General features: G+C 43.0%; 2 protein-coding genes and 2 non-coding genes across 7 annotated transcripts; 2 read left to right on the plus strand and 2 right to left on the minus strand.

Moving 5' to 3' along the window:
* The first annotated feature begins 33467 nt into the window (after positions 1-33467).
* Positions 33468-174333, plus strand: GNG12 (G protein subunit gamma 12). 4 transcript variants are annotated; one of them, XM_070367867.1, is made up of 4 exons: positions 33468-33604; positions 90063-90115; positions 168216-168328; positions 170461-174333. In XM_070367867.1, the coding sequence occupies exons 3-4, from the start codon at positions 168236-168238 to the stop codon at positions 170584-170586; spliced, it is 219 nt and encodes a 72-aa protein (XP_070223968.1). In that variant the 5' UTR covers positions 33468-33604; positions 90063-90115; positions 168216-168235; the 3' UTR covers positions 170587-174333. The 4 variants fall into 4 exon arrangements, with proteins under 4 accessions (XP_070223968.1, XP_070223969.1, XP_070223970.1 ...); XM_070367868.1 differs by having other exon boundaries at positions 33484-33632; XM_070367869.1 differs by having other exon boundaries at positions 33506-33608.
* LOC138987389 (U6 spliceosomal RNA) lies at positions 154908-155014 on the plus strand. Its single transcript, XR_011463864.1, has one exon. It is a non-coding gene; the product is annotated as a U6 spliceosomal RNA (small nuclear RNA).
* A 13880-nt stretch (positions 174334-188213) lies between the features above and the next one.
* TRNAS-GGA (transfer RNA serine (anticodon GGA)) lies at positions 188214-188285 on the minus strand. The gene has a single exon. It is a non-coding gene; the product is annotated as a tRNA-Ser (tRNA).
* A 3975-nt stretch (positions 188286-192260) lies between these two features.
* On the minus strand, positions 192261-195393 carry GADD45A (growth arrest and DNA damage inducible alpha). The gene is made up of 4 exons (XM_005895778.3): positions 195110-195393; positions 194486-194587; positions 194002-194239; positions 192261-192934 (listed from the first exon to the last, which is right to left on the minus strand). Exons 1-4 carry the CDS (start codon positions 195151-195153, stop codon positions 192821-192823), a joined length of 498 nt encoding a protein of 165 aa, XP_005895840.1. The 5' UTR covers positions 195154-195393; the 3' UTR covers positions 192261-192820.
* Between the last annotated feature and the right edge of the window lie 92965 nt (positions 195394-288358).

A 288358-nucleotide genomic window follows, 5' to 3' on the forward strand; every position in this document is an offset into this window, starting at 1 on the left:
ACTCTGAGACAAAATTCAAATGCAGCCAATTTATCTGAAAATGCAAGGACTATAGGTAGGTGAGAGGGAAGTGCTGCAGGAAGGAAAGGAAAGGCAGCTTGCCCACAAAGGCATCTATTTAGCCTAGATGCTCCACAAAATAGCACAAAATAGACCAAGGGATAAGGGAGCTGGAGTTTTTATAGTCAGTCATTGATTAAGGGCTATCCCCTAAGGGAATGTTAATTCTTAAGCACTTGTAGCCTGCTATACACACAAAGTGGGTTTCAACAGATTTGGTTAGTCCTCCAACAAAGGCAAAGGCAAGAGCTTGCCTTTGGAAATTGGGTTGGTGAACTAAATGGTAAGTGATTTCTTGAAGATGCAGATGGAGCACTGATAGCATCAGCTATAGCGAGGCAACTCAGAAGTTAACAAAATCAATAACTACCACTATCCCTGACCTTGACATCCAGAGTCTGGGGCTGGGGTTACTGGGTCCCAGAAGCCAGGAATACACATAGAAGCTGGGATGCTTATTGTACATTTGTTCTTGTTTGGCAGACACTAAAGTACAGAGAAGGCACTGGCACCCCACTCCAGTACTCTTGTCTGGAAAATCCCATGGACGGAGGAGCCTGGTAGGCTGAAGTCCATGGGGTCGCTAAGAGTCAGACGAGACTGAGCTACTTCACTTTCCCTTTTCACTTTCATGCATTGGAGAAGGAAATGGCAACCCACTCCAGTGTTCTTGCCTGGAGAATCCCAGGGACGGGGGAGCCTGGTGGGCTGCAGTCTATGGGGTAGCACAGAGTTGGACAAAACTGAAGCGACTTAGCAGCAGCAGCAGCAGAATCATAGAGGGCATTTAGTCACTCCCAATGGCTGCAGATATTGACTGCAGCCATGAAATTAAAAGATGCTCACTCCTTGGAAGAAAGCTGTGACAAATCTAGACAACATATTAAAAAGCAGAGACATTACTTTGCCAAGAAAGGTCCGTCTAGTCAAAGCTATGTTTTTTCCAGTAGTCATGTATGGATATGAGAATTGGACCATAAAGAAAGCTGAGAACCAAAGAATTGATGCTTTTGAACTGTGGTGTTGGAGAGAAGACTCTTGAGAGTCCCTTGGACTGCAAGGAGATCCAACCAGTCCATCCTAAAGGAAATCAGCCCTGAATATTCATTGGAAGGACTGATGCTGAAGCTGAAACTCCAATATTTTGGCCACCTGATGCGAAGAACTGATTCATTGGAAAAGACCCTCATGCTGGGAAAGATTGAATGTGGGAGGAGAAAGGGGTGACAGAGGATGAGATGGTTGGATGGCATCACCAACTCGATGGGCATGAGTTTGAGCAAGCTCTGGGAGTTGGTGATAGACAAGTAAGCCTGGGGTGCTGCAGTCCATGAGGTTTCAAAGAGTTGGACATGACTGAGCAACTGAACTGACTAACTGAATGACATTTAGACACTCCCTGGTGGCTTAGATGGTAATGAATCTGCCTGCAATGCAGGAGACCAGGGTATGATCCCTAGGTCGGGAAGATCCCCTGGAGAAGGGAATGGCTATCCACCCTAGTATTCTTGCCTGGAGATTTCCATAGACAGAGGAGCCTGGTGGGCCACAGTCCATGGGGTCCTAAAGAGTCAGACAGGACTGAGCAACTAACACTTTAATGCAAGGACTCCACAGGAGGCAAACAGAGGCTTCTTCCTTCCTCCTGTGCTACAGTCTCCCACCAGTGGCCAGTCTTCCTCCCATTGGTCAAAACCAGCTGGAAGCCACTTGATATGAATTTGGAAACCAGCCTGCTCTCCAGGATACAGAGCAGAGAAGAGCAAATCACAGTAACAGAAAATAGGCCCAGGACTGGCAGACTACTATGACGTTATGACTTAGAGGGGCTATATCTCCCGCAAATTACCTGCATCAGAATTACCTGGGTAGTTTGTTTAAAGTGCAGATTCCTGGGCCCTGTCTTGGCCTAATGAATCTGAACCTCACTAAAAAAGTTGGGGTCCCAGGGGTCTATTTGTAACAAGTCTTTTAGGAGATTCCTATACATAACTAAATTTGGGAACTACTGTAGAAGTGAGTCAACACAATATTTTGGAGATTTTAAAACATTAATTGAATAGAACAGGTAACAATGAAAATTCTACTTCTTGCCAATTCAAAAAATTAGTTAACAAAACTGATCCTTTCCTGTTAATCTAAGTTTAATGGCTTAACAATAAGTCTTTGATTTTCATTTTACAAAAAAGTACTCAAAGTCAAAGGATGTTAGAAAATATATCCATAAAATCCAAGGCAGCACCAGGGAGCAGGATTCAAACTGTATATATTTTTGTTGGCACACCTATCATACTATATTACTACTATTATCATTATTGTGTTATTGTTGTTTATCATGGCTTATCTAATAGAGGGTACTCTATTAGACTCTGAGTTCAAGGGTTGTGTCTTACTACTTTCTGTACAAGCAGCACAAAACATGGCTGGTTACATATCAGGGGTCTGAAAAATCCCTGTAAAGTTCGGAATCTAAAGCTTCCCCTTAGCCAGTAACATCTTTGAAACTGGCTCTTTCAGGTACATGTCAACTCAAGAATGTAGCTAAAGGATCTATTTTTTTCTTTTAATTTCCAAAATCCTTTTAGGATTTCCATAAAATTGGCCTTTATAATTTTTTCTCTTGGCTTTGAGCATTCATGTGGTAAATTTGTTCAATGATGCATTGCACATGATATATTGTGTTTATTTTGGAATAATTAAGCAATTGTTATCATAGAAATTGCATTACTCTGTTTTATTAAGAAAAAGCTCCCCTTTCCTAAGACAGTAATATAATCAGATTAAAAAATATTCCAAGGCAAGAATCAGACAAAATATGCATTCAAAAGCACAAATCCAAAATAAGAAAAAGATTAACTGTGTTCCAAAATGAGATGAACCAAAACAGTTTATCAGTTGTACTATTTCAAGGGAGTGGACAAGAGGATGAAAACTGCATTAAAAGAATTTTCATTACCATAAAAACTCATACAGGGACATTTATTTACATGGAAATAAAATAGAAACACAATGCTGCATGTAAAATAGGAAGCCTGTAAGCCCAAAACTAGATCCATTTAGGAGACAGTTCCCAGAAATTAGTATGAGGATGCACTGAAATCAGTCAGACACAGTTTGAAATCTACGACCCAGCATAAAATACCTACATGATCTTGATCTGTACCTTTATCTTTTCAAAAATAGAAACCATAGCACCTACTTTATAGGGCCAGTTAACCAGTGAGCGGTCTATTAATTGCTGTTTCAGTATCTATAAAGTCTGAAACTAAGTACAAATACAAATTTCCCCTTTAGAATTGGTTTCTGGCCATCTCAGGTACCTAATGAAATGATCTGACAAGGAAAAGGGAACGTCAGAGACACATGAGTGAAGGGATATGGGTCTGGTTCCCATCACAGAGAGACATCGACTAAAGCGTAGAAAGGAAGCAGGAAGGAAAGTTATTCCCAAATCAAGTTATTCCCTGGTCAAGGAAGCTAGGGGGCTCAAACTTGTGTATCAATCTATAGTGGGCAGTACAGATAGTGATGAGAAGCAGGGATTTTTCAGTCACCCTGAATCCTAATCCTTGTTCCATCCCCAACTAACTAGCTGTGTGAACTAAAAAAAGTTGTATATTTTCTCTGAGCTTCAGCTTAATCATTTGGAAAAAAAAAAAAAAAAAAAAAACAGCATGATTCATTGGATAGCTGTCAGAATTGCGTGATCATCTATGTAATGTGTTTATCACAGTGCTTGGCACATAATAAATGTTCAAAAAATGCTAGCTAGTAGAAAGAGATGTAGTAGAGTCTGTTTCCAGCCTTTGATTCAGGAATAGAATGCCTGCTCCAACATGAATGAGAACTGAAATGGAAAAATTACAGTCACAGTTCTACGTAGACCGGGGTATCAAGGCAGGCACCCAGCAAAGCAAGGCAAAAGCCTAGATACAGAACAAGATACAGATGGGAGATCAGGTCATAATAACAGGGTGGAAATGCAGCAACTAAAACTGGGACAGATAATCAGCTTTGAACTAGCAGCAAGTGAGACAAAGTGGAGTTGGACCAAACCTACTCACAAAGATCAAGCTGTCAGCTGGTGATAGAGAAGATGTCTAGGAAAGGCAGACAGGCAACTCATAAACATATGGAACCTGAAGTCAGTAACTCCTTATCTATCTAGAGATCATTTATTCAGTAGTCTCTTTGGCTCCATAAGTAAGCAAACAAGGTTTTTGAGCATATCACAATAAATCATTGTGATATTATTTATCACACTTTTAATCTCCTCATTCAGACCGTGTTTACTCTCTTTTAAACTTTTTTTTTTTTTATTCTTCCAATTTTATTTTATTTTTAAACTTTACATAATTGTATTATTTTTTATGAATCCACCACAGGCAACCCTTTTCATCCCTCCCCATACCATCCTCTTCAGACCAGTGTTCCACTCTCTTTTAAACTTTTTTAATTGAAGTAGAGTTGATTTACAATGTTGTGTTAGTTTCTTTACAGCAAAGTGATTTATAACAGACCCTGTTTGCTCTTATCTTATGTGCGATTTTAATGAACATTTGTATTTCATTTCTTAGCCCATGGCAGATTTTGGGAGAAAGGGAAAACTTCTTTGGTGGGAATCTTGTCCCCCAAAAAAGTACTATAAAATCACATAAATAGTCTTGATTTTTAAATGTGTTTTATAGTTTATTTATAGTTTAAAAACTTTGTAAATTTGTCCCACAGCATATTTGGCTAAATATTATTTTGTTCCTTTGTTTAATTTTCTATTCTGTATTAGGATTAGTCCTATAAAGAAAAGCCATCTTGATTATTTCATACCAGGGCAAATTTCCCCAGATGTCTTGTAAACCAAGAAAGCATGGTGGCTAATTTTGAGTCCCTTCATCAAAACAAATAGTATCAGCCACTGGATCAAGCCAAAAAATCAGAAATCACTTTCTTTGCCTCATTCTAGAAATCTAATCCGTCAGCAAGTCTTATCAGTTATAAGTTCAAGATGTGTTCTGGATTTGTTCACACATCTCTCTTTACCTCCTCCTTCATCACCCTTGTCCAAGCCACCATAGTCTTGCCTGGACATAGTGATGGCTCCTGACTGTCTTCCACAATAACCCAGTCATCTAAGTGAGCTTTTAAAGACAAATGTTAATATACGCCAATTCTCTGACTTAAACCTCTAGTGGCTTTGTATCACAATAAGAGAAAAATCAAAGCTCAGTGTTCTGTGCCTGAAACCTAAGATATGATTAGTCTTTCCTCGCCGGCTCACCTGCCACCCTCCAGTTACACTCTCCTTCTCTCTGTTCCTTGAACACTCCAAGATTACATCCATCTGAGACCTCTCACACTTGCCCTTCTCTCTTCCTGGAATACTCACATCCCAGACATCTTTGCAGACATCAGCTCAAATGTCATCTCCTTCCAGAAGTCCTCTCTGATTACTCAGTCCAAAGTAGCCACCAATCATTCTATTACTTCCCCCTGTGTGAATATTTTGCCTTGCATTCAACACAGTGAGATATTTCTTGTTTATTTCATAGAGTACGCTCTGTCTCTCCACTCTGGGAGGTGCACTTTTCTCTCTTAGTCACCCTACATCCCCAGTACCTAGAACAGTGCCAGGTACCTAACAAATGCACTGTAAATATTCATGACATGAATATAAATGAATATATCTGTCCCCAAATATTTTTATAGAAAGGAAATCAACTATATATCTTAGAACATCATTACTGGATACATACAAGTGACTTGCAACCCCCTTACCACTAATCAGGTCCTGCTAATAGCTGAGAACCTTGACTATGGCTGATAACAAGAGCATGAAAATGTCCTTGTAGGGCAGTGTGATGAAGAATGTTTTTGGGAGTGATGAATCTAGAGAGCACATGCAGGACAGATCAGAGGGTAAAAAACAAAGGGGCCAGTTATATGCCTATTTGTCTAGGTGTGGAGTGCTGGAGCCTGAATCAGTGGCTGTGAAAGAAACAGATGCAAGGACTATGGTGATGGAAGAACTAACAGGGCTGGAGGCTGATTAGTTTGTGGAGAGAGTTATAAGGGTGGACCTCTGGGAGTTCAAAATCTTGGCAACAATCTTCTCCCACTTATATGAAGTCTGCTCTATGTAAATGACAAGCCGCTTGATTTAATAGAGAAATATAGACTCATAAATTGATGTAGCAGAATGTTCCCTTCTAATTTGATTTTCCTTACATGATAGTCATGAATATCATGCATTCCTTTAAAAGACTGGAAAGACTTATTTGATATCAATAACACATCAATCAAAAATGTTACAGTAATCATAGCTATGTTCTTACTATATGAATACAATCATTTTGAATGAACTCAATCAAAAACAACAGTTGAGTCTTTTTAGTCTTTTTAACATTTGGATGACTTGGCTAATTTTTCACTTTACCTGTACTTGGTATGGTCTATTAGTTTTCTATTGCAGCTGTAACAAATTATCACAAACCTAGAAGCTTAAACACAGTTCTGTAAGTCACAAGTCCCACACAGGTCTCTCTGGGCCAAAACCACTGTCTAGGCAGGCTTACTTTCCTTTCTGTGAGCTCTGTAAGACAGAGCTCCCCTTTCTATAGGGGAGAATACATTTCCTTGCTTTCCAGTTCCAAGAGGCTGCCCACATTCCACGACTTGTGGCCCCTTCCTCCATCTTCTAAGCCCGCAGTTCTGTGCCTCTCTAATCCTATTTCCACAATTGATTCTCTCTCTCTGATCACAATTGGAAAAGGTTCTCCACTTCTAAGGACACTTGTCGTTAGACTGGACCCACCCAGAGCATCCAGCATAATTCCCCATTTCGAAGTCCTTAACTTAATCACATATGCAAAGGCTCTTTTGCCATGTACAGTAATATTCACAGGTTCTGATGGTTAGAGTATGGAGATCTTTGGAGGCCCATTGTTCTGACTTCCATGCGAGTTATTATCTGTTAGAAGTAGTGTTTTAAAGTGGTGCCTATTTAAAGTGGTGCCTCTGTTTTGAAGCTGGATTCTCCTAGTGGCTACTCAGTCACAGGAGGAAGAGAAAAATCATAAACTTGACTGAAACAATTTTATTTTCAACTTTTTAGAAATGTATTTTATTTCATTTATGCATATCCCCAACTTGTTCTAAGAGAACTGTAAGGACTCTTATGGGTCCTTAAGAATATGATGAGGATGATGTGTCAGGTACTTTTGGAATGACGGCCTCCTCTATTTTTCTCTTCACAAAAGCCGTCCTACAAAGGTAGAACCTAGCAGTTCAGAGTACAGGCTCTGGAGCCAGACTGGAACAGGGGCTGGACCCATGCCCAGCACTGTCAAATTCCCTACTTCTGTGACTTAGCCTCATCCATAAAATTAGAGTTATTCTTTTAACCAGTATTTATTGAGCTCTTACTATATGCTATAGTAATTCTAGGCACTGGGGATTCAGCCAGAATACACATGTACATTGTCACTGGTTATTAAGAACTTCAGACACTCTCAGCCCCAACTCCATGTCTGCTTCAGTCTCTACCCCAGGACCCTCTGGACTTCCCACAATCTAGCAACTAAAAGGATGAAGCATGGCAGAGCGGGGTCCTTGCAGAAGCCTGCCCCAGTGCTCCTGCCTGCATCTGTCCCTGTGTGGGTGAAATCATTAATGGTGCTTTAATATGACCTCTGGATTCAACAGTGAAAAAGAAACAGACAAAAATGCCTTTATGATCCTGACAGAGGAGACAGACAATAAGTAAGGCACATAAGTGTGTGGAAGGATGGATGGATGGGTAGGTGGATGGATGGATGGACAGATGAATGGATAGATAGATTGAGAGAGGCAGATCTTGCAGGGTAATAAGTGCTATGGAGAGAAATGTAGCAGACAAGGAGGAGAGAGAATGTCAACTTGAAAATGTGACAAGAGAAGTCTCACTGAGAAGGAGATATTGGAGAAAGGACCCAAGGAAGGTCAGGGAACAGGGCGTGCGGGCACATGGGAAGGAAGAGAGAGCAGAATAACGACTTTCAGGGAAGAGCATATCTGGCCTGGCCTGGGTACCATGAGGAGCATAAGTGAGCCTGGAGTGAAGGGAGATGAGGAGCATAAGTGAGCCTGGAGTGAAGGGAGATGAGGAAACATAATGCTAGGGCCTGCCTCAGAGGAGAGTTGTGAGGATTCTATGAACTACATTTAATTACTTAATTGAATGACCCTAATCCTAACCCTTAAAGCAAAGGCTGGCATATGGTTTTAAATTTTATATATATATATATAAACCTATTATTTTTACCATTGTTTTAGAAGTATGTCTCACTGAATAAAGATAAAATGTTTTCCCCCCAGGGCTATAATTCCATTCCCCCAAACACCCTCTTAGGATGTTTCAGTACCTCGGGGGTTCCACTGGGACCTGCATGTCCTCACTCCTGCGTGAGCCCTTGCAGATGGAGCTGCATCTCCAGCATATCTCTGGAGATGTCCAGATTTGGGGTGACAGGGATCCTTTCACACCCAGGACCTACAACATTAGATCTTGAACGCTCTTCCTCCAAGGAATGATTTCATTATAATTTAGAAATTCAGAGATTGAGTAAGAATCCTTACTACCCTCCATATATTGCCTTGGAGATTCAACGTAAAGCTACATCTTCTGCCACTCTCCTTTGCAGTTCTTGTCTTTCCTTCTTTCCTAAATATCCTGCCCACCACTCTGTGCTTACCCAGGGGTTTTAGAGCTTTCCCTAGAGCTTTTACTAGGCTGTGCTCAGCACAGTCCCCTAGAATCCTCCCAGTCATCAGTACCTTTTCCATGATAAGAGTGGTGGCCCTTATTTCAGTCACTAAACAGCTCCATTTCAAGGGGAAAGTATTCAATCTGTGATGATATGGGGTGTCCAAAGCATTGTAACATCTCCACTGAATCCCACAACACTCACACAAACACACACACACACACTGCTAGTATGTCCTGTCCCACAAGTTCAGAGCATAAATACGGTTATATCACCTCTCTTTTGTACTTGAATACTCAAACACCCTCATACCCTATTAGCAAGAAGTGATATCTTGGGACATCCTCAACTCTCACTAGTCCAGTGATCTCCTAAGAGCTTACACAATGCAACAGCGTTCAGACCTGCCCCTCCACACCAAGTTGAAACAAGTGGATGGATGAGCCTAGAGCTGCCATGTCTTCTACCCAGTGTCACCATGGAGACTGCTTCTGCCCATTCCTTCCCATGCTTGTCCCCTTATTTTTACTCTGAAATTACAGGTCTTTCCAATGACACCCTTGTTCTCAGGAATTCTTCCCTATAGTCTTTCCACTGTGCTAGGATAGCTGACCCAGAAGAGCTATTTTTAGGAGCGATTCACTGTGTAAGACCTAGCCCTGTGTCACAAACTTTAAGATCTTGGTCCCAGATCCTTAGCCTAGATGTCTCTTATCCATAATGTTGACTTTATTTTAGGAATCTCATAACCCTTCACTGTCCTGGGCTTAATAGGAGCCCTCCACCCACCCTTCTTCAGCATCTCTACCCAACCAGACCTCAGGGAACAGAATTTGGAAGCTGGGCCTCATGTCTTCCAAAATGTCTTGGCCTCTTATACAAGTCAATTGTCATCTCCTCCTTTGCCTCCAAATCAATTTCCCCAAGTAGCAGCCTTGCTGGATTGACAAAATTCAGATATACCCCAACCCCCACCCCCAGAACAATGACTGCTTCTTAGCTCTATATTAAACCCTTATAGGGGCCACTCAAGAAACAGCATGACAGATGAGCCACTCTTGATAATATGTATATCCAGACATTTCAGATGAAAAAGCAAAGGCTGAGGATAAAATCCGATAATGCAGTGTGAGCTATTTGTATCTGATACGTTATTTGGTCTGTCTAAACATTCCCTGATAGCTTAGTTTATAAAGAATCCGCCTGCAATGCAGGATACCCCGGTTCAATTCCTGGGTTGGAAAGATCTGTTGGAGAAGGGATAGGCTACCCATTCCAGTATCCTTGGACTTCCCTTGTGGCTCAGCTGGGTAAAGAATCCACCTGCAATGCAGGAGACCTGAGTTTGATCCCTGGGTTGGGAAGATCCCCTGGAGAAAGTGAAAGACTACCACCCTAGTATTCTGGCCTGGAGAATTCCATGGACTATATAGTCCTTGGGGTCACAGAGAGTCAGACGCTACTGAGCAACTTTCACTTTTCACTTTTAAACAACATAACACATTTCATTAATCTCCTCTTTTGTCTAATTTGGGTGAGCCCTGGAAGACCCGAGTAATTAAGATGTGCAGACAGTAATATAGATAGTGTAACTCCTCTTTAAATATGTTGGCTACTGACAGCTTTCAGAAAGATATTTTGATATAGAAACTCTAATCTCTCCTTGGTTAAAAATATTTGTGAAAAGCAAATTGCTAGCAGATGGAAGCCCTCAAGACCTCCTGCAGCAAGAGGAAAAGTGTTGCTACTGTGGGTAAATGATGAACAAGGTCCAAAGACATCAACCTGTTTCCTCTCTGCGCTGAAAGGAAGCGATAGCAGCATGCGTCATTACTCTTGATTGTGCATCACAGCACAGAAACGTAAGGCTTTAAGATGCGCAATTTGAATACATTCCACTCACCAGAATTGTTAAACAGTTTAGAGAACAACACTTTGGGAGATTCTGATCCCTGGCCAACAATATCCGTGACCATCTTAATCTCCAGATTCGTCTCCACACGTCTTTTAGTCTGAAGCTTATTGAAAAACCTCAATTTCCTCTCAGAGGGAAAACTGATTAGGAATCAGCTGTGTCGGACTCTGAATCATGTCCGCCTGAGCCAGGGAGAGCAAACAGATTTTCATCTAAAGGGCCAACTCTGATCAATAACGGATTCCGCATCTACATCCAGCCGACAGCCAAGAGTAATGTCTGCGTAGGCACTGGAGGGACGTGCGTAGGCTGTGGTCTGACTCATTCACCTCCCTGCTCCCAGGGCTTCGAGCAGTACACAGCTCACAAAAGGCGCTCAATCACAGTGTGTGAATGAATAAATGGATGAACTAATTAATCTATCACCTCTGGCTCCTATCTTTGAAAAAGTGCAGTGTTGTAGAAATCACACTCAATGAGGAGATGTTAGTTTCAAGGCTACCAACTACCTGGTTAAGTCTCTTTACCACCACCTCTCAATATCCTTCTCTATAAGATGAACACAGCAGAATCTACCCTGATTAATAAGCAGTTGAAATGATGCACTTTACTGAAAACAGCCCAGCACCAAACATTTTTCTGTAGCTGAATTCATCGATTCACCATGTTGCTGTCTGCGTCTCAGAATGAACTGGCCTCTTTTAGCTTGTCTGACCTCAGGACCTCCTGGAGACAGAATTATTTCTCAGGTGCAACCCTCTCTGGGAAACTAGCTTCAGAAAGATGGAGAAGGACTAAGGAACAGAATAGGGAATGCTCCTGAATAGACACATCTATTCATTGCCGTGAATAGACACATCGGTGATGAAATTGTTAACTTCTGCACAAAATTACATGGTGAACTTTACAATAACATAATAAAAGGAGAACATGAAAAATCTAAGTGCTACACAGTGACATTTAGATACAAGAGAAGAGGTTTCCAGAGGTGTCTCCTTGACAACCAAAGGCAGAGTGGAGGGAGTGTAACCTTCTGTAGCCTGTTTCTGTCAAAACAAACTATCACATCACTGCATCTGTTCTAGGTAGGGGGGCCTCTCTGGGTTCCACACAAAAAAATCATATTTATCCATTAGAGTAGATTTCATACTCTTCAAATGATTCAAAAATGAACATCACAGGGACATTAGAGAATCACAGTTAAAGTTTTTAGGGTGGCATTCCAACTCCTCTGTGATCAATTATACACCATCTATCTCCCATTCTCTTTCCTCTGCTCAGATCTTTCTAAAGGCTTTACATCCACGTGAAATAAAACCCCAAACCCTTATGACACTGGCAAAGCCTATAGAATCTGGGTGGTGTCACCTCCCCACAGGCATCTGCTGTCACATTGCCCCTCACCTACTCTTCTGTAGACCTGCTGTGTGTTAGACAGTGATCCCCACCCCCACACCAACATGTTTGTCTCTGCTGTGCCCTCATCCTGGCGCACCTTCCACCTTCCTCCTCTCAGGTCCCTGTTGATGCTTCACCTTATCAAAGAGGGCTTCCCTGGCCATTCTCTTTGAATTACCAACTCCCACTGCAGCATCCTCAGTTCTCTAACCCTTCTAAGGGTTCTCTAGCCCTTCATTGCTCTTCTACCATCTGACATTTTGTCATATACGCGTGTGTATATACATGTGTGTGTGTGTGTGTGTGTGTATATATATATATATATCTTTGCCCTCATGCACTGTTGCCCCTCCACCTAGGATCTTCTCCCCTGTTCATCTGTTCCTGGTGCCCAGGGGGATACCGTCAACCAGACATGAGTGGAACTAACTGGGAGGAAAGGACAGAAAGCGGGAAGGAGAAGCTTGCCAGAAAAAGGTTGCAGCAGAAAAAAAATGTGATAGGAAACAGAGAGAGGTGGAGAAATCACTAACTCTAGAAAAGAAGAAGAGAGTGAGAGGGAAACACTGAGCAATGATCTTCACCAACCTCAGCCTCTTATTTCAGATATGCATTTAAAGTGTCTGCTTCGATGCCAACATCCAGAGTATAGCCTCTCATCTCTCTTCTCCTCTCACCTTTCCATCAACCAAGATCTTTCTTTTTTAATTTATTTTTGACCGAAGTATCGTTGGTCTACAATATTGTGTTAGTTTCTGGTGTATAACAAGGTGATTTAGTCATATGTATATTCCATTGTAGTTTATCACAGGATATTGAATATAGTCCCCTGTGCTATATGGTAGGACCTTGCTGTTTATCCACTCTATATGTAATATCATCCCAAACTCCCAAATTCTGCTAATCCCAAACTCCCCAAATCTTCCTTACCCTTTAGGATCAATTTAAATGCTCACCCAGAGGCTCCTCTGTCCAACCCCTCAGAGTTTATATAGCCCTGAAGCCTTGGTTAGGTCTTCTCTACAGATTTAGAGAGACTTTTCTTTTTCCCCTTTTTTTTTTCTCCAACTAGATAGTAAACTTCTTGGGAAGCAGAGGTGTATATTCTTTTGAGATATGTTTGAATCCTGATTCCAATGCTTAGTAATGTATTTCATTGAATGAAAATTGATGTAAAACACAGCATTATTTTATATACCAGTAAAAACAGAAAAATACTACCCATTAATTATAAGATACCATGAAGTATAAAATGCATCCTGATTGCAGAAATCTGAGAATGTGAAAAGGATACATCAAAGAAATGATGAAATAATGGAAGCTATGAGGATTTAGACTAGAGGCTAAACTTCTTTGAAATTCAGACTTTCCTTTTATGAAAACCAGGCTTTTTTCATTTATTCAACAAATATTTATCCATGCTTAAACGTTACAATTTTTTATTAAAAGGAACAGGAACTGGCTCTGGTTAAACAAGTCGAGATTTACTTAAGGAAAGGTATTGGGAGCTCAGAAAACTAAAGAGCGGCTGGAGAAGCAAGACCCAGAGGAACATGAGGCCTAGGAAACAGGAACCATGGCAACAGTCTCCCACCAGGAGGGGTCTGGTTAGGATAGAAATTCTGGTACTTAACACTTTCTCTTGCATTGGATAAATTCAGGAGCCTCTGATGGATGGAGCCTGCCCCCTTGTGTAGGGGTCCTGGCCAGCATCTGCCCCTTTTGGCTTCCAAAGACAAGCACCTGAATTTTCCATCCTATCAAAGCTACATACAACAGGAGACAGAGAATTCCCCAAAGTGATTTGGGACACTGTTGGGAAGGCAAGGAAGGAGGAATGGATGTTTTGTAGCAAAACAAAAAGCAAAAGGAAGACAAATCTCACAGTGAGTTCTTAACATATTTTTCCCAGATGGCTCAGTTGGCGAAGAATCCACCTGCAGTGCAGGAGACACAAGGGGATATGGGTTCTATCTCTAGGTCAGGAAGATTCCCCCAGAGGAGGGAATGGCAGCCCACTCCAGTATTCCTCCCTGGAGAATCCCATGGACAGAGGAGCCTAGCAGGCAACAGTCTATAGTGTCACAAAGAGTCAGACATGACTGAAGTGACTGAACACACACGCACTACCCAGTGAAAGACAGGCATTACCATATTTTTTTTTCAGTGAAGAAAAGAGATTGCTATGAGAGGATAACTGGGGAGACCTAAATCCAATGACCCTTTCCTCCATCCTCATTTCACGTGGACTGTCAACAGCTTTTGATGCAACTGACTACTCCCTCTCTGAAATGTTTTCTCCATTTGGCTTTGAGAGATCCTGTCCTCACGGTTTTCCTGCTTCCTCACTAGCCATTCCTTCTCCTATGCTAGATCCTTCATCTCCCCAACCCTCGAATGCTGGCGGGTCCCAGGATTCAGACCTCAGACCTCTACTCTGTCCACACTCACTCCCATGGGAATCTATCTAATCTCAAGTTTTTCAATAATATCTGTACACCAAAGACTGATACATTTATTTCTCCAATCAGAACCTCTACGTGGACCCCAGACTTACATATCCAACTGATGTTTCAATATCTCCATTAAGATGTCTAATCACAGGTTCAAACTGATCATGTCTAAATATAATTCCTTATCTTCTCTCTGCCAAGCCTGCCCCATGGTCGTCTTCATTTCAGGCAGTAGAAACTCTATCCTCCCACAAACCTTGTGTTGCCTTGGGCTCCTGTCTATCTCTTACACCCCACAGCTAATCCATTGGCAAAGCCAATAAATCTGACCACTTCTGGCAACCCCATCACCAGCACCCTGGTCCAAGCTAAAGTCATCTCTCCTGAACTATTGGAATAAGCCTCCTAATTGGCCAGCCAGTTTGTTTCTCCTCCTACCTTCCTACATTCTGACTGTAGCACAATGCGTTGTAATCCTTTAAAAACCTAGATCAGATTATGGACCCTTCCTCAAAGTCTTGGGATGGCCCATAAGCCCTTACACAATCTTCCTTCGACCCTCTCCAAACCTTATCCCCTGGCTCTCTCTCATTTATCCACTCTGCTCTAGCAGGATTTCTTCCTCCACGTTTTGCAATTGCTCTTGCTTCCTCCCAGAATGCTCTTTCCTGTAGGCTTTCATATGGCTTCCTCCCTCTCCCTTTTAGGTCTTTAACAAAACACCATGTCACTACCAAAGTTAAAACTGTAACACACCACCCCCAAACACACCCACGCACAACCTCCTGCCAAATTCCCCATCTGATTTCCTTCATGCCACTCACTACTATCTGGCATATTATATATTTTATCTACATGTGTGTTAACACGTTAGAATGTGTTAACATTAGAGTGTAAACTGTGTGAGGTTGGGAGCTTCCGGTCACTGCTTACAACATTGCCTGGCACACAGCATGCTTTCAGTAAATATTCTTTGAATGAATCAAGTTGCCTAATCTTTTGAATATCAATTAAATAAATGTGAGAAATAACCCACACCTACAATATAAGATTAACCTAAGAGGCCAATGAAATACTGTGCCTTGTAAACCAAGCTAGGCTGTATAAATGTAAGGAAGTTTGAGAACCTGTGTTCCACGTGGCCATATTTGACTAATTAGCGCTAAAAGTGCTAATTTAGCACTTTTATGTGGACTGAAAACATAAAAATTTGTTTTGCTACTTGCAGTACAAGTTGTTTAGTCACTAAGTCATATCCAGCCCTTCTGCGACCCCAGAGACTATAGCCCACCAGCTTCCTCTGTTCATGGGATTTCCCAGACAAGATAATGGAGTGGGTTGCCATTTCCTTCTCCAGGGGATCTTCCTGACCCAGGAATCGAAACTGCATCTCTTGCTTGGCAGACAGATTCTTTAGAGACCAAGAAATATCTTTTCCTTTCCTCCACAAAGTTATATGTCCTATCCTCTTTTCACTACACTCTCATTACCTGCTCCTCAAAACCCTATATGAAATAAAAAGAAGCTAACAAACACCTACAAAGCAATGTTACGGGACAATAACAATAATAATTGGTAGCTTTTCTGAAAACATTTTTAAAGCATACAAATATTTTAGGCTTTTATAAGAGAAAATGAAGCATCTGGTAGGCTGAACTAGTAGATTAAGAGGAAGATAAATACAGTGGGAGGGCAGCGCTGGCTGACCCCTGCCAAAAAAATATCCCCTATAGCTGGACCACAGGCACTAGCATTGAGCTGCTTCCTCCCAAGACAAAGCGGAGCTGCATTCATATTGCATCAGCCTCCAAACAAAACGAGTTCTTGGACCTATCCCACCTGGCAGGCTGGGAATATATAATTATAAGTCCGCTGATAGCAATTGTACATGTTTCAGTAGATTAGGAAAAGCAACTAAACAGGGAGTAGCTGAATTCAACGCGGTGTGCTAGGAGGGGCTGATTTTCTGGCATTTGTGTTCCATTCAGGCGCTTCCTCCCTCTCCATCTTCATGGCTTGCCTGTCCTATCAGACAAGTCAATTACAGAAGGACTCTATCTTCCTGTAAATGCAGTGGGGAGCAAGGATTATCACAGAGGAGCACCTGCCATGCTGTTGTTTAGTCACTAAGTCATGTCCAACTCTTGGCGACCCTATGGACTGCAGTCCGCCAGGCTCCTTTGTCCATATGATTTCCCAGGCAAGAATACTGGAGTGGGTGGCCACTTCCTTATCCAGGGGGTCTTCCCCACCCAGGGATCAAACCCACATCTCCTGCATTGGCAGGCAGACTCTTTAACCCTGAGCTACCCGAGAGGACTTGGAACGGAGTCCACCATCTTGCTGGGACTCACCTGCTTCCCTTGTGAGGTTCATGCCTGGAAGGCCGTCCAAGGCTGGCCAAGGGTCGAGCCTGGGGGTGGGGAATTAAGGGTCACTGTGGGGATAATATGGTAATTAGACCTACCAATTATGAAGTGCGTACTTTGTATTTTGTACCAGGACTATGCTAGGGACCTTGTAGGCATGCATCATCTAATCTCATACTCACCGTAACCTAGTGAGGTTGGTACTAATGTGTTCACCACTCTTCGGTGAGAAAGAGGCTGGGAGAGGTGATGTGAGGTTTCCAACGTCACTCATGTGCTAGCACTCAGGATTAAGGGACTTTTCATGATGTGAAGCACCTGGTCCCACTTAGCGCAGGTGTACTCATAAAACTGCCACTGCCTATGCACATTACTAGAGGAAGTAGCAGCAGATGGGGCTCTACTTTCAACAATTTGGACTAGACTCTGACTCTGTGCCCCTCAAGAATCTACCTTGATGTAGTGGCGGTGAAGGTATGGTTTCTAAATCTAGACTTTTATAAAGAAATATTGCCATCTGGTGGACACCTGCCCACACTTTTTTAAAAATCTCCATGAAAAAATTTCAAAAGCAAGGGGAAAGGTGATGATGTATTTTGAACTTGAGTTGTTCTCTTTAGCCTCAATTCTTTCAGATTCAGTTGTAGGTTTCCTGCTTGTGTTATGCTATTAGATAGACTTTTTTTTTGTAAATACACGCAAGTTTTCAGAATTCACATGTGTCTAAAAGGAACATGACCACTGTCCACTGACTCCCAACCCCCATGCAAATCAAGACCTCCTCTTGTTTTCACCATCTTTCTCCATCAGCCTGGGAGTTATTTTTGATACCTTCTTCCTCCTCACCTGATCTCTCCGCCCCACATCACACAGTCCCTCACCATGTCTCATCTCCCTCACCTATCTCCAAGCTACATGTCAAACTATCTAATTCTCTCTCCACTTCCTTGGCTACAATACCGATTCATACCACTATCTCTCACTTGAACTGTATATAGTAACTTCTAACTGCTTTTCCTTCTTCTTATCTGGGTCCTGCCTATATTGCTAAATTCCTCTCACGTCACTCTTTGGTTGTTGCTCTGCATCCCAGCTACACTTGCCTACTTTGGGATTTATACAACATTCTCAGCAATTTCCTTCCTCAGGACCTTACCACATGTTGTCCTCATGGACTTAGATACTCTTATCCCTAAAGCGCTTAAATAGCACCCATTTATTTTACAGCTATGAATTGGAACTATTTGACTTTCATTGTAAATTAAGTCTCCTGTATTCTTTTTTAGGACATCTTGGGTTTTTTTAGGGGACATCATTTTTGTAATTATACATTTGTGTATTTGTTTTTTTTAAAACACTTTTCTAATTCCTCACCTACCTCATGAGTATAAGTTCCATGAGGGAAAGAGCCACATATGTTTGGTTAAACTTTGTATCTCTGGTACCTAGCACAGAGTTTTATGCATAGGAGATTTTTAAAAAGAAAGCTTATTTTTACCAATATTACTACTGTTGTTAATAAAAAAAACCCAACTTGCCTTTAGCACGTGACTTATTAAAAATTTTGTTGTCACTTTGCCAAAGAAGATATACAGACAGTTCTAAGGACAGAATATTTTTGTCCTCCCAAAATTTATATGTTAAATCTTAGCATCCATCCAATGGGACAGAATTAGGAGCTAGGCCTTTCTAAGATAATTAGGTCATGAGGATGTTGCCCCATGATAGGATTAGTGCCCTTCTTTCTCTGTCTTGTATGGATACAAAGCGAAGATGACCCTCTATAAACCAGGAAGAGGGACTTTACCCAGAACCCAACCACGCTGGCACCCTAATCTCAGACTTTCAGCTTCCAGAATTGTGAGAAATAAATGTCTGTTCATTTAGCTACCCAGTCCATGTTATTCTGGTTTAGGTGCCTGGACTAAGACAAATGGCAGATAGGAACATGAGAAAATGTTCAGCATTGTGAGGTGTTAATAATCTCTCTACCCATATCTATTCATATCTTTTTAATTGAATTATCCTTCACAGGTGTACCAAACTACATGTCTTTGTCAACCACTCCTGTCCATTCTGGTCTCTAATTCCTGTTTCAGGCACAACAAAAGGGTCCACTGAAGTGCTCTGCAAATAAGAGTCATTGTTTCCTCTAAAACTGTCAACAACGCCTTGATATTAATCTCACAAACTCTTTTTGGACTTCTGACCTCCAGAACTATGAGAGAATAAACTTGTATTGTTTTAAGCTACTAAAAATAAATAAATAAATAAAACTGTCAACAAACCTCCTACAACATTTTTTTTTCAATTTGAGGGTCCCAACCCATTAGTGGGTCAAGAAACCCATTGAGTGGATTGCAACTAGCACTGATATAAAGGATAAGATAGAATAACTACAAATGATATTTAAAATAGTGGCATTTTTATCTCCACTAAACAGAAATATTGAGAAGAGAGCCTATTGTTTTCTTCTCCCCACATTTCCACCTCAACCCACAGCAAGGAGATTGCTTTTCCTAGCTTCTGGGAGAAAGAACATTTTCACCTCCACTTCCAGACCATTTCACAGTTGCCTCAAGGAGGAAACTTGTTCAGTCACTTAAGTCATGTCTGACTCTTTGTGACCCCATGAACTGCAGCACTTCCCTGAACTGCCAGACTCCCCTGAACTTCACTGTCTCCTGGAGTTTGCTCAAAGTCATGTCCACTGAGTCAGTAAGGAGGAAACTAGCAGGTGCTAATCCAAAAGGTTGGGGTCTAATTCATATTGAGTCACTTCTTAATGACTACCTGATCTATTCCCAGCATTCTCCTTTATTTCACGTGCTCTCACACAGTGGCAATCACACCCTGGGCCCAGGTGTCCCTATTGGAGGTAGGCTGAGCAATACTTGTGCTCTCTACCCAGCTTTTTGGTCTGCAATGTGAGGAGGGTGAGGCAGCCAGCCTTTCTCTCCTGCATAGCAGGTTAGGTGAATGGATTAGAACCTGCTGCACAGGCCTCACCCTTCTGGACCCAGCCAGTCTCCACTTGAGGGAGCAGGAAAGCCCTTGTTGGTTTCTAGACCCAACCCTCCACCACAGCTAACCAGACATCCCTGCTCTTCGATCAGATAAATCTGGTTTTCTACTTTCTAATTGGCTATTGATATGTGGTTCCCTCTGCTGGGAGCCTTGGAGATTTGGGGCACCAAACCCCACTGCAAACTCCTAACAAGGCATCTCTGTGACTCTGATAATAAAGAAACCAGATTCATTTCATGGATATTTTAAAACTTCATTCATTTGCTGTTAAGACTTTAGGCAAGTTTTTAATCTTAGTCTTGCATTTGTAAAATAAGGTGTTAGAATCTGATACCTCATCCAAAGCAGAGGTGACAGTGATACCTATCTCATGGGGAAGAGCAGGATTTCATAAGGTAATGCATGTAAAACTCATAGGACAGTGTCTTGCACACAGCAAGAGCTTGATAAATATTAGCTACTTGTCTTCCTATTATTTCCTTCCAACTTTTTTAAAGAAAAAGCACTATTTTACTGTATAACAATACATATGTGTGATAACTAGGAATTCGGTCTGCAGTACTTTCTCATCAAGGGTATCAAAGCAAGGAAAAGGTGATGATCAGTGATAGAAATACAAGAAAATGAAAATATGATTTGAAGGACAAGAAGGTTAAATGAGACATGTTCTAAGGCCCAAGAGAAATAGAGAAAGAAAATGAGCCATGATAATAGAGGCCCCAAAACAGCATGTGATCTTATTGTCAATTCAAACAATACACCTTCCCAGATATGTGACTTTCAGAAAATCGGGACCTGATCCTACCACCATCCAGGGTGGCACCATTTTTACCTGTCAAACAAGCAACTTTGTGTCCATAGAGAGAGGTGCTGGTATGTGACTAAACAAAGTTGATTGAACACAGAATTCTCTCTTTTCCTTCCCCAAATCTACACTAAAATAATATTCAATGAAAAACAAAAAGGTATAAGTAACAAGAAAAAGGAAAATGGGAGAGAAAACTAAAGCAGACAAGAAATAGGAAGTTTTAATAGATGAACAAGTGACAAGGCAATTGGCTTAGCAAAATGAAGAAAGCTGAAATCTGAATGCCTATGAAGGGTTGGGGGATGAGAACAGAAAGCTGGTGCATTCCACCAAAACCCAGAAAGGCTCAGAATCAGAGGCAGTGAGCACTTTTGAAGGTGAGGGTGTAAAATGGGGCTGAAAAATAAGAGGATTGGTTGAAAGTTTTCATAAGGAGCACTTGGACCTCCAGATTCCACCACCCCCAACTTCCTTTGGCAGCCACCCTCCCACCCCACCCCCAAAAGACAGGAGATGTTTTTAGAGAATACCAGAGATTCCAAGGGCTTCCCTGGTAGCTCAGCTGGTAAAGAATCCACCTGCAGTGCAGGAGACCCTGGTTCAATTCCTGGGTTGGGAAGATCTGCTAGAGAAGGGAAAGGCTACCCACTCCAGTATTCTAGCCCGGAGAATTCCATGTACTGTATAATCCATGGGGTCACAAACAGTCAGACATGACTGAGCGACTTGCACTTCACTTCACTTCTAATAGAGATTCTATTAGAATGTAAGTTTCTTGAAAGGATTTTCATCTGATGTGATTACTAGTGGATCAACAATACCTAGGATTATGCCTGGCACAAAGTGCTAAGGGGGTACTGGATAAATATTTGTTGAATGACTGAAAGATCGGGCAAACCAAAAGTATGACATGAGTCATAGTTGAGGACAGGGTACTCAGAAAACAAGGTCAGCTGAAAATCTAGATTTAAAAACTGCAGCAAGACAAGAAAACATGAGGAGACTTCAGGCTCTTTTAATGATGGTAGCCAGACTTAAACCTTCCCTACCTGCAAGTGCTGTGTCAGATTCTTACTGATGTATCTGACTAGCCCAAGGAAAGAGACCTACAGAAACCAACAGAGATCTGTAGGCAGACAGAAGGACCAGATGTACACTACATCACCCATTCACCCCACACATCAAGCTCCGCACACACACAGAAAATCAGAGTCAGCCAGGGATCAGTAAACACCTGAGGAAGGCTGCCAACATGAAAGACACAGACGATGAAAAGGGAACAAAATTTTTTTAAAAGATAAAAACAATTGAGACAATGAAAATAACAGAAAAAAAACTAAAAAAAAAAAATCATTAATACTCTCAAAGAGAGGAGAAAATATTGCATCCTTGTAACCAAACATTTTTTATTAAAAAATAAACTGTGTATGGAATGGAGCAGGGTTGAGAAACAAGGCATTCAGAGAATAAAAGAGGTTTCTCTTAAAATACCAAGATGACAAAAACAATTGTCAGTAACAATAGACATAGTCAGAATATATATTTCCTGGAAAATTTATAATAGGAGATGCATTTTTAGAGAAAAGTATGACCCATCACAACATTAACTCATTAACTATTGGAAAAACTCATTAACTATTATTCATATAAAAGAGTACACATACCATTAATATACCACAGTAAAATATATGTACAAAAATAATATGTATTTTGTAAGGACACATACAAATAAAAAGATACACAACAGAATTAAAATGTTTGTCTGTGAATAGAAGGGAATGGGCATAGGAATAGGGTAAAAAGGGTATGAATAGAAATTCAATAAATCAAATAAGAGAAGGTCCTTGAACAGACTGATAATGAGAGTTAAGTCAAGAGCTGAGAATTATGATTAGCTGAAGCTTCTGCATCTGAGTTAAAAGAGTGTAACTGTATTATTCACAATTCTTCTGGTTGGAAGTGACAGAAACCCAACATGCACTAGCATAAACTATCTAAAAGGAATGTACTGGCTCACTCAAAATCCAGGGGTAGTTCTGCTTCAGGCAGCATTTGATCCAGGTATTCACGGGATGTCTACAACTCTCAGCTCTCCTGTGCCAAAACTTGACGACTAATCGGTTTTACTTTGTTCATGAGCTTGTACGTTAGGAATTCAGGAAAGGCTCAACTGGACACTCAATTTCTAATCCAGTTGGTGTCAGGTGGTATTTATCCAGGGCCAGAAGTTCTTCTTCCATAATAGCTTCTTCATTCACATATCTGGTGTATTGGTAATCCCTGTCCCCCTTCCTAAGCACTCACACACACTTGCATATTCACACACACACACACACACACAATGTACTGGGCTTGGTTTTTACTCAACTACTATTTCTGTATAATTATAGTAAATAACTTCATATGTCTAAATTTCCTTATTTCCATCATCTCTTCAGTAATTGTGTCTCTTAACATGCATTGATAGAGCCTTGGGAAATAGTCGTGGTCTTGCAGTTATTGTTCTGGGTCCATAATTTAGTCTCTAACTGGGCCTAACAGGCTTCATCAGTTCAGTTCAGCTCAGTCGCTCAGTTGTGCCTGACTCTTTATGACCCCGTGAACCGCAACACACCAGGCCTCCCTGTCCATCACCAACTCCCAGAGGTTACCCAAACTCATGTCTAGAGTGGAACTAAATATATATATCTTGGCTTGGAGCAGACCCATATTCTTCTGAAATCAAAGGGCCTGTAGGCAAAGTTCAGCACATTTAAAATTACAATGTGTTGTACAGATGTGAGGGCTTATTAACAGTTGTGGACTGAATGTGTCTCTGCATAGAAAAGCTCCCTTCTTTTTAACTGTCACTTTTCTCATCTTGAAGCCATAGAAGGTGTGAGTGAGGGTTTGGGTTACTCATTGTTGTTTACTCATTTGTACTGGCAGAAGAAAGGAAAACAGTTAAAGCTGCCTTCTAGGAAGAGTAATCCGGCCTCATTTAGGGTGGGTTGGGAGAGACTAGATCTATGATCCCTAAATATTTTTTGTTATGCACGTCATCAGTACAGACTTTGGATATGCAACCCAATATACATATTTTTATTTATATATTATATCCCTGATATGACATAACAAACAAAAGGGATATAACTAACAATATAACTAACAAAAGGGAAAAACACAAAATAAGTGTAGCTATAATTTCAAATACTTTTATCCTGCCTGCATTGTCTTAAAGGCAAGTCAGAAAGACCAGTGGAGATGCTTTTGCAATTATCATATGAAGTTTAAGAAAATTATTCACCTGTAAAGCTTGTCATTAGGACACTAACTGACTAAGAATGTTGGTAAAAATACTACCCTAACCTTTCTCTTTTAGAAAGGAGGAATAAGTTTGCTATTACGGGACAGAAATGCTGAACACTGGTCCCAGTGATACCAGCCTAAGGAAAGAGGTCAGGGTGGCAACTCCATTGTGAGACATAATTAATATTTGTAAAGGGCTTAGAGCCATTAAGATTAGGAGGCAGGGTCAAAGGCAAGATTCATTATGACTGCCAGGTTCCTCAGTTACAAACAGATTCCAAAAATGTGACCTAATCTACCAAGAGCTTGGGCAGATTTACAAAGACAGGAATTTGAGTGAAGTCACTAGCAAAGCACCCCACAAGGTCCTCAAATTGCAAATGAATAGGATTTTATATATGTCTTTCTAGGCTTGGAATAAGAGCCTCTGCTCTCTGCAAAAGTTCTTCCATCTCCTTGCTGGGCATTCAAAGTCTCCCATGATCTGGCTCTCATCTGACTTTCATTCATTCATTCACATTCATTCATTCATTATTTAATGAACACTATTATATTATTCTTATATATTATATAGTAGAATAATAAATGTTATAATAGCTGAGGATGCAACAGTAAACCTAATAGACATAATAAGTTCCATCATATATCTTAGGGTCTGATAAGGGAGACAGACAATAAAAAAATGGGTTGGGGGGGTTAGTCACTAAGTCGTGTCCAACTCTTGCAACCCCATGGACTGTAGCCTGCGAGGCTCCTCTGTCCATGGGATTCTCCAGGCAAGATTACTGGAGTGGGTTGCCATTTCCTTCTCCAGGGGATCTTCCCAACCCAGGAATCGAATCTGGATCTCCTGCACTGCAGGCAAAGTCTTTACCAACTGAGCTATAAGGGAAGCCCCTTAAAAATAAATGTACCAAATAATATTTTATAATGATAAGTAGAAAAGAATAATAATGTATGGTTTAGAGTGATGGGGAGACTGCTACTTATAGTATAGAACTGGTTTTACCCCCCTATCTGAAATAACCTAAAAACAGACAAAATTTAGAAACAACAGTTTACAAAACACTGTACATCAGGTGACAAAAGGATGGTGATCCCTGAAAGATGGAATACAAATGAAAGGTGCTGACTACTTGGAAGGTATTTCCAGGCAAAGCAGAGAGGTGGGAATTCAAGAGGAGCTGATGGGCTCCTTGAGTCAAGGAGATAGGTACGGGAACTCAGGGAGATCAAAGCAACTAGGATTCATGGGAAGGAGCATGAGATCAAAGAGAGCTGAACAAAGAGAACCCAGAGACTCACTGAAAGTCCCCTCTGAATATAATGATGAACTGACTCATTGGAAAAGACCCTGATGCTGGGAAGGATTTAAGGCAAGAGGAGAAGGGGACAAGAGAGGGTGAGATGGTTGGATGGCATCACTGACTTGATGGACAAGAGTTTGAGCAAGGGCTCTGAGAGTTGGTGATGGACAGGGAAACCTGGTGTGCTTCGGTCCATGGGATCACAAAGAGTCAGATACGACTGATCAACTGAACTGAACTGATGATGAGTGATGATAAACTCATTCAGGTAAAGCAACTAATCAAGGCCAGGGAAGAACCAGCTGTAAGGATCAATGGTAACAGAGCCTGATGTTGATGCAGGACCAGAAATGTTGCCTCTTTCCACCAGCCAGACTGGAAAACCTCAAGATTTATGGATCATTGGGTAGACAAACAATCTGTCTTCAATAGGGGGAGAAATTAGCCCTAGAGCAATAACCACTTTAATGCTGCCAAATTAATCTCAAAGGCAAGACCTAAAAGGATAAATTTGGTTCCAGTAACTTAACTATATTCCAGAACAAAGATCAAGGTTATTTATAGAAATACAAATATATCCAGCAGAATTCATCAGAAACCTCTGAAAACTGATCTGTGCCCAAACTGGTAGTAGGACCAGACATGACTAATAAATACAAGAAAAAATGTGCAACCTACCTAGTAATCTAGGAAATAGGAGAGGAAACAATGATAAGACATCTAGAGAGTGTTTAAACAGAAATGATCAGAACACTCTTGAAATTAATGCACCTTTATTCATTCAAAATTTGAATGTGGTCTATAATTCAGTGTAGTCTCAGGACAGGAATAGTCCATATTTTTTTTTTTAGAAACACTGAGATAATGGAATAATACCAATAATGATGCCAGGATTTTGTACTTAAATCATGGCATTGTTGTTAGTATTATTCTATTATCTCAGTATTTCTAGAGTAATATTGGAATACTAAGAAAAATAGCATTTTAATCACATTTTTTGAGATTACTCAATACTCTGGAAAAAAAAAAAAAAAAAACATTTTAGATACTTTGAGAACAATGCAGTGTAAATTGTAATAGCAGAGGTTGCAGGCAAAGTATGTTCCATTCTCCTCCGGATTATAAAGCTAAATGAAATTAGCAGGTCTGTTATCAGAGTGTCAGAGAAAATACTTTCCATTCTCATCACAATTTAGCTCACAGATCCACATGGTTGACTGTGTCTGAGTCAAAGCCTTGTGGCATGGGCTATAGATGGATTGATAATCTAATCATCTATCAGGCTGCTTCTCTTTCTGACACTGCAGGGGCCTTATATTTTCTTCAGGGAATGTCTGGGGTGAGTGCTTGATGAAGAGAAGGTTTCTGTTGAACCATTTAATTAGTTAGCATCTGCGTACATTCCACATCAGGGCCAACATCCAGCTCCTCTGGCCAAATTTTGGCAGTGAGCAAGGGCCTGGCTTGGCCAGACTGGCACTAGCTATCCTTGCTGTGTGGTCTCTCTAACTGAAGGTGTTCATGCTGAGTACCACTGATGGGGAAGGAGAAACATCCCAAACCTCCTCTGCATACCTTGAGGCCAGATGGATTATGCAGGAAGGGAAGCTTTCAGGAAAATTGGAGGATTGTGGATAGAGGAATGAGAAGATTGAGAGATGGGACTTGTTCCATCCAGTTCCCAGGCTTCCCCTCTGGAGTGTGCTACTCTCTGATCCTCTGCAACTCCCCTGGCTTGCTTTCACCCAAATCTGGGTGGATCCTTTGGGAGCTCACCCTTCCTTTCACAGGATAATTTATTTTGTCCAGAACTTCCCCAATCATTTTATCTTGGCTAGACCCAGCCAGAAGGAGAGAGGAACCTCCGTTCTCCATCTAGTCCTCACTCAAGTGGAAAATCATTTGAGGGCAAAATGGATAGCGTGAGACTTACCATATCTCCTTGGAAGAATGAGTAGGAATAGGAGGAGGATAAGAAAGAGCAGCAGGAAAAGAAGAAGGAGGGAAAGGAAGACCAAAGATACATATTGCCTCTTTGCTGTGTTATTGTAATCACTACTCAGAACTGGGAGGTACTTTAAAATATACAGACCATGTTTAGGTTTTGTATTTTTTAAGAAAATTCAGATATGTTAAAATCTGAAGAATTAGTGAAATCTAGGCTTCAATTTCGGAGAAGGCAATGGCACCCCACTCCAGTACTCTTGCCTGGGAAATCCCATGGACGGAGGAGCCTGGTAGGCTACAGTCCATAGGGGCGCTAAGAGTCAGACACGACTGACGTGACTTAGCAGCAGCAGCAGCAAGCTTCAATTTGCCATATTGAAAAGTTTTCTAATTGTCTACACCAGGGATTGCCACAAGTTTTCTGCCTCTGGAGAGGCAGATACATATTTTAGGCCTTGAGACCCATAAGATTTCTGTCATAACCATTCTGCTCTGTAAGTAGAAGCAGTCAAAGACAATAGATAAAAGAATGGATGTAGTGGCATTCCTGCAAAACTTTATTTACAGAAACAGTTGATGGTCTAGCCCTCTTGGCCATAGTTTTCCAACCACTGATTGACAAAGTGCTTTTTTTATTCTATTTATAACATGAAAAGATAAGTGTTTATGTGTGTGTGTGTGTGAGAGAGAGAGAGAGAAACCCCATGTTATTCAAAGAAAAGATATACCGTCATAGTGAAAAGAAAAAAACACGCAATGTAAAAAAAAGTGTATGTTACTCAAAACCGTACCACCTTGAGAAAATCACTGCTAACATTTTGCCAAACATCACAGATTTACTCATACAGACATTTGTGCTGGTGTATATATGCTTTTTTATACATGAGTGGGAAATTCTATGCATGGTCTTCTATAACTTGCTTTCTATGCTCAAAAATAAATTTGGGGCATCTTTCCATGTGAATATATTTAGATCTATCTCTTTTCACAGAGTGCTTTAGATGGAGGTATCATATCTCCTCTAGTGGACATTTGGGTTGCTTACCTTGATAACCTCTATATCTCTGCTTCCTAGCTGACTAGTGGTTGAATCCTTCCAATGATGGGAAATTTTGCTAATTCTTGAGCCCACGTACTTGACCTCTATAAAATAGTGTCTGGGACTTCCGTTCTCCAGAGCTAGAGAGCCTAGCTCTGTAATAAGTCAGAAAGCTCATTTTGAGTTAGTAATCAACTAACTTGAAGTGTCTGCCTGCAATGCGGGAGACCTGGATTCGATCCCTGGGTCGGGAAAATCCCCTGGAGAAGGAAATGGCAACCCACTCCAGTATTCTTGCCTGGAGAATCCCGTGGACAGAGGAGCCTGGTGGGCTACAGTCCACCGGGTCGCAAAGAGTCGGACACGATTGAGCGACTTCACTTTCACTTTCACTTGAGTTAATAACTCAGTTTTGGGCCACTCCCACCCACGCCTCTGGAGGCTTCCATCTATTTGAGTATGGCACAGCATTGAATTGACTACCGATCTATAGTTATAGTTTATGTCATAGCTCCTGCCTGTGCCCATACATGTTTCAACAGGTTACTTGGGGATTTCCAAGATTGTGGGTGCTTCTTCCTGATCTAACTTCTACATGAGAAGATGGCAGCCTCTGACTGAGCAGAAAAACCAGTTTGTGAAACACTAACCCAGGTAAGCTATTCAAAAGGAGGCAGTGCTCCGTAACTTTTAGGGCAGGTTCAGACAAAGACTGTGGCCATGTGCATTAAGATAAATAAAATCCTTAGGAAGCAACTCTGATATCCCAGATAAATTGTTCTGAAATCTGTGAAGATCCAATCACAGACCGACTGATCTGCCTCATTCTTTCATCTCTCTTCCCCCATCTTCTGACTGAGCCTGTGGTTAAAGTATTGTCGTTGAATACTGAGTGGAAGTTTACATCACAAATTGCAATTAAGTTAAAAAATCAGCTGTCCTGAGTTATAAAACTATTTGTCTTGCATGCTTCATGAAGGATAATACAGCAGAGAAAATCATCTTTTAAAACTTTTTTTTTTTTTAATTTCAAAGAACTGGAATCTCAGAGACCATTGTAAATCTCTTTTTAAAGACAAGCAACAACTCCATAAGGTGATGTGCTTGCCCCAAATTCACAGACTGTTAGTGGCAAAGCCAGGACTTAATCTCAAGGGCCTCGTTTCATTATGCGTAAGATTTTACTTCACTACACTGCCACTCTTTCATAGGCAACTGACTGATTGATTTGTCTCAAGTGCTATTGGAAGGTAGAAAATAGTTGGACCAGAAAATAGAAAGGGAAAGAAAAAAGAGTTTTAAAATGTCTGGAGAAAGGAAAAATGGGAAATTAAATAGGTTCCTAGTATAAAGCAAATAAGAAGGCAAAATGCAACCAAGCATTGCTTGAGTGCTCCAAGGAAGACCAAGGGGTCAGGCATTCCTGGGCTGGGCTGAGTATGCCAGTTATGATTGAGTATAACCTCAAGTGCGATCTTAGAGATATCCCACCTGTCCTGTATGCTGTGCAACTTCTCCTAGACCCTCTGTTCAGGGCACACCTGTTCCTGAGTTGTTGGTAACATTGGTTTCTGACCAGTCACAGCTGTATCCATCAGTGAGCATTGCCCTCAGGGAACTGCTTTGCCCAATGCTAACCTCTTCCCAGGAATGCAGGATATGGAGATATAAAGGTCTGATACCTTGTACTCGATTTGGTCCATTTCTGAAGAGCCACCCACATCCTATTGCCTTTGGACTACAGGTCTAGCCATAACCATGTTGAGAGTCAGCATCTTCCACTCCCCTATCCTGCCAGCCTCACTTCCTTACAGGTATATCTTTTTAGCCACTCATCAATAAGCCTTTTTCATGCAAGGTATGTTTCCAGGTAACTCAGTCTAAGATACTGCTCAATTTCACACTTTGTGTGTATCACTCAGTGTCAGAATTAAGAAGAAAATACACATCTCTTGCCACATCACTTGTTAACCTAAACCATTCTCATCTGCTATACCATTTCCTGTGGTTAAAGCTCTTTACATACAACTTGGCATGACCAAGACCATCTCCTACAAGATGGTCTCGCAAGCTATGGGATGCTGACCACCAGTGTATTAGACAAGATGATTCAGATAGTCCTTGAATGTGCTGGCTTTTACTGTAATAGTTGTTATCTTAGCTTAAGATTCCCCAGAAACAGACCCTGAGATGAGAACTCATGTCAAAATTACTTATTAGTGTTCAGGCCAGCGTCGCTGTCATGCAACCTGTAAAGTGGCACACCAGTGCAGTCACATGGGGCCCTGTACTTGGTTTGATAGTCTCTTGCCACCTTCAGATTCTTAATAATTCATGAACATTTAAAAATCTTTTGCCAGGCCCTGCAAATTATGTAATTTGTCCTGATTAGAATATGTTCCTAGGAGGGAGTGAGAAGCAGGTCCCCAAAGGGTAAGAAGGACAAGGAAGAATGTGGCATCAGTCCCATAGAAGTGGGGAGAGAATTTGGCTGAGTCTTGTAGGGAGCCCGGTAGACCCTGGAGATCTACCCTGAAGTTATCCCAATTGAGGGCAAAGGAACTGGAGTATTTATACAGCCATAGTCCTTAGTCACTGTTTAAAGGCTGAGGCAGGGGTAGGGGAACATTAATTCCCAGGTACTTTCAGCTGTTCTGTGAGCTGTAAATCTTGCAGCTGAGTATGGTGTTTTGACAATGAGATGCAGGTGCCAGGCATGGGTGATGGGAATGAACCCACACCGGAGCCAGCGTGCACGAAACTGGACAAGGATCAGAGGGGATATGGTGGGGCATTGACAGCAACTGCTGGAGTTAAGCATATACCTTGTGATCCAAAGTGAGAGACTGATGCTAGTTTACCAAAGTCATGATTTCACTTGTAAAATTACTAACCACAAGCATCATATATGGAAGAAATCACAAAAGTAAGTCAATCAAAAATATAAATTTAAGAAATCATACAGGAGGTACAGCAATATGTAGATGAAATGTGAATGACTGAAGTTTAGACACAGCAGAGCAAAAAGAACCCTGGCTAAAGGGTCGTAGGTAAAAGCACGAAGTCTGGGGCCAGACTCTTCGAGTGGAATTCTGATCTTGCCACTTTGGGATCACATTGCTTCACCTCCCTGAGCCTACCTGCTAGGGTGGTTAGAAGGATGAATAGAGTTAATATATGTAAAGCACTTAAAGCAACATCTGCTGTGAAAACGTTAGCTCTTATTATTCTTGCCTTGCTCCTGCCTAGATCAGTGCCTCTCAAACTATCTGTGGGATTTTATTTTCAATCTGTTGTGGCCGATGCTTTTATTCAACATGATAAATACAAAATGGATAATGAGAAAAAGAAAAGAGACATACAGAATACAAGGCCATATTTTTAGTTATTAAGTTCAACAGGCAGGAAAATTACTCAAATCGCTATATAAGTTTTTATATGTTCACCTTCAGTTTCTATGCTTACCCCATCACAGATGGGTAATAGTTCCCAGACGGTCACTGTTCTATGGACCACACTTTGAATAACACTAAATTAAAAAAGCTTCAATAATTCAAAAGCTTCTTGGCACCTCAGTTTCCAGATGAGATTACATACACAAAAGCATTGACTAAACTCTAAAGTGCTCCAGAAATGGAAATTATTGGTAGGGCTTTAGGAGTTGATTCTGTAGTCTGTGGCCAGAAGATACAGTGTATGATGGTCTTAGTCCCAGTTGGCATTAGGCTGTTCTGTTCAGCATATATCCTTGGAACTGTCAGTATCTGTGAATCAGTCAAACAATTCCTACCACTGTACAAAGCAAGGAATACTGAGCTCCCCTGGCAGGCTGTGGCTTGCAGCCCAACAACCACCGCCATCCACAGGTTGCAAGAACCACAGTCTGGGGACAAGGCATCCAACCACTGACTTCCTATACCCATAGCCCCCTTTCTGCAGCCCGGTGGAAGATTTCACCAAGAATGGTACTTGAGTAGGGGTCAGGAGGGAAAAATGAAAGGCAGTGTCCTTCCTCCTGGACTTGGCTCCTTACTTCCCTAGGCCTTATTCCTCTCCAGCGGGTGAAGCTCAACACACAGGCGTCTTTCAGCAATGATTTAAGGCTCCACTTCAAGTATGGACTCGACCCACACTGTTTCTAAATGTCCTCCTTTGGCCTCCTCTCCTCCTTTTTCTACACCCTGTCAAACAAGAAAGCTGATTCCTAGGAGCGTGCAAGAAGTCTGCTGGAAGGTAAGATTTCTGCACATCCATCTTTTTCACTCTTTTTTTTCACTCTTTCTGGACTTTTTGAGGGTGAGTCCCACGTCTGAATCATCTTCATCTCTCTCCAGTCACTTTTGTCTCTCTCCAATCACCTTTGTCCAATCACCAATGTGTCGCTGGGCACATACAGGTGCTCAGTGAACGTTCCTTGAATGGCTGTGTATAGGAATAGCCTGAAGTTCATGGAAATAGAAGTGGCTTTTCAAACTACCTCACTCTGAGTCCCTCCAGAAAAGACTTACCAAATCTAATTAATTCAATTAATAAGCAGAATTCTGCCAGGTACGAGGCATTCGGAAATACAAATCTCATGGTGAGAGATGGAGGGGAAGCTCATGATGGGTGGATGTACTTCAAATTCAACAACCCGCAGTTATAGCTCCATTTTCTGGGAAGCAAAACCACTCGGTGGCCCCAGGGCCCTTTAAATTTTACCGTGACTGTTTTCTTAAGAAATTCCTGGAGTAGAGCCTAAATTTTATGTAGGGGGTTGGCATATTCGTGGCCTAAGGGACGGTTGGCAGAAGGGGTGCCTAGAGTTCGCAAGGGAAGGAAACTGCTGAGGAGTCAGAGCAGCCCTGTGGAGGGTCGCTAAGTGGGGGACCCGAGAGTCCTTGAACTTCCAAAGCTTCGGGGAATTCGAGGAAGGGACCCTGAGGGGTGGCCAAGGCTGCCAGATGTCTGCTGGGTTTCAATGCTGCCGACTTTTCTCCTCTGTCGGCCCAAGCTCGACCCGGGTTCAGCAGCCAGACCAGGGAACAGCCAGGGCATCTGGGCAGGAGGGAGGCGGGCCGGCCGGGAGGAAGGAGTCCTGGGCCGCCGCCGCCGCCCCGCCCGTCGGGCTGTCCGCCCCGCCTACCCCGAGCGAGGCGGAGCCGGCCCCCGCCCGGAGGAGCAGCAGGAGGAGGAGAGGTCGGAGTCGTCTCCAGGAGCCCTTAGAGACAGAGTCCCCGGCAGCGGCGGTGGCGGCAGGGGCAGCGCACCGGCAGGCGAGTGAGCACCGAGCGGCGGGCGCAGGTGGCAAGTCCGGTCCCCGAGGGGACAGGGGCGCAGCGCTGGGCGTCGGCCGACCAGTTCGGGAGCCGCCTCCCAGTTCCTGGTGCTGGGAAGCGAGATGGAGGGAGGGAATGGAGAAAGGAAGGAAGGAGGGAAGAGTGTCCCGGAGGGCGGGGACTGGTCGGGGCACTGGGCGCCGGAGACCGCGATGGGGGTGGAGGGCAAGGGACGCCGAGACCGGGAGACGGACGGCGCGCTCGCCCTCGACGGGCGGCGGCCAGATGGCCCGGGAAGCCGGGGGTCCTGCGGGGCTAGGTCTGGGGACGCGGTCCCTGGGACGAGGGCTGAAGCAGGAGGAGAGGTCTCCCCTCACGCTGGCTCCGCGGCCGGCCCGCAGCCGTGCGCCCCGCGCCAGGTTGGGGCTGGAAGGCTCTGGGGTTCCCCGCTGGCTCCAGCTGCGGTGGTGCCAGGTTTGGGAAGAGGGCAGGCAGCTGGGGGAGACCGGGGCGCCACGCCCCTCTTTCCTACTTTCTTCCGCTCTTTCTGGGGACTAGGCGGCGAGTGCACAGTCCTGGAACCCGCTAGGCGCTGGGGGTCTGGCGGGGAAATAGCGGGTCACCGAGAGGACTCCGATCACACATCCCGCGAAGGACCCCCCGAGCAGTGAGTGGCCAGGAGACTGTATTTGCAGGTGGTATGAGGAAGTCAAGACTCGGACGTGAGTCTTGAGTGATTTTTCTTTTTAAAGTATTGCCCCCGACACTTACTGCGTAGATCAGAGTGACTCCCCACCCCCCTTTTTAATTTTAACTAGGGCATATCAATTAAAGCTAATTTTAAAACGCTGCGGCTGAAGTCGCCCCACACTCGCTCGTCCCTCGCCTTCTGTTTGTGTCTTGTAAACTTAAACCATTCATAACTTTCGTGATTCTCGTTAAATCCCCGCCGTGGAGTGAAACTTTGGACAACTAGAAATCCGAGTGAAGGAACTGCCGAGGCCTGTCATCTTGTGGTCACCCCCTGTCCGGACGAGGTTGTATACAAACAAGCGCACAGTGAAGGAAATGGCCAAAAACCGGCGAGAAGGGAGGTCCCCTGCGCCCACGTGTCAGGGCACGTTTAATGGCTGCTCCGAGTGGAAACAAACCGGAATGTATTAGACCTTGTGGAGTCGGGCAAACTTCACATGATCAGTTTCCTTCCCATCAGTTGTTTCCTGTCCCCCCCGGCGGCCCCCCTCCCCCCTGGTCTTTGCGGACTCTGTTTATATTTCCTGGGGCTGCTGTAGCTTCGTCTGAGTAGGTTGTCTATAAGGAATCTTTTGGACGTTGTCAGAGACGGGAACTGTGTACGTGTGTTCTCTGCTTTAAAAGCGGAGTTTGGCTTTGTTTCTAAAGTGCTCGTCACCACACTGCACCATTGCTGGTGCGTCTTAGCCCTGCGTGTAAATTATCGCAGGATGGCGGCCCTCACCTAGGAGAACCAGGAAGGCAGGCAGCGCTAGAATGACGGGGTTGAGTTTAACTGTTGCCAAAACAGCCACATTCAAGTAAGGAACTGTTTTGATTCTTTAAAAAAAAAAAAAAAAAACCAAAGTGTATGTGTCAGCAAGCCCTTTTTTCAATAAACAAACTTATGATTCACACATACATAATTTTTTAAAGTAATCAAACGTTTTACAGAGACTTCAGTGATAAGAGGACTTTGGGATCGACTGTTCAGTTTCTTTGCCTTCTCTAACAGTTAATTAGCACCATAAAACCCTGGTTTAAATCCAAAAAATGCCAAACAGTCTAAGGACTGCTCCTTTAGGCCTTATGAGAAAAAAAAATGCAGTCATGTTTTTACTGTTTTTAACCCAGGTAATTCAGGAAGATGATGAATCCAGACAGAATTTAGATTTGTCTAGAAATACATTAAGATGTTGGTCTGTGTTTCACAAGAAACCAAAAAGATTAATACTATAAAAATTTTCAGTGTAGCAGGCTCCAGTCTCATTTGAAAGCTTAGCTCTCTAACAGTGAGCTTTGCAGCGTTGGGCTACGTTGTCACTTGTTGAAGGACATGGGTGATTTGTCCAGTTGTGACAGCAGAAAGCTGCATAGTCAAAGCACTTGAAGAAATGGCTAGCAAATATCAGATTAATTTTGTTTTTTTATGTTAAAAACCTCTCACGGGAAAAAAAATCAGATTTGGAATTATGTCATTTAATTTGTTGGATTCGTGTTGGGTGTTTTTTTAAGTTTATATGTCAGCTTAAGCTTAATTTAGGGAGGCAAGTAGTGGAAGTCAAATTTTTCTGGAGTCTGATTTGGCAGAGAGGCAGCTTAACAGTGGTTTTAGGTATGGTTTCAGTGCTGGACAGATGTGGATGGGAGTATCAGTTAACCATTTTCAGTCTGATTTGTAAAATGAGAATGAGTGTGGTCTCAGTCTCGAGGGTTTTTATGAAAGTATGTGAAACAGTCTTTGGAGAACACTGCACCTAATACATAGATAATAGTCAAGATTATTAGATATTTTATCAACTGACTCTAGCAGCCAGTCATCAGATAAAGTGAAAGATGGCAGTTTGAACCTTCTGGAAACACACAGACATCAAGAAGGCATCTGAATTTATAGGTAGATATCAATAGATAGATAGAGCTTCTGGAAATACTAGAGCAATTAAATTCCAAAGAAATTACCTGGTTTTGTAGATATCTATCTAGCCAACTATCTGTCTAAATATCTGAAATATTTGTATACATGAGTGTGTCATATATTTTCAACAGCAGTATGAATAATTACAATTACTAGAGTTAATAGTTTTAATGTGCTTTTAGTGTGAAGTTATAGTCGTATAATATTTTTAGAGCCAGGCAATCAGAAACATTCCATTAATCATATTTTAAATTTAAAGAGAACTTTATATTTAAAAAGCTATGCTTATTATCCCTGGATAGGCTATAAACAGAAATGTGTATCTTTTACCTAGTATAATTTTTCATTAAAGTATGAAAAAATGTGACCTAGGGTATCTAGTTATTTTTTATGTAGTGATGTCCACTTATAACAGATAAGCCATAAGAAATGTTTAGGAATAATTAGCAGCACTATTTAACAGTAAAAGAGAAACCTTTTTGGAAATTTATAGATTTATCTTCTTAAGAGATGTTTGAAATTTGGGTTTGCATGCAGACCCAGTTCGTAAATGTTTTATAAAAGCATTGTGACTGATGGTAAATTTTTGTGAGACTGGGTGTCCAGTTAATTCAGGGAATCCACTCGTCACATCATTGACTCATTTGCAGAATTTTAGAAAAATGTTTCCATCTTTAAAACAAACCCTTTTAACAAGAAAATCTGTTGTTTTCTTAACGCACATCAGGTGCTTAGAATTGGGCTGATTGGAATTGCAGCTTGTGCCACAGATGACTTTTCATTTACTAATTGTTCCATAGGGACTCAGAGATCATGCTTATAATATTTTTAAATAACTATAAGGGGTACAGCATTATGATGAATCATTTCTTGCCTATGACATTATACTGTGAAGCAGCGGAGGACTTGATTGAATAAATTATTGATTCCTTTCACTCTTAGAACATTATGGCACAGCGATGGATTCCAGGCTCATGCTTCTAGGCGTGCAACATGTGGGCAAGTTCCTTAATACCTCTGTGCTTCAATGAGATGTTGGGAGGGATAAATGAGTTTATCTCACTAAAGCACAGTGCCTGACACAGTCTATGCTCAATAAATATTAGCATTAAATTATTGCTTACTAAGATTTTCTACATGTTATGAGCATGCATTGTTTTTGTAACAGGAAAACAACCATATGAAATTTTAATGTTTCCCCTGAATCTAAAAAGGCTCAGTAATTGATAAAGTCCTATCAAGCAGTGTTCAAGAAGTAAGAGAATACTATCAGGCAATTGTTGTTGTGTCTTTTAAACATGAAATGGATTGCAGTGTTGATTTGCTTAACAAATTAATTCTTTTGGATCGCAATCCCATTTTCCTTTCTTATTAGATACTTGAAAAAAAATCCATGATCCATAAAGTCCACCTTGCTGCTGCTGCTGCTAAATCGCTTCAGTCATGTCTGATTCTGTGCGACCCCATAGACGGCAGCCCACTAGGCTCCTCTGTCCCTGGGATTCTCTGGGCAAGAACACTGGAGTGGGTTGCCATTTACCTTAGGATAAGTTAATAGCAGAAGGGCAGTATGCCCAGTTATAGTGCGTTACTACAATTCCAACTGATTTTTTAAAAGTTTAACTATGCATAGAAAACAAAAGAACAGACAAATGGATGGTGAAATTGGGGTGCTTCTCCCCATATTTTCTCCAGTGAGCATGTATTTAGTTCAGTTCAGTAGCTCAGTCGTATTTGACTCTCTGCAACCCCATGAATCGCGGCACGCCAGGCCTCCCTGTCCATCACCAACTCCCGGAGTTTACTCAAACTCATGTCCATCGAGTCGGTGATGCCATCCAGCCATCTCATCCTCTGTCGTCCCCTTCTCCTCCTGCCCCAAATAAATAATAGTCTATTTGTGTAACAATCAGTAAAACCTGGTTAGCTGTAAATAGCAGGATTTTGGTTTTGTTTAGGGGAAAAAACAGCTTGCATAAGCAATTGAAGGTTCTGGACTTACATGTGAGAATTATTTAACAGTAAGAGAGACCCTTTTAGAAGTCTGTAGTAGGTTTATCTTCTTAAAAGATGTTTGAACTTCAGGTTTGCGTGCAGACTCAGTGAACAGCCAACCCTGACTTTATGGAAACTGTCACTTCCCAGATCTGTTACCTCCTAGCCCTGACTGGAGGAGTTGTGGGCATATGGCACCTGCCACATGTCAGAGGCCTCCAAGATGGTCACAAGGAAGACATATTGCACTTAGTTTAATGGGAAAGGTCAATAGGTAAAAAAAATATTTAGCACAATCGTGCGACTCCTTTGACGGAGCTGTTCTACATCCTAAGCCCAAGTCTAATTCCTTTATGTTTATGTTCTTGCGTAGTCCTCACAGCAGCACAGGTGAGGAAGCTGAGGCTCCCCAGGCGGCAAGATGAGACTGGGACCTGGGGTTGTTCTGATTGCACATCCCATCCGCTAAGCATTCTGCAACCACTTCAGTGAAGGTGCATCCTGCTAAAAGTGGGGTGGGGGAAAGGGGGCTTTATGGAAGAAGTATTGTTTAGAAGCTATAAATCAAGAGAAACAGGAGGAGAGGGCTCCTGTTAGAGGGGAGATGACCCGCGTATTACCAGCACCTTGCCAATAGGCTCACTGCCTCTGCAGCCATAGAAGTTGAAGCTTCCACAATTGCCAGAGATGCAGCAGACCTGAAGGGATCTGTATAGTTGTCCTTTCCCATCCCTGGACTCCCAGAGAGGACCTAGAGAGCAAGTGGGGGCACTGGCCATAAGTCCTACTCTAGAACAAGCTCACACTAGGTAGTCCAGTCTCCCCACTTCTCTCTAGAGAATATAGGAAAGAGCAGTGAGCCAGGTGGCTGGGACACAGGGCAGAGGGTGGAGGTGATTTGATCGAAGGTTGCTTCTAGATGGATTATTCTATTTAATCCCAAGTCTCTTGAAAATCATTTCTGGTGTCACTTACATGTCTGGTTTATTGTGTCGGGCTTTACTGGGTGTCATAAAACTGCTTAGCTGGGACTGTCTGGTTGCCATCCTCTGACAAGGAGGGTTTTTGTCTTCTTTTAATGGGTCTGCATTTCAGAGGATTACTGTATAATAAAAACCAGGGTGTTGTAGACTGTTAAGACTCTTCATATTTTCAACTCTGCTGGAGAATTAGTAGCTCAAAGAAGAATTCCTTTTAGGTCTGCTTTAGTGAATCAGTTGCTAAGTATCTCTTGTCATTTTTCATGTGCATTTATTGTATGCAGGTGACTTTGGGGCCAGCAGGTCTTATATTCCCTTTGCTTTCTTACAGAATAGGCTACCATTCCCTTTGCAGTCAGTGTCATGTAACTGACATAGCATCCCCTTGGTTGATGGAGGAGAGGAGCGTAAGCTCTGATTTAACTGGGGTTGGTGTCATCACAAGTGCTCCCTGGAGAGGGCTCTGAGTCAGTGATCGTTGCCGCATTCACATACCGTGTACAGAGAATTGCCTTCATTCCCAACGGCTGTGTGCAAACCCACATGAGCCCATGGGGGTGGAATCTTAACTTTACCCACGTAGAATAAGCAGGCTCTCGTTTAGCTGCAGATGCTACCATCTTTCCTTGTGGCTCAGCGGTCAAGACTGCCTGCAATGCAGGAGATACAGGTTCAATCCATGGGTTGGGAAGATCCCATGGAGGAGGAAATTGCTACCTACTCCAGTATTCTCACCTGGAGAATCCCATGGAAAAAAGAGCCTGGCGAGCTACAGTCTATAGTGTCTCAAAGAGTCAGATGCGACTGAATGAGCACACACCAGCCGAAAAGGCTCTGAACACCAGACATTAACCCTTTAGCCCCCTCCCTGGAGCCCTTTGACTTAAGGTCCCAAGCTTTCAGTGACTGCAAATTTTGTCTGCTTTTCCAGGAGACGTTACTGCAGTTTAGCTTTCAACATGAACAAAAGAAATTTAAGGATGGAAAGAGGGATCAAAATCCAAAAACTTCTTGGACCTTATTGAGACATCGTGAGAATTTTATTGATATGAAACCATCGTGCCAGGTTTATTCAACCAGAACCTCAGACAAATTGGTAAAGTGTTGAGAGCCACAGACTTGGTGCCTGTCCTGTACCTAAACCACCCAGACTTTTGCACTATTAGACCGTTGGCTGTACATTAGACCGTGAGGCTTCTTGTGGGTATGTAATGTCACAGTCAGCTGCTCAGATGAGTTGTCAGGGGAAGGTTGAATGTCTCACCAAGGAGCAGAAGAGTTGAATTGTGACTCCTTGACAGGGTGGCTTTGAACAATAGATTGTTCACTGCACAGGAATAGCTGGTCAAGGAGGTAAAGTTGGGGCTCAAATCTACTCCAAAAGCCATGTGTCCTGGGCTGGAATTGCCTCTGCCAGGAGGAGGGGATGCTTCTTTATGACTCCGTTGAGCCTGCAAGACTGGGTCCACTTGGAGGGCTGGCTTTTTCCTAATTCACACAAAGACACAATATGATGAGCAGCAGGCTCCTTCAGCCACAGTAACCCTCTAAATACCATGAGCAGGCAGAAGTCTGGCACATAGTAGGTACTTATTAAATGCCACTGGAATGAATGAATAAAACCACATTCTCTGCACACAATGAACTAGATGAGCGAATGTTCTTTTTAATCAAAGGTAAAATTGATGCTATCTACTGGGAATTGCACATTCAGTGGTGCATGTTCCCTCTGACAGGCTGCTTCTTCAGTTCATCATTTCCTAAGGGGCAGGTAAAACCCAGCACTTGAGACCAGCACTTGAAACAACACTGACATTGTTGACTGTGAGTTGAACAACAACAAACAGGCTTGCTCAGCATTGCCCAATACCTGCAGTGGTGTCCCCTGAGAATAGACAGAGGGATCTGTGGTATTATTGACCAGCCATGGGCCCTCCTCTTGGGGACAGGATGCAAAGGACAGTGACTGCAGGAGTCTTGGGAATTTACCTCTGAGCGGCTGCTGCTTAGGTAGAAAGACTTTTCTAGTTTCGAGTGAGAAGTGGGGAGGTTTGTTGCTAAAGCCACCAGTAACTGAGAAAGGGGTTTGTCTGTGTCCCTCACAGTGCCAGCTGGTGCTGCATGCATGCTCTCTCTTTTAAGTTGACCCTTGAGAAGCAGACTGTCAGAGTTACGTTCCTCTTGGCTCCTCTCCTGAGAGGTAATCTGCACAGCAGGTAAGGTCAGCCACGTGTAGTGGGTCAGACTGCTAAGGCAGTGGTTCGAAGGACGTTAGGACCTTGGCCTTCTGCTGTTTTTATGGAGTGGGCGCACCTTGTGAAAAATGCCCACAGGTGCAGAAACATGAATGCCTTTCACATTTCATCTGGTTAAATTCAGCTTTCTTCAGGCAAGCTCCGATTCTCAAAACAAGGAATCGCAGAAAGTAACAATTCCTAAGAAGGATTCCCCACAGAATCTGAGAGAGCAGACTTAACCTGTTGCATTTACAGTATGACTTGATTTTATAAAACTCCAGGAATCTCAACTTTTCAGGAATATCTCTCTGTTGAATTAGGCAGAAGATTCCGGCACATGTTTTGCCCTCTTTTTCAACATAAATATTTAACGAGCAGCATGCTTCAGCCATTACTGTCCAAATCCAGAAAGCATTTAAGTGTGCCTGGCATGCTGCCTGGGAGGGAATCCTCGCATTTCTGCCTTTACCTCTCTTTCGCCTCCAGGTCTCTGACTTCCTCCTGCTGTCATAAATGTCATGGGGCTCAGGGACGGTCGCACCCCACAGTGACATCACACAGGGCAGAGACCAAGCTCTCCCTGCACACCTCCTGAACCCTGGACTCAGATTCCTCTGATTTACTAATGCCGACGTGAGAATTCACCTGCCTCAACCCGCATTGCCGGGACCTCAGATGGCTCCTCAGCTTTGAGTCTTCCATGCTGGGCTTGTTCTAGTCTTCATGCTCCTGGGAAAAATGCCTTAGACAACTTCTCCATTTTTAAAATATTGGTCATGTATATACAGTGTGCACACATGTGTGCTCAGTTCTATCCGACTTTGCCATCCCATGGACTTGAGCAATGTTTTTATAGGGTACCCCCCAAAGCTCACAATCATATAAAAAGGTAAACACTGAGAAATCTTGCTCTTAACCAGGCCTTTACCACATTTTCTACCAGTTGCAACTTGTAAAAATATAAGTAAATATATACACAAATATATATACACACACACGCACACACACACATATATATATCCTCATTTGCTCTTATATATAAATGAGCATATATATCCTCATATATATATATATATATGTTTTTCCCTTTTTTCACGAAAGGTGGTATATTTATATATATTGTTCTGTGTCTTGCTTTTTAAAATTAGTCTGTCCTGGAGATCTCTGTCAGCACCATTGTTTTCCATTGTGAAGATGGACCACAGTTTATTCGACCCTACGACTAGACCTTTGAATTGTTCCCAGTCTGTCGCTAATACACACAGTGCTGCAGCAGATAAAGGTGTCATTTTGCCTTTGTGCAGGTGAACATAGAGGATTGATTCCTGGTAACAGGACTGCTGAATCACAGGGCCTATCATCCCCTCGGGAAAGCTTTGCGTCATTTCTCCCTGTCCCGGCCACGCGTTAGACGGCCTGCTTCCCCACAGCCCCACCAGCACAGAGGGTGTCAGCTCTTTTTATCTTTGCTAGTCTTAGTAGTGAGAAATGGTAATTAGGGTCAGTTACATTTTTCGAATTGTGTACGGGTGAGAGTATTGGAGTCATTGTACGCGTTCTCCCATGGGCAGTCCAGGCCTGCCAGTCCCCCTGTGGGCATATGTTGACCTTTCCTCCTGAAGCAAGCCTCTTGCGTACATCACTGTCAGAATCTCTTAAATACAGACTCAGGAATGTGATAGCTCTTTTGGGCCTAGGGGGAAAGTGGGCTGCCAAATTGTCAGTGCAAAATCGAGAGAAGTGGAAAGTAGGGTTTTATGCCAGTTGCTAATGTCTGATTTATAAATAGTTTTCAGCTAATGGTATTATTAAACTGGGACTTCTCCAAAACCATTATGAAGATGACCTTCTAGTCTAGAATTTCTCACTCTCAAACAAAAACAAGAGAGATTGAGAATATATAAATTTCAGTGGCATTTTCTGCAAAATCTTTGTGGAAATCTAGATTTTTTCCTTTCACATGCATCTCCTGAAAGCTTATACATGCCCCTTTTTTTGTGTACCTGCTGAATAGGCCTCCTGTTCACCCTTTGATTTCACCATCGGAGAGCTGTCTACTCTTATTTCCAGGGTGAAAGAGGCAAGTAGAAGTGCAAGGTAAGTAGACCAGACAGAGTTCAGGGTTCGATGGAGGGCATGAGGTTAGAGTTACACTGAATCATCTTTCTTTTCGAAATGTTCTTTCAGTTAGCTCTTGGGATGCTCTTTTAATATGAAATTAACTTTCATCTTTTTAAAATGAAATCCATCAAAAAGAGAAAATCTTTGGTTGAGTGAAAAGATGACTGTGTGTGGTTTATTTATTTATTTTTATTTGCTTGTAGAAATTCATATGAGGCAGTCTGGTGTAAAGCTAGCTTCCATCTCCATCAGCAAAAAGCAAAGCAAAACAGAACAAGAAAATCCCACCACAAGAGTCTCTCCTGAGGATTCTCACGTTTAACAGAGGCCCATGAAAGTTCTAGAAAGGAGGGTCTGGTTTTCCAAGCCCAGTGCTCTCTTCTGAGCTCCTAAATGTGTGGATTGTTACCTTGTGAAGGTGGGTTTTCAGCACTCTGGATGCTTTGTTTTCCTTCTGGTGCTCCTGCCTTTGTAGTGTCGACCTCACTGCAGTGTCAGCTCTCGTAGATAGGTGGCTGATCTAGCTGAGGATCTGGAAGAGTGCCTGCCACCTCGGGATGCTCCTCTAATGGATGAACGAAGGCTGCTGAGGGTGGTGCTTTCTGGACCCAGTTGGGTCTTTGTGGTCAGCCGTGGTAGGCATCCCATGTTGGATACAGTCTGGGATGGAGATCATGTTAGCCCTTCCTTGGCCTTTTGGCGTGATGCTGCAGCCCTCGTGCACACTATGGCAGTGTGCATGATGGTTTGTAGTTCAAGCCTTCAATCTGATTCACCTGGGCATGTCACCTGACCTCAAAGAGCCTGTTTTCCCATTTGCAAAACAAAGATAATGATACCATGTTTCAACAAATGTAAGATGTCATCCATTATGCCATTGTACTATAGCTACACTATCAGCTATAACCCACATCAACCCTAAGAATGTATTTGTTTTCTCTGGCTGCCATTGCAGATGACCATAAATTTAGCCTCTTAAAGCAGCACGTATGTATTATCTCACAGTTTCAAAGTCATCATGGGTTTGGCTCATTATTGTGCTCTGGATTTTACAAGTCAGAAATCGTATAGGGAGGGTCTGAGAAGAATCCATTTGCAGAGTTGTTCAGGTTGGTAGAAGTCAGTTCCTTGCAGTTGTAGGACTGAGGTTCCTACCTCCTTGCTGGCTGTCAGAGAGAGAAGCCACCGTCAGCTCTTAGAGACTTCTCTTTGGTTCTTGCATTGGACCCTATGTCTCAGAGGCAGCAATAGCACGATGAATCCTTCTCATGCCTGGAATCTCTCTAAGGTCTCCTCTGCTCTCTCTGCCTCCATCAGAAAAAGTTCTCTGCTTTTAGGGCTCATTTGATTCAGTTGGGCCCACCTGAACAATCGAGGCTCCTGTCCCTTAATTATATCTGCAAAGTTCTTTTTGCTGTGAGATATATTCATAGATTTCAGGGATTAGGGCAAAGACATCTCTGAGGGGCCATTCTGACTACCACAGTCACCCTAGTATCAGAGATATTAAACTGTGAACAGAATATGTTTCTTAGAATTGACTAAATACTGTCTTTGGCTTAAAAGAACTGCTGCTGCTAAGTTGCATCAGTCGTGTCTGACTCTGTGCGACCCCATAGACGGCAGCCCAACAGGCTCCTCTGTCCCTGGGAGTCTCCAGGCAAGAATACTGGAGTGGGGTGCCATTGCCTTCTCCAGTGCATGAAAGTGAAAAGTGAAAGTGAAGTCGCTCAGTCCTGTCTGATGCTTAGCGACCCCATGGACTGCAGCCTACCAGGCTCCTCCATCCATGGGATTTTCCAGGCAAGAGTACTGGAGTGGGGTGCCATTGCCTTCTCCGTTAAAAGAGCTACTTAACGTATATAAAGCATTCACGGGAGGTCGATGGTAGGTGTCCAGGTATTAACTACTATTATTATTATTAATATTATGATTATAGTGCTCAAATAATGCCCATCATCTTTAATTTCAATTGAAGTTACTCTTAAGAGTTATATGCATTTGACCTTAATTGAGAGAGTGTAGGGTGCCAGCAGTTAATTCGATGTCAGTGATATGGTAGTTACTCCTTGAGTGACTCCTGTGTGCTGACATATGCTGGGGCCTTTCACAGGCCTTGAATAGCCCTCTGAGGTAGGCAATACTGGCTCCGTTTATAGGTGGGGAAACGGGTTCAGGGGTTTGAATACCACGTTAGAGCTCAGCAGTAAGTGGCTTCTTACTTTGAATCCACGGCTGTCTGGCTTTGCAGTCTATGCTCTTCATGGCACCGTATTACCTGTTCTGATGCCCACCAGGTGTGAGCTGGAGGGGGTGGCCTCCTGGAAGGAGAAGGAACATGGGAGAAGAGGCGTCACCTTGTGACGTATCTGTCTTGCACTCAGATGTTTCTTTGCTGTTAACTGTCTAATTCATCAAAGGTAAAGATCCTGTCTCTCTGTCCTTTTTTCAGTTTTCAGTAAACACAAAAATAATCTTTTTTCATTCACAAGGCATTTATACCTGCTCTATGAGGATACAGCTATGAACAATATTGTGATTTATAAGGAGAAATATATATACAATCTTTGTCTACTTCCTATCACAGAACTCCTAAAACCTTTGAAATTTCCTAAATGATGAGAGCAATAAAAGTGTCTTTTGCTCTGTTATTGAGGTGGCTTTGGGACCACACCTAAGGTTGGGGGCTGTTTGTCTAGAGAATAAACCATGTGATTAGAAGGGTAGAACTTTTGACCCCACCTCTCAGACCTCCAGGGAGGACAGAGGAACTGAAGGCTGAATCAGTCACCCAAGGCCAATGATTTAATCAATCATGCCTATGTAATGAGGCCTCCATAAAAACTCAAAAGGACAGGGTTAGGAAGGCTTCGGGTTGGTGAACACGTGGAGATGTGGGGTTAAGTGGTCCTTGCTAAGGGGGTATGGAAGCTCCACGCCCTTCCCCCACACTGTTCCCTCTGCATCTCTTCCATCTGGCTGTTCCTGAGTCATATCCTTTTATAATAAACTTTGTGATCTAGTAGGTAAAAAGTTCTATGACTCCACTCTGAATCTGTGGAATCCGATGCTGTCTCCAGATAGTGTCAGAACTGAGTTGAACTGTAGGATACTCAGCTTGCGTCACCGATTCCTTGGCTATGTGGAAGCCTCTGCCACAAATTGGAATTAGTGACCAGAACACTTTTGTATACTGTGTGTGACTTTCAAAGGGAGGAAAGTTAGCACTGGGGAATTTCTACTTTTTAAACTATTTTAAGTGTAACTGGGGCAAAGAGGAGGGGAGAAGAGAAAGAGACTAGTTTAGCAGAACTGGAGTAAAATGGTATTGCCCTGAATGGAATAACTACTCTTAAGATTTCAAAAGGCACCGTTGAAAACCAACCTTATCATCTTGCCTTTAAAGCCTGTTTTTCTTCCTGCCTTCTCTATCAGTGGACATCTCCATCCACCCAGGAAGCTCTGGCCCCTTGAGTCATCTGAAACCTTTCTTTCCTCTCCTCCTCCCTCCAGCTCAGACACCCCTGACCCCCACCAAAGCCTGCCACATTCACTTCCTAACTAGCCCACACATCTGGTCTGATCTCTACTATCCCCACTGCCTCTCATCTGGATTGTCACCATGGCTTCCTAATTGACCTTTCTTCTCCACACTGCCATCAGGAGGGTTTTTCTAAAACATGGATTCAAATATGCCACTTCTTTCTGGCAGCTCCCCAAAGGCATCACAGCCTAGAAGTTAAGAGTTCCAAGTTCAAGGCTGCCTGTGCTTCTCACAAGCTCTGGAATCTTGAAAGAGTTATTTAGTTGCCCCGTGCCTCAGTTTCCCCATCTCTAAAATGGGTGTAATAATAGTACCAACCTTAGAGATAGGCTGTAGAATTTAAACCAGTTAATATGTGTGGAGCAATTAGAACTGCCTGGCACACAGGAAGCCCTCTGCCCACAGTTCTTGATAGCACAACTGGAGCTCACCTTCCCTGCTGATCTGCACCTCATCCTCCCACCCTCTTAGTTTCACGCCAAGCTTGCTCTGCGATAGACTCTTGGCTAATGATCAGACACTAGGTGAGTACCCACACAGAGCGCATACATTTAGACCTTTTCATAGCAACTTGGCAGTCATCTTACATCTCTTAAATCTAATGAAAAATTGGACTTGCATTTTATATTTCATTTTTCTAGCAGTCCTTTTTATTGCATCTTACAAAAAATATTGGTCTGTGACGAATTGGAAATAAAACCGAAAAGCTGATGTTTCACCAAGGATAGTTTGAGAAGTGCTTCTGTGTTCCCACACACCCTGTCTAGTTGGTTCATCCTGGCCAGGTTATCCATATTCACTGTGTAGCCTTAAATCTCTCTGGATTTCTTCACTTCCTCTGCCCAGAGTTTATTACACATTTACTCAGCACCTAAGTGCTAGGTTTGGGGATAGAAGAGTGAGTAAGATACTGCCTCTACTCTGAGGAAGTTCCCCTCCAACTTCCCAGTGAATTCTTGCCTGTGTTTTGAAACCTAGCATAATTTTGTTCTTTCTTTCACTCATTAAAAAAAATGTTTTAAATATCAACTGTTTATGAGGCTCTTGATAACATTCTGCTCCTGCCCTTAAGGACTATCAAGTGGTGGGGGAACGTGTGAACAGACACAAAAACAATGATAATAGGATGGGTGGTTGGGCTTCCCAGGTGGCTCAATGGTAAAGAATCCACCTACGAATACAGAAGATGCAGGAGACATGGGTTCGATCCCTGGATTGGGAAAATCCCCTGGAGAAGGAAATGGCAACCCACTCCAATATTCTTGCCTAGAAAATCCCATGGACAAAGGAGCCTGGTGGGCTACAGTCCGCCAGGGTTGCAAAGAGTCAGATGCGACTGAGCACATATACACACAGGGTGGATGGCTTAGCAAGAAATGTGAACTGTGGGCATGGCGTATCCGACTTTACCTTGGCCAGACAAGGGGTTGGGAGCTCGGAAATGGTTTCACAGGTACAATGGAGGCAGTGTCATCAAAAACTGAAGATCCAAAACCAGGTTCACAGCCTAGCTCTGCCACTCACTAGTGATGTGACTTTGAGTGACTGACTCCGTCATTTCAGGCTGCTCATACAAAATACCATAGGCTGTGTGGCTTATAAACGATGGAAATTTATGTCTCACAATTCTAGAGGCTGGAAGATCCAAGATAAATACACCTGCAGGTTCAGTGTCTGAGAACCCACTTCTGGGTTCATAGACAGCAGTCTTTTTAGTATGTGGGATCTATTTTATTTTATTTTTTATCAAAGTATAGTTGACTTACAATATCATGACTATTGGCTTAAGATGTGGTATACACACACACACACACATATATACACAAAGGGGAATATGAAAAAAGAATAAAATATCACCATTTGCAGCAACATGGGTGGAACTAGAGAATATTATATCACTTATGGGGTCTCTTATAAGGGCACCAACCCCATTTATGAAGGCTCCCTCATGACCTAATCACCTTTCAAGTTTCCACCCACCGTCACATTGGGTTTATGATTTTAACTTGAATTCTGAGGAGATACATTCAAGCCATAGCACTCTCTGAACTTCAGATTCCTCATCTGTAAAATGGGGATAGCAATACCAATCTACCCATGAGACCTGAAATTATTGTAAATGTAATACGCCTAGAACCGAGCCTGACATCTACAGCTCCATAAATGTTAGATGTTATCACTCTGGCTGTTAGTGTCTTTTTTTTTCCCTCCCATTGAACACGTATTTAAATTTTCCCTTGTGTGGATTTCCAGTGGCGCTCTTCAACCAGCATACTGATGACGACAGTGAGTTGTGTAGTTTGACCTGCCGTTTGCCCGCCTCCTCTCCAGAATGTATTGTACCTCTAGTGACAGTTTTTCCTCTTTCTACTGCCGGTGACAGAGTGTTCAAGTCATAGAAGACTCAAAGCATATTTAGAGAATTTATATTGTATTAAAATTTAAATTTGAGCACTTCTTGTCAAAAAGCTTTGTGGAGTCTGGTTATTAAGGACTGAATGTTTATGTCCTCCCTAAACTCATAGGTTGATATCTAACCGCCCCCCCACCCCGCCCACCCTATGATAATATTAGGAGGTGGGGGCCTTTGAGTGGTGATTAGATCATGAGGGTGGAGCCCTGATGAAGAGGATTTGTGCACTTATTATGAAAGAGGCCCTGGAGAGCTGCCCCATCCCTTCCACTCTGAGGGGCATTGCGAGCGGATGGCATTTGGGAACCTGGAAGCAAGCTCTTACCAGACACTGAATCTACTGGAACTTCGACCCTAAACTTCCAACCTCCAGAACTGTAAGGAGTAAATGTTTGTTGTTTAAGCCACCCAGAATATGGCATTTCTCTTATAGCAGCCTGAATGGACTGGTCAAACATTAGCTACTGCTTTTCAGATGGGAAACCTGAGGCTCCTTCCAGAAAGTTTCTGTTACTTGTCCAAGGTCATGGAGCTCGAGAAGAGCAGAGGTGAGATTAGAACACCTCACATCTCTTGTTTCCCTGTTTTGTGCCACCTTGTCAAATCCACCCTGTGAGCCGGGGGTCTGGCAGGGTGCTGGCCAGTCTCAGGAGCTCTTGTCATCCAACTAGCCTGTATAAGAATGACAGAGTTGGCAGGAACCAGGCCTGGGAGAGACCTCTAGACATACCCTATCTCCCCACCTCTCTCCACCCATCTTGCTACAGCTGCCCCAGTAGTATTTATGGGTCACACCCTTGGCAGCGACCACATGGAAATCTGGGTTGGAGGTGGAGGACTGAGCAGACCTGTGGGAGGCAGGAGGACCTTTACTAAGAGTGAGTGATTTGTAGCAAGGTTACAGGGCTGAGTCAAGGAGGAGCCCAGTAAAGTCAAGAGGCAGGAGAGTTGGGAAAACTCTCATAAGGCTATCCAAAAGCAGTGAAGCTTTCTTAGACTTCTTTTCCCCTCCAGGAACATTCTGATGCATCTCCCTTCACCCCCTCTATGAAAGGGGCATCCTTGACCCTCTGCTGAAGAGTCTATTCTGTGCTCTCATCACTTTGATTGGGTTGTAATCTTTATGATGAGGTCAGGGTAGAGTGGTGAATTCTGACCTCAGACTTCCTTGAGAAAAGTTTAAAATTTATGACTTCAGACTTTTTTTTTTTAAATCTTTCATTAGAAAAAAAAAGGAAAAGAATTCTCAAAGGGAGTAGGATCTGTGGCTCAGGTAGCCTGGAAAGCAGAAGAAATCAAGGGTGTGGTTTGCAAACTTGTCTGCATATTAGGATCAGCTGGGGAGTGATTTTTGACTATCAGGGAGCCCTGGCTGCTTACAGACCTATTAAGTCAGCCCCTCAGGCATGGGGCTAAAGGGTGGCCATTCCTGTAAAGCCCCCGGGTGGCTTCAGGGCACAGTCAAGTGTAGAGGGCGGTACCGGAGGATGGCCGTCTTGCTGCCCACATTAGTGCCAGGTCTCTGCAGCGCAGGTTGACAGGAGCAGTCGTGACTTGGCCGCCAGTGACTCTTGCAGATCCTGGCTCATTTCCTTATCTAATTCTGGGGTTGGGAGCAGCCTTTGAGCACAAATCCTCTCTCTGAGTCAGCCACAGAGCCCCTTCTTCAAGACACGCTGAGCTGTACCATTGAGCTGTCTAATCCAGCTCTTTTCCGCTTCTGAACAAATTATTGGTGTATCCTATTAGGTAAAGACAAACAGTGTTCTAGAAGGAGAACATCACCATTCCCACTGTTCCACCCCCAGTGGAAGAGTATAGCATCTCTGGGTACAGGAGGGCTCTCAGTCAAGGGTTCTGTCTCTGGCAGATCACACCACCGTGGACAGTTTTCTCAAGAAAGCTAAATCCATTCCACTCTTGTATCTTCTGAGTCATGTTCAACATGTGTTCCTCATGGCCAGATTCGTCATGTGGAGCCTAGGAACAAATTAGTGTTTGGGAGGAACATATATAGGCTCTTGACTTTTGATTAGAAATGGATTTAATAATCAGTGTTCATTTTGTTTTATGTCCAGTAGCATCTTTTATTTTTGCCAGGGATTAGTAAAGGCAAAATTGTGAAATGTGAAGTTCACTTTCATGGAAATGATTTGTGGATTTGTTTTGCTGGATACAAGTACAATTTTATTTTTAGAGAGAGGTTGTTTTTGGATTGAAAGCCTATTCCACATAGATATCCTTCTTCCCCGTCGAGAGCTGGAAGTTTTCTGTATGGTGATGCCTTCCAGAAACATCTGAAAGTGGCAGGCCCTCATAACTCTTAGGGCCACACACCAAATTAAAATGGAATCTCTGGAGTGCCACTAGGGTTTGAAACTAACTTCGCTTTTCACAACTCGGATGATGACGAGAGGGAAGTAATGTTTTTGTGTGCCTGCTCTTAACCAAGTATTACAGCCTTATAAAGGAAGTATAATTTGTTCATTTTATGGAAGAGGAAACCGCAACTCAGAGAAGTTCAGTAACTTGTCCAACTGCACAGATCATGAGGAGCAGAGCCATAGTTCAAATCTGTGTGTCCATCAGACTCCACCATTCTGCTCTCTAGTACTAAAAACAAAAAAAATGCCCTTAACTCCGTAAGAGTTAATTTTCTAGTAGCTTTAAAAGACTTTTCTTTTATCGTCCACAGAAGGTTGTCTTGAGAAGCATATAAAACATAAAAACACATAAAGGCATTGTAAAACCTGAGGGTTTAATGGAGTCAGCATGGATGGGAGGACAGAAAGTCCAGAGAAGAGAAAGTGGAACTGCTTCCTGGCAGGTACCCTCTTTATAAAGAGCCCGGCAATCACTCATGTGCATTTGTTTTTAAACTGACTCACAACAGCTGCGAAGACTGGAATTATCAGTTCCCAGCTCAATTGTCTTTTTATTATTTGTGACTTGCTCTTGTTAAACACGACGTTGTAATAGATAGGAACAGGCTTGCTGATTATTAACATGCTTTTGGTTGATGGTAGCATTGAATGCACAAGTTTTGGTTGTTTCACCAGAAAACAATGCTGAGGAAGTTTAGAGTAAATGTTGGAAAAGTGACAGAATTACAGTGTTGGCATTCTCCAGAATTTTTAAACAGGAAAGGCTCAGAGCTGGCAGGCTGCAAGCGGTGCAAGGGGACAGATCTGCAAGTTGTGTATGCTAAGCAAGAACAGTTTTTTGGGGTTTTTTTGGCTTGGCTTGCATGCTTTTGTAATAGTTTCTAGAGATGTTTTAAAATTTATACTTGATGAATTGAGACAGGGTTTACTGTCCATATTGGAAAAGGGGCTTCAGCAATGGCAGAGAGGAGGAGCCTAACTAGCAGAGAGATTAATCCCAACTCTGCCACTTGCTACCTGGTGACCTTGAACAAGTTACCTCACCTTTCAGTACCTCAGTTTCCTCTCCTGGAAGACAAAGATTATACTGTGTCTTCTTTCTAGAATTATTGTGAAGTATAAGTTAATACATAGAACGTGCATAGAAATGTGCCTGACCCTGAATAATCTAGATGCCCAGTAAATGTTTGCCATTGTTCTTTTAATTAGTTGGGAGTTTATTAATCTAATTGGATGGGCTGATGGAGACAATTTGGGAGGGGGATGTTAAGGTGCTGTAGAGCCAGCCTTTTGCAAGTTCTGCCAGAAGAGGTAATTCTGTTCAGCTCGATAACTTGAAGTCCATGTGTTTTATTCTCACAGTACTCCAAATTTATACCACAATATAGTATAGTGGGAAGATCGTTAAGCTGTTTTTTAGGCATGTTATAATTCCAGCTGTACTTTAAAAAAACGTTAGATGTGGCCTCTGCTGAAACTGTATGATCATGGGGTAAAGCTATGGTCATGGGGAAGCCATCAAGAGCTCTGTGCATGAGATGTCATTGATCCAGGTGCCGGACAGACAGGCCCTGGGCTTGGGCACTGACTGAGTGGAATCATCTGTTCCTCTGAGAAGCCAACACCTCCCCACTAGCTCCCCCCAAATCAGAGTGAACAGTGTGGTTTTCACTCTGTGGTGAAAGGAATTGTTTTCCGGAGAAATATGCTTTTTTGCTGACTCTCAGTTCAGTTCAGTTCAGTCGCTCAGTCATGTCCGACTCTTTGCGACCCCATGAATCGCAGCACGCCAGGCCTCCCCGTCCATCACCAACTCCCAGAGTTCACTCAAACTCACGTCCATCGAGTCAGTGATGCCATCCAGCCATCTCATCCTCTGTCATCCCCTTCTCCTCCTGCCCCCAATCCTTCCCAGCATCAGAGTCTTTCCCAATGAGTCAACTCTTTGCACGAGGTGGCCAGAGTACTGGAGTTTCAGCTTTAGCATCATTCCTTCCAAAGAAATCCCAGGGCTGATCTCCTTCAGAATGGACTGATTGGATCTCCTTGCAGTCCAGGGGACTCTTAGGAGTCTTCTCCAACACCACAGTTCAAAAGCATCAATTCTTCGGCGCTCAGCCTTCTTCACAGTCCAACTCTCACATCCATACACGACCACAGGAAAAACCATAGCCTTGACTAGACGGACCTTTGTTGGCAAAGTAATGTCTCTGCTTTTGAATATGCTGTCTAGGTTGGTCATAACTTTCCTTCCAAGGAGTAAGCGTCTTTTAATTTCATGGCTGCAGTCACCATCTGCAGTGATTTTGGAGCCCAGAAAAATAAAGTCTGACACTGTTTCCACTGTTTGCCCATCTATTTCCCATGAAGTGATGGGACCGGATGCCATAATCTTCGTTTTCTGAATGTTGAGCTTTAAGCCAACTTTTTCACTCTCTACTTGCACTTTCATCAGGAGGCTTTTTAGTTCCTCTTCACTTTCTGCCACAAGGGTGGTGTCATCTGCATATCTGAGGTTATTGATATTTCTCCTGGCAATCTTGATTCCAGCGTGTGCTTCTTCCAGTCCAGCATTTCTCATGATGTACTCTGCATATAAGTTAAATAAGCAGGGTGACAATATACAGCCTTGACGAACTCCTTTTCCTATTTGGAACCAGTCTGTTGTTCCATGTCTAAACACCAGTCAATTCGTCATAGGTCCATGTGAGGTACCCTGGAGGTAGATTGCTGAGTATCTTCAGCAGTTACTCCTGGGGAATGTTTGAAGATACTTGCTCATGACCATTTCTTCTGTTAACCCTTGAAATAATTAGAAGGATGCTATTCTCATTCAATGACTGTGTTTCTACAGGAAATAATTAAGTCCAAGTGCATTGTTCTCTTGATCTAATTTGATAAAGGGCTAGGAGGTCCTAGGGAAGAAGACTGGACAGAGTCAGGAGCCTGCCGTCGGGCATTTTTAGGTACAGAATTAAGGGAGATAACAGCGGAAATGGGCCATTGTGATCATGGAGCCCAACTTCTGCTTTTTACAGATGAGGAAACAGAGGCCCAGAGGTTGGCCTGAGTTCATAGAACTCATTGGTGGCTCCCCTGGGACTCCTGGTTCCAGATTCCAGATACCTGTTCCACCCAGCTACACACTTATCATTAGTGTACTTTCAAGCAGCTCTGTGCAGTAGGACTTCCTGCAGCATGGAACTGTTCAGTCTGTCTAAAATGGTAATCACCAGCCTCATGTGGCCCCTGAGCCCTTGAAATACAACTATTGAAACTAAGTGATTGGATTTTTTTTCTTGCTTTATTTAATTTTTGTTGTTGTTGTTGTTCAGTCGCTAAGTCATGTCAAGCTCTTTGCCACCCCATTGACTGCAGCGTAACAAGCTTCCCTGTCCTTCACAATCTCCTGGAGTTTGCTCAGACTCATGTCCATCGAGTTGGTGATGCCATCTAACCATCTCATCTTCTGCTTCTCCCCTTCTCCTTTTGCCCTCAATCTTTCCCAGCATCAGGATCTTCTCCAGTGAGTTAACTCTTCACATCAGGTAGCCAAAGTATTGGAGCTTCAGCTTCAGCATCAGTCCTTGCAATGAATATTCAGGATTGATTTCCTTTAGGATTGACTGGTTTGATATCCTTACTGTCCAAGGGACTCTCAAGAGTCTTCTCCAGCACCACAATTTGAAAGCATCACTTCTTCAGTGCTTAACCTTCTTTATGGTCCAGCTATCACATCCATATATGACTATTGGAAAAACCATAGCTTTGACTATATAGACCTTTGTCAGCAACGTGATGTCTTTGCTTTTTAATACTCTATCTAGGTTTGTCATAGTTTTCTTTCCAAGGAGCAAGTGTCTTGTAAAATTTCATGGCTGCAGTCACCATCTGCAGTGATTTTGGAGCTGAAGAAAAGAAAATCTGTCACTGCTTCCACTTTTTCTGCTTCTATTGGCTCTGAAGTGATGGGGCCGGATGCCATGATCTTAGTATTTTAGACTTTTTAGCCACGTGTGGCTGCTGATAACCTTTTTGGACAGCGCAGCTTTGCAGACATTGAGGAGGAGAAAAAGGTTGTCCTCACCTCCTGCCTTATTCTCACTAGGTGAGAGCCTCGCCTTTCCAGTGGCTCAGATACACCTGGTTTTATGACAACTCTGGAGAATCAGCCTGGGCCAGTCACCCCCTCTTTCTGATGAAAATTAACTCCTCTGTGAAATAGGGGTTGGATTGTATCGCATTGTGTGTAGTCATGGCTCTCCACTGAGAAGCGGTGTGACCTTCAGGAGGGCACTTCGCTTGCCTCTGCCTTGTTCTCATCTGTCGCCTGAAGTTAATACCTGTGCTGCTCTCCATAATACTGGGAGAGGCTCAGAGTAGGAGATCAATGAGAAGGAAATCCCTTTGCAAGCATTTTTTAATGGTCTTTGGTGTCTGGAAATATTTTTGGTTTGGATAGAAGTCTCAGGTGGGTTTTCTTTTCTTTGAGATGCCACAGTTGATGAATTTAGCATGTCAAAGTGATCCTCATCACCAGAGTAGTGACAAACACCACACAACCCCTATGAAATAGGAGCTGGGAGATACGGTCCTGATGACAGATGACTGATTTGATCAGTGGGTGCTAGTTTTTCCTAATAATCTTGCTTAATGAAGCATTCCCTAATCTATCTCTGCGCAGTCAGCCTTTCATCTGAGAAACTCAGAGTGGCTGTCCTCCTGGTTTCTCTTTCTTTTGCTCTTTTTCCTCACAACAGCCTATGTTAAGCCCCCTGTGGAATACATGAGACCATGTCATCTTTAGTAAACAGATAAAACCCTCTCAGGGCTACTTGGGAATAGCCTCTCCTTCAGTGGTTCTCAAACCTTGACCCCAATGATTTGCCCCTGGCAGGCACTGGTGGGCCTCAACTCTCTTCAGAAGTATGCCACCAAGTCTCAATCAAGGCATAGTGTACTTTCACTTCCACAGAAGAAGTGGGTCTTCTAGCCTGGCATGAGTGGAGTGAAACTTGTTCTGAGTAGCAGGCAGTGTAACACCAACCTGGAGCCAAAGACAGATGGCTAAGTTGGCAGTTGTGGGAAGTTTGCCCCCAAGCGTATGAGAAGCCAAGTAGGGCCAGTAATGAGGTGTTGGCTGCTGACCCTGGGGTGGGGGGTGACCCAGGGCGAAGTGGCTTAGCTGCAGATGCCATGGAAACCTGGGGAGCAATATTTTATCACAACTGGGTGTGCCTTGTAATTATGGTTAAACAATTTAGTGGTGTGTTGAGGCTTTAGTTTTTTCAGTTGTTCAGTCGCTCAATCATGTCCAGCTCTTTGCAACCCCGTGGACTGTAGTATGCCAGGCTTCCCTATCCTTCACTATCTCCCAGAGTTTGCTCAAACTCATGTCTGTTGAGTCAGTGATGCCATCCAATCATCTCATCCTCTGTCAGCCTCTTCTCCTGCCCTCAATCTTGCCCAGCATCAGGGTATTTTTCTGAGTGGTGCCACCCAAAATTGTAGCATCTGTAACTTAAGGCACAGACCCTATTTACTGCTCCTGAGGTCCATTGGGTTGGCTGGGTGGAATGAAGGTACTTGTCCGAGTTCTCCCTACCCAGGATCTTCAGAGCTGTTTCAAACATTCATATTTCACAAATCAACCTTTTGAAGAACTTTTTGTATAAATGATTCCTCTGTTTACTTTTTAAAAAGCTGAAAACCATAGCCATAGAGCCGTGGTTCTCAGATTTTAGCACCAGAGTCACCGGGAAGGCTTGTTAAAGCCCCCCTGGAGGGCTAGTTAAGGCTTGTTATTGCTGGGCCCATCTCCTGAAGAGTCAGTGTGTCTGCATTGAAAGTTGCATTTCTAACCAGTTCCCCTGGTGATGCTGCTGCTGCTGGTCCACGGACCCCCACTTTAAAAAACTGAACCACTGGTTGATTGTATAGAACTAAAGTAATCATAGTAGCTACCTCGTCTGTGTTGGGTACTGTGTTAGAATTGATAAATTCAGTCCTAAATGAAACTACAGACCTTCTATTAATATCCCCATTTTACAAAGGCAAAAACCGAGGCATTACAAACTGTTTCAGTAACTCACCCATCATTAAATTGCTGGAATTTGCAGTGAGGTCTGGGTTATGCCAGACCCTGCCCCCATCTAGGACATCATTTGCCTTTCGTGTAGACTGCTTCTTCCCAACCTGTGGCGCAAGGTGAGGATGGGGTTCGCAAATCCAGCCTGCATGGCCTGCAGACTGTCTCACGTATTGGATGTGTGTTGCACAAATGCATCCCTGTGATAAAGGCCCTGTGAAGTCATCTTAAGTGTCTCAGCTGAACACAGCTAATGTGAAACGAGCATTTTCTCACACAAGTGGACACCGGAACAACAGCTACAATTATTATTGAGGGCCTGGGCCATTGTTGGTTCTTGTTTCTGATGGCAAGAAGTCCTTTTCCATACTAGAAAAGATTGGGAGTTATTTCACTAAAGCATGGTGTCTGGTTGCCTTTTCTAAATCTGAGCCTTTGGGAAAGAGGAGGGAGACATAGTATGAACTGAGAACTCATTTGAGAAGATTGCCGCACAGAGTAATGTGATCGTGTGCGTGGATTCCACCAGGGACTCTTCGCAGTCTGCCTGCAACTGCCGGCCCCACTGCGGACAGGATTTGCCCACTCCTGCTGTCCCCAGCCCCCAACTGGCTTTCTCCACTTCTTTCCTCCCTCCCTGTTCTGCTGCTGGCAAGGCCAGCCCTTCCTCCTGGACTCTGTCATGTTCTGTTGCTTGGATTCCTTCCCCATAAGCTGTCTCCTCTCCTGGTTGCCTTTCACTTCTCTGCTGTCTCATTCAAATAACATTTTTTTTTTTTTTTTTTAACACTCACCATGTAGCAGACAGTTCTTCCCCTCTCTCTATAGATGTGTCTGGGCTTGCCAGCTCTGTTCATAGTTATGGTATGTCCAATCTGGGCTAAGAACTAAACTTGCATCATTTACCACAGGTCCTTGGGTAAGCTGCCTACATTCTCTAAGCATCTGTACAAAGGGAGCATAACTTGCTAAGACTGTTGTGAAAATAAAAGTAAAACAATACAGGTACAGCACTTCCTGCAGGCTGAGGTGTATAAGTAAGTACTCCGGGTGGTTATGGGTCAAGAGGCTTCCCCACAAAGGGAAGGAAGGAAAAGTCATTATCATTGCAGTTTCCTCCACTGTCTCCTTCTGCCTTCAGTCCTTACAGAGTAGCCTCCTCCAAAGTACGCCCCTTTCATTGAACTACTTTCTAGACTAGTGCTTCCCAACATTTTTTCATTATCACCTATAAGGAGAAAAGACACTGATGCTGGGAAAGATGGAGGGCAGGAGGAGAAAGGATAAGATGGGTCATTGGCGTCATCAGGTCGGTGGACATGAGTTTGAGCAAACTCCAGGATATGGTGAAGGACAGGGAGGCCTGGCATGCTGCAGTCCCATTGGTCGCAAAGAGTCGGACATGACTGAGTGACTGAACAACAAAGAAGGAGAAAGATTAAAAATAAGTTTAAGTTAATTGGTTTAAACATTAAGGAGTGAAAATCTTATTACATAAGGGTGAGCTGTAGAGGACCACAAACATTGTCATATTAAGAACTGTTTACCCTTCCTACCCTGGCCCAAGAGCCAGTTTGCACCCACCTTGGGGAGGGGGAGTGGGCAATATCCCATCCAATGAGAGTACATGCTTTAGATCCCTAAGAGTCTCTTACTTGTGAAATCCACCAGCTTCCTCTGGACCTGCCACCCTTGGTCTCTCCTCATACCTCTGACCAGTGGTATCCCACCCTTTGCCTGCTGCTGCTCTAATGACACCACCTCTGTCTGTTTTCCTGGACCACACAATTGGAACTGAACATCTGAGACCAAGACAGGGTCACAACTCAGGGGAAAAGTCACACCTCATTTTATTACAGCAGGAGAAGAGCGGTGGGCAGAAGGAACAGGGTCCAGTGAAACTAAAAAACGAGCCAGAAGAGGCGAGTGTGTGGTGGGCATGTGCAGGGAGAGGCAAGGCCGCCAGAACTTCAAATGGACCACTTTGAAGGCTGCTATTTCTAATGGTTTTGTTTTGCCGTAATCTTAACATATGACTTTAAGAATCGCAAGTACCGCTTTTTGAGAAACTATACTTCTGGGGAAGAGCAGTGAAAGACTTGCAGGCAGAGAGAACAGAATTTGGTGCTGTGAATGCATCAAATGTCAGGTTTGGTGGAGCAGGAGTGGCTGGCTGGAGGTAGGGAGAGTCTAAATATGCATTCGAGAGTTGGGAGCCAGTAAATGCTTTAAAACAGGTGCTTTATTTTTGTGTCTCTGATGTGGTTTCCTCCTTTTTCTCCCATTTGCCTTCACTTATGATGCTCCATGTCCCGAAGATATTAATTGATCCTTTACTCGGTGCTCGTCCCTGACTGTCCACATCTTTGTTGGAAGTCTGACCTTTGGCATCCATAGAACCAGCCTCCTTGGCACCTCCATTTGCATGCCCTGTGGGCATCTGCATACCAGCTCATTCAATGGTCACCCAGGCTTGAAACCTTAGAATGGTCTTCTTCTTTATTCTCTCTTATTGTTGCCCTGAGAAATGACAGAGAGGGCATGATGGATTCTGTCTCCCTCTGGCACTGCCCACATTCTCTTGGGCATTCAACAAATATTTCCCTCTCCTCCCTGTTTTTCTTCCCCCTTCCTCTCCTCCCCTCCCCGCCTTTCCCCTTCCTCCTCCTTTTCCTGCCCCTAAGCTTCCTCCCTCTCACTCTCTTCTCTTTTGTAGCTGGTGAGGAGCCAAGAACTGTGCTGTTGCTTTGTGCACATCATTTTTCATTTAACTCTCACGATAGCTCTGTGAAGTTGTATACTATTATTCCCTTCTGCAGATAAGAAAAGGAAGGATCAAATGGGAAGAGTATAACCTGTCCAAATTCACACAGTTAAGTGTCAGAATTAGGGGGAACCTGTGGTGTCTGTCTGATACCCCCCGGGTCATGCTTTTCACATAAACCACTGAAAAAATCCAAATGGGTCTTTCTTCTCCCTGTACCTCTCCACTCCAAGCCTTCCCAGATCCTGCTGGATTTGATCCTCAATGGCCCAAATGTGGTCGTGTAAAGTGAAAGAAAGTGAAAGTGTCAGTTGCTCAGTCATGTCTGACTCCTTGCAACGCCGTGGACTGCAGCCCACCAGGCTCCTCTGGTCCGTGGGAGAGGCAAGAATACTGGAGTGTGTTGTCATTTCCTTCTCCAGGGGATCTTCCTGACCCATGCATGGAACCCAGGTGTACCACACTGCAGGCAGATTCTTTACCATCTGAGCCACCAGGGAAGCTCTGATCATGTAACTCCTTTATTTAAAAAAATGCTTCAATTTATAACTGTGCTAACATCCAAGTCCCCCATAGCAGCATGCGCCTGTTGTTGTTGTTTTTTTAATCCCTTTGAAGACATCAGGGTATGGTGGGAACAATCTGGGATTTGATTTCAGAAGACCTAGGCTCAGTCCAGTCCTGGAACCATCACTTTCTAGATGTGTGATCCTGAGCAGCTTTCTCTGAGCCTTATTTATTTATTTATTTATTGAATGTTTATCGTGTGCCTTTGATACGCTGGCCTCTGTGAGAGGGTTTTGAATGTGAAGAAAACATGCATGATATTTGCCTTCAAAGAGCTTCCAGACTGGCCTCAGTTTTCTCATCTGTACAAGCATTATGCTGATTTTTATCTCTCTGGACTGTTGCTTAGAGTTGACAGAGGTGATGGGCACGAATATGCTTTGCTCCGTGTAAGGTGCTGATCATCTGAAGTGATATTTTCTTCTGCTCCTATTCTGGTAAGGTTCCCTGTACTTTTCTAGCTCCGTATGTTTGCTTATACTCCTCTCAACTTTTAAACATCCTATGTTATCTTGCTGGCCCAACTGGAAAAGTATCTTATCCTGTAAACCTTTCTAGAACCTCCTTGCTTAATATGAAGTTTTATTCATTCATTGAAGGATTCAAGAATACTTATGAAACACTTTTTAGAACAGTTGTTTTCCAACATGTGGTATGCAGACCCTGAGGGGCTCAAGAACCTTTCAGGGAGTTCTCAAGGCTCTTTATAATATTCTTACATAATTCTTTTATAATGTTAAGATGATATTTGACTTTTTTAGTGTATTGACGTTTGGAGTAATGCAGCAAAAACAGTGGAGGCTAAGACTCCTTTTTGGAAAATTTGTATCTGCTGCCATGAGCTTGATGACATCTCAAGCGTGCTTTAAGAAAGTATACTTAATGACTTTACTAATAAAATTGGTGGTAATGTTAACGAGTATTCTTTTTTGGTACTGAGTGATGAAATATGTCCAGATATGGAAAACCTGTGTAACTCAGTGAGCTGATAGTTTCAAAGACCGATGTGTGATGTTACAAGCCCTGCACAGTAGTGAATTCGAATGAGAGATAGACTAAGCAATTCTAACATAGCAGTATATGAAAAGATCATTGGAAGGGTTTCAGCTAAACTTTAAGAAATCATCATTTGTTAAGTTATCGTGTTGTCAGAAACATCCATCTCTATCTGTGTGAGGCCAAACTTCATGTACTAAGCCAGTACAACTAAGCCAGTACAATATCAAAACAGATTGGACTTAAAGGCAAAAGTAAGAATCCAGCTGTGCTCTATTAGAGAGATTTGCAGAGATGACATTGAAGAGATTTAAGAAAAGGTAAAACAGCTGTACACTTCTCACTTTATCTTCTTTTGTTTTGAAAAACAGTTTCTCACAATGTGTTGTTTTATTAGGATCTAATGGATTTATTGTTGCTATGTTTTTAGTCCATTAAAAAGTATTTTCAAAATTTCTGCTTTAGTTTCCAATAGTGCGTGTGTGTGTGTATATATATGGATATATATATGGGTATAGATATGTATATCGATAGAGTAAAAAAAGTAAACGAAAGCCCTTTGTGACCCCAGTTTTGGAAACTGTAAAGGGATCCTGAGACCAAACACTTTTGAGAACTGCTGAATTAGAACAATTCTAGTCATTACGGGGTCGCAGAGTCGGACACGACCGAGCAACTGAACTGAATCACTGGCATACAGAGGAGTGAAAACTTTAGTCCCTCCTCCAGTGAAGTTTATCCACGAATATCACTGTGATTCTGGGTTTTCTGGCAGGATCTAAGAACAAAATCAGTTCAAATAGTCATGAAATGATTATAGACTAGTCTGTGGTGCTCTGGCAACCATACCAAGCCTGGAATGCATATTAATATGTTAGAGATGTGACGAAGAGCAGTTCACCCAAGAGACTAATAAATGTGTCAGTCCCTTCTAAAAAGTCCAGTTTCTGCTGAGGGAAGCACCCTGGGCTATTAATTCAAGATGGAGTGGTCATGTTCCTGACTAATATGACTTATCCCCTGACCCTTCTCCCTTAGCCCCAGATGATTTGGTCAAGAGGAACCCCTGCCCCTACAGAAGCCATAATCTGACAGACAGCCTAGTCTGCTGTGAAAACTTCAGTTCAGTTGCTCAGTCGTGTCCAACTCTTTGTGACCCCATGGACTGCAACAGCCAGGCCTCCTTGTCCATGGCCAACTCCCAGAGTTTACCCAGATTCATCTCCGTTGAGTTGGTGATACCATCCAGCCATCTCATCCTCTGTCATCCCCTTCTCCTCCTGCCTGCAATCTTTCCTAGCATCAGGGTCTTTTCAAATGAGTCGGTTCTTTGCATCAGGTGGCCAAAGTATTGGAGTTTCAGTATCAGTCCTTCCAGTGAATATTCAGGACTGATTTCCTTTCAGATGGATGGTTGGATCTCCTTGCAGTCCAAGGGACCCTCAAGAGTCTTCTCCAACACCACAGTTCAAAAGCATCAATTCTTCTGCACTCAGCTTTCTTTATAGTCCAACTCTCATGTCCGTACATGACTACTGGACAAACCATACCCTTGACTAGACAGACTTTTGTTGGCAAAGTAATGTCTCTGCTTTTTAATATGTTGTCTAAGTTGGTCATAACTTTTTCCAAGGAGCAAGCGTCTTTTAATTTCGTGGCTGCAGTCACCATCTGCAGTGATTTTGGAGCCCAAAAAAATAAAGTCTCTCACTGTTTCCACTGTTTCCCCATCTATTTCCCATGAAGTGATGGGACCAGATGCCATGATCTTAGTTTTCTGAATGTTGAGCTTTAAGCCAACTTTTTCACTCTTCTCTTTCACTCTCATCAAGAGGCTCTTTAGTTCCTCTTCACTTTCTGCCACAAGGGTGGTGTCATCTGCATATCTGAGGCTATTGATATTTCTCCCGGCAATCTTGATTACAGCTTGTGCTTCATCCAGCCCAGCGATTCTCATGATGTATTCTGCATATAAGTTAAATAAGCAGGGTGACAATATATAGCCTTGATGTACTCCTTTTCCTATTTTGAACCAGTCTGTTGTTTCATGTCCAGTTCTAACTGTTGCTTCCTGACCTGCTTACAGATTTCTCAAGAGGCAGGTCAGGTGGTCTGGTATTCCCATCACTTTAAGAATTTTCCAGAGTTTGTTGTGGTCCACACAGTCAAAGGCTTTGGCATAGTCAATAAAGCAGAAGTAGATGTTTTTCTGGAACTCTCTTAAAGGCACCATGTGCCCATTTGGATTCTTTATAAAGATTTGTGAATGAAAGACACATAGGCCCGGGAGAGCTGGCACGCTGATGTGTAGCTGAGAAGACAAGCACAGAAGCCACATCGCCCACTCTGAGTCAGCAGAAACTGAGAGAAAACAGAAGCAGAGGGGAGACCTAAGATGCATGGCAGGAGCAGTCCAAGCAGAGAAGAAAGGCTGAGTCATCAGTGTGTGTGTGTGTGTGTCAGGGCGGCGGGGGGGTGTCCCGTATTCCTGCTGTTAATGGGAGACCAGAGAGTTCAATCCCCAAAGCTGCCTTGGCTCCTCTCGATTCTTGAGCTGATTTTTTTGGTCTCAGGGAGGCCTGTCACTGTGGCCCTAACTGTCTTGTGTATTTTTACAATAAACCTCTAATATGTGAGGTCAGCGGAGGGAGTCTGTTCCTTTCCACAAAGGAGCCTGACGTACACAAAGGTGATTGGAAGTCAGTCAGGGTGGTGGTGTAGGGGCCATGCCTTACAGGAGATGGTGTCAGCAGGGTCTGACAGAACTTTAGTGGACAGAGGGTGTTCCGGGCTGGAGCACCAGCATGGCCGAGAAGCATGTGTGAAGAGAGGAAGATGGTGGCAGGAGAGGTCACCAAAGTAGTGTATGAAGGGATTATTTGGTTGGTCAAGCTGGTTAGCTCAAATGAACTCTTACAAAGAGCACTGGAAAGCATGAGAGGAGGCCAACTATAGCAAAAGGTGAAAGGAACCTTCTATAGGTTCTTGAATAGAGAGGACTGAAAATGGAAGTGGGTGAAAATTAGACTGGCCTGGTAACTGGGAAGGATCTGAGGAGAGAGCATTTGAGAAGACATCATGGTAACCCTGTAGTGTCCATGGATGTGCTGGTCACCTCAGCCTTGGTTACAGTAGAGTCTGAACAGCCAGTCCCATTCATTCACCCAAGAAAGGGCTTGGTATGGTTAACTGCTGTACAGCTGTGTTAGGAACATCCCAGAGGTGGCTAGAACCTCTGCTGACCAGAATGGGACTGATCCTTCTCTCTTCCATCTCCCACCCTATGCTGTACATTCTGATAACCCAGTCTTTGCCAGGAAAAGCCCTTCCTTGCTAAGGGACAGGTTAAGAACTGGTGAAGAACTTCTTTGCGAAAAGTGTGAAAAGTTCAATGGGGAGTTATTTGCATAAAATCAGTTGGGAATTTCCCAAAAGGTCTTCCCTTATGGCTCAGCTGGTAAAGAATCTGCCTGCAATGCGGGAGACCTGGGTTCGATCCCTGGGTTGAGAAGATCCCCTAGAGAAGCGAAAGGCTACCCACTCCAGTATTCTGGCCTGGAGAATTCCATGGACTGTATAGTCCATGGGATCTCAAAGAGTTGGACACAACTGAGTGAGTTTCACTTTCACTTCCAAAAGTCAGCACAACCACAGCAAGGGGTCCTTTTCCCAAAGCCATGTACTCCTGGTTGGGTTTCTCAAGATTTCAGATGTGAAGTGTAAACATTTTATTTTTCTGTTATTCATACTTGAGTTGTTGTTTTTCACAGTGAATTTAATTTATGGTTTTGTACCGCCTGGCTCAACTGTGCTTGTGAATTTAGATGCTCAACAAGCAGCAGGATCACCTTCCTCTACATGCTTGTCTTGTATGTGGTGGCATCTTAGAGCATTTCATCCTTTCAGAAACGTTGAAAGGGAAGGGGGTCCCTGTGTCTCAAGGACCCGTGTTTTCATGGGAGGTCAAGAATTATTCTAGTGAGCGTGACTTTTTGTGTTTTTCCAGTTAACTAATTTTTAACACATAAAAGTGATATTCCAAGTTAGAATGAGTTGGGTATTGAGTTGGGGTGAGCTGCGGTAAGAAGCTACTCCATTTTATTAACCTTAGCAAATTGTTAGCCGCTAAGCAATTGCCTTTACTTCTCTGCACCCCATCTATAAAATGTTGATAATTAAAATATCCTCTTCTTAGTGTGGACATAAGTGAACTAAAGTGTAACTCAATTGATAAACAGGTATCTGCTATATGTCATTTACTCTGTGCCTGTGGTTATAGTAAAAACCAAGATTGAAACGGGGCTCAAAGAAAAGTACTTCCAAGTGTGCCTAGTAGGTAGTAAAATGTTCAGTAAATGTTACCCATTGTTATTGTTGTTTTTGATGGAAGTGCACCCAAATTCAGAAATTCTTGAACAAACCAGAGTTAGCCGGAGGAAGGGTATAGAAATCCAGGTCTCAAGCAGAAAGCCTCCTGAGTGCACCAGTCTCAGCAAGGAAGGGCTGTCCCTGGCAAAGACTGGGTTATCTGAATGTACAGTTTGGAAAGAATCATGTGTCATGCTTTTCACACACATACACACAGAGAGAACATTCATTATGTGGTCTTCAGGCACCGAGAACAATGTATATGTTTAAGCTGGCAAATAAATGGGTGTCTTTTATCACTAGGGCATTTTCATGATGGGCATCCAGCAGGCATGTTTTTCAAAGTTGGTCACATGTTAAATGGTAAACATGCATTTGTAAGAATCCTGTAATGTTGATCATAAGAAGAACTATGAAGATAAAATAGAAGAGTCAGTTGTGAGTGGTTTTATTCTGGATTTTCACTGGACGCTTTAGAACTATTCTCATGAGCCCTCACATTCCAGTGCCAGTTTTCCCGGCATGTTTATTTTGCATAGTTGTGTCAGTGTGTACAGCTTCTGTGTTGATCTGCTTTGGAGTCTAACCCTGGTGGATGTTGCCCTTTTCCTGTTTCCTTTCACTCCATCACTTTCTCCTTGGGTTATCAATAAAATGGTCTCCTGTACTGATAAGTAGCCGTCCATTCACCTTTGTATCCAAGTGCTAGACATTTGGGTTGTTGCCAGCGTTTCATAATGAGGAACATATTTGCTGTAAATATGGTGTAGAGATTGCTTAGTCAGTGACTTATTGTGCACCTTCTGGAATGACACTGTCTGGCAAGGTCTTAGAAGTGATATCAGCTCATTAAACTAAGAGTCTTGAGAACTGGCACTCAGGAGTTCCTGAGACAGCATCTTATTATTTGGCTTATTTTTCTTTATATAATTAGGAGATATGTAAGGAGGACCTAGCCTGTGCAAGGGAGTACCAGGCACTGGTGAGCAAGGTAGAAAAGGTCTTCAGCTAATGGTGCATACATGGCCAGCAGATGCAAGATGAGTGTTATGGAAGCAGACGTTGTCATGGTGACATTGCCGTCCTGTAAGCACAGTGTCAGACTTCCAGGTGAAAAGTGAATATTTGGTTTGGGTGGGTCTAGATACGGTATACAGTGTGACTACTACTTTAGATTAACTGCAGAAGGTGGGGTAAGAGGCAATCAAAATTGTAGAATATTAAAAAGCAATACAATGTTCTGTTATTTCTAAATTGGGCTTAGCAGAGGGATGGCCAGGTTCAAAGCTGCATGGTAGAGCAAAAAGTGCAAGCCTGTGAGTTCAGACAGCCCCAGTTTTGACTCTTAACTCTGCCACATGTTGGCTTGTGGTTTTGGGGAAAACATTTAAACTTGCTGAACTTCAAATGTCCTTACCTCTAAAACAGGTATAGTATTTTCTATCTTTTGGCATTGTTGATATTCCCAGTGCCTAGTTCAGTGCCCAGCACTGGATAGAGGCTCAGCAGTTGGTTGTTGGCAGAAAAAAAGAAAGGATGGATGGTTGGATGGTTAGTTGGGTGGCTAGTTAGATGGATGGATGGATGGTTAAATAGATCAATGATGGATGGATGGATGGTTGGATGTATGGATGAAACAATTACTATGGATGGAGAAAGACTGAGAACCTCTGTGCTAAATGATTATAAGTCATCTATAACAAGTCATATTTGCCCTATTAGCTTGAAATTTGCCAAACTAGTTTTCTCACTTTGAAGTTAGTGGGGATCAAATTAAGAAGCCATAAACCTCTCTTTTGTCATCTCATGCATATCAAGAAAAGAAAATATGACTAACTCTGGCCCTAACAAGTAGGAGTTTTTCCCCTGCATATTCAGAAAGTCTAGAGGAGATGGTCACTTCTTTCATTTGCCACTGATGATCTGTGCCCTTTTCATTCCTTGCATCTACCATTTTTGAAATTTAGACTTGCTTTCTCAGGGTGATCACAATTCTGTGCTTTATTACCAGTTTCAAGTTGAGAACCAAGGAGGCATGGCTCCTGTCTTTTGTTGTTGTTCAGTCGCTCAATCGTGTCTGATTCTTTGCGACCCCATGGAACTGCAGCATGCCAGGCTTCCCTGTCCATCACCAATTCCCGAAGCTTACTCAAACTCATGTCCATTGAATCTGTGATGCCATCCAACCATCTCATCCTCTGTCATCCCCTTCTCCTGCCTTCAGTCTTTCCCAGCATCAGGGTCTTTTCAAATGAGTCAGTTCTTTGCGTCAGGTGGCCAAAGTACTGGAGTTTCAGCTTTAGCATCATTCCTTGCAATGAACACCCAGGACTGATCTCCTTTCAGATGGACTGGTTGGATCCCCTTGCAGTCCAAGGGACTCTCAAGAGTCTTCTCCAACACCACAGTTCAAAAGCATCAATTCTTTGGAGCTCAGCTTTCTTTAGAGTTCAACTCTCACATTCGTACGTGACCACTGGAAAAACCATAGCTTTGACTAGACGGACCTTTGTTGGCAAAGTAATGTCTCTGCTTTTGAATATGCTAACTAGGTTGGTCATAGCTTTTCTTCCAAGTAGCAAGCATCTTTTAATTTCATGGCTGCAGTCACCATCTGCAGTGATTTTGGAGCCCCCCAGAAATAAATTCTGTCCCTGTTTCCATTGTTTCCCCATCTGTTTACCATGAAGTTATGGGACTGGATGCCATGATCTTCGTTTTCTGAATGTTGAGTTTTAAGCCAACTTTTTCACTCTCCTCTTTCATGTTCAAGAGGATGTACTCTGCATATAAGTTAAATAAGCTAGGTGACAATAAGGACAATAAGCCTTGACATACTCCTTTCTCAATTTGGAACCATGTTCGGATCTAACTGTTGCTTCTTGACCTGCATACAGGTTTCTCAGGAAGCAGTTAAAGTGGCTGGTATTCCCATATCTTTAAGAATCTTCCACAATTTGTTGTGATTCACAGAGTTTGTTGTGATTCACACAATCAAAGGCATTAGCCTAGTCGATGAAGCAGAAGTAGGTGTTTTTCTAGAATTCTCTTGCTTTTTCTATGATCCAACAGATGGCAATTTGATCTCTGGTTTCTCTGCCTTTTCTAAATCCAGGTTGAACATCTGGAAGTTCTCAGTTCACGTACTGTTGAATCCTGGCTTGGAGAATTTTGAGCATTACTTTGCTAGTCTTTTGTGAGGAGGCAGAATTTTCCCAGCATCCTCATACTATGTCCCCTCAGGACTTACTGAACTGAGAGCAATGGCCACCCTTAGGCCAGTGCTCCCGCCTTTCCTGAGCTCACAGCATCTGCACACAAATAGACTGGGGTTCTGTTAGCAGGGAAATGTTGAGGGCTGTGTGGAATCCTATTTTCACAGAAGTGAACTGGTTTAAAAAAAAGCAAAAGTTCAACTTTAATGGATATGATTAGCTTATAAAACTTTGTAATATGTGTTAGGAGATTCAGGATTTGCAAGACCCCAATTAAGGTGTTAAGATTCTGCTGGTTTTAAGCTGGGTAGAAATGTTTTTGTGACTATATGTCTCTTTATTGTGTGTGTGTGAAGGTTTTTTTCCTCCTTTTCTCTCTTGAGTGGCAGAAGCAAAGAGGAGGAAGAGTTAAAGTAGGAAAATATTTTCTGGAGTTAGTGCAAGGCTCTGAAATGCTGCAACCCTGACTTGCCAGAAGCCCTGTGCTGAAACTGGCCAAAAAAACTGTTAACAAAATACTTCCCAACCAAGCTAAATGAAGAGAAGAAAATATAAAACAGTATGGGCAGAGGCGGAGGGGGTAGATACTCTGAAAGGAAGGTTGGCAGTGAAACTTTGCAGAAAGTGCAGGAATTTAAGAGTTGTTCACTAGTGTGCAGTTTATGCTGGCTCTGCTCAGGTTCAATGCTCAGAGAGCAGAGGAAGAAAGGACACCACTTGCCTAGCCTGAGAAGGATGCAAAGACTACAACAGGATTAAGTCCAGAGTTAAGTTATACATACACACATTCTAGGAATCCGGATTGTGGTTTAAAACATATATGAGTATATCAAAGTATTTTTGTGGAGCTTTGGACTTGGATGACAAAATTCTTAATAATCAGTGTCTGCCATTTTCCTCTTTTGGAGAAGAGGAAATCCAACAACTTACATTCCTAAATAAATAGGATTTCATGTCACAGACATCAAAACTTTTAAGCTTTAAAAAAAAATGCACATGTCAGTAGAAGTTAACTGAGACTTGCAGAATTTGATTTATTGCATTTCTTTCATTGGAGAGGTAAAGGGGCAGAACTGATACCAATCAGTGTTTTATGTTTATGTTATCTCCGCTCTTAGAATTTGACCATATCCCTGCACTGTGCTATTTCTCAAGTGACTAGAGATGAATAATATCCTGTTTTTATATACGGATTTCAAAATCTCACGTATAAAAGCTCCTGGAAGATGATACTTTAAGAAAAGACACAGTAGACAAATGGCAGTTGACTAGACTCTCTGAAGCTGAGGTTTGCCAAGAGGCCAAGGAGAGAAGGGTGGAATTCAGAGGGAGATACTAGTCTCTAGGGGGTTGCATTCGCTGCCACACTGGGAAAATGCCAGAGGGCTGGGAATGGCTGTCCCCTCGGAGCTCACACTGACCACTTGGTGCCTCATCATAAATGGAGCTCATTCATGAAGGAAACACTGCTCTTCTGAAAAGCACCCATATTGAAGAAGCAACCAGAAAACCCAGATGTATAGGGGATGCCTGGCAAGAGGGGTCTGTGTCTCCTCCTTCCTTCTGTCTCTTCCAAAGAGTTTCCTTAATATTTCCCAGTATTTTCTGTGACCACTGGGGCCCAAACTCTCTGGAAGCATACAACAAAAGTAGTGTAGCCAAACACTTGGCATTGAAATCTGAGCCAGCTGTATTCAGAATTAGCTGAAAGAAACACTGCCACTATCATAAATAAGGCAGACAGTTCTCTTTATTAGTTGAATTCTCTGAGCATTTTTTTGAAGATAATAAAGCTTTAAGGCTTTAGTAAGAGGCAGAAGACCGTAAAACATGTCAGATGCTTAGTAGAAACTCAGAGTGTAGCTATGAGTTTGTATGCATGGAACTGGGTGACCACACCACTGACGCTCAAGGGGATGGGGCACCCTAGCCCAACCCCTGGTGGGGTGTTTTAGGAAGGGCAGACATACCAGAATCTTAAATGTGTGTGGGGAGTGGGGTCGTTTAAAAATCATGTCTTATGATTCACTTGGGGAAAGGGGGAATATTTACTTTCATAACATAAACATCTGAAAATCAAGTTCAACAAAACATTTCTGGTTAGTTGACAATATGCATTCATTCAGTGACAAAAAAAGGTTATTTTATGGAATGCCTAGTCTGTGTCAGGCGTCGCCTCGGGCACTGAGGGTCCAGCAGGGAACAAACAACGTCCTTTTCTCATGGAGTTTACATTCCAGTGGAGGACAGGGCTCATAACTCAATAGGACAGAAAATAGAGTGCTAAGTACTATGACGAAAAGCAAAGCAGGGTAAGGGAAGAGAGAGATGACACTTGTCAGAAACCAGCAGGGAGGCCGCCAAGTGTGCAGGCCTTCCGTCTGTAAGAAGAAGGCCACCAACATGAAGGATCAATGTCGAGGCTCGAAGCAGAGATTGTGTGGTGTCTTTGAGAAAAAGGGAGGTCATTGTGACTAGATAGAGTGGCCTGGTCCAGTTCCTGCAGAGCCTGATAGACAAAAGGATTGGCAGTAGTGAGTGTGCGAAGCATGCTGGGAAGCCACTGGAGGGTTTTAGCGAAGAATTAAGTCATCTGAGGACGCCCGTGCCCCCTGCTGGGAGGGAGCAAGAGATCAGCGTGGAGGCTGCTGATGTCACCAGGTGAGAAATTCTGCCTGTTTGGACAAGGAAGAAAGGGAGGGGAGGGATGCGGAGATGTCATTGCATTTGAGAGACGTTTTGGAGGTAGGGCTGACAGGATGTGCTGACAGTTGACTGGACGTAGAGTAGGTAAGAATGGAGCCTAAGATGACTGAGGATTCCACCTTGAACAGGAAGCATGAATGGTGGTGTCCCACTGTCAGCACTGGCAGCCCCAGGGTATGAGCTGTATGGGGAGATTATTAATTGGGCTGTGGCCTTTGTTGTAAGTTTGAGATGCCTAATAAGGCTTCATTGAGGAGATGTTAAGTCAGAGAAGAGCCTGGGAACGGACGTGTAGATTTTAAAGATTTAGGGAAGAGGAGAGAATCCAGCCAAGGGGTAGATATCATAGTTTCCTAAAACAGCTTAGGAAGGACACATCAGAATCTGTTTGGGGAAAGGAAGGAGAACATTTTTATGGTTATCAAAAATGAGTGTAAGTTTTAAAAGGTTAACAAAGACTGTCTTACATCATCAGTATCCTCAGCTGTTCCCAGAATCAAGGAGGACACATTTAGAGAAATGAAAACTAGCTTTGCCAATAGAAGATAAATAGGAAATAGCTGATTTCTGAACTGGCTGTTCTGTTGAGCTTCTCCTAGACCACTGTAAACTTCTTAGGTTTAGATAGATAGAAATATGTACATCTGGATTTTTAAAAATTTATTGGACGCCTAGGATATGTTAAATAAAGAACTCATTCTTGTGGGAAGGAAAATAAATACATGGAAATTTAAAGTATGGTAGTCAGAGGACCTTATAATCAAGTTGTCCATGCACATCCATTAAGAAATGAGATACATGAGGGTTCAAGGTGAAGGTTGGGTATGGAAATGGCTAACCCACAGTCAGAATGTTGCTTAATGCCCTGGACCGCCTTCAAAATCATCCCAGTCGTATGGTGAGTGGCAGATTTTTTCTTCTTGGTTCTGGGTGGTGGTGGTGGTGCAGTAGGTATATGCCTGTATACTTCCCTGAAGTAGTGTCAGAGGTGTGTGTCCAGAATGTGTATAAAATGCATGAAAATGTCTGTGAGAATGTCTGGAGTGGGGTACAAACTTAGAATAGAGGCAGCAAAGATGGCTTTACCCAGAAAGCAAGTACAAGTGGTAGGTGTAAAAACAGGAAGTTTGTACCAGTTTTCTTAGGAGCTGTCGTCTTGTTGAATTGTGGCTTTGAGTAGATTATATTGAACATAGTTGGATTTGCTTGTTTGTTTGTTTAAGCTGTTGGCCTCTTGATAATATGGGATAAAGATGAACAATTCCTAGAAGATTCTCAATGCCCAGGCATGTCTTTGGTGGCTACAATGAAAGATTGAACCATCTACTAGAGTCCAGTGCCCAAACCAGGGTGAGATATTTCATAGCATTGCACTCCATGTGACTATGAACATAGGCGACTTGGTGAGAGCCACTCACAGGCTAACTGAGGACCACTTGTCATTTCCTTATCCTCTGAGTCCAAGGCCTGCAGACGTGCACTCACCCATAGTAAAGTCTGGCAAAGTGAAAACAAAACCTCTGTCCTGTTTTTCTGACCCAGGCTTAGGGCTGTGCCCTTTGCTGCATCCTGCCCTCGTTGTGCTGTCTGACTCTGTGCAACGGACATAACCCGAATATTTCTGCAATGAATCTGTCTGTCTCAGTTTCTGATGGAAAGCGTGTCATGGAGAGGAGTGCAGAGAATGATTATTTTCATTGTATCTGCAGAACCTCAGTTACCCAGAATACCTCGGACTTTTTAGAGGGAAGCATAGTTCTAAAATACATGCCCCAAACTTTTTAGAGGGAAACATAATTCTAATATACATTACCAGTGATAAACGCTGCTACGTTTCACCCTTTTTTAAAAGTTTTTTGAGGCTAATAAAATTGAACCCTACTGAATGGTTTTCTTCCTTGAATAGCTGTATTCAAGCACGATTGGATTTTGAAAATAGTGTTTTTTTTTTCCTTGAAAACTAATCAGAAATGTGTTGGCAATCATTGTCTGTTGCAGGAAAAAAAGAGTCTAAGGTCATATCTCCATCCGTTCCTGTTTCAGGAATCTTCACAAGGAGCATTGAGCCTTACTAACATTAACTGAGCTTTGGTGGGGGTGGGGGTGGGGGGTGCCTTTGAAGCAGGGTTGAGTAGTGGGCCCTTGGCTCTTATCAATTTGAAGTCTTTCTGCATCTTCTCCTGACTACACACCCTGGGGGCTGTTTTACTCATCACCCTGTTGCAAGGAAAGCAGTACTCTTGAAGAGCTTGTGTTTCCTTTTATCAGACAAGAGCTATGGGCCGTGGCTGTCTGAGTCAACAGCACTGAAGCGAAAACTCAAGTATGGCCATCATCTAATCCACAAACCCTGGTACTTTTTTTCTGTAGTTCTCCATGGCCCAATTTTTCACCCCCAATCATTCTATAAAGATTTATTAGCTGCTCTCTGCCTTTCAGATATTGCCATAAAGTAATATCCTATTGGACCTATAGTTACTGGAAACCATGTTGTTGTTTTTCTTTGTCTTCTCCGCTTTCTTAACTGTCTGTTGACCAGTAAGAAGATAAGCCATTACAATGGGTTAGGTCCCTAGTCAACAAAGTAATGAAAATATGTTTATGACTCTGTGTAAGTAAATAGTTTCATTTATTTTAGGATGATTTGCAGTATTAAATTTGAAAGGTATTTGGTTAATTCTCAGTCAACAACAGGAAACACAGAAATTAAATTCAGACCCATCTTTTGGCTGATTACTGTGTTCAGTAAGCATTTAGTCAGTGATTCCCTGTAGCACAACAGCTAGTGATCACTAAGCCCTAAGCTAATCATTGTGCTTTGCAAATATAATTCAGCGTGAATTATTGCAAATGATATAGGGTCCCCAGAGAAGCCCCTGAGATGTCCAAGAGGGTCCTGAGGCTCAAAGAGTCTAGATTAGCTTCCAGGAGGTTAGATCACATTTAACTTTGCACCAGTTCTAATATAAAAGCCTAGGGCATATTTTCCACTTCATGTACCTCACAAACTGAGTAGGTGACCACCATCATAGTTGGTATGGCACTGAGGAGGGGTTCCTGGGACATGAGACTTTCTAGTATTAGCACTGGAATGTTCCAGCCAGACCAAGATGAGTTGGTTTCTCTATTCAGATGTGGAATCAGTTAACAGAAAGGAATATCAATGAATACTGTCGTCTAAAACCAACAACTTTTCTGTGGAATGAGATGATTCTGTCTTCCCCATGGGGTAGTGATAAGGCCTGCTCACTATTCCTATCGTGAGGTTGGGAAGCTGGCTGTGTGTTTTTCCTTGGAATTGGGGACCAGCATCATCTCTGATGGGGCAGTCTGTCTCCTTGCCCTCCTCCAGAGGCCTGTCACCTAAGGGGGCCTTGACTGTTCCCTCTGGATGAATCAGTGCCAGCTCTTTCTGGTGTGAGGGTGCTAGAGAGCCTGAGTCCTTTCTATTGGCCTTATGCTTCTCACTGTGGTTCTCCCCTTTGGGTTTTACCTGCTGTGGCCTCTTACGTAATAAGGCCGCTCACTGATTTGAAACTCTTTGCTCTTTTTTTAAAAATATATGAAGTCTTTATTTCAATTTGCCATATCACTTGGCATATACAGTTGGTTGGAGAAATGCTCAAATATTTTTTTCAGATTTTTAAAAAAATTATTGAAATAAGTTGATTTACAGTGTTAGCTCAGGTGTACAGCAAAGTGATTCAGTTACACATATACATATACAAATATAGACATTCTTTTTGTTTACATAGGTTATTACATGCTATTGAGTATAGTTCCTTGTGCTATACAGTAGGTCCTTGTTGGTTATCTATTTTATATATAGTAGTGTGTATATTTTAATCCAGTTCTAAAAGATACATATACCCCAGTGTTCACTGAAATTCTTACTCTCATAATTGCAGCCAGAGCAAATTGCTTCCCCTCACTTGCTTCCCCTCCAGCGTTTGTACAAACTGTTCCATCTGCCTTGCCCATGCCTCCCTCCTTGCATCTTCTGGCTAACCTTGGTCATCCTTTACGTTTTCACTTTGATGCCACTTCTCCCTGGATGCCTTCCGTGATCATCCCAGACTGGTATAGGCAGCCTTCCTCTGTTCTTGGAGCTCCTTGGACCTAACATGGTATATTGTATGCTTCTGGAGTTGTAATTGTCTGATCAGTCATCCCTGTGACTCATGGTAGACTCCTTGTGGAGAAGGAATGTATTTTGTTCTTTGTTTTACCCACAGAGCCTTCCATATTGCCGGGCTTATAGTCGGTATAGTGAGGCTTATAAGGAGCAGGATAGTGAAAGAGCTGCCAAGGAGCAGACCACTTTTATATACAGTGGCTTTGGCCTTGCAGTGACCCTCGCTGTCTTTTCAGCCCTCCTTGGGAGACGTAAGCCACTCTAGATCTTTCTCAAAATAGTTACATCCTCCTCATCCATGGACCACCATCTAGTTTAGTTAGGTCTTCATTTGCCCTGTAAGACACTGAGCATGTTACAAAAATACATGTGAGGTAAACAACCCAACTGCTAAACATTATGTAAATATCAGTAGGGGAGACACAGGACCCAAGAATGTTATGTAGGGTGAGGACATTCCATTTTATGTTTATTTGTATGTACATGTCATAAAAATATTTCTCCTCTTGCAAGTTTTAATAAAATGTGAAATCTTTCCCCCCAGTTTTGAAGATCTGATGACTTGCAGGCTATATTATATTAAATTGTGAATTTTGGATGTTTCATTTCATAATGTGATCCAGATTATTTTTCTTTCTCCCTTGTGGACATTAATCGTTTCCTGTGAATTTTCCTGATATTAGGAAGCAGATGTTCCATATTTTTATCTTGAGGTTTTTTCCCAAATGCTGAACCAGGACTTTTGTGTGTGTGTGTGTGTGTTCACAGTAAATTTTTGAGGAATGAGTTATATCGGAATCCTCAAGTAAAAACATAACAGATACATCTACAGAATTATACAGATTTGTCCAAGGCTGGAAACGCTTTTGGATGTTCTGTTTAATGTAGTTCGGTATTGTTTAGCTAATGTAGACTTCTGGCTTAAGACTGCATCAGAACTGTTCCATGATAGTGTGCTTGCCAAAATAAAGAGCGGCGTAGCAGAAAGTGCACAGTTCATGCAAACTATATTTCAGTGCCCCGATCTTTAACTAAACTGTAATTGTTTTTCCATTGTCTCTTAGCTCATAAAATTCTTCCCCCATCTCCCCATAAAACACTGACTTGAGTGCCATCTGTGTGCTGAGCAGGGTGCTATGCTCTTTGGGACATACACACAAATATTATATGGAGCCTTTGGTTGTTGATTCACTAAGTCTTGTCTGACTCTTTTGCAACCCCATGGACTATAACCCGCCAGGCTCCTCTGTCCATGGGATTTCCCAGACAAGAGTATTGGAGTGGGGTGCCATCGCCTTCTCCGAACTTTAGGTGTAAGTTATTTAATTTATCATAACTACATAAAAACTCTGTAAGGATGTTCCATAATGTAAGCCATTGTTTGAGAAGTTTTGCTAAAATCACACTAAGATTTCTTGAGTGCCTCCAGTACGGCAGGCATAGTGCTCTGATGCTGTGTAGTTGTTGTTCGTTGTCCAGTTGCTAGTCGTGCCTGACTTTTTGCAACCCCATGAACTGTAGCATGCCAGGCTTCTCTGTCCTCCGCTAGCTCCCTGAGTTTGCTCAAGCGCATGTCCATTTAGTCAATGATGCCATCCAACTCTCTCATCCTCTGTATAAAGAATTTTAAATCAAAGACAGTGTGGAATTGGTGCTTGGGATAATAATCCATTTTGCACAAAATATAGCTCTTCATTTTACATGATGAGCTTCCTTTCATGAGGAGCCCTTGGGTTCACAGAACAAAGGACTGAGGCCAGTCTTAGCCAGCTTCAGAATTTGGGGACCCTCTATAATATAGTCACCTGGCATGTCTGGGTCTCACTTTCTCTGCTCTATAATGGGAATTATCATCCTCCCCAGCTTACTCACAGGGTTGCTGGAAAAATCAGAGTGTCAATGGACATTGAAAAGCAGTCAAAAGTCAAACATTTTGCCACAAAGCAATATCATAGCTCATGAGGTTTATACAAAACATGGCTATTGCTTATTAGTTATTAAAATGCTGTATAAATAAAAAATGGTTATCTTTACATTGAAAAATATCAGAAATATATTTGTAGCAAATACATATACTAATTTTTGATCATCGTGCACTGTAAAAAACTCAAATTCAAAAGAAAAATATCAAGATCTTACTACATGAATGAGCAAAGAATATATAGACTTGCTGTTTCTCAAGGTTACAAATCATTAATAAACAGGAAAAAATGTCCATCCTCACTAATTATCTTATGTATGTATGTGAAAGTCACTCAGTCATGTCTGATTCTTTGTGACCCCATGGACTATACAGTCCACGGAATTCTCCAGGCCATAATATTGGAGTGGGCAACCATTCCTTTCTCCAGGGGATCTTCCCAACCCAGGGATCGAACCCAGGTCTCCCACTTTGCAGATGGATTCTTTACCGTCTGAGCCACCAGGGAAGCCCAAGAATACTGGAGTGATAGCCTGTCTCTTCTCTAGCAGATCTTCCCAAACGAGGAATCGAACCAGGGTCTCCTGCATTGCAGGTGGATTCTTTACCAGCTGAGCTACCAGGGAAGCCCAATTATCTTAGAAATACTGATTAAAGCAGCATGAGGAATACCATTTTATGTATAAAATATCTATAAAATGTCAGTCTCAGAAATTCTCAGTTATTTTGTTGATGATATTATCATATATTAATAAAAAAGCCCCTTGAAAAGCAAAACCTATGAATTGTACTTTTAGGAATTAAGGAAAGCTAGGGAAACAAGTTAAAGGGATGAAAAAAGCAGAAGCATGAAGGTTTCCAACGTAATCTTATTTATAGTAATAAAAACTGGCAATAATTTAAATATCCAGCATTAGGGGAGAGATTTAGGTCCCTACAACAGTCGTCATGAATATGGATAGAAACACACAAAAAAGATTTGAAATTGAAAGTTAAATGAAAAAAGAAAATAACATATGGGGTTTTTTTCCTGATGGCTCTCCCTATCCTCCCTTTTTTTTCCCCTCAGAGCAACAATATGCAAAAGGCATATTAGTCCTGCTTTACATGTTAGACAATTGAGGCCTAGGGGTGTTTTGTCTCAGGATTCACAATAGCTGAAGAGCCTACACTCAAACCTAGATCTGTCAAACACGAAAGCCTTGCTGCCAATAGTCTACAAACTGTGGCCATATAGCACATATGTCTATCAAGGGTAACAGGCAAAAATAAATTGTAGCTCTAGGATGGTAGAAATCTGGGTAGTTCCAAAGAATGCTCTCCTTTAAAAAAAAACTGCCATTGGGAGAAACAAACTAACAAAAAATTGTCATTGCCCTCTCAGTAGAAAAGGAGAAAAAAAGTTATGTGCAATGTAACATTTCATAATTAATTGTTTTAATATATTCTCTTAAAGTTTGGCAACGTGTGTGTGTGTGTGTATATATATATATATATATATTTTTTTTTTTTTTTTTTTACAATTTCTCACTGGCATTATGAGAACACTTTCTCCAAACCTTCCCACCAATTAGTTGAGGATATATACCACCAGGTCCTCAGAAAACTTTTTTTAAGTCACTAGAAACTCTACGCAGATTCAGAGCAATGACGAGATACAAAAGTTTCTCCCAGTGAACAGCCCAGACCAGTTCTTCTGGCCAGGAGATAATCCTGAGGTAGGGGAAATGGAGGGGCACCATCTGGCTAAAGTAGGCCAGCTAACCCACTCCGGTGTGCCCTTCCCTGGGACAGAAACCTTGCACAAGAAGGGGAAATGTCACCATTTTGGGGACTGTCTACTGTCTTTTACCTTTGGGGATCAACACTTGGTTCATGACGCCCTAACACCCATGGCATTACTTTATCGAGTCAGTAACCCTGCCAACATCCCAAAACACACAACTTTCTGTGGCAGACTCAAGGCATGGGGTATATTTCTTTTGGCTCTGTCTTGCCTTTATGGAACATATACCTTTTATGCTACGATAGGGTCTTTTATCGGAGAAGGCGATGGCACCCCACTCCAGTACTCTTGCCTGGAAAATCCCATGGACGGAGGAGCCTGGTGGGCTGCAGTCCATGGGGTCGCTGAGGGTCAGACACAACTGAGCGACTTCACTTTCACTTTTCACTTTCATGCATTGGAGAAGGAAATGGCAACCCACTCCAGTGTTCTTGCCTGGAGAATCCCAGAGATGGGGGAGCCTGGTGAGCTGCCGTCTCTGGGGTCGCACAGAGTCGGACACAACTGAAGCAACTTAGCAGCAGCAGCAGCAGCAGCAGGGTCTTTTATGTGCTTCAAAGGCCCTTTTATATCTCTTTTGCCATCTGAGATAACATCGTGTCAGTATTTGCAAGTGAAAACAATAGATATGACCAGAGAACAGCGGGGATGTCTGCAGAGGTGGAAACATTCTCCAGCATACTTCTCAATATAGTCCATTCCAGATCATGACCTGTTTTGTAGGGGAAATTGAGGCACATAGACGTTTAGTGATTTTTCTGGAAATCATTGGCAGTGAAGACAACTGGAAGCCAGTTTTATAAATCTAGTGTTCATTCTCCTACTGTGCCTCTATTGTGTTATTTTTCTTGAGAATTAAAAACAAATACTTTCAGACAGATCAGAATCCAATTGCCATTCAAAGCTAAAGGTCTCCGAGGATTGATTTTATATTTTGTAATTGCAATAAGCTTTATAATAATGAAAGGAGTCTAGCAAGTTACCATGTTCATTCTAGATGAGTCCTGCCCAATAGAACTTTTTATGGTGATTGAAACATTCTACACCTGTGCTGTTCAGGACGGTAGCTGCTTCTGTGTCTGCCTGATCACTTGACTGTGACTCATGCAACTGGGGAAATGAGTTTTTAACTGTGTTTATTTAAATTTAAATCCCCACATGTACTAATAGCTTTAGTATTGGACAACACAGTACTAGACTTTTCAATACTTTCTTGCCATCTTCTCTTAGATGTCTTCAAGTGAACAAGGTCAAATCAGAATTCTTGATTTTCCTTCCTCCCTAAACCTGTTTCTCCCCCAATAAAGCCATCATCGACTAGTTGCTTAAACCGAAACCTGTGTATCATCTCAGCCCCTTCCTCTCCCTCATCTCCTACACCCACTTTATCAGCAGGTTCTGGCTATTTTACTTCCAGAACCTGTACTGAATCCATCTGGTTCTCCCATCTCTGCTGCTACCACCCTAGGCCAAGGTAATGTCATATCTCTTCTGCACAATTTAGTGATCTCAGAATTGGTTACCGCTGATCTATCCGTTCACTGTTGCCTTTTCTAGACTCCTCCATACAGCTTCCAAAGAGACACTGCTAAGCTGTCCATTGGGTTGCATCACTCCGTGCTTGTATGAAAGAATTTGTAGAATTTATCACTGTTGGACCCTGGAGAAGGAAATGGCACTCCACTCCAGCACTCTTGCCTGGAAAATCCCATGGACGGAGGAGCCTGATAGGCTACAGTCCATGGGGTTGCAAAGAGTCGGACACGACTAAGCAACTTCACTTTCACTTTCACTTTCACATCACTGTTGGAACTTCTCTTGTTTTCTTGTTTGTACATTTATTTTCTGTCTCCTGTTGCAATATAGGAAATCAGTCCTGAATGTTCATTGGAAGGACTGATGTTGAAGCTGAAACTCCAATACTTTGGCCACCTGATGCAAAGAGCTGACTCATTTGAAAAGACCCTGATGCTGGGAAAGATTAAGGGTGGGAAGAGAGGGGGATGACAGAGGATGAGATGGTTGGATGGCATCACCAACTCAATGGACATGAGTTTGTGTAAACTCCGGGAGCTGGTGATGGACAGGGAGGCCTGGTGTGCTGCAGTCCATGGGGTCGCAAAGAGTTGGACACAACTGAGCGACTGAACTGACTGACTGACTGATTGCAATATAAGGACCCCTATGTCTGGAACCCCATTAACTCATTCACAGCTGTATCTCCAGCACCAACAACTGTGCCTGGCCCTTAATTTGTACTCAAGAATAATTACATTACTGTTTATGGTGGAAGGAGATGAGATAGCAAGAATCAAAAATGAAGATTTATAATTTGGTTGTTAATATCTAAGAGGATGCTGACATCCATATTCATGGGAAGTGGATGGTTTCTTTGACATTCTGGATGCAAGTAGGAAGGGTGGGATATTATGGCTAATTGTATTAATATTTATCTCTGAGTGGATGGGCTGGGCCAAAGTCCTGATGCAATCTCTGATGTGAGCCAGAAGTTCTTTTGTTCTCTAGAAGTCAATGTACGTCCCAGAGCTTGAAGTTTTTGTCTTTCCTATTGTTATTGAAAGAGGAAAGTGTCCTTCCACAGGACATTTTATATCCATCCAAGGAAAGTTAGATATTGATGGAAAGAAACATATCATGAAATTCTAGGGTAGAAAATGGCACAGCTGTGTGTGAACAGCAAAAGGAGGTTTTTCAACATGAGGCTGTTGTTTTTAAAAAAAAAAATTTGGAATATACTTATAGCCAATTATTTGAAACCAAGGAAACCTTTAATAAATAGGGTTTTGTATCCTGTTTTGCTTGAATATTGTCTTTTTTTTAAAGGAAAATGCCTTTTCTGGCATTTCTTTATGATGGCCAACCAAAGCTTTTTAAAGGGCGTATTATTACTTAAATCCATGTGCAAAAGTAAAATGAAACTGATGAGCTTGGGAGTATAGGCAAGTGAGCCAAGATCTGAGTTGCTGCTGTTCCCTCTGGTATTAAACAGGCCTAGGAAATGACTGTGCTCTTAGCATGGGCTAAATTTAAAAGATGAAGTTAAAGCTTGCTTTATTCGAGTGTGTATTTGGAGACTTCTCTCCCTGTGTGCTTTTCTTACGCCCAAGTTTGTAGCCCTTCTCCCCTGTCCTACCAGTGCTGTGCCAGTGTTTTTGTGTGTGTGCCTTTATGGAGCATCTGCTGTATACCAAACACCTTGCAAGGTCCTAGAAAGACAAGGATGAGTTGGACACGAAGATTCTCATCCTCCAGAGATTCTGCAAACAAGGTAGCAAAGAGGCCAGTAAATGAAAAATTGAAACACAGGAGCCACTTGGATTAACAGAGACAAGGACAGAAGCAATGAGAGTAGAAGGCAGGGGAACATAATGAGAGGCAAGCGTGGCACAGCCTGAAGAATGCAGGCTCTGGATCAGAAAACAGACTTACGGTTACCAAAGGGAAAATGGTGGGGAGGGAAAAATTGAGATTGGAATTAACAGATACGTACCACGATATATAAAATAGATAAATAAGAACCTACTGTATAGCACAGAGAACTATATTCAGTACCTTGTAATAACCTATAATGGAAAAGTATTTTAAAATGTGTGTGTATATATATATATATATTCTTTATACATTTATAAAATGTGTAAAGAATGATTTTGAATATACACCTGAATCATTTTGCTGTACACCTGAAACTAATACAACACTGTAAATCAAATATACTTCAAAAAAAAAAGAATATAGGCTCAGGAACCAAGCTGTCTGGGTTCACAGTCTGTCTCTGCCATTTGTGAACTGTGTGACCTTAGGCTACTGACTTGACCTCTGTGCCTCAGTGTGCTTACCTGCTAAATGGGGTAATAAAACAACCCATTTCATGAGGTTACTCAGATGTTTAAAGGAGCAGATAAAGCACTTGAAATAGTGCCTGGCATGTAGCTCCGTAAAGATCAGCTTTCATTATTACCTGTAGTAATGGTACATGATTATTGGTTGAATTGAGTGAATAATGCTTTACTGCTTTTACTGCAGAGAAGCTGTCCCTGCACTACCCAAGGGAGTTCACACAGGCTCCCCAGAAGTTTTGATTTTTTTAACTGAGACTTGAAGGCAGGCAGATACTGCAGGGAAAGAACATTCTTGACAAAAAGAACACAGTCTTTGGCAAAGATGCAGAGAAGTGGGAGGGGGGTGCTATTTAGGGACCTATAAATAGGTTTGTGTGGGTAAAGGACAAGATGGCCACCAGAGGGACTTCCCTGGTAGTACAGGGGTGAAGACTCTGTGTGTGTGGATCTGATTTTGCTCACTACTTATGATATTTTTGTGTGTGGGGTTGGGGGAGGGAAGGGGGCAGAAAGTCAGTTCAGTTCAGTCACTCAGTTGTGTCTGACTCTTTGCAGCCCCATGGACTGCAGCACGCCAGGCCTCCCTGTCCATCACCAACTCCCAGAGTTTACCCAAACTTATCTCCATTGAGTCAGTGATGCCATCCAACCATCTCATCCTCTGCCATCCCCTTCTCCTCCCAACTTCAATCTTCCCCAGCAGCAGGGTCTTTTCAAATGAGTCAGTTCTTTGCATCAGGTGGCCAAAGTATTGGAGTTTCAGCTTCAACATCAGTCCTTCCAATGAATACTCAGGACTGATCTCCTTTAGGATGGACTGGTTGGATCTCCTCGCAGTCCAAGGGACTCTCAAGAGTCTTCTCCAACACCACAGTTCAAAAGCATCAATTCTTCGGCGCTCAGCTTTCTTTAAAGTCCAACTCTCACATCCATACATGACTACTGGAAAAACCATACCCTTGACTAGACAGACCTTTGTTGGCAAAGTAATGTCTCTGCTTTTTAATATGCTGTTTAGGTTGGTCATAGCTTTTCTTCCAAGGAGCAAGTGTCTTTTAATTTCATGGTTGCAGTCACCATCTGCAGTGATTTTGGAGTCCAAAAAAATAAAGTCTTTCACTGTTCCTACTTTTTCCCCATCTATTTGCCATGAAGTGATGGGAGCAGATGCCATGATCTTCATTTTCTGAATGTTGAGCTTTAAGCCAACTTTTTCACTCTCCTCTTTCACTTTCATCAAGAGGCTTTTGAGTTCCTCTTCACTTTCTGCCATAAGGGTAGTGTCATCTGCATATCTGAGGTTATTGATATTTCTCCCGACAATCTTGATTACAGCTTGTGCTTCTTCCAGCCCAGCGTTTCTCATGATGTACTCTGCATATAAGTTAAATAAGCAGAGTGACAATATACAGCCCTGAAGGACTCCTTTTCCTATTTGGAACCAGTCTGTTGTTCCATGTCCAGTTCTAACTGTTGCTTCCTGACCTGTATACAGGTTCCTCAAGAGGCAGGTCAGGTGGTCTGGTATTCCCATCTCTTTTAGAATCTTCCACAGTTTATTGTAATCCACATAGTCAAAGGCTTTGGCATAGTCAATAAAGCAGAAATAGATGTTTTTCTGGAACTCTCTTGCTTTTTCGATGATCCAGCGGATGTTGGCAATTTGATTTTTAGTTCCTCTGCCTTTTCCAAAACCAGCTTGAACATCTGGAATTTACAGTTCACGTACTGTTGAAACCTGGCTTGGAGAATTTTGAGCATTACTTTTACTAGTGTGTGAGGAGAGTGCAATTGTGTGGCAGTTTGAACATTCTTTGGCATTGCCTTTCTTTGGGATTGGAATGAAAACTGACCTTTCCCAGTCCTGTGGCCACTGCTGAGTTTTCCAAATTTGCTGGCATATTGAGTGCAGCACCTTCACAGCATCATCTTTTAGGATTTTAAAAAGCTCAACTGGAATTCCATCACCTCCACTTTCCTTATTTGTAGTGATGCTTCCTAAGACCCACTTGACTTCACATTCCAGGATGTCTGGCTCTAGATGAGTGATCACACCATCGTGATTACCTGGGTCATGAAGATCTTTTCTGTACTTTCTGTTCAGATCTTTTCAGATCTTTTCTGAAGATCTCTTCTGTGTACTCTTGCCTCTTCTTCTTAATATCTTCTGCTTCTCTTAGGTCCATACCATTTCTGTCCTTCATTGTGCCCATCTTTGCATGAAATGTTCCCTTGGTATCTCTAATTTTCTTCAAGAGATCTCTAGTCTTTCCCATTCTATTGTTTTCCTCTATTTCTTTGCACTCATCACTGAGGAAGGCTTTCTTATCTCTCCTTGCTATTCTTTGGAACTCTGCATTCAAATGAGTATATCTTTCCTTTTCTCCTTTGCCTTTCACTTCTCTTCTTTTCACAGCTATTTGTAAGGCCTCCTCAGACAACCATTTTGCTTTTTTGCATTTGTTTTTCTTGGGGATGGTCTTGATCCCTGTCTCCTGTACGGTGTCACGAACCTCTGTCCATAGTTCATCAGGCACTCTATCTATCAGATCTAGTCCCTTAAATCTATTTCTCACTTCCACTGTATAATCATAAGGGATTTGATTTAGGTCATACCTGAATGGTCTAGTGTTTTCCCTACTTTCTTCAATTTAAGTCTGAATTTGGCAATAAGGAGTTCATGATCTGAGCTGCAGTCAGATCCTGGTCTTGTTTCTGCTGACTGTATAGAGCTTCTCCATCTTTGGCTGAAAAGAATATAATCAGTCTGATTTCAGTGTTGACCATCTGGTGATGTCCATGTGTAGAGTATTCTCTTGTGTTGCTGGAAGAGGGTGTTTGTTATGACCAGTGCATTCTCTTGGCAAAACTCTATTAACCTTTGCCCTTCTTCATTCTGTACTCCAAGGCCAAATTTGCCTGTTACTCTAGGTGTTTCTTGACTTCCTACTTTTGCATTCCAGTTCCCTATCGTAAAAAGGACATCTTTTTTGGGTGTTACTTATATAAGGTCTTGTAGGTCTTCATAGAACAGTTAAACTTCAGCTTCTTCAGCATTACTGGTTGGGACATAGACTTGGATTACTGATATTGAATGGTTTGCCTTGGAAATGAACAGAGATCATTCTGTCATTTTTGAGACTGCATCCAAGTACCAAACTCTTTTGTTGACTATGATGGCTATTCCATTTCTTCTAAGGGATTCTTGCCCACAGTAGTAGATATAATGGTCATCTGAGTTAAATTCACCCGTTCCAGTCCATTTTAGTTCGCTGATTCCTAAAGTGTCGACATTCACTCTTGCCATCTCCTGTTTGACTACTTCCAATTTGCCTTAATTCATGGACATAACATTCCAGGTTCCTATGCAATATTGCTCTTTACAGCATCAGACCTTGCTTCCATCACCAGTCACATGCACAACTGGGTGTTGTTTTTGCTTTGGCTCCATCCCTTCATTCTTTCTGGAGTTATTTCTCCACTGATCTCCGGTAGCATATTGGGCACCTACCAATCTGGGGAGTTCATCTTTCAGTGTCCTATCTTTTGCCTTTTCATACTGTTCATGGGGTTCTCAAGGCAAGAATACTGAAGTGGTTTGCCATTCTCTTCTCCAGGGGACCTCACAAAATGAGGTCCCCTGGAGAAGGGCACAGATTAATCAAGTGAAATAATGTGTTCACCTAGTTTCTTTCTACCCCCTACCCCGTTAGGACAGACACAGAGATGTCTGTCTTACAGACTCATTTGAGGATCTCATGAAAGTGATAGACTGACTCTTCCCTCAGAAAAATCACAAAGATACAATTTTCCAGATACCCCACATTGCCCTCCCCCTGCACCCTCATCTTGATCATCCAAACAGATCCCTGGATGCAAGGCAATCTTTTTGACCCCAGGCTTGCCTGTGGTTTTTGTATTCCCACCCCAAATTATTTTAAATTTAATTTGCTAGCACATCCCATAGCTCCTCCGTCTGCCATCACTGCTATTATCTGACCATGTGTCATGGGAACAGCCTTGGATCACTTGATGGTTATAATTAAAACTGAAAGTAATTATTAATATCTTATTTTGAGCCGTTCAAATTTAACTTGAGAGTATAGTGGCTACAGGCATGGGCCCTGGAGGCCAGCTAAGTAGATTAGAATCCCAGCTCTTTTAGTATCTTATTAACCTCTCCTTGCCTCAGTTTCCTCATTACAAAAGACCATGATGCTGGGAAAGATTGAAGGCAAGAGAAGAAGGGGGAGACAGAGGATGAGATGATTGGATAGCATCACTGACTCAATGGATGAGTTTGAGCCAATTCCAGGAGATAGTGAAGGACAGGGAAGCCTGGCATGCTGTAGTCCACGGGGTCACAAAGAGTCAGATATGGCTTCGCAACTGAACAACATGAAGTTATTGTGAGGGTTCATTAAACTAACAAGGGAGCTTGCCAAGGACACACAATGAGTGCTGTGTTGGGTTAGCCAATAAACTTGTTCAGCTTTTTCCATAGCATTGCATGGAAAACCCTAATGAATGTTTTGGGCAACCCAGTATCTGCTATTATTATGTTATTAATTATGCTAAATGACATTCTGGAATGGGGTAATTAATGATGGATTCTAAGAGCAGGAAAATAGATGAACAAAATCTCTCCATGCATTTCAGTCACTTTGGAGCCTTGCCAGTACCTACCTGAAGGCCAAGCATAGATTGCCTGGACCTGTGCTGTCTGCTATGGAAGCCACTAGCTGCTGTGACTGTTGACTGCTTGGACTGCTGCCAGCCTGAGTTGAAATGCACTGGGTCTTGAAGATTTAGGATGACACACACACAAAATGCAAATCATCTCAATTGTTTTTTATATTATTTATATTATTCAACATTTTCTATATGTTGAAATGATAATATTCTGAATAAATTCAGTTAAATAAATATTAAAATTGTCCTTATTTTTGCTTTTTTAATGTGGCTACTAGAAAGAACTTGGGCTTCCTAGGTGACGCTAGTGGTAAAGAACCTGCTGCCAATGCAGGAGATATAAGAGATGCGGGTTTGATCCCAGGTTGGGAAGATCCCCTGGAGGAGGAAATGGCAACCCACTCCAGGATTCTTGCCTGGAGAATTCCATGAACAGAAGAGCCTGGTGGGTTACAGTCCATGGAGTCACAATGACTCAAGCGACATAGCACACACACTAGAAAATTTAGAGTTATCAGTATGACTTGTGTTATAGTACTATTGAACAGCAGGGCTTTAGACTCACCATTATCAGTAAAAGAAAAGGCTGTGATTATCTGAGAACAGGTGACCTCTGTTGGAAAGCATTGTGTACCCTCCCATTGGCCTTCAGGTTATGCTGGACCATCTGTTTTTTCATTGGTTCCATAAAGGAAGTCAGGGCATGGTCCTTGGAGAAGGGAGTGGAAGGGCCAAGGCAAGAGCAACAACCAGGCAGGCTTCTGCCGAGTTGGAGGGGTTTGGATGAAAACACTACCATTTATAGTTATACTGGCTTCAGACTTTCCAAACTCCCTGAAGGAGATGAGGGAATGCGCTCTGTTGAGGAAGTTGAAATATGTAGGCGAAAAACTCTCCCTATTCCATCAGGAGCCAGAAAAAGCTTTGTTAATCTTTAAAAGAATAAATACTCACCAGGATGGCAGTCACTGGGATCGAAGGCACACCCTTTCCAAATGTGATTTTCTTACGGGATGCTCATTTCATTCTATTTCAGATTCATTCCATCACCTAAAACCTGGTGACGGTGGGCCACGTAGAGTCTTGCTGGTAAGTGCTCTTTCATTTTTAAAACAAAGTGACCATTTGACATTATTTTTGAAATGATATTCACACTTCTAAGTTAAATGCATCCTTACTGGTACTATGATTAGATGTCTATTTATTCATGTTTTCTTCCCCCCCCTGAAATGATTCACAATGTTTCCGGCCCTAAAAAAAAAAAAAAAAAAAACAGATCAATCCATGTTCTTTTGCTAAGAACGTGGTCAGGGAAAAGATCTATGATTACATGCCAAATACTATTAAAATAAAAACTTTTTTTGTAATGAAACTATTTCCAGGCCCCTGTTGATGGTCTGCGTGTTTCGAACAGTATCCAAAACAACAAAGTCTTACTTCAGCCAAGGAATTCAGACAGTCCCTTGCAGTGTGTTATAATGAAAACTGGCTTATAGCTGTAACTTATTAGCTTTCTTATTGCTGTATATTTTCCTCGCATCTCTCCTTAAACCTCGTGATTGTCACGAGATAACAGTTTTCTAGTGGTAGAAAACTTCCTTTAGACCTAGGAAAGTAATGTACTTAAGTGAAAAAAGCTTCTAAGGCTTCATGTGGCACCTCTCCCTGATATGTGGTGTTACTGTTATTTGTGGTGTATTTCAGTTAGCTATTGCTGCATAACAAACCTCCCCCCAAATTTACTGCCAGAAATATAAGCTAAAATTTACTGACTCAAAATAGCAATCTTTTTTTGTGTGTGTACCATAATTCTGTTGACAATTTGAGGTGGGCCTAGGTGTGTGATTCTTTTGATTTCAACTGGGACCATTCATGTGTCTTTGGTTAACTGCAGGTCCAGGTCAGCCAGGCTGGGGGTCACCTGGCTATCGGCTGGAGGGATGACAATGACTAGGACATGTGTCTCAGTGCTCTGCAGGCTACCCTGAGCTTGTACCCCTGGCCTTTGGGCAGAGTACCAAGAGAGACTACAGAAGTGTCGAGGGCGAGGCTCAGAACTGCCATCACATTGCCTCTACCACATTCTGTTGGCTAAAACAAGCTCTGGGGAGATCCTAGATTCAAAAGGTATAGGACTAGATTCTACCTCTTGGTGAGAAGAGTTGCAGAATTACAGTGCAGGGAAGACAGAGAGGGGAAGATTTGTGGCCATTTTTATAGTCCACCCTACAGTATTTATGGAAACATCTGTGATGGAATGAAAATCACCTGGAGGGTGAGAGAGCTCAGGACATGCTCCCATCTCATAGCCCATCCCCTCACCCTGGCTTTGTGATTTGCCATCTGGCATCTGGGTCAGTTCGCCAGGATCCTGGGTGGTCTTGTGATACCAGGTTTCCACTCCCATCCTTGCATCACGATATAGAACCGCCACACTAGTCATCCTCCAGTCCAACTTTCAGGATGTTACTCTTTTGCTCAGAAGCTGTCACTGCCTCCATGTCATCCACCACACCAGTCTAGACTTCTCTAGTTTCCCTGCTTCCATTATCTGGCCCTGTTCTCTCCCACTATTCCTTTTTTTTCTCGCCAAACTAGCCTGTCTGCCATTTCTCCAACAGCAACCAGTTGAAATGATATTTCACTTGAGGATTGTCCAGAAGATAAAAAAGAATGATGTATGTGCAAGTGCTTTATCAATCATAAAATGTAATTTAAATACATTAACCAACTATGAAACTGTGACTCACCAGTGTTTTTGAAAGGGGCAGTTCCCTCCTGGGGGTAATCATGGTAGTGATTGAAGAATAGACAAGGAATATCCAGTGGTAGAAAGGTTAATAATTACAGTATCAATAGTCACAATTAGTGTCTACTGTTTATTGAATGCAAACTGTGTGCTAGGCACTTTGCTAACTGCTTTACATAGAATTATTTGAAATTTACAAGATCATCTCACTCGGCTGCATCTGTATCATAATTGCAACCTGTTCCACTATTAGTGATTTAGTCCTTTGATTTCTTCCTCCTCATTCCTGAGAGAAATAGGTGTTAAAGCTGCTGTCAGCCATTGACAGCTTATCATTGTCAAGTACAAGGTGCTATAGAAGTGTCAGCTGCTTTGATTGGTGGGAGAAGTTGGGGAAGGGAGAGCAACCAGCAGTATTAATGAAAGAAAAGGTGTGGGATGTGTAGGAATGGGTAAGAGGGTACCCAGATGCCCAAGGAAGGATGAAGTGGGGATGGGGAGAGGTTTGCAGGAGGGCGGGAGAGTCGGGGGTTGTCTGAGACATTTGCTGACCTAACAGTTTGGCCCAGGGCTATTCCGGGTCCAAGGCCACCACCTTTTCACCTTGCTCCCTTGGAACTTCCCCATTCCGGCTGTCAAAACAGGCAGCATTTGTAAAATTGTCCTCCATTCACCATCCGACTTGTTACACATTAGTTTGATTACTGTTGATCTTGTATATGCGCCTGTCTTCTTTCAAAGATTTTTGAGGTGACGTCTAAATACACATGTAATAAGATCCAGACAGAGACGGAAGGGAGGAAAGTTGTGGGGAAGGAAAAGTAAGGTGAAGTCAGAGGTAAGGTTAGGGACCCAGTTCTTAAGTGAGAAGCCTGTACACGCACTAGCAGGCCCCAGGGTCTTGCCTCTGAGCTTCTGATAAGTTAGTACTAGGAAAGCATACTCAGTTAAGAGTTCTTGGTGGCTTGAGGATAAAAGCATGCTAGTTATTCAGAAGAAGCAAGGTTAATTGTGATTCTTTTGAAACTTGGAGGAATTTTCCCCCAGTGTTTATGAAGTGGATGCCACCGAAGGTAGCAAACGGCATCCCTATAGGAATGACTAATGAGGACCACCCTCGGTGTAGACCTGCAGGGTTGACACCCAGGTACAGCCCAAGAAGTTTGCTTTCAGTCTGGGTGTGCATTTCTCTGCTGGCCTTGCTTCATCCAAGTATAAAAGGTAGTATTTTCCACTGGAAAACAAGTGCATACATTCATCCCCACTCCTTCCCCTGTGATGCACGTCTGAGACTGTCACGCTTCTTGATGCTGAGCCTGGACAGTTGGCTGCGGACCAGACTTGGCACATGCGTTGCAATCTCCTTACCGTCCCAGTTCTGAAAGAATAATAAACAACTTCCTGGGAAGTACTCAGTGAATGTTATTTCTCCCAACTCCAAATCATGCCATGCCCTGACTCAGTCTGCGGAGTGGCTTTTTGATACACCGAATTTGTATGGACCCTGTCCACTGTGACCTGTGCAGCCCACCGTCCTTGCTCCATGTGTCTCTCTCCTTCCATTTTGAGCCCCGTGGCTCTATGTCATCTTAGATACCAGGGTGTTCTGTACCTTTGGGGGGAACCAGGGCAGTTTGAGAAGCTTATTGGAATATGATTAGTGGACTCCAAGGATGTGTTGGATGGCAGCAAACTATAAACTGAGCTATATATTGTCCACTTCTAATTTTCCTCTTCCCAACTTTAGTAAACTTTTCCAAGAGTAATGGGTCTGATTGGTTGGCAGCACTGGTAAGATGAACCAGCAGGAACAGAGGATGATGTGAGAGTAATGTGTATAAGATGAAAAAAAATTTGTCAGAAAGGAGGTCAAAATTTCATGAAGACTGCCCACAGAGGGGAATTTGCTTTTGGGCTTTGTTTTTCTTTAGATCAGTTTTCTTAGAGTTATTCTGGTTGCAAGGAACAGAAATCCAATGTAAACTGGTGTCATCTACTTGATGACTAAAATGTCCATGCTAGCGTGGACTTTGGGCATGGGTGTATGCATGGGTTCAGAAACAATTATCGGGCTGTTATCCTTCACTCTCTTCATCTCTTGGCTCTGCTTAACTCAGTGAGCTTCATTCTCAGGCAAGAGCCCCTCCATACATTGCAGAGGTAGACACCAGCATTATATTTCCATCATCGTCACAGCTGTGGATCTCAGCAAATAGAGTGCTTCTTTTGCCTTTGTTCTATTACTATTACCAAAGAGGTTTGGCCCTGTTTGGATTCCTTGCCTCAATCCCAGGAGTAGGCAGTAGACAGTAAGCAGCATCTGTTTGGCCAGGGCTTGTTCATGTGTTCCCAAAGAAAGGATGAATCCCACCAGAATCACATGAAGTAGGGTCCTTAGGAAAAAACGAGGAATGAGGATTTTTTTGTTTGTTTGTTTCCAGAAGAACGAAAGAGCATGCCAAGCAAATAAATTTTTTAGGTACCAGTGTGTACTGATTTAGAAATTCTTAATGTGGGATCCATTAAACTTGAAAGCTTAAAAATTAGATTCGGCTTCAGTTACATTGACTACCTATTCCAAGTTTGGTATCATGATGGAGACTAGCAACAATGAGCATACGGAGAGGAGGAGGGTGGATGACCCCACTGTGGGGTCAGGTAGGCAGCTTTTGGCCTGCAGACCTCATGTTGCATCCCCCAGATCTAGATTATTAACCTAAAGACAATGGGCTTCAGTGGATCTGTAATCTATTGAATGAATCAGTGAATGGGCTTCTGTAATTATTTGCAAAGTGGTGTGTGGTATTTTTTTTTTAAACTGAAGAAAAGGATCATGCTTCCTTCATTTTTTTTATGGGACTCCCCAGCTCCCTACTGCTTAAGAGCCAGTACTTCAGACTTACTTGAATTGTTTTAGATTTGGCTAGCTTAATCCTATGTGTTCATTTCTTTTCTTGGCTAAACTAGTAGAGTTTAGCATCCATGATAAACACAGCTCCTTATGGAGCAGACACAGTGATGTCAGTGGCTGAGTATGTTGCATCAAATTGCACGTTGAGGTTTTTAGGAATGTATGTAAACTTATCACAGTCGTAGTTGCCACTTACCTAATACTTACTCTGGTGCTCACCCCATGCTAAGGGCTTTATGTGCATTTTCTGAACTATGCATTTATGCATGTGACTGTAATTCTGTGAACCTCGGGTGTGTTATGGTACCACCTGCTGGAACCAGCTCCTTCTGGCTGTCTCTGGATTTTTCCCTCTTCTCCATGTCTTCTTGTGGGAGTCCACCTCTCTCCATGCCGTACCCACAGATAATAGAATCCCAGAATTGGAGGAGATTGCTGAAATCATGCAGTTCAGTGGTTTTCAAACTCAGCTTTCTATTTTTCTAGCTCAGGGACTCCTGAGAGTAAAGGATGAGAAGGTCCCTTGACCCTGTCATGTTTCAGTAACCACTGGCTGCTGAGAACCATTCGTCTGGGAGCACATAGTCCAGAGTTCCATGTGAGACCTGAGGTTGAGTCCAAGCTACTACTCTGCTCACCTACCTGTGTGACTCTGGGAAAGTTGCCTCACCTCTCTGAGCCACAGTTTCCTTTTCTGTCAGAGGGGGTGATAATGCCTGCCCCATGGCGCTATTGGGGGCCTGGATGAGGTCACATCTATAAAATCCTCATCCCAGTGCCTGGCACACAGGTAGCGATGCAGAGGTTAGCTGTGACCAAGACACAGCACAACACAGCTTGTGAAACGTAATTAAGACATGGCTTTATTCTTGTCTCTCACTGTGCCTTTAAAGTTTATTCACTAGGATGTGTTTCTGTTTCCTGATGAGAACTTCATCAGGCCTGTGATGTTTCTGGTTACTCTTAGGTAACAAAGAGTCCTACGTTCAGTCCTTAATTCATGTCCGACTCTTTGCAACCCCATGGACTGCAGCACACCAGGCTTCCCTGTCCATCACCAACTCCCAGAGCTTTCTCAGACTCACATCTGTTGAGTCAGTGATGCCATCCAACCATCTCATCCTCTGTCGCCCCATACTCCTCCTGCCGTCAATCTTTCCCAACATCAGGGTCTTTTCCAGTGAGTCAGTTCTTTGCATCAGGTGGCCAAAGTATTGGAGCTTCAGCATCAGTCCTTCCATTGAAAGTCCTATGGTTTCTTTAACTGACACACAAGCACTCATGTACACACATGTAAGTACCCATCCTTTATGGAAATTGGAAATGCTCACTTTAGTCTATGCATGGTCACTTTTCACTCCAAGAGAAGACTTCCTCAATCTTGCCCGTCACTCAGGCCTGCCCGGGTGAGGCAGAGAGAGGGGAAAGTTCTTACCTGACCACTGTTGTCAGGCCTGGTGCTGGGTTCTCTGAGCCTGGATGGTGGGTGGATGGGCTCTCTCACTCTTCTGGCTGCTTCTGAGGCAGCCCCTGGGGCTCCCTGCAGGACTCCCCTGCCAGCGCCCTCCATCTGGATCTCCCAGGACTCAGGCAGTGCCTCTCCTGCTGTCTGCTTGCCGTCCTCAGCACCTTCTGCTTCCCATTCGGACTCTCTCTTTGGGCTTCACTCACCCTCAGTGTGAAGCCCTGGTGGGCGGAATCTGTTTCAAGGAGAGCAAAGCTGACATTCCTGGTACCCTTTAACCTACCATCAGGGGAGGGGGCAAGCAGTCACTTTCTTCTCCTCTGTCACGTCTCTTCAGCCCCATCCCACACTGTGGTTCCTAGGGTGGGTGTCATGTACCAGTTCCCAAACGCAAGGAAACACGTATCAAGCCCTCCACGTGTTGCCTTTGAAGCTCTTGTCTCCAGATTTCAGATGAAAAGTGTACGCCTACCACCCCACCCACCTCAGGGAGGGTGGGAATCAGAGCATTAGCAAGGAATTGGCCCCACAAAATCCTCCCATCACTTTCCACTGTCGTGAATCTGTTTATATCCTCCTTGTGGACCTTTGAGCCAGCTAGGTCAACTTCTTAGAAATTTCCATGTAACGGTCTGGCTCCTGGCTTTGGAATTTCCCATCTGTTGAATTGTGTTGCCTCAGTGGAAACTTCCACTTGAGCATCTTATTATATTAACTGTTGGCCCAGTTCAGGGAACTCTTCTGCAACAGCCCTAAAAGCTGTCCTTCAACCTGTGCTTGAAAGCTGTCCAGGCATGGGAACTTCCCACTTCCCTCCCTCACAAGCATCCCATTCTGACTTTCAGATGCTTGGAGTTGTTGGAAAGATGCTGCTCCCATGAAGCTGAGCCTGAGTCCCCATAACATTCTCTTTAATGGGATTGAAACTGTGTGTGTGAGGCTCATCTGAGAAAATGTGCCTGGGTTCAGGGATTCGAGGGACAGCCAGGCTTGCACCCGCACTCCATTCTCTAAGACCACCGGGAAGCTGCTGAGCTCGTCTCTGGGTCTTTTTCCCGTGCTGTCACACCAAGGTGCACTTAACCCCAGCAGAAAGCGAGTATTGGGAAACTCTGCTCAAGCATCATTCCTCATGCTCATGACCCTCATATCCTTTCTGCTGATCTGAGAGCTGATCTGTTGGGCTTCATGGGGGCATCTTGATCGGGGCCCATCCACAGTTTATGAACTCTCCACATACAAGCCTTGCAGAATGTGCCCTACTTCCCTCCCAAACACCCCTCCCCACTTTTTTTTTTTTTTTTTTTTTTTGCAGTTTTTCTCTTATGTTTAAGCGTCCTTTGGACTCAGCTGGTGGTCTACCTTGTCCAGCCCCAGCATTGTGAATGGGCCTCTCTTCCAGGTGCCCTTCTGCATCATGAGCAACTTGGGCCACTGCGATGGTGGATCCCACAGCAGGCAGGTCGCTCTGTGTTTAGACTCCCACCCCGTGGTGAGGAGAGCATCTCAGATGAGCAAGTGACAGGTGCTAGCAAAATGCTTCGATCAGCTAAATTTAGGGAAGGAAGTCACTTTGGGGATGTCAGCCTTAGAAAATATTAAATGTGTTTTGGGTTCTTCCACAATGGACTGGTTTTCCTGGCCGGTCTCAATTTTACATATCCAGATGTGAACATCCTCATGTTACTTTTCATGGCTGTCTACAAAGCTGGTGAGCTGTAGCTCCCCTCCCCTCCTCCTCCACTGCCCTTGGGTCCCCTCTCCTGCCCCAGATAACATTGGAGACAGAGACTCAGGGCACAGCTGATTTAGCCTAGCACTGCTCATCTAATCTTCTCTTGGCCTGAAAGAATATATATATTGGGCCACCGAAAACATCTAGATATGTAAAATAGCTAGCTAACAGGCTGTCACCTAAAGCAAGCTTTCTATTTATGTATTTTACAGTAGGAAGTAACATAGTATAAGCAGATAGAGTAGATTTCAGACCATTCTCAGCCACTTGACATGCTTTGAGCACGGTGGTTTAGCATCTTTGAGCCTGTTTCCTTATCTGTTAAGTGAGGATAATTACAGTTGCCTTACAAGAGAGCTGTATTAAAGAAACCAATGCATGAGATGAGTTCAGCACGATGGCTTGCCACATAGTATATATTCAATAAATGCAATATTACCATCGTTTGCATTTGACTATTGTAATGATTTCTAAAAAAACTTAAAACCTTGAAAAACGTATCAGTTCTCCAGCAATACTTGGGCAAGTCACTCTTTAAGTCTTAAATTTGACATTAATAAATGGAGGATAATCCTCCACAGGAATATTGAGAGGATTAAGTGAAGTAATCTATAGGAAATGCCCAGCACAGCCCTGGCACATAGTAAGCACCCAAAAAATGCTGGCTGTCATTTCCCCATCCCTGCATTATCTCCATTTTACAGATAAGAATTTGCAGAACGCTTTTTTCCTTGTGGTAAATGGCTTCACGAAGACACTTTTATATATAAGAAATTGTTCTCACTGTTTTGTTCAAAAAAGAACAGGAACATTTAGTCTCTGGCTTCCTTATAAATACCAAAGCATAGCATATATGAAAGCAAGCTATGTAACTAAACCAAGCAGCTTTCCAATTTTCTAGGCTTCACCTCCTTTCCTTGTTAAGTCTTGGGTAAGTGATTTTGTCACTAGATTAGGAGAAGTTTACATATTATTTTTACAAGTCCTGTGGAAATATGCAAACATAGCTATATTTAACTAGACGCTGTAAATTCAGATCAGTTTATTTTGTGCTCTTTCAATAAAGATGTATAGTAGGCACCTGCATGGCACCCAAAGAGGACTTGGAAGGGGACATGGAGGGGACAGCAAGGCCTGAGCTATATAAAAAGACGACCCAAACTGGGGGTCAGGGTTCTGTCAGGAAGATGGAGAGCTGGCCTCAGTGGAGCAGGGATCCCTGATGGGGAGCTTTGCTCCTGATACAGGGCAATGCCTGTGCTCCATGGAGCAGCTAATCCCTAGGGCCCTCCTGGAGCAGTGGGCAGTCCTGAGCCAGCAGAGCTCCCGTCTCCTTGCTTTTTACTGACTAGTGCACTTGCTGCACCAAATAGCAGGTTTGCAAGGAATAATGATGACATCACTATTTGTTGGGCTGATTTTGAAGTTTGTGTCACTCATGCTTGGATACCTTCGATGAAGAAGTCATCCAGGTGAACAGGACACCTGCTCATAGGTTGGGTCTGAGTTACTCGCCCTTGCAGACAGTTCAGCGATCAGTGATCTTCCTGTCTGATCTTCACTAATCAGACAGTTCAATACCATGATCTTCCCTGATGTGGAAACTTGAAATGTGGCCGGGAAGCTCGAGAGAAAGGGGAGGAATGGGTAGGGGACCAAGCAGTGGGGCCACTTGGGTGGGTGGGTCAACAAGTGTTTATGGAGCATCTCAGGCAGGATAAACGGAGAGCAGAACCGAACCTCTTGGCCCTCTTCCTTGCCCAGCTCGTGACCCACTCCCTGAGGCAGGGGCTGAGCCATGTGGCCTTAGAGAAATCTCCCATTGCCATTCTGTGGACAAGGCTCCTGGAAACCCCCTGCCCGCATATTCTCAACTTGCAGGGCCCATGATGGAGCTTCTGGCATTATGAAGCTTAAGCCTAAAGGATCTCTCACTGCAAGGACCCCTTCTGATGTCCTATAGCGCATGTGCTGTTCCTAATTTCACATTCTTTTCTGAAAGAGGTTCCCAAATTGTATAAGACTCAGGATTCACTAAAAACTGGATCTGTCCCCAGACCTGGGAGAACTAGCACACACTCTGGGTCTTTGCCTGCATCCAGTTTCACCTTCACCACGATGCTGAAACTCCAGTTTGCTTCTCCTTCAGGAACAGGTGTCCCAGGTGGGCCCCTGCATATCAATGCAGGGGACACCAGAGATGTAGGTTCGATCCCTGGGTCCGGAAGATCCCCTGAAGAAGGAAATGGCAACTCCCTCCAATATTCTTGCCTGGAGAATCTCAAGGCCAAAGAGTCAGACACAACTGAAGCAACTTAGCAAGCAAGCAGGAGCAGGCTTTTCCCCTGTGTGTCCTCTGCTGTGACTAGACCCAGCCAGACCTGAGTTCCCACTGGGAGCTCCTAACCCCATGACTGAGGGGGAGGAAGTCCCAGCCACTGATTGCCGTCTGGGCTTCTTCCTGGCTACCAGACACCCTCCCCTGGGTGGAAAGGTCCCACCATCCCTGCAGGAAGGCAGGCCCTTCTGTGGCTTTGTGATTGCTGGGAAGGCCCTGAAAGGAGCCAGGCAAGAGGGAGCCAGCCCTGCATGAAGCATCAGCTGGCTGAATTAAGCCTAGTGGAAGATTCTCCTTTAAAAAGAAAAAGAATATCCTTGAAACGTTTTCAGCTTTGGCAAAACCATAACTCTGATCTCAAGTTTTGGGAGAATGGGCCAGCCAGCCTACAGGACTAACCATGTGGGCTAGCTCACTCTCAGCAGTGATCATGCATGTCCCATTCTTCTTAGTCTGCACAAGGGCTAGAGTGCTTTGCTAATCAGTCAGGACTAAATGTACTGGGAAGAAGAGAGAGGAGGGGAAAGGCCCTTTTTGTATGTGAATATCTTTCTACCACTATGCAAAAGGATATCCAAATTTGAAAATAATGTTCTCTTTCAGTCAAATAGTGGCCAACTTCGCCCCCTGGTGGATAAATAGATAACTGTATAAAATGAGCCATCATGCACATTGCTATGGCTGATGATCTGGAAAGAAACTGTCAGCCTGTGATGTTAGGACACTGAAAGGGGCTGGGTCTCTAAGGTTTGGGGAATGGGTTTTTTGTCTTGAAACAGTTATTCTAAGCTTCGGTTAGTTTTTTTAAAAAATATCTCTAGAAAGTAAAGTGGTTAAAATGCCACTAGGTTTGAGGGTTATACCTATTAAACTGCAGTGGACATTTTTTGCCAAAACTCTGCCACCGGTGCTGGTTATGGCAAATCCTTACCAGTCTGTGGGCTTCTTTTACTCCTTGAGATTGTGACAGAGACTTAACACCAACCAGAAAATATGAATTTCAACCACTAACTGGATATCTATTAGTGATCTTGACTTGCAAACTCCAGCTCACTGCTGCCCACATTGATATCTTTTGCTTTAGTCCTGGTAGTTTAATTATTTGCTTCAGTTCATTTATACTTCTTACAGTTGCCAGAAAGTCACAGTTGGGCTAACTGGTGACGGTTATTTCACTATTTCCTGCACCTTTTTATATATTCTTAGAGGTTAAACGCAGAACAGACTTAGAAGGATAATGGCTGAAATACAAAAACCTTCCCATGTATGTCGTTTTATGTTGAAATATGATTTTATCCTGTCACCTTTCGCAGGCCTCTGTAAATTACTCGGCTGCTTTTAATTACCGGAACTGACCTGATTATTAGGCTTCTACTGTAGCTTCGGTAATAAGAGCCTTCATAATTGAAATCTCATCTGCTGTCCTTTGTCCACTAAGTGGTAGCTTGTGACCCTGGTGAGTGTTTATCCTCTCCATTGTCCTGGATCTGCATCCCCCAAGTGGAGGAGACAACCATAGTGCTCATATTAATAATGCTTTTGATAGTTGTATTTTTTTTTCATTTCTCTGCTCTCAGAAACCCTTAGATGCACTTAAGATTTGAAGGCCTGGCATTGTAAGAAACTGTTTACTCATACATCAAATTAATTGCCTACTTGGGGCTGTTTTTCCTCAAAAGGAAGATTTGGAAGGAAAAAAATGTGCGCATACCTTGTAGGGTATTATAATTTTCTCAATATTTGATAGAGTTTTCTAATGATTATTGATCACATTTATATATATATTGTCTAATTTTTTACCTCATGTAAGCTTTATGTAAGAAAAAAAAATTTTTTGGTGGTATCATCTGTTTGTTTTTTCCCCAGGTAAATGGAAATCAACTGTCCTAAGCACCAGATAGGAATTGCTTAGTGGTTGAGGTGGGGATTATATTTTCCCAGGTGGTGCAGTGATAAAGAATCTCCCTACCAGTGCAAGAGATGTAAGAAATGTGGATTGGATCCCTGGGTCAGGAAGATCCCCTGGCATAGGGAATGGCAATCCACTCCAGTATTCTTGCCTAGAAAATTCCATGGACAGGGGAGCCTAATGGGCTATAGTCCATGGGGGTTGCAGAGTCGGAGATGATAGAGCATGCATTCACACACACACACACATATTTGCCCCAGAATTAATTGCTGGAAGATTTCTCTAGTTTCTTGCTGTTTGACTCACTGTGACAAAGCCCAGAGGAGGGAATGGGCCTGGGAGCCGCACTTCTTCCTGACCCAGCCTCACCCATAACACAAGCTGGATGCTTTTCTTTCTTTGCCCATGGTTTCAGCCACCACCCCAGTTATTTAAGGGGAGATCACACACACACACACACACACCCACCCACCCACCCACCCCTACCTACCTTTCTTTATTCCTGGCCATCACACACACACACACCCCTGCCTTTCTTTATTCCTGGCCAACTCACACACACACACACACACTCACACATACCTACTACATTTCTTTATTCCTGGCCATCACACACAAACACACACACACACACACACCCCCTTTCTTTATTCCTGGCCATCACACACATACCAACAGCCCCCTCCCCCCCCCCCACACACACCTACCTACCTTTCTTTATTCCTGGCCAACACACACACACACACACACACACACACCTTTCTTTATTCCTGGCCATCACACACACACACAACACCCACCCCATACACACACCACACCTACCTTTCTTTATTCCTGGCCATCACACACACACACACACCCTGCCTTTCTTTATACCTACCTTTCTTTCACACACACACACACACACACCTCTACCTTTCTTTATTCCTGGCCATCACACACAAACACACACACTCACACACACCTACCTACATTTCTTTATTCCTGGCCAACACACACACACACACACACACACACACACCTTTCTTTATTCCTGGCCATCACACACATACACAACAGCCCCTCCACACACACACACACACACACACACCTACCTTTCTTTATTCCTGGCCAACACACACACACCCCTGCCTTTCTTTATTCCTGGCCAATACACACACACACACACACACACACACATATACACACACACCTACCTTTCTTTATTCCTGGCCATCACACACACACCCGCCCATAAACACACACACACACACACACCTACCTACCTTTCTTTATTCCTGGCCAACACACACACACACCTTTCTTTATTCCTGGCCATCACACACATACCAACACCCCCCTCCCCACCCCCCCACACACACCTACCTACCTTTCTTTATTCCTGGCCATCACACACACACCCACCCATACACACACACACCTACTTTATTATACACACACACACACCTTTCTTTATTCCTGGCCATCACACACATACCAACACCCCCTCCCACCCCCACACACACCTACCTACCTTTCTTTATTCCTGGCCAACACACACACACACCTTTCTTTATTCCTGGCCATCACACACATACACACACAACACACACACCTACCTTTCTTTATTCCTGGCCATCACACCCCACACACACCTACCTACCTTTCTTTATTCCTGGCCAACACACACACACCCCTGCCTTGCTTTATTCCTGGCCAACTCAAACACACACACACATACACACACACCTACCTTTCTTTATTCCTGGCCATCACACACACACCCACCCATACACACACACACCTACCTACCTTTCTTTATTCCTGGCCACACACACACACACACACACACACACACACCTTTCTTTATTCCTGGCCATTACATACACACACACACCTACCTTTCTTTATTCCTGGCCATCACAGATACACCCACACCCCCCCCCCCCCGACACACACACCTACCTACCTTTCTTTATTCCTGGCCAACTCACACACACACACACATACACACACACCCCTACCTTTCTTTATTCCTGGCCATCTGTCCTGTTTCCACTGTTGAAACTGGCCATTAATCTAACATTGAGACAGCCTGATTCATTAATGATTCCTTGATATTCAGATAATTGCAAGGCTGAGCAACATCAGAGTGGTTTGTAAGCTCTCTAATTTCAGGGCATTTTCAAGCTGTCATTATTACTCACAAATGGCAGCCCTCTCAAGTTCAGACTCTGCTGACCAGGAAGGAGAAGGTCAGACTTTAGAAATGTGTATTTGAACTTGGTCCATCTGGGGTTAGTGTTTTTGGTAAAGAGCAGGTTTTGCAGACGTTGGAGGATCAGAGTGACAGTGCCCTGGGTGTAAGTGCAGAGGCGCCCTTCTCCTTTGGTCCCGACCGCAGGCTCACCCGTCTGTGTCTGTCTCCAGGCTCCTGCCTGCTCCATCATGAGTGCCGCCTCCCATCACTTGATACTGGGGTACCCCACAGCCCTGTATAATGTGGTACCATATTTATTTTTTCCCTGCAAGAGCTAGATGTCAGCACGTAGAAGAACATTGGCACAGAGCAGGCACTCTGAAGATTTCTTGAGTGAGTGAAGGAACACATAAACAGGGAACAAATGAACAAACAGACACATTCATTCTGGATCCGTCCTGAGAGGAACAGCACTCTTTATAACCATAATAAGTCTATTGAAACAGCAGTGCAATGTTAGTTTTTGTCTCCCTAAACTAAAATATATCTTATAATATGCCAGTTTGCAAGGCCAGCTATCAGCTGGGGGACTACAAATTGACAGGAGTGTCTTGGAAAAAGTTGTTAGTATATCCTTAAATATACAAATGAATGGAGAAAGGTCAATAGTTGATGGGAAAAAGAAAGTGCTACATTTTGGAACTGTAACAAAATTATACAACTGCCCAAGATCCTGCAATCAGGAAATGCCTATGTAAAATGAAATCTTTCTGAAATCATTAAAAATTATGTGTATTCACTTGTGTGCGCTATAAGTGCAAAGCCTAAATCTATCTGATTGGGAAGAAAAGAGCTGAACAAACCCAAACTGAGGAGCATTCTACAAAATAACTGACCCTTTACTCTTAAAAATATCAATACTGTGAAATACAAAGAAAGACTTAGGAATTGTTCCAGATTAAAGGAAACTAAAGGCCTTGCAGGTGGCCTAGACGAAAAGAACTGTCCTGCCAGAGCAGGAGACATAAGAGACAGGAGTTCGATCCCTGGGTCATGTAGATCTGCTAGAGAAGGGAATGACAACCCACTCCAGTATTCTTGCCTGGAGAATTTCATGGAGAGAGGAGCCTGGAGCGCTACCGTCCATGGGGTCGCGAAGGATCGGACACAACTGAAGTGATTTAGCCTACACACAGAGATCTAACAGTTGAGTGACTGTGTAGAATTTGGGGTTTTCTTTTGCTATAAAGGACTTTATTGGGACAATTGCTGAAATCTGAATGAGGCTGTAGATTGGATAACAGCAGTGTATTAACTGTAGTGAGGTTTTATTAAAAGAACTCCTTATTTGTAGAAAATACACTGGGAAGTATTTTGGGATAAAAAACATTCTCTCTCCACTTCCCTGCCTCAGAGGGAGTGTGCAGGGATTAAAGTAAATTGTAAATGTTGACATTTGAGGAATCCAAATCTGGATGAAGGGGATCAGAGAATTCTTCGTACTAGTCCCAGCTTTTCTTTAGGTCTGAAATTATGTCAAAATACAAGTTTTAAAGCCGGATGCTTAGGAAGAATTTATAATCACTTAGGGAAATGTCATTGCTGAAAAGGAACAAAACAAAATTACATAATAGAGTGTGATTTCAGCTACATTAAAAACTCAGAGAGAAAAGTAAAAGGAAATACAGCAACGTGTTAACTCTTGTTATCTTATATCCATGTTAATGTATTTCACACATTTTCTATAAATAGCATGCATTTCTTGAAAAATAAGGAGGAAACAAAATTTCTCAAGAAAGATGATGGCTAACTCTCAAAGAAAACCTAAGTGAATCTTGTTCTTTGCGTCTTTAGCACCACGCACCTCATTCTTAGAAGGACACGGTATATGTATGGATGTACATACATACATACAGAAACTGTTTTCAACTTTTCTTTTTCATTACTGATATTTCGGCTTCTCCGGTGCCTCAGTAGTAAAGAATCTGCCTGCCAATGCAGGAGACACAGGAGATGTGGGTTTGATCCCTGGGTCAGGAAGATCCCCTAAAGAAGGAAATGGTAACCCACGGCAGTATTCTTGCCTAGAAAACCCCATGGACAGAGGAGCCTGGTGGGCTACAGTCTGTGTGGTCACAAAGAGTTGGATACAACTTAGCTATTGAACACAAGCATGGGCAATGATATTTCAAAGGAAATCCTGTATTGGGCAGTAGCCGAAATAAGATACCCCTTAAGCTTTGTCTAGCCCTGAAATTCCTTCCTCTTCTTTCCAGTTCTATGGAAGTCAGCACCTCTGCAATCCAGACAGGGTGCTAGATACCAGGTGTGTAGGATTGAAAAGCTACCCAGACCCCACAGACAGGCCAATCAGTGATTGCCATCCCATGCTAGGTACTATAGGAGCATAGCAGCTCTTACACTGGGTGGACCTGGCTTGGGGCAGGGGTGGTTGTGCAAGGCAGGGATGAATCTTAGACCTAGAAATTTAAATGAAATCTTGCCATTTGGAAAAGGATAGCAGAGCATTGTGGGCTGAGCATTCTTCTGTGTCTAGCATATGTCTGTACTCTGGCCCATTGGCATGTCACTCTGGAGACCCTGGCTGGACAGGTGAGAGTTTTACAGAACCCAGGAAGCTCCAGGTCCCACAGGGTCTGCTTTCCCAGGTCTTGGAGGAAGTAGCCCCGCTGCAGGAAGCAGGAGGAGCTTTGTGTGGCTCTGGAGCCAGGCTCCCTGTGAACCTGAGGCCTCCATTTGCAGAATCACTGTTGGAGTTTGCCTGATGGCCCCCACCACAGAAAGCAGATGCTGCATAGATACCAAGGGAGAATAGAATAAAGGAGATGGCAGAACCATGTTGGAGAGTTTGCTGATCTCTGATATACTCAGTGGAATTCCTGGAACCTACTTTATTCATTTGGTATCAGACCCTTCTGCAAGGGGTCAGGTCTGCTCATGTGGCCTCACAGTGTCTGGAGTCCCAGAGTTACCCCCAGAGCAGTGTTGTTGAGAAATGTTTTTCTTGAGGAATGTGTTCCCTGGACAGTAACTATTCTTTGAGCCATTCATTTGCTTGGGCGCATTGTCCTTTCCAGTCCTTAGAGCTTGGGGCCACCAGTACATAAGTATTTGTTAAACCACCACATAACTAGATCAATCAGAGGCAAAATAGTGGTTAAGAAGCCTACACTTGGGTTGCGCTGGAAGCTTCTCCATTTGTCTTGGAAACTTTTAAGCATTTTAGAGCATGATATTTTACTTGTATTACTTTCATATTTCCATAGTTTGTTAAGGACTGCATGAGTTGATATTAATTCAGGATATAATATATATAGTAAGTGTTTGATTCCTGCTGCTGCTACTGCTAAGTTGCTTCAGTCGTGTCTGACTCTGTGCAACCCCATAGGCAGCAGCCCACCAGGCTCCCCTGTCCCTGGGATTCTCCAGGCAAGAACACTGGAGTGGGTTGCCATTTCCTTCTCCAGTGCATGAAAGTGAAAAGTGAAAGTGAAGTCGCTCAGTCGTGTCCGACTCCTAGCGACCCCATGGACTGCAGCCCACCAGCCTCTTCCATCCATGGGATTTTCCAGGCAAGAGTACTGGAGTAGGGTGCCATTGCCTTCTCCTCGTTTGATTCCTACCAGTTATTATTAATAAGCATTGGTTAGCACAGTACATGAAGAGAAAGCACTGGATTCTTAGTCAAGTGACCTGCTTTCTAACCTAAACTTTACCCCAAAAGTCCTAGAAAAGAAACAGAGCTGGAAATAGGCCTTACAAACTTTTTAGCATCTAGTCCAACAAGCTCATTTTCAGAAGCTTAGAAAGGTATAATGAACCTTGCAAAGGCTTATTAATCACAGCTTTCATGTCTGTTCATTCATTTTTAAAGCAAGAGTAGTAATCGTAGAGTAAGCCCTTAATTTCTATTAACTGGTGTTGTGACGTTGATTCTCAGTTTTATTATCTTCCTGACCCATTGGACTTTGCTTATTGTCCTGTCCCCACTATCTGGCACAGTGATGAGCATACAGTAGGTGCCCAGCCTACATTTGTTGAATGATTGAAGGAAGCATCTTGCTGAAGGTAGGATTTAGGCAGAGTCTGAATCAGAACCATGTTCTAGGGTGCAGATTCTAGGGTGCAGGCCCCTTTCCCTTTAACTTGAGGCAACCTGCTTCATTTCCCTGCGCACCTTGGATTTGATCATCAGGTCCCTCCTGTGGTGAGAATGGGAGTCATCTGCCGGCCTTTCACAAAGACCTGTGGTTGTGTGCTTGAATGGCCACTAGGTGGCGTGGTTGGCCAAATAGCAGACAAAGTGGGGGTGGGGGCGGAATCGGATTGATTGCCCTACCAAGAGAACAGTAGGAGTGATCTGATACCCTTATACTCTTGGATGAGGTGGGAGGCTTGCCTTGAGAAGGAGGCAGGGATCCCAGGGTTTGTGTGCATGGACTTAGGAGCCAAGTGTGGGTTAGCTCTGCTCCTACCAACTAGACATCCTGAAACTTCCCTGGGGCCCTTGTTTCAGTGATGTCATGCATATAACATGCTCAGCACTTCTCCAGGGTGGGGAGGTGCTCTGCAAGGTTAGTAGCGATGAGTCTAGCTTTTGATACCATGAAACACCACTTTTCTGTTCCCTGCCAAGCCAAGTAGATGGGCTTGAGAAGGCTTTGCAGGAGAAGTCTGTGCCTTGCTCCCTGTTTCACAAAGCCAGAATTTAAAATATTCCCTTAAATGGAAAAGTGGATGGCGTGTCAGTATCAAGTTAAAAGGAAGCCTAAAATATTTGGAGGGACATCAGGACTCCTGAGAGAGTCGCTATGGAGCTTACTCAGCACAAAGCACAGTGTTGTGTGCATAAGTGGAACTCAGAGGGTAAGGGGATGATGGGAGATAGTGACAAAATGCCCTTTGCTCAAGTTGTTCAAAGAAAGAACTTGTTTCCTGGACTTTTATTCAGACCTGAGTGACTTATTTTTAAAATAGTTTGAGGAGAATCTCCTAGGAATAACTGTGACTAGCATTTGTTACGTAGTTTACTACATGCAAAGTATTGTGCTAAACACCATACATTCATTATTCTGTTTAATCCTTCCAGCAACCCTGTGAGATTGGTTGGGTTATCATGCCCATTTTACAGATGAGGAAATTGAGGTGCAAAGAGTATAATAATAATAATAGCAAAAATTGCCTACTTACTAGAGATCAAAAGTTACTCTGAGTGCTTGAAGTACCATACTTACCCTCCTCTAAGTCAGCTGCTATTATTACCTTCATTTTACAGAGAAGGCAGCAGGTACAGAAAAGTTATGTAACCTTGCCAGGGTCACACAGGGAGTGAATGGAAGTCAGAATACAAACCCCAACCCACGCGACTCCAAAGTTGTTGGATTGTTTACCATCGCACTATGCTGCCTCCCACAGCACATTGTATGCAGTAAGAGCGTGATAAGTGTTTGTTGAGTTGAACTATTCCACTCAGACTATAATTAGCTGAGAGAAGACTCCTTAAGGAAGAACTATACCGGTCTTCACACTCCCACCCAAAAACCACATTGGCCTCCATTATGGAATATATATGCAGCTCCATGTGCTGAATTTTGCTCCTGACTTTTTGTCAGTAATAGGATATTCTTCCATTGAAACAGTCAGGAAAAGTCTGTCATCGTGACAAATGTTTCCAGGAAACATTTCCACAGGGAGCATCTCAGAGAACTTTATCTGCTTCACACTTCTCTGGCAAGCATTTCTTGGGCTTGTTTGTTCTGCTAGAGTGGTGTCCAGCCACATCTCATTAGCTTCAAAAGGCCAGAGGGTTGCAGGGTGTCAAGCCAGCCCTGCACACCAAGCCGTCAGTGCGTGCGTAGGGCACCCAAGCAGGCCTGCTTCCCTGTCCTGACACCTGGCTGGTGCTGGCGGATGTGAGCAGCAGAGGGGACTTGCTGCCTCTGTTAGAAGCTGGGCGCTGAGATCAGGCAGGGTTTTTTATTGTCATGGTGCCAGTGAGGTCTGAGAAAGGAAAGGACCCGGGTCTCTTAAATCATTCTCTGGGTATAATAATTCAGTCCCAGGGGTTTGGCTGGTTGTTGTTTTTTTTGTGTGTGTTTTTTTTTAATGCATGTGTTACTGAAATAGGAAACTCAAAAGAAGTTAGACTAAAACCTCCTCCTCAGACCTGTGACTCTGAGCACGGAGACTTGTTTATGGAAGCCTCCATCTGCTGCCGCTTCTCTGTAAGTGAACTGTGCCGTCTTGTATCTTCTCAGAACTTCTCGGCATCTCTGAGGGTGGGGGTGGGGGGTGAACTGTAGGCCTCAGGTTCAATCTTTTCAAGGAAAGCAGTGCTTCTCTCTCTGAATATTTCTCCCTCAAAACAGATTTTTTTTTTTTCCATTGTAACAAAAATTATGCATGTCACAGGAGACAGAGGGAGAGTTTGGAACTGTTGAGGGGGAGGTAATAGTCCCCAAGCAGGGTCCCCAGGCAGGCAGAGGTAGAAGTGTGAGAGCACAGGTAGAAAGGCTCCCATTTGTCGCTGCTCCCTCGTCTCCACGACTTGTCACCTTCCGGCCATGCTGGCCCTTCGCTCACCTTTCCAAGGAACAGTTGGAAGTGGGTGGATGTCTGCTGTGTCATTAACAGAGCTACCGGACACGTGTGAGGCAGGGGAGGTGGAAGTGAGAGGCCAAAGGCGATGCTGGGCTCCTGTGGGTGTTTTCCTCTCTCCTGTCTGGAGCAGCGCTTCCTGCCTGTTCTCACGTAGGAACATCATATCAGGGTAGCGAGAGAGATGCCCAGAGCTCCAGCCTCTGGACAGTCAGGCCCTGCTTGGCCACCTGGGGCTGGGGCACACCCAAACCTTAATCCAGGGGTGCTGCTTGAGAGGCTCTGAGCTACAGGATCATCACCCTCAAAGTCATCATCAGATTACCACTATGCTCGTTATCCAAGACTCTTAATTTACCAAACCCTTTTGCTCTCAGAAGTTGGAAATTCAAGGCAGGTGTTTGATTTTTAGAGATTCTGAGGTCCAGCCCCTTCGTGGGACTTTGAAAAAAAACTGAGGGTCAAAGAGGCTTGAGCTGGGTCACCTGGTTGGGACCAGAACCATCCTTGTGCACACGTGACTGTGGGATCAGTGTGAATGAGGAGGCATGACATCACACACACATGCGTGTGTGCACACGTTTACATCAGTATATACACACCAGGTCCAACAGGGCTATACTTCTCCTTTTAAAGTATCAGGTTTTCATATCTCATTCTTATACAGTGTTTTAAAACCAAATAGAAATTTTAAGCCACATGGCTATACCATGTTGCCTCCAGCTCAAACCCATTCCCCATCCTGAACTCAAAAGATGAGGGGCTTGGTGTTCAGAGCTGTTGCCCTTTGGGCAAAGACCACAGCACCCTGAGATCTTAGGGAACCTGATGTCATTTGTCGTCAGCCTGTGTCTAGTCTGAGACGCCTCTGTTATTCCACAGTGAATTATTGCAGTAGCCTCCCAACTGGTCTTCTTGAGTCCAGCCTCGCCTTTCGTACCAATTAATGTAGCCAGATTGGGCTTATTATAAACTACAGACCCGCTCATGCTACTCCTCCTTCCTTCTCTCTTCGTGCCCCTTTGATTAACTAGCTCTTCTGCTGCATTCAGGTGTGTTAATGTTCCTCTGGGGGACCTTCCTGACTCAGCACGTCTGGTCTGGGCACCCCTATCATGCCCTCTCCATTACCTCTACTGACCCTGACCACATGGTCTGGAAGTTGTTTTTCTCCCCCAACCCTGCAGATGCAAAGCACCTTAGGATGGCGAATCTGTTTGATGAGTGTTTGTGGCCCCAGAGCGGGCACAAACAGCAAGAGCATTCAGTACACACGGCACCTTCACATCTGCTGCTTGAAATGTAGTTTTTGCTTCATTCTCCAATGTCTGGCTCTGCTGCTTGTTCTATTTAAATGCCTTAGCATCTTGGTGGTATCAGGGCTCTCATATAAATAAACAACTTACCACTAGTGATGTCCCAGTACTAGGCTATATTTAGTACAATTTGTTCATAATTGCTGTTCATCATTATGACCCTAGGACACTATAAAACTCTTAAGTGCCCTTGACTCATCAGAAGCAAATTAAATTATTCACTTAGCAAACATTTTTGAGCATCTACTTGGTACTAAGCGTGTTCTCGGCACTATAAAGTGTATAAGGATGGGTGGGGTGGGTTGTGCCTCTTGGAGCTGACTTACATTTTTTGTTTGTGTATCTTCCTATGTTGAATACTTTAAAGCCCTAGCACCTCACAGTATGAGCCCAAAAGATAGTGGTTTCTCTTCACTCAAGCACAGGAGTGAGATAAGCCTCTTTGGAGGATACAAGGATACATAAAATACAAACCCTGTCCTTAAAAAGCCAAAGGTCTAACAGAAGAAACAAGATTTATACCTAAGTGCCTCTAAGACCAAATAGAAAGTGAAAAATGCCCTAAGAAGCTACATCTGTTTGGGCTACAAGTAATAGGAAATCCAACTCAAACTGGCCTAAACCGAAAAGGGGACTTAGTCTCTCACCTAAGAAAAGAAGTGCAGAGGGAGGCCGTGCCCAGTTGACCAATTTAGTGCTCGTTGACAACATCAAATTCTAGCTATCATGTCAACCTCAGAGCATCAGCTAAGTCTCCACATAGGCACAGAAAGGCTGCAGGCATCCTATCCTCTCATACCAGTACCAAAGTAGGTAACGATTTCTTATGCAGCCCTCTTTAAGAACAAAGAGATCTCTCAAAAGCCCCCAACCAACTCCCCAGTATGTCGTGTAGACCAGCACTGAGACAGATGCTCATTCATAAATTCAGCCCTGACAAATAGGATGGAGTCATTTATGTGCCCTCGAACAGTCTAGATTTTCCCTAATCACATGAGGAGATGATGGCCCTGTTCTGCCAGTACCGAGGAAGCAGGGGATGGCTATTGAGTGACAGGCTAGAGTGCTTACCATAGAGGGAATTGTTAAATAGCTCATGTTGTTCTGAGGGAAACAAGGTGATTCTTCAGTGGAGAAGCGCTGCCCTCCCCCCTCCCGGCTTCTAAGGGAAGAAATGCAGCTGTTGTGAGAGCAGGCTTCCAGGAACAAGGTTTCCAGGAGGAAGCGACATCTAAGTTGGGGCAGAAGTCTCTAGAGGGGAGAGAGAGGATCAGATTTTTCTTTCAGGAACCACTGGCTGTGAAGAGGTTGGGGTGGGTTCTGGAAGGCAGACCAGCCAGGGAGCTGTCGCAGTGTTGCTATAATAGTTGTGGTCCTGAGTAGCATGGTGGCGAGGGGGATAAAAACATACCCACTTGAGAAATACCGGGGAGGTCGAGTGAGCAGGACCAGGAAGAAGAAGCCGAGGCACAGTGGGTGGGGGGAGCCCAGGGTGACTCCCGAATGTCTGGTTGGGCAGCTGCCAATGGTGACATGGCTCCCCGAGCAGGAAACCACAGCTGTGGGCATCAGGGGGCGATGAGTGCAGGTGGCATCGGAGCTTAGTGTGGACTGGGAGTGGGGTCGGAAAGAGCTTAAAGTCAATGCTCCCGGGGTCCTGCTAGGAGGCTACACTTGATCCTCCTAAGAATCTGTGCAGGGAGCTGGTGGGGAGAAAACGAGGTGGGAATGTGCAGTGAGTCACATGGTAGGAAGGGCACGGGGCAGGGCACATCCGTTCTCATAGGTGACCAGGAAGCGGGCTGCACGGCAGCGACTGGAGGAGAGCGGGGCCAGGCTCAAGAGGGATGGGGTGTGCTGGTGACGCCTGGGCCCTGTCCATGCGAGAGATGTGGTACCCTGCTTTTAACCTGGCAGAGAGCTTAGATGCACTGTCACCTCTGTGTGCTGCCTGGCCTGCTGGGGCAGGTGTTCTCGCGTGAAGAAGTGCAGACACCACCGGGCAAGGAGACACCCAAGGAGAGGGGGTCCGTGCAGCCCCGGAAGCAGCTCCCTGCTCTCCCCGCTCAGGCCAGTGCTCATTTTACCAGTTACAAATCCCTGTAGAGAATCTTGATTCACCCTGCCCGAGCACTTCAGTAAGTGCTGGTATTACAGAGCTAGGGAGAATATGATCCCATTTGGGAGGCAGAGAAAGGCAAAAAATGAAAAGAAAAATAAAATGCAGTGTAGAGTGAAGATAGAAACAGAGAATTAGGGACTGTGGGGCTTTGGACTGCTCAGAGGAGGGTGGGACCAAGACTGAACCCAGCAAGCCTCTGGGGGCAGCCCAGGTCCCTACCTCAGTTGTGGCTCCCTCTACCCACCGGCACACCGTGCATTATGATGTAAATGACCACCAGAGGTAGGAGTGGTCAGGGATCATCTCTTCAGTATAGAACATGAGCTAAAGCTTGGAGATATTTGAAAACGGGAGCTTTAAAAACCAAGCAAAAACATTCTTACAGTATGTTTATCAGACACCCACCATGTGCTCAGCTGTGGTCCAGGGACTGGGCATCAAAGGGGTTAAGACGAGGTCTTGCCCTCTTGGAGCTGAGTAGGGAAGACAAGACAGCCCCATGAGCTTGCTTCTGTAGTCTAAGGTCAGTGCTGGGGTGGCGCTGCAGGAGGCTGAAGGGAGGCCACGAGCTCAGCCAGGGAGTCACCAGGGAAGCTTGCTGGAAGCTGTGATCCCAATCAGGTTCGTTCAACCCTTGCCTGCTTTGAGTTTTTCATAAGGATACACGGATGTAAATTGGCACTTAGACGTTAAGTGTCTGGCACACAGTGAACATGCAGTGGCTGATAGCTAATATTATTTCCAGCTCAGATTAGCTCAGGGATGAGCTGAGAATAGAGGATGTTGCTAAAATAATAATACCTTAGTCAACTGTCAGGGGCATTAAACGTAAAAAAGTTAAAGTACTAAATCATTTAGAATAAGACTAGCAAATTGTTTTCAACTTGTGTGTCACCTACAGTTGATTGGAGCCAGGTGTTGAAAGGGAATGTTATTCATGTCTGGGCCCAGTAAGAAAAGAGCATGTGATCCGTTAGTGATGTCTGCCATGGGTGCAGTGGGGGAGGGGTAACAGGCAGGCCAACATTTGCCATCCTCAGATTAGAATGATAGATCAAATAATTGGGATCTGGCAACATAAAACCTATTAATCCCACCCCTACACACTTGGCATTTTTCAGAAATGAAAGTGCTCTGTTCGTATGTGAATTTTTTTAAAGTACACCATCATACTTTCAAAGTTGTCTATTGGAATTCCAGTTTTTTCAGCCCAGTCTCCTATACTCCTTAGACAGCTGCCCTCTTGTCACTGATCAGAGCTGGAAGCAGAGCCACATCCTGAAACTCCAAGGAAAGATAAATGTAGGATAATTAATTGCTATAATAATTAAGTTGTATTTCTCCCAGTGGCAGGAGAGCAGAGGAACATATGTTAGATTCTCCTTAAGTGCTGATGTAGGGAAAGGGCTGCTAACGAGAACATCCAGTTATTCAGAGCTTCCCATTAAAGGGTCAGCACATTCAATCAAGGATGAGCCAGGCGCAGAGGAGAGAAGAGACCACAGTTCCTTCCTTGTGTCTTGGTAATAACTCTTGCTGAAAGACAGATGTGATACAAATGCACTGGTACTTGTCACGCTTCACGGTCATTAACCTGACATCTCTATTGGGCTGCGTTAAATGCTGGTTTGGGTTAGAAGGCAACCGTGAATGCTAAAAGGTGGGGAGAGGCACATTTACTACGTGAGTTTACTAGCATGTGCGGTTTGCTCCCAAACTGTTTGCCTGTTGTTTGGGCTTGGCCCTTCTGGAGTGTCCATAGAAGAACCCTTTCCACCCGTCTCACTTTTCATGCTGCAGTATCAATTAGATGTATCTTTGGGGGATGCTATTGAATGAGAACAAGGGCCAGGGTATGGCTGTTTTGGTTTTAAGTGTCCAGGGAATATTGTAGGGAGCAGTACGACCTCAGGCATTGGGTGAGTGTATTTTGGGAGAAGTGCATGTACTTTTGAACTCATGATCCTAAACACAGCAACCCTGACCTACTGGAAGGCCCCATCCTGGACGGTGCTGCCCAAGAGCACATTTATATTTATACAAAAACATAAATGGCCATTCTTGGAGACTGTGATTCTTACTAAAATATTTTTTTGAAAGTGGATAGAATGTGAGTGCATGTATAGGAGTGTGTGTGTGTGTGTGAGATTGGGTAAGTTCAGGTGGCCCAAGTAATAAAGTAGTTTAAAACTATTGAAAAAGTATTTTCATATAAAAGCAAAAACAAAAGTGTATGCATCTTTTTTTGAAGTGAAAGTGAAAGTCACTCAGTCGTGTCCAACTCTTTGCCACCCCATGGACTATACAGTCCGTGAAATTCTCCAGGCCAGAATACTGGAGTGGGCAGCCATTCCCTACTCCAGGGGATCTTCCCAACCCAGGGATCGAACCCAGGTCTCCTGCATTGCAGGTGGATTCTTTACCAGGTGAGCCACCAGGGAAGCCCAAGAATATTGGAATGGGTAGCCTATCCCTTCTCCAGGGGAGCTTCCTGACCCAGGAATCAGACCAGGGTCTCCTGCATTGCAGGCAGATTCTTTACCAACTGAGCTATCAGGGAAGCCCTTTTTTTTTTTTTAATGATGAGCAAAAAATACTTCTTTCCCTCTTAATGTTATTTTTAAAGTGTCAAACATGTTACCTGATGCTACATAAAGTGTCATAAAATATGAAATATATGCAATCAGGGCAGGGAGGGTGGGTGGGAATCTATCCAAGGCCCTGATGCTGTAACTGAAATGAATCATTAAACTGAAAGAACGGAAGTTTCAAGCACATGTACTTGCCAGTCTGATGTGAGTCTGAGACAAATTATATGGCTTAATAAGAAGGTATATAAATATGTGTAGGATATTCTGAGAAAGGAGTGGGCCTAGAAACCTAACCCCAAGTTACAACACTGTTTCTATGGGAAAATATGCTCCCTAAGTGCCTTCTTTGAAAGCCAACTTTTGAAACCCTGCCGATTTATAAGTTGGGGGTTAATGATACAAAGCGATCACCTACTGATGCGTAGAATTCTCAGCCCGAGTCCGTCATCAAGCATTTATTGAGTAACTGCTGGGTGGATTACCCTCTGATAAGCATGGCAGGGTGAAACAAAGGAAATAAAGGAGCGTTTCTGCCCTCAAGAAGCTTGTACCTAGCCGGAGAGGGAAAGCATGCCTGCAGAGCAACCTGAGAGCATTCCCAGTGCCTGCGCTACAAAGCAGGGGTCCTGCAGGCCGCAGCGTGAAGGAGGGATGTGAGACCTTGTGGCGAATCAGGAAAATGTGGGGCCCCACCAGCCGAGCCTGTCCCTATTTGTTATCCCTATAGGCACACCGAAGACTTTCCCACTCTGCCCCTGAGAGCCTCACAGAAGCATGAAGCCATGGCTGCAGGGAATGTCACATGATCCTAGGATGCTGAGCCATTCAGAACCACAGCTGGCATGTGGTGTCACCTTATTAGGAAAGGTTCGGGTTTCTTCCTTTTTTCCTTTCTTTCTGCCTTCCTTTCTTCCTTCCTTTCATCTCTCTCTCTCTCTCTCTCTCTCTCTCTCTTGAAGGTAGGTAGACTCTTGGCAGTCTGGGCAGGGATGTACCTCCTGTACCCAGAGTTCTAGCTCTTCAGCACGCCCTAGTGAATCAGAGTCTTTCTGAGATTTGGAGCCTGACTTTGTGTGTTTGGGGTGTCATTTTCTCAGAGACTCTACAAATGAGACAAGCGGTGACTCAATAGCAGCAGGCAGGCCCCTTGCCATACTTGTGAGACAGAGCTTTGGCTTTTCATTTAGCTCCAGCCTGGAGGTCACCGAAAGGGAGAAGGGACATCAGGAGAGGGGCAAATTGACTGTAAAATTCCTGAGTCTGGGACTGTGTTCCATCCCCCTGGGAATGCTGACAGCCTGCAGAGAAGGGGGCTGTGGCCCAGGCTGGTCTGCCAGGTGAGGCATCCAGATCAACCGCTGTGTCCTGATGGGAAATGCCTAAAAATAGACTGTTTGCTCCCTTCCCTACATTGCCTCCGAGGAGTGCTTCCCAGAGGCTGGATCAGCAAATAATTGTGCCCAAGCCTTCCTTATGGTTCTGTTCTTCAGCTTTTAGAGGCAGAGTCCTTGTTACTCTTTATGCTGTGGGGCAAGTAGGGTGGGGGTGGTGGCATTCCTATCCAAAAGGTTTAAACAATAATGGTAATGTAGCAGCAAACATTTGTTGAGTGTTTACTACATTCCAGGAATTGGAAGCATTTCATGTGGTTTACCTCATTCAGTTCTCCTTATAGCCCTTAACAGAGTTTTTGCATTATTATCTCCATTTTGCAGATGAGAAAACTGAGGCTTAGGGAGGTCAGGTAACCAACCTCTCTAGAGCCTCGCTGCTAGTAACGACAAAGCTGGGACACAAACCCAGATCTGTCTGCCTCCACATTTAATTACCAGATATTTCTTCCTCTCAGAAGACTTTTTACTTACAGTTTCTTGCAAGTCTTACTCCTGCTTCTCCTGCATTATTTGGGAAGGAAAAGAACTTCTCCCAGGGCAGTAAGAAGAGGGAGAGGCCTTGGAAAAATAAGTCAGGGATGAATTTATTTTGAAAAAGGAGGGTTTGTGAGGGAAGCGTTGAGCTGGCCAGCTGAAAGGGAGAGGTTGTTCTGGACTCTGCGTGTGTTACGGAAGAATGCATGGAAATGAGTGGGAGAAACAGAAAGTAAACCAGACAGGGCAGGATCCAGTGGAAGGAAATGTGATAGTCAGCAGAGAAAGGGGAGCCCTGCCTTCAAAAGCAGCGTGTTAATGATTAGTGCTCTGCGAACGTTGCAGGCCTCACGTGCCCTCCACGGTATGCAGAACTCCCCTGTATGGGGGAGAGTTGCTCTCCAAAAAAACAACCATGAGATTTAATTCTGAGTTTCTGCAGGGACTGGATGAAATCACCACTGGAAAAACAAGAATGGCAGCACATGTTAATTATTTCAGGAACTCTTAGAGGGTGCAAATAAAACACCAGCCATCCCAAGGAGAGACGGGGCCCTTCCTCTACCCTCTCTCCTTGCTCCCCAGACCCCCATCAGCATCCTATCCCCTTCTCGCTGCCTCAGTTGAAGATTCCACATCCCTTGTGTTTCTCTGGGGGGGAAAAAAAAAGACTAAAGGGAATTTTTGTAAAGCAAACTGCATCTTCCCAGAAGCCTATGGTATCCCCTCTGGCCTTCTCTGACCTTCGCGTGGGATCCATCTTTGATTGGCGTGTGCCTCCTCGTACTACTTTCTCTGCCTCCAGCATCTGAAAAGTTAGAGATTTCTTTATGGATCTTTAACCCAACTCCTAAATACCCAGGACTTATCCCCTTTAGAAGCACCATTTTGCAAAGCAGAAGAGTTCCATGAAAAGGGAACCACAGTTCACTTTGCAGGTTTTCTCTCCTTTTTTCCCCTCACTAAAAGAAAGGCTCTTTATCCCTGCCCTCCCTCTCTACGCCAACCCCTGCCCCAGGCCGACTCACAGTCTGGTTTTAATATAGCAAGTTCTGTAATTATTTGTCTTTTGCAGATTAGGAGACTGAAACATTGCACTTACTCTCCCTGGGTTGCCACTTGGCCCCAGTGACTAGAACTGTGCCCTACCATCCTTGTCCTCGTGGCCAGCAGCCTCAAGTCCCACAATATCTCTGTCTTGGCACAGGGAGCCGACATTGTTTGCATAGCGTACATTCCTGGACAATTGAACTATCCAATTTAACCTTCAGAGCATCCCCATCGGTTTGTGGGTGTTTGTTCCGGGGAGAGGGGGAGAGACGGTGACTTTCATGGTTCACACATGATGCTACCCACACACACCCCAAATTCCAAACCTCTATTCTCTAGAGATTAGAGATGCAAATTGCATCTGTAAAATTCTCAAGTGAAGTCAAACATTTGCTTCAGTCATTTTATCTGGAAGCACATAGCATTAATACTTGCTTCTTTATAATACTCCCCAACCACACCCACTGTGTCCCATTCTGTGAAAGCGTTTTAGAAATAGCCCAATTTCATGTGAAATTAATCTTCATTAACAAAGATGCTATAATAACATATCAATATTGAAATACATTCTGGTTATGATTGGTACCTAATCAAGGAAACTTTAAAACTGTTATCTCCAAAACCAAATCTTGCATCACCCAACATTCAGAAGAGTCTTTATGCTTTTAAAATGTGGCATTTCTGCAGTTTTGTGTACATGAAGTTTGCATCCATAAATGACATTAGGAAAGGTATGAGTAGGATGAAACTCACCAGTTTTTCTTCCACTTATTTTGAGCGAATTTTAGTCCCCTCCTCCAAAATAAAGCTTTTAAAATATGTTTTTCGCTTTAGGGATATTCAGCTGCCTTTTGCTTTCAAACTGGAATTTAAGCCTTCTCCATTCTTATCACCTTCCTTTGATCTCCTTTCACCTTTCCTGGATTCTAAGAGAAGAAAGGTTTTAGAGCCTTGAAATCAAAATAAACTGCAACCTCCCTGAATTATTTACCAGTACTCACTCGGGTTTAACCATGATCATCTGCACATAATTTAAAAATCAAAACACCAACTGGAGGATTTAAGCCAAACCCCCTATTTTTAGAACTGTATTAAAAAAAAAATGACAGATTTTATTTTCAGCCAAACAGCCACGGAGGAGGCTCCTGGGCATTCTTCCATCCCTCAGGGCAGAGCTGGGCTGACCACCTCCCTGCCTTGCCCGGACAGCTGCCTGCCTCCCTGCTGCCTTCCCCAGCCCTAGGTACTTCCAGGCCTCCAACAGACTGGTTACTGCAAAGCAAGGATGTTGCAGTACTTAAAAAAAAAAAAAAAAAAAAAAGAAAGAAAGAAAAAGTGTTTTGTAACTTCCTTTTTAGTTCTAGTAGATTTGTGTGCTCCTTGAGCTTGGGGGTGAAGTAAGACTTTTGTGTGTGTTTCTTTTTCTTTAGATTAAGAATGGAGGAGAAGTTTCCTTATGTATTCTTACAATTATGCCTTTGTCAGCAGGTAGTTTACAGGGGAGTCAATTTTTAAAAAAGAAGAGGGCTCTAGCCTTTAATTATCCCAGTTGGTATTCAGCTTTAGAAAGCCCGTGTACCTGCTGAGTATGTTAATTTAACCACTTTATAGTATCTTAGGGGCTTCCCTGGTGGCTCAGACAGTAAAGATTCTTAACTCAGCCAGTCTCCCACCCAAACCACCTCCTCTAAGAATTAAGTCTGGAGATACATGAGAGCTTTGTACTTGCATATCTTTCTTTCTTTTTCTCGGTACTTTGGGCTTTAATTAAAATCTTTACTTCAGTTTTTTTGTTGTTGTTTTCTTTTTTCTTTTTTTTAATTTTTTTAAATTTTATTTTATTTTTAAACTTTACATAATTGTATTAGTTTTGCCAAATATCAAAATGAATCAGCCACAGGTATACATGTGTTCCCCATCCTGAACCCTCCTCCGTCCTCCCTCCCCATACCATCCCTCTGGGTCGTCCCAGTGCACTAGCCCCAAGCATCCAGTATCATGCATCGAACCTGGACTGGCAACTCGGTTTTCTTTTGGTTTGGTTTTTATGTTTTTGTACCTCATGCAACTTTTTCTTTTCCCTATACAAACTGAAAATTTTATTACATATCTTAGCATTAACAGAAATTCTTATTTGTCTGCACCCCTGTGGAATATGAAGGCCAGGTTCAGTTTAGTTCAGTCGCTGTTTGTGATCCTATAGAGTGCAGCACACCAGGCTTCCTTGTCCATCACCAACTCCCAGAACGTACTCAAACTCATGTCCACTGAGTTGGCGATGCCATCCAACCATCTCATCCTCTGTTGCCCCCTTTTCTCCCTGCCTTCAGTCTTTCCCAGCATCAGGGTCTTTTCCAGTGAGTCAATTCTTCACAGCACGTGGCCAAAGTACTGGAGCTTCAGCTTTACCACAAGTCCTGCCAATGAATATTCAGGACTGATTTCCTGTAGGATTTGATCTCCTTGAGAGTCTTCTCCAGCCCCACAGTTCAAAAGCATCAATTCTTTAGCGCTCAGCTTTCTTTATGGTCCAACTCTCACATCTATACATGACTACTGGAAAAACTATAGCTTTGACTATATGGACCTTTGTCGGTAAAGAAATGTCTCCACTTTTTAACATGCTTTCTAGGTTTGTCATAGCTTTTTCTTTCAAGGAGCAACTGTCTTTTAACTTTCATGGCTACAGTCATTGTCCACAGTGATTTTGGAAGCCAAAAAAATAAAGTCTGTCACTGTTTCCATTGTTTCCCCATCTATTTGTCATGAAGTGATGGGACCAGATGCCATGATCTTCATGTTTTGAATGTTGAGTTTTAAGCCAGCTTTACACCTTTTCAGAGCTCTTTCACCTTCATCAAGAGGCTCTTTAGTTCCTCTTCACTTTCTGCCATAAGGGTGGTGTCATCTGCATATCTGAGGTTATTGATATTTCTCCTGGCAATCTTGATTCCAGCTTGTGCTTCATCCAGTCTGGCATTTTGCATGATGTACTCTATATGTAAGTTAAATAAGCAGGGTAACAATATACAGCCTTGATGTATTCCTTTCCTAATATGGAACCAGTCTGTTGTTCCATGTCCAGTTCTAACTGTTGCTTCTTGACCTGCATACAGATTTCTCAGGAGGCAGGTAAGGTGGTCTTGTATTCCCATCTCTTTAAGAATTTTTCACAATTTCTTGTGATGCACACAGTCAAAGGCTTTAGCATAATCAATGAAGAAGAAGTAGATGTGTTTCTGGAATTCTCTTGCATTTTCTATGATCCAACAGATGTTGGCTATTTGATCTCTGGTTCCTCTGCCTTTTCTAAACCCAGCTTGAACATCTGGAATTTCTGGGTTCACATACTGTTGAAGCTTAGCTTGGAGAATTTTAAGAATTACGTTGCTAGTGTGTGAGATGAGTGCAGTTGTGCAGTAGTTTGAACATTCTTTGGCATTGCCTTTCTTTGGAATCGGAATGAAAACGGACCTTTTCCAGTCCTGTGGCCACTGCTGAGTTTTCCAAATTTGCTGGCATATTGAGTACAGCACTTTCACAACATCATCTTTTAGGATTTGAAATAGCTCAGCTGGAATTCCATCCCCTCCAGTAGTTTTGTTCATAGTGATGCTTCCTAAGGCCCACTTGACTTCACATTCCAGGATGTCTGGCTCTAGGTGAGTGATCACACCATCATGGTTATCTGCATCATGAAGATCTTTTTTGTATAGTTTTTCTATGTATTCATGCCACCTCTTCTTAACATCTTCTGCTTCTGTTAGGTCCGTACCGTTTCTGTCCTTTATTGTGCCCATCTTTGCATGAAATGTTCCCTTGGTATCCCTAATTTTCTTGAAGAGATCTCTGGTCTTTCCCACTCTGTTGTTTTCCTCTGCTGCTTTGTATTGATCACTGAGGAAGCCTTTCTTATCTCTCTTTGCTATTCTTTGGAACTGTGCGTTCAGATGGGTGTATCTTTCCTTTTCTACCTTGCCTTTCATTTCTCTTCTTTTCTCAGCTCTTTGTAATGCCTTCTCAGGCAACCATTTTGCCTTTTTGCATTTCTTTTTCTTGAGGATGGTTTTGATCACTGCCTCCTGTACAGTGTCACGAACCTCTGTCCATAGGTCATTAGGCACTCTATAGATCTAATCCCTTGAATCTATTTGTCACTTCCACTGTATAATTGTAATGGATTTGATTTAGGTCATACCTGAATGATCTAGTGGTTTTCTTTCTTTCTAGTGGTTTTCTAGTGGTTTCTACTTGCTTCAATTTAAGTCTGAATTTTGCAATAAGGAGTTCATGATCTGAGCCACAGTCAGCTCCCGGTCTTGTTTTTGTTGACTGTATAGAGCTTCTCCATCTTTGGCTGCAAAGAATATAATCAGTCTGATTTCGGTGTTGACCATCTGGTGATGTCCATGTGTACAGTTGTCTCTTGTGTTGTTGGAAGAGGGTGTTTGCTATGACCGGTGCGTTCTCTTGGCAAAACTCTGTTAGCCTTTTTTCTGATTCATTTTCTACTCCAAGACCGAACTTGCCTGTTACTCCAGGTGTTTCTTGACTTCCTACTTTTGCATTCCAGTCCCCTATGAGGAAAAGGACATCTTTTTTTAGTGTTAGTTCTAGAAGGTCTTGTAGGTCTTCATAGAGCAATGCAACTTCAGCTTCTTTGGCATTAATAAAAAGAGGAGAGGAAATTGAAATTCAAAGATGAAGCTGTATGTCGAAAGTGATAAAATTCCTATGCAGGAGAACCAGGACACATCGACCCGTTTCTTTCCTCTCTTCCCGAGCCAGGCCATCCAGTCTCCATGGGAGGAACTGAGGCCCAGAAGAGAGAAATGCCTTCTCCTCATCATATAACTCATTCATATCCAGTCTGGGACTAAAGCCTAGGACTTTATTCCCAATATATTCTTTGATGCAGCAATTCAGATCAAAAACCAGCCCCACAGCTAGTATTTGTGGTGGGCTTGCACTGTTGGCCACTGTGAAAACTTATTTAGATCCATCTTCCATTGATAATATATCCACTACCCCTGGCTGTTTGTCATCTGTTCTCACATAAAAGAGATTTATCTTTTTGTTTCCCAAACATGTAAATAAACAATCTACAAATACTAAATCATTCATTCCTCAGCACAACCTAAAGGACAGGTGCCATTATCATTCCCATCTTACAGATGAGGAAAGAGGCACAAAGAAAACGAGTGACTTACCCTCACTTACACAGCTACCAGGTGGCAGAGCTCATGAAGCCCCCACCGCCTGGCTGCCCATCTGTGAATGTAGCTACTACTCCCTGCTGTTGTATTAAATGGGATCCCGTATTCCTTTATTTGCTTTATTTATTTATTTTAACTTTAATCTTTTTATTTTATTTTGGGGTATCGTCAGTTAACCGTGCAATCTGTGTTTCTTTTTTTTTTTTTTAATTTTATTTCATTTTTAAACTTTACAATATTGTATTAGTTTTGCCAAATATCGAAATGAATCCGCCACAGGTATACCTGTGTTCCCCATCCTGAACCCTCCTCCCTCCTCCCTCCCCATACCCTCCCTCTGGGTCGTCCCAGTGCACCAGCCCCCATCTGTGTTTCTTTAAGTGAAATGTTACAAGGACCAGAGAGCGTGAAGCTGGAGAGGCCTCAGTTCAAATCTCGGGTCTACCCCTTACTCGGTGTGCTATTTGTTGTGAATGATTGAACCTCTCCAGGCCTCACTCTTCCCTCTATAACATGGGACTAATGCACATCTTGTAGAGTCATAGCAAGGGAATTGAGGGGCTTCCTTGGTGGCTCAGATGTTAAAGAATCCGCCTGCAATGCAGGAAACCCAGGTTTGATCCCTGGGTTAGGAAGATTCCCTGGAGAAGGGAATGGCTGCCCACTCCAGTATTCTTGCCTGGAGAACTCCATGGACAGAGGAGCCTGGTGGGCTACAGTCCATGGGGTCACAGAGAGTCTAATACTACTGCCACTAGCAAGGAAATGAGACAGAGAAGCTGCTCATTGAGCAGTAGTTACACATTTGTGATGCTGGAACTTCACCTTGCTGATCCATTTCCATAGAACTGCACTAAGTTACATGAGCTCTCAGCAGACCACAGATTGGCACCTCTTCCCACAAATGTTCTTTTTTTTTTTTTTTAATATTTTATTTATTTGGTTACTTCGGGTCTTAGTTGCAGCATCTTCCATTGTGGTGTGGGCTTCTCTAGTTGTGACTCTTGGGCTTAGTTGCTCCGAAGCATGTGGGATCTCAGTTCCCTGACCAAGAGTTGAACCCCTGTCCCCTGCATTGCATGGCTGATTCCCAGCCACTGAACCCCCAGGGAAACCCCCCTCGAACATTCTTTACATGTCTGAAAATCAATTATTTAGAGAGGTACTGGGGAGGATGTGGGGCACAGTGAAGAAACACTACAGGTAACCCTGAGAACTTCAGCTGGAACTCTAGACATGCATACAGTGGTTGGCAGTTCCAAAACGCTGCTTAACCTGGACCCATCTTGCTTAGAAGGCAGCTAATGGACTAGCGTTAAAGAGTGAAAGTTTGGAGTCAGTTCCTGTATATCAGGTCCCAGGACTGCAGTGTATTAGATCCAATCTCCTTGTTTTTCCGTGCCTGAGTTCCTCCTTATATTAAGTGCCACTGGTCGCAGTTCCCCCATGGGATCAGTGTGAAGATGAAATGAGGTAGTCCTGGTGCAGCACTTAGCACAGTGCCTGCTGCTTAGTTAAGAACCCAGTAAGCTCCAGGAGTTGGTGATGGACAGGGAAGCCTGGCGTACTGCAGTCCACGGGGTCGCAAAGAATTGGACATGACTGAGCGACCGAACTGAACTGAAACTGTTCAGATTATTATCACTATTACTATCCTTCAAGCAAAGACCTCTGAGGATGTTCGCCTCCCTCCCTCTCCCTACCTGCCTCCTTTCCTTCCTTCCTCCCAGCCAAACATACACTAACACACCCAAAGTGGCTTCTTACATTATTATAGTACTAACCGTTTTCAGTAATCACAGATAAATACCAATTTTTTCCATCTTGATGTATTTCCAGCATTTGAGTTTGAGCAAACTCTGGGAGTTGGTGATGGACTGAGAAGCCTGGCATGCTGTAGTCCTTGGGATTGCAGAGTTGGACACGACTGAACAACTGAACTGAACTGATATTTCCAGAAAATTATTTAGCACCTCACTGGTGTTCCCACATCTCTTAGAGACCAAAACCTTTGAAAAAAAGCTGGGTGACTGGCCTGCTTCCTAACTTATTAGCTCCTGTTTCCTAAAACAGTCTTCCCTAGTGCTCAGATGGTAAAGAGTCTGCCTGCAATGTGGGAGACCTGGGTTCAATCCCTGGGTCCAGAATATCCCCTGGAAAAGGGAATGGCAACCCACTCCAATATTCTTACTTGGGAAATTCCATGGATGGAGGAACCTGGCGGGCCCCAATCCATGGGATCACAGAGTCGGGACATGACTGAGGATGTTTCTTAAAACAACAAATTTAGCTTATTGATAAATACAAATATGAAATTATTCTTTAAGCAGGACAGCAGCCTTTATTCATTGCTCTTTTGAGTTTTCTGATGTTTAAGCAATAGATGTCATACATTAAATAGGATTTTGATGTTTTTTTTGTTTTTCTTTTTTCCTCTGTGATGGGGTCCAAAAGCAAATCCAGACATAGATAGGTGTGGGAGACCTAAATGTCTTCTTTCCCCAGGGCCTTACTTTGCAGTACCCTTATATCTGTAGGCAATCTGGCCTGTTACCCTGCTTATCTAGTTTTTCCAGTAGTCATGTATGGATATAAGAGTTAGACTATAAAGAAAGCTGAGTGCCAAAGAATTGATGCTTTTGAACTGTGGTGTTGGAGAAGACTCTTGAGAGTCCCTTGGACTGCAAGGAGATCCAACTAGTCAATCCTAAAGGAAATCAGTCCTGAATATTCATTGGAAGGACTGATGCTGAAGCTGAAGTTCTAATACTTTGGCCACCTGATGTGAAGAACTGACTCATTGGAAAAGACCCTGATGCTAAGAAAGATTGAATGAGGAAGGAGAAGGGGATGACAGAGGATGAGATGGCTGGATGGCATCACTGACTCGATGGACATGAGTTTAAGTAAGCTCCAGGAGTTGGTGATGGACAGGGAAGCCTGGCGTTCCCCAGTCCATGGGGTCACAAAGAGTCAGATACGACTGAGCAACTGAGCTGAACTGAACCCTGTTTATCTAATCCAACTGTTATCTAGGTTTCATTCTCATTCTGTTGCCTTAGGCCTTTAGCAGCAAATAAGAAAAAATACCTCCATCTGCTATATAGAAACATTTGTACATAGGTACAGTTTTATGGTTTGTTAACAAAAAGGCGTTGCATTTTGTGCTGTTTAGCTGTGGTTTGACATTGTTTTGCCAACCTAGCTGACATTGTCAAGAAGAACCTTGCTTCTCCTTCAGGTACTAAGTACAGTACATACTAAATCTTGATGCTACAAATCCAGGATTCAATTATTAGACAGCATTTTGTTTTCACCCAGCTTCCTCCACTCCTTCCCTACTTCAGATTCCATAAAGTAGCTTCAGTGGTAACACTCTACGCAGAGACAGTATTGTTAGGGAATCATACGTGGCTGTGAATTTTGCACTAAGCAATCAGAGCTTTGTTCTTTCTAATTAATAAATATACAGCTTGTATCTTACTCTTCCAATATAAATATATATAAAACACCAGTATTGTTGCATACCACCATCAAGAGTGTTTATCATATCTATGTATCAAATGTCATGTTTAATATTTTTCTTTAAATCTGTTTTTAAACTAACTCACTTTTTAGTCTTTTCTCAAATGATTTCATCAGTAAAACCACTGGTGTGATGTATAATTCTATTTTTTTCTAACAAACATTAAAGTAAATACTAGCCATTATTATTAAAGAATGGATGTCTGTGTACCACCAAAAATTATTGCAAGTCACAAAGAGTGGAAAATAGCACTCTTTAATGTAGAGAACAGTCAAAATGATATAATTTGCTAGTAATTTCATTGTAACAACTTTATAATAAATAGTTTTTTCTTAGGTAGTATGTGTCACTTTATACACACTGTTCTGCACCATCGTTCTTCAGTTTCTTTGGACCCTACCAACCATTTAAGGCTCTAAAGTGTATTCCTCTTCTGAGATAAGAATCAATCTTATCTCTTAGAGTAATTGTGAGAACGAAAGCTCTAAGTACAGTACCTGGCACAAAGTTAGGGCTGTTAGTTCCTCTCTGGTCTGTGTGGGTGTTTTCTTCCCAGCTGACTTTATCAAATCCTAGGCATCAAAGAATTCCTGAATTCATTGAGTATAGAATATACTAGTTTGCCTCCAGTAGACATCCAACACATTGTGTATCAAATGATTAAAAAGGTAATTGTAGAATAGTCAGGGAGATAAACAGAAATGGGTCATGAGGATAAGACATTTCTTGATGTTGGCTTATTAATGCATATTATTGTAGATGAGTGTTAGTGACTGTCCTGTGCTGTGCTTAGTCGTTCAGTCATGTCCGACTCTCTACGACCTCATGGACTGTAGCCCTCTAGGCTCCTCTGTTCATGGGGATTCTCCAGGCAAGAATACTGGAGTGGGTTACCATGCTCTCCTCCAGGGGATCTTCCCATCCCAGGGATTGAACCCTGGTCTTCCACATTGCAGGTGGATTCTTTACCAGCTGAGCTACCTTGGACTACCTTTATTCAAGTCATCTCTGAAAAGGGGTTGGAGAATCTGTCTCTGGCCAGTTTCCCTTCATTCATGCCACCCCTAAGTGGAGAAGGAGAAAGAACTGAAATTCAGTCTCAGGACTTTGAGGGTTTTGATTCCTGAACTGTCATTGGTCTTATCACTGCCTGAAAGAGCAGAGCAGTTTTCCTAAACGTTTTCCCCATCATTGCAAACTCAGATACTGAAGGGCCAGTCCAGGCTGGGCTCTACCCTGAGGTCTGCAGCCATGTGGGAATGTGCTGTCTCTGAAAAAAAAAATCAGAAATCTGGATTTTATGTGAAAACTCCCAATATCTAGATGTTGGCTCTGTTGCTGGTTTTGTTTTTAAATAATCCTTTGTGGGCCAAATTAAACAGGTCTGCTGCCAGCTCCAGCCCTCCAGATGCCAGTATGAGCCTTCTGACTTAGATTTTGCTTCCTTGATTGATAGCAGAATTTGTCCATAGATAAACAGTATTTTTTTCAGCAATTTATTCCCATGTCAAACAAGCTAGTTTAATTGTTACAAACTCTTGAGAATGCTGGCGTCAAAGAATGATTTGTAACTTTGGTGGTCAGTTTCTGTGGGCGAATCCCAGCTCCTCCAAAACATGAGAATAAACCCTAAAACCTAGACTCCAATTTTTTCCCTCTTTGCAAACAAAGGAAGCAGATGCCAGGCAGTTAACAGCACAGGTAACCTGGTAGGAACTTCCGTTAGAATATGGTGAACTCTCTTCCAGGGTCAGTGCCTTTTTGTAGGGCAATAAGGAACAGCTTGGAAAGAAGGTCCATATTGGCTGTGCCTATCAGTGACCTTACACGAGAAGGCAGTGGCCTCGAAGTCCCGGTGTGCGATCAGTCGGAATAGCCAGGAACTCTTGACTTGTTTGTTCTTCCAGAAGGCCAGAGAAGCTTTAAAAAGCAAACAAAACAAAACAAAAAAAGCATAAGGAATGCTTTTTCAGTTCATAGCACTAATCTTCAACTAAAGAAGTATTTCTCTGTCTCCTTTCCCTAGTGTGTATTTTATAAAAATGAACTGAGGTCCAAATTAGATAATAAACTATTTGATTAAGACAGGATCAACTTATCCAAGTTGAAGCAGAAACAAATAGTGGGAAGATGTATTTGGGGAGATAATTCATTTTATTTTATTCTTTTTAAGAACTAGTGGATAAAAGAATAAAACAATTCCTCATTTATTTAATCCATATTCATGAAGTACCTGTTCGGTTATATATGTGATGGACTTGTGAATGAAGCCATGATCTTTCTTTACTCTAGATTATTGAGTTGTCATTGTTTAGTTGCTAAGTTGTCTCTGACTCTTTGTGACCCCATGGACTATAGCCTGCCAGTCTCCTCTGTCCATACAATTTCCCTGCAAGAGTGCTTTGCTGCTGCTGCCGCTAAGTCACTTCAGTCGTGTCCGACTCTGTGTGACCCCACAGACGGCAGCCCACCAGGCTCCGCCGTCCCTGAGATTCTCCAGGCAAGAGTACTGGAGTGGGGTGCCATTTCCTTCTCCAATGCATGAAAGTGAAAAGTGAAAGTGAAGTTGCTCAGTCGTGTCTGACTCTTAGCGACCCCATGGACTGTAGCCTACCAGGCTCCTCCGTCCATGGGATTTTCCAGGCAAGAGTACTGGAGTGGGGTGCCATTGCCTTCTCCTATGTGAGACATATTATATTTATTTACTATATTATTTTTAACTTGGAAAATCACTTTACTTTTAAACCATTTTTAAATTGAACAATGGAAAAGGTCAGTTTTCATTCCAATCCCAAAGAAAGGCAATGCCAAAGAATGCTCAAACTATCGCACAATTGCACTCATCTCACACGCTTGTAAAGTACTGCTCAAAATTCTCCAAGCCAGCCTTCAGCAATATGTGAACCGTGAACTTCCTGATGTTCAAGCTGGTTTTAGAAAAGGCAGAGGAACCAGAGATCAAATTGCCAACATCCGCTGGATCATCGAAAAAGCAAGAGAGTTCCAGAAAAACATCTATTTCTGCTTTATTGACTATGCCAAAGCCTTTGACTGTGTGGATCACAATAAACTGTGGAAAATTCTTGAAGAAATGGGAATACCAGACCACCTGATCTGTCTCTTGAGAAATTTGTATGCAGGTCAGGAAGCAACAGTTAGAACTGGACATGGAACAACAGACTGGTTCCAAATAGGAAAAGGAGTACGTCAAGGCTGTATATTGTCACCCTGTTTATTTAACTTATATGCGGAGTACATCATGAGAAACACTGGACTGGAAGAAACACAAGCTGGAATCGAGATTGCCGGGAGAAATATCAATAACCTCAGATATGCAGATGACACCACCCTTATGGCAGAAAGTGAAGAGGAACTAAAAAGCCTCTTGATGAAAGTGCAAGTGGAGAGTGAAAAAGTTGGCTTAAAGCTCAAAATTCAGAAAACAAAGATCATGGCATCCGGTCCCATCACTTCATGGAAATAGATGGGGAAACACTGGAAACAGTGTCAGACTTTATTTTTCTGGGCTCCAAAACCACTGCAGATGGTGACTGCAGCCATGAAATTAAGACACTTATTCCTTGGAAGGAAAGTTATGACCAACCTAGATAGCATATTCAAAAGCAGACATTACTTTGCCAACAAAGGTTCGTCTAGTCAAGGCTATGGTTTTTCCTGTGGTCATGTATGGATGTGAGAGTTGGACTGTGAAGAAGGCTGAGTGCCAAAGAATTGATGCTTTTGAACTGTGGTGTTGGAGAAGACTCTTGAGAGTCCCTTGGACTTCGAGGAGATCCAACCAGTCTATTCTGAAGGAGATCAGCCCTGGGATTTCTTTGGAAGAAATAATGCTAAAGCTGAAACTCCAGTACTTTGGCCGCCTCATGCAAAGAGTTGACTCATTGGAAAAGACTCTGATGCTGGGAGGGATTGGGGACAGGAGGAGAAGGGGACAACAGAGGATGAGATGGCTGGATGGCATCACTGACTCGATGGACGTGAGTCTGAGTGAACTCCGGGAGTTGATGAGGGACAGGGAGGCCTGGCGTGCTGGGATTCATGGGGTCGCAAAGAGTCGGACACGACTGAGCGGATCTCATCCGATAGTTGATTTACAATGTTATATTAGTTTCAGATATACAACAAAGTGATTCATTTATACATATATCTATACAGCTATTCTTTTTCAGATTCCTTTCCATTAGAGGTTATTACAAGATATTGGCTGCAGTTCCCTGTGTTATATAGTAGGTCCTTGTTGTTTATTTTATATTTAATAGTGTGTATATGTTAATCCCAAACTCCTAATTTATCCCTCCCCTACCCACTGTCCCCTTTGGTAACCATATATTTGTTTTGTATGAGTCTGTTTCTGTTTTGTGAATAAATTCATTTGTGTCATTTTTTAAAAATTCCACATATAAGTGATATCATGATATTTTTCTTTCTCTATCTGACTTCACTGAATATGATCATCTGTAAGTCCATCCATGTTGCTGAAAATGACATTATTCCATTCTTTTCTATGGGTTAGTAATATTCCATTCCATCTTAAGTCAGTGGTCTGTTGATGGACATTTAGGTTGCTTCCATGTCTTGGCTATTGTAAATACTGCTACTATGAACATAGGGGTACATGCATCTTTTTGAATTATAATTTTATGTGGATTTATGCCTAAGAGTAGAATTGCAGAAGCATATGGTAACTGTGTTTTTAATTTTTTAAGGAAACTCCATGTAATTGTTGTCCCAATTTCATCCCCACCAACAGTGTAGGAGGGTTCCTTTTCCTCCACACCCTCTCCAGCATTTATTATTTGTAGATTTTTTTTTAATGATGACCATTCTGATTGTTGTGTGGTGGTACCTTATTGTAGTTTTGATTTGCATTTCTCTAATAATTAGTGATATTGAGCATTTTTTCATATGCTTGTCAGCCATCAAAGTTTTCTTTGGAGAAATAGCTGTTAAGGTCTTCTGCCCATTTTTTTTTTTTTTTTTTTTTTTATTAACCTGTGAGCTCTTTGTATGTTTTGGAAATTAATCCCTTATTAGTTGCATTGTTGGCATATATTTTCTCCCATTCTGTGGGTTGTCTTTTTGTTTTGTTTATGATTTCCTATGCAGGGTAAAAGCTTTTAAGTTTAATTAGGTCCTACTTTTTTATTTTTGTTTTTACTTCCATTACTCTAGGAGAGAGATCTGAGAAAATACTGCTATTGATTTATGTTGAAGAAAATTTAACTTATATTTTCCTCTAGGAGTTTTATAGTATCCAGTCTTAGATTTAGGTCTTTAACCCATTTTGAGTTTATTATTGTATACGGTGTTAGAGACTGTTTAATTTCATTCTTTTACATGTAGCTGTCTAGGTTTCCTAGCACCACTTATTGACAGCGCTGCCTTTTCTCCATTGTATATTCTTGCTGCCTTTGGCATAGATTAGTTGACCGAAAGTGTGTGTGGGTTTATTTCTGGACTTTCTTGATCTGTATGTCTGTTTTTGTGCCAGTAACATACTGTTTTAATCACTATTGCTTTGTAGTGTAGTCTGAAGCCAGGAAGCATCATTTGCTCCACTTTTCGTTCTTCTTTTACAAGATTGTTTTAGCTATTTGGGGTCTTTTTTGTTTCCATACAAATTTAAAATTTTTTGTTCTAGTTCTTTGACAAATAGCATTGGCAATTTGATAGAGATGCATTGAATCTGTAGATTTCCTTGTGTAGTACGGTCATTTTAACATTATGATTCTTCCAACCCAATAACATAATATATCTTCCCATCTGTTTATGTCATCTTTGATTTCTTTCATCAGAGTCTTATATTTTCAGAGTACAGATTTTTTGCCTCCTTTAGGTAGGTTTATTCCTAAATATTTTGTTCTTTTTGATATCATAGTGAATGGTGTTATTTCCTTAATTTCTCTGTCTGATATTTTGTCATTAGTGTATAAAAGTGCAACAAATTTATGTATATTAATTTTGTATCCAACAACTTTACCAAATTCATTCATGAGCTCTACTAGTTTTCTGGTAGCATCTTTAGGATTATCTGTGTAAAGCATTGTCATCTCTGTCCAGTGACAGTTTTACTTCTTTTCCAATTTGGATTTCTTTTCTTTCTTTCTTTCTTTTTTTTTTTTTCTGATTGCTGTGGCTAGAACTTCCAAAATTATGTTGAATAAAAGTGGTGAGAATGGGATTCCTTGTCTTGTTCCTGATCTTACAGGAAAAGCTTTCATTTTTTCACCATTGAATATGATGTTAGCTGTGGGTTTGTTATATATGTTTGTTACATATGTTGTTATATATATGTGTGTGTGTCGTATACGTCAAGATATTTTTACTCTGCCCACTTTCTGCAGAGTTTTTTTTTATCATAAATGGATGTTGAATTTCATGAGAAGGTTTTTCTACGTCTATTGAGATGATCATATGGTTTTCATTCTTCAGTTTGTTAATGTGGTGTACCATATTGATTTGCAGATACTAAAAAATTCTTGTATTCCTGGAATAAATCCCACTTGATCATGATATATGTTGGAGTCAGTTAACATATTTAATGTACTGTTGGAGTCAGTTTGCAAGTATTTTGTTGAGGATTTTTACACCTATATTCATCGGTGGTACTGGCTATAATTATCTTGTTTTGTGATCCTTTTTCTGGTTTTGGTATCAGAGTGCTGGTGGCCTCATAGTATGAGTTCAGCAGTGTCCCTTACTCTGTAATTTTTTTGGAGTAGTTTCAGAAGGATAGGTATTAGCTTTTCTCTAAATATTTGGTAGAATTCATCTGCGAAGCCATCTGGTCCTGGACTTTGTGTTTTAAATTATCGATTCAATTTCAGTACTGGTAATTGGTTTGTTTATATTTTCTGTTTCTTATTTGATATAGTCTTAATTATTATTCTTGCTCAAGCAATAGCAAGTGTATTCATAGTCCCAGTAGCAAATAAATCCATCTTCCCATGTTCTGACTGCTCGGTTTATTTACATAGACAGTTGACCTTTGAACAACATGGGTTTAAACCACACAGGTCACTTCTACATGGATTTTTTTTTCACAGTAAGCACTACAGTAGCACATGATCGCAGTTGTGCAGGGCAGAGACCTGCTGATCCAAGGTCACTGAAGAAGTAGACTTGCTGGAGGGACAGAGGCCTGTGGGTCTTGCTGCAACCAGACTGAGCTATCTCTCAGCTCTCTTTAGACTGTGTGCTCCCCGACAAGAACACCCAGTCATTTGGCACCTCCCCTGAGACACCTGATCCCACAGAGGGCTGCCCTGTACAGTGAGGAGGGTCCCCACTGGTATCTGTCTGTCTCTCTGAGTTTGACTAGCACATTTCATTCCTGAGAGGATCCCCTCAGGGGCCCCAGATGGAGTTTCAGAACCTGCCCAGCTGAGTCCTAGGCTGATGGCCAGTCCTCACTGGGTGGTGCCCAGCCCGAGCACGCAGCAGGCTAGCTGGTTGTAGTCCTTTCAGGCACCTCCCATGACCATTTCCTCCTGCCTGAGGACTGTCTCTAGCCCTGAGGAGAGCTGACCGTGTGATCAGAGAATGGGATTTGGAGTGTGGCAAACCTGGAACCCCTTCTTTTTAATAAGGGAGAAAAAGACCAATGTGAGTGGGAACTTGAAGGGAGACAGACTTGCAGGATGGTTAATACTGGTCCAGCCACAGGGCAGCCAGGGATTCAGAATTCCCGACCCCCCAGTCACCACCAAGTCTATTTCAGGAGTTCCTGCTACTTCTTCAGGAACTGCTAGAGTAATTCCTGTGATCTCCTCACAGAACATCAGGACTCCACTAACCAGCCACAGGCCCACCCAACAAAGTCGCTAAGTTACCCAGATACACGCTGCCATTTTCTTGGCTTTCTTATCTCACTTGTGAGACCCAAATCCTGGATCAACCCCTGCCTCACCAGTCAGTGCCCAAGAGACTGCAGACAGTCTCCATACACTTTCTGTGCAACATTTCCTTGTCTGTGGAATAGTTATGATATTATACACTTGGTAGGGTTAGTGCAAGGGCTCGAGATAAAGTGAAAACAGAAGCTGGCACATAAAACACAGTTAATGGTACTTAGAGTATCGATATTATATCATGCAGTCATTCATTCAATATGTACACTCCAGGTCCTGTTCTAGGAGCTGGACAGACAGCATTGAAAAAGACAACTTGTCCTCATGAAGCTCAGATTCTAGCAGCAAAAGCAGACCAAACACACATAGTCTACAGTGTCATGAAGTGACCCATGTTCAGAAGAAAATCGAAGTGCTGGATAAAAGGAAAGAAAGTGACAGCTAGGATAGGGTGGTGGCCATTTCAAGGAATGCCTTCCTGAAAAGGTGATGTGAGCAGGAACCTGAAAAAAAAAGAAAGAAAAGCGTTACCCATGCACACACCTAAGGGAAGAGCATTCCAGGCTAGAACAGCAAATGTTAAGGCCCTAAGGCAGGAGCCATCTGACATGTTTATGAAAAAGCAAGTAGAGCTTAAGGACTGGGAGAGGATAGTGGAATAGTGGCCAGGGGCCAGATCTAGGATCTCATAAACTATACTAAAATCCTGGAATTACTCCAGGAATGATGAAAACCACCAGAGGGTTTTGAGCAAAAAGAACAGTGTGATCAGATTAAATCTAGAAAGCTTCATTCCAGCTGCTGATTATAAAATAAAGGGTAGGGCAGCAAAAAAGAAACAGGACAGGACAATGAAAAAGCTGTCTCAAGCATCTAGGAGAGTAAGAGGGTAGCCTGGACTATGCTGGGAGCATGGAGGTGAATAAGAAGCCACTGGGCTCAAGATGTTTTTCTGTGGATGGAGCCAGCAGAGCTTTCTCTGGGAGTAACTCCTGGGTATGAGAAGAGGAAAGGAGTCAAAGATGCTCCAGGTATTTGGGGCCTGAGTATTTGGGTGAATGATATTGCCATTTCAGAGGCAGCGAACACTAAGAAAGGATGGGTTTGGGCAGGTGGGGGTACCTAAATCCAGACATTGCTTTATACATGATAAGTTTGAGATGCGTCATAGATAATCAAGTGCAAATGTTGAGCAGGCAGGTGTATATTAGAAGCCAGAGATCCAGGGGAGATTGAAGCTGGCCATAAATAGAAGGAGCTCTCGGGATCACGGGAAATTCTTGATAGAGACCAAAGCTCTGTGAGGACAGAGACTGTGTCTGTTTCATTGATCTCAGTGTGCCCAGCACTACCATTCAGTATGTGTGTGATGAATAAATTAATCTGTGGCCATTAAACTTTTGCATGATGAATATCAGTTCAGTTCAGTCGCTCAGTTGTGTCCAACTCTTTGCGACCCCATGAACTGCAGCACATCAGGCCTCCCTGTCCATCACCAACTCCGAGTCTACCCAAACCCACGTCCACTGAGTCCGTGATGCCATCCAACCATCTCATCGTCTGTTGTCCCCTTCTACTCCTGCCCCCAATCCCTCCCAGCATCAGGGTCTTTTCCAATGACAGTTCTTCGCATCAGGTGGCCAAAGTATTGGAATTGCAGCTTCAACATCAGTCCTTCCAATGAACACCCAGGATTGATGTCCTTTAGGATGGACTGGTTGGATCTCCTCACAGTCCAAGGGACTCTCAAGAGTCTTTTCCAACACCACAGTTAAAAAGCCTCAATCCTTCGGCACTCAGCTTTCTTTATAATCCAACTCTCACATCCATACATGACTACTGGAAAAACCATAGCCTTGACTAAATGGACCTTCATTGACAAAATAATGTCTCTGCTTTTTAATATGCTGTCTAGGTTGGTCATAACTTTCCTTCCAAGGAATAAGCGTCTTTTAATTTCATGGCTGCAATCACCATCTGCAGTGATTTTGGAGCCCCCAAAAATAAAGTCAGCCACTGTTTCCACTGTTTCCCCATCTATTTGCTATGGAGTGATGGGACCAGATGCCATGATCTTCATTTTCTGACTGTTGAGCTTTACGCCAACTTTTTCACTCTCCTCTTTCACTTTCATCAAGAGGCTCTTTAGTTCTTCTTCACTTTCTGCCATAAGATGGTGTCATCTGCATCTCTGAGGTTATTGATATTTCTCCGGACAATCTTGATTCCAGCTTGTGCTTCTTCCAGCCCAGCATTTCTCATGATGTACTCTGCATAGAAGTTAAATAAGCAGGGTGACAATATACAGCCTTAACGTGCTCCTTTTCCTATTTGGAACCAGTCTGTTGTTCCATGTCCAGTTCTAACTGTTGCTTCCTGACCTGCATACAGGTTTCTCACACAAAACAAAAGTACTAACTGAAAGTTTGCTTTATTATACCAGACCAAAAATAGAAAGCATGTCGTTTCTTAAGAAGTAATTAGCATATGATAGAATCAAAGCTTGACACTGAAAGGAATCTTTGAGGCCATTTAATGGAAAAGTTCAAAATTGTGGAGGCGGGGATGGTAGGGGAAGTAGATGGTTTATTGCCAAGGGTAGGAAAGTGTTGAGGGACCGCCCAGTGACAGTAAACTGAATAAATAATATCTTGACTATCAATGCACTACTCTTGTTCAAGTATATAAAGCTGTTGCAGTTAGTAAAATAAGAGAGAGTGATGTGTTCTCCAAAACAATAACTCCAATGACCAAGTGTCTTTGCAAGGGAGAGAGTTTAGTGAGTGAGTGTACTTTAGAAGTCTTTGGGAAACTCAGATCTAATCCAAGCCTTTTGTTATACTGATACAGAAAGGGAAGGGGAGTGGGATTAGTGACTCACATAAGTGACACAGCTAATTAATGACTGGATGGACCCCTCGGTCTCCTTAACCTGAGCCTGAAACTCTGTTCTGACTCTTAGCACCAACTTTCTTCAGACCAGTAATTGAGGTATCGCCTTAGGACAGAACTCATTTATTTTTGGCCATGGAATTATTTTAGTGATTTATTTTGCAGGCAATTTAATATGAGAATTATAATTAGACTTTGCTTTAGCTAATTTCAAAATCCATTTACAATTCCCTAAACACATTCCTTTTGGCAATGCTAAAGAATAAGTAGTCCAGGAAAGGTTGCTGAAAGTAAAATGTTTAATTTGCAGGAGATAATTTACCAAGTAAGTAATTCTCATGTCGAAAAATTAAAACTTGATTTGAGTTGCAAACATCATTTTAAGGAAGCTGAGAAACCTATGTAAACCTTCATGACAGGACACATCTGAATATCCACAGTTTTCAATTCACATCCTGGCTCCACAACTCAATTACCTGTACATACCTGTACATACCATGTTGGCCAAGCTAACGCAGTCCTTCAGGCCTCAGTTTATACATCTGCAAGATAGGGAGGGAGAGATTTCCTTTCTAATGAGGACATTAGAAAGCACACCATTTGATGTCTGCGCAGGCGAGGCCCTTGGGAAAGAGAGGAGCCCCTCACATCTTACACATGAGGAAATTGAAGTCTGTTAGAAGTAACCCAAAGAGACCATTGTGAGTTTAGCTGGCAGTCCAATCCCCTAGTTTTAACTGTGCCCCCCAACTCAGTCTCTGTCTCCTGATGTTCCTGGTTCCTAACTTCCTCCAGGCTGCATTTGCCAGGAAATTGCCCAGCCATGCCACCTGGACAGCTTCCCTGGTGGAGGAGGAGGTGCCCCGTGGGGGCCCGGCCCTGGGGCTGGCATCATCACAGTCTGAGCCTGTAGGCTGCCCTGGTGGCTCCATTAATCACACATCCCCGCCACTCAGCGCAGCTGGCCCCAGCCTGAGCACAGGCTCGTTTACAGTTGTTGCACAACAGGAAGCGGGGCCGGTGTTCAGAGCCGAGCTGGCCCACTGAGAGCCATGGCTCCAGGTGCCCTGGTCCTGCAGCCACGGGCGTGCCCTGGCCTCAGCATTTGCCGTGGGAGCAGCAGTCTTCTCCTGCAGCTTGGGGTGGGTTTGGAGGGTGAGGGGTTGCTTTGGTTTTGTCCACTGTCACTTGTTTGGCAGCCATGACCAGAAGGCAGGGCGGGGGGTGCCTTTTGTGGAGTCAGGGTTCCCCTGCAGAGTTCTCCCACAGTGGCTGCAAGCGAAATGGCAGAGGCGTGAGTCACTGCATAAGACGGGAACAGGAAGACATCCTGTTGATGCCAAACCATTTTCAGTTCAGTTATGAGAATTTACACCCCCCCCCCAAAAAAAGGAAAAATTAGCATTCAGCGTGCATCTCCCCCAGCGCAGTGGGGTCTAGCGCCTGGCTCTGGCCCCTGTGAAGGATGGCCCTGGACACAGCTTGGTTTAGTGCTCAGGAAATTGGCCATGTCCTTGATCTGCTGCATCTGTGATGGGATCAGAGAACCCTCTTTGCCAAAGAAACTTTCTGTCCGAGGTTTTGTTTGGTTTTTGATTTTTGTTTTGTTTTGATCCAGATATGTTCCCTTGTTTCTCCTCTTGGGATGGTAATGTGCTGTATGGCTTTTTAGGATTTTCTTTTGTGTAAAAATTGTTCATGTTTTTCTGACAGGAACTTTTGCTTATGAAGATCAACTGAGAATTTATAATATTTGAGGGACTCTCTGCTCCTCATGAATTCCTCATGGAATTCTCATAATCCCCTTGTTCTTAAATTATTCATTATATAGTGAATAGCTCCTATCTATTGAATGCTCAGAGGCAGGCACCCTTTTAAAAACTTTACATACACCTTTAACCTTTACAACAGCTCCAGGAGGTAGAGGGTCTATTGTTATTCCGAGTTTGCAGATAAGGGGGACTGAGCTGGGGTTAAGCAATATCCAGAGTCACAAAGTTAGTTGAATGGCAAATGCCAGAACTTAAGCCCTGTTCCTAATCATGTTCCTTGCCAGCATTTACAGAAAGTATGTCAGCAGAACTTTGATCTCATGAGATGTTCCTAAGAAAATGTAACTGTGTTCAAATAATTAGGGGAAATGCTGTAAACCACATGTCTCTTGCAGATCATAAGTGCATCTTAGTGTGGAAAGACCCTGAGAAGTCCTGTGTGGAAGAAGTCTTGCTCTTGCTCAGTCTACTTTGTTTGAACTAGAGCTTTTCAAAATAGATGTGAAATGGACCCTTATTTCCTTGTATACCTATTAAGTGGTAATGCATTTTGAGATGCACCACCCTGGTATATGAAAGTATACAACCAGGTGTGAGTGTGTGGGCTTTGGAGCCAAAATACCTGGGTTACGTACCATATCTGCTACTATGTGGGTAAGCTATATCTGCTTCCTCTGCCCCACTTTCCCATCTGTACAATGGGGAAATATAATAGCACTCTCTCACAGGGTGATGGTGAGGACTAAATTAGTCAATACATCTAGAAGGCCTAGGAGAGTGTTGCGCACATAGAGAAGTACTCATTCTAAATGTAGAAGAATGAATCAAAACACTTGCTACCTGTGGGGTCTGGCCAAAGCCAAAATGCTATTTCATGATGTTTAGAAACACAACAGAGGAAGTACACCCTCCCTCTTCCCCTCAGTGCTCTCTCTAGCTGCCCTAGATTCTGCCTTTCACCATCTGGTTGGTCCTGATAGCAGCTCAGAGCTGGGCTTGGGTCTGTCTCCCTTTGAGTCAAGATTAGCATGCACTCTTGCTGGGACAGGGGACAGCTATCGGTGTTAGCCACACGCTTGTGGGTGTCCCCAGCAGAATCTGCCGAGAGAGTATGCTGGTGAGAAAGGAGCTCAAGTTCCCTGGGTTTCAACAAGGCAGCTGCCCTTGCATGCTATTCGCTCCTGGATTTCCAGAAGGGGAAGATGATTGGAAAGCATTGCACTTTCACTGAATTTGCTGCTCCTCCTGTCACCTGCCACTCACCAGAGCAGCTCCTCCAAGGGGCTCCAGCAGTGGATGAGAAGCCTTACAATTCTGCAGGCTCGGATTCTGGTGCTAGTGTCTCAGCACCCAGCCAGCCTGAGCCACCTCCTGCGAAGTCTTGCAGCAGCCAGATAGCGTTTTGGTGGGGCTCCCTGCTCTTCCCCTCCCCGGCATATTCCAAAGTTGCTTGTGCATTGACTCCCGGGAAGGATCAGAGAGACGTCCATTGGGGAGAAGTAAAGCAATTACAGGAATTTGCTAATTTTTTTAAAATGACTTGCTGTTGCCCTTGGTGATTTTTCTCTAAATTGAAAATGCCTCAAAATGAGAAATTCAAATTAGCAAAATGCACCAGTCCTCTCTGTATGAGCAAGGCTGGTTGTCCATGATATAGTTATTATTGAGTAAAAAGTGAAATTTGCAGAACTATATATAAGTATAGTTCCATTTGTTTGAAAATCCACATATATGTGTGTGATGGTTATGTTTGGAAGGGCCAGGAGAAGGTCTGGAAGGAAGGAAACAGACTAGGAACAGTAGTTACCCTTTTGGAGTAAATTAGAAGGAAAGAGTTTTAACTTTTTGTCCAATTCACATGCATATAGGTTGAATTTTTCAACATATTTCTTTTGCTATTAAAAGAAGAAGAAAATAACAAAAGGGAAACACCCCTAGCTAGCTCCAAAAATAGGGCTAGACTAAATAATAGTGGTTAATAATGGGTGTTGTCAGCCTGGGCTGGGAGGTTTTGCAGCGAGAAGGAAGGAAACTCAGACCAGACCAGAAAATGGGCCAATTGCAGTCCCAGTCAGCACAGCGCCGGCTCGGCTCAGCCGTGCGGTGGGTGGCTTTGGAGCCTGTGCAGTTACAAGTGGCGCTGTTTTGCTTTTCCTTTCCCACGCCTTCCCTCCGGTAAGCCACCCAGGCTGCTGGGGTCCTCGGGGATTCAGCTCCCCCCGTACTGCCCTTGGCCGTGAAAAAGCACTTTAATCACCCAGGCCCTGACTGAATGGAGGCGTCCTCCCCCAGCTCAAACACAAGTGGGCACTGACTGCCAGGAGGGCCGTTGTTATCACTGGGTCACCTCTGCAGAGTCCCCTCCCTGAGAAAGTGCCTCCCCCGAAGCTTGGAGCCCTGCCCGGGGGAAAAGATTCGAGAGTGTGAGACAGAGTAGGGAGTGCCTTGTCTCAAATTCAGGAACTGGGGTCCTTTCCCAATTCTTAGGAGCCTTGGACAAATCAAATTTCCTTTTGCCTCAATTTTCTCAGATGCTAGACTTAAAAAGTAATTTAATTACAGGGCAGTTGGAGGTGTGATAATAGACATGAAAGGGCTTCAAAAGGTAAAAGGTGGTGGTTGTTTTTTTTTTTTAAGGTGGCTATTTGAAAGAAAAACTGGCCCTTGGATATTAGTAGTGCTGTGCTGAGAAGAGGGGGGAGGGGTGGGCGGTGCTGGTGCTCAGTGCCTGAACGGATTTCTCTCCCAACACAGCGTTCACTTTCTGCATTGATTGGGAAGCAGAGCCCCTTCCTTTGCAGCATTCAAAGTACTTGCTGTCCTAGGAATCCCCTTTGTAGATAAGAAACATGAGGGCCTGAGAGGTTGAATTTGTTCTTATTGTTCACTCAGTTGTTTCCAACTCTGCGACCCCACAGACTGCAGCACACCAGGCTTCCCTGTCCTTCACCATCTCTTGGAGTTTGCTCACAGAATGATCTGTCTCTTTTTCCCACCTTCCCAGATCCCACCAGAAGTCAGGGAACAGAGCCCAAAGTGAGGCTGGACTCTTGGACTCCACGTTCTAAGCATTTAACCGAACCCTCCTCATGCAACTGTCCCTTATTCTGAGGGTAGCTATAACTGGTTGTCAGCACCTGTTGAAGAATGACTTGGAGTGGAACTCCACTCCTCACAGATACTTCCTGTAGGGTTTACCAGTTTTCCCTCCAGATGTCAGTCATTCAGTGTGGGTAGAGACATCAGATGGTCCAGTTGAATGGCGCACCTGAACTTGTCCAGCTCATTTATGCTACGCCCTGTGGGCTTTTTCTGCCTCACCTTCCCACTCTCTTTCCTCATTCACTCAGAAACTAAAGAGATGTTGCACCTTCATTTGTTAAGTAAATATTTATTGAGTGCCACCATGCGTAAGACTAAAACCATATCTGTCTTTCACTGGCTTAAGTTCAGAGAGGGTGGGGAGCACCAAGAGATAAGCACACAGATAACGCCATTACAAAGCCAGAGGCAGTTTAGTGCCTGAGCGGTGCAAGGACTGTTTCAGACCCTCAAAAGAGGAACAACTCATCTCCATCTGACAGACCCAGGAGAGACATATCTGATCATATCATTCTCTGCTTAAAATTTTTCAGTGGTTCTCAGTTGCAATGGCACCCCACTCCAGTACTCTTGCCTGGAAAATCCCATAGATGGAGGAGCCTGGAAAGCTGTAGTCCATGGGGTCGCTGAGGGTGGGACACGACTGAGCAACTTCACTTTCACTTTTCACTTTCATGCATTGGAGAAGGAAATGGCAACCCCCTCCAGTGTTCTTGCCTGGAGAATTCCAGGGACGGGGGAGCCTTGTGGGCTGTCGTCTGTAGGGTCACACAGAGTCAGACACGACTGAAATGACTTAGCAGCAGTTGCCTCCAGCATAAAATCCCAACTCCGGAGCCTGGCAGCCTACCATTTGACTCTCTCCCACACCCCTTCCAGCTCTTCTTCATGGTGTCTCTGCTCTGGTTAACGTAACTGCTACCTGCCTTTCCCTGCACAGCACCAGGGCTTTCATAACCTTTGCCCTTCGGTTTGGAATGCCCTACCCTCCCAGCTCCCACGCCTGCAGTACGGTGCCACCTTCCCCTTGAAGCCTGCCCAGATTTCCCCTAGCCAGAAGGAATCACTCCCTCTTCAGAACTCCCTCTTTGCTGACCCCCTTTGCTGTCTCTCCTGATGCAGCTTTTCTGCTTTAGGTTATTTGTGGACGTACCAGTTTTCCTTCTGCTGAATGGAAAGCTCCTTGAGGGTTTGTTTATTTATACATGCTCAACGCCTCCCAAAGTATCAGAGCAGCTCCCCAATAAACAGCTAGCCACCCCCCTGATAAACACCTATGAGAGGGAGGGTTAGGGGTAGCTTTTGACTGGAGGATCAGCAGAGACTTGGTGGTAGAAGTAACCCGACAGAACCTGGAAACAGGGGTGACATCTCAAAGTGGGTTGAGGAAGTCAGAGTTCAAGCCCAGGGACCATTCGAAGGGCTGCAGGTCAGGTGATTGTTCTCCACCTCTTTTGGGTGGTGGGTCCCCTTTGATTAATGCTATGGACCCTCTCCCTGAAAAATGTAAATACCCACTGTTTCACAGAGGGCATTTGGGCCTTTTGGGGAATAAAGAATCCCCAAAACAAAATACTAGTTGAAGACTGAAAGGGTAGATTACAGCCATATTGTGCAGGGTTTCTGGGCCACAATGAAAATGCATTTACTTTAGCAGTTAAATTGGGAACAGTTGATTTTTCTTTTTTTTTCTTTTTTTTTTTTACTTTCTCTTGAAGTATAATATCTTACAGCTACTGAGCCAAATCATGATTTTTTTCACAAGTTAACCACACACATATAACCAGCTCTTGGAAAAGTCCCCTTGTGTTCCCTTTGCCACCTTCCCCTTCAGGAGTGACCACTAGCCTGATGTCTAATAGCATAGATTAGTTTCACCTGGTTTTGTGCTTAGTGACCTCATAAGGTAGGTCCTTCTTTTTATTCTTTGTGTCTGGCTTCTTTCAAATGGCAACCCACTCCAGTATTCTTGCCTGGAAAATCCTATGGTAGAGGAGCCTGGAGGGCTACAGTCCAAAGGGTCACAAAGAGTGGGATCCAACTGAGCGTGTACACACGTGTACACATACACATAGGTTTCTTTCACTCATCATTATGTTTGTGAGATTCATCCACATTGTTGCATGCATTTGAAGCTTGTTCATGGTCATTTGCTATGGAATACTCCACTGAGTTGTTATTCTCCTGCTTGGGTCATTTGGGGGCGGCTATGAACATTCTAATGCATTCTTTTGGTAGATATGTGTACACAGTTCTCTTAGCTACACACCTTGGACTGGGAGGGCAATATGCAAATATTCTTCCCAAGTGCAGAGTGCCATATTTTGTATTTCCCATCCAGTTGATGATTCTGAGGGGCATCCTAAGATTAGAGCAGAATTTCAGGAAGATTTATCTGGCTGTGGTATTTTTGATGGCTCAGAGTGGTGGTTTCAAGTTGTGTTTTGTTTCAAGAGCCCTGGGAATCTGCAGAGTCCCTTTAGGGTCTGCCACCAAGCAGAGAGGAGGGAGACTTGAGTTAGTGGTCGTGCTCTGAGCTCCTCATTCACAGCCGCCCTCCAGCAGAGCAGGTGTGCTCCTATCTGTTTAATTAGCTTTTACCATTATCTAGAATTACTGGTCCATGGCCAGCAGTCTCACAATTTGACAGCTGTTGGGGGAGAGCTCAGGGAAACCAAGAAAAGCAGTTTTAATCATCTCCAAACACATGTCAAGAAAGGTCCTGATCCAGAGGCTGATGATAGGGACACCAGAGAAGAAGGTGCAGATAGGAAAATAGAACCTGTAGGACAGGTCACCCCTTTGAATCCTTTGAATGTCAGGATGCAGGGGGATACTTTCAGAAACAGAATTGAAGTTTTGAGTCCCAGTAACTGTAGTAAAAAAAAAAAAAAGAAGGGGGTGGCAGAGGATGAGATGGTTGGATAACATCACAACTCAATGGACATGAATTTGAGCAAACTCCAGGAGATAGTGAAGGACAGGGAAGCCTGGTGTGCTGCAGTCTATGGGGTCACAAAGAGTCGGACATGGTTTAGTGACTGAATAACAACAAACCATAGTAAAGGTTGTTTTAGTAGCAGAGAGGTTGTGAATCCAAGCCCAGAGAAGGGCCCCCCTACCGGGGAGAGGAAGAGGAACCCAACTTCTACCAAGTTTAAGGAGCAAGCAAGCTGTGTGGATGCAGGGGTCCTGCACACAGCTCCAGGACCAGACACAGATAGAAGAGTCTTCTGCAAGCCCTTGGAAGGAGGTGGAATGAGGGAGGACAGACAGAGGAAAAGTAGGTACACCAGCAAAACCTTCAAGGACAACTGAGCTTGGTGAACTCAGAGACAGAAAGATGTCAGCCCGGGAGACACCGCAGGACAGTCAGAGGCATAAAGGCATGCCCAGGGGCGGATCAGGGCTCAGAGACCGAGTCAGAGTCAGGAGGGCAGGACAGGCCAGCAGTGTCCGTGCCAAAACGTGGACTCATTCCAAGAGTTCTTCAGCTTTATCTGGAATCATGGCATTCCACGGAAGTGCCTTCTTAACCATCAGTAGTGTCCAGGGTTCTAAGTGTATTATTGTGCTGTTATCTCTGAAAACCTGCAGCTGTGTGCTTTTGCACATGGCAACTCAACCAGAAATTTCAGTTCTCTCTGCTAGCCTTTCCCAGAACATTCTGGGTAAAAGAGACCTTACTGTATTTGCGAGCATGGCTTTATTTTAAAAACATCCATGAACAGTATTTTCTCTCCCATATGCTTGCTTCTTTAGAACCGACTTGGTGAGGGAAGCTCCTTCCTCCACCCTCCCCTATTTGGACTGGCCCCCACTTATAAAAGTCTTCTGGGGCTTCAGAAGCAGCTCTGTGCTGACCTCAGCCCCCTCCCATGTGCATAATTGTCTCTGGATACTAGATTCAGTGTCTTGATCATTATGACAACATAAAAATATTAAGCACTTAAACCAATGATCTGGTAGTTCTGAAGAGCAGGACAGAGAGACCACTCAGAGAGAAGCAAAGAAAAGGTGCTGCTGCTGCTGAGTCACTTCAGTCGTGTCTGACTCTGTGAGACCCCATAGATGTCAGCCCACCAGGCTCCCCCGTCCCTGGGATTCTCCAGGCAAGAACACTGGAGTGGGTTGCCATTTCCTTCTCCAATGCATGAAAGTGAAAAGTGAGAGTGAAGTCGCTCAATCGTGTCCAACTCGTTCGAGACCCCATGGACTGCAGCCTACCAGGCTCCTCCATCCATGGGATTTTCCAGGCAAGAGTATTGGAGTGGGGTGCCATTGCCTTCTCCAAAGAAAAGGTGCAGAGAACGTGTATTGTTGTCCTTTGTTAAGGATTAGGAAGCTGAGGCCTAGAGAGAGGAAGTGACATGCTCGAGGCCACCAGCTTGGCAGAGAAATCAGGGAATCCCAGGTGTTATGCTGAACAGTCCTGACATGTCCCAGTCCCTTTGGCTCTTTCACCCAAGTGTACATGCAGATCACCCAGACCTTTTTCAGAATGTACTTTTCCCAGGACTTATCCTGAAATTCTGATTCTGGAGATTAGGGGTGCATTGAAAGAACTGCCCAGGTGAAAAAGCAAACCGGTTAGAAATCCAACTTCTAGACACTTTGTGGTTTCTATGTTTCACTCCACACTACCTCTTAAGGGCAGGTATAATCTGCTTCTAAGAAAATGTCATTAAACAGGTTGTATTTCAGAGAGGAAAACCAATACTTTCCTCTATTTAAGAAGTATATGAAATTATTAAAACTGAAAGTTACACTAATAGTAAGAGGGGAAGCAGCCGTTAGGCTACTAAGAAATAGGAGTTTTGCAAGGCAGAGGATTCTTATACTTTTCCAGTTATCTGCAAAAATCTCTTACTTATTACTCACATAAATTTGCATGTTAAATTCAAGAGGTTCACACAAGTCCATAAATAGAAATTAAAATAAAATTAAGTATTTAGTTGACCCTCTCTGGTATAGATGGTATATGAGAAAGCATTTCATAAATTTCAATCTTGGTGGCATTATGATTACCCCAGACCTACCACATTAGAAATAGAATACCAGATTTCAACACTGGGTCAAGGCAGAAATGACATAACAAATAGCAGCTTCTACATGTGACACGTAGGTATATTTTCCTAGAATTTAACTGGGGATGGTTTTCATTTATAAACAAAGGTATGAACATCCCACAACCATGGGATTGCTGGGTTTCTTCATTTATAAATGTTGACACTGACAGGTAATGGCTGTTTATAAGACTTGGATGTGTTTATTTACTCAGTCTATTAAAATCAGTCCCACAATTTCTACATGTAAGTAAACATGTGTCATTTGACTTGTATTATGCATAAAATTGTTCCAAATAATCTCCTGAGCTTCTGAAAATACCCCAAGGACAAACTTTGATAGAATCTACTTCAACCTTCTGAAACTCCTATTTGGTTCCAGACCACTAAATGCTGATTTCTTGTGATCGGTCTCAGGAATTTACTCCCTGGACTCATTAAGTGTTAGAAAAGTTTAACTTTACTGTTAAATGCGTTAAATGCATGAGTAAATAAAAGGCACTAATGTCGTTGTATTGGTATTAATATTTGCTGGAAAGTGTGTGTTACTTCCAGCGCCACTCGTAACATGAATCGTCCTTGGGAAGCAGCCCGTTCTGCTCCACTGTAAGCAGCTGACCTGCCCACGCGATGAAGCCATCTGGGGGAATTTCCTTCTTTCCAGCGCTTGCAGCACCAGAATTGTACTTTCTTATGTTTGCCCTCAATACAAGGGGGAAAGTGCCAGCGAGGCCAGAGGCCAGATAAGGAGCTGCTTTTGAAACCAATGGTACCAGGTAGCCTAAAACCAACCTCTGTGTCGCCCTCACTCTCATAACTACAGGAAAGAGGAAAGTGTACACACTAGTGATCACTTCGGAAAGTCAAATAGAGCTGTGCTCAGGACACAAAAGGAATTGTGCAAAATATTATACTTGAGATGTTTGTTATGGTTCCTAACTGATACAGAATCAGGCCTAATACAGTGAATTTCTCTGACTTAACCTCTTCATTCAGAGATAACACATCAAGGAAGTATTATCTGAAGGAATCTTTTTTAATGTGACATGATTCCCATTTGTCTCAGAAATTCTGACTTTTTATTTTTATATATTGAGTTTAGGCCCTTATCATCACTCACCTAAAATACAGTCACAGATCCCTTGTCAATTTTATTGGATAAAGTATTTATTAAATTCCTGTTCTATGTCTAGCCCCAGGAATATATTCTCCCTTCTGTTTTCTGAATTATGAAGAGGAAAAAATTGCAAAGCCATCACTTCCTGCCAAGGCCATCCATGTGTCTCATAACAAACCAAATCAGTATGTATTTATTTTGTGTGCACAGCATATGGAAGAAGTAAAGTACTGTGTAATACAGGGTGGCTGGCCTCAAGGGCCAACTGTCAGATTGAGAATTAAAGAAGGACTCTGGTGGGTGCAGTAGATCCAAATATTTGTGAGAAGTATGATGACCGTAGTTGGAAAGCCAGCTCTTGGGACCTGTGGTCTGGTAAGTTACTAACACACTAAGAGGAGCAGAATATTTGAAATAGTTCTGGCCTGGAAAATCTGGGACCGAAAGTAGCCATAGAAATTCTTTTTCAGGGTTTACAGGCAGTATCCTTTCCCACTGCATTCCATTTGATGATCTTATTTTGTGAAATTCTTGCCTTTAAGAGAACAAACCTTAATGAGCAAGCTGTTGGTAGTAACATGCTGTGTATTTAAATGTGTCATCTTTCCAAAGGTTTTAAGTATCATTCTGTCATGATTTATCTTTTGCTTGATTCAACCCTCTTTTTCAAAAGTTCTCTATTTCATTGAAAGAAAAAGTTTAATGGATTTGAATTAATTCGTGTTTCTAAGGAATTTTATATCACCTCTTAAGATGAACAGGAATATTCTGAAATTTTACAAAAGTAGTTGAGCTCCAGTAAAAGTGTGCCGTTTGGGGGCCAACTTATTTAAATTGCATTGATGTTGCTAATGAGGTTTGGACCTTAAATGCCTTGGCTTGGTTTCCTAGTCCATGTTTTCCCTCAAGTAACATTTTTTTGAAAAGGAGACAATCAACAGGTTTGCTTTGAAAGAGTTCTAATCCTTTTACATAGAGAATAACTACAAGAAGCTTCCTCAGGGACCCCTTGTATCTTCAGTTCTTTTCCTTTGAAAATATATACACTTTCAGGTCCCTTGAGGTTTGAAACAAACAAGTACTTTACCTGTGAGGGCCAGCATGGAAAGTTCATCTTGCTGGTTACTCCAGGAGTTTGATAGACACTGCTTTTCCCCAAGTCCAGACACGTTTGATTGGAGGTTGGGCATGTTCCCTGCCTATAGTTTCAGGGGAGAAGGTGAGATGAAGGAAGAAAGAAAAATTAAATATTCTATTATGTAGTCTGTAGCATGTACACCTTATGGGTATCTGGACCAGAGTTGGGCCTTTGTTTTTCGTCGGTGAATGCACGGAGGGGCCCGGGGCTTCCTGGCAGGTTAACCTTTGGCATCTGTGACCTGAGTCCTGAATGCTGTATACAGCGGGCAAAGGGCCCAGATCTTAGCTGTCTTAATCCCATCTGTGCCTCCTCTAAAGGCAATTACTTCCTCTGCACTGTGGACATTGGACATCCTTGCTAGATGGTGATCTGGAAGAGGAAACGGTAGATAATAATTAACGTATCTCCCACACTTTAATGACAGAGCTCATCTTATAGTGTTGGTAATTACTGTGTTACAGGCTATGAAGTGTTTTGGATCATAGAATCTTTTAACTTTTTACCCTGGACATTTTCAAACATACACAAAAGTAGGGTGCATTCCGCGTACCTGCCACCCAGCTTCAACAACGAGCAACACATCATTGGCCAGCCTTGCTTCATCTGCCTCCTCAGCCATTCTCCCCACCCTCCTGGTTTGTCACCAGAGGTTAATTCTTCCTTGAATTGTATGTAAATGTTACTAGTAGGTGCTCTTCTGTGATGGGCTCCCCTTCAGTCAGGGTGATGTCCGAGAGATCCACCCAAGCTGTTGCTGCATCAGTAGTTGGATTCCCTTTTTCGTTGCCAATTAGACGACTTTCAGCCACATTTTTCTAAATATTCCCCTGTGCTCTGCGCCCATGTGCTTGTGTGCTCAGTCGCCTCAATTGTGTCCAGCTCTTTGTGACCCTGTGGACTGTAGCCCGCCAGGCTCCTCTGTCCACGGGATTCTCCAGATAAGAATACTGGAGTGGGTTGCCATGCCCTCCTCCAGGGGATCTTCCCAACCCGGGGAATGAACCTGTATCTCCTACATCTTTTGCATCACAGGCAGATTCTTTACCGCTGAGCCACTGGGGAAGCCCCATGCTCACCACCCATGTTTCTGAATTAATGGGTCTCCCCTTATCCTTCCACTGCCCTTCCCTTCACACTGTGCAAACCACTCACTCAGGGGCCCCCAGTCACCACGTTCCATGAGCTAGGCTTGCTCTCTCCTTCCTTTACCTCTGTGAAGTGACTAATAACTGCCCCTCCTCTTAGTTGTGTGAATAACTATTGCTGGGATTTTTTTTTTTTTTTAATCATAAAAGCATCACACGTGGTTAAGAGCACAGCCTCTAGAGCCAGGCTGCCGGGTCACAGTGCTGGCGCCTCCACTTACCTTCGTTCTGACCTTGGCTGTCTGTGTTCTAAGCATCTGCCTCCCTCAGTTCCTTTAATCCTAAACTAAGAAAAACAATAGTAAGAACCTCATAGCGTTGTTTTGCATCGTTTTGAGGATGAAGTAAGTTAATATCTGTAAAGCTCATAGAACAATGCTTGCAAGTGTAAGAGCTGTACAAGTATTAGCTATTAAGAGCAAAATGAATGAATAAAAATGTGCACATGCAGGACTGCATCAAAATACTAAAAATCCCCTAAAATCCTTACCACCTAGTGATAGCTACATTGTGGAATATTTTTTTCCAGTGTGTTTTTTGGATATAATGTATTTTAACTAAGCATATTTATGACTAACTGACTAAACATATTTACACAGTGTTAACTTGTCCTTCCTGCCTCTCTTCCCCTGGCTTTTGTGGCAGTGTCACCCTGCCCCTTCTCTGCTCCTTTAAAGCTGCCTTTCTGGTCCCTGCCCACACGGGGAAGGCCCAAGGGTGTGCTCCGCTCCTCTCTCCATGCCCTGCATCCAGAGGCCAGCACTCAGCCACCACCTCCGGGCAGCTGATCCCCATTCAGCCCAAAGAAAGAAGTCTTGTTCATTCTCACATTTCTTACCTCTTGTATCCAGCTTTTTCTTTGCATTCCAATTGCCTCCATCTGTTTGAAATCTTATGTTCTAACTCCTAAGAGCAATAATGATGCTGATAGATAACACTGGGTGGTTTCCATGTGCTAGGTTCTTTTCTGTAATTTAATCATTATGGTCCTGTGAGGTGGGCACTCTTGTTACCCCATTTTACAGACAGAGCACCTCGAGGTTCAGTGAGGCTAAGTGGTTCATTCCACCTACGCACAGAGTGCAGATTTGAACCCAGTTCCATCTGATCAAAAATGGGATCTATACCAAATTGCCTGCCCCCCAGACCTTCCACGGAAATGTTCTACTTGTCCCTCTCAGTTCCCCACTTCTGTTCCATCCTGCATAAGGTTGTTTGATTGTTTTTCTGATAACACTCCCCATGCCTGTCATTCTACTTAGTAATCTTTGGTGGCTCCCATTTTCATGTAACAGAGTCAGCCTTCATCCACTCCACTGCTCCCCTCAATAACCATTCCGAGAGTCTCCCCACTCCTTGACCACCACCCGTCCAGTTCATATCCTCAGGGGATTGGTCCGTTTAAGACTTGTGTCCTGCGTGCATGTCTGCTTGCTCAATCCCTCACTGACTGTCTTCCCTAAGCTCCTAATGCTTGCATTTGGCATGCCTTTTGGCCCACTGATATTCCTTATTCATATTCAGTACTTAGTCCATCTCGTTGGAATCACAAGCCCTTTAATCACCCGTGTAACACCCACATTCATTGTTTGTCAGCCATGCCCAGCCCCAGCTGGTGGCTGTAAATGTCAGGGAGCTGCACACACTCGTCTCAGTCCTTCTCAGCCTCTCTCTCTCTCTCAAACCCACTCCTGTGCCCTGTGCGTTCAAGCTGCTGTGCCGTTCAAAGCAGAATGACTAAATTGCTTAATCTAAAGTGGATGGAACAGTATTTGCCTGCTGCCTCACTTTCAACTCTCCCGTTAGGTGTTTGGTTGCTTGGTTATTTGTTTTAATTCACTCGGGGCAAGTAGGTGAACTCCTCTCTGCTTAGCAGTATTAGAAAACATGCCCTCTGTTTAAAGTCAATCAGATGCTAGGCCTTTATGACCAGAATCCTAAATATCTCTGTTCTGCTGCTTTGTCAGCCCATTAAGAACGAGGGTAGAATGGCTATGTTGTGGACAACATACTGGGTAATAGAGCTTATTGTAGACAATGTCCAGCCCTGCTCAGCTTGGGGAGCTAGAGACTGTGCAAGGCACATCCCCCAGGAAGGCTGGTGGGAGAACTCCCAATAGGTCACATAGATGAAGAAGAAGGCACCAGTTGTCTGGGCTTGGGGATAAAAGGGCCATCAACTGTGCTTGCTTCAGCAGCACATATACTAAAATTAGAATGATACAGAGATGATTAGCATGGCCCCCATGCAAGGATGACATGCAAATTTGTGAAGCATTCCATATTTTTAATTAATTTTTGAGAGTTTGATATTGAAACTCCAACTGAAAATCTCATCTACTTAAAAATAATTGTAATATAGAGCGGAACTATATATAACTTGGTTCTGTATTTTCCAAGTCTCCTGTAAATGTGTTATCATGCTTTCATAATTAGAAAAACAAAAAAGAGGAAAAGGCCATCAACTACATAACCACAGGTAAGAGATGAATGGCCATCTGGAATGTTCTTCCTCCTTCCTTAGATTGGTCCTGTGTGCCTTGCCAGGAATAACTTCCTCAAGGTGAAGTGCCTGTGTCTTTGGGAGCAAATGAATGATTTCCAAACAACAGAAGAACATAGCAAAGAGCCCATTTCATTGCACCCCCCAGGTGCTCAGCACCTGTGAAGGGAAGGAGCCTGAGAGTCGGGGTGACTCCAACAAGGAGCCCCTAGATTAGTGCTTCTCCAGGAGTGGTCTCCACACCACACCAGCAACATCAGCCCTTCAGGGAACTTCTCACAAATGCAAATTCTCAACCCTCCAGCCTAGACCTGCTGACTCAGAGGTGGAGAAGCACTGCTCAGGGGGCTTCCTCACTTCAGATAGCATCCTTTGCTCCCCAAAGCAGTGAGGCCTTGGAATCCTAAATATCTCTGTTCTGCTGCTTTGTCAGCCCATTAAGAATGAGGGTAGAATGGCTATGTTGTGGACAACATACTGGGTAATAGATCTTATTGTAGACAATGTCCAGCCCTGCTCAGCTTGGGGAGCTAGAGAGTGTGCAAGGCACATCCCCCAGGAAGGCTGGTGGGAGAACTCCCAATAGGTCACGTAGATGAAGAAGAAGGCACCAGTTGTCTGGGTTTGGGGATGAAAGGGCCATCAACTGTACTTGCTTCAGCAGGAATTCAGCCTTCTGATCAGCTTCTCTGATCATTCCCATTTCCTTTCTCCAGCCCCAGCGAGCTCCTCATATAGGACGCAGGCAGGTGCAGTGTGTGCCATGATGGCTATGAGCACCAGGGTTGATTTCAGTCCTATAGAGCCTCAGTTTCCTCATCTGAAAAATGGGTTAATAACACCACCTTCACCATGACCCCCAAATATATTAAAATAAAAACAGGGTACAGAGCAATGCATATGACATAATCTCATTTGTAATTTTGAAACAGATATATGAGTAATCACATTTGTATGTGCATGTGATATCTTCAGAAGAAAACCCAAGAAACTAGTAACAGTGATTGCCTTGTGAAATCCAGAGTAGGAGGACAGCTAGTTTTTGTTGCCTACTCTCTTGGATTGTTTAAAATCTGGACTATACACATATATTCTTTTAAATCTTAAAAATTAGTGATGTAGGGCTTTCCTGGTGGCTGAGGTGGTTAAAAATCTGCCCACAGTGTGGGAGACCCAGGTTCGATCCCTGGGTCAGGAAGATGCCCAGGAGATCTTCCCACTAGAGTGGAAATGGCAACCCACGCTAGTATTCTTGCCTAGAGAATTCCATGGACATAGGAGCCTGGCAGGCCCCAGTTCATGGAGTCACAAAGAGTTAGACACAACTGAGCAACTAACACCACACTGGCACTAGTGACATAATAGTAGTTTCCTTTTCAGGGACATTGTAAAGAGTAAATAGAATAAGTTCACATAAAGCCCTGAACACAGTACCTGGCACAGAAAAAGCACACTGTTAGTGTTAGCCTTTGTCTTTAGTATTAACTAGTTATGGAAGTCATCTGTTCATTTATTTATTCATTCATGAATAAACAAATGGGACATCCAGCTGACTTCAGCCAGCCACGCAGATATAAGTACATCATTTCACATATCTTGTCTTGCTACGCTAGGTAGAGAATAAAACTTGTTTGTAAAGATCAGCCTCAGTCTTGATGGTAAACACGTGCCTCTGCATGGCTGGACCCTGGCCTGGCATATGGGGGTAGGTGATGGGGAGCGCTGCTCCCCTACTTTGCACGTCAGAGACCCGTTCCCTCAGTGCACCTTTACTGACTGCAAATCTGTGTGGGGCACAGTCTGAGGGTGCAAAGTGGCATTGCCCTCAGAATCTGGGCACCACTCAGGGGCCAACCCATGCAGGAGGTTAATGTTCCCAGCCCCAGAAACTGGCCCTAATCAAGTGCATCAGAGTCCCAGGACCTCCACCCCAGCTCCTCAGAGCTGTGAAGGGAACCCAGCAGATGGGTAACCTTTGACTTGGAACAGGCAGTATTTTGCAGGGTACACGTGGGAAGGAGCAGCAGGGTGTATCCCGTCTCTAGGAAAACAAACACTGGGTACACTGACACCCCAGGGTGATAGGTTCACACTGGCTGATGTTGTGTTGGTTGCTACATCCCATGTCTTAGTCTAACCCAGGTATTTATTGAGGCCCAATTCTCTGCGTTAGTCAATGTGAGAGAGAGGATAGTACAGAGATCTCACCTGCCTGGTTAAGGGTGTGGCTTTGAAGCAGAAAAGCTCTGGGTTCAAATCTGTTTCTACCACTTTCTAGCTGTCTGAGCTTCAAAGATCAGAAAGTACTTAGCCTTCCTAAGCTTCAGTTTCAATAAGTATAACACATTCAACCTTATAGTTGCGGACAGTATTAAGTGAAGTATTATCTGTAGAGAATATTTGATATAGTAGCTGGCACATAGTAAGTGATGAATAAATGCACTTGCTAGACTATTATTATTGAGCTAAACTTCCCACACTTTAGTGGGAAGATAATCTCCATGCATACAAAGTCAGTTACCAATAAGCATTAAATAACATACAGTCAAGCATTGAAATCAATGGGGTTGCAGATGCTCGTTGACAGTTTGATGATAGCTATAAATCCTCACTTCAGAAAAAGAACATAGACACACATACCAAATTTTGTGTATAGCTTTAGGGACTTCGTTCATAACTCTTCCTGTCTCCCCATCTCATTCATGGGCCATCCCTTAGGGGACCTTGAGCCCCTGAGCTTCAAACATATATTAATATCAGGAATCTATTAAGGGGAATTAGTCACTGTAAGCAAAAGTAGTTAGGCAGCCCTTCCTGGAAGAGAGAGAAATGTGAAGTAGCCTAAAAGAAGAGAGGATTTAAACTGGCCAACAGACTTCCCTAGTGGTCCAGTGGTTAAGAGTCCACCTTGCGATGCAGAGGAACGCTTATTCAATCGCTGGTCGGGGAACTAAGATCCCACACGCTATGGAACAACTCAGCCCGTGCGCAGCAGCTTAGAGAAGCCCATTCACTGCAATGAAAGACCCTGCGTGACCCAACAGAGATTCCGCATGTCACCACTAAGTCCCAACACAGCCAAATAAAAGAAATAAATGTTTTTAAAAGATAAAATAAATCGGCCAAGAGAAGCAGGCAGAAAACTTGGGTGGAGATTTCCAGATGGGACTTGAAAACACAGCCCACAAAGCCAGGGATGGGGTGACAGACCCCTGAGGCTACAGCAGTAGAGAGCAGGAGAGGTTCTAGCTGGGCCTCTGGAATCACATTGCCTGAGCTCAGATCCCAACCAGGCAGCTTGCTGGCTGTGTGGCACTAGGTACATATTTACCCTCTCTATGCCTCAGCTTCTTCATTTATAAAATGGGGATGAAAATGCATAGTGTTTCTCACAGGGCATTTGTGAGGATTCACTAGGATAATGTACTGCCAGTCATTGGCTTACAGGCTGCTGTCCAGCATACAGTAAGCTCTAGGCAGTAATAAGCTGCTTTTAGGATTAGAATTTTTATTACGGGACAGAAATACTGGGGAGGATCTTGACTGCAAAGCTAAGCCCTTTTTAAACTCTTCCTAGGGGTACCGGGGAGTCCCTGGAACTTTCCTGAGCCAGAGAGATATAAGCTAAAAATGGTACTTTATCTGAGCATATCCTGGTGAGGATAGATTAGAGGCAAATCATATCCTGGTGAGGATAGATAGATTAGATTGGAGGCAAATAAGGAACATGAATGGTTTCAAGACTGATGAGTAGACCTAACTTGAAGTGTTGGGAGCCAAAACTGAGGTAAAATAGAAACTGGAAAATGGGGAAAAGTTTAAATGCAAGATTTGTCAAAGTACGAATCAAGAGAATTTGGAAAGTGCCAGGATCTAAGTTTGCACCGATCAAACCCAGGTCTCCTGCATTGCAGGCAGATTCTTTACTGTCTGAGCCAGCAGGGAAGCCCTCTTAAAGGGTCTAACTTTGCACTGTCCAGTTAGGCAGCCATTGTGACTGGTGAGCACTTAAAGTGGGGCTCAAATGAAGACGTGCTGTAAGTGCAAAATGCACACTGAGTTTCAAAGATTTAGTACCAAAAAGAGTAAAATAGCTCAGTTTTTTAACATTAATTTGGTTTAATTTTGGTCACATTGAGCTAAATTAATTTCACTTTTTTTTTTTTTTTTTTTTCATGTGGCTACTAGAAAATTTAACCTCACAAGTGGCTCACATTTCTGTCAGACAAAGGTCAGTTTTAGGAACTGGAAAGATGTCCTGTGGCCAGAACAGTAGTGGTGCTGAGAAAGGGACATGAGAATGGTTGGGGCAGGTGGCAATGTTGTATTGGATTTTAGATGTGTTGTGTTTGAAGCAACTGTGCAGCATTCGAGTGTAAATCAAAATAGCCTTTTATTTAGACATTGGAATTAAGGTAAAAGGTCAGGGTTGTATGCACGGGAAGCATGTTGGTCTTAGCTAAAGTCCTTTAGGATCAACATCTACGGCACTGAGGACCAGTGTGGGTCAGGCAGGTGCTGAGTAATTTACATATGTTCTCCCATTTCCTCCTGGTTCAACCCTATTAGGTATGTACTATTATTATCTCTTCCCATTTTACGGATGAGGGAACTGAAGGCCAGAGAAGTAAAGCAGTTCTGGGTGGTAGTCCATGAGGAGACAGGATTCGAATTTATCTGACTATAAAGGCTCTTTCTGCAGCCCTCCAAGACTAAGCCCCTGAGAAAACCAAAGTCAGAAGCAGGAACAAGAGCTGCAGAAAGGAATAGCACCAGACAGGCAAGAACAGGACAGCCTAACATCACGGATGCCAGGGACGAGACATTTTCCAGAAGGAAGTAGTAGTTGTTAGGAAAACAAATTTAGACTTGAGTTACAAAGAAGGATGTTAAGTACTAAGAACTATTTCAAACTGAGGGAGGGTTAACCCTGTAGGTTAAGGTCATGAGAAGGAGTTAGAATTTCCCAGGACTTGTTCAGACCTTTGAAAAGTTAAGCATAGGTAGGAAGTGGCATTCTTTTAAGCTGACCTGTTCTAAGACCCAGGCAGAAATAAACGTGGGTAGAACCCAGAGGTAGGACTCTGATAATCGTCACTGGTGTTTCTCAGGAGGACCTATATGAGCGTTCTCTAGGAAGCCTATAAACACAGATTCTTGGGTCCTGCCTCTGATATAGATTGGGTTTTTTTAGCAAGTGCCCCAGGTGTTCTGGATACACCGTGAAGTTAGGAACCAGCTGCTCAGGCTCTGCAGCTCTGTCCTCTGATTTATTACCCAGGACTGGCTCACTGGCACATGGCTCCCTGCCAGCTTCCCTGGGACACAGGAGGAGGATGGGAACCATCCTGTGTCTTTAGCAAGAGTCCTACCTGAAATCCAGGGCGGTCCTTCTCTTAAAATAAGAGCGACCAGTTCTTCTTCACTTTGGTCTTCTCTCAAGGCCATTCAACTCCCCACTTCTACCGTCATGGCTGTGGAGACCACCTAACTGAAGGGGCAACAGGCCCTGAAAGGGAGGTCTTGTCTTCCTTGTCCAGTGCTTCTGGCTGACGCTTAGCCTTGCTTTCTCTCAATTTCTTCCTGTGTCTTTTGATGTTCAGAGGCCTATGCAGTATAGATTGGCAATGGAGAGGATGACCTTGCAAGTCAGGTGGCCCTGAGTCCCAGCTCTGCTACGTAATTCAGTGTGATCTTTGGCAGGACTTTTTTCACCATCTGTGCTTCATCTGTAAAACAGAAATGATAAGAGAATTTATCTCTGAGAGGATTAAATGAAACGATTCTTAGATTTTACTTACCTGGCACATATTTCAGTACTCAACAAGTAGTATTAGTTTTTTTAATTTTATCATGATGACAGTAACAGTAACATCATCATTATTCAAGCACAGGTGCCCTGGATGGCAGGTAAAATCAACTAATCAAATATACCAGACAAGGACCTCAAAGGGTTAACAAGTATAAAAACATCTGCTTTTAGAAGAAGAGCTCTGTTGAGGTCTTGAGAGAGACTGTTCTCTTTCTTTTTCACTCTGCTTATTCTGAACCTACATATACTTCTCTTAGAAAGGAATATCAGGACTTCACCGGCAGTCCAGGGGTTAAGACTTTGCCACACTTCCAATGCAGAGGTCGCAGGTTCAATCCCTGGTCAGAGAACTAAGATCCCACATGCCCCACAGTGCAGCCAAAAAAATAGAAAGGAATATCACCATGACTCTGTTATCTCTTCTCATCCCACGGCATGTCTTCCATTGTTCCACGCAGGCCTTCCTCATCTCTTTGTCTTACTTTTCGTCCCCAAGGCCAATAACTTGTTCTTTTCACCCTTTGTTCTCAAAACTGAACAGGAGCAGGGCAGGACATGCAGGCAGCTAGTCACATGTTCAGCTACCCATGGCCTTCTTGCCTGCAAGCTCTGTTTGGGAAGAAGAATTCTGCCTTAGCTTTCCTTTTCAAGTTGTAGAATTTGGTGTGTTCAGCAATAATAGTATGAAAGTAGAAATCATAGCTAATCTTTGTAAGTTATTTACAGATTACAAAACAATAGATTGACAGTTGTGAATCAGTTGGGGTTTAGGTCCAGCAAACCAAAAGCATTCTTGGGGGTGTTAGCAGAATGAGCTTTAATATAGGGGATTGTGTGCCTGTGTAGTCAATGGAACGAATGGAGACACAGGCTCTCAGTGGAGCCCCCCAGACAACTTCTAGCTAGCACCACAGAACTGGTGCCCAGGGGCCCTGCAGCATAACTAGCAGGCTGCTGCAGCCACACAGCTTCTTAGCACCATGCTACTAGTGACTGCACAGTGGGGTGCCAGGAGCAGGTTGCCTCCCACCTGGTTAGCCATCAGAAATAAGCCAAGCAGCAAGAAGGTGCCTTCTCACTTCCACCTTCCAGATCCCTCTCGAATGCATGAGTTCAGCAAAGCCTGCATCATCCAGACCCTAGCTGTGAGAGCACCTGGGGATATTCGTTTGCTTGGGCTGCTAACACAAAGTGACACAGGCTGAGGGGCTTAAACAACCGAAATTTAATTTCCTACGATTCTATAGGCTACAAGTTTGCAGTTAAAGTGTTGGCGAGGGTTGGCTTCTTGAGACCTTTCTCTTTGGCTTGTAGGTGCCCACCTTCTCCCTGTGTGTTCACATGGCCATTTTTCTGTCCCCTGCTGTGGCCAAATTGCTGCTTCCTAGGAGGCCCCCACCCTAATGAGCTCATTTTAACTTAATTACCTCTTTAGGGACCCTATATCTCTATGCAGTCACATTATGAATTCTGGGGGAGTTAAGACTTCAACCTATGAAACTTCTGGGGACACAGTTCAGCTGATGACACTGCAGTAGCAGGGCTCAGCTGGAAGAGAGGGAACATGAGCCTTTGGGTACTCAAAGCACTTCCCTTGGGCTGCAATCAGAGAATGCAGGTACTAGCTGCTCTCTGTATTTACTAGACTCACATGCTTATCTGATGCCTTTGAGACAGAGAAGTATTATTATCCCCATTTTTCCCATGAGAAAGTTGAGGTTTAGAAAGGGTACAAGTGTCACAGAGGGCACTAAAGCTAGGAACGGTCGGGGGCAGGAGTGAACCCAAGTCCCCTAGCCTAATCCTCGAGCATACACTCAGAGCTGAGCATCCAAGGCAGAGTGTAAAGGCTGGGCTATAAGCTAAAACAGAGGATCTGGTACGTGTGCACCTACTAAGATTTAGCCCACTGTTAAAAGATTTTCTGACTTTTCTAGAGATTTCTCTTTTTTAAATGAAATCTCTTTATTTTTCAAATGTTGACAGTTAAAACACATACATTGTTTCTCTCTGTATGTTTCTGTTTTCACACACACACACACACACAGGTTAACCCTGTGTGGGGCCCAACCAAACACATCTGCAGTCTGGATTCAGCCTGTAGGCTCTGATAGAAAATAATAGGTGTTTATGAGAATAGAAAACCAGTTCTTAGGGGCTTGACGGTCCTCTCTCAGCATTCCTTCAAAGGCCCTGTCAGTAGATGTTACTGCCTGATTACTTTGAAATTCTTCTTTTGCTGAGTTTTTACCTTTGTTTCCCATTGGATGCATGGTTTTTGTCTTGTTATCAAGCTTAAGAAAGAACTGTTCTCTTTCTTTTTCACTCTGCTAATTCTGAGCCTACATATATACTTCTCTTGGAAAGGAATATCAGGACTTCCCCAGTGGTCCAGTGGTTAAGACTCTGCTGCACTTCCAATGCAGAGGGTGTGAGTTTAATCCCTGGTCAAGGAACCAAGATCCCACATGCAGAGCACTGCAAACAAACAAAATTTTTCAAAAGAAAGGACTATCACTATCACTTTGTTATCTCTTCTCCATCCCAAAGCGTGTCTTCCACTGTTCCTTGCAGGCCTTCCTCATCTCTCCGTCTCCTTGACACTTAAACACCCATGGGTACCAGGTGTGTTAGTGCTAGGTGCTCCTGTGTGTCATCCCAGCAAGCCTGTGAGATAGATTGCTGTCGCCCTTTAGCAGATGAGGTGCAGGAAGAAAGCTGGGGTAAGACATTGATATTAATAGTTTAAGGAGGGATAAGAGGGTAAGTGGAAGCCTGCGTTTTCTCTCGGCGGGGGGCGGGTGGGTGGGTGTGTGTTTTGCAGCCTGCTCTTTTATTACAGCCACAAGGGGTGTGTTTGCTTAGAATGTTGGCTTCACTCCAATGATTCAATTACTGGCCAGGCCTTGATGACTTGTGATTCAGATTCTGGGGCTTCCTGGTGCCTTCCTGCCAGAGTGTGCTCTATGATACACTTGCCATCCCCACCCTTCTCTCCCTGCTTCAGGCCCCTCTAGACAAAGATTAAAATGCCCACATTTCCCTAATGTGACATCTTGTTCCTAGGAATTTCTAGGAAGCTGAGAATTCAGATGAATAATAGCATTTGAACCAATGCAGAGCATTTGAATAGCTAAATGCTACTTTGTTACTAATGCTGTGTTTATTCAAATCTCTCAGCCACATGTAAAACTGAAAACCAGGCTGCAGAAGCAAGAGCCAGAGTTTTATCAGACCTGGGTTCTGCACAGCACAGGCACAGGCCTGGGCCCTTCTGGGTAGGATGGACCCCTGGGGACTCAGGATGTTCAGATACTAACCTCAGTCCTTGCCTAGTAGCCACAGCAAGAACATTCTTGCTTTGCTCATGGATGTGACAGGGGAGACCTGTCTTCCAGAGCACCAGACAGACAAACAGATGCCTTTTGCACCAGAAAGAGTATTGTACAAATGTGAAGCCATCAGCAAGGCTACAACTCCGGGTCATGGGGTGTCAAGGTCACCCTTGATTGGAACCACATCGTGGACTGTTCAGTGATGCCCTGAGTGTTTGTGAATCTAATTAATTGGAATTGCATCCTTTCATGATACAGTAGGAAGTGTGACTTCCGGGATACAGAAGCTTACGAGCTGGTTCAAGGCTCTGAGCTGGATAAACTGGGAGCACGTTTTTCTAATTTTAGTTTCCTCATCTATAAAACAAGGATGAAAAAGTAACACACCTTTCAGGCTGAGAGTGAGGCTTCACAGATGAATGTAGATGAAAGTACATGTATGCTCTGAGGTTCCACAGGAATATCAGGTGTTGTTTGTCTTGGAAACTATTCTTGGAATAAGAATAAAGCAAGTTTTTTTTTTTTTTTAATCCAAGTAATAGCACAAACAAACAGCCAGACATCCATGCTGTTGAGGAAAGACCAAAGAAACCCTCTGAGGGTGCAGAGACACTCAGAGATGTTTGTGTCCCAGTCTGTCCATCTGGTTCTGCCCCGGCCCAGCTGTTGAGGAGATGCAGAGCAGCTGCAAAAGGGGAGGAAGTCCTCGGGAGACCTCCCGCTCCTGTAAACACCGCCCACCAGTCTGACGTCAGGCAGCCCGTGCGCGACCTTGCTCTCAGACACATGAGGCAGCTCAGCCGCCCAAGTTCCTTGAAGAGGCTTCTTGGGTTAAAACAATATAATTTTGATTTGACTTCTCCATTGGAAGCATGTTATCATAAGAGACGATGTACTTTTCCAGTGGCCCAGTGAACAACTTTTTCTAGAGGGGTCTGCAATAGAAGGGAACAGGCAGCCATCTGAGGGATGGGAAGAAGGCTCTCTGTGAAGGAGCTAGTGAAAACAGAGGTCAGAAGTGGGGAGGGCTGTCAGGGCCCCAAGCTGGCAAGCACGAACTGTGAACCGCTGGCTCTTTTTCATCCTGACTGTAATACAGTCAGGAAGTTAAGTCCTCTGCGTACCAGATGCAAAGTTTCTCACCAATTTTAGGAGGACCTACCCAAGCATTTTATAAATAAAGCCTGACTGTGGACGATTTGCTTATGGCCACGTGGGCGGGAGCCAGGGCTGACCCAATCCTGATACGTGTGTGTAATGTTCCACGGTTACAGGAAAACTTGCTCAGGCCTTGGAAACTCTATGCCCTGGAGGTTGAGATGAAGAAGAGAATGGTTGGTGTTATTTTCCTGTGAAGGGAACATTAAGAAAGTCCTGAGGGTGCAGCCTGGAAACCACAGACTGCTCAGAAAGGGTGTCGTATTTGCATTCTGGAGGCTGGGGGCCAATCCTCTGAACCAGCGCCAGCTGGGAGGGGAGCCCAGCTTAACATGTTACAGGGAACAAAACCAGTGTGGTTTTGAATCTGGGCACTTAGACTGTTCACAGAGGGGCTGCCTGCTGCCTTAGACCCGTTTCAAAGGTTCTATTAAAAAGTGCTTGCTGGTAGCACAGAAGGGGCTGGGTCAGGCCGCTGGATATGAGCAGGGTCACCAGGAGGGGACCCTTGGCCTCTCCTTTGGGTGTGGCAGGATGACTGAGGAATCAGAGGAAGACGCAGCTCATCTGGAAGTGTGTTGTAACCCAGTCGCCCAAGGCAAGGCCACCATGTCCTGCCACATGACGGCTGCTCCCAGTTTCCTGCGTGGCTTGGGCTCTCTTACTCTAGGGGAATCCTCAGATGGCTGTCTCCAGCCATTCCATTCTGCCATGACACCAGAGTGCCACAGAACTGCTTAGGGCCAATGCCCACCCACACTGGTCATTCAAAATCCTAGAGGCCTATTGACCAGATGGGTGGGGGCGGGCAGATAGGTACACAAGGGATTCCCATTACTTGTGCTGGGTGGGACCCCTGAGGATAAATACAGTAGCAGCTACTGTGTGGGGGGTGCTTTGGTCCTTCGCTAAACACTACATGTGCACCAGTGAATTGAATCTTCAAAAATCACAGTATCCCTGTGTTACAAATGAGAAAACACAAGCTCAGAGAAGTTGGGTAACCCGCCTAGTTTCACCCAGCTAGTAACTGGAAGGCAGAGTCCAAACCAGGGGCATGAAGCTTGCTAATTAGGATTTCAAAGTTCTGCAGGCAGTTAAAAGCACAGTTGTATTTGGGCATTTGACCCAAAGCTGCCTCTGACCTCAGAGGGTGCAAGCCCTACCCAAGTCCTTGAACTTGGCTACCCGGAGCATTCTGAATGCAGTAGATCTCCGGTGGATGCCGCTGGAGCTGCGGGTGTTTGTTTTCTGAGCCTTGTGTGGTGTGAGCCTTTACAGCAGATACACTCTGTGCACTTGCAGCCCCTCCAGAAGGCTGAGTCAGCCTGGGTTTGCTGCCAGCACCAGACTTTGCTGAGCCCCGTGCATAGCATGGGGAGACACACCTACTGTCCACCTGCTCTGAGTCATAAAACTGCCACACTGCTACCAGACCTGCGATCTCTTCCAGTGCCACCGTGCCAAGAAAGGTCCTGGTCATATATGGCAGGGGCACCAGGCAGTGCCTTTCCCTAGCCTGCCTTCCCATTGGACTCTGCCATGTAACAACTAGACAGGTCGAAGCTCAAGGTCCAGAAATTTCCTCTGCTTTGCACCAGGTGGCTGGGGAGATAGAAACAGGGCAGCCTAAAAGCCACAGGCTCAGACCCGAGAGGAGAGTCAGCCCACGAACATGCAGTGGAAGTGTGGGATTACCCTGGCCACCAGGATGAAGCCAGAGAGATCAAAGTGGTGGCGGGGGGGGGGGAGGGTCAGTGCGGTGCAGAGAGGGCAGTGAGGGAGGGGACTGATGAAGTTCCATTAAATATTTCAGGCTTGAGGCTGTATCCCATTTGACTTTTAGGTTATCATTGAGAGTCTTTCATCTGAAAAGTTCCTACTTTTTTCCTGAATAAGGGGTTCCTTATCTGCCTAACATTCTCCAAATGATTGCAAATCTTGATATCTCCTAAAAACGCACCCTTTGTGTACAGTTTTCCAGAAGCACTCTCATTTGCCGTTTTTCTGTTGCCAGGATTCACATCAGCGTAATAATTGGGTAAGAGAGCCAAAACGAAATGAAATCTAAACCTTCTATTAAGGTGCACGGCAGTAATTATGTTAACCTGCATAGGGGATGTGGCCTATGTGTGCTGGAGGCCTTGAAATCACCATGGATGTTTTTGTGTGTTTCCCCTTAGAAAATCCTAAGAAAGGCTATTTTATGCTGTATATAGGGCACAAGGATTAAACTGCTAGTACTGGATTTTTGGCACAGCAGTAAAGAACCACCTGCCAATGCAGGAGACACAGGAGACGCAGGTTAGATCCCTGGGTCGGGAAGATCCCCTGGAGAAGGAAATGGTAACCCACTCCAGTAATTCTTGCCTTGAAAATTCCATGGACAGAGGAGCCTGGCGAGCTACAGTCCATGGAGTCGCCAAGAGTCAGACACGACTGAGCGACTAAGCACACACATACTGGGTTTCTGCAGAGGAAAGATTCGCCAAAGTGCTCAGAAGTATTACCAGCTTAAACACCGAGGCCACCACTCACATTCCCGACTTCGTGGTGACTGCCTCCAAGAAGCTGTGGTGACCGGAAATGCATCCTTTTCCCCTCGAGTAACACAAAGCATTACGAATGTCTAAACAATTTTTTTAAAAGTTCACTCTTAAAAAAAGTTCTCTTAAATTTCAGGTGAAAACCATTAACTGAAGATGTCGAGCAAGACAGCCAGTACCAACAACATTGCCCAGGCACGGAGGACTGTGCAGCAGTTGAGAATGGAAGCCTCCATTGAGAGAATAAAGGTAAGAGCCTCGAGTGGGCCAGACGTGTTCCTCACCATCTCTCTCTGCTCTCCTGAGGCCAGGCCATATTTCTGAGAAGATAATGCCATATAATTCAGCCAGGTGCCATGATTTCCTCTGAGCAAGCTGAGAGTTTCCGAATCTTAACTTTCTTTTCTACATAGCATGGGCAAGCCAAAGTGTCTGAAGTGAGCCTGTCTGTTAGGACAGAAAACCTAAAACCCATGACAAGATTTCCTGAGGACTTGCTTTCCCTGGGCACACACAGCAGAGCCTTCTGGCACTGTTTTCTCCCTGGGGACAGGGGTTCCAGGTGGACTTTATATAAACACCCTCGTCAGCCCTCTGGAATGTATGAAGTGTTCTGGAGTTATCACTGCAGCCGAGTGAGCCTGGCATAACAAGTCAACGGTCGGGTGTCCTTTTGAGGAGAAGGCACTTTTTCAGTGTGTGTGAGCTTTGATGACCACAGTCTACATCCAGGGCAAATAATGCCAGCCTTAGTTGAGACCTGAGGAAACCAGAAGGCATCTGATGGGTCACCTGACTTAGAAGTCATTTCCCCAAAAATCTCCAGAGAGGGCTAAGCAGTGAGTGCCTTGGAATGTTGTGAGTCATGCTGTTTCCTAGATACTGAAGCAGTCACCTGATAAATTCCTCTGGGCCTGGAGATAGTCACCTGTCTTCAAAACAGGAGGCTGCCTGTCCTGTATTTGCCAGGGCTCAGCTGGCCTGTGCCCCTGGCCTGAGGACACTGATCTGATGATTCTAACGGGTCTCTGACCCAGACCCCTGAAGAAGGAGTGGTATTTCCATTTTTAACTCATGCCAAAGTAAGGTGCTACATCTTTCCATGCTGGTTTTGCCCTCTTTTTATTTCCCCAAGCCCAATCTTTAATGGTAAATCTTGACACTCTACCAAAATATGGCTCTGTTCTTCCTGAGATTTGGCTGTGAGCCCTTATTTCAGTGCTTTAACTCTGTTCTCCTCTGCATTCTAATTTATTTTTTTTTAATTGGGTAGAAGCTAAGATAGAGCCTTCCTTTGACTCAGATGTTTTTCTTTTTCCCCTCTTCCCAAGTTTTTATTTTGAGAAATTTTAAACATACAGAAGAGTTGTAACAATAGACACCCATATACTCTTTACCAAGATTCACCAATTAGCATTTTACCATATTTGTTTTCTGTCTCTGCACACATACAAAACTGATGTAATTTTTTCCTGAAATTTCTTGAAAGTTATTTGCAGACATCATGACTCTTCACCCCTAATACTTCACCGTTTGTCTCCTAAGTACAAGGGCATGTTCCTCTACATAATCACAGTACAGTTATTACACTCAGGATCAGCTGCTGATATCTAACTCACAGTCTGATTTTGAAGATTCTAGGCCCCTCACTTTGCAGAATGGGCCTCACTGCAAATGAGATTGTTTGCTGATGATCAAATTCGGGCTAAAGGTTTTGGCCGGAATACTAGCTGGCTGGTGGCATGTCTTCTGCACTCAGCCTAAGAGACAGCTGATGTCAGTTTGATCACTTGGTTGAGGAAGGGCTTATCTTCCAGATTCTGCATTTGGAAGTACCTTTGCCCTCTCTGTGTAACAGGTAACCTGGGAGTGATACTTCAAGACTCTGGTTATCCTGTTCTCCCACAGTCTTCCACCCAGTGGGTTAGCATGCAAATACCTTTCAAGTTTGTAAATATTCTTTTTAAAAAAATTGTTTTATCTAAACAGTTGATTTACAGTGTTGTACCAACCTCTGCTGTACAGCAAAGTGACTTAGTTATAAACTTATATATTCTTTTATATATATACATTCTTTGCCATTATGGTTTATCACGGGATATTGAATATGGTTCCCTGTGCTATATACATTAGGACCTCATTGTTTCTCCATTCTAAATGCAGTAGTTTGTATCTACCAACCCCAAACTCTTAGTTCATTCCTCTACAAGTCTGTTCTCCATCGATAAATCTGTTTTGTAGATAGACTCATTTGTGCCAATTTTAGATTCCACGTATAAATGATAGCATATTTGTCTGTTTCTGACTTATTTCACTTATAATGATCATCTCTAGTTGCATCCTATAAATATTTTGTTTCCTTGGGTTTGTCTACACACCAGGTTTCAAAGGCATCAGCAGACCTCATGTCCTACTGTGAGGAACATGCCAGGAATGACCCTCTGCTGATGGGGATACCAACTTCAGAAAACCCCTTCAAGGATAAGAAGACCTGCACCATCTTATAGAGAAGTAGTGAAGTGGATCCTCCCCTCTTCTCAACAAAGCAAATGATGAGCAGCTCCTTGAAAAGATTTACCTTCAGCTTATTTGGTAACCACTGCTAATAACTAAAATGCTCTTAACTTGGAATTATGGACTCTGAAGTCTTTACCTTCCAAGTTTTTCTTTCCTTTTACTGAATTAATACAGAATAATAATCTTGTTTCCCATTTGTTAACTATGGTGTCCTATTAGTTACTGCTGAAGGAAAAGTTGGTCTGGCCTTTAAAAAGAAAACAAATATATCAGTGATCCAGTTAAAACCTAAATTACCTAAGCAGTCGTCTAGATTAAAATGCCAAGGATAACTGGTCCTAAAATTTTTGTCGTAGTCTATTCTTAAGAGTTGTGCCAATCTGTATAGTATATGTGGATGAGAAATGTTTTGTGTATATATATGTGTGTGTTTGTATATACACATCTCAAAGCTTATTTCCCAATTAAAATGTCTCTCCCTCCATACTATCAGTTCGACTCAAGAAGTTATACCTTTATCTCAAGCTGTGTGTAGGTAGAATTAAATTCTTTTCTTGTCGTTATTGTACAAAAAGAACACCCTACAGCCTATATTCATCGTAGTTGAGTAATGAAGTCATCTCTCTCCTCTTGAAACCGTGCTGACCTGCCAATCAAAATTTTTAAACTGAACTAAAAGCCCTTTTATAATATGAGCATTCTTTCACCAAGGGATTTCAGGTTTCAGCGATCCTGAATCTATGTAGGAAATGGGAGGCAGCCCTTGGGGGCACCCTAGGCAGCTGTGCCCCAGGGCTCATGGTCTCTGAACCGGGGGTAGACACCTGAAATTCCTACTGTAACGATGGGAACTAGACAGAGCGGCCATGAGCCCGGCCAAGAGAAGAGCAGGAATGCGTGAAAACCAGCTGCTCTTTGTGGCCTAACTTTGTGATTTAGCTCACTTTCTCTGCCTTCCCTCTTATCTTTCCTCTGCAGCCAGATCATGTCTTCAGAATTAATGTCCACCTCCCCATCCCCAAATGGGTAGATCATGGTGGGAAAGAAATATACAAAGAATGTAAAGGTATCGGACACATAAGCTCTTTTCAAGTATCTGCAGCATCTGCATCATCCCTGCCTGGTCCTCACACCATCAGAGGGGCTTGTTTCACTACTTGGGCTCACAGTTCCTTGATTTTCCTCTGGGCCTGGATATTACTGCCACACACACCCAGAATGGCTAGTGGGGATCCCCAAAGAAGGTTGTCTCCTGTGGCAGAGGGCATACTGTTAACTAAGAGGAGGAGAGGGTATTCCTAAACACTTATTTATGGGCCCAAACCATGCACCAGACCTTTGATATTTTAATTCAAATTCCATTCATTAAAAATTACTAATGAAAAGTTAAAAGTATTCTCAGAAAGGATTCAACCCCAAGAAGGAATTATTTACAATGGTTTTCCCTAGTTCTGTACAATCTTGCCCTACAGTGCAAGCCTGTTTTTAAATCTAACACCTAAGCTTTGAGTATTATGTTAATTGTGGGTGAACAAATACAGTACTGTTTTCAGACTGCTCAAATCTATTCCGTATTTCTGCAAGTCACCTATCTAGCATTGTGAACTGCCCTCACTCCTCCAGGATCATGTGGAAATCATGCCACTGCCCTTACCTTCTTGTCATCCACACTTGGTTCTGCAAAGGGCCCAGTTTCCAAGTATATTATAGGCACCGTTGGTGGAGAAAGGTTTTTCCTTTCAAAAGGTGAAATTTGAAATATACATTAAGAAGACAACTTTACATGTACTGCATCACTTAATGAGACATTCTTTTTTTTTTAATACGTGTATTTTTCTACTGATAAGTTTCAGAACACTAATCTTATTTTCACTCTGATTTTTACCATGTTCCTTTGAATATTTATAATGTAGCTTGTTACAAAATATTTTCATGAAATTACTTTTATTATACTGTTATATACACATTTTTGGTAGCAAGCATAGTTTATTCTTTAGTACTAAAACATGTTCTTTTCCCTATTAGAAAACAAGTATGGTTTGCTATATATTTGTTAATATGCTTGTAGTGGTAAGGAATGGACTTGAGGTCCCAGGAGACTTTTTTTATTTTTGCTAGCCAGATATCATAAAGGCCACAAGTATGAACATCATATAACCTCCTGACCAGGTGTAGGGCATGTTTAAGAAAAGTGATATCAGGTCCTTTGATGCTGGACCCAAGGGGGAAAAATTGTAGCTAAGTGTTGATTTACTTATTATGAGACGTCTATGTGAGAAAAATATAATATATGTATACATATATATGATATGCAGAAGTCACTTTTATTTATCAGGCTTTATTCTACTAGTAAAGCCACAGTTTAACTATTAGACAGCAGCTGGTTTATAATGATGGACAAATGCCCAATGTGTTTTATTTTTTCCAAACTACCACTATAATGACACAATCACTTATGTACATGCAACTTCCTGGCTTCATATCTATGAGGCTATTTAAATATGTTCACTATACTTTGTCTTTAATTCTGCCTCTATTAACAGTGATCTCTTTTTCCATTCTTGATTCTTCTTTAGTTCATCATTAATCTGTCCAATTGACGCCTCAGGACCATGGCAAGAATTTCATGACTTCAAAGTATTTTACAGACACACACTTTTTTTTTTTTTTTTTTTTTAACAGAGAGAAACACTTTCTATACCATGTGGTTCACAAGCTGTAGGTTTTTTCTAAAAAGAATCAGGTTTTTACATTTCCTTATTATTAAAATAAAAAGTGCCATACTTACCCCTTAAAGCAAAGACCTAATTTGCTTTCTCTCTATTGGGACTATTTTTGTACTTTACTAATCTTTCAACTCTCCAAAAAAAAATTATACCAATGATTTAGTAATTTTGAGGCATAAGTTAGTTTAGGTAGTGGAAGATGTGCCAAACTTTCCCTCCAGATGCCTTTGTCTCAATTTGCAACTAAGGTAGTGTCATCTGAGTGATTACACTGAATTTTACTAAGAAGTGAATCACAGTACATGTCAGTCCTTTCTCAATAAATGTAATACCAGAGTGTGTTATGACTGTAGACTTTTTATGGTAGATCTGTTAATAGAAAAAAAATATATATTGAATTAAGTAGAGTTATCTGTATGTTAAAATAGAGCACTTACCTAGAGCTGGGTGTCCTGGATCGCTGTCTAGCCAATCCTGTGTTCCTGTGTTGTGTGACTTTGGACAAGGCACTCCATCTCTCTGAGCCTCCATTTCACCATCTGTAAAATAAGGGGCTTGAAGTAGCTGATGGCTGATACCCTCCTGTTCCGTCCAGTGGCCTACCCCTCTACTGGTCCTGCCAACATGTTGGTGCTATACGCTGCTTCAAATATAAAATTGGTTTGTCTATTGTGTGTGCTCATTTAATAGCTTATGAAAGGCCTTTTTGTTATATGGCTCTTTTTTTTCTAGTTTTATGAACTTGATTACTGTAATAAAGTCTTGTTTGTAGCCATGTAACTATAAACATAGTCTCTTGATGTCAGTAAATTTGCATTTGATATATTAGTTGATGGAATTGTTGTTTTAGGACATTCTTTGACTACTTATCTGTCCAGCATCTTATTAACCTAAATATTGTGATCGTTGTTTGGAAATCTGTTCTCTGGAAAGAATAAAAGCATTTACTTCACAGCTAATGTGTTTGCAGATTTGAAAAACAGTTTCATTAAAGCACCATTGCTCTCTTTACTGGGTCTGGCTCATTGAATCTTCCTACCCATATTTTGCTCAATAAACTAACAGAAGACCAGTTCTCCTCCCTTTTTCCTGCACTCATTCAGTTAACATTTTCTGAGTACCTGTTAAGAGCCAGGTATGGAACTAAAGCTCTGATTATACTCAAATGAATAAGGCTTACACTAGCCTGTGAGAAGCTCACAGTCTAGAACAAAAGATGGGAATGACTCGTATATAAACTAATAATACCATGTGCAATGTGCCTAAACTCAGGGGAACACTGCTGTGAGCTCCCAGAGGAAGGAGGGCTGCCTATACCATGGCAGTCTTGACAAGGCTTCCAAGGGAGGTGGTGTTTGAGCTAGGTCTTGAAAGATAAAGAAACCCTGTAGTCGTGGGAGGGAATTGCAGGAGGAGAAAAGTGAGCTCAAAGGTAGTGTGCAGAGCATCTCCATACCTCCTTACCCACCCACCAGCAGGAAGAGGGTGGAAGTTGTTAAGGAGGAGTAGTGTAATGATTCACTGTGTGGAAGGCTGTTTCCCATCCTGAGACCTGGCAATGACCATGGAAACAGATAACAAAGGTCATCAGATTTGATGACTCATACTCACCAAGTGTTTGCTGAAGGTATCCTGCCTCCTGCCCAGTCCCTTCCTCCAGGGCTGGGATTCCCTCAGAGACGAAGGGATAGATGACACCGTCCAGAAAGCTGCCAGAAGGGAGAAGGCGGCCAACAAGGTTTTGGGCTGGGCAAGCCACAGAGATGTTCCCTGCTTCAGAAAACCAGCACTCATACACTCTCAGAGTCAGGGCAGAGATAGCCACTCAACCCTTTCTAGGAAAGGACTGAAGCATTTAGATACTGCAGTCATGAAAAATAGGCAGCAACTGACCAGCATTTTTCATGGTTCAAACCAAATTACCAGAAGTTGCTGTGACTTGCAATGGAAGATGATTGTATTGGGAGGTGGTAGATGGGATTTGGGTAGGGCTTCCCTGATGACTCAGTAGGTAGAATCCACCTGCAATGCAGGAGACACAGGAGACGCAGGTTCAATCCCTGGGTCAGGAAGATGCCCAGGAGGAGGAAACAGCAGCTCACTCCAGTATTTTTGCCTGGGTAACCCCATGGACAGAGGAGCCTGGCAGGCTACAGTCCATGGGGTCGCAAGAGTCAGATATGACTGAGTGACTAAGAACGCAACATGCATGTGGGAGAGAGGATGAAGCTGAAGTGAGAAGACTAAGTAAATAGGGCAGATGAAATGGTACATGATCTAAATGGTATAAACAAAGAAGTCCAGCCTGCTGGCAACGGGGGAGCTAAATGTGGAGATGCAGGTCATCTCACAGCTCTCCTGGGCGTGGGCTGTGGTCAGCTTCTCATTGGCAAGGGTCTGTTACATATATACATGGACACTCACCATAAGCCTTCATACTCGGTGCTAGGGTATTGCTGCCTCCTTTTCTATGTCTAAATTTACAAACTTTGTTTGGACTTGCGACTCTCGACTGCAGAACCTACCCAACCATAAGCTCTAGCCACCACTGCACAACCTGGCATGACTATTGCCTTTAGCTTGTTTTCAGAGCCTGGCCCTGCTTGCGTCTCAACGCCTTTACCGCTGTGAGCAACAAATAACCTTTGCCTTCAGATACTGCCCCAATTACTGTTCCTTTATCTGAGTCAATCACATCTATTAAAGGCCCTTTAGCTGTAAGCCAGCCCTGGACAAACATAGACAGTTGGTCTCAGGAACCCACACCTCAGCTACTAATTTTTTAAGAAATCAATAATTTCTCTCCACTGGAAGAAAATGTCATCTAAATAAGTTCATCCTGAAATGCTATATGACTTTGTATTAGTCTGTAGAAGACTACTGGCACTGTAAAATAAAACTATGGAGAGAGAAACGCTTAGCACAAAAGAGCAGAAGTTCACCATAAAGTTTTAAGTATATTGAGAATTTTACATATGGAGCATTTTTACACCCTATGAATCCTCCTAGAGAATCTATTCAGTTATGAAAGCAAATAATTGGAATGGCTGAGCTATATAATGGTAAGGTCTTGAGTTTGGAAATTAAATCTGCAGCAGAGATACCTAGGTATAAATTGCTATTTCTAGTCTCTAGATCCAATCATGCACCCATCTTTACATACATACACACACACACACACACACACGGCTTAATGATAGAAGTGGGAGCTCCAGCCACAAAAAGACCTATAATCTGGTCCTCACATAGAACAACCAAGGGTCACCACAAGCACCCTGTGGATCTGTAAATTAACATGAAGTGGGGGCAAGTCTAAAGCAGTCACTCACTGAACAAGTTGTAATATACAGTTTCCTCTTAAGACAGACAAATAAAAAGTAAGCCAATTTACAGTTTCAAAAATGTGAGTATATAATAGCACAGCTTGTACTTGGATATGGCAAAAATGGTTAAGAAGCCTTACGGTATATCAGAAGGCAAGCATCCCTTCGAAGAACTGTGCTCCAAGAATCATCCACATGCAGTAGATCCTTCCTACTTTTAACCTGAGACATTTCCCCAAGACCAGTGCATTAGAATTACTTTGTTCTAGATAAACCATTGTAGCTCTGATATCAATGAAGTACATATCAATATAGCTCATCAACATCTATTAATATTTACAGAACTTTGTGTGAGGCACTGGGAAAAGGAGGGACCCAACATTGACACAGACTGGGCACTCTGCATGTACCCTCCCATTTAAGCCTCACAACAACTCTCAAAAGAAAAGCAGACTTTAACTCTGTCCTACAGATGAGGAACTGAGGCTCAGAGAAGTCAAATTACGCAGGATCCTACAGCTAAGAAGTGCAGACCCTGATTCCACGCACCTAGCTCAGCTGGATTCTACAACCCATGGTCTGTCTTCATATTTGTAGAATGGTTTGAATGGGGTGAATAGGGGAGAAAAAATAACGTTGGGAAATTTAAAACTCATTAAGTGAGAAATAGAACTACCATATGATCCAGCAATTCTACTCCCAGATATACATTCAAAAAAAAAAAAAAAAAGACTAATTTGAAAAGATACATGCCACCAATGTTCATAGCAGCATTATTTATAATCCTAAGACATGGAAGCAACCTGTGTCCATTAACAGGTAAATGGATAAAGAAGATGTGGTATATAAGTATATTCAATGGAATACTACTCAAGCATAAAAATGAATGAAATTTTGCCGTTTGTAACAACACAGATGGATCCAGAGTCAGACAGAGAAAAATACTGTATGATGTCACTTATATGAGAAATCTAAAACGAGTGAATATAACAACAATGAAACAGACTTACAGATACAGAGAACAAACTAGTAGTTACCAGAGGGGGGTAGGTTGGGGGGTAAAATACAGGAGTAGAGGATTAAGAGGTACAAGCTACTATGTGTTATGTAAATAAGCTACAAGGATATATTGTACAGCATAAGGAATAGTCAGTATTTTATAATAACTATAATGGAATATAACCCTGAAAATTGTGACTATGTTGTATACCTGAAACATAACACTGTACATCAAGTCAGTAACAAAAAGATTTTTTAATAAAATTAAGTAAGGTAAAGTGAGTAAATTAGTTCCTTAGCAATCAAGAATGTAATGTATTTCTATGTAGTTCTTTAAAAACACCAGTAGCTTTCTATTGATATGGAAATGTATCCATAACATGTAGATGTCATTAAAGGAAACAAAGAAATTTGGGGAAAAAAAGAATGTAATGTATTGGACTGTAAATAATAAACAACACTAGACTCCAGACACTTAATATGGCCAGGTATTGCTTTCAGAAATTTTGCATCTCAATTCATTTGATTCTCACTACAAGCCCATGAGGTCACTACTGTTATTAACCCTACTTTACACATGAGGTAATGGAAGTTCAGAGAGATCCAAAAGTGCATTTGATATGTTTTTTTAGGGCTTCCCAGGTGACTCAGTGGCAAAGAATCCACCTGCCAGTGCAGGAGATACAGGTTGGATCCCTGAGGAAAGAACCCCTATAGGAGGAAATGGCCACCTGAAAAATCCCATGGAGAGAAGAGCCTGGCAGGCTATAGTCCATGGGGATGCAAAGAATTGGACACAACTGAGCATGCATTCATGTTTTTAAAAAACTGCATTTTTTCTTGAGTTGTCAGTATGACGTAAGAGAAAGAATGGGTCTTAGAAGCAGAAAACGTGGGCTGTAGTTGGAGTGCCACTAATTTGCTGTATAACCTTATGAGTTTTATGATTTCTGGTCCTGTTTCCAGAAAAAAAAAAGAAAAAGGATTGTTTAAGAAGGATTCAGGCTAAGTAATTGTTAACAGTTCTTCTAGTCTTAAATTTTATACGAATTTGGGAGAGGAAAGCAATTCATTTTGGGTCACATTTTTTTACCATCTTCACCCCCAGTCATCTCACATTTTCTTTCTTGAATTGAAAACCAGGAGGGAAAGAACCAAAGTCTAGAGTATGGGGTCACTGAAGGGAATGTGGGTTTGCTGTGTATAATTATAGATATTTAAAAGATATTTAAAGGATCACTTTCCGATACTTCAGCTACTGACTCATCATCTGGACTGGAAATAATTTTTAAGGAAAAATGAATTGTAGAAAGCTATTTTGTATATAAGCAATTAATAGAATTAAATGAGCAAATTTCTTCAAAGTATCAACAATGTCTCATGAGTTATAACTACAAAAAGAAAAATAGGCCACTCAAACATTAAATGTAAGTAACAGAGCATTTAAAAATTTGGTTTTTAGAAGCAGGACAAAGAATTCATTCATTCATTTGTTGAGTTTCTACTAGGAGTATGGTAGCTCCTACTAACACTGTGCTAAGTATGTCCTAGAATAAACCCAGAAAAGACTAGGATCCCCCAAGATAGGGAGGGTAGGGGTAGAGGGTGGGTATTACTATGCAATGTGGTAAATGCTATTCTAAGAAGTGGCACTGCCTGAGTGAGTCAGAAAAGGTTTCATGGGGGAGGCAGTGTATCAGCTGAGCCTTGAAGTATGAGTAGGAGTTTGTTAGTGAAGACTAGGGAAAGGATATTCTCAGCTGCTAAAACAGTGTGTACAAGCTAGATTCTAAAGAAGTCTGCATATCAGACTTCTGTTACTTCTGGGTAACATCTCTGAGGCAGGATTACAGGGAGGAACAAGCTGATGAAGTTGGGAAAGAAGCTTGAATTGAGTCATCAAAAGCAAAACTTTTCTACTGATTATAAAGGCAAGGTAAGGGAGTTAGTAGAGTTGTTTAAGCAAGGGTTTGACATGTTAAGCTTTGTTTCCTTAAAGATAATTAGACTGAATAAGGAGAAAGAACTAGTGAAGAGAAACTGACAGTGGTTATTTCTAAGTCCCCACCAGGATTTCATAATTCTTTTATTGAACTTTGTTCAACTCCTTCATTCCAAACCTTTATCACCCTACTCAAACTCTCCCTATTTATTTCATTCCCATCAAGTAAATAATCCTGCCTTCCCCAACAAAAAAATGCTGGGGCCATTTGGCCTGAATTTTTAAAACTCCCTACCTCTCCACATCCAAATTTCTGCATCACACCCAACCAAGTAACTTCTATCAGGCTCACAGGTGAGAAGCAAGTCCACCAGCTATTCCTGGAGCCCCTTCTCCTCTTTTCTTCTTTCTCACCAAAATTTCACCAGAGAGTGGTCCACTTTCCATGTCTTCTGTTCCCCACCTCCTGTCTTCTCAATCGACTGCAATGTGGTTTTACTCACACCGACACAGAGAAACTGATTTCACCCAATGAAATGGACAGTGAACTCTTAATTTCCAAATTCCATGGAACCTTTCAGTCTCTGCTTTAGGGACTCCTCTGACAGTGAGAATTATTCTCTTCTGTGAACTCACTATTCTGCCCCTCCAGCTTCTGTGACATCAAGACTCATTTCCCCTCTATGTCTGCCTTTTAAAATCCCACCCTGAGTCCCAAGTTTCTATCCTTGGCTGACAGCTGCTCTGCTCACTTTATCCATTCTTCTTGGTGAGCTCATCCACTCTCACAGTTAGTATATGCTGAGGATTCTGAGATCAAAACATCCAGCCCAATTTTGTCCAAGCATCCAACTTATCTGTTCTACTGGACACTTCTAACAGGTAATCGCACAAGTATTTGAAACATAATGCATACTAGACTAAACCCATCTCCCCTCCAGAAACTTTAACTGACAGCCATATTATCTCTAAATTGCCTCAGCTGGAATCCTAGGAGGCATTCAAGAATTCCCCCTCATTCCTTACATCTGGTCACCCAGTCTCACCTATTTCATTTCCCAGATACTTCTAAAATCCATCTCTTATTTTCCTAACTGCAAGTCCAGACCTGTATCACCCCTTGACTGAACTGCAAAAGTGTCCCATGTAGACTCCAGCCTCCATGGTTGCCCTAGTATTAGGATGGCCAACTTTTTCTGTTTATTTGGGACTGTCTCAGTTTTTACCTGAAAGTCTTACATCCAGAAAATCTCTCAGTCCCCACTCTTAGTCGTAAATAAAACTAAAACCCTATTTTTAACTGAAAATGAAATTACACACATTACTGAAAATCCATGGGCCTCTCTTCAGGTATAGCTGGATTCAGGAGCTCTGCTTATAAGATTCACCTCTGCTCTTTGCTTTTTTTAAAACTTTTTGTTTTGTATTGGGGTATAGCAGATTAACAAAAAGTGTTGTGACAGTTTCAGGTAAACAGTGGAAGGACCCAGCCGTAGATAGATATGTAGCCATTCTCCCACAAACTCCCCTCCTATCCAGGCTGCCACATAACACTGAGCAGAAATCCATGTGCTATACAGTAGGTCTTTGTTGGTTATCCATTTAAAATATAGCAGTATGTTCACATCCTTTCCAGACTCCCCAACTATCCCTTCCCCTCATCCCTCCCTCTGGCAACCATAAGTTCATTCTCCAAGTCTGCGAGTCTCTTTCTGTTTTTTAAGTAGGTTCATTTATATCATCTCTTTTTAGATTCCACATATAAGGGCTATCATATGAAATTTCTCCTTTGCTGTCTGACTTAATTCACTCAACAGGACTGCCCTTTGCTCTTGAATAAACTTACTCTCCGCGGCATGCAAATACCTGCCAATAATCCTAGACTCATTGATCAGCTTGGCAGCCTGTAAAGAGATTCTCTGCTCTGACAGAGAAGTCTCAGGAAGATTTCTGATTGGCCCAGCTGATGTCACATGATCCATCCCCATCCCAATCACCATGGCCAGGAAGATGACCCAGGCCTATATTCCAAATTTCCTTTTGAGGCTGAGGTGAGGGGTGCTAACCAGAAAGGAGGCCGAGGAGGGGAGCAGGACAGACAAGAACAACAAACAGTTGTCCCTTTACATTACGCTCCCCTCCAATCCCATCACACTGATCCGGGTAATTAAATTCATCTGAGAAGAGTGAACCATAACCACTGTTAGCCCACTTTACTCTTCCAAATAAAATCCTCAGAGTCCCCTCATTGCCTGCAGGGCAAAGTCATGCTCCTCAGAAGGACATACAAGGCTCTCTCTGAGCTGGTCTCCATCTACCTTTTTAGTCTACCTTTCTCCACTCCTTCCTTAACACTTAATCCTCTAGCAAACACCACAGACTAAAAGAGTCCCTCGTGCACAGCATTTTTCTCCCCTGACTCGCTTTTAACCATGCTTCAAGACTCAGGTCAAGCATCACCCTTTCCTGGAAGGCTTCCTCACCACCACCACCACCCTAAACACACACACAGCGCATGCCCAGACTTGCCAGGCCACCACACCACCTTGAAAATTCTGTGTCTGTCAGCTCCTACATGGACTGCAGGTCGAAACCGCACCACAATCATCTTTCTATAGCAAGTTCCAGCACAGAACTTGGCACACGGCATGCATTCAACCTTTGATTTTGAACAGAAACTGCTCTGCTTTGATAATCCTAATGAGTGATAAAGGACCAAATTAAGTTAATGGAAATGGAGAGGAGAAACTAGATTAGTGAAAATTAACATAATTTAATTGGATGATGCCTTTTCACAGTCTGTTGTGTAGTTTACTGGGGGGAGGTGCTTTCTTTTTCACTGAAGTCACCCTCTAATTTGCAAACATAGAATAATGATACAAAATACATACATACATAGGAAATTACTCACCAGTGGGAGATGTAGTTATCATTAGGGCACATATATTCAGTATCTCCAAGAACTGAGCCAAGTGCTCTCTATGCATTTTTAATGAGCATTGTTTTGTTTAATCCCCACAAACAAACCAATTGTTTGTGGGGATTAAAACACAAACAAACCAATGATATAAGCTTTGCTTATTTTCCCACTTTCTGGGAGAAATCACTGAGGTTGAGAGAAGTTACACTACCTTTCACAAGTCCTAGCTGGGATCCAAGACTCAAGCTCAGGTCTTTCTGGCTATAAAAGCCTATTGTCGAATGCTTTCCTGGTGGCTCAGTGGTAAAGAATCTTCCTGTTAATGCAGAAGACACAGGTTTGATCCCTGGTCTGGAAAGATCACACTCAACCCAGAGCAACTAAGCCCATGCACCACAGCTGTTGAGCCTGTGCTGTAGAGCCTATGCAGAGAAGGCAATGGCAACCCACTCCAGTACTCTTGCCTGGAAAATCCCATGGATGGAGGTGCCTGGTTGGCTGCAGTCCATGGAGTCGTTAGGAGTCAGTCATGACTGAGCGACTTCACTTTCACTTTTCACTTTCATGCATTGGAGAAGGAAATGGCAACCCACTTCAGTATTCTTGCCTGGAGAATCCCAGGGACGGGGGAGCCTGGTGGGCTGCCGTCTCTGGGGTCGCACAGAGTCGGACACAACTGAAGGGACTTAGCAGCAGCAGCTAGAACCTGTGAGCCACAATTACTGAAGCCTATGCACATCAGAGCCAGACATCCTGGAATGTGAAGTCAAGTGGGCCTTAGAAAGCATCACTATGAACAAAGCTAGTGGAGGTGATGGAATTCCAGTTGAGCTATTTCAAATCCTGAAAGATGATGCTGTGAAAGTGCTGCACTCAATATGCCAGCAAATTTGGAAAACTCAGCAGTGGCCACAGGACTGGAAAAGGTCAGTTTTCATTCCAATCCCAAAGAAAGGCAATGACAAAGAATGCTCAAACTACCGCACAATTGCACTCATCTCACACGCTAGTAAAGTAATGCTCAAAATTCTCCAAGCCAGGCTTCAGCAACCATGAACTTCCTGATGTTCAAGCTGGTTTTAGAAAAGGCAGAGGAACAAGAGATCAAATTGCCAACATCCGCTGGATCATGGAAAAAGCAAGAGAGTTCCAGGAAAACATCTATTTCTGCTTTATTGACTATGCCAAAGCCTTTGACTGTGTGGATCACAATAAACTGTGGAAAATTCTGAAAGAGATGGGAATACCAGACCACCTGACCTGCCTCTTGAGAAACCTATATGCAGGTCAGGAAGCAACAGTTAGAACTGGACATGGAACAACAGACTGCTTCCAAATAGGAAAAGGAGTACATCAAGGCTGTATATTGTCACCCTGCTTATTTAACTTATATGCGGAGTACATCATGAGAAACGCTGGACTGGAAGAAGCACAAGCTGGAATCGAGATTGCCGGGAGAAATATCAATAACCTCAGATATGCAGATGACACCACCCTTGTGGCAGAAAGTGAAGAGGAACTAAAAAGCTCTTGATGAAAGTGAAAGAAGAGAGTGAAAAGGTTGGCTTAAAACTCAACATTCAGAAAACAAAGATCATAGCATCTGGTCCCATCACTTCATGGGAAATAGATGGGGAAACAGTGGAAACAGTGTCAGACTTTATTTTTTGGGCTCCAAAATCACTGCAGATGGTGACTGCAGCCATGAAATTAAAAGACACTTAATCCTTGGAAGGAAAGTTATGACCAACCTAGATAGCATATTCAAAAGCAGAGACATTACTTTGCCAACAAAGGTCCGTCTAGTCAAGGCTATGGTTTTTCCAGTGGTCATGTATGGATGTGAGAGTTGGACTGTGAAGAAAGCTGAGTGCCAAAGAATTGATGCTTTTGAATTGTGGTGTTGGAGAAGACTCTTGAGAGTCCCTTGGACTGCAAGGAAATCCAACCACTCCATTCTAAAGGAGATAAGCCCTGGGTATTCTTTGGAAGGAATGACAGAGAATGAGATGGCTGGAAGGCATCACCGACTCAATGGACGTGAGTTTGAGTGAACTCTGGGAGTTGGTGATGGACAGGTAGGCCGGGCATGCTGCAATTCATGGGGTCACAAAGAGTCAGACACAACTGAGCAACTGAACTGATGCACATCAGAGCCGTGCTCCACATGGCAATGAGAAGCCTGTGCATCTCAACTAGAAAACAGCCCTCGCTCAACACAACTAGAGAAAACCCATGCGCAGCAACAAAAAACCAGCATAGCCAAAAATAAATTTTTGAAAAGCCTATTGTTTTAACTGCTATACTCTTATTCTTGATCATTTGCCAGCTCTGTCCAGTTATACAAAGAAGCCCAAAATGAAATCAGAAGGCTCTTCTCCAGGTGAACCTTTTATCAGAGTGATTATTTTGATACTGTGGTGATGTAATCAGGTGTTAAGTGGTGATGGTAGGAAAGTTTGCTGCTTTTCTGCATAAGTTCTCAGACACTTAATTGTAGAAGATATATTAGCATAAAGTACCCAGGGACACAAAAGTCACTTCTCCCATGAGGAGGTTCTAGGATGAAAGACAACAATTCTTAGAATTCTCTCCTGGTTTTGTCCCCTTTAGTTTTCCTGGGGCTCTGTCCCACTTAGTGGATAAGTAAAAGATTAGATCCAATTAGTTTCAGCCTCCCCTAGGCTAACCTGTGCTGTCTGGCTGGCCTTTAAGAGACAGTTTAGAATAGAATTTTGATTTTCCCTTTCCTCGCCATGTGGCTTTAGAAGAGTCTCTTGACCTCTGAGCCTCAGGAGCTTTGGCAAGGAACCAAATGGAGTAATAAATGTGAAATCACGTTATAAGCCAGAAAGTACTTAACAGATATAAGAAAAATAGGAACTCTACTCACTTCCCGAGCACCTTACCTTATGCCTGACGTTGAGCAGTCTTCTGTACAAGAGCTTGTCTTTACAGTGCTGTCAACTTCTTGTCTTGTCCAAGTGCCCAGCCCTGTGTCTGGTGCATAACAGGTCTGTTGTTCTCTCAATTCAAGGAAACCCTAAGGGCCAACCTGTCCATGGACCATCCCACCTTTTGTAGTTCTTTTCCTCAGTGCTCAGTTGTATATGACTCTTTGCAACTCCATGACTGTAGCCCACCAGGCTCCTCTGTCCGTGGAATGTTTTCCAGAGAAGAATACTGAAACGGGTTGCCATTTCTGACTCCAGGGGGTCTTCCCAACCCAGAGATAGAACCTGCAGCTCCTGCATTGGTAGGCAGATTCTTGATAGAACCGTACCACCTGTGAAGCCCTAGTTCTTTGAACTAGTACAGAATAATAAACTAGTAAATTTTAACTCTGTCCACAGGCAGCAAATTGCTCTGGTTATACCTCTTCCCTGAGAGTCTCTTTAATCTTTGCAGAGAAACCTATGTCCCTCAGCTCCTGGGGGGCTGACATCAGAGAGACTGATCCGATGAAAGCTGCCCCGCTCCCACCCACTCCCCCAAGATTTGTAAAGCGTGATTCTACTGAGTTTCAGGTGGAAGAACTCCAAGAAAGCATGCAATGTTTGTCAAACTGCCCTGCTAATAAGAACTACCTGAAGTACTTGTTAAAAAAAATAAATTCTGAGCCTTTCCCAGCCCCATTTAATCTGAAGCTCTTGGGAAAGGGTCTTAGAGCTGTATTTTTAACATACAGCCCTAGGTCTTCATTGTCTATTGGAAAATGTGAGAAATTCTGGAGGACAAATCCCTTATTTTTACACAAGAAGAATCTGAGCCCCAGAATGAGAGGTATTTGTCACTGGGGGAGGGTGAGTGAAGGGTGGACCCCACATGCCTAAAAGGATTAGGAAGGGAAACCTAAGTGAGTCCAGGAGGCTTAAATTGACAATAGGCAAGGGCAAAGTCTGTAGCAAACTGGGAATCCTTGTCTAAAATGGAGGAGCCTCCCTCAGCTGCAGCCAATTGCTACCATGCAGACTGTGGGCCCACTGTTGCCACAAATAGCAAACTTCCAAGAGACAATAGAAATAAAGATTTTTCTAAGAAATTTCTTCATGTATAAATGTTGACAACTTAAAAAAAATATATGTTTTTAAACAATGTGTAGGCCAAATTTCTCTTAGCTACCAGTTTCCAGGGGCTTCTCTCATGGCTGAGTGGTAAAGAACCCACCTGCCAATGCAGGAGACATGGGTTGGGAAGATGCCCTGGAAAAGAAAATGGCAACCCACTACAGTGTTCTCGCCTGGAAAATTCCACAGAAAGAGTAGCCTGGTGGGCAACAGTCCATGGAGTTGCAAAGAGTCAGACACGACTGAGCACAAAACCAAACCAACAAATCCCTATGTGAGGGTTGTGGCTGTCCCAGAAACTCACCCCAAATGTGCTTCAAATATACCCTCCAGAGCTACAGCTCCTCTAGAGGAACAAGTGTCCCTTCACCATCCCCTGGCAAGTCTCTTCATCCTTTGGGTCTGACTCGATCTTCCCAACTTTCCCGGCCCCCCAAGAACACTTAAGCCTTGAACACAGCACATTGTCACTGATGGCCCTGCATCACAGCTGTCAGTCTTTTACACTAAACTGCACATATTCTTAAAGACAAAGACCTTGTTTTTACACTTTTGCAGCCTTGGGACTTAGTGCCCAGGGCGTGACGGGCTTTCAGTAAATAGCATTAAAGAAGTGAATGTGTTGATATTGATTTCCTTATTTGATAATAAACTTTCTAAGGACAAGCGCTACCTCTTAGAGGCTACCTCTGTCTATTCTCTGCAGTACCTAGCAGAATTATAATCAATATTCAATCAGTTAAGTAATTTGTGTGGTTTGCAAAATACGATGCTAGCTTCTGATCAAAGAACTCACAACCTTTTTCTGCAAGTCATCCTCATGTGCCCTCCAGAAATTTCTACCCCTTGAATTCTCATAGCAGTTCTCTGGGTGCTTCTGCTTTGGATTTTATCTGTTGATGTTTGTGTCTCATTACTTCACTAGGCTGGAAACTCTTTGAGGTCAGAGTAGGTTTCTGATTTTTCTTTTGTAGACTTCAATATAACCAGCATAGCCCTTGCTCATAATAAGCACTCAAACAAGATGAGACTGTTGGATGGCTTCATCGACTCAATGGATGTAAGTTTAAACAAACTCTAGGAGATAGTGAAGGACAAGGAAGCCTGCCATGCTACAGGCCATGGGGTCTCAAAGAGTCGGACATGACTGAGTGACTGAACAACAACAAAATTCTTTCTTCGTGATCTTCATGAATACAACCTTTTTACACAGTTTCTTATGTTTATTGTGCTGTGTGCTAAGTCTCTTCAGTCATATCCAACTCTATAGACTGAAGCCTGCTAGGCTCCTCTGTCCATGGGATTTTTTAGGCAAAAACACTGGAGTGGGTTGCCACCCCCTTCTCCAGGGGATCTTCCTGACCCAGGAATCAAACCCGCATCTCCTGCATTGCAGGCAGATTCTTAACCGCTGGGCCACTGGGGGAATCCTGATGTTTATCTAAGGATTGTTTAAAAGGAAAAAAAAAAAAGATTCAGTTCTGTTTGAGGGACACTATTGTCGTGTTATGTCATGAATTCGCTCAGTTGTGTCCTACTCTTTGCAACCCCATGGACTGTAACCCACCAGGCTCCTCCCTCCATGGGATTCTCCAGGCAAGAGTACTGCAGTGGGTTGCCATTTCCTTTTCCAGGGAATCTTCCCAACCCAGGGATTGAACCTGGGTCTCCTGCGTTCCAGGCAGATGCTTTAACCTCTGAGCCACCAGGGAAGCCCCCACCTCCCAGCCTGGTGTTAAATCATGCCATTGAGAGTTTTATTCATTTAAAGGAACCACATCTCACTGCTTGCAGCCTTCTACCAAATCTCAAAGAATAAAATTGAACCCATATAGTTGAAAATTGAGGAAACAATGATTTTATAAGGGTTATAGTAAGGCATCTCAAAACATGCTTTGACAATACTTCCAATTAACAATATACAAACAGCTCTTTCCTAGCCATGACACTTTCTTCATTTGGGAAGTAAAATATGTATTATGGGAGATTACTTACCTTCATGAGTCCTTTCATTATAGAAATTTAATTTACTGAGGGCCTTGATGAACTGCAGGAGGGAGGAGTCAATACTATTTATGACACTGAGGTAAAGTTGCCAGTGGGAAAAGTAGGTATTTTCCACAAACAACACATCTTAGAAAGAGAAGGGGATTTCTGTCCCCTCTGTAACATTTCCACCTACTTGCAATAAGCAGGGTTCAGTTCAGTTCAGTTCAGTTCAGTCACTCAGTCGTGTCCGACTCTTTGCGACCCCATGAATCACAGCATGCCAGGCCTCCCTGTCCATCACAAACTCCCGGAGTTCACTCAGACTCACGTCCATCGAGTCAGTGATGCCATCCAGCCATCTCATCCTCTGGCATCCCCTTCTCCTCCTGCCCCCAATCCCTCCCAGCCTCAGAGTCTTTTCCAATAGTCAACTCTTCGCATGAGGTGGCCAAAGTACCAGAGTTTCAGCTTCAGCATCATTCCTTCCAAAGAAATCCCAGGGCTGATCTCCTTCAGAATGGACTGGTTGGATCTCCTTGCAGTCCAAGGGACTCTCAAGAGTCTTCTCCAACACCACAGTTCAAAAGCATCAATTCTTCAGCGCTCAGCCTTCTTCACAGACCAACTCTCACATCCATACACGACCACAGGAAAAACCATAGCCTTGACTAGATGGACCTTTGTTGGCAAAGTAATGTCTCTGCTTTTGAATATGCTATCTAGGTTGATCATAACTTTCCTTCCAAGGAGTAAGTGTCTTTTAATTTCATGGCTGCAGTCACGATCTGCAGTGATTTTGGAGCCCAAAAAAATAAAATCTGACACTGTTTCCACTGTTTCCCCATCTACTTCCCATGAAGTGATGGGACCAGATGCCATGATCTTTGTTTTCTGAATTGAGCGTTAAGCCAACTTTTTCACTCTCCACTTTCACTTTCATCAAGAGGCTTTTTAGTTCCTCTTCACTTTCTGCCATAAGGGTGGTGTCATCTGCATATCTGAGGTTATTGATATTTCTCCCGGCAATCTTGATTCCAGCTTGTGTTTCTTCCAGTCCAGCATTTCTCATGATGTACTCTGCATAGAAGTTAAATAAGCAGGGTGACAATATACAGCATTGACGAACTCCTTTTCCTATTTGGAACCAGTCTGTTGTTCCATGTCCAGTTCTAACTGTTGCTTCCTGACCTGCATACAGATTTCTCAAGAGGCAGGTCAGGTGGTCTGGTATTCCCATCTCTTTCAGAATTTTCCACAGTTTATTGTGATCCACACAGTCAAAGGCTTTGGCATAGTCAATAAAGCAGAAATAGATGTTTTTCTGGATCTCTCTTGCTTTTCCCATGATCCAGCGGATGTTGGCAATTTGATCTCTTGTTCCTCTGCCTTTTCTAAAACCAGCTTGCACATCAGGAAGTTCACGGTTCACGTATTGTTGAAGCCTGGATTGGAGAATTTTGAGCATTACTTTACTAGCATGTGAGATGAGTGCAGTTGTATGGTAGTTTGAGCATTCTTTGGCATTGCCTTTCTTTGGGATTGGAATGAAAACTGACCTTTCCCAGTCCTGTGGCCACTGGGTTAATGGTATTTAAAGCAACAACTGAAAAATACTAGCAACATTTAGAGGCAGAATCTGCCCCGGTAATTGCATACTTGTTTACAATTAACTCAATTGTTTCAGAGTGGATTTTTCAATGCCCTGTTACTTTTGTGTTATGCTCAATCAGGAACGAATAACAACTGTTAAAACTTAAACACCGAAACTTCAAAATCCGGTGAATTGTCGGGATTTTTCTGAAAGCAAACAACTTCAAGGATGCACACTACCACTTTCATATCTCTCAGCACTATGAAATAAGAATTCACATTCAAGGCACTTTTCTTTAAATATGTATGTTATAAGCATCAGATTTTTCTGATGCCTTAGAAGTTTTCCTATTGCCATCGCCCCAGTTTCAGTAATAGACACTGTATTGACACCTATCAGGTGCCAGGTGGTTTGCATTCATTATTTGTAAATCAGAGTCAGACACACTGAGTGACTAAGAACATCCATAAGCTGCTCCTCCCCACTCTGCCTTCCTAGTTTAATTTACTCGTCTTTGCAGGAGGGTCTTTAATCAAGTAGTTTTGGGAAAGAATTAGAAGTATTTTTACTTAATGGGAAGAAAAAAAACCTGTTTAAAACTCACTGCTTTCCATCTTCTGATATTGTAAAAGACAACTATTAAATAGCAGTTACGTTTTGGATCATGCACTAGCTTAAATAAGATACAAGCCTAAACAAGGACTAAAACTCCACATTTCTGGTAGATGTGGAAAAACAGAAACTTAATTGCAAGGTGAAGGGCTCATGTGCCTGTTATTCCTAAGATATGCAGAAACTTGGTGCTTTTTGTAACTGTTAGCTGGCACATCTCTCCTCTGATTTCTACTTTTTCCTGATTGTATGTAGTCATGACAAGGGTGGGAGACAGATGGCCGGGGAGCCATGGGGTGTTTTGGGGGAGGGTATAGTTTGAGAAGTAGGCAAAGAAAAATCCTGTGAACCAAAGCTATATTAGGCCTCTCCTCAGTAGGCATTTTTGCTTTCTTTGGCTGTATGTCCAGAAGATTGTTGCAGTTAATTATCAAGTGACTGTTCCAAGTATAAGATGACTGTTCTGCTAAAGCCTTTCATTTCTTTTGCTCTTTTCTTCCCTCTCCCATCTAATTTAGCCAAACCCCTCAGAACCACAGCACGCATGTTCAGCTGAAAGGCACACAGCTCTAGAAAGAGAATAATGGCACCAGAATCTTCGGCAGGCCACTTCCCTGCTTCCTGAATGTGCTTCTGCAAAATGCATAGCCTTGGACGGTTGCGGTCACTTTCCAATTGGCCTTCTCACCTATGGCAGCTTATCCAATAACCCGTCTTTCAGTGCCCAACGTTATCTTCCTGAAACACTGATCACGTCACTCCCTGCGTGAAGGCGTCTGCAGACTAGCCACAGTTTACAGAAGAAAGCCCAAATGCTAAGGGTGACATGGAATGCCATTCCCGGTCTGGGCCTAATCCCCACCTACCTTTCAGCCTTATCTCTCCCTTATCTTTCTATGCCAGAGGCACACACAGAATCACTCTTGTTTCCCTGAACAGGTTTTGGTCTTTTAGGCCTCCACACCTTCCCAGAAACTAGTGCTGCTGCTAGCAATATCCTTTTCCTGTTTTAAGATCCAAATAAAATGATCTCTTCCCAGGAAAAACTTCACTGGTCTTGCAGGTAGGTCTTTGGTGACTCCCTCCCCTCTGCTTCTGTAACATGTTGCAAATAATCTTATTATAGTACTAGTTATCATTTAACTGTATTTATCCATGTTTTGCAAGTGCAATTTCCCACACCACTTTTCCCTAACTCCAAACTAACTCCTAAATCACTTGTTTTTCTGGCTTTTGGTGTAGGGTAGAGCAGGGCATGCCTAAAATGCCCACTAAATAAATAAAAACCAATATCATGCCATGTTCAGCCCAAATGTTTTGAGTAGAAAAATATTTTATATACATACATACACACACATCTATATATACAGATGCACATATAATATATATACATGATTTCACATGGGTTTTAATTTTTCCATATTGGAAAAAAAAACTTGTTTAAAAGAAAATAAAGTACAAGTTAAAAGAAACAAAAGCACACATTAAGAAATGATGCAATTATTCCATACCAGTTTATTGTAGGTATTGTGTTTCAAAAAATTTATAGCATAAATAACCTTTCATGTCATAAAATAACTTAGTACAATTTATAATAAAACTTTGAGAATATCTCATCAAAATACAATAAAATATGGTTTTAAAATATGATTAACCTTTTTTTTTTTTTAAACTTGAGGGCATAAAAACCAAAATTACCCAAACTATGGCTGCACATTTAAACTTTAACAAAGCATATTTGGTTTATTTAAATGTAACTCAACCATCCTAAATTAATACATAGTTTTGTTTTCCTTCCTGCATGGTTCTTTGTAATTTCTGTTCCTTTTAACTTGTATTTCTGTTTCCACACAGCTTCCTTCTTCATTTTCACCTCTTTCCATCTGCAAAGTCATCTATCGCCGGGCTCCCAGAACATGTAGTTGAACTCACTCAGCCCCTTGACATCAGTTTCTGTAATCCTTGCATCAGTGTAGGGAGTAACTGCTTGAGTAACTACAAAGGTATTTCAAAACTTCAGTGCAATTTGGTTCAGTTATTTTCATTCAGATGCCATCACCGTTCAGGGAGATTAATCACTGGAACCCACTGATCCATGTAGCGACTTTCCCGGCAAAAACAAATAAGTTGACTTAAGGCAGGATCCTTCCACTGTGATGAATGCGGATTCTGGGAACAAATTTAGAAAAAATAAAATTATTATTTTTTAAAAAATCAGACTTTGCTACTAATTACAACACTTCTGAGGGGAAGACGCTTGAACATTCTATACTTTGGCTGTGTGACAGACCACTTAAAACCATTAAAAAATTTTTTCCAGGTAGTTGGGTTTCCTGCAAAATCGTTAAGGGTAATTCTCTACGAAGCTATACTCTGCAAAGTCTGAATACATGCAACTAACTGAGTCATATATATGTTTTCATATTTATTCAGTTTTTGCATGAGAGTATTATTCAATAGGCTTGTCCTACCAAACTTGTACCTTGGTGCACACCTGAGAAATACTTCCATGCTGGGCTACCAGGAGTTTAGAGCTGCAGAGCAGTTAACTAAAACTGCCACCTGTTATCCTCCCAAAAGAGAGAGTAGTATTTTTCAGGAGAAGCAAAATAATGAGGCTGCCACTTAAGGAGATCAGTCAAAGTGTCCCAAAATGTAAAAGACAAAACAATCACATTTACCTCTGTAAACACAAGTTATCTACCTACCTTTCAAAGGTTTTTATGGGGGCAAGGGGACATTTAAAAAACTGCAAGACCACAAAGAAAAAATTTCCACTCTATCCCCTTAATGTATTTCTAGGGAATTAATGAGGTCTGTCTCCTACACCATTTCTATTTTTAGCTCTGACTGGCAGAGAATGAAGCTGACTCCTTAATGAGGGTGAGCCAGGAATTTATTTGGCTTTATCTAATCTGCCCTGCTAAAGGAATTAGTCACGGGAGGTAGTGCAGATGTAGGTAGGGAGTAGCTGGACTGACAATGCTGACTCATAAGGATCTCTTCCGCTTCTGGCAGCCTCCAACGTGCTTAGACACGTTCTGTCCCAGAGAAAATCCCCATGATGAAACTAGCACATCTCGGCTGAAAGTCCAGCCACACGCTTTAATGGGTCAAAGGCTACCGTCTCTTAACCCTCGCCCATTTTAGATCTGGAGTCAGGAGACTCTCAGCCCTCACGAACTTCCTGCCAGGACTCTAACCTCGAGCTGCCCGCAAGTTCCCTTCTCCCTTACCGTCACCAGCACGCAGTGCAGGTCCGGGGGCTGCTCTGCGCCCTCGCTGGCCGCGGGGCCCGCATCGGTCTCCAGGAGCAAGAGTTCGGCCAGCCGGCCCGGGTTGCTGACACGCAGGATGTCGATATCATTCTCGCAGCAGAATGCCTGGATCAGGGTGAAGTGGATCTGCAGAGCCACGTCCCTGTCGTCGTCCTCGTCCGCCGCCAGCAGGCACAGCACCACGTTATCCGGGTCGCTGCGGGCAGGGAACGAACGGGCTGGTGAGCCCAAAGGCAAGACCCGCCGCGTGGCAGCCTGCACCCCCGCCCAGGTGCCAGGGGTCGCGCCCGGGTCCTCTCACTCCCCCTGGGACAAGTAGCCACAGGACAGATGGAACGCGGCAGGAAGTGGCGCTGCAGGGCAAGGGGGGACCGGTGAAAGCGACCTTCTCTGGCTGGGGCGAACAGGAGAACCAAGAGGGTCACGCGAGGGCTCCACTTACACGTTGAGCAGCTTGGCCGCCTCGTACACCCCGACGGTGATGGTGCGCTGACTCAGGGCTTTGCTGAGCACTTCCTCGAGGGCATCCCCCACCTTATCCATCCTACACGCGGGAAGAAGCAAGGGGATCCCGTCACACTAAGCCCCTCCGGGTAGTCGGCGCCTCCTCGCCCTGCACCGCGACCCTCCATACCGAGGGCACGCGCAACAGCGGCCCTCGACCTTTTGCAAACCCAGGATTCCCTGGGATATCATCCCCTTCGCCCCATAACCCTTACGCCCAGAGGCTCGGCATCCTGTGAGCAGCCCCGAGTGACATCCGCCACCCTTTCCAGAGTGCACTGCTAGTCCTTGGCGCTGGGTGCAGCCACAGGCTGTCGGCCGCAAGAGCCGCACGAGCAGGGACGGTCACGTCTGCCCTTTGCAAAGCCTCGAAGGGCTCGACCGGCGTGCGGGGTACGCTCTTCCCGTCCACGCACGCCTCCGGAGTGTTTCAGAGGAAGAAAGGCGGGATAGGAGGTACCCGCTGCAAACTTTGAACCACTTGCTCCCCATTAACCTTGCATAGCCCGGCAGCGCGCGCAGGAGACAAGCAGAGTTTAGGCAGAGGCTCTGGCCGACTTACCTTTCGGTCTTTTGCTCTCCAGCCGAGAATTCCTCCAAAGTCATATTGCAACTGCAGGTCGCCCACAGAGAGAGAGCGGCGTGCGGGCTGCTCCTGCCACCGCCGGCGCGCGGGCGCCTGCTTTCCACACTCCCTTGCAGGCTCCTCCAGCGCCCGCCGCCACCGCGCCGTCCGCCCCTCCCGCCCCGCTCGCTCGCTGGCTCACTAGTCGGCTCTCAGCAGCCCACTCGCCACCAACCGCGACACTAACACCACAGCTGCCTCACAGCCACTGAAGGACAAAGGCCCCGCTCCCAGGAGTTATCCTGCCAAGCCCCAGCCAACCACCATCCTCTTCATTTGCATACGCGCTGCCATTGGGCTATGCAAACCAGCCTGTTCAGACAATTTGACCTCAGCTCCAGGAACCAGGCGGAGAGGAGCGGAAGAGGGAGGGGCCAGGAGGAAAAAGAGCCTAGGGGGCGGGGGCGGGGGCGGGGTTGGGGTTCCGAGCCTACTCTCACCCCGTAGGCGCGGCGGGTAGGGGAGGAGATCTTTGTAGCGGGGCGGGGAGAGAAGGATGTCTTCAGCTTGGGCTGGAGCTGGCTGCCAAGTGTTTTTCTTGTTGGTGCACTTTTTTTTTTTTAATTGTCGTTCCAAGTCTTTTGTTTTGGGGGGCTGCTATTAACATCTATTTTCAGGGTTAATCCACCCAAGTCTAGTAATTATTAGTACGCAGGTTATATAAAAAGAGTGTATCCAGACCTCTGGGGCAAAGTTTACCTCAGAAGTGTTGTTTATGTAAGTCTAAGCAAAGCTGCTTATTAGTAGTAGTATTATTTCGGTGCCCTGATGGCTGGTTTGATTTATTTTTGGAAACTTGCAAGGGTTGGAAGCTGAAAAAAGAAAAATCAACACATTTGTGTTTGGTGGTGGCAGGAAACCAAGTTGGAATCTTTTACACAGAAAGCAGAAAGACTTCCCACCTGCCCAGGGTAACTGTGGAAAACCGAGTTCAGGAGGAGCTGGTTACCACATGTATAACCATTTTATCCTAGCCTCACAACCCCAATTCACCTTTCTCAGCCTTTCCCAAAGAAGGATCCTTCTGCAGGGCACCAGCTAAGAGACAAATGTCTGACACCCACACAAGCCACACATCTAAACTCAAAATGCTCTGCATATGCTCTCAGCTTCCTTTCATAAGGCAAGTATGTCACTACCTTCCACAGGGGGCCTATGATCTCACTGTGAATTATTGATGTTAGTTGCTGAATCATGAAGTTGCAGCTATAGGTCCTTTTAGTCATAGGCTAAAATTTCACCTTTGAGATAATGGCAATCTGTGGGTGGAAAGAAAGTAGTAGCTATACATTTTTGAAAAACAAAATTGAATGTAGAGTTTGAATAGGTTGAAAGTTCTTTGTATCATGAGTTTATGCAATAAATGAAAAATATGTGTTAAATCTACTGAAGTCACCAAAAGTGGTAAAAAAGAAAAAAAAAATACTCCCATATGCTTGCTTTCAAAACAATGCTTGCATTTTTAGGTCACTGTACAGACAAAGGTCACAGAAGTAATTTTCTTTTAAGCTACAAGGGAGTTTTTGTACCCGTATGTTCATATCATTCTAGACAAAATATTCTTCAGCTTTCTTGATCTTAATTTAGAGGAAAAGAAAAGTGATAGGTCAGGTTTTCTGGCTCATTTATTTGAGCTGCCATTTTGCACTTCATTTCTAACTGCATTGTCAGCAAGGGACAAGTTTTGACTAAAGGAATGGTGCTGGTCTGTGGGTCATTTACCCAGAAATGTATGTTTCATATCTATACCTTAAATTCTAACATGTAGCGTCTTTGTTAAAGAATTCCTTTAAATTGGAATTTAGGTAGGTGCTGAAGCATTTTCAGTTTTGCAAACAAAACCTGAATTATGCAATCTGGCCTGAGTCATCATTTGGAGACTGTTGAACTCTGTTCTGTGGAACTCCAAGGTTCTACTCACTAGGTATTTCTTAGAGGTTCCTTGGAAGAAGTATGATCGCTGTAAACTGACAGCAAATTAGGGAATCGAGTGAGTTTCTTGACAGCAGGGAGTGTGACTTCATCAACGTGGTATTCTTGGCACCTACCACCATTTCTGCATTTGCTGGAAGCATGGCCAGTGTTCACTGAGTTAAGCAGAATCTGAATTGAACAATAAGATCTCAGAATACTGCAGTCCTGTGCAATGCATGAATTTCTAAGATATTTCACATTTAATTTTAGTTCAAAAAAACTTCTTTGCTATCCTACAATATACCAAGAACTGTACAATTCCTGGCCGTTTGCCTTTAAAGGGCTTACCATCTAATCATTATGCCCATGCTTGAACTGGGTTTTGGGACAAAATAGTATGCACTGTCATCAGCCAGCTATGCTGCAAGTCCCATGACTTTAGTCATCTGAACGGAAACTGTAGGACAGTAGAACCCATGAATTGTTATTCCAATTCAAGTGAACCACAGCCCTAATAATGCCCCACCAAGGTCAACTATAAGCAGTAAAAATGCAGTATAAAAAGATTACTTCTTAATATAGGCCCAGTTTCTCACTCAACAAGTACACTGCATTCTTTATTTAATTTCAAGGGAAAGTGATTTGTTCAAGTGCTATGGGGTTGTTCTCTGTGAGATAAGCCTAGCCTTCCAGTATTCAAAAATATTCATCTGTCATACTTTCTGACTCAGATATGTTACACCATTTTGCCTCATTGCTGAGTCTGCCTAGACTGTTTCATCACTGATTATTTTGGTGTTTCCCACTGGAAGTAGAAGCTGCATTTGTCTGCCACTAGATTGCAGTTGTATATTAGGATGAATTTAGATGATACCTTTCATAAATGCTTATTAGTCCCTGGGAAGGATGGTATCCAATGATAAATTAGAGGAATAGCCCTAGATAGGTACATATGTGTATATATACTTTTTTCATATATTCTAAAAATAATCTGTATTAAAATATAATTCTAATATATATAATCATTTTAAAAATTATCCCAGGTAATTCCAAGTACTTCAACTGCACAGAACTGGAATGACCTTCTGGTAATATTTATAATGATGCTAAATGGTTATATTTGGATGTTCAGTTCAGTTCAGTCGCTCAGTCATGTCCGACTCTTTGCGACCCCAAGAATCGCAGCATGCCAGGCCTCCCTGTCCATCACCAACTCCCAGAGTTCACTCAGACTCACGTCCATCGAGTCAGTGATGCCATCCAGCCATCTCATCCTCTGTCATCCCCTTCTCCTCCTGCCCCAATCCCTCCCAGCATCAGAGTCTTTTCCAATGAGTCAACTCTTCACATGAGGTGGCCAAAGTACTGGAGTTTCAGCTTTAGCATCATTCCTTCCAAAGAAATCCCAGGGCTGATCTCCTTCAGAATGGACTGGTCGGATCTCCTTGCAGTCCAAGGGACTCTCAAGAGTCTTCTCCAACACCACAGTTCAAAAGCATCAATTCTTCGTCACTCAGCCTTCTTCACAGTCCAACTCTCACATCCATACATGACTACAGGAAAAACCATAGCCTTGACTAGATGTATTTATATTCAGGAGTTGTCAAATAATTTTAGCACTGCTGCCTGCTTTACATCTTAAAAGTCTTTTTTTATTTTTTTCATTATTATCATACATGTATTCTTACTACTGGTTCTGTAGTATAGAATGATAAATTTTCTCTCTTTCAAAAACTCATCAATCCTTTAACATCTGAAGGAAATATGATACTTATTATTTCAGTATTAGACATATTATTCTTCACATTGAAGGATATCAATTAGTCTATGACAGATGTATTAACTATTAATACTTACCTAGAACTGTATTATATTACATTTTATTGTTAAAAATCCTAAGGTTCCTGAAGTATTTTTTTGTATAAGTCTGGTAAAGTTAGTTTCTAAAGTCAGGCTCTCAATTTCCCTCAATTTTTTTCTCAGAGAAGACCATTCAGAAAATTTACACCTAAAAATATATAATTTCTTAAGATCAATATTTCCATTTGAATTTAACATAAACGTTTAGTTTCTTGGACCATCTGGTAAGCAAATTCTGAGATGGCCTCAATGATCTCTAACCCCAATGTTAAGCTTTGTATAAGCCTTTTCCTTTGCGTGTGGGCAGAACCCATTCCTTGTTTCGAACCAATAGAATATGACAATGGTGTTGAGCTATCACACCCATGATTATGTTATATTCTATGACAAAGGTGAAAGTACTTTGCAAATATAAGTATTTAGTTGACTTTGAGTTAATCAGGAGGAAGTTTGACTGTAAATTGATACAGTCACTATGGAGAACAGTAAAAAGCTAAAAATAGAGCTACCATATCATCCAGCAACCCCACTCCTAGGCATCTATCTGGAGAAAAGCATCCCAGTGTTCATTGCAGCACTGTTGCAATAGCAAAGACATGTGGTAGTTGCTCAGTCGTGTCCGAATCTGTGACCCTATGGACTGTAGTGCGCCAGGCTCCTCTGTCCATGGGATTTTCCAGGCAAGAATACTGGAGTGGGTTGCCATTTCCTTCTCCAGGGGATCTTTCCAACCCAGGGATTGAACCTGGGTCTCCTGCATTTCAAGCAGATTGTTTACCACCTGAGCCACCAGGGAAGCCCTAAAGTTCAGATGAATGGATAAAGAAGATGTGGTACATATACACAATGGAATATTACTCAGCCATTAAAAAAGAATGAAACAATGCCATTTGCAGCAACTTGGATGGACCTGGATATTATTATACTAAGAGAAGTAAGTCAGACAGAGAAAGACAAAGATCATATGATATCACTTATATGCAGAATATAAAAAATGATACAAATGAACTTATCTACAAAAGAGAAACAGACTCACAGACTTAGAAAATGAACCTATGGTTACCAGTGGGTAAGGTTGGTAGAAGGGATAGACTGAGAGCTTGGTGTTTCTGTGTACACACTGCCATATTAAGAATAGATAACCAACAAGGATCTACAGTATAGCACAAGGAACTCTGCTCACTATTCTGTAATAACCTAAATGGGAAAAGAATTTGAAGTAGAACAGAAAAATAAATAAATAAAAAGGGAGATTATGCTAGGTGGGCCTAACTGAATCACATGAGCCCTTTAGAAGAGGGCTCAACCTTCTCTGAAGAAGTACCGGAAGCATCAGAGACTTTCTTTCTTCACTGCTGGTTTTGAAGGAACAAACTTCCATTAAGCTGCAAGAAAATGGATTTTACCAACAACCTGAGGAAGCTTGGCAGTATACCCTTCCCTAGTCAAGCCTTCAGATGAGAATGTAGCCTGGTCAACACTGATTTTAGCCTTGTGAGACTCTAAAACGATCACCCTGCTAAACTACACCCAGACATCTGACCTGCAGAAACTATGTGATAATACATAAGTGTTGTTTTATACCATTAAGTAACTTGTTATTTGTAATCTGTTATGTAGAATCAAAGCCTAATACAATATTCTTAATACTATCTTGTTGTGTGTTCAATAAGTTCTTACCCTATGGAAATTTTCTTCAGCTATTAATAATCACGGCACTAGAGGCATGGTGTTGCTTTGAGCTGTAGGCTGACCACCTTGTGTTGCCATTAGCTGCTCACATTTCACCAGCCATGCAGGGGCCATCCAGCTGAGGTGTCAGATGAAGAGACTCTCTAGGACATTTTTCAGGGACCCCCTGACCCCATTTCCCCACCTTCCCACTGAGTTAAGTGTATCAGGATGTTTCTATCATGGTAGGAATGTTCTCTATGTGAATGTCTCTACTTGGTGGGCTGCTCAAAAGTGAAGAAGATAGGTGTTCTGGATGGGTAATTGGCCATTGGTGTTCTGGTAATATGACCAGGTTTCTGAATTTTCTATCTCTGAAATAGAAAAGGTGATTCTTTTTACCCATGTACTTCATTGTAAAGGTTTATCCTTCCTAACTCTTAAAAGCTTAGTTCTTCTCTGTCTACACTCACTCTCTTGGTGACCTCATCCAGTCTCATGACCTTAAATATTTATATGCTGATGACTCCCAAATATACTTCCAATCTGGTCAGTCATCTCCTCTGAACCTCAGGCTTACTCATCATCTCTGTGTTGATATACAATAAGCATCTCAAACTCACAATGACAAAAGTTGGTAATAGTCCTCCTATAGGTTAATGGCAACCCACTCCAGTGTTCTTGCCTGGAGAATCCCAGGGATGGGGGAGCCTGGTGGGCTGCCGTCTGTGGGGTCGCACAGAGTCGGACATGACTGAAGCAACTTAGCAGGATAGGTTAATGGAAACTCTGTTCTTCCCATTGCTCAGCCCCCAAGCCATGGTGTCATCCTTGACTTCTTTTCTTCACAACCCACATCCAGTCCATTAGCAAACCCTGCTGACTTACTTCAAAAAATAAAATAATTCAACCATTTCTCAGGCTTCCATTACAACTCCACCACCATCTGCCCCTTGGATAGCTGCAGCAACTGGTTTCTCTCTTTGGTTTTGTCCTTCCTCTACTCACCTCCAGCAGCCAAGGTATTCTGTATACTATGGAATACTACAATACTACATATGCTATAGAATAGCCCACCAGGTTCCTCTGTCCATGGAATTCTCCAGGCAAGGATACTGGAGTGGGCAGCCATTTCCTTCTCCAGGGGATCTTCCTGACCCAGGGATCAAACTTGTGTCTCCCACATTGCAGGCAGATTCTTTACTATCTGAGCCACCAGAGAAACCCTGAAGTATAGAATACTATAGTACTATATAAACTATGCTGCTGCTGCTGCTGAGTCGCTTCAGTCGTGTCCAACTCTGTGCGACCCCATAGACGGCAGCCCACCAGGCTCCCCCGTCCCTGGGATTCTCCAGGCAAGAACACTGGAGTGGGTTGCCATTTCCTTCTCCAATGCATGAAAGTGAAAAGTGAAAGTGAAGTCGCTCAGTCATGTCCGACTCCTAGCGACCCCATGGACTGCAGCCTACAAGGCTCCTCCGTCCATGGGATTTTCCAGGCAAGAGTACTGGAGTGGGGTGTCATTGCCTTCTCTGATATAAAGTATAGAATACTATATATACTATTTCTATAAAATCAAGTCAGATCACAGTCACTTCTCTGACCCAAACTTACTAATGGCTCCACATTTCACTTAGAGTAAAAGGCAAAGTCCTTACTAAGGTCTAAGAGACACTACAAAACTCTGTTCACCATGATGAAAAGTTCTAATATGGATGATGGTGATAATTGCACAACTGTTGTTGTTCAGTCACTAAGTCATGTCTGACTCTTTGTGGCCCCATGGACTGCAGCACATCAGTCTTCCCAGTCCTTCGCTATCTCCCAGAGTTCACTCAAACTCATGTCCATCGGCCATCCAACCATTTCATCTTCTGTTACCCCCTTCTCCTCCTGCCTTCAATCTTTCCCAGCATCAGGGTCTTTTCCAATGAGTCAGCTCTTCGCATCCAATGTCCAAAGTATTGGAGCTTCAGCATCAGTCGTTCCAGTGACTTTCCTGGTGGTCCAGTGGTTAAGACCCCATGCTTCCAATGCAGGGGATGTGGGTTCTATCCCTGGTCAGGGAACTAAGATCCCATATGCCATGCAGTGCACCACTGTATTAATATATTAAAAAGTCACTGAGTAGTATATGTAGGGTAAGTTGTAGGTAATGTAGATTGTATCTCAATAAACCTGTTATTAAAAAAGTACTGAATCCCTCCTCGAATCTCATATTTTACTACTCTCCATCATATGCATTCCTTCCAAGCCACACTGACCTTCCTTCTGCCTCAGGGCTCTGTACTAAAAGTGTTAATTACTCAATCATGTCTGACTCTCTGTGACCCCATGGATTGTAGCGCACCAGGCTTCTCTGTTCACGGAATTCTCGCAAGAATACTGGAGCCATTCCCTTCTCCAGGGGATCTTTCTGATCCAGGGATCAAGCTCGCATCTCCCACATTGCAGGCAGATTCTTAACTAAGTCATGAGGGAAGCCCTGTACTGACTGAAAGCCATGAATATTTTCTCTTGATCATCACATTGCTCATTCCTTTCAAGTTTCTTTCTCAGTGAGGCCTACCCTGCCCACTCCTGGCATTACTGATCTCCTAAACCCTGTTCTCTCTCTTTTTAAAATGCTTTTAACATACTTGTATATCATTATCTGGCTCCCCTCTCCTACCCACTCTGGTCCCCAAGTATAAGTTCAATGGAGTAGGATTTGTTTTGGTCACTGACTGATTCCTAAGTAGTTAGAAGAGTGCCTTGCACAGGGTAGACCCGGAATAAATAGTCATTGAATCATATATTGTTGAATGAATAAGTTATACAGATTTAAAGATTTAATTAATGAACTAGAACATAAAGCTACACATCCTCTGGTCTCTTATATATCAGAAACCATTTTTGACTGAATCCTATTTTTGTTGATTGTACTTTTTTAATCACAGAGGTTTGTATGCCATTATCTACATTTTATATTCTTCTTTGTACACCCTTCACCCTCACCCCAACAATTTTTTAATATATTTTTCCAGGTGCTATAAACTGGCCCATTCTGTAACTAAGGATTTGTGACCTCTACCAGTCTGTATCGTATGCACATATAAAACCCAATAGATAAAAGGTACTTAATTGCCAAGTTTCAAGGCTTGTTCTTTCACTGTAGCATAAAAGATTATAATGATGAGGAAAACAACCTTGAAAGGTTTTTATGAAGGTGAGTTTTGAAGTAGGAGGTTTAAAAGAGCAGAGATGGAGTGTTCGTTATAGAAGCAACATACAAGAAAAACAAATGGAAATACAATTGAAAACACTGAGTAATATCTAGGAGACTGTAAGCAAAAGAAATAAGGCACAAAGGGAAATAAAAGCCTTCTTTACTACTATTTGAACTCTTACCTCTTTCTCTGGCTTTAGCACTTGTAAACGTTTCATCTCTAGTCATTGGAAATTTCTGCCTGTAGAGCTTAGACACTGAAATTGCTTTTAAGATCTATTCTGTGAATAATATGCATTCTTACATTTTTGCTTTGGTCCTCCTTTACTTTGGCAATGAAATGTCAGTCTCTAGGTCTGGAAGATATTAAATATTAAAAAGGACAATTTACGATTAAACCCTATAAGGCTGTGATCTTTTGAAGAGGGTCTGGGAAACAGTCTTTTGAAACACCCATTTCTCAGGGCTGGTCTGGAGGTTGTCTGACAGTACTCTTTCTGGCTTCTGTTTGACTTTATATTGTAAAGGTCTAAAGTAGCCTCATTTTTAGTAACCAAAGAATGCAGTAAGCAGACTGTTATCTGACTGTCCATTATGAACACTTTACTCCTGGGCTTCATGGACCATATCAGTTTGTGGCAAAGTGATGGATTGTGTTTACCATTCTGTGTTGACCTATAAGGGTTTCTGCCATATGCTGTAGCTCATCCCCTTTAAGACAGAGGAGGGGGAGGCCCCATTAGTATCACTGGCCACTAAGCAGAAATGTGTCAGGGACTTTGCTTTCTCAGCTGGAGTATCACCCTGGCTTGGCAAGCTATCCTCCCTATTTTAGGAAAGCATCACCATCAAATATAAGAAGTCCTGTCTATAGATTCACTTGATTGTTTATATTTTACATCTGTATCTTAGAAATCTTTTGAAGTGATGCTATAAAATTAAGATCTGTGGGGCTATTTTGCCTACATAGCCAGCATGATAAATCTAATTTGATGTCCTTCTAAGAAGGTGGATTGAATGATACGTGATCTTAGGTAGGATATGTACCCTCTTCATATCTCAGTTTCCTCATTTATTAAGTAATGAGGATGAGAACTCCCTGTGGAGAGTTCTTTGGGGATGGGAAAGAAGTTCCCTCCCCTTTGGGGGAAGAGAACTCCCTTTTCCCCAAAGAAGTAGTAGGTATAATCCCACACATAGACAAATAAAAGCAGAAGTGTTCTGGCTGACGTAGTCAGATGGGGGTGGGGCTGAGAAACAGAGGTCTGCGGGCTTGGGCCTCCTCTTACCAACACCCCCTACCCCAGCTCAACTTGTTGTCTTTGTTGATCATGGTTGGAAACTAAAAAGTTTGTTCTATAACACCCTTCCAACTTTGATTTTTTTTGCTTAATAATTTGTTATTCTAATAATCATTCTGTAATTTTCAGCAACCACCAAAAGACATTTAATATTTCATTTACTACGAAAAATATTATTTTTCTAGGGACCTCCCTTGTGATCTAGTGGTTGAGAATCTGCTTTCCAGGGCAGAGGACTCAGGTTCAATCCCTGGTCCCGGAACGAAGATTCCACAAGCTGCAGGTCAAGTAAACCACAACTAGAGAGGCCTGCAGGCCACAGCTTTTGAGCCTGTACACTCTACAGCCTGGGCTCTGCAGCAAGAGGAATCCACACCCCAACTAGAGAAAGCCTACAAGCCACAAGAGCCTATGCTCCGAAACGAAGACCCAGCAGAGCCGAAATAAAAATAAATAAATAATAAAAAATAAACTATAAAAAAGTTACTTTTTCTGGGCCTTAAAAGCTTAATCACCAGATCATCTGCCTAAAGAATTAAAAACACATTCATATCCCTCTGCTGTGATATCAATTTTTAAAAATCTCAACCATTTCAATAGGTTAATCGAGATTAGGTTGCAGCTTGCCTTGTTAACCTTAATGTATTGCCTGGTTACCAAATGCTATGGAGTATGATTTGGCACTGTCTCTTAATAAACAGGTTGCACCTGGGAGCTAGTGGGAACTCTCCCGTCTGAGAAGAAACAGCTACAACAGATGGTAAAACGACTGAAAACCAGGTGGGGTCATTGTTTAATGACCATCTGAATTAAGTTTGGTTAATTTGGCGTGTCTCTCATTATCCCTAGCAACTGGACCCTCTACTCCATGTTATAAGTCTGGGCCTATATCTTTTACATAAACCATCAAAACAGGTCCATCTGTGATCCTGAAGCTATATTCGCCTTAAATCCAACCACAATGTAAATCCTAAAGTCTTTAGGTCTAGCTGTGAGAAGCTGTTAAACACGGTCCTTTAGCAGTACTCTGCAATAACTTTTTCTCAAGTGACTTCTTGTCGTCCATGACATGGATAAATGTCTCTTTACATTTTTATAGGTTTTTATTGAGGAAAAGAACTTCCTCTTAACCTAAAACACTTCTTAGCAGAAATTTCCAAGAACCTGAGATGAGACGATTTCAACCCATGTGCTTCCCTTTAATATTTCTCCTAAAGTCTGTATGCAACAGCAAGTTGGCTCCCAGGGATGTTAGAGAAGATTTCTAATTAGATTTGTGATTTATTAATAAAAACAGCTGATTTGTTAAATGCTTATCATATGCATGGCACTTTTTATTTATATGATATCACTTGATTCTCATAACCATCTTTGGGGTGGATATTGTAATCTTCATGTTATTGCTGCAGAAGCTGTGGCCTGTTGGAGAGTTTGGTTACTAGCTCAAAGGACCCATAGCTAAAGGGCAGAGACAGGATACAAATTCACATCTGAGAGACCCCAGATCTCAGCTCTTTAGCAGCGGACCATCCTCCTCTAGAACAGCTGTAGTTTATGCAGCAGCAGGGCATAGTATTCAGAGTGCAGACTTTTGAGTCAGGCTGGGGCAAATCACCTAACCCATTTTGTCTTTTTCCTAAGTAATAACAGTACCTATCTCATAAGTTTATGATGATGTTAAGTGAAGTAATGTAGGTAAAGCACTTACAGTGCACCACACATAGAATGCCATAAGTGTTAATTATTTGGCACCCATTTTTCCAATTTCTTCATCTAAGTAAATGTTGCATTTTCATTTTCTCTGACGTTTGGGGCATGCTTGCTGATAGTAAAAGTACTGGTCTTCCCTATCTTCAACTAATGCTGTGAAAAATTCCACTGAATTTGAATATAGCCGCAGATGAATCCAATATACATGTTCTCTCTGACTACAGAGGAAGCAAACTTTCCCTCATTGGTGAACTTTAGATCTTTATGTAATTTTGATAGCCTAAGTGATGTACTTCTGCGTGCTAAGGAACAGGGCTTGATGTTATTCAAACCCTCTGTGTGTGTGTGTGTGTGTGTGTGTGTGTGTGTTAATACAGAACAATGAGTTTCTCAAACTGTTGAACACTCTTAATGTTTCTTTTATTCTCTGAGAGCTTCCTGTATTTGTGAACTCCTTTCAAATCAGCAACTGCAGCCTCAACATCTGGGTCCTCCCTGCTGCAGGGAACATAAATTAACTGGTAGTAGCATCCTGTAAATGTTAGGAGTGGGAGCTAGGGAAGCACACAGAGGCAGGCCAGGGTGCTTTCAGTATCTAGCAGCTGGTCCTGATGTAATGCCTCAGAACTGGTTTTAGCTGACGTCAGATAACGCTGATGTGCACCAGATTGGCTTGCAGTACCAGTAAAACTGATCCCTCCCATTTCCCCTACTGCCCCTGTGTTTGCCAAGACGCTGGAGACCATTATGAACTCACAGTTGTCATTTGATCTCCATCTGGCTGCTGTCACTAAAGCTGCCTTTTATCGCTTGCCAAAAGTGTAAAGCTCAAGGCATTTCTCTTTCTCACAGATCTTTGCTTCTAGTCCTTATTTTTCTGATTTTCTGGGTAGTTCCAAATAATTCTCCTTCTGTCTGAGTACTGTGTACCACCACTGGGAAACTAACAAAGGACACACCAGAATATTTACCCAGATGTCTTCTTAGTGAACTAGATTTAGCAATAGATTTTAGGAAGTGTTAGAGGTGGGCTGTGGCTTTGTTGACTTCAGATAGTATGTCTTAAGTTTGATGTGGTTTGAATTTCTGATATAAAAGTGAGATTTGCGTGTATGATCTCATGCTGTGGCAAATTTTATGAGGCTGTAGATCACAATAGTCTAGCCATACAATTATACGGGTCCCTGTATTGGATTAGAATCTATACAAATTAAACAATAAATATGAGTAACATGCCATGAATTGGATCTTGTAACAGCTTAATAATCTGAGGAGGACAGAAGAATGGATTCTGAGATGATGTTTAATACACTTAGTCACTAGACTGTTCAAAGTTAAAGCTGATTGTAAATTTGGAACCAGCTCAAAGATTTACTGTTAGTGATCGTCTGGTAGTTAAGATTTAGTAATCTTACACACAGCCTGAAGAACATTCTTGGCCAAGAAATCTCTTCAGGGATGGCATTTCACATTCAGTAAGCGTTGTTGGTGATGATGATGGGATATCATAGGCTTTAAAGTTTTGGAAAGAAATTTAAGATCCTGATTTTTACTTAGTTTAGCAAATTAGTTATGAATGTTCTCAGAATACTATTTTTTTAAAGCAAATTAGGAGGCACTACATTCTGTATGAACCCATATTGTGTCCTAATGTGTAAAAAATGAAACAGTTTGGAAGAACATACACCACAGTGTAATCAATGTTCCTCTTTGAGTGATGGGATTACAGTTCATTTTGATTTTCCTATTTTTGCTTACTTTTATTTGATTACATTTCATATAATAAGCATATATTGCTTTTCTTAAAGTATTTGTAATTGAGGTAAAATTTTACCTTCAGTGAAAGACACACACAGATCATACAATTTGATGAGTTTTGGCAAATGTACACATTCATGTAACCCAAGCAAAATATGAAGTCCAATCAAGATACAACCCAAGTAAGGATATAAACCCAATCATGATATATAAGAATTCCATTGCCCCAGAAAGCTCCCTTCTAACCCCTTTCCAGTCAATATTCATATCCCATAAAAACCACTGTTCTGATTTCCATCATCATAGATGTGCATGCCACTTTTTAACTTAAAAACACAGTATAGTTATTTTGTTTCTTATAAGAAACTTCTGTTTAAACTGAGATATGACCAAAAAGAAAAAAAAGTTGAAACAATCCCCTGCCTTCGAGTATCTTACGTTGTCAGGGAGGAGATGAGAAAAATAATAGAGCAAGAGCTTAGGAGAGAGAGTTTAAGAACTAAATCATATAGTTCAAGAAAACTCCAAGAAAAGGAAAATTATCATGCAAGATTTTACAAGATCTTAGATCCATATTTCATTCCAATAGGACAGGGAGAAAGTCTGCTGGACTATAAACTCTAAAAGGTCAGGGACTGTGTTTATTTTGTTCAGTGTATCCTTACTGCTTTACACATTACCTGGCAGAGCTACTGATTCAAGAAATATTTGTAGACTGAATAAGTGGATGCTATTATTTGTTGACAGTTAGTCAACAAATATTTATTTACTCTTCCAACAAATATTTATTTACTCTTCCAACAAATATTTATTTACTCTTCCAAAAGATATTTAATGATGTCTTACTATGTGCCATGGATTGTGCTAAGCTCTAGAGATAGAGTGGTAGACAATGGCCCCTTAAAATGGTAGCTGTATTCCCTAACTTCATGGAACTTACAACAACATGTTGTTAGGAAGATTGATATTAACACTGTTTTAAAGACAGAGAGAATGGCACAAGTGAGGGGTTAAAAAGGAAAGAGTTTGGTGAGTCTGGAGACTGAGAGAAGGCCAGTGCAGTGAGAGGTGGAGAGGCAGGAGTCGGGGCTGCAGAGTTAGCCAAGGTGATGCAGGTAGGGCCTTGCTATTGTCAGATGGATTGGGGATTTTATCACAGGAACAAGAGGGAGCCATTGAAGGGTCTTAAGCAGGGGAGGGACATGATCAAACTTGTGTTTTAAAATATTCTTCTGTATCTTGGACAGAGAATAACATGGACAGAAGCAAGAGTAGACAATCAGGAGTCTATTACAATAGTGTAAGAGGGAGCTGAGGGCCTTGGGGAGGATGGCAGCAGAGGGAATGAAAAAAAAATGGAGTGAAGACATATTCAGAGGCAGAACTGAGCCTTAACAAATGATTGATTGTGATGAATAAATAAGTAGAGGTGTCAAGAATGACTCCACATTCTGGCACGAGCCACTTGGTTCATGGTGGAACCATTTAATTCTTTTAATGTGCAAAAGAAGTCACCTTCATGGACTGACCATGGTGAGGGTCAGATCTCTGTTAAGCAGAGCTCAGACCATGCATCTAAAGCATGTCCATTGCAGATCTGAGGTGCAAAGGTGGTGACTTGGAATGGCTGGTGCAGGGCAAAATGGTGATGGTGGAAGGATTTTTATGCCCAAACCTTCTTCTCTTAGGTAATTTTTCTTGATCTTGCCCACATTCCTCTTTTTCTTTAACCAATCCTCATATCCTTTTCAGATATCTGATAATTCATCCCTACTAATTGATCATTGATAACAGTGGCTTTAAGGTGAGGTGCTTTGTCCTACCTCCTAGACTCCACATACCTTGAGTTTTTGCCTCTTAACAGTCATGGGGTGAATATTAGGGAGATTGAATGGGTCATAGAGCTAGTGGTTGCCATTGTAAATTTCTTAGAAAAATGAGGCTGCCCTTAGCCTGTGTAGGCTGGGCCCATCCTATTTCTCTATTTCCCCCATTATTTTCTTCCTTGTCCTTTTCTAGTATTTTCTGTTCACTCTTTATCAGTTGTCTTTATTTTGGATCCTATTTCGGTGTCTTTGGAAAGTTTACTGAAGATCTCGGAACCTCAGTCTCTTCAACTCTAGTTGGGGGAAAATATCAGTGTCAGTAGATTCAGTGTCTTCTGTGTGGTAATATCTCATTGTTAATTGCTTTCCTCCTCCACCCATGCAGGCTTACCCTGTGGCTCAGTGGAAAGAATCTGCCTGCAATGCAGGAGACACAGGTTAGATCCCTAGGTAGGGAAGGTCCCCTGGAGGAGGGCATGGCAACTCACTCCAGTATTCTTGCTGGGAAAAATCCCCGGGACAGAGGAGCCTGGTCCATGGGGTCACAAAGAGTCTGACATGACTGAAGCAACTGATCATCCACACACCACCTATACATTGACTCCATTGCTTAGAGTCCTCAGGAGGTCACTCTTGGGTGTACTCAACTTCTGTAGGCAACATTAAAGGTGCCACCACCATGGATTTGGAAGGTGTTTCTCTCATTTCTATTCTCCTCCTCACTTGGCCACTCCATGAAGACATGCCATCTTTGAGAGATGGCCATTTTGTCTCGCCAACTTGTAAGTATATACCACTGGACTCTACAATTATTAAGGGGGAAAGTATGGATAGATCTGCACAAATTCACCCCCTCCCTGAGAAAAGCAATTCAGTAAGTGCACTGTACTGGTTACCAATCACAAATGTCCTTGTGCAAAGCCTAGTCCTTTGTTCAAAGTGTACACACCAAATCAAGCAAATTAACCCATATCATCGTGTATAACTATGGATCCTATTTGTGTTTATCAGTTAACAAGGACCCAGCACCTCCTCATTCATTTAGTCACACATGGTTATTAAGCACCTACTATGTACTGGAGAAGAATCTGGAGAGTCCCTTGGGCAGCAAGGAGATCAAACCAGTCAATCCTAAAGGAAATCAACCCTGAATATTCATCAGAAAGACCAGTGCTAAAGCTGAAGCTCCAATACTTTGGCCACCCAATGCAAAGTGCCAACTCATTGGAAAAGACCCTGATGCTGGGAAAGATTAAGGGCAGGAGGAGAAGGGGATGACAGAGGATGGGACTGTTGGATGGCATCATCGACTCAAAGGACATGAGTTTGAACAAAGTCAGGGAGATGGTGAAGGACAGGGAAGCCTGAGGTGCTGCAGTCCATGGGGTTGCAAAGAGTTGGACACAACCAAACGACCGAACAACAACAATGTACAAGAGGGTGCATGGGGATGAGGCCCACAGGTGATGAACAAGAAAGAGTTCCAGTGGAATCCACGTGCTAGTGAAGGAAATGCACATGAAACAACTAATTGCAGAATTAATTGCTCAATTATAATTGTGCTAAGTTCTACAAAGAAACAACTACAGGTCTCTAGAAGAACTTATGGCCTGGGATCTGATGGAATGGAGAGGTCAGGGAGGCTGGGGGAGGCCTCTGGGGAAATTAATGAAGCACTGAATGTGAAGCCTAAAAAGCAGCTCCTAGGAAGGAAAAGGAAGAGAAGAACTCTCAGATGTTTGGAGGATAAAGATTCTGAATTTCCAAGTGCTGCTGGTGGGTTGTCTCAGGTTCCACCCTGGCACAGTGGATTCTAGCCTCAAGTGACCTACTTGAGTTCTTAAACTGGGATCTGAAGGATCTTCCCACTTGGTTACACCCAAAGGGAAGAAACCTACTCAGGAATCCTCATAACCAAGCAATTAACATTAGGTAGAGAGGGGATTCCCTGGTAGATTAGAGGTTAGGAGTGAACTGGGTTCAATCCCTGGTTGGGGAACTTGAGATCCCACACGTCATGCAGCACATCCAAAAATAAATTAATTTTAATAAATAAAGTTTGGTAGAGAATAAAGAGATATTAAATATCACTTAAGCTGCCTTACCAAACACACATATAGGCTACTCAGGAACCTCACTTTATTGAAGGTATGCTTTGGGACAATTGATTTATACTTTCATGAGCTTATTCAGTCTTCTATTAACCTTCAATGCAGAAATAAACTCCAATTTACACCCAGGGCAACACCCAGGGTCAGGGAAATTAAATAACCTGACCAAGATCATATCTGTACCAACCCTTATTCCCTGAAAGCCCATGAGCTTTCAGCTACACCAGGCTGCCTGATGGTCTGCATATTGTTAGATGATTGCTACTGGAGAAGGCAATGGAAACCCACTCCAGTGTTCTTGGCTGGAGAATCCCAGGGACAGGGGAGCCTGGTGGGCTGCCGTCTATGGGGGTCGCACAGAGTCGGACATGACTGAAGTGACTTAGCAGCAGCAGCAGATGATTGCTATCCTCCTTAGGAGCATTTAGATCATTAAAGAACATGTTTAAGTGACAGTCCTGGAACTAGAGAATAAATCCAAGTATAATCTGCAATGTTCCCGTTTTTAAAAGTTGTTTAACAATGATGATTAGGACTTGTGAGCAAGCCCATGCTTTGACTATTTAAGTTTGTGTCTGTTGATATTCTGGTTCCCTAAGTTTTATTAGTAAAGCAGTGAAAGGAAGTTAGCATAATTGGGAAAATGTCTACAAATGGGCTGAAAAACTGAATAAAGAAAAATAGCATCCAAGATTAAGGAGAAGTGGTGTGAATACATTAGTTCTGTGAACCATCATTATCTTCCCAGGATCTGGATGTTCACTGTCTTCACATAAATGAAACTGATATTGCTGTATTTACATTGAACATCTATTTCTAAATACTAAGGCATTATTTTATTCATATTATTTTGGAGATCACATTCAAATAGTGCCAGAAAACCAAAGGGAACTCAGGAAGCTTTTGGGAACAGTTTGGCAGTTGAGAAATCACATCAGAAGGGTTTTTAGGATCATTTCTTTTTCTATTTCATGGGAAAAACTTGAGTGACCCAAAAAGCCATGGTTCTTTGGAAAGAGATCAAGAAGCAAATAAATAGACTCTTCATGTGCCTCTTTGCTTGTGGGAGCTGCAGAAATGAAAATCTGCACAAGGACTTTATTTCTTACAGTTTGTACAAGGATTGGGGGTGTCCCTGATGTAAATGATGGTAAATAATTGTATCAAGAACTGCTTTCAATAGGTCTGGTAGGCCCAAGCACAAGGGTGATGTGTTCTCTTGAACCCCACACCCTTGGTTGAGCCTTTGGTCCAGTCTTCTTTCCTCATGGGCTCCTTGTGCACCCTTAGCATTAGCTCCTGCCAGCTGTGCCTCCTACTCATCTCTCAGACCTGTCTTTCTCAGACGTCTCCACTGAAAAGGCCAAGTTCAAGACCTGAGCCTCTCTGACCTGCATAACTGCTAATGCTCCTGCTGGTCTTCCATCCACTCCCAATAGGAGGACAGAAGTATCTTTTTGTAAACTAATCTGATCAGGTTGCATCCCTGCTGAAATGCCTTCTTTGGCCTCTTGTTAACTATGGGGTAAAGTCCAGGCTGTTCAGCCAGGCATATGATCTGACCTCTGCTGACCTCAGCAGTGTCATTTCCTGGCTCATAAAGTACTTCTGCCCCAGGTACTTCTTGTTCCAGCAAGGCTGAAGCATTTATGGTGCCCAGCAGTCTGGCTTCATGGACAATGCAACCTGTGCCCCGCACTTACAGGGGCTGTTTGATTTCATGCTCTTCTGCTATACCCTGTTTTGAAATTCTTAGTAATTTGTGAATAAGGGGCTGCACATTTCCATTTTTCTCTGGGCTCAGCAAATTATATAATTGGTCCTGGTGCCCAAACATCACATTGCTTCCCTCCTCTGTGTATTGCACATACTCTTCTCTCTGCCTAACATATCCTTCCCATCATCTCTATCTCCTGTGCTCCTCTTAGTCTGTCAAAGCTGATTTGAATACCACTTCTTTAGTGAAACCTTCCCTAACACCTGTCCATCTGCCCCAACCACATTAACCCCTCCCTCCTTTGTGCTACCCCTTTATGCTGCATGAACGACTACTATGATCTTTCCATGCTCTATGGTGATGAGTCATTTACCTGCCTGTCTTCCTCTGCTAGTCTTTGAACTCCTTAAGGAGTTCAGGGCCCGTGCAGGGCCCAGGCAGCGGAACATAATAGTTAGAAACTCTGGAACCAGACTCTCTGGCTGAGAATCACCTTGGAGAAACCAGTTGGCTTCTCAGTGTCTTAGTTTCCTCATTTCACAAAAGGAGGATACTCGTAGCACCTCCCTTGAAGGGTTGTTGCTGTGAGGTTTGAATAAGATGATGCATGTAAAGTGCTTGGAATACGACCCGGTATATAGGAATACTCAATAACTGTTTCCTAGTCTTACACCCTATTCTCTTTTGTGTTCCTGGAACCTAGTACAGTGGCTAGAATGTTTGTTTTTTGAACATTTTTTGAATCCCTGTGCTGGCTGCCTGAAATATTTACAAAGTGAAATAAAACATGACCTCTCCTCTTAAAGAACTTAATTTTAGTCAGGGAGATAAGCAGTTAACAATCATGGTCCCCCTGATAAAATACTTGGTACAGGTTTCTTTGAGAGCACAGAAGAAAGGCATACAGATCTTCATGTGAAGCTTGGTCTGAATTGTTCAGAATGCGTGAGCTAGCAAACATGGAGAAGGAGAAGATTATTCTAGGAAGGGGGAATAGCAGAGGCAAAGGCAGACAAGTGTGGAAGTTCTCCGTGTTTAGGGAACTAGATTTCTTGCAATGTGGCTGAAGCAAATGGTGTTTGGTGACGTTTTGGGAGACTAGAAGGGTAGCTTGTCGGGACTAGCAAATAGATTTCAACTCTGATCTATTGGTAGTGGCCACCTGGAATATTGTATTAAGAAGCATTCTGAAACCATGTCCAGTCTCTGTGGGGAAAATTGATGCAATCAATAGCTCCATTTGTAATGGGAGCAGAAGAACGGAGTGGAGCCTGTATGTCACATATCTGCCATTGCTGATAGATTAGGTAGGGCTTCATATGCTGTATGAAGAGGTTGAACTTTATCCTGAAAACCACAGGGAATAATTGCAAGATTTTAAGTATGGGAGTGACATGATCAGATTACACAATAGGTGTTCCATAAATGCTCGTTGAATTGAACTAACCGACTACGAGCCCCTCTTCTCCTATTAATGATTTAGTGGATCAAATGAACTCAAATGACTGGAACTCAGCGAATAAAACACGTATAATTGAGCCAATCGTGCTCGGAGGCACTGTGCTAAGTGCTGAAAGAATTAGAACAGCATCTAAAGGTGCTTAACATGCTCCCATGGTGTGGCTTACATAGTAAAACAGTCTGGTTCATGCTGCAGTTTCCAGTAGAGGTTTAAAGTGGTATTAATAATTTATGCAGCTATAATATTTCATGCTATGAGTTGGATGTATCCCAAAAGAAAGACTTCCAGGGGGCTTTTTGAACCTTTAACCATCAAATAGCACAGAAACAACTGGAAGAAACAGATTAGAATGCTTTAAAACATAAATCCATTGATATATGTTTTTATAATTTTTTCTAATAGTTATTTATTTGTACCAAGGTGAAAAGGGCTCTGAAATTTGGGCTATTATAAAAAATAAATTCCCAGACCTATTGTTTATTAATAAACTAACTAGTCTTATTAATAAAATAAATTAAAATTCTGTAAAGTTAGCATTTGCCATTGTAGCCATTATCTTTTAACTGTTGACAGGTTAAAAAAATCTTGTGAGTTGCATTTCTGAAAAAATACACAAAGGAAGACTATCTTCAACAAGTATAGTATAAAAGCCAAAGGCATATATTTCTATTTATCTTTCCTTGACTCCAAAAGGGATTCCCTTGATCCAAAGGGATTTAAGGTAGCATAGAATAATGCAAACAATGTAGCAAGGAAAATTAATTTAAAATAACTATGAAACATAGGTTGGGCTTCCCTGGTGTCCCAGCAGTAAAGAATCCACCTGCCAAACAGGAGGTGTGGGTTCAATCCCTAGGTTGCAGAGATTCCCTGGAGAAGGAAATGGCAACCCACTCCAGTGTTCTTGCCTGGGAAATCCCATGGACAGAGAAGCCTGGTGGGTTACAGTCCATGGGGTCACGAGAGTCAAACATGACATAGCTACTGAACAACAACAGGAAAGATAGAGCAAAGGGAATTTGAGTGCAAGAAAGTCTAACAAAGTCCACTTGTGAGATTAGAGCACACCTCATAAGAAAATGCATGTATCTCAAATCTCAAGAGACTCAAGCTGAATTGTCCTTACTACAGATCAAAAAGAAAACAGAAGTGACATTTCTGATTTAATTAATTTAAGTGGAAAGACAAAAAGTAGATTTTTCAGATAATGGCCTAGAAATGATTTTAAAAATCAGTGAAGATACCCAGATTAAGTTGAAAATTTGTACCATGTTGACTAACCATGTCACACTTTCTTGTGTGTCTGTTTTGTCTTTGCAGCTTTCTGGCATTTCCTTTCTTTGACTTCCTATCATTATAAAGGCTGACAATGGTCAGAGATCAGTATGGGAGAGTTTTGTCTTTGTGTAAATATTCTTTGCAGTCACATTTCAGGGGTTGAGGATAAGAGGAAAGGATTTGGGCTGCAAACAACTTGAAAAGATAGTGTTATGTCTGTGTTACTGGGATCTGGGACAGTTTCTAATACATAATGAATTCTCAGTAATTATGAGTTGAAAGAAGAAATGAAGCTTCACAGAATTTATTAATCTTTACAAAAATGCATAACCATGGAACTTCCCTGGTGATCCACTGGTTAAGACTTTGCCTTTCAATATGGGCATGCCAGTTCAATCCCTGCTTGGGGAGTTAAGATCTCACATGCCCTGAGGTCAAAACACCAAAGCATAATAAAAGAAGCAATATTGTAACAAATTCAATAAAGACTAAAAAAATTGTCCACATAAAAGAAAATCTTAAAAGAAATGCATAGCCACTAAAGATTTATGCCTATATGATATGTTTGTCATTCTTCCAAAACTCAGTATTTAGCTTGTGTGATCATGTTACCTGGACATTTTGTTCTAGAAGGATCTAGACTACAATAAAAGCTTAAGAAGGAGGTACGCTAGGAAGACAGAGACGGAAGTTAAAGCAAAAAAAAATCAAAGAGAGGGCACACAGCAATTCCTTTTTGCTATTCTGTTATTTGTTGCTTCCTTATTTCGAGATTTTATAAAAACAGGAAAATCTCCAGGGCCTTGGACAACACTCTCCCACTTCTAACAGCTGCCCCTTATTCTCAGAAAGGAATTTTTTTAGCTTCCTTCCACTGAGACTTTAGAACACTCAAGAGATTTGGGAAAGAAAAAAGAGATCACTCTTTTTTTAATCGGTGTCTACTTTGTGCCAGGTGCTCCACCAAGCAATTCAGCAGTGATTACACTATCTAATGCTCACAGAATTTTGATAGGCAGGTATACTCTCACTTTATCAATGAAGAAACTACTGCTCACAAAACTATCTAACTTCAAGCATTATAAATAATGAGATAGAGCTAGGATTCAACCACACGTTTACCCAGCTTCTTTGCCTCTTACTGTGCAGGAGAAGTATTTCTCCCACTCTCTGAACTTTCTCAGAGTCTTCCTTGTTTTAATTGTTGAGCAAGACCCTCTGTACTCCATGATCATGAAGATGTAGTATTCTCCTCATGGAATGGGCCTTAATATAGTTTTTTATTTCTAATACATTTGGCATTAACTGTTATCATAGCAGATTAATCCAGTTGTCCAGGTACTTTACAATAGTCTATTGTTTGAGTAGAGAAAAAGAAGGCATAGCAAGTATATAGAAAAATACTTTCTGTGCTGTCCAAATAAAGTACATCTCCAGTTCCATGAGCTTCCCATTAAAGTGTGTTACTCAAATTACCAATATGATATGATGATGATTATGAGAACAATGGTGATAGCACTCTTATTTACTGAGCATTTAATATGTATCCAGGATTGTTTTAAACACTCCTATTACATTATTTAACCTTACGATAACCTTACAAAGTAGATGTTATTGTCCTCACTTTGCAGAGGAGAAGCTAGAAGCTCAGAGCAGTAATTTGCTGAGTTCTTACAGTACTAAATGGCGGAGCTGGGTTTGAACCCAGATTTGATGTTCTTGCCCCTACTGTTAGTCACGATGCCAAGTACCCTTCGACAGTAACAACTGGTTTATGTTGCTATCTTTAGATTTTAGTTTTGCTTTCATGTCTCTACCAGAGTTGTATTTGTTAGATTTTTTTTCTAGTATACTTTGTGTGTGTGTGGGTGTAGTTAATTCTGCCATAAGGGATAATTCTACCAACATTTCCACAGCTTCAAGAGTCTTCCTGGCCAGAATATGCTGGTTTTGTCAAGTATCTTTAATTATGCTCTAATTTATAATGCTTATTTCCCATAACAGTAAATCTTCAGAACAAGCTATTATATTACTTTACTTTCATACATATGTACATATATATATGTATATGGCACACCTCATTTTATTGTGCTTCACTTTATTGCACTTTACAGATACTGAGTTTCTTTTCTTTTTTGTTTTTTGTTTTTTTAACAAATTGAAGGTGTGTGAAACAACCCTGCCTTGAGCAAGTCTATAGGCTCCATTTTCCAACAATATTTGCTTACTACTTTTTGTCTCTATGTCACACTTCGGTAATTCTGAAAATATTTCAAACTTCTTCATTATTTTTATGCTTGTTATGGTGATCTGTGATCAATTATCTTTGATGTTATTACTACAACTCACTGAAGGCTCAGATGTCAATTAGCATTTTTTAGCTATTAAAGTTTCTAAACTAGGCATGTACATTTTTTAGATACAATGTTACTGCACACATAGATTACAGTATAGTGTAAACATAACTTTTATATGCACTGGGAAACTAAAAAATGTATGTTATTCACTTTTTTATGATGTTCTTTTTGTTACAGTGGTCTGAGGGTTTCCCAGGTGGAGCTAGTGGTAAAGAACCCACCTGCCAATGCAGGAGACGTCAGAGAAATGGGTTTGATCCCTGGGTTGGGAAGATCCCCTGGAGGAGGGCAAGGCAACCCACTCCAATATTCTTGCCTGGAGAATCCCATGGACACAGGTGCCTGGTGGGCTCCAATGCATAGGGTCACAAAGAGTCAGACATGAAGCGACTTAGCACTCACACACACTGGTCTGGAATTGAGCAGAGATACTGAGGTATGCCTATATAATATGAAAAGCATATGCATAAATCTCAGTGGCATTATTTTGCCCTTAAGGTAAAATGATATCCCCTTCTCACAACCTAGCTTCTGCCACTTCTCACTCACCTAATATGTACTGAGTATCTACTGTAAGGCAGTTACTCTGTTAGACATCTAGGACACTGAGATCAAAGGGCATGTTCCTGAACACAAGAAATCCATCATAACACATTCCGGTTTATGATTAAAGCACAGATAAAGGTGATCCTAAGTCACTGGAATAGTCCAAGTTTAGTGAAATAGATCCTGGTTATCCCACTCCTTACCCTCCATAGAAACTCTTTTATGAAATGGCAACAATTAATAAGGTACCTGTCTTCAATGTGCAGAGTAAGAGATGCCCAACAGCCTATGAAAACATGCTAGTTAGCTCCAAAAATTCCCCATAGTCCTAGAGCACTAGATAGTGAAGGGGGTCCCAGGAACTAAGAGAGATCGCCTTCATAACAATTGGAAGATTCTGTTAGTTTAATGCTGTTATCCAAAGCCTTCAAAAACAAGTACTGTAGTGGAAACCTGGTTCTTCAGTCACTGTCTCATGTTGCTATGTTACATAACCCTTCCTGAGCCTCAACGTCCTTATTTGTAAAAAAAGATTATAGTATCTTTTTTTTTGCTTCTGCTTATTCATTTACCTGATACGAAGAGCCTACTCATTAGAAAAGACCCTGATGCAGGGAAAGATTGAAGATGGGAGGAGAAGGAGATGACAGAGGATGAGATGGTTGGATGGCATCCCGACTCAATGGACATGAGTTTGAGCAAGCTCTGGGAGATAGTGAAGGACAGGTAAGCCTGGCGTGCTGCAGTCCATGGGGTTACAAAGAGTCAGACACAACTGAGCACCTGAACAACAAACGTATTCATTCCTCCAGAAAATATTTTTTAAAATATCCACTTGAGCTAGGCACTAGATAAACAATGTTCAACAAGGTAGATACTGGTCCCGCCCTCATAAACATTACAGCCTGGTGAAAGAAAGGCAATAAATGAACTAGGTGCTACAGCAGAGAATAAAGAGGGGAAACGTGCTCGGAGTCAGTTGTCAGAGCATGCTTCTCTGCAAAAGTGACACTTAGACAGCTAAAACACGGAAAGAGCATGCTTTGTAAACAGCAAGTGGCAAATGTATTTTGGGTATGGAAAGTGACTTGTGCAAAGGCTCTGGGTTGGTAAAGAGGAACTGAGAAACTGAAATCAGCCTAGTAGTTTGAAAAATACAAAGGAGGGCATGATCCTATAAAGTGGGTATTGTCTACACTCAAATCCAGTACTTCCACTCCTGGGTATATATGCTAGAGAAATTCTTGCATCTGTCTACTAGCAGACACATACGAATACTTCTATTAGCACTAACCTTTGTTCATGATAACACAAAACTAAAACAATCCAAACACTGACAGAAGAGAAGAGAAGTAAATATTGGTGCAGTCCCATCATGAAATATTATACAGTGGTGAAAATGAGTGGATTGTAACTACTAAAACCAATAAAGATAAATATTATAAACCCTACTTTAAGTGGAGAAAACATAATTAAAAAACAACTTACAGTATTACTTACCATGTAGTTAAATAATCTTAGAATACTCAAAAAATTAATTGTATATACATATTATATTGTAAAAGTATTTTTAAAAAGCAAGGAAATTGAACTTTTGTTTCTAGCTAAGATGTTGGAATGAAGAGTAAATCTACCCTTTGCCTTAAATAAATAGGAAACTAGAGAATTATATGAAACAATAGCTTTCAGAAACTGGACAACAGCAAAGCAGGGCTGTAATGCCTGAGTGAAGGAAAACAAATAAGTTGAGATTTGTAACGGCACCAGCTTACCCTCTGGAAAGAGTTGCCAGGTGGTAGCATAGAAAGGGGGAACCCCAACAGAGTCCACTGTTTCTTGCTGAGTCAGAAGCAGAGACTGGAGTTAGGGGAGAATAAGGCAGCCAAAATTTGCTGGGCAGAGTACTGCAGATGAGGGAGCTAGAAAGAAAGAGAGCTCCAGAAATCTGTAGAAGGGTCAAACAAATGTTTATGACTGAGTACTTATCTATGCTTGAGTGAGATGGACTTACCCGAGGTCAGGGAAAGATCTCTCAGAAAAGAATAGTCATAGCATAGGACTGAGCAAAGTTCTTGTTCCCACAAGTCAGAATGGAAAGATCTCATAATATATGAGGCATCAGGTAGGAAACTTAAAAGTCAAACATCTCAGCAATGGGCCTAAAACCATGCTAAAGGCTGCTATGAACCCCAAAGAAAAAGGGTAAAACAAAGTTTGAAAAGATCCAAGTGTGATCCAACAACTCTGTGTCAGAAAAAAATATAATGGTATTTAAAGGAACACAATGAAACCTAGCAACCAACAAGATAATTCACAATGTCTGGTATCTGATTAAAAAACAAAAACAAAAAAACACTACAAGGCATGCAAAGAAGCAGGAAATAGTGAATCAGAACCTAGACAAAAAAAAATCAATAGAAACCGACACAAAAAGCATATCAATGATTGAACTAACAGATAAGGACATTAAAAATCAGCTACTATAAATATGCTCCATATATTCAGATGGTAGAAGAAATGCCACGTAGCCATGAAAGAGAATTTGAGATATGAAAGAAAAAAGCCAAATGGAACTTCTGAAGATGAAAATTATAATATCCAAAGTGAAAAATGTCCTGATTGCAGTTGTGTCATTGAATTTAAAATCATCTTTGGTAGGAAACATATATTGAATCTTGCTTTTTAAAATCCTATCTGACAATACCTGACTTTTGTTTGGAGTGTTTAGTCCATTCATATTCAATGTAATCATTAATATGGTTGGATGAGGTAGGTAGATGAATTTTCTATTCATCTCACCTTTTTGTCATTGTTGTTGCTCCTCTATTCCTCCTGTACTGCTTTTCATGCTTATAAATTATTTTTTGTATTCCTTTTTAAAAAAATTCATGGGGTATAGTTGCTTTACAATGTTGTGTTATTCTGCAGTCCAGCGAAGTGAATCAGCTATATATCTACATATATCCCCTCTTTTTAGGATTTCCTTCCCATTTAAGACCTAAATCAACATTTCTCCAAAGAAGATATACAGAGGCACATTAAAAGGTGGTCAACATCACTAATTATTAGAGAAATGCAAATCCAAATGACAATGATAAGATTTCCCTGGTGATACAATGGATGATAATCTGCCTTCCAATGCAGGGGACATGGGTTCAATCCCTGGTCCAGGAAGATTCCACATGCCGTGGAGCAACAAAACCAGAGTGCCACAATTACAGGGCCCATGTACCCTAGAGCCTGTGCTGCACAACAAGAGAAGCCAGCATAACAAGAAGCCTGCACAACACAGCTAGAGAAAGCCTGTGCACACCAATGAAGATGCGGCACGACCAGAAATAAAAATAAATACTTGTTTTTTTGACTAAAAACAAAAAATACAATGAGGTATTACCTCACACCGGTCCAAAAGGCCACCATCAAATAATCTACAAACAATGAATGCTAGAGAGGTATGGAGAAAAGGGAAATCTCCTATCCTTTTGTATTCCATTTTAATCCTTGTTAATTTGATAGCTCTATTCTTTGCCTTATTTTTAGTAGATCTTCTGAAGATATATTGGGGCATCCCTGCTGGCTCAGTGGTAAAAAATGCAGGAGACTTGGGTTTGATCCCTGGGCTGGGAAGATCCCCTGGAGAAGGAAATGGCAACCCACACCAGTATTCTTGCCTGGGAAATCCCATGGACAGAGAAGCCTGGTGGGCTACAGTTCAAGGTGTCGCAAAAGTCAGACATGACTTAACGACTAAACAATAGTATGCATCATCTACCTCAAGAAAACATTTATGTACTACTGCAGTCCACAGGGTTGCAGAGTCAGACACGACTGAAGCAACTTAGCACACACACACATCATGAGTCTAGTAACATTGTTCTCCCTTTTGAGCTATTGTTGCTATGTATTACATATTTATATGTTGTAAACCCCACAGTAAAATGTTAAAATGCTTTCTTTAAAGTCATATGCCTTTTAAAGAAATTAAGTGAATAAAGCAGAAAATATATAAATACATACAATCTTCCTTATGGATGCACATATTTAGCAATTCCCATGTTTTTCATTCATTCTTATGGATTTGAGTTACCGTCTGCTGTCATTTCCCTTTAGCCTGATGGACTTCCTTTAGCATTTCTTGACTATGCCAAAGCCTTTGACTGTGTGGATCACAATAAACTGTGGAAAATTCTGAAAGAGATGGGAATACCAGACCACCTGATCTGCCTCTTGAGAAATTTGTATGCAGGTCAGGAAGCAACAGTTAGAACTGGACATGGAACAACAGACTGCTTCCAAATAGGAAAAGGAGTACATCAAGGCTGTATATTGTCACCCTGTTTATTTAACTTCTATGCGGAGTACATCATGAGAAACGCTGGGCTGGAAGAAACACAAGCTGGAATCAAGATTGCCAGGAGAAATATCAATAACCTCAGATATGCAGATGACACTACCCTTATAGCAGAAAGTGAAGAGGAACTAAAAAGCTTCTTGATGAAAGTGAAAGTGGAGAGTGAAAAAGTTGGCTTAAAGCTCAATATTCAGAAAACGAAGATCATGGCATCCGGTCCCACCGCTTCATGGGAAATAGATGGGGAAACAGTGGAAACAGTGTCAGACTTTATTTTTCTGTGCTCCAAAATCACTGCAGATGGTGACTGCAGCCATGAAATTAAAAGACACTTACTCCTTGGAAGGAAAGTTATGACCAACCTAGATAGCATATTCAAAAGCAGAGACATTACTTTGCCAACAAAGGTTCGTCTAGTCAAGGCTATGGTTTTTCCTGTGGTCATGTATGGATGTGAGAGTTGGACTGTGAAGAAGGCTGAGTGACGAAGAATTGATGCTTTTGAACTGTGGTGTTGGAGAAGACTCTTGAGAGTCCCTTGGACTTCGAGGAGATCCAACCAGTCCATTCTGAAGGAGATCAGCCCTGGGATTTCTTTGGAAGGAATGATGCTAAAGCTGAAACTCCAGTACTTTGGCCACCTCATGCAAAGAGTTGACTCATTGGAAAAGACTCTGATGCTGGGAGGGATTGGGGGCAGGAGGAGAAGGGGACGACAGAGGATGAGAAGGCTGGATGGCATCACTGACTCGATGGACGTGAGTCTGAGTGAACTCCGGGAGTTGGTGATGGACAGGGAGGCCTGGCGTGCTGTGATTCATGGGGTCGCAAGGAGTCGGACACGACTGAGCGACTGATCTGATCTGATCTGATCTGATAGTGCAAATATGCTAACAACAAATTCTGTCAGATTGTTTATTTGGAATTGTCTTTATTTTGTCTTCATTTCTGAAAAATAGTCTAGATATAGAATTCTTGGTTGAGAGATTTTTCTTTTAGCATTTGCATCATTAGTGTTTTCTGACTTCAATTGTTTCTGATGCGAGGTTAACCATTAATCACATTGTTTTCACCCTTTGTTTATTCATGTATATTTTGTGCCTCTTTCTCTTTTCTCTCCTGGAAATTCAACTAAATGTAAGATACACTGCTTCATGTGATCCAGACAAGTCTCTGAGATTCTGTTCATTTTTTTCAACCTTTTTTCTTTATATTCTTCAGATTTATAATTTATATTTTAAAAGCTCACTGATTTTCTTTGGCCAGGTCAAATCTGTTGAGCTCTTCTAATAAATTTTTCCTTTCAATATGATACTTCTCAGCATTTCTCTAGAATTTGAGCTTTCTCTAGAATTCCCATTTGAATCTTTTTAATAGGATCTATTTCTCTGGTATGTTTCCCTATTTGTTCACCCATTTTTAGCATATTTCCTCTTAATTATTTGAATACATATATTTTTTAAGTTCCTTAGACATACTTGGGGCTTCTCAGGTGGCTCAGATGGTAAAGAATCTGCCTGCAATGTGGGAGACCTGGGTTCAATCCCTGGGTTGGGAGGATCCCCTGGAGGGGGGCATGGCAACCCACTCCAATATTCTTGCCTAGAGAATCCCCGTGGACAGAGGAGCCTGGCAGACTACAGCCTATGGGATCATAAAACATTGGACACAACTGAGTTGACTAAGCATAGCATAGCACAGACATACTTACACATCACTTTTGAAATTTGTGTGTGTGTGCTAAATCCAACACCCAGGTCCATCTGGAATCAGTTTTTATTGACTGATTTTCATTTCCTGTGTTTGGGTCATACTTTTATGTTTCTTTGTGTATCTCATAATTTTTTTTGTTAAAAAGCAAAGATTGTAGATAATATGTGTAGTGATTTTGGATTTTGTTTTCTTCCTCTTTTTTTTTTTTTTTTTGGTTTCAATAGGTAACTAACTTGTCTATTCAAAATTGCGAAGACCACTTCCCTAGACTATGTAGCCACTGAAGGCTCTGCTCAGAACCTTGCTGTTTTGTTTTGCTTCCTGTGCTTAGCTGCCCAAAGTCTCTTCCATATCTTCATAGCTTATTGGTACACCAGTGATTTGGGCAGAGGTTATGCTCTGAAACCTCAAGCCAGCAAGGCTTTCACTCTCTGCAGTCTGAGTTGTGTGTTGGCTGAGAAGCACATTTAAAAGCAGAGCATCAGGACTTCCCTGATGGCCCAGTCATTAAGAATCTGCCTGCCAGGGCTTCCCTGGTGGCTCAGTGGTAAAGAATCCGCCTGCCAATGCTGGAGACACGGGTTCAATCCCTGGTCAGGGAGGATCCCACATGGCTCAGAGCAACTAAGCCTGTGCACCACAACTATTGAGCCTGGAAGCCACGACTACTGCGTCCACACGCAGCAGCTACCGAAGCCCGCCTGCCGTAGAGCCCGTGCTCTGCAACCAGAGAAAACTGCGCACTGCAACCAGAGAAAAGCCCGCACAGCAATGAAGACCCAGAACACTGCAAAATAAAAATAAATTAATTAATTAAAATTATTGAAAAAAAAAAAGAATCTGCCTGCCAATGAAGGAAACATGGGTGTCATTCCTGCTACAGGAAGATTCCACATGCCACTGGGCAACCAAGCCCATGTGCCACAACTACTGAGCCTGTGCTCTAGAACCCATAAGCTGCACCTACTGAGTCTGGTCCTCAGTTAGAGAGCTCACATGCTATCGACTACAGAGCCCACAAGCTCTGGAGCCTGTGCACCACAACTAAAACGAAGTCCACGTACTGCGATGAAAGAGCCTGCATACTTCAACTAAGACCCAGTGCAGCAAAAATAAATAAATAAATGAATATTTTAAAGACACACACACAAGACACTCACTGGAGTGGCTAAAGTTGAAAAGACAGATCACACCAAGTGTTAATGGCGATATGGAGCAACTGGACTCACATATTACTGGCGGGCTGAAAAAATGGTGCAACTGCTTTGAGAAAAGCTGGGTAGTTCCTTATGAAATTAAACATATACTTTCCATAGAGTCCAGAAATTTCCTCCTTGGATATTTACCCAAGAGAATTGAAAATATATGTTCACACAAAGACCTATATCTGAATGTGAAAAACAGCATTCATCAGAATAGCCAAAACCTGGAAACCACTCACATGTCCTTCAGTTGGTGAATGGATAACGCTGAGGTATAGCCATGCAATAAAATACTATTCAGCATAAGGAATAAATAATTTATATATATATATATAAAACACAACATGGATGAATCTCAAAAAAATTATGCTAACTGCCAAACAAAAAACAACCATATTGTATGATTCCCTTTATAAAAAAATCTAGAAAGAGCAAGACTGTATAACAGAAATCAGTGGTTGTTAGAGGATGAGGGTGGGGGTAGAGATTGACTGCAGAGGGAAAAGAGAACTTTGGGGGGTTAAAGAAGTATGCCAGATTATGATTATGGTGATGGGTACATGCTGGTATATATTAAGCAAAATGCACTGAATTGTACTCTTAAATTATGTGAATTTCATTGCACAAATTATTTTATAATATACCTGACAAAGAAAAAACCAAGGGAATGATAAAAACAAAATTCAGACAGTGGTTGCCTTTGGAAGGGATGCAGGGAGACAGAATATGAGAGCTGTATATAATAATGTTGAATGTTGGTGATTTTTTAATAGTTTCTCTGTATACTAAGTTTTAATTAAAAACAATTGATGTGTGAGTGAATAGGGGACATGAAGTGTAGACACATGCAGACCGCTTTAGAGAAATGAAGCAGTGGCTACAGAAGAATGTAATGTCAGAGCTTTTTTTTTTGTTGTTTGTTTGTTTTTAAATATAGGAAACACTAGAGCATGCTTTTACACGAGTGAGAATGACTCATTAGAAACGGAGAGAACAATGATGAAAAAAGGGAACAGAGAAGGAACAAAGTCCTTGGGAGGGCAAGAGAGAATGGCTGCTGGAGCCAAGTGGAAGGACTGGACCTTGGTCATAGGAAGGTCTCTTCCTCCATGGTAACAAGAGGGAAGAAGATGGGTACAGATTCAGTTAGGCTTAGGAACTTACTGATTGGAAGATGAAGCAATTTCCTTCTGAAAATTTCTCTTTTCTCAATGAAGTATGATTAAGACTACCAGCAGAAGCAGGGAGGAGTAGGATTTTGGAGGGGAGTGTTTGAAATGGGCATCTGGAGAGTGTAGTGAGGATCCCATCATGAAATACAGTGTCTGGTATATACACATCTTCCTTCTACATCATGTACCCACTTCAGCCACACTCTGCCTCCATGGGCTAAGGGTTATTTATGCCCATGACTGTGGTCTGGTGGGGAGAAGTGCTCAGTAATGAGTAAGAGTCAGCAGAGGAGGCAGCTGTCTTCCTGGCAGTCTCCTTGTCCTGGATTTGCAGTCAAAAACATTGCTAGAGATCTGTTTACAGCATTTTGCAATCCATGGAGGGTGAGGAAGGCCTCTTCTGAACATTTTGCTTCCTAATCTAATGTTTCCAACTAGGCCCCTGCTAAAGAGAATGTTTTCTCGGGTAGTTTTTTATTTGAGGCATTTATATGTGGTGCTTTTGATGTGTACTAAATCAATCAGATGATTTCTCCTTCAGTTATATTTCCACTCTTCATATTATACTATAATATAGTCTATATATGTGTGCATGTATACATTATATGATATACTATAACACTCTCTCCTGCTTAGTATATAACTTGCACTTTGTCTTTCTGCCTGTCTGACATTGTACACGTTCAATAAATGGAGAATGAAATAAATAATTCCACGATTTAGTGATTAAACAACAATTTGGAGTTGAATTTGAAGTCTATATAAACCAACTAAATTTATGATTTTGGGACCTGCTGCATGAAATTATCTTGTTAATTAAATACCACATTTAAAGGGCAGGCAGTTGTTTTCTCATCTGTAAAATGAAGATCACAGCAGCATCTATTTCTCAGGGTCACGATGGGAATTGTGCTATAACAATGCTAAGTAGAGGGACTTCCCTAGAAGTCCAGTGGTTAAGAATCTGCCTTCTAATGCAAGGGACACAGGTTCGACCCCTGATGGGGAAACTAAGATCCCACCTGTTTCAGGGTAGTCTGTGCGCTGCAACTTCTAAACCTACACTCCGACGACTAGGGTAGCCTGTGCTCTACAACGAAAGATCCCATGTGCTGCAATTAAGACCCAACACAGCTGAAAGTAAAATAAAGGTTAAAAAACAAACAAAAACAAACCACAAAATAAGAACAATACTAAGGAGACTGTCTGTAGTATTGCACTTGTTTCTTCATAGCAACTCTGTGAGGTGGGAAGATTCTTATGTTTGACTAATACTTGGTAGAATCAAGGGATGCAAACCCAGACAGTCCTTTAACTACAGGCTAATAACAGTAATGGTAGTAGCAGAAAGAACAGTGCTACTAGCAGGGAATAGCAGAAATAAGAATAAAGGGAGATCACTCAGAGAGGAGTAGGCACAAAAGTCTTTTTGGTAGAGGGATTTGAGACTGGCTTTTTTTTTTCTTTAATTAATTTATTTATTTTAATTGAAGGCTAATTACTTTATAATATTGTAGTGGTTTTTGCCATACATTGACATGAATCAGCCATGGGTGAGACTGGCTTTTAAATATGGCAAGATTTCTACAGGCAGTGAGAGAGAAAGTCTTCCCAAAGCAGAGGGCAATTCCCAGCAAAAGCTTAGAGTCTGGATAGGAGCTGGCTTGCTTGTGGAGCTAGGCCCTTCGATGCCTATAAAGGGTCTGCCTCATAGGGAAATAGTGTAAAGTGAGGCCAGAAGAGATGGCTAGTGTCTAACATGGTGAGAACTAAATATTAGAACAAGATATTTGCTGGTAGGTTTCTGTGAGCAAGGGGAGTCTTTCATTTGGTGTGCAGGACTTCCCTGGTAGTCCAGGGGTTAAGAATTACCTGCCAATACAGGAGACACGGGTTTGATCCTTGGTTCTGGAAGATTCCACGTGCCTCAGGGCAACTAAGCCTGTGCACCACCACTACTTGGCCCGTGCTGTACAAGAGACGTCACTGCAGTGAGAAGCCTGAATCCCGCCACGAAGAGTAGTCCTCTCTTGCCGCAATGAGGGAAAACCCACACACAGCAACAAAGACCCAGTGCAGCCAAAAATAAATAAACAATCTGATGTGCAAGCCTGGAACTGCACATACAGGCTAGGCGAGAAATAAAGATTTGGGATTTGTGGGCCCAAGGGTGGTAAAAATACAGCTTACATTTGGACAGAGCTTGAGAGTTTGAGATTAGTGCTTTCACACCCAAGGTTTTCGCTGATGCTCAAAATAACCTTGTCCTTGGAGTGGCCAGGTAACTCCCATTACATGAGTTGCTGCTGCTGCTGCTGCTAAGTCGCTTCAGTCGTGTCCGACTCTGTGCGACCCCAGAGACGGCAGCCCACCAGGCTCCCCCATCCCTGGGATTCTCCAGGCAAGAACACTGGAGTGGGTTGCCATTTCCTTCTCCAATGCATGAAAGTGAAAGCGAAAGTGAAGTTGCTCAGTCGTGTCCGACTCTTAGCGACCCCATGGACTGCAGCCTACCAGACTCCTCTGTCCATGGGATTTTCCAGGCAAGAGTACTGGAGTGGGGTGCCATTGCCTTCTCCGATTACATGAGTTACCACCTGTGAAATGCCTACTTTAAAGTGGGTGCTTAATTAAGGTCCCTTTCTTTTTATAGACAAGAAAATGAGGGTCAAGTAGCTTGCTCAAGTTCATGGAGCTAGTAGTGTCAGAGCTAGGGCTAGGACACAACTCCTTTCTCCTAGCTTATTCAGCTTTCCACACTTTATGATGTCAGCCCAGTTATCAGTTCTGTATAATTCATCCAGCAAACTATTGAGCACCTATTGTATGTCTCATAAAGTTATAGGGATGCAAGCTATAGGGATGCAAAGACAAATATGTGTCATGCTCACACACCATTGGAGAGAACAGACTTAATTTTTTTTAAGCAATTTGACAAGTGCTGAGATGGCAGTGGGTGCACAAGTCTTAATTTTCACTCCAGGAGATGGTGAAGGACAGGGAGGCCTGGCGTGCTGCAGTCTACGGGGTTGCAAAGGTTGGACACGACTTAGTGACTGAACAAACGAAGTACAAGTTTTATGGAAGGGGTGCATGTGGGAGAATGGCTTCACAGAGAAGACTAAGTTTGCACTGAGCCACATGCAAAGTACTCTCTCACAGAATGTCTGAGTCCCGTACTGAACCCTTGTAGGGTGTCAAGTGCTAGTGGGCACGCTGGAACCAGCGAGCCTCCATGGGGGAGGAATCATGCAAGAGAGGGACAGAGTGAGTAGAGGATGTAGCAGCCAGGAGAATGCATTTCCGGCCTCCCTTTATGAGCACAGGATGTGAGGAGAGCACAGATGAGAGTCCCCAGCTGCCCTATTCCCAGGGTGCACATGTGGAAGTGAAACTCCCTGGGCTGCTCCCCGCCAGTGTCAGAGTTTGGTCAAAGGTACGAGAGCCAGGTTATTCCTGCTCAACAAGTACTCTGACAAGTATTCTTTGCTCCAGAGCTCAGCAGCCTGACCAGTACTTTCTCCAAGCTGCACAGCAAGCAGCCTGGCCTCTTCCCACCCAGTTTTCCTTCCATGCCCTCTTCAATCACAGACATCAGATCTGTATCATGGTACATGGCTTGCCCCACCTGCTCCTGCTCCTTCTCCCTGGATTGACACACAGAGTTAGACAGGGAGAGACACCAGGGACAAAACACTTGGGAGGGACTTCCTTGGCAGTCTAGTGGTTAAGTCTCCACAATTTCAGTGCAGGGGATGTGGGTTTGATCCCTGGCTTCCCCGGTAGCTCAGCTGGTAAAGAATCCGCCTACAGTGCAGGAGACCCTGGTTCGATTCCTGGGTTGGGAAGATCCACAGGAGAAGGGATAGGCTACCCACTCTGGTATTCTTGAGCTTCCCTAGTGGCTCATCTGATAAAGAATCTGCCTGCAATTCGGGAGACCTGGGTTCGATCCCTGGGTTGGGAAATCCCCTGGAGGAGGGCATGGCTCCCCATTCCAATATTCTGGCTTGGAGAATTCCATGGTCTATTCCATGGGGTTGCAAAGAGTCGGACACGACTGAGTGACTTTCACTTTGGGGAAGTAAAATCCCACATGCCATGCCCCTTAGAGAATGAAGGAAAGAAATTGGGGGAAGACAGAGTAAGGAAGAAAGAAAGGAAGGAGGACAAGAAAATGCTTGGGAAAACCTTTTGTCTTTTGAGTGTGGAGAGGAAGAGAATGAAGAAGACTGTGAAAATGAGAAGAAATCCAGCAGAAATCCCTGTGACCAAGGCTCCAAAGGCAGGTGTCAGGAGGATGGCCCCCAGTTGTATCCTGAAGAGAAAATAAGGCAGTGAGAAGACTCACAGCTGTATGCCAGGCACAACAGTCCAGAATATTGTTGTCTGAACAAATGAACAGAAATGGAGGACTATCAGGGTATTTAAAGCCAGCAGCTGCAACAGAAAAACCCCCAATTCTCCCCAAAAAGGTTTGTTTTTCACTCACAGCAAGATGGGTGCTGTGGTTTGTCCATGTAAAGCAGGAGTTGCTGTTGATGCCAAGAAAGGTGAAGAGGGGGCTGGAACACAGGGGTGGGGGAATTTTTTGAAGGCCTGACTTCAGAGTGGAATGGTTGGCATCACTTCTTACACTCTGCCAGAACCCAGACACATGGCCCCAAAGCTAACAGGAAGTGGAGGAAGAGAAAACACCTGTTCCTGAATGCCTGGACAACCCATAGCATCATCTCTGCCACAGGGAACATGCCAGTGGTTGTCAGTTAGGAACTCATTATAAACCCACAAAAACATGAGTGCCTACATGGGAATGAGAGGAGAAGTGGGGGCATTTAAACCTGCCCAGTGTTTTTGTAGAGTGAGCAGACAGTTCAGTTGCAGAGAGGGAGGAAAACGGGGGATAGTGTGAAAGGAAGTGGAGCTCACTCAGCACGGCCTCTCAGAATCCTTCTGTGCTGCTCACTTCCACCCTCTGACCCCGGGCTGAGAGCTGCCCTCTGATCTCCCACACATGCTTTGGGTGTGCCCATCCTGCGCTAATTTACTTCTCTGGCCGAGAGCTCTGTAAGGAGGGGTGGTGTGTGCATGTCTAGAGCCCCAGCACCTAGCACAGAATCCGGCACAGAGTCATTGTCTGCTGGATGGGTGAAAAGCATTCTTCACCTGGAGATCCTGACGTAGGGGATCTGGGCTAGAGAAAGGTCATCCTTCCTTTTATCCATTAAAAAAAAGTTATCATGAAATATACATAGCATAAAAACTTACCATTTTAACCATTTTTAAGTGTACAGCCCTGTTGGCTATGTAGACTTCACCACCATCCCTCTCCAGAACTCCTTTTGTAATGTGAAACCAAAACTCAACACACAGTGACCAATAACTCTCCATTTCCCCTCCCCCAGCCCCAGGCAACCACCATTCTACTTTCTGTCTTTACCAGCTTGACTCTTCTAAGTACCTCTTTTAAGCAGATTCATGCACAGTATTTGTCCTTCTGTAACTGGCTTATTTCACTCAGCGAGGTATCTTCAAAGTCCATCCATGTTATTCAGTTTGTGTTAGAATTTCCTGCCTTTCTAAGGCTGAGTAATATTCCATTGTGCATAATGCACGTTTTGTTTGTCCACTCAACCTTAGAGGGACTATTAGGTTGCTTCGACCTTTACTATTGTGAATAATGCTGTTATGAACGTGGGTGTGCAAAACCCCTTCAAGACCCTGTTTTCAAATCTTTGGGTGTATCTATACTTCTTTTAAGGTGGTTTCGGTGATCTGAAGTACAGCTAGGGTGGAAAACCTCTCTTCCCTGCAAAAGAGAAGAAGAGGGTTAAAAAGAATGATGAGAAATGTAGGTGTTTGGGGAAATGAATGACCATGCAAGGGGCAGGAGGAGACAGGCATGGGTGGGATTCTGGCTACAGTGGGGGGTTTATGTGGCCGGAAACCAATGGAAGACAAGGAGGAAAGTCACTAGGACTCTAGAAAGAAGAGGATGTCCAATGACCTAAGTCCTGAAGTAGAGGTGATGTCATTTGCTGACCAGAGCAGAAGTAGGGATGAAAGTGAGGTTGGAGCTTGAGGAAAGAAAGGATTCACAGCAGTTGCGCAGGAAATGCAACTGGGAGATGATGGAGGAAGATGAACTAAGGCCAGAGACAAAGAAGGGACCCAATGACGTGTGTGCTGGGGGACAGGGGGAAGCAAGTATTAGGAATTCCTTTTTTTAAAGTCAAGTTCATCTGAGGGCAGGGAGTAAAGAAAACTGCTGGCAAGTATGCTCAGAAACAGACGAGAAATCATCAGAAGGATGGCAGGGTGTCTGCAAGGCAGTCGGAAATGTGGCAGGCCAGGTCACGTGGTGGGCTCGGGGATCCAGGGCAAGGTGGAGAAAATGGATCATGGAAACCATCCAGGTTTGGAAACCGGCCAGAGGATGTGGCAGAAGGTCAAGGGAGGCTACATGCCAAAGAAGTGCTGAGCACTGCATACCTAAACAGACCCAGGCTGTCACAGAGGCTTCCTGGTACAAATAAGGAGGGTCACTGTCACATATATCGACAATGTGATGTTATCTTATCCCATCAGATCAACTGCGATGTCCCCCAGAGCCTGCCTTTTGAGGACAGCCCTCTCTGCCTCTAAACTGACTGTCTCCCTAATCAGTGAAAACTTGTCGCATAGGTCAAGGTCCTCCTGGCTGTATTCAAGAACCAGAGTTCTCCCCTTGTGCCTGCCTCATTGCTTCGTCACTGCAGCCGATAGCCCGATCCAAGGCCACCAGCCACAGATATCTAAGACCTCAGGGAGTCCCCTAGTGAGTCAAGGCAGTGACTTTGCACTTCTGGAAGCCCTTGCCCCTCCTGCTTTACTGTGGCAGCTGTGGGCTGCAGTGACAATGTCCCCAGTGATCTCATTTTGAGCTCATCTTTATAAAAAGGAAAAAAAAAAAAAAAGAAAATCAGAAGTTTTCTAAGCAATTGTACTGGAAAATCCATTCCCATCCTCCTCCCTTCCTCCCCCGCCCTTCCTCTGAGAGGACCCGATTTCTTATTCTGATCTGGAACTTTCTTTGTCTGGTATCTTATGCCAAATAGGAAGCTTTGTACATATTTCCCTCCAATGCCCCCATTTGCCCTGAAGTCTTTGTTGGGCTTGTTCCATCTCTTTCCCTGCTCTGTGGGTCTCAGCTTCATCCCTGGATAATTGCTCAGGCTCCCCACTGCCTGCTCTGAGAAATCTGTCAGTTGCCGCCTGCTGCTTGCTGTCTGTTATCCTTTACTTGCTCCACTGGGCTTCTGGCCGCCCTCTGGACATTGCTGCTGTTTTAGGACAAGATACAGATCTGTTTGCTTTTCTAAGCAGTCTCTTGCATGAGCATTTTGCTGTCCACATTTTATAGCCTTTCTCCCTTTTTTTTCCCCACTCCTTTCCTACTTCCTGTTGAGCGCAGGCATACAAGAGTTTCTCCAGACAGCAGGTAGCTTCGGGAAACTACTGTCCTGCTGAAGTCCTTGGACCTGTCCAAAGTGACAGTGTCCTTCAACTGGAAATGCGCAGGCAGCCTGGCAAGTGGCCTGCTGACTCTGGGACAACCCAATCATCAGAGGGTATGGAGGGAATAAGCATTGTTTAATAAACAGAATATCCAGACGAAGTTACTTATAAAGACATGGGGCTGGGAAAGGAACAAGATGAAGAGGAATTGTCCTCTTGTTCTTCTGTGAGCACCTTGTGGCTTTGACTGATATGGAAAGTGAGGCCCCTCCAGGCTCTCTTTGAAATGCCCAGGACACTCCTTGCTCCATTTCCAACTTGTTTCTACTTCTCTCCAGAGCTATTGAACTTTGACCTTTCTGTTTGCCTCTAGAAACTCCTGTAGGCCCTTGGCTTCCTGTGTTTGTACCCTCAGCACTCCCTGGGGATTCAGACTGTTTCAATTCTTGTTTCTTCAGCCAGAACACCCCATACTAATTTTGGTCCCATTTTGATCTAATGCCAGGTGTTACAGTCAGGCTTTTCCTCTCTGTTCAGGCCTTTAGAGGCTGTCAGGTTTGGGAGGTGGATGGGGTAGTAGGGCATAGTTCACAAGGAATACCTGGAGGATCCTTGTCCCTGGGTGGCAGAAATGTGAGAAGAGTTTCAAGAAAGGAGTGGAGAAAGACTTATAAGTTCTTTGCATTATAAATGAAAGAAATATAGGGGAAAAAATTAGAGCATGACTCAAATGGTTAATCATGAATACAAAATTGGCAAAGTTCATAAGAAATAGGGATAAATATTATGTTGAATATTTGAGTTAAATGTAAGAATCCATGTAAGAATCAGTTCTGTGTAAAATGTACTAATAATTACATCCATTCACAACTGGCTTATACTATTTAAGGTAATTATTGTACCACTCCATGATCAAAAAAGTGAAAATACATGGCCTTGCTCTTTCATTCTTTCACTGGCCTATTTTACAAATTTTTTTTTGAACACCAGCCAAGTGCCTGCCTGGAGCTAGATGCTGTGAGAGATACAAAGAAGTCTAACACATAGTGCGTGTCCTTAAGATAGCTAGACACATATAAAGTTAAGATAAAGACACAAAAGCTGCTGCAAGAGAATATAATTATCAGTTGAAGAAGTACTGTGAGTCCCCATGACGAAGCATCCCTGGGGGCTGGAGTGAATCACAAAGGTTTCTAGAGAAGGTGAGTCTCAAGGGACCTTTATGAATAGGTAAAATTGTAAAGGGAACGATGAATCTTTGTGCTTAGTGATGATTTACTGAGATCTCATGATATATGACAAACTATAGAAGAGATGTCTCATGTTAAAGTCAGCAAAGGACATCCTAACTGTGTTCCAAGATCTAGAATAAGAGAACAGTGACAAACACCTGCTATCTGGTTGTTGGGATGATTGGTCAAGCATGGGTTTCAGATTCTGTATGGTATCTTTACCATGGAACACACCTGGAACATATATTCTGTGACCTGGAGAATAAGAATACATGTTTAGAATGCATTCAGCTTCCCATAACAGGATGCTTGATTAACAGTGGCTTCAACAATAAAGATGTTTAATTATCACACAAAACAAGAAGTCCACAGTTGCTTTAGCTGCCCACATATATCCTGACTGGCCCAAGTTTTACGTGTTTGTTTTGCTCTGCCATTGTCAGTGAAATTGTTTTGCATGTCATTCAGCTAATTTCTCTATGGCCACATAATAGCAGCTATGACTCCCACAGAATGTCATTCCAGGCATGAAGAGAGGGGCAAGGAGGACTTCCCTGGCAGTCCAGTGGCTAAGACACTGTGCTTCCATTGCAGGGTGGGCAGAGGACAGGGGCAGGATGGTTTACAGTCCTTGGTTGGGGAATTAACATCCTACGTGCTGCATGGAGTGGCCAAAAAATAGAAAAAAAAAAAAAGAAAGGCGGGTGGCAAAGGCCGAGGATGTTATCCTCCTGAAGTTCTGTCTTTCCATCTAAGAAAGAAGTCTTTGATTGAAGCTCTTCAGCAGATTTTCCCTGAAATCTCCTTGCCCAGAACTGAACCATATGCCTACCTCTATAGCCAATCACTGGGAAAGATTTAAGCCACTCATGATTCATTCTCTTGTTCTGGGGTAGACGCCCAGCTTCCATGAGATCAAGGGAGCTCTACTCACTTTCTGAATAAAACCAGAGTTCTCTTTGGCAGAGATGGGAATGGAAATGATGTATAAATACAGTAATTCAGCAGCATTAAGGGTCTCTGCCCATGTCTCTGCTCCAGTGGCTATGGCCAGCCCTTGACCTTGGCCTTTGTTAACAGGCTCTGAATTTTTTCCCATTTCTTGGAAATTATTGTTCCTGCATAATAGATCTGACTTATACAAGAAGGCTGATATCTCAAAACTCAAATCAACAAAACTTTATTCAGAGAAAACCTTTTGGCTATCCCCTACAAAACTGATGAATAAATGTACTTTGATACGTTTTAAGTTTGAGAAAAGCTAAAGTTAGTTATCACTTTCACAACTCCTTCCTTCACTAGACTGCTTACAAAGCAACCAACCAATCTCTAGACTCAACTGCTTTAGATAACAGGGCTTCTCATACTGTAATGTTAGCTTTTTTTTGCCTGAGTTCTCTCCTGAACTAAAATCTAGATGAACTCTAGAATTGTGTGGTCACTAGCCACGCATTTGAAATATGGCTAACTTGAAATGAGATGGAGGAATTAATGTTTAACTGTATTTAGACTTCACCCAATTTAACCTTAAAACTTGATTCAGTTACTGGAAAACTTTTAAGTATGCGTGGAACAATTCAGGTATGTGAATCTACTTTTCCAACTGCAAATTTTATGAAAACTAGATATAGATTGACTTCAAATGAGACTTTATTTTCTTGGGCTCTAAAATCACTGCAGATAGTGACTGCAGCCATGAAATTAAATGACACTTGCTCCTTGGAAGAAAACCTATAACAAACCTAGACAGTGTGTTAAAAAGCAAAGACATTAACAACAAAGGTCTGTGTAGTCAAAGCTATGGTTTTTCCAGTAGTCATGTACAGATGAGAGAGCTGGACCATAAAGAAGGTTGAGCACTGAAGAACTGATGCTTTCGAATTGTGGTGCTGGAGAAGACATGTGAGAGTCCGTTGGACAGCAAGGAGATCAAACCAGTCAATCCTAAAGGAAATCAACCTTGAATATTCATTGGAAGGACTGATGCTAAAGCTAAAGCTTTAATACGTTGGCCACCTTATGTTAACAGTCAACTCTTTGGAAAAGACCCTGATCTGGGAAAGACTGAAGGCCAAAGAAAAAGAGGGTGGCAGGAGATGAGATGGTTAGATAGCATCATGAACTCAATGGACATGAATTTGAGCAAATTCTAGGAGATAGTGAAGGACCGGGAAGCCTGGTATGCTGCAGTCCATGGGGTCACAAAGACTCAAATATGACTGAGCAATGGAGCAACGACAACAAAATGAGAATTTAGCATCTGAATTGAGATGTACCCTAATACAAAACATACACCAGATTTTGAAGACTTAATATGGAAAAAAGGATGAAAAGCTATTATAAATAACTTTTTCTATTGATTTCTATTTGATTGATTGCACTTTTTCTATTGAAATAGTAATATTGGATTGTCCAAAAAGGTCATTCAAGTTTTTCCAGAACATCTTACAAAAAAACTTGAATGAACTTTTTGGCCAACTCAATATTTTTAACATGAGCTAAGTAAAATATGTTAAATTAATGTCACTTGTTTCTTTTTAGTTTTCTATAGTCACAGCTAGAAAATTTTAAATCCTTTGTGTGACTTCCTTTAGATTTCCCTTTGATGGTGCTGCTCATTCAAAAGTTAGCTAGGTGCCTGAGTTCAGAGACTTGACCAAGGTCACTCAGAACAACTCGAAATGGAGTCTCCAGTTCCCTGGATTCCCACTCCTTCTTTCTTTCCATTACTCACCATCACCTCCTTTATCCCACTCTGTGCTTGCTCCTCACATTCTCCTGTCCACCTAAGTACAGAGACTTTCCTCCTGGGAGTGAGCTCTGCAAACTCAAAGGACAGGGAGGAATATCTGTGTTGAGGCTCTGTAAAGGCAGTAGCTTGTGGGAAACAGAGCCCTCTCTAATAGAGAAAAGTCAGTGATCTAGTACACCAAATCTCGGAGGACCCTTTTGTTTTATATTTTGCTGTTCCTGTATCTCTTTTCTGGGATCTCCAGTCATCTCAATGAACATTCTCATTCTGAAAGTTCTTTCAGTAAAAGGGTGGTTTTACACTTCTGGGCAGATTTCTTGCTATCCCCAGGGCTCTGGTGACACAAAACAGACAGGAGTAACGCAGGCTGTGTGCACACAACTGGAGGGTGACCAAGAAACTGCGGCCACCCACGTGGCTTGCCAGAGCAGCTCAGCACTCCCGTGGCCTGGGGAGCAGGGTTTCGTCAGACTCTCTGCCAGATGATTTGTTCGAACTCCACTGAGTCCATTCTCCCAGATGGCAATCATCACATAACAGCACTTTTCCCATGAAACATGCACAAAGCCAGCTGGGCCTGTGAATTGTACACCGAAGTGAAAGCACTGTAATTTTGCATTTTCAACTTTACATCCTCATGTTGATGCTGGAAATATCTTTATCTATGAAAGATTTCATTCAATAGACATACATTCAACAATACTTTTTGGATACTTGCTATGTACTAGGCAATGTCAGTTGCCAAGAAAAACTAATACATACAGATTTACTGGTATACTATACATAAATTACTTATTTAGCTGAATTATAAATAGTGTACAAGTTTACATGAACTATCTGAGGCGAAGAGAGGCATAGATAATTTTTTAAGCACATAATCCACAGATGCATCTTCATATAAAATAGTATACTTGCCATCTTGGATCAAAATCAAAATCTCTCTGAATAACTTTGTCTCTGACAGTGGCATTAATGTACTTCTAGGAATCTATTCTAATGAAATAATCAGCTATATGGTCAAGATTTATATGCATGGGTGGATATTGCGCTGTCATTTAAAGGAGAAAAAATGCAAACCCTCTAAATGTTGAATAAGAGAGGTGTGATAAAATTTGAGACTATCCATATCATAGCAAGTCATTACAGACGAAGCTTTAAAGAATATTTCATGATATGAGAAAATGTTTCCCTTTATGCTAAGATTTGAAACTCAGGATATTAAAATATAGGTGGCAGATGTTTTTCATTCAGAGGAATAGCTATAAATGCAGGGGGAAAGAAGACTGATAGGATATATACTGAAATTAACAGTGTGTCCCTGGGGGTGAGATTATGCATGGATTTTAATTTCTTCTGTATATTCTATGTTTCAAAAATTATATACATAATTGCTTACTATTTTTGTAATGGGAAAAAAATAACAAACTTTTAAAAGAAATTTGGGGGGTTTCCCTGGTGACTCAGTGGTAAAGAATCTGCCTGCCAATGTAGGACACACGGTTCGATCCCTGATCTGGGAAGATCCCACCTGCCACAAAGCAACTAAGCCCGAGCACCACAATTATTGAGCCTGTGCTCTAGAGCTCAGGAGCTGCAACTGCTGAAGCCCAAGCACCCTAGAGCCTATACTCCGCAACAAGAGAAGCCATTGTAATGAGAAGCCCACACACCAAACTAGAGAATAGCCTCCACTCACCACAACTAGAGAAAAGCTTACACAGCAATGAAGACCCAGCACAGGCAAAAATAAAATAAATAAATAAAATTATATTAAAAAAATTTGGTACAGTAACATTATTTTCTTCTACAGAATTAATTTTTAAAGCTAGTCTCCCGCTAACATTTCATTTTCCTTAAATATTCATTCTGTATCTGGCATGCTTACCTTTACTAAAATTTTTGAATCAATTTGTAACATTTTCACAAATCGTGCTTTTGACACATCCAATGGGCAATTAACTCCTTAAATTTACTTCTTGTGATCACATGGTATACTACCACTTACCTCCCTGGGTTATTGGGGAAACTGGATGATACAAAGAATGTGAGGAACCTCATCCAGTGCTGACCCAGGATGAGCCCTCACCCTGATTCCACCCTGCTCTGCCTGGATTTATTCCCCTCACTACTCTCTGCCTTGGAGAAAGGAAATGGCAATCCACTCCAGCATGCTTGCCTGGGAAACCACATGGCATGCTGCAGTCCATGGGTTCACAAAGAGTCAGACAACGACTTAGCGACTAAATCACCACCACCACTCTCTGCCTTTGTTGTTTCTTCTCTAAGTTGTGTCCAACTCTTTGTGACCCCATGGACTGCAGCACGCCAGGCTTCCCTGTCCTTCACTATCTCCCAGAGTTTGCCCAAACTCATGCCACTGAGTCAATGATGCTATCTAAACATCTCATCTTCTGCCACCCTCTTCTCCTTTGTCCTTCAATCTTCCCAGCATCAGGATCTTTTCCGATGAGTTGGCTCTTCACATCAGGTGGCCAAGTATTAAAGCTTCAGCTTTACCATCAGTCCTTCCAATGCATATTCAGGGTTGATTTCCTTTAGGATTGACCGGTTTGATCTCCTTGCTGTCCGAGGGACTTTTAAGAATCTTGTCCAACACCACAATTCGAAAGCATCAATTCTTCAGTGCTCAGCCTTCTTTATGGTCCATCTCTCACATCCATCCATGACTACTGGAAAAACCATAGCCTTGACTATGTGGAACTTTGTTGACAAAGTGGTATTTCTGCTTTTTAATATACTGTCTAGGTTTGTCATAGCTTTTCTTCCAAGGAGCAAACATCTTTTATTTTCATGGCTGCAGTCATTGTCTGCAGTGCATTATAGATACTTGATAAATACTTGATGAACTCACAAATATATAGAAATTCCAATACTTTGACCACCTGATGCAAAGAACTGACTCATTTGAAAAGACCCTGATGCTGGGAAAGATTGAAGGCGGGAGGAGAAGGGGTCGACAGAGGATGAGATGGTTGGATGGCATCACTGACTTGACAGACGTGAGTTTGAGTAAGCTTCGGGAGTTGGTAATGGACAGAGAAGCCTGGCATGCTGCAGTCCATGGGATAACTAGTGGTTACCAGTGGGGACAGGTAAGAGGGAGGGGCAAGATAGGGATAGAGGATTAAAAGGTACTACATATAAAATAAGTAAGCTACAAGGATATATTGTACAGCACTGGGAATATAGGCAATATTTTATAATAACTTTAAATGGAGTATAATCTATAAAAATATTGAATCACTGGTGTATACCTGAAACTAATATTGTAAATCAACTGTACTTCAAAAAATTTTACCATAAAAAAGTGTCTTTTCCAACTTCTAGAAGCTCATTTCCAGTTTTAATTTTTTTTCTTCTCTTCCTCATTCTTCTGTCAGCTCTCATGAATTGTGATTGAGTAGATCTCTGCTAATAATTTCCATATCTCTCATGATTTATAAACTTTGTTCATGTTGTTCCTTATTTTAGTGTCATTCAGCTGTTCAAACCTCAGACAATGGAGTCCAAAAGACCTGGCCTTAAGTCCTGGCCTTGCTACTTACATGACCCTGGACATGATGATAACCTCTTGTTTCACATTTTTATTGCTGTATAACAAAACACTCAAAGATTTAATGGTTTGAAACAATAACCATTTTATTATTCATTTCAATTCTGTGGGTCCACTGGGTTACTTCTTATACTCTACATGGTGTTCACTAGGATCACTCATATGGCTGCACTAATCGGTGAGCTTGGATAGGGTTGAAAGGACCAAGAAGACCTCTTTCAGATTCCTGACATCTCAGTTGAGGTGGCTGGAATTGCTGGGGACTGGCTGGGCTTTTCTTTCTTCTTCAGTTCAGTTCATTTCAGTTGCTCAGTCATATTCAACTCTTTGTGACCCCATGGACTGCATGCAGGTTTCCCTGTCCATTACCAACTCCCGGAGCTTACTTAAACTCATGTCCATCAAGTCGGTGATGCCATCCAACCATCTCATCCTCTGTCATCCCCTTCTCCTCCTGCCTTCAATCTTTCCCAGCATCAGGGTCTTTTCAAATGAGTCAGTTCTTCGCATCAGGTGGCCAAAGCATTGAAGTTTCAGCTTCAGCATCAGTCCTTCCAATGAATATTCAGAACTGATTTCCTTTAGGATTGACTGGTTGTATCTCCTTGTAGTCCAAGGGACTCTCAAGAGTCTTCTCCAACACCACAATTCAAAAGCATCAGTTCTTCAGTGCTCAGCTTTCTTTATAGTCCAATTCTCACATCCATACATGACTATGGGAAAAAACATAGCTTTGACTAGACAGATCTTTGTCTGTCTTCTTAGCTTCTCATAAAAACTGGTCCCCTTTTCTATGAGGCCTCTTTCTTTCCACAGCACAGTTAGGCTTATTTCCATAGCAACTGGCTTCCAAGAGAACAAAAATGCACATTACCTTCTGTCTTAGAACAAGGGCCAGCATCAGCCCAGTATCACTTCCAATCTATTCTAGCCAAGAAAATAGGCACAGGCCAGGAAAGATTCAAGGGAAGGGCAGGACTTGCCTGGTGACCAAATGGTTAAGCATTCACCTTGCAATGCAGGAGACACTGGACACAGGTTTGATTCCTGGTCAGGGAACTAAGATCCCATGTGGTAAGGAGCAACTAACCTTGAGTGCCACAACTAGAGAGTTCTTCCGCAGGAAGGAAGGATCCCGCATGATGCAACTAGGACCTGATGCAGCCAAATAAACAAATATTTATTTTTAAAAAAGACTCAAGGGAAGGGGAAACAAGACTGTATCACTTGGTGGATACATGTGCTTACTGGGAGGGGAGGAATTGGTGACCGTACTGGCAAACAACCCATCTTTAAGCCTTTGTTTCCCCATCTGTAAAACTGGAGATAATGATAGTTGCCATTATTATATGCAATAATATAATGCATAGTGTGATAATACATGCAATATGTACACTAATCATGACACCAATCATTATTATTATTGCTATTTTATTCCAATCGGGGTGGAAGTTGTTCAAGCTCATTCTGAAACTTCTCTTTCTTTAATAAGACTAACACACACTAATCATCACCACAAAGAGCACAACAAACACAAAAGTTTTATTTTCCCTGGTATAAGTCAGCTCCGCGCCCCGCCCCAGGAATACTCAGGGCTTTCCAGTCTCCATGACTACTCCCCACTTCCCTTTTGAGGTGTGGCTCTTCGGGTAAAAGATCATCAATGTCTTTGGAGCCCACTTTCAAAATGCAACAACTTTCTGAAATTTGTTTTTATGAAATCAGCATTTTGCTTCTTGGAAAAACTTAATACCTTTCTCTCTTTGAATTTTGAGATTTCACTATGTACTTTCATGAGAGAAAAATAAAAAGCAGAGGATAACACAAAATGCTCACTTCATAACTCAGATATTCAAAGAAACAAGTCATCTCCATGCTGATGTGGTGTTCCTCACCAAATTGTGTCCATTGATGAGAGGGAGGAAAGATTTGCTCAGAAGTGGATCTGCATTAAAGAGTAGTCTAGGGCTTCTCTGGTGGCTCAGTGGTAAGGAGTCTGCCTGCCAATGCAGGACACACAGGTTCCATCCCTGATGTGAGAAGATCCCTCATGTTGAAGAGCAGCTAAGCCCATGGGCCACAACTATTCAGCCTGTGCTCTAGAGCCTGAGAGCTGCAACTATTGAGTCCATGTGCTACAACTACTGAAGCCCATATGCCCTAGATCCATGTTCCACAACAAAGAAACAGAGAAGCCACTGCAATGAGAAGCCCGTGTACTGCAACTAGAGAATAGTCCCTGCTTGCCACAACTAGAGAAAACCCTGTGTAGTGGAGTTGGACATGACTGAGCGACTTCACTTTCACTTTTCACTTTCCTGCATTGGAGAAGGAAATGGCAACCCACTCCAGTGTTCTTGCCTGGAGAATCCCAGGGACAGGGAGCCTGGTGGGCTGCCGTCTATGGGGTCGCACAGAGTCGGACACGACTGAAGCGACTTAGCAGCAGCAGCAATGAAAATGCAGCACAGTCAAAAATAAATAAATATTATTTTTTTAAAAAGTAGTCTAATCTGATCATTTATACAGTTCCTTTTAGATGGGTTTCATGTCTTGTAGGCACTCTTTCCCTCCTCCTGATTTTCTCCCTAAACTGATCCCACATGTCTACTGATGCTTCCTGGATATATGTAAGAGCCAAGGAAAAGAACATGCCCATAAGGGCTTTTTGATCCTGATGCCCTTTGCTGGGTCTGGAAGAAGGTACTTTTTTTTTTTTTTCGATAAAGCTTTAATTTCTCCTCCCTCTTGGACTCAGCGCTTCAAGTGGTCTCCACTACTCAGGAACAATTTCCACTTTTGTTTTAAGAAGGTACATTTTCAACAGTTCAATTTCTTCCATGGTGATTGATTTAATGCTTTTGACATCTTGGACAAATTTTGTTTACTTATATATTCCTAGAATATCATCCATTTCATATGGGTCACATATTCATTAGTATAAGTTGTTGATAATGTTGCCTTTAAATAGTACCTTCTAGGATTTCCCTGGTGATTCAGTGGTTCAGACTTTGAGCTTCCAAAGCAGGGGATGGGGTTTGATTCCTGGTCAGGGAATTAAGATCTCACATGCGAGATCAGCCCTGGGATTTCTTTGGAAGGAATGATGCTAAAGCTGAAACTACAGTACTTTGGCCACCTCATGTGAAGAGTTGACTCACTGGAAAAGACTCTGATGCTGGGAGGGATTGGGGGCAAGAGGAGAAGGGAACGACAGAGGATGAGATGGCTGGATGGCATCACTGACTCGATGGACGTGAGTCTGAGTGAACTCCGGGAGTTGGTGATGGACAGGGAGGCCTGGCGTGCTGCGATTCATGGGGTCGCAAGGAGTCGGACACAACTGAGTGACTGATCTGATCTGATCTGATGCCCAATGTGTGATATGGCCAAAACAAACAAACAAAAACCAATAAAGGTTTCTGAAGACTTAAAAAAATATATATATTTTAAAAGTACCCTTTCTATGTGTATATTTCCTACCTCTTCATGGCTGATACTACCTATTAAGTATATTCTCTTCTTCATCAATTATTCTAGCCAAATAATTTTTTTACCTTAAAAGAGCAAACCCAAGGCTTTATTGATCAAATTTGATGAATTTTCTCCATTTCATTATTTTCTTCTTCTATATTACTTAATTCATTTCTTATCACTTACTTTGGCTTCATTTTTTTTTTCTTTTTCAATCTCTTTTATGTTCTAATAAGTAAATGTAGGGCTAGCGTTTTCCTCTGAAAACTGCTTTGGCCATATCCCGTTGGTTTTGATGTGCGCTGTTTTCACTGTGGTCCAGTTCCAACCAGCTTATTTCCTCTTTAAACCAAGAGATCTTTAGAAGTGTGTTTTTATATTCTAGGAGTATAGGTTTTTTTTTGCTCCCTGTTTGTTAATTTCTAAATTTATTGCATTCTGGTCAATGAATGTGGGCTGTATAATAACAGTTTTTAAAAGTCTGTTGTTATTTCCTTTGGACAAAGAACAGAGTCAATTTTTGTGAGCTCTGCATGTGTGCTTTGAACTAAAAAAGAAAGACTTAATATTGCATTATTTTTACCTTCAAGTATTATCATAACTTCTGAGAAAGGCAACCATTTAGTTGCACTGGATAACATTGAACTCATTTATTCAGCAGATCTTCACTGAGTATCTGCATGTTCTAGGCAGCGTAGGTTTTGGGAGACGTAAAGATGAACAAAAACAGACACAGTCCACCCTCGTGAGTTCATGGTCTAGTGGGAGAAGCAGCACAGACCTCAGAGAGCCCCTTTAGTGCAACAACGGGCCCGAGGGAGAGAAACAGTGCTTGCTTTCTGAATGCATTATCACAAAAGATCTTTTCCAAGGAAAAGCTCTCCTGAAATCTTAGCAGAGAGCCGAAAGGGGAGTGGAAACTAACTAGGAAAGGGGCTGGGGAGGGAGAGGGAGAAGATCATGTCATGTGGAATGTGATCAAGTGTATGTGGTGTGGCCCTGAGAGCAGGCCAGGGTGGCTGCAGTACCCACCAGGATGTTCATGGTACCGAGTGAACCTGGGGGGTGTGTGTGTGTGTGTGCGTGCGCGTGCACACGTGCACGCATGTGTCAGGGGGTGCAGACCAATATTTATCTTTAAGAAAAATGGGAAGTCAGTAAAATAATTTAGATAGGCTTATGGGACCATATTTGTGGTTTTAAAAGATATTTTGTAATGTTTACTCCAGGGAGTTTTTTATTCTTGATGTTGTACATATAGAGATCCCACTTCCCTTCTTGCCCTTTAGCAATGTTGACCTAAATATATTTAAGAAAAATAATCCCCAGGTACATTTTCTATTAGAGGTCTATAAATTACCCTATACTTTTGGAACTAAGTCTGTACTACTAGTAGATTATAATTATAATCATAACAATAACAGTCATGTAATAATAGCTACCATTTTTTGAGCATTTGGTCTGTAACCTAGTTCTGTGCTAGGGCCTCTACGAGTTTCAGCTCATTTGATCATCACAACAACCTTATGAGCTTTTTTTTTTTTAAACCACATTTGCTAATCACCATGCCTGTCATCCTTCATAAGGGAAACTCCCTACCTACCGCCTTCTTTGAATGAAGGTGACTGCAGTGGCTCTGATCTACCTGATGTGATTATCCTCACATATACACACACACACACTTCTGATTAGATCAGGGCTGAGCCATGGGCCCAACAGCAACAAATCCATTAGCCAGCCATCAGTTTTTAGGATATCATAACACAAAAGCCTTGTACAAATAGATTCTTGCTTTGAGACACTTCAAGTTGGGATGTATAAAACAACTCAGTTAACTCCGAAACTGAAGTTGAAAACTGAAAGGCCTGTGAGGCCATCATGGGTCTGAGTAAGTTGAGGGCATAAGTAAGGCAAAGGTACAAAGAAGCACAAGCTGGAAAAACTGGTTCACAGAGGGAAGAGAAGCAGATTCAAGAAGAAGCCAATCTTGAACTTCCCTGGGGGCCCAGTGGTTAAGATTCTGTGCTTCCACTGCAGGGGGTATAGGTTTTTGATCCTTGGTCAGGGAAGTTTTGCATGCTGCATGGTGCAAACAAAAATTAATTAAAAAAATTTTTTTAAAAAGAAGAAGCCAACTCTTGGGCAAGAGCTTAGTGAATGATGGGCACAAGAGAAAAGATCCGTACATTCCTGCGCTGGCATGCAGTTCCTATCTCTGAAGCCCAGTCATAGGGTGGTTCTTCCCCTCAGTTTTGCATGGGATACCTGCCTTGCCTGTCAGGCATCATCAGAGCCTCGTTACTAGAGTGCAGATGGAGCAATCTCTGCTCCCTGAAACACAAGAAACTCAGCATTATGAAGAAATAGGGACTCAGAAAGTTGAAATAAATGCCCCGAATTGCCACAGCACGTTAGTGGAACAGAAATTCAAACTCAAATGAGTGTAAAGCCTTCATCTTTAAGTGTAGTACCATTAATAATACAGCAGCAGGAATTATCCACTCAAAAATATTTGCTCAGATCCTTACCTTCTTTACCTTGAAAGTAAATGCCAGGGGCACACTGCTTTCAAATTAGTAAACCAAGTGACTTGACATTATTGGCCTGTTGTTAAACATCACAGCTTAAGAATCATGTGAGAGGGTGATTACTTTTGAGTGGACCACACAAAAAGCAGTGTTTTGACCTAGGCAGCAATTTGGAGAGAGAGGGTAGGATAGGGGCAGGGACAAGTCAAGAGATAGGTTTATACTTTTCCTTTCAAGAACTGATTAGAGCCTTACAGGTCCAAGACCTGATTTTCAGTTCAACCAGGGAATGGCCATGGTGAACTGGATCATGCCAAAGAAACTTCTAGCAATCATTGAGACATAGACTGCTGCTAATCCAGTTTTTGGTCATGGAGGAATAGTGCTGGGCACCCAATCAACCTTAATTGTGGCCTTCTATATGGAATGTCCTCTTCCTTGCAAAAGCGTTTCCAAGTGAAATGTACAGGGAGTGAGTCCACATTAAATTTACTGAATGCCTAGTAAGGATGAGGCCTGTACCCAAGGAAAGGGTAAAGGGTCAGAGTCCTGGGTCCACAAAGCCTGGAGCAAGTCCCCTTTGCTCTGACATAGCAGGAAATCTCTGACATTGCAGCCTTCTGGTAAACCACCAATACTTTCTCTCCCAGACCCTTCTCATGTGTGTGCACAGACTCAACGGCCTCTCCAGATGGTCCCAGGTCCTATGCTGAGGATGGTGGAGATCTTCCTCTTTGGTGTTCCTTCTCAGCATGCCCTTGTCCTGAGCAAAGGAATTGAAGACAATTCCTTTTCTTACTTTTGCCAAACCACCTTTTACCTAATTCCTGGTGTTTACCCTGTCGAGAAGGGGTGTGGCCAGAACCCAGAGACCAGACCGACCCATGGGGGCAAGAGAGATTAGGAAAGTTCCATGGGATGCCACAAGCCCCAGCACCATGGCCTGTGAGTGTCGGCCAACAAACAGTCACAGAGTCCAATGACAAAGAACAAAGCAGAGCCTTGAAGGCAGCCTGTAGATTCCACAGACTGTCCCCCGGGTCTCTCTTCACTCACCCTTCCTTCTCCATATAGCCACCGTTACTCACAGAAGGTTTTTCTTTTTTAAATTCACCTTTAAACTTAAAGAAGTAAAACTGTATAACAGTAAACGAAAAATGAAGGTCACTTGTCAAAAATAAAAGAGAAAGCCTTAAAAACAGATTTAGGGACTTTCCTGGTGGTCCAGGGAAAGACTGAAGGCAAGAGGAGAAGGCAGCAACAGAGAATGAGATGGTTGGATGGCATCACTGACTCACTGGACACGAGTTTGAGCAAACTCCGGGAGATAGTGAAGGACAGGGAAGACTGCTGTGCTGCAGTCCATGGGATCGCAAAGAGTCAGATGCCACTCTGAACAACAGTAACAACTGGTGGTCCAGTGGTTAAGAATCCTTATTCCAATGCAGGAGATGCAGGTTCAATCTCTGGTCAGGTAACTAAGATTCTAACAGGCCACAGGGCAGCTAAGCCTGCACACTGCAACTACTGAGCCTGTGTGCTCTGGAGCCAGCAAGCCACAAAAGAAGCCTGCGCGCTGCAGTGAAGATCCAGTACAACCAAAAGAAAAAAAAATGATTATCAAAGTAAAAATCTGTCTACTTTTTACCTAAAATTGTAGCTCACAGCCATTCGGGTGTGTCTGCCTCACCTTGGCCTGCCTTGGGCTGGGGTGTCCAGGCCTGATCCAGAGTCAGCCCTGTTTGTGAGGCCTGTTTCCACCACTTGTGTTTGAGAGACTGGAAAGAGGGGACCTCAGCTAGCTGGATCTGTTTCCTTCCCCACTGACCAGGGAAAACAATAGCACCTGCTTCGGAGGGTTGTTGCAAAGATCAAATGAAATAATGCAATGAGAGCTCTTAGCACAAGGTCTGGCACATATTATACATGCCATAAATACTGTCTATTTTTTTCCCTATATGTCACTTGTGATTGTCAGACATTTATCCCAGTGTTTGTTTGGAAAACATGGTTTTTATCAGTAAGACCAAAGTTCAAGTTGAAATAGAAGGCATCTATGTTATAAAACAGTGAGTAAAAATATAATTTTAGTGCTATTATTGCTTGAGATGAGAAACAGTAAACCAGAACCATGGTTCATATGGTGCAACTGGCCAAGATTAAATGCATCTTTATGAAGGGCATCAGGGCTGTCTCCAACAGAAGGTGCTGGCCACAGCTCCCCTGGCACAACCCCCTCACCCAAACAGCCCTTTAGCGGAACTTAACTCTGGATTCTTGGCAGCAAAGACTGGAAACGAATCAGGTCAGCCTGAGTCCAGAGTCCTGAGTCCTCAGCCCCACTTGGCACTGCTTCAACCACAGGTCTGGGTTCACAGTCATGCCTGGTCCAAGGTAGAGGCCTGGCTCCCTGCACTCAGAGTGCCTCTCAGCGCAGGGCAGAGGGCACAGCTGCGGCCAGTCCCCGGCCTCAGCACAGCAGCTTCCAGACATTCTGCCACAGAATTTTCCCAAATGAAACTTCCCTCTTCCTGTACAGCTTGGCTCTCACTGCCTTGACCTCCTCTCACTTTCAACCACTTCCTTTCTTTCTCAACACGAGTTTCCTTCACATGCCCTGCATTTCTTCACAGTGGCACTTCACCCACCTTCCAGGACACTAATCCACCTTTTTCCTCTCTCCTCGCATTCTCTCTTTTTCATCCTACCTTCTCCTCGCCTCCCTATAGTCTTTACTTCACAAATGTTTCTGGAGCATTTACTAAGGGCTAGGTATCCTGTTAGAGATGGCTGTTGTAGTGAAATCATTATGTGAGGTTTTCTCTGAAAGGGAAGACCAGCACTAACAAGTAATTTCTTGAATAATTATTTTATTACACCCATAATAATGCTGGGAATAAGGGAGCCAAGTGGGCTAGATCCTACAGAACTCACTTGACACTGTTCATATCCACTTGGTATACAACTAAAATGCTAGACTGGGACTGCCCTGTGGAGCAAGGATTATGTCTGTTTCTCACTGTGTCTCCAGGCTCTAGTACACGGCCTGGCACAAACACAGTAAACACTCAACAATTACTTATGGAATTGATGAATAACGTGCTTTTAAGTATAAGTTCTTAGCACTCATTCAGACGTGGGGATCATGAGGGAAAGTCTCCATTCTCAATCTCCCCTACCCTATCAACCATCAGGTAATTGATAGCATCTAATTAGATGCTAACTGGAAGAGGGCATGGAAACCCACCCCAGTGTTCTTGCCTGGAGAATCCCATGGACAGAGGAGGCTGGCGGGCTACAGTCCATAAGGCTGCAGAGAGTTGGACACGACTGAAACAACTTCGCACCCATGCATGCAATTAGATGCTAAAGGCATAAGATGTCAAGGACCAGATGAAGGTCAAGCATTCCCTAGATTCTCAGTCCTCAGCTCTCTCACTGAGGAAAATGTACCCAGAACCTCCCTTCCAGGAACCCCTAGCTTTGGGGATAAAAAAGGACAATCCTTCTGCCTGGCTTCACAGTTTCTTTGGTGTGGAGGCATGTTGACTACTCTCACCATGCTCAGGTAAGTGTCTTTCAAATCACACCCACTATGGCATTTGTTGTTCTGACTGCTTCAGTTATGTTAGGAAATATTAGGTTACTGAAAATCATGCTAATATGAACAGCTATGAAAAGAAATTAATCCAAAATGAGGGGTGGGGTAAGTGAAAGGAGAAAATATCCAGAACATGTTTACTCCATCACATTTTCACTTCGAACTGGAATATAATAACCAAAGAAAAGAAAAGAAAAATCCAATTATGGCAAAGTCACCATTCAGAGGGTGGTGAGGGGCAGCATGTCACTATCACCCCCAGACCCTCAGGAAGATGGATGGAGGTCATGATGGGTAAAAAGGGAGGAGATGGGCTACCATCCAAGAGATAACTGGCCTTGGACTTGACTCAAACTTGATCTGGCTCTGACAAGAATCTGTCCAACTTGGCAGTGATATGAGAGTAAATTCCATGAATTTGAAGAGCACAGTTCATGCCAAAAAACTTGACTGCATTTTTGGACAGAATTATTCTCATTGTTACCAGACTGGACCAAAGAAAAAATTGCAAGATATGTAGAGTCTCTTAACTGCCTGGCACTGAACACAATTGGTCCCTTTCTCCCTGACACCCAGGGGAAGCAGGCTGATGTAAGGGCTGCTGAGGTCACCTTCAACGCACTGTGTGTGCCCAGAAGGCACATCAGAGCTAAAGAGAGATGGCTGCTCAGCCCACTTTGGGACAAGCAATAGCTCAGCATGCTCGATTCATAAACTCAGAATGTTATAGTTGTAAAGGATGTTAGAAACTGCCCAGTCCAAAAGTCCTGAACTAATTCAACCCCATTGTTTCCAGGGTGAGGCTGAGGTCAAGACAGGGGAAATGACTTACTCAGAGAGCATTGCTATATTGTTAGCAGAGCCAAGACCTGCTCAAAGGTGCCTTCTTCTACTTCCATTTCCTCACACGGTTAAAGGTCAGTAAGTGCTAGCCATCATCATCTCTATTAATATTATATGTACTTTGCACACCCTTTGGCCATTAGATAGTATCTTCCTGCTTTGTGAATGCAGGAACCAGGCAATCTACAAAGGGCCACACAGTGAACAGGCGGAGCAGCCCTGAGCTCCAGTGTTCTGATTCCACCTCTGTGCTCTCTTTGGTCCTCACCCATCTCCACACACATTGTGCCCTGTGATCACTATACTGTGAAGCTCTGAGCCTAGAAAGACCGTGCGATTGTTGGTTCTAGAGAAGAGCTCTGCTTTGTCTGCACAGTGGCTGGGCGGTTGGGATGTTCCCCATGGGGACACAATGGGTCACCTGTTCAGTATGGCTCTTTTCTTTCTCTCTGTTGAGTGTGAAACTGGGGACCATGCTGGGAAGCAGAAGCAATTCAAACAGGTTGCTGGAGAGGCGGACGAGCAGCAGATCTCAGAAGGCCCCTGCCCAGGTTAGGGTACTTGGATTTTAGTTTACCTTTGGAAATGCTGGTGAGATTTGAACAATCAAATGCTATGGCAAGATTTGTGCTTGAGGTATTTCACATCGGAGGTCAGGTGAGGGATGGTTTTGAGAGAGTTGGAGGAGAGGTAGGGAAGACTAAAAGGAGGCAGCAGCTTAGGTGAGATGATGGGGCCTTAAATAATGGTTGTAGGGAAGCAATGAAGGCGCAGATGGAGGGCATAAAGGGAAAGTCAGCTTAGGTCTCCAGTTTGCAGCCTTGACGGCTGAGGCGAATGAGTGGAGAAAGACGAGTGGGGCTGGGAGAAAGACTGAAGTGAAAGTCGCTCAGTTGTGTCTGACTCTTTTTGACCCCATGGACTATATGTAGCTCACCAGGTTCCTCTGTCCACGGGATTCTCCAGGCAAGAATACTGGAGTGAGTAGCCATTTCCTTCTCCAGGAGACCTTCCTAACCCAGGGATCAAACCCAGGTCTCCTGCATTGCAGGCAGATTCTTTACCATCTGAGCCACCAGGGGAAGGGCTATGAGTTAGGATTTAGACAGTTTGAGATAAAGATGCCCAAAGGATATGTGAACCTGGATGCCTCCAAAGCAAGGCCTGGACACAGATTAATGTGCTGGCTGTTTATCTGGGAGGTTTATCCCAGGGAACAGGAGTGAGAGGGTAGGGAGGATAATATAAGGCAGGATGGAAAGTCAACCAAGGATATGTATCACGTCAGCTTCATGGAACACTAGCACTGGATCTTTGTGGGGCCTCCTGAGGAACTTACACTGCATCTCAGGATTGTCCACCAAAGAGATAAAAGGGAGAAGTGTTATCTGCTGTTCCTTGTACCTCATTGGTCCAGGGCTTCTTCATGCAGTGTTATGCCTGTCCCATGTCCCCACGTTTGGCTTGCACTTGCATAAATACCAGGCACTTCCAAAGGTGCCTGGGATGAATGACTAGGTGTCCAGGAGCAACAGAGGAACCCCAAGGCAGGAAGCAAGGTGGAAGCTACTTGCTCAGGTAAGTTACTATGTGAACTGAATCAAAGCCAGGGCAGGATGCCTACCAGAGCTGTTTCAAGACTCTGAGGTGAGGCCAAAGGGCTGTGAGATGGTGCAAAGAGGCAGCCAGTCCAGGAGACATCTAGATTGTCCAGTGGATGGCTACATGAATCACCCAAAGCTCTGGAGAGAGGCTGGGGCCGGAGATCAAGATTTGGGAATCATCATGGTATAGGAGGTAGCTGAAACCAGGGAGAAGTGTTTTGAGTGCCAAGAGCAGTGAGCTGAGGACAGCAGCCTAGGGAACATGTCAGGAGGAGGCAGAGGAAGAGGAGCCCATGGAATAGAAAGAATGGTTAGAGAGATGGAAGGAAATAGGCAAACTGTGGTTCCAGGGGAGCCAAAGGGGCAGCAAGGGGATTGGTTTGAAGGTCTCTAAGTCATCACAGGCCCTTAGAAATTCCACCATGTCTGGGATTCAGGAGGTAGCGGGCACCATCAGAAAGAAGTTCAATATAACTGCGGCATCAGAGTCCAGAAATCAGTGGGCTGAGGTATGAACAGGAGGTAAGAAACTAGAAGGAATAGTACCACCTGCAGAATCACACGGATTGCCCTCAAATAGGATGAGGATAACAGAGAGGTGAGAACAGATTTTAGGTCAGAGAGTGAGGAGCTGTGGGAGACCAGACAAAAAATTCCTTGATAAACAAGATGATGCACTGAGAATGGGGAAGCACCTGAGCTAGAATTGGCCATTGCCTCTTCCCCCTGTGATCTTCACACCTGAGGATCACAGGAAAAGTTTGTGCTAGTATTTAGTTAGTATAATATTTATGAAACCTCATGCAAGTAATTGAGGATGATGCAAGGATGACTGTGATCCAATTCCTACTTGTCAGGAGCTCTCACGCTTAGAGCCTGGGAAGTAGCTACGCTCCAGAGGAAGTTAGAAACCAAGCTGGGTCAGCAGTGCTGAGCTGGAGTCCAGAAATACATTCATTCATTCTACAAATTTGCTATGGGGCCATAATCAGCCAGGATTTAGCCAGGTACCAAGAATACATCAGAGAAAAAAACAGACCAAAATCTTGCTCTTATGGACTTTATATTTTAACAAGATGTACTAGCCAGGAGAGTGTGCAAAGCATCAGTGGCTTAGTTAAACAATGCTTCATTTATTTCTCTTTCACACAAAGTCCACTGTGATTCTCTAGGGCAACTGTCCTTCAGGCATTGACTCAGGGGCCCAGAAGGCTTCACAATCTCAGTCTGAGGTCCCTTGGTTGCTATGGCAGCGGGAGAGGAGAGGTGAGAACTTGCCCTGGGCTGGGCAGCACTGCGGGAAATCCCCAACCCTCTTTGTCTCAGGGACTCTCATCACATGGCCTCACTTAATGACACAGAGGCAAGAAATCTGGGGGAGCAAATGGACTATCTAGTGAGCAATACTCTTTCTGCTCCTTGTAGGGAGACAGTCTATAAGCATAATAAACAAGTTATATACTATACAAGTAGGTGGCATGTGTGATGTGAGAAAGGAGAGCAGGGTAAGGCGGACAGGCAATGATGGGGTCGGGGGCAGCATTTTTAAACAAGGTATTCACAGTAGGTTTCACCGAGGAGGTGGCAACTGAGCAAAGCCTTAAAGGAGGTGAAGGAGCCATTTGACCACCTGAAAAGCATGGTCTCAGCAGAGGTAACAGTCTGTACAATGGCTGTGAGGTGGGAAAGTGTCTTCAGGAGGAGAGACTAGTACTAGGAAGCGAAGTCTGAGAAGTAGTGGGGGAAGTGGGGGGAGAGGAGCAGCCTGCACATTGTGTAGGGCCTTAGAGGCCATCTGTCAAAACTTTGAGGGAAAAGAAAGCCACTGGAGGAGTGGAGCAAAGAGTATGAAGCTTGAATGGAACTCCTCTGGTTGCTCCGTGGAGGATAGACTGTAGGGCAGCGAAGCTTCAGGGAAACCAGAAGGCAGGTTCAGGGAACCAAGCAGGAGACGATGGAGTCTGGGACCAAAAGCGTAGGTAGCACTGGTGAGAAGCAGTTCAAATCTGGACATTTTGGAAAGTCTGTGTTGTGGGGTGGAGTTTCTGGAACATTATGCTTCATGGGCTCTGATTGTGATGGTCAAGACAGCCCAGAGACCCTGAGAAGAAAGTGATTCCTGGGGTGGGGATAAGTGGGGGGACCAGTAGCTAGGAGAGTGAAGGTGGAAGGAGGGGACAGGTAGAGAGTCCAGAGCCGGGGCTGAGGGGCTGCGGACTAACTGGAGTCTGAGCCATGCCCTCCCCTGCCCAGAGAACCTGCGGAGACATTTGCCTTCAGGGCATTGGAACCTGTGGCCGGACAGTCACGCCCATTTCCCACTAGATCCCAGCTCTGCAGTCTGGCCACTTGTCACATACCACAGATACACATCAAAGAGCAAGGTGAAGAGCTTGAGGCCTGCAGAGTCAGTTCAGTTCAGTCACTCAGTCGTGTCCAACTCTTTGCGACCTCATGAATTGCAGCACACCAGGCCTCCCCGTCCATCACCAAGTCCCGGAGTTCACTCAGACTCACATCCATCGAGTCAGTGATGCCATCCAACCATCTCAACCTCTGTCGTCCCCTTCTTCTCCTGCCCCCAATCCCTCCCAGCATCAGAGTCTTTTCCAATGAGTCAACTCTTCGCATGAGGTGGCCAAAGACTGGAGTTTCAGCTTTAGCATCAATCCTTCCAAAGAAATCCCAGGGCTGATCTCCTTCAGAATGGACTGGTTGGATCTCCTTGCAGTCCAAGGGACTCTCAAAAGTCTTCTCCAACACCACAGTTCAAAAGCATCAATTCTTCGGTGCTCAGCCTTCTTCACAGTCCAACTCTCACATCCATACATGACCACTGGAAAAACCATAGCCTTGACTAGACGGACCTTTGTTGGCAAAGTAATGTCTCTGCTTCTCAATGTGCTATCTAGGTTGGTCATAACTTTCCTTCCAAGGAGCAAGCATCTTTTAATTTCATGGCTGCAGTCACCATCTGCAGTGATTTGGGAGCCCCAAAAATAAAGTCTGACACTGCTTCCACTGTTTCCCCATCTATTTGCCATGAAATGATGGGAGCAGATGCCATGATCTTCGTTTTCTGAATGTTGAGCTTTAAGCCAACTTTTTCACTCTCCTCTTTCACCTTCAACAAGAGGCTTTTTAGTTCCTCTTCACTTTCTGCCATAAGGGTAATGTCATCTGCATATCTGAGATTATTGATATTTCTCTCGGCAATCTTGATTCCAGCTTGTGCTTCATCCAGTCCAGTGTTTCTCATGATGTACTCTGCATAGAAGTTAAATAAGCAGGGTGACAATATACAGCCTTGAAGTACTCCTTATCCTATTTGGAAGCAGTCTGTTGTTCCATGTCCAGTTCTAACTGTTGCTTCCTGACCTGCATACAGATTTCTCAAGAGGCAGGTCACGTGGTTTGGTATTCCCATCTCTTTCAGAATTTTCCACAGTTTATTGTGATCCACACAGTCAAAGGCTTTGGCATAGTCAATAAAGCAGAAATAGATGGTTTTCTGGAACTCTCTTGCTTTTTCAATGATCCAGCAGATGTTGGCAATTTGGTCTCTGGTTCCTCTGCCTTTTCTAAAACCAGCTTGAACGACTGGAAGTTCATGGTTCACATATTGCTGAAGCCTGGCTTGGAGAATTTTGAGCATTACTTTACTAGCGTGTGAGATGAGTGCAATTGTGCGGTAGTTTGAGCATTCTTTGTCATTGCCTTTCTTTGGGATTGGAATGAAAACTGACCTTTTCCAGTCCTGTGGCCACTGCTGAGTTTTCCAAATTTGCTAGCATATTGGGTGCAGCACTTTCACAGAATCATCTTTCAGGATTTGAAATAGCTCAACTGGAATTCCATCACCTCCACTAGCTTTGTTCGTAGTGATGCTTTCTAAGGCCCACTTGACTTCACATTCCAGGATGTCTGGCTCTAGGTCAGTGATCACACCATTATGATTATCTGGGTTGTGAAGATCTTTTTTGTACAGTTCTTCTGTGTATTCTTGCCATCTCTTCTTAATATCTTCTGCTTCTGTTAGGTCCATACCATTTCTGTCCTTTATCGAGCCCATCTTTGCATGAAATGTTCCCTTGGTATCTCTAATTTTCTTGAAGAGATCTCTAGTCTTTCCCATTCTGTTGTTTTCCTCTATTTCTTTGCATTGATCGCTGAAGAAGGCTTTCTTATCTCTTCTTGCTATTCTTTGAACTCTGCATTTAGATGCCTATATCTTTCCTTTTCTCCTTTTCACTTCTCTTTCTTTTCACAGCTATTTGTAAGGCCTCCCCAGACAGCCATTTTGCTCTTTTGCATTTCTTTTCCATGGGGATGGTCTTGATCCCTGTCTCCTGTACAATGTCACGAACCTCAGTCCCATAGTTCATCAGGCACTCTATCTATCAGATCTAGGCCCTTAAATCTATTTCTCACTTCCACTGTATAATCATAAGGGATTTGATTTAGGTCATACCTGAATGGTCTAGTGGTTTTCCCTACTTTATTCAATTTCAGTCTGAATTTGGCAATAAGGAGTTCATAATCTGAGCTACAGTCAGCTCCTGGTCTTGTTTTTGTTAACTGTATAAAACTTCTCCATCTTTGGCTGCAAAGAATATAATCAGTCTGATTTCGGTGTTGACCATCTGGTGCTGTCCATGTGTAGAGTCTTCTCTTGTGTTGTTGGAAGAGGGTGTTTGTTATGACCAGTGCATTTTCTTGGCAAAACTCTATTAGTCTTTGCCCTGCTTCATTCCGTATTCCAAGGCCAACTTTGCCTGTTACTCCAGGTGTTTCTTGACTTCCTACTTTTGCATTCCAGTCTCCTATAATGAAAAGGACAACTTTTTTAGGTGTTAGTTCTAAAAGGTCTTGTAGGTCTTCATAGAACCATTCAACTTCAGCTTCTTCAGCGTTACTGGTTGGGGCATAGACTTGGATTACTGTGATATTGAATGGTTTGCCTTGGAAACGAACAGAGATCATTCTGTCATTTTTGAGATTGCATCCAAGTACTTCATTTTGGACTCTTTTGTTGACCATGATGGCTACTCATTTCTTCTGAGGGATTCCTGCCCGCAGTGGTAGATATAATGGTCATCTGAGTTAAATCCACCCATTCCAGTCCATTTTAGTTCGCTGATTCCTAGAATGTCGACGTTCACTCTTGCCATCTCTTGTTTGACCACTAAGATGGTCTTAAAAGCAGGATCAGAGTCAGCAAAGGAACTCTCACTTGTGTCCTGCCTCCAGGCTTAGAGTGGCTGCTTCCTATCTCCTGCTCTTCCCTCTTTGATCCATTTTTACTGAGATCAAGAGAATTGGGGCAGGGGCGGGGGGATGCTCAGCCTTTCTGACCTAGCCTCTCACCCTACCCCACTCTGCACTTGGTACAGGCTTTAGGAGTTTCCACACCAGCAGAACCATTCAGGTCTAGCACTATGAGGTGGATAGAATGATTCAGCATGCCAAGCAAAACAGCTGCAGCCTGTATAGTGGTTGGAGGTGAAAAGCACAGACTATGGTATTAGATAGTTTTGTCACCAATTAGTTATGGTACCTGGGAATGTTACTTTAGCCTCAGTTTCCCTATCTGAAAAATGGGGATAAAACCTATGTCATTAAAGTGTTATAGCACATTACTGTATGTAAAGTATCTGGCTCAGAATAGAAGGATGTGACAGATCCAGCACGTTGGTTCACTCAAAATCTTTTTTCAAACATTTGCCTTCCTCTACTAGAGAGAAGAGAGAAGGGAATGATGCTCAAACTCCCAGCTCTTCTGTAATTAGGTGGCCATAAAACCCAGTTATGCCCAATGGGCTATCGGTAGAAGTCCTTGACTTTTCCAGATAAGAAGGCAGGACTTCCTAACAACAAGTCCTTACTATTCTCTCCCTCCCCCACCTTTTTGCCTGGAACTCAACTATGAGGGTAACAGTAGAGCAGCCATCTTACAGTCATGAGGTAACAAGACAACGATCATAAACAAAGGATAATGGGGTGGCAAGATAGAAAGCACTGGGTACTTGATGACATCATTGAACTTCTATTTTAGTCCAGGGCTACCTGCCCAGAAATTCATTTGTGTGAGACAAATACCTCCTTACTGGTATTTGCCAGTGTTTTGTGGGGTTTCTGCTATGTGAAGCAAACACAATTAGTATCCTTAATCAATTAATCTGGGCTGGAGGAAGCACAAGCTTGAATCAAGATTGCCAGGAGAACTATCAATAACCTCAGATATGCAGATAACACCACCCTTATGGCAGAAAGTGAAGAAGAACTAAAGAGCTTCTTGATGAAAGTGAAAGAGGAGAGTGAAAAAGTTGGCTTAAAGCTCAACATTCAGAAAACGAAGATCATGGCATCTGGTCCCATCACTTCATGGCAAATAGATGGGGAAACAGTGGAAATAGTGGCTGACTATTTTTCTGGGCTCCAAAATCACTGCAGATGGTGACTGCAGCCATGAAATTAAAAGACACTTGCTCCTTGGAAGGAAAGTTATGACCAACCTAGGCAGCATATTAAAAAGCAGAGACATTACTTTGCCAACAAAGGATGTGAGAATTGAACTGTAAAGAAAACTGAGCGCCGAAGAATTGATGCTTTTGAACTGTGGTATTGGAGAAGACTCTTGAGAGTTCCTTGGACTTCAGGGAGATCCAACCAGTCCATCCTAAAGGAGATCAGTCCTGGGTGTTCATTGGTAGGACTGATGTTGAAGCTGAAACTCCAGTACTTTGGCCACCTCATGTGAAGAGTTGAGTCATTAGTAAAGACCCTGATGCTGGGAAAGATTGAGGGCAGGAGGAGAAGGGGACAACAGAAGATGAGATGGTTGGATGGCATCACCGGCTCAATGGACATGAGTTTGGGTAAACTCTGGGAGTTGGTGATGGACAGGGAGGCCTGGCGTGCTGCGATTCATGGGGTCGCAGAGTTGGACACAGCAACAGAGTTGGACACAAACTGACTGAATCAATTTATCATCATCTCTGTTCTCCTGCATCTATAACAACTTACAGCTCACAGATTTAGATTTTATTATCTAATTGGGGAGACAATTAAGATTAATTAACTAAAACTCTAGGGTATCATTTCCCAGGGATTATTCCAAGAAACTTTGGTTCCTCCAGGTATTTGTAGGTATTCTGAGAAAAGAATATGTTCTATTGTCAAGTGAACAAATGGTGGTACCTGGCAGAGACCTTTTAACAGTGATTTCAAGTCAGTGTACTATCTGAGGGCTTTCCAAAAAATATGTGTTAAAATTTTTTTTTAAAGATGCAATTTCTGATCCTCATCTACCATAAATACTCTTTCCAAAAGTTAATATGTCCAAGGACTCCTCATTATGGTTCCTCTATCCCTCCTGTCTTGTCATCATGTCCATCTTCCCACCTTACAAAAGAAAGGTGAATGTCCCACCAGATCAGAAATTACCTTGATGCATGTATTAAAGTTGTAGAAAGCTCTGTGCTGCAAAGGGATGATTCCAAATACAGCTGTTTAATTGGATTCTAATGGCTGGGTCATCCTTTTTCAAACCATGTGGTTTCCAATTTTTTGCTTTCAACAGAGTTGAAGGGTACCCTAATTGAATTGTCAGCTGATAAATCATAAAAGTCATTTTTAATAATGAATGACCATGTGATCTTTGTCTTACATCTTTGAAATAGAGCAGATGTGAGTGGCAATGATTTTAGATCTATCCTCACCTATTTATTTACTTGAACACAATTTCTCAATAAATTATGAAATAAAATCTGTAAAAATATTAAATAGGAATAGAACGGATGCTGCACCCTGTTTCATTTTAGCAATAAATAACACCCATGGATACAAAAAACAACTGTGAATTTGAATGATTCAGTAAAGTATTTTTCTCTGAAAACAAACAACAAAAAAACAATTGATAAAAAGAGCTACTCAGCTTATGAATGAATGTAACTCCAATAAAAATTTACTTTTATGTTTAATAATGATGTATCATAATGAATTTGTAATACATGCCTGTTGTTTGTCTGATTGTGTGCTAATGATAACTAAGTGCAGGGGGAAAATTTTTACAACACTTTGCAGCCCTCAACTTATGTTTGTGTGTGTGTGTGTGTGTGTGTGTGTGTGTGTGTGTGTGTGTGTACAAAAGTATGGGGGGTGACCAGTAAAGGTCTTTAAGCATTAAAGCATCATTTTATAATAAAATTCTGTGGGAAAGTGGAAAGGAGAAAAATGGTGACCATGTATATCAACAAAACCCCGTTTATGTGCTTTTAAACTAGATGGTGGTGAATATCAAGTTGTCATAGTTGGTGTCAAGTAGCTGTGGTATTTAGAATTCCTTGGGAAACATTTAAGAGAGTAACATAAGACCTTTATTTTTAGATGGCAATATTTATATCAGAAATCATATCCTTTGCAACTATTTAAACTTATCATGAAACTTTCTAGTAGTTTGTTTTTAAAATGGATGATAGGTATACAACTTTCAAAATTTTTGGAGGTGCATACAGGCAGAACTTTGAAGATCATTGCCTTAGCTAATCCACTTTCATGAATAGATAAAAATGCTAATTAAAAATGATATTGTGGAAATAGTGCTTCTACAACCATTTCTTCTTAAAAAGGCTAATTATAATCACTACCTTGCATGTTACACATGTACATATAGATAACACAAAGCTAAACTCATGTCTGTCTCCCACTTAACTACAAAAGATAGCTGCTTGGAATCTAAAGTTATTAATCTATTAATAAGATATCATCTAAATTGTGAGGACAAGAAGATAATATAGTCTACAATCAAGTAGCTTAAAAGGAAAATACATTTGGAGAACAAAATACCAAAGAAAGGGATAGAATTCATAACAAAAAGAAAAATAAGTTGTCAGTTTAGAGTTGAGTAGGAAAAATAGGCAGTGCCAAGGGATAAGAGCTAACTGCCCTGTCCCAGCTGTCTTTTGTAGAATGTATTGTCTACTTTTATGGGATACATATGTTGGGATCGAGTAGATCTAGAGAAAGATGGAAAAGTCAAAGAATAGCAATCAAGAATAATGAAGATCGGATTTTATTGGAAGGCCTTGATTCACTTTAAAGTAGTTCATTGATTAAAAGATTTACGTTTCTGTCTAAACATAACAGGAAGTCAAATGGTAACCCAAGGGATGTTTTAGAGTCAAACTTCTCAGAAGAAAGAAATTACTTAGAATGTATTAAGGATGCACTAAAAAATTTTTAAGGAATACTTGTTTTGGTAAAGAATTTTTGGTGCTCCAAAGTCCTGCTTAGACTTTTTCCACTATACAAAAGGGAAAATGATATAAAAGTAAAGAAAATAAAGCTTTAGTTTAGCACAACTATTGTAAAATCAAATTGTAGCTTAAATCAATTCTAATAACTAAAGCCAACTTTTGGTTAATAATCAGGAGAGACGTTATTAATATTAGGAAAGCCAAAAGGTTTGTTCGAGTTTTCCCATGTTACAGAAAACCTGAACAAACTTTTTGGCCAACCCGATATATTATTCATAATAGTTTAATTTATTGGTTATTAACTAATACTCGTAACTGAATAATTCAGTTTTGCAATTTTCAAGCTTCATTTAAGCCAAAAGTCCTAAGATTCCCTCTGGTAGAAGTGTCAAAATGATCTAAGGACAGGGGAGGTGTGGGAAAGATCTGACTGATTCACAGTTGAGACTCCAGACATTTGAAAATAAGGAGCCAAGAGAACAGAACAGGAAAGTAAACTTCCCAGTCCACCCAAGAGAACAGAAGACCTGCCTTTAAGAAATCAAAACAACAAAACAATTCTCTCATTCCAGTCCACTTCAACATCATGTATTAAGTGTTATTCATAGTTATTTTGGTATGAAGAATAAGACTCTTCTTCAACAAATTTGCTCCTCCTTCTGCATTACCTTGCTCATTGTGAGTCCACAACCTGCACACCTGCACACGGCAGCACTGATTCACCATCTATCACTTACACTAGAAACCTGCGAGTCATATTTGGTTTCCTCTAACATCTCCCTGGAGAAGGCGATGGCACCCTACTCTAGTACTCTTGCCTGGAAAATCCCATGGGCGGAGGAGCCTGGTGGGCTGCAAGCCACAGGGTCACGAAGAGTTGGACACGACTGAGCGACTTCACTTTCACTTTTCACTTTCATGCATTGGAGAAGGAAATGGCAACCCACTCCAGTGTTCTTGCCTGGAGAATCCCAGGGACGGGGGAGCCTGGTGGGCTGCCGTCTTTGGGGTCGCACGGAGTAGGACACGACTGAAGCGACTTAGCAGCAGCAGCAGCAACATCTCCCTGATCCCCTTCTCTCCATCTGTCTGTCTCCTAGCAAAGAATTCAATCCAAACATATATGGAATAAATGACCTAATTTGATATGATCTGTGATTGATCTCTTTCTTCAAAGAGGACTCTGTGAAACATGAGGAGATGGATACAAAATCTCCTTGTCCTTTAGCTCTTCATGTGCCAACTCCTCCAGGAAGCTTTCCAGATTCCCTCCCACCAATCAGACTCAGGTACGTGACCCTCTCTGATCTCCCAAAGAATCTTGTACTTACATTTGCCAAAGAACTTACAGTTCTGTCTTGCAACAATCAATTTACTCAACTGAGTCCCCCACTAGTTAGGAACTTTTATACCTGGATCCTCAGTGCTTAGCAGAGTATCTGATACAAAATACAAAAACAATGAATGAATGAATGAATGATACAAGGACTAAATACAATAAGAAGTACCTGCAAAGCAAATCCTATGGGAAGACATATGAAAGAGCAGCTTTCATATGCTTTATAAGCTTTCATATGCTTTAGGGTGAGTCTTAAAATCTGAGTTGGCATTTCCTTAATGAACAAGGCAAGGAAAGGTGTTATAAGCAGAAGGAATAGCATAAACAAAAGCATGTGGGCAAGAAAGCACATGAAGTATTTAATATAACAGAAGCCTGGCAAAGCTCAAAACAGCTTTAAGTGGGAGGAAATTTGGGCTGATGTGGCTAGAAATGTTGTTTTAAACAAGTCATAAAATATCTGTAAGGGCTATCAAAATTGAAAGTTATAAAGTCATTGAAGTTTTTAAGCAGAGTAATAGCAAGATCAGATCTATAAAAGGAAAAAATATTTTGTTTCCTTTTTAGTAACTAAAAGCCATAGATCTAACTTCCTCCATCTTTATATTTCTTGATACTTCATGAAAATAAAAAACAAAAGCCAGCTGAAGCAATTCTACTTTCCTTGAGTGGTCTGAACTGGGCACATTTTTTTTTTTCTTTTCCTTGTTTTCTGGCCAGTTGCTCCGTGAACTGAGTGCATCATACAGCTGGGAAAACACGAGTTTGTTTGGCTTCGGAGCTATGTGGGTGAGCGCGAGTCTGGGCGGTGTGTCAGCTCCTTCCTGAAAGTCTGGGTCAAGGAAGTCCACGACACAGCCTTGTTTACTTGATTTTGCTTTCAGTGTTGAGAACGCTGGTTCTGATGACTCCAAAGGTGTATGTGGTTGCTGTTGGCTCACAAGCCTGCAATTTCTTTGAAAAGATGATCTGATTGGGACAACTGTGACCTTATTTTAATACCTCAGTTCCTTTTGAAACACCCGGTTGGAAATTGATGCTTTATTTTCCTAGTGGCTTTTGTTCCTGGCTAACCATCATATAGTTTGATGGGTCATTGGGAGTAATTCTTGTGGACTGAGTTGCTGGGCTGGCAGATTTGGAGGGGATTGGGGGGGGAGCACTTGAAGGACCAATCTGGAGCCAGTCCACTAGCCCAGATACAAGAAGTTACACTTAATGTTGTTGACATTGTTCACTGAGTGTCTGCTTTGTCCCAAGCATCATACCAGCATCATACTGGGATTTCAGGCTGTATGAGACAGTTTCTACCAGAGTCCAGTAACTCTACTAAAAACTCGTCAAAGGAAAAGCCAAGTCTTATTTCTCTTATATGATCTCTCAGAGTGCCTAGTGCAGTTAACTCAAGGCAGAGCCTCAGTAGACACCAAGGTCTTCAATAAACAGGTGTATTTCAATTTTGCCCAACAAATATTTATCAAGAAACTACTATGGGCCAGGCTTCCCTAGTGGCTCAGACAGTAAAGAATCTCCCTACAATGCAGGAGGTCTGGGTTCAATGCCTGGGTTGGGAAGATCCCCTAGAGAAGGGAAAGGCAACCCACTCCAGTATTTTTCCCTGGAGAGTCTCATGGAGAGAGGAGCCTGGCAGTCTACAGTCCATGGGATTGCAAAGAGTTGGACATGACTGAGTAACTAATGCTCTCTCAATGACTACGGTCCAATACCAAGTTAGGCAGTAGAGAGAAAAGATGAGAAAGATTGAGCCTTTACCTCCAAATTGGTCACAGTCTGGTGGGGAAAACAAACATTAAAACAATTATTCAGCCTATTGGAATCTGAGCCTCCAAGGAACCCCAAGGCCCCTAAAGAACCTCTCACCACCTCATTCCTCCTCTGGAATCCCCAGCATGCAGGGGTGCTCAGTTGCTCAGTCATGTCTGACTCTTTGCAACCCCATGGACGGTAGCCCACCAGGCTCCTCTGTCCATGGGATTCTCCAGGCAAGAGTATTGGAGTGGGTTGTCATTTCCTCCTCCCAGGGATCTTCCCTGACCCAGGGATCACATCCAGGTCTCCTGCGACTCCTGCACTGCAGGCAGATTCTTTACCAGTGAGCCACATGGGAAGTCTTGGTACCCCAGACCCCCCTACAAAAAGGGTGATGGCTGGCATACAAGAGAGACTCCAGGATGCTGTCCAGTGCTCTGTCCATTCTGATGCTTTTGCCTTTTCAGTGGGTAATTTTACTGTCATTCCCACAGGTAGTAATAGGGGCACAAGCCACTCTTACATGGAGATCAGTGGAGGGAATACGTTGATGACATGATGAGAAGAGAGCCTGATTAGATCTGGAAGGGGATTATATAACCTCTAGTAAAACCTAACAGAGCAGGTGATGTTTTGTTCTAAGGAGGCTACTAAAAACCCAAACTCCTGCTCCCCAGAGTGTGAGTTGTGCAATCCAGATATAAGGGCACCTGACCATTTTATTTCATGTTGGAAGTGATGGACTCCAGACACAGAAAGACATTTTGAAATGGTATTATAAGACATTTTAATTTTAAAAGTTTATTTACCTTTTTATTAATTATTATTGGACTGTAATTGTTTAAAAGTTAATTTAAATAGTCTTATTTCTTCTGATTCTGTATCAACCACTATCTACAAGCTCGGTTTTGTAGCCGTCTTGGTTCAAATAATTTTGTTACCTGCTTAATCATTAGACTCATTCATGAGCCATAGTGATCCAAAGAATCTTCCATGGACTTTAGCGCTAATCCTCCAGGCAGGGGAGAGAGGTATGCTTTTGTTCCCTTTTCATCCCTTGCGAGGCTGGTGCTTAGAACCTTCAACATACTGGAAATCAAAGAGATGGAGTGTAAGAAGGAGAAAAGAAGGAAAGAAAAAAGGAATGAGAGAGGAAGGGAAGGGAAGAACAAAAGACAAAGGGAGAGAAAAGAAAGAAAACCATCTACCCAGACCTCTCCTCAGAGTTTCAAAATATAAACTCATAAAATCCTAAAGCTGAAAGGGCCAATTTCCCACTTGCAAAAGCATTGAATGTCACCTGAGCTGGTTTCTCAGTAAGACCCACTATTATTCCACAGAAACATGTCAACAGTTCTCTGCTCAATTTTATGAGCAAAAACAATGAAGCAAATTACACTTGTCTGTGTTCTATAGATAATTGAATTTGGCTTCTTAAAATTCAGGTATTGGACTGTTGAGAAGAGCATGCTAGTTCCTTTATTAATGTTTTTGTTTTTACTTCCTTTCACTCAAAGCAGGATTTCATAATTGGATTATTCAAAAATAAATTGCTGGCACAAGACTAGACTCATCTCTCATCACTTCTCCAGCCTCATCTTTCTCCACCTCTTGCTGTGCCCACGAACTATAGTTCTTGATTCTCAGGCAGACAGCACTCTATTTCACCTCCAGGCATTACCCACGTCCCCTCTCCACTGAATGACCTCTCCCCCAGTTTTCCTTGCAAGCATGGACTTCTCCAGGAGGACTTTACTCCTCTGGAGAAGGAGCCCTTCCTGTGCACTCCTCTCTCACACTGAGCACATCTCCACCATTCTACTTACCACCTTGCACTGTACGGGCCACATCTGTACACATACCTGTCTCCCCTCTCCCCAATTACAGGGACTAGGCGTCACTTATTTTTCACGTTCTAATGGCCTAGCATACTACTTGAAAAATAGTAGGTACTGGGATCAGTTCTTTATTGTTGCCTAACAAATTGCCTTAAATCTAAGCAGCTTAAAGTGACAATATTAATGATCTCAGTTTCTGTGGGTTAGGAATTCAGATGCAGGTGCAGCTTAGTTGGGTGATAGTGGCCCAGGGTCTCTCCTGAACCTGCAGTCAAGGTATCAGTCAGGCTGTGGTCCTCACAAGGGTTACAGCAGGAGGCTCTGATTCCAAGCTCGCTCATGAAGCTGTTGGCAGGCCTCAGAAAGTTGACTTCCAAGCTCAATCACATGGCTGTTCAGCAGGCTTTAGGTGCCTCTTGGCATGCCTGATGATATTATTCCCTTGCCACATGAGTCTCTCCACAGAGTTACTCAAGCATGGCAGCTGGACTCCCCGAGAGTAACAGCTCAAGAGAGACAGAGAAAGAGCCTGAATTAAAGCATGTGAGCAAAATGCGACTCACTGTTTCTCTGTAACCTAAACTCAGAAAAAACATTTCATCACTTTTGCTGTGTTCTATTTGTTAGAGCTGTGTCACTAGGTCCAGCCCACACTCCGGGGGAAGGGATTGAACAAGGATGTGAATACCAGCAGGTATGGGGCAATCTTAGAGGTGGCCAACCATAGTGCTTAGTTAGCACGTTGAACACATTGATGAATCTCTCTGGTCAGAATGAGTCTTTCCTTCTCTGAAGATTCATAGCATTTCATCTACTTATTAAGGAACACAGGACACTGTGTGTGACTTTTTAGCTGAGTATATGCCCATACACATCAGTGGGTTGTAAGCAACTCCATAAAAACAGTGCCGAATACATGGCTGACATGCAGTAAATAATTACTGTTTGGGTGAGTAAGGGCAAGAAAGGTTGACAGAGGCTAGTATGTGTTTATCAATATTTGTTCTTCAGTAAAAGAATCGTTTTACATTTAGCTAGGCACATAGATGCTCCACTGAAGACTACATTTCTCAATGTCCCTTGCAACTAGAGATTGGCCATGTTATCAATATGTGGCTAGTGGGATGTGAGTGGATAACTGGGCCAGCACTTTCTTTCTTCCCATCTGATTGGGAGACAGAGGTTTGGGTGGGTTCCTGCAGCCAATCTCCCTATGGACTAGCAACTGAAGCAGAACTCAACTTTTACCTTATAAAAGCTATGTGCCATATATACCTATTATACAGCCATAAAAAGAAGAAGGAAATAATGCCATTTTCAGTAACATGAATGGACCTAGGGATTATCATATTAACTAAAGTAATTCAGAGAAAGACAAATATCATATTATATTTATATGTGGAATCTTAAAAAATGATGCAAATGAAATTATTTACAAAACAGAAACAGAAAACAAACTTATGTTTACTAAAAGGGAAAGGTTGGGAAGAAGGATGAATTAGGATGCTGGGATTAACATACACACACTACTAAATCTAAAGTAGATAATTAACAAGGACCTACTGTATAGCATAGAGAATGCTACTCAATACTCTGTAGTAACCTATATGGGAAAAGAATCTGAAAAAAATAGATATATGCATATGTATAACTACATCACTTTGCTGTACATTTGAAACCAAAATAATATTATAAATAAACTATACTCCAAACCAAAATAATATTATAAATAAACTATACTCCAATATAAAATAAAAATTAAATGAAAGCTATGTGCTTTAGGGTCTTGCTGTTTTATCAGTACTATTACCTATCTGGTACAGAATTGTTTAAAAAAATAAAAATGAAGTCTCCCATGACCCCTCCCCTACCTGAGTTCACCCCATGCTTTAAGCATGTTCTGGGAGCTCCACAAACATTTGTTATATCAAATTCTGCCTGAAGGCCCACTGGGCTATGCTGATGAATGGCAACCCACTTCAATACTCTTGCCTGGAGAATCCCCATGGACAGAGGAGCCTGGCAGGCTACAGTCCATGGGGTTGCAAGAGTCAGACATGACTTAGCGACTAAACCACCACCACCATTGAAGTCACCTCTGTTCCCTGCAGTCAGGCAAGCACAGGCTTCTAGGGTCAACTCTTGTAAAATTTAGGGCTATGAGTCTTCTCAGAGAAGCAGCTATAGCAGTGTGGAGTGGCCTGAACTTTCAAAGGTCTGAGGCAGAAAGCCAGCAGGGAGAGGCTGACGTCAAAATGGATTCTTCTCAAGGAAAACCTGTCCAGATTGAGGTTTCCTCACAGGATGTTGATTTGTTTTCCCAAAAAGGAGAAGAGTTCTCAGCACAGCCCTGCAAAAGGCCAGGCCAGTAGCTCCTCCACACCCCTTCGGCCATCGGGGGCACGTGTCCCATTGGGTGGCAGTGGTCACTGTCAGCCTTGCTCCCCTCTCCTCTGCTCTTAGAGAGCTAGCTTGCTCTCTATCCCAGAGGAGCTGGGCCTCTGCCTTAATCTGGAGCTGGAAAGGATCCACGGCTTCGGACTGAATGTTTTCGTTCTGTTTGTGTTCTTTTACAGTATATGGACAGAAGGCTCCAACCAACACCATCTGCAGATGCCAAAATAAAATGCTCACCTAGCCAAATCAACTCTGCTGAGGCTGGCTCAAGGAGATGACAAAACCTTGTTAAAATACAGGAAGGGGAGAGGAAGGAAGTGGGATGAACTTTTCTTGCCCAGATTGAAAATCTGCTAATAAGACAGATATGTGCCAAGCACAGAGTAATTTGCAGACATTTCTTTTTTATGGGAAGGCAGATTTGAGAAACCAGAAGAGGAGGAAGGAGAGAGGAACTCTAGGTGGAAGTCTGCAGATTCATTTGTCTTGGAATGTGGGGAAGTGTTAAAACACCTACTATTCCTGGACCTTCAAGAGGCATTCAGGATCCTTCAGGCATTCAAAGATGACAGTCGTGTCCATGCCAGCAATGATTCTGAGTGGGAAAATGTTTCTATGCTGTTGTTCTTACAAGAATGAGACAGTCAATCTGACTGAAGTGGTGGGTTTGGGGGTTTTTTGGTGGTGGTGGTGGATTTTTAAAAAGTTTTTATTGAAGTATAATTGCTTTACAATGTTGTGTTAGTTTCTGCTGTACAGCAAAGTGAATCAGCTTTTTTGAATTTCCTTCCGTTTTAGGTCACCACAGAGCATTGAGTAGAGTACCCTGTGATATTAACATAAAGTCCTCATTAGGCTTCCCTGGTGGCTCAGAGGTTACAGCGTCTGCCCACGATGCGGGAGACCTGGGTTCAATCCCTGGGTCGGGAAGATCCCCTGGAGAAGGAAATGGCAACCCACTCCAGTACTCTTGCCTGGAGAATCCCATAGATGGAGAAGCCTGGTAGGCTACAGTCCATGGGGTCGCAAAGAGTTGGACACAACTGAGCGACTTTACTTCATTTCACTTCAGGCAAAAGGCAAAAGGAGAGAGGGCAGCAGAGGATGAGATGGTTAGATAGCATCACCAACCCAATGGACATGAGTTTAAGCGAACTCCAGGAGACAGTGAAGGACAGAGGAGCCTGGCCTGCTGCAGTCCATGGGGTCACAAAGAGTTGGACATGACTTAGCAACTGAACAACAACAAAAATATGTGTCAATCCCAGTCTCCAAATTCATCCCACACATCCCGTTCCCCGCTTGGTGTCCATGTATTTGTTTTCTATGTCTGTGTCTCTATTTCTGCTTTGCAAATAGATTCATCCATGTCAGTTTTCTAGATTCAACATATGTGCACAAATATATGATATTTGTTTTTCTTTTTCTGACTTCACTTCACTCTATATGACAGTTTCTAGGTCTATCCGTATTTTGGAAGGAGTGGTTTTATGGAAGCAGATTGAAAGAACTCAGCCTGGAAGGATGATAAAGGTTTTCCAGGTGGTCACTAGCATGCAGTGGAGAGCATGTCAGGCAAGGAAAGGCAAGAAATACACTCCAGAGGTCTGAGAGTACAAGGTATGTTTCTGGAATTCCCAGTAACCTACAAAGGTGCAAACACAGGGCACTTCAATTACATTTTTGATACTAAAGACTAGAGATGACTTCAATTAAAAACATGGAGACTTCAGTTAAAATAGATAACTAATAAGAACCTATTGTATAGCACAGGGAACTCTACTCAGTACTCCGTAATGACCTATATGGGAAAAGAATCTTAAACAGAGTGGATACATGTGTACGGATAATGATTCACTTTGCTATACAGCAGAAACTGACACAACATTGTAAATCAACTCTACTCCAATGAAAAGTTTTTTAAATGATAAAAACATGGAGAAAATAGTGCAAAGGAGGTGGGAGGTGATGAGGAAGGGTCAATAGGGCAGAAAGAAAAGAGACAGAATCTGTTCCCCAGGGTCCAGCCTGGGTAGGAGCACAGGGTACAGGTAAGTGGTGGTAAAAGTTGGGGTTTTAAGTCACCAACTCTTGAGTCAACCACCGCATCAATGTCCTAGGGCTGCTGTAACAAAGTACCACATACCGGGTGGCTTAGCCATCAGAAGCTTCTGGAGGCTGGAGTCCAAAATCAAAGTGTTGGCAGGCTTGGCCCCTTTTCAGGCCTGTGGAGGGAATCCGTTCCGTGCCGCTTTCCTGGCTCCTGGCGGTTGGCTGGCAACCCTTGGTGCCCTTTGCTTTGTAGATACGGCTCCCTGCTCTCTGTCTTCATGGTCATGTGGCACTCTCCAGGTGTCTGTGCTGTGTCTGTGTGCCACTTCCCCCCTTTATATGTTCAGAGGCATTTGGACCAGGCCCACCCTAAGGACTCATTTTAGCTTGATTACCTCTGTAGAGACCCTCTCTCCAAATCAGATCGCAGTCACAGGTACTGGGAGTTAGCACCATCAACATCTCTGCAGGAAGGGGCACACAACAGAGCCTATCACTGCCATCTAGGTTTGAATCCCAATTCAGCCAAGTCACTGACTGGGTGGTCTTAACAAAGACTCTATGCCCCAGTGAAAAGTGAAACTATTAGTCGCTCAGTTGTGAAGTCACTCAGTTGTGTCCGACTCTTTGCGATACCATGGACTATAGTCCAGCAGGCTCCTCTATCCATGGAATTCTCCAGGCAAGAGTACTGGAGTGGGTAGCCATTTCCTTCTCCAGGGGATCTTCCTGACCCAGGGATTGAACCCAGGTCTCTTACATTGCAGGCAGATTCTTTACCCTCTGAGCCACCAGGGAAGCAGTAAGCTGACTAAAATGGGACAGAGAGTATCCCCCATGCAAAGATGACCACAGAGTTAAGTGCCTGATCAGCATCGGTAGTTACTATGTGTGGGAGGACCCTGCATGCAGGTTAAGCTCTGGTATCATTTCTACTTCAGGAATGGAGACCAAGGGACCATGAATAGGCCCCTATTTTCTCACTTCTTTCCCCCCACTTTCATCCCCCAGTGCCTCGCCTGGGGCCTAGAATCTTAGGGGTTTGGTAAATACTCCCTGCAGTTTATGACTCTACACTTCAATTTTGAACCACTGTATCCCCGGGGTGATGGTAACTGAAGCAGTCAATCAAGGGCTGCCCTCTCCTTTTCCATAGGAGTGTGGTTAAATTTCAGTGAATCACATTGTGCCAGGACTTGGAGCAGACACATGGGAGCTGGTTCTTGTTTCAGTGATCCATCAGGCCTTTGATGAGACCTGGTTGGTCCTACGGCAGCAGTCCACGCAGGCCTCATTTCCATCCTAATGACCCCCACCCACTGAGGTCTGGTGGGCCTCCCTACCTCCCCAAGCCTGGCCACCATGTTTCCTCCATTCCAGCCCGGAACACAGAAGTCTCTCTGAGTCTGTCTGAGGCTTCATCTCTGCAGTCACTCCCTCATGGGTTCTCCATTTCTTCCCTGGGAAGGAGGCAGAGCACTGCTCCTGGGCTCCCCAGAGCTTTCTGAGGACCTGTGGTCCCCCAGACCCCTCAACTGAGACTATCACACCTCAGCCAATCATTAACTTCCCCCTCTACCTCTCCAAAGCCAGCAGGATTGGAGGAATCTTTTCTCTCTTTAGTGCACTTTCTGCACTTTTCAGGGATATCCTAGTCTTCTCTGTTCATTTAAGAACTCGGGTTTTGGAAAGCAAAGCCAGAAAGAGGACTGTAAGCTTCCTCCCTCTGTCTCTCTGCCTACCCTCCCAGGCATGGCCGCAGACTGGTCTATTGACTCAAGAGAGAAATACCAGGAAAGGAGAAAAAATAAGTTAATATTTAAAAAATATTATCCCAGCTTGTTTCAGTGAATAAATAAATGAATACATGGCACTGCCCCAAAGCACTTGGGGTAGATCCTGAGCCAGCTACATGAAAAACCTCTCTCTTGAGGTTCCATGAACACCTCTGCTCCCAACAAGAGGGCCCAGACCACGCCCCCCACCCAGAGGTTCCAACTGAGTGAGTGCCGAAGCCACGATGGTTGAGGCGCTGCTGGCCACGTGCCCCAGGTGGAATCACAGGTTTCTTTGCCCTTGGTCCCAAGTGTGGCTGGCAGTTCTAATGAGCACTTAGCCCTGCTGCCTGGTATTATTATAGTTAATATTTGACATGGCTGGCCTCCTTGCTACCTGGAACCAGTTCTTACTCAACTTATGCAGCAAAGTGAAAGCTTTGCCACTTACTACCCAGGTGACCCTGGGTGACTTACTTACCTTCTGCAAGCATTTTGCTCATAGGTAAGATGGGGATAAGAACTCCCACCTGCCGATTGCTGTGAGGATTAAGGAATGTGCCTAAATAAAGTCCCAAGCCTGTGGCCTGCTAGGCAGTGTCTGCTGCTGGGAATAACTGTGGTTATGACTGTGGCCAGCTTGACCGGGCTCTCCTGTGCCTCGGCTGTGCAGAGATGGGGAGGCCGTCAAGCTATCAGCATTACCACAGCTCCAGGGGCCGTGCCTGTGGACTTCAGTAAACCTACAGAAGGGCCATCACTAAAACCCACTCATGCCTTAAGCCACCCCAGATTAAGATCAGCACTATCCACTCAATGGCTAAGCCCTTACAAAATATCAGCTATGAGCCTGGTATTTCATACACCCGAAAAAGGGCTCCACAGGGAGATACATGTGGGCAGAATAATCATGAAACGGGTAAAACAGCTGGGTTTAAATTGAGGGAAATCATTTGTTTGCTTGTGGTCACTGATTTATTCATACCACCTTCAGAGCCCCTTGTGTTTCCAGAGGGGATTTAAGGAGGCCTGGGGGAAATAAGGAACTTTACCCAAGAGGTCGTCTGTGAGTCTGGCCCCGAAGACTGTCACTAGGCACAGCAGGGAGACAGACGCCACGGGAACAGCATCTGCAGGGCCATGGCCGCATGGACACCCCAGGCCCAAGAGGCTGCTTTTCCCAGGAAGGAAGTAGAGTGCTCATCCCCAGATATCCACGCACCTTCTCCCTCACCTCTTTCAGGTTTCTGTTCAAATGTCGTATTTTCAACCAGGCCCTCCCAAACCACCGGTGGCGTGCTAGAATGGGCAAGTCTCCGCTCCTGAGAGCTGAGTTTTAAGGAAATTTGCAAGCTGGGTAGTATACATGATAATTAATGAGAATTAAATCATATAAATGTACAACTAAATGAATTGGACATGGAACAACAGACTGGTTCCAAATAGGAAAAGGAGTATGTTAAGGCTGCATATTGTCACCCTGCTTATTTAACTTATATGCAGGGTAAATCATGCAATATGCCAGGCTGGATTAAGCACAAGCTGGAATCGAGATGGCTGGGAGAAATATCAATAACCTCAGACATGCAGATGACACCACCCTTAAGGCAGAAAGTGAAGAACTAAAAAGCTTCTTGATGAAAGTGAGTTGGCTTAAAGCTCAACATTCAGAAAACGAAGATCATGGTATCTGGTCCCATCACTTCATGGCAGATAGATGGGGAAACAGTGGAAACAGTGTCAGACTTTATTTTTCTGGACTCCAAAATCACTGCAGCCATGAAATTAAAAGACGCTTACTCCTTGGAAGGAAAGTTATGACCAACCTAGTCCAGTACTCTTGCCTGGAGAATCCCATGGGCGGAGGAGCGTGGTAGGCTGCAGTCCATGGGGTCGCTAAGAGTTGGATACGACTGGCAACTTCACTTTCGCTTTTCACTTTCATGCCTTGGAGAAGGAAATGGCAACCCACTCCAGTGTTCTTGCCTGGAGAATCCCAGGGACAGGGGAGTCTGGTGGGCTGCCGTCTTCGAGGTCGCACAGAGTTGGACACGACTGGAGCAACTCAGCAGCAGCAGACAGCATATTAAAAAGCAGAGACATTACTTTGTCAACAAAGGTCCATCTAGTCAAGGCTATGGTTTTTCCAGTGGTCATGTATGGATGTGAGAGTTGGACTGTGAAGAAAGCTGAGCACTGAAGAATTGATGCTTTTGAACTATGGTGTTGGAGGAGACGCTTGAGAGTCTTTTGGACTGCAAGGAGATCCAACCAGTCCATCCTAAAGGAGATCAGTCCTGGGTGTTCATTGATAGTACTGATGTTGAAGCTGAAACTCCAATACTTTGGCCACCTGATGCGAAGAGCTGACTCATTGGAAAAGACCCTGATGCTGGGAAAGATCAAGGGCAGGAGGAGAAGGGGACAACAGAGGATGAGATGGTTGGATGGCATCACCGACTCAATGGACATGGGTTTGGGTGTACTCTGGGAGTTGGTGATGGACAGGGAGGCCTGGAGTACTGTGGTTCATGGAATCTCAAAGAGTCGGACATGACTGAGTGACTGAACTGAACTGAAATGAATTGTACTAGAAATCAAGATTTTAAATTCCTAAACTCACCACTTGTTTTGTGCATTTATACCAACAAATAGTATCACATATATGTGTACATATATACATTCTTTTTTATTCTTTTCCATTATAGGTTATTAAGGGCTTCCCTGGTGCCTCAGAGATAAAGAATCTGCTTACAGTGCAAAAGAGGCAGGAGACAAGGATTTGATACCCGGGTGGGGAAGATCCCCTGGAGGAGAAAGTGGCAATTCATTCCAGTATTCTTGCCTGGGAAATTCTATGGACAAAAGAGCCTGGTGGGCTACAGTCCATTGGGTGACAAAGAGTTGGACATGACTGAGCAAATACACACACATTACAGTTATTACAAGATTTGAATATATTTCCCTGTGCTCCACACTAGGTCCTTGTTGTTTATCTATTTTACATATAGGAATCATTCTATATATAAAACACCCTCTTGTCATAACAAACACACTCTTCCAACAACACAAGAGAAGATTCTACACATGGACATAACCATATGGTAAATACTGAAATCAGATTGATTATATTTTGTGCAGCCAAAGATGGAGAAGCTCTATACAGTCAGCAAAAACAAGACCAGGAGCTGACTGTGGTTCAGATCATGAACTGCTTATTGACAAATTCAGACTTAAGTTGAAGAAAATAGGGAAAAACCACTCGACCATTCAGGTATGACCTAAATCAAATCCCTTATGATTGTACAGTGGAACTGAGAAATAGATTCCAGGGATTAGATCTGATAGAGTGCCAGAAGAACTATGGACGGAGGTTCATGAATTGTACAGGAGGTGGGGATCAAGACCATCCCCAAGAAAAAGAAATGCAAAAAGGCAAAATGGTTGTTTGAGGAGGCCTTATGAATAGCTGAGAAAAGAAGAGAAGCTAAGGGCAAAGGAGAAAAGAAAAGATATACTCAACTGAATGCTGAGTTCCCAAGAACAGAAAGGAGAAATAAGAAATCCTTCCTCAGTGATCAATGCAAAGAAATAGAGGAAAACAATAGAATGTGAAAGACTAGAGATCTCTTCAAGAAAATTAGAGATACCAAGGGAACATTTCATGCAAAGATGGGCTCGATAAAGGACAGAAATGGTATGGCCCTAAGAGAAGCAGAAGATATTAAGAAGAGGTGGCAAGAATACACAGAAGAACTATACAAAAAAGATCTTCAAGACCGGGATAATCACGATGGTGTGATCACTCACCTAGAGCCAGACATCCTGGAATGTGAAGTCAAATGGGCCTTAGGAAGCATCACTACGAACAAAGCTAGTGGAGGTAATGGAATTCCAGTTGAGCTATTTAAAATCCTAAAAGATGATGCTGTGAAAGTGCAGCACTCAATATGCCAACAAATTTGGAAAACTCAGCAGCAGCCACAGGACTGGAAAAGGTCAGTTTTCATTCCAATTCCAAAGAAAAGCAATGCCAAAGAATGCTCAAACTACTGCACAGCTGCACTCATCTCACACACTAGCAAAGTGATGCTCAAAATTCTCCAAGCCAGACTTCAATAGTACGTGAACTGAGAACTTCCAGATGTTCAAGTTGGATTTAGAAAAGGCAGAGGAACCAGGGATCAAATTGCCAATATCCGTTGGATCATAGATAAAGCAAGAGAGTTCCAGAAAAACATCTACTTCAGCTTTATTGACTACAGCGAAGCCTTTGACTGTATGGATCACAACAAACTGTGGAAAATTCTTCAAGAGATGGGAATACCAGACCACCTTAACTGCCTCCTGAGAAATCTGTATGCAGGTCAAGAAGCAACAGTTAAAACTGGACATGGAACAACAGACTGGTTCCAAATCGGGAAAGGAGTACATCAAGGCTGCATATTGTCACCCTGCTTATTTAACTTATATGCAGGGTACATCATGCAAAATGCCAGACTGGATTAAGCACAAGCTGGAATCAAGATGGCTGGGAGAAATATCAATAACCTCAGATATGCAGATGACACCACCCTTATGGCAGTAAGCGAAGAAGAACTAACGAGCCTCTTAATGAAAGTGAGAGAAGTCAAAACGTTGGCTTAAAACTCAACATGCAGAAAACTAAGATCATGGTGTCTGGTCTCATCACTTCATGGCAAATAAATTGGGAAACAACGGAAACAGTGAGAGACTTTATTTTTGAGGGCTTCAAAATCACTGCAGATGGTGACTGCAGCCATGAAATTAAAAGACACTTACTGCTTGGAAGAAAAGCTATGACTATCCTAGACAGTATATTAAAAAACAGAGATATTACTTTGCCAACAAAGGTCCATATAGTCAAAGCTATGGTTTTTCCAGTAGTCATATATGGATGTGAGAGTTGGATTGTAAAGAAACCTTGAGCACTGAAGAATAGATGCTTTTGAACTGTGGGGTTGGAGAAGACTCTTAAGAGTCCCCTGGACTGCAAGGAGATCTAACCAGTCAATCCTAAAGGAGATCAGTCCTGAATATTCATTGGAAGGACTGATGCTGAAGCTGAAACTCTAATAGTTTGGCCACCTGATGTGAAGAAATGACTCTTTGGAAAGACCCTGATGCTGGGAAAGATTGAAGGCAGGAACAGAAGGGGGCAATAGAGGATGAGATGGTTGGATGGCATCACCAACTCGATGGACATGAGTCTGAGCAAGCTCTGGGCGTTGGTGATGGACAGGGAAGCCTGGCATGCTGCAGTCCATGGGGTCGCAAAGAGTTGGACACAAGTGAACGACTGAACTGAAATGAGGAGTCTTCATTTCTTAATTATTTTACACATTACTATTATCTCTGCTGCTGCTGCTAAGTCACTTCAGTCGTGTCTGACTCTGTGTGACCCCACAGACAGCAGGCTCTGCCATCCCTGGAATTCTCCAGGCAAGAACACTGGAGTGGGTTGCCATTTCCTTCTCCAATGCATGAAAGTGAAAAGTGAAAGTGAAGTTGCTCAGTCATGTCCGACTCTTTGCGACCCCATGGACTGCAGCCTACCAGGCTCTTCTGTCCATGGGATTTTCCAAGCAAGAGTACTGGAGTACTCAAGGTTATTTACATCTACTCGGTTTAGTAGAAATACTGCATACAATTGCACTACTCTGCATTTCTTCCCAATTTCATGTTTAATAACGTCACATTTGTAGCATTCAATCTGCCAGAGCAAGAATATTTATACAATTGAAAGTGGCCATTGCAATGAATCCGGACTTTTTCCACCCAGAAAACCAGTGATTGGACATTCCCAGCACCCACTGCTGCCCACCTTCCTGCTTCCGCTTCCCACTCACAGCCCCGCTTATTTTCATTTGGTGTTTCCATGGAACATGTTACTTTTTAGCACGTCGCACAAATTTGCTATCATTATTTGTTGTCTCACATCAGAAGTAAGCTCCGTGAGGGCAAGGAATCTTTTTCCTATTATGTCCTTCAAGTATTTCCACACCCAAAGAGTGCCTGCCACCTGGCTGGTGCTCACTAAATCTATTAAATAATGCTGGTGAATGCTGGACTCTGTGAGTAAGATGGGTGGGGGTGGGGGTGGGGATGGAGTTGGAGCCCCTCCCACCCCTCAGCCCAGCCCAGCTGACCAGAGTTTCAGAAGCTCTCTTTCTCTCCCTCTGTCCCTGCAGTCCCTGCCCAGCCTGTAGCCTGAGGGGAATCTTATGTAAATGTGTTCCAGAGGGTCCAAGTCTGAGGCTTTCTCTTTCCCCTGCCAGCTCTACTCACAGGCCAGGTGATCAGCACATGTTTCTCAAGACCAGTGCTTTGCCACCTCTAGGGCAGTGGTTCCTAAGTGGCCCCAGACCAGCAGCACCATGTTAGGAATGCAAATTATCAGACCCCACCCAAGACAGGTTGAGTCAGAAATTCTGGGGATGTGGCCATCTTAGTCCTTTCAGGCTGCTAGAGCAAAATACCACAGCCTGGGTGGCTTATAAACAACAGGGATTGATTTCTCAGTTCTGGAGGCTGCAAGTCTGAGATCTGAGGGTCACATACATTTTATTGCATCCTCACATGGTGGAAGTACCAAGGGAGTTCACTAGGGTCTCTTATGAAATCACGAATCCCATTCTGCTCTCAGGACCTAATCGCCTCCCAAAGGCCCCACCTCCCAATCCCAAGAGGGTTATGTTTCAACATAAGAACTTTGAGGAGAACATTCCTACCCTAGCAGAGGCCCAGCGATTTGTGTTTCTAAGATTCCAGTGCCGTGATTTGAGGACCACTGATCAAAGCCTTAGTCACCCTAAAGCAGTGGTTCTTAGGGACTTCTCTGGTGGTCCAATGGTTAAGAATCTGTCTTTCAATGCAGGGGACATGGGTTCGATCCCTGGACAGAAAACTAAGATCCCACATGCCACGGGGCAACTAACCCATGCGCCACAACTACTGAGCCTACAAACCACAAAAAAACGATCCTGCATGAGGCAAACAAGACCCAGTGCAGCCAAATAGATAAATATGGCTCAGTGCATAAAGTATCTGCCTGAAATGCGGGAGACACAGGAGATGCGGATTCGATCCCTGGGTCAGGAAGATCTCCTAGAGAAGAAAATGGCAAACCACTCCTGTATTCTTGCCTAGGAAATCGAATGGATAGGAGCCTGGTGGGCTACAGTCCAAAGGGTCTCAAAGAGCCGGACACGACTGAGTAACTAAGAATAATAATGATAATAGAGCGCAATAATAATGATAATAGAGCAGTGGTTTCCATATGGGATTGTTTTCCTCTGCCCCCTTCCCTACCAAGGACACTTTAGGCAGGATCTGGAGACACGGTTGCTCATCACAACTCTTGAGAGTGGTGGTGCTACTAGCATCCAGGGTGTAGAGACCACGGAAGCCACTCATCCTCTTACAGTGCACAGGGAGTCCCTCCACAACAAGAATTATCTGCCCAAAAGGTCAGTGGTGCCGACTGGAGAACACTGCTCTTAAGTATCCTCACTGCCCCACATCCAGCCAGCCAGCCTTCCTTCCCTTCTTTCCTGTCACATGTTCTTAGCACCCAGTAGGTGATACAAACCAAGATGCCAGCCTCTGCCAGCAGCTGTGAGGGAGACAGATGAGCCTGGAGATCTGCTTCATGCAGAGCCCTGCACCGAGGAATCCAAATCCTGCAGCTGACCTTTACAGCTCAGTGTGCTAAGTGCAATGATCAGAGAGATATCAAGGGGGTGCTCCCAACCCAAGCTTGAACATCAGGGAGGACTTCCTGGAGAAAGTGGCTTCTGTGCTGAGACTTCAAAGGCAGAGTTATTAGGACTCATCAGGGAGGGAGTGATGGGGAACGTTTTCCTTATGGAGCACTTACTATGTTCCAGTCACTATGCTGACTATTTTACTGTCTCGTTTCATCCCTGAAGCACTTTCCAAAGTTGACACTATCATTATCTCCATTTTAGAGATGGGGACACTGCCTTCCAGATACACTAAATAAGCTGCCTAAAGCCACTGAGCTGGGAAACATGAAAGCAGGGATTTGAATTCAGTTCTGAAGATGCCAAAGCCTGACAAGGTGACAGTCTGACAAAGCGCAAAGGAGGTAGAATTAACAGTGGTTTTAAAAAAAACCACTGTTAACCCTTGTGTTAAGGGCTCAATTTTGTCCCCTGAAAATGCATATGTTGCGGCCCCAGTACCTGGAGAATACGACTATATTTAGAGATTAGGTCTTTAAAGAGGTAATGAAGCTAAATTGTGACCATGAGGGTGGGCCCTAATCCAGTATGACAGATGTCCTGATAAGAAGTGGAAATTTGGACATAGAAAAAAAAATCAGGGATGTGCAGGCACAGGAAGGAAGAACCCTGGAAGACATAGGGAGGCAGCCACGTGCAAATCAAGGACAGAGGCCTCAAGAAACTAAAGACACTGACACCCCGATCTTGGACTTCCAGCCTCCAGCACTGTGGGAAAATGAATTCTGTTGCTTAGCACCAGTCTCCCACCCCATCCCCCACCCCACCCCACCCCCATCTGTGGTGTTTTGTTCTGATGGCCCAAGTGAACTAATACACCTTGTTTCCTCTTTGGGGACATTGCTTTGAAAGTAGGGAAATTTCAGTCATGTTAATTGTGCTTTACTGTTTCTGTTGTAAAAGAGAAGGAGAAATCTAGGTCTGTGGCCCTTTCTCTTCCCAACCTGACCCGTGCACCCCCTGACTAAGGGTCATCTGGTCAACCAAAGCTGCTAGCACAGAGTTTTTCCTCCTGGCTTTTGTAAGAGTCAAAACATATACACCACCATGTGTAAAATAGACAGCCAATGGGAATTTGCTGTATGACTCGGGGAACTCAAACCACGGCTGGATAACATAGAGGGGTGGGTTGGGGAGAGAGGTTCAAGAGGGAGAGGCATACATAAACCCATGGCTGATTCATGCTGATGTATGGCAGAAACCAACTCAATATTGTAAAGTAATTATCCTTCAATTAAAAATAGATAATTTTTCTAAACAAAGCATTCACTGAGGAGACTGTGCAGGGCATCTTGTCAGGGGAGGAGAACTGGGAGGGCCTTAAATGGCAGGGGCAGATTCTCAGAGGTAAAAGAGGTGATACAGACCTGAGTGCCAACAGGGGACCCCGAGTCCCATCCCCTTGCAGCACTACAAAGAGTGGCCACTGGGCAGCTGGCATGGCTGACCAGGCCTAAATTCTCATTCACCAGAGCACTGGCACCTCCAGGCAGAGGTCAAGGACATCTCAGTCACTGCCAGTGAGGATCCAAGACTATAGGCAGGACCACTAAGAAGGGCCCTAGAACTAACCCTGCTTCTGGGGGATGTGGGCAGCAGCCCACACCAGCACACGCTGAGATGGTGTCTCTCATCCACCCAGAGGGTTGGAGGGTTGAAGTTAGATCGAGGTGAACTTAAAGCTGAAAAGAGAGCAATGTGATATTTTTGCACATCCAGACTTGTGCATTAAGATCCAAACCAGCTATGCTTTATTTTCAGAATTGGGATACAGAAAAGCAGGGTAGAAGCCAATTCAAGGCAAACCAAAAACACTTCTGTCAGCAGAAGAGACAGTGAGCCAGAGAGTAGGAGGAGTAAGCGACCCAGTGTTTTTCTCCTGGCTCTGTTTTGTCTCCTGACTAGACCTAATTATGCTTGTCATCTGCATCAGAAGGATGGGGCTAAGATTAACAAGTTAATGTGGGTAAAAGCTCTTGGAGCTCAGTAGATGAAAAGAGATCTAATTAGCGAGGCCAGCAGTGACCGCAGGCAGGCCCGTCCAGGGTGGGCTCCGCCCCCTGGACTCACCAGAAAGCTGGCTAGAGCTCCTGGGAGGGGTTTCTGCAAATTCTGCCTAACCCTGCAGCAAGCACTCATAGAAGAACCTTCCATGTTTTCCTTCAGCCCTAGAATTCGGTGACTTTTCATGGGTGCAGGAAAAAATGTGTGCACATCTCTCAGCTGACGTGGAAAAGGAAAAGACACAACCATCATCCTTTGTTTCTCAACACGGACTGATGTGTCTGAACAGGGGTTAATGATACACAGAGGTCAAGTGAGTACCATGAGGGACACAAGGTCAATCCTGACTGCCACTTACTAGGTGGGAGAATTTAGGCCACACATTCAATACCCTTGAGGCTCTGGCTCATCCTTGGCCCAAATGGGGATAATACTTCCTACCTCAGAGTTACAAAGCTTAGATTTGTTCACACTGGACGCGAATAAGTGCGTTTTAAAATTAGTGGTCCAGTGGTTAAGAATCTGCCTGCCAGTGCGGGAGATATGGGTTCAATTCCTGCTCCTGGAAGATCCCACATGCCTCAGGGCAACTAAGCCCTGTGACACAGCTACTAACCCTGCATTCTGCAGCAAGAGAAGCCACCACAGTGAGAAGCCCACGTAAGACAACTAGAGAAAGCCCGCAAACAGCAATGATGACCCAGCACGGCCAAAAATTAAATGAGTAAAAAGTAAAATAATAATAAAAGAAAATGAATGTTAATCAGTCATAGTGGTGCCTGGAATATAATAGCTGCTTGAAATATTGACTGGATTGAACTCTCTCATTCAACAAAAACTTGTTGAATTATCTATTATGGGCCAGGGGGATTGGGCATTGTATATCTTGGGTGTACTATGATGAGCCACAGACACACCTCGGCCCTCATAGAGCTGACGTGTATATCAGACAATAACCTCCATAAACTCTCCCATCTTCCCCCAGTGTCTTCCTTCTTCTCTTAAAAGACTTGAGAACATTTTTTAATTAAAAAAAAAAAAAGCCTAAAACCTGCTCACAGGTATATCTGCCTAAAAGAAAAAGACAATTGAATCTACTCTAAGAATTAAAGGGGATTTTTTTAGAACACCCCAAATCAGCCAAGAATTTTAAAGTGCAAATGCTGGAGTAAATTTTGTAACCTTTCCCCTTCAGCTACATGGCATGTTATCCAGAGTTTCACCTGTTATGTAAATGGGAGCCTGGTTGGCTTGGATATGGGGGAAGAGTTTGTCCTGTGACTGTGAAAAGGACTGGTTCTCACTGGCCCCGCTCCTTCCGGGCACTCACTTATCAGTCCTGCGGCAGAGCACATGTTTGTGTAAATATTTAGCTAATGGCTGTCTCCCCCACTGGGCAGTGACCTGCAGGAGGGCAGCGTCCCTGACTGGGGTTCCTGGCAGCCTGATGCTGCCTTCTACACCTGGGCTCAGGGCAAGCAGCATTCCCTGAAGTTTTCCTGCAGGAACCTTACAAAGTGGAACTCTTACCAAGTGCTTTTTGCACATGTAGAACATGTAGCACGGGAGGATTCCTGACGCACCAGCAATTCTACAGCTAGGAAGGAGGTGGGCGAGGAGCAGAGCTGCGACTCAGAGCATACAGCCATGCTCGCCCGCCCACCGTGCTGACAGATGTCAGGTGGCTATGTACAGGATGGGAGAGGTGGTGCGAGGGTTTTTCTGCAGAGCTGGGTGCTCAGGTACAGCAGGGCCCACATGCTAGGCCTGTGGGCGTCAGCTGCTGTGGCTCAGAACGGGCCCAGGAACACTGTATGGTGCGGGCTCGTCCCTACCCGTTAGCTGAACAACCTTGGGCAAGTTACCTCATATTTCGAAGTCTCGGTTTCCTGTTTGCAAAATGGCAATTTAAGAAAACAAACCAGTAAATCAAAACCAAATGAGATATTACTTCACACTCTTTGGGATGGCTACTATTAAAAAAAAAAAAAGGAAAAGGAAAAAAGAACAGCTATAGGCAAGGATGTGGAGAATGTGGAATTCTTGTGTGCTAGCAGTGGGAATGGGGCAGCTGCTACAGAGGAGGGTTTGGGATTTCCTGAAAAAAATTAGAAGTAGAATAACCATATATGATCCAGCATTTCTACTTCTGAGTATATACCCCAAAGAATTGAAAGCAGGAACTCAAAAAGATATCTGTACACCTAGGTTCATAGCAGCATTATTCACAAGAGTCAAGAGGTCAAAACAACCAAGCATCCATCAAGGATGGATGGATAAGCAAACTGTGATCTATACACATAATGGAATATTATTCAGCCTCAAAAAGGAAAAAAATTCTGACACATACTCCAACATGGATGAAACCTGAAGACACTGAAAGTGAAAGTGAAGTTGCTCAGTCATGTCCGACTCTTTGTGACCCCATGGACTGCAGCCTGCCAGGCTCCTCTGTCCATGGGATTTTCCAGGCAACAATACTGGAGTGGGCTGCCATTTCCTTCTCCAGGGGATCTTCCCAACCCAGGGATCAAACCCAGGTCTCCTGCATTGTAGGCAGATGCTTTTACCATCTGAGCCACCAGGGAAGTCCCTAATGCCAAGTGAAATAAGCTGGTCACAAAAAACTAATACCATATAATCCCATTTATATAAGGTACTTAAAGTAGTCAAGTTCATAGAGACAGAAAGTGGAGGAGTGG

Source organism: Bos mutus, chromosome 3, assembly GCF_027580195.1.
Source record: "Bos mutus isolate GX-2022 chromosome 3, NWIPB_WYAK_1.1, whole genome shotgun sequence".
NCBI lineage: Eukaryota > Metazoa > Chordata > Mammalia > Artiodactyla > Bovidae > Bos > Bos mutus.

Bases quoted from the DNA above. Each gene is read 5' to 3' on its own strand.
- GNG12 (XM_070367867.1), top strand. From the start codon at position 168,236: ATGTCGAGCAAGACAGCCAGTACCAACAACATTGCCCAGGCACGGAGG. The intron at 168,329-170,460 runs GTAAGAGCCTCG...TCTACACACCAG, and splicing joins CCTCCATTGAGAGAATAAAG to GTTTCAAAGGCATCAGCAGA.
- GADD45A (XM_005895778.3), bottom strand. From the start codon at position 195,153: ATGACTTTGGAGGAATTCTCGGCTGGAGAGCAAAAGACCGAAAG. The intron at 194,240-194,485 runs GTAAGTGGAGCC...CCCTGCCCGCAG, and splicing joins GCGGCCAAGCTGCTCAACGT to CGACCCGGATAACGTGGTGC. The intron at 192,935-194,001 runs GTAAGGGAGAAG...ATTTGTTCCCAG, and splicing joins TGCACTGCGTGCTGGTGACG to AATCCGCATTCATCACAGTG.